The sequence below is a fragment of the Ascaphus truei genome, chromosome 6, assembly GCF_040206685.1.
Source record: "Ascaphus truei isolate aAscTru1 chromosome 6, aAscTru1.hap1, whole genome shotgun sequence".
Taxonomy (NCBI): domain Eukaryota; kingdom Metazoa; phylum Chordata; class Amphibia; order Anura; family Ascaphidae; genus Ascaphus; species Ascaphus truei.
This window is the reverse complement of record NC_134488.1, coordinates 140,085,569-140,339,504: the sequence shown is the minus strand read 5'-3', so window position 1 is coordinate 140,339,504 and position 253,936 is coordinate 140,085,569. Positions and strand designations below refer to the sequence as shown.

Sequence of the window (253,936 nt, the reverse complement as noted above, 5' to 3'; positions counted from 1 at the left end):
GGGGGACAAGACAACAGTTCAATGACAGGGGCAACAAGGCAGACAGGCTCCTGGCTACACAACTGTGGTGTATGCGTATCTGGTAGTTAAATCCCAGATTTCCAGAATTCGTACTAAAAACGGGCAAGTCTCGTATATAGAGAAAGAGATAGCAAAGGAATTTGCAGATTTTTACTCTGACCTCTACAACCTCCACCCCCCAGACCGAGATCCGGTATCTCTCGAGACAATCTCACAATATCTGGAGCAGTGTAACCTCCCCTCCCTCTCAAGTGAGGAAATAGAAAACTTAAACAAAAAAATTTCCCAAGAAGAACTGTCTGGAGCCATTGGTCCCCTTTTTTGTGTTTTTTTTGGTTTAGTTTCCAGACATGTGCCTGCATAAAAATTCTTGATATTCTGTTATTCAATCGGTACTGTAGCTTTTTAATGCAACACTAGTCATGCACATGCTTTATTTACGTGATTTTTATTTATTTGGGGGGGTGGGGATCAAAACATTATAATGACCTGTTGAAAATATTTCTTTGAGCGACAGTACTGGTAATACTTCATGCAGCTTTAGCCCCTCCCCCCAGCACACACACACACACACACACACACACACACACACACGGCTCAAGGATTTGATTTCAACTTCTTATCGACACAGGCCATTCATTTTCAAATGGTTGGCTATGTGGTTTTAATCAGACTTAATTGAGAGAAGGGAGAAAGAGTGTAAAGTAAGTGTGTTTGCAGTGTGTGTGTAGCTGCAGTTTCTGTCTGTCTAGTGTGTGTATGTGTTTGTGTAGCAGCAGAGTTTGGATGTAGCTACAGAATGAGTGTGTGTGTACACAGAGGGGGCAGTAGTGTGTGTATATGTATATATATATATATATATATATATATATATATATATATATATATATATATATATATATATAGTTGCAGTGTAAGCGTATATAGAGGTGCTTTAATGTATGTACCATTTTATTTTAATAAATCTATATAACTACACAAAAGTGTCTATTATTTATGAAAAAAGCCTACAATAGTAATAATCCCCCCAGAACAGGGCATTACTAGCCAATAATGCCCTGGCTGGGTTAAAGTCCCTCGGCTTCGCCTCGGGCCTTCAACTCTTCCAGCCAGGGCATTATTGGCCAGTAATGCCCTGTTCTTCGGGGATTATTACTTAAATATAATAATAATTTATACCATACGGTGCAGGAATTGAACCCCTGATCCTTCATATGCTAGTACAATTCTCTAACTGTTACACCACAGAGGGTGCTCTGACTTTTTAAGTCAAACCTTAACATATTAAAGAACCTTAACACTGCAGTAAATCACCCAATTAGAATAAACCATACAAACAACCGTAGGGTTGTTAATAGAGGATAATCATCTATCCATATTGTGGTATAGTGCTCAGAGCAGAGGACTTTAGTAAAACACGTAGAAGTAAACACGTCAAGCGCCATGCGCTCAGCGCTAGCGTGGACGCAGCCTTACTCTGCCGACTCAGGCTGTGTCCCCCGTGCCGCAGACAGCACTCATGCTTGGGAGTGGTGATGTCACCAACTCTCCAAGCAGGAGCGTTGGACTGTCCTGCAACTTTTCCGGTAAGCGCGGGGGGAGGGGGGGGGGCTAAACAGTGACTTACGCTGATTGGCTGAGGCGGTCATGTGGTGCCTCAAAGTCAATTTAATTTGTCTCGGCAGGCGCCCAGCGCCCGTAAGCATGCGGACAGACTTACATTGATTTTGCAGTATCAGCATGGACGCAGCCTTAGGCCACGTCCATAGAAGGACAAGCAGCGCTGAGCCATGCGGACGCTCCGCTCTGAGCCCCAGCATCCAAAATGAGGATGTCTTTAGAGGGGGCTCACGCGAGCGTCCGCAGGCGTGCTGACGAGTTGGATTTTTCAGCCGACAGCCAAACTGTTTTTCAGCGCGCTGTCGGCTGAAAACATTCAATCAGCGCGAGGCAGCGTCAATGTAACGGCGCCGTGACATTGGCGCCGTAATGTTGATGTCGGTGCGTCGCGGGTGATTGGCCCAGCGACGTCACTTCCCCGCCTCCCCCAGCCTCCCGATCACGGACGCTGGCTCGCCTGCATGGGCATGAAATCGCTCATGCTTGATCAGGTGAACATCAGCGTCCGCGCGGCTCAGCGCTGCTCCACGTTCTATGGACGCAGCCTTAGTGGCACACTATGTCACATGGCAATATGATCATCATTGTGTCTGTATAGTAGTGCTTCAAAGCAATGCAGCCTATTTGGTGGATTTTTTAAACTATAATTTTAAGTGTAGGGTTACAAAAGGGGAATAACCAACGTTCATATCAGTCTATTTGAGGTCACAGAAATATGGGGAATGTGGTGACAGGTTCCTGTTCTCTAAAGCAAGTTCCACACGCATATGTGCAATTAACTAATATATTTACAGTTCTAATATCCAAAAGTATCTACTTGGGAGGTATTCTATACGGTGGAGTATTGTTATCCAGTTTCTGAGAACAAAATGTATGTACAGTAGTTTTTTTCCTCTCTTAACTTGTAATAGTGAGGTAGTGTAGCGTGCTACTTGGTTCTTAAATAAACCATATCTCACTCAGGGCTTAATTTAAAGTTTCTTTTCACTTCTGGCCATATTCCATATCTCAATTATGAGAAATTGTAAATTGGATGGATCTGCAAAAGAAAGGAGAAGGCATATGGGTTGAAGAAAAATGTGCCTTTCAACTCTACTTCCATGGATCTGACTTTATAGTTGGACTTGATTTAGAAAGTAGAGGTCTGCTTCCAATATGCAATGTTTTGCATCCAGGAAAATCAGGCCTCATACCTCACAGAGAGAGGACACACTTGGGCCACCTCTGTTCTTGGATTCAGAAAACTGTGACATATCAACACTGTTACTTCAGTGTGGGCCTTTCATTATTCATGCTGAAAAGTGGCTTAAACATACTTTGAATGTTGACTCTGCAGACCTTCCTACACCTGCAGAGCATCCGTTTCTAATAAATATAAACGCTAGCAGACTGTTTCCTAATGTATAAACCCACTCAGAGATTCTCGGGATGTTAATATCCTTACATAAATGTTTACACTGGTAAGACAGTAAAAGTAAATGGACCTGAGAATGGATATACACTTCTGCAACCATGCATTTATCCCACATTTGACCCCATGCTGAAAATTAGACACTGCTTGAATTCCCGCGAATAGCCTTCAACTCTGTTATAGGGAGTACAGTATATAATCTAATGGCTTTCCCCTTCATTTTTCAGTCTTCTCTTTTAAACCTCTGTAGCGGTCATGTAAAATGGCTACAGTCATCTCTCCTGCTGACAGTAAGGCCTGGTAAGTTGTGGGCATGCCAGCAGTAATTATGGAGGTTTGCCCTCACACCCTGGTGAGGTGCCCTATGTAAGGATGGGAGTGGTCACAGACTCTGACTCCCTGGTTGGTGATGTCAGAGTTGTGTCAGCCCCAGAGTGTACATAAGGCACAGCACTGAGCCAAAGTTAGTGTGTTGCTGGAGGAGGAATAAGAGTAGGAGCAGTTAAGAGTTATGTTATAGTAGCTGAATAAGAAGACTGTGTCCAGGGACCTGGCACAGAGTAAAGACATCCCGGCTGAAATAGGGAATCCCTATTTAAGGCGAACTATACCTTTTAAAGGGAAGTGCGGTGACAATGAAGGGCTAATACACCCCATTGTGGAGGGCAGCATGGCCCACCGTACAATAAAGATGCTCTTAATTACAAACCCTCTCGTGTACATGTGTGAAGTGATTGTACAGAGAGGAGCACCACAGAGGAGTTCCTCGCCAGGACCATCCCCAAGTGACCGAAGGGACCCTGATGAGGTGGAGGCGCTGCACTGGATATAGGTAGGACTCAGCACACTACCTCAGCTGCCTGTCTGGACGGGTTCTCCCCACACACCATCATGCGGGAGACTCAGGAGTCCTGTTGCCAACAGGTGCACCACCAGACCCTACCACACTGTAATGGGGACTGGTTAGACCACAGGGGCCAATATGAGATTGGGTGGGTCAGGCCGGTTCACAAAAACCGTTACACCTCCATACAGGTTGCTCTCCACCCCTTTTGCACAAAAGGATCATGAAAGACAAAATGAGTTTACATCTCATAAAAATCTCTTGGTTTATAATATCACACCATAGGTAATAGAGATGGGTGAATCCTCCCAAATCCGTTTAACGGATTTTGTTGCATTTTTTCCCCCAAAATCCGTTTTGCAGTGTAAAATCCGCAAACAGATTTGGGTGTTTTTAATTGGCACGGATTCATCAAAAACTGCCATTTGATACAATCCGTTGATGGATTTGTAGAATCCAATCCGTGGTATCAGCAATCTGTGCAAATTCTTAAGAACCCGCCAGCGCATTGCTGAATCTGTGGATTGGATTTTACAAATCCGTCAATGGATTGCAGAGTGTAGTGGTAATATAAATAAAAAATGAGCAAAACACGAATCACCCTTTTTGAGATTGATTCACTGAAATTCACGGACCAAAGGTACTGGCCCATCCGCTGTGCATCCATATTTGCCAAATAAAAAATAGCCCAACTCTCATAGGTAAATTTGGCCTTCAGGAATAGAAACTTCCGGAGCAAAGTCCAATGCATGGAGAGTTCAGTGGCACTTTATAATCTCATGAGTTTTCACATTAGCTATCATTGTTATCTCTAAAATACAGCATTTTCATCTTTCATTGACTCACTGTATTACCGTACTGTACTGTACTGTATACTGCTTCACCTTAAAAGGACTCAGACTCTGCAATTCACAATTTGTTCTAAAAGTCCATCATCTAATTATCGTTTGAGAACAACAACTGTGTTCTTTCAGCAAACGAACTGCTTGCCTCTGCAATTTCTCATTTCCGTACCATATACAATCTTACCTAGCTCACTTTGAAATATAGAACTTGGACTTAGACTCTGGCAGGCAGACTTTTCTGGCTTGAAATCGAAGCCGGTTGCTCTGATATTCGCACAGAAGCAACTTTGAAAAGCCCGCCCACGCTTTTACTGCCAGAGAACTCCAATCTGATTGGCTCACAGATTCTTATAGTATTCTGTTTCATTCACAAAACTCAGCAGCCAATCAATGTGTGGGAAAATTCCCAAGCAACCAATCAGAGCCAAGCCAGCTAGAAAAGTTGGGTCAGCGGGAAATCTCAAATAGCCAAGGGACATGCACAAGCTTGCCACCTTTCTCCCTAGCTATCTCAATGCCACCCGCTGGGACAGGCTCCACCAGCCCGGAGGAATGCCATTGATCTCCGGACCTGGTACTCTGCATTTCCCCGCTGACCAAAGGCTATTCTCACCTCTGGCATCCTCGGACTGCTTTGAACTCTGATGTCCAGCAGACTTACCAGCGCCTATGGGTTAGCTCTGGCAGCCTGTTTGGACATCGGTTCCGAATGTAAAAACACATTACATGTAATAAAGTATATTTTGCTATACTTCTGAGTCTTGGGGAACAGGGGAAAGAAAGGGAAATATGTTGTAGTTTTACTTCTATCTGCCTTATTCCCCACACACTTTCTCTTGGACTCAGTCTGGACTCTCAGAGTCCTCTCTCAACCTTATATACGGTTGGGGCACCCACAAACCCTATACTGGTTGTGGGTCACCTGGGCACTAGCTGGGGTACCCCCCTGAACCTATGGATTCCCTCAGCTACAGGAATAGATGTTTTATCCCTGTGCCCCATTCTCCTTTCTGGACTGCGCTGAACAGGGTGCCCTAGTGGTGAGTCGCGCTTGCTTTTCAAGGGGAGATATTGCCGGGACAATGTGCCTACAGTACATGTATCCGAGAATCAGGCATGAATCCCGGGTACATTTATAGGGGAACCGACAACTCCAGACCCCAAACTCCTAGGCACATTCTGTCAACGGTTCCTCCACAAAAAAAACCATTGAAACTCATACCCTAGCAATCCCTGGCATGCCCGGAAAGGGAAAAACACAAAAAATACTTTTATTACATACAGAACAACTCTCTTGGACCCATATACACGGATCAGGGGTAACCAAAACTGACTTAACCTTTATTTGAGAGCCTGGTTACCCCCTACCGTCATAACATATTTGTTACATAGTTACATAGTAGATGAGGTTGAAAAAAAGACATAAGTCCATCGAGTTCAACTTATATTAAATTTAGAAAAGAGATAATCATCCTATATTTGTATTTACAGTATATTTATCCAGAGAATAACAAACAAACCCCCCCCCCCCCCAGTAAAACATTATCTAATGATGTCTCATAAGGGGACACATACATCAATTCCTGACTTCAGTAATGACAATCAGATTTCTCCCTGAATCAACATGCTTCTTATTTGTACTTATTTGGTATGTGCCTGTATACCTTTCCTTTCTAAAAAGGTCTCTAACCTTTTCTTAAATAAATGTATTGTATCTGCTATCACAGTCTCCCTTACTGCAAATAACCCTTTTCTGCTGTCTTTGGGATGAATAGTTATTTTAAAAGTTCTTGTATAGACACTGTATATATTTGTATATAGTTATTATAGATGCCTCTTTTTCCCTCAACTTTATTGGGTATCAAAACAGAGATATATAGAAATATAGCATAATTAAGTGGGTTATCGGGAGGGGGGGTTGGGTACATAAAAGAAAAGGGAGGGGAGACGAGGGGGCATAGGGAAGGGGGAACAGCATTTTGGTGGGGCTTTAAAAAGCGTAATACTCTACATAGACATATCACAATTCACTTTTGTAGGGGGATTATGGGGCAGCCTCTTTGCCCTTTATGGGTCTGTCTCTGGGGGGACCAGGGTGGTGGAAAGGAACATATATAATTCCCTAACATAATATATAGAAATGGGCCGGGGGAGGCGGCTAGAATTGTCTTCTAGCCGTGGTGTAGGGGTGGTTTTGGGATATTATAAGCTGAGGGAGTTTAAGGCAACATTTCGGCTGCCTGTGAACATTATCCAGGGTAGCCATAGCTTCTGGAAAATATCATATGTGTCATTCAGAAAACTAGTGTTTTTCCATCTTGCATACAAACCGTACCTTGTTTCTAATTACCGGATTGATGGTAAAGTATCTTGTTTCCAAAGACTTGATAAAGCACACCATGCCACTGTGATTATAGGAGTTATTCGCTTGTTTTCCACCCTTGTGTGGTCTAGAAGTGGTTTGTTTAATAGAAACAGCCATGGACCTAGGGGAATGTCTGAGCCTACCATCTGATGGATCAAGGATCTCACCCGCCTCCATAGGGCCTGCACTTGAGGGCATGACCACCACATATGTAGAAAAGAGGCCATACCACGACAACCTTTAGGACACACAGGGGAGTAGCCTGGAACATATTTATATGCATTTTCCCGGAAAGTTAAGCAGATTGAGCTTTTGGCTACAGCTTCGAAAATATCTTGCCCAGGACATACTTGAAAACGAGAGGTAACTCTCAATGTATTACTTCCTGGTAAAACATTTTATAAATAAAATAAATAGATCTTCCCAATCATCGCCTTCCAATTCCTATCCCAGATCGGTTTCCCATTTTCTTTCATGAATTTAAGCTTAACTTGGGGGGTCTTCAGCTGGCAGGAAAAATTGGCCGTATAGTTTTGATATCAGCCTCTCGTGGGAGTCTGCTCCTAGACAGAGTTTCTCAAGCAGAGAGACGGGACTTGTGGGCCTGATTCTAGCATAAAAGGCCCTTAGCTGGAGATAACGAAAGATCTCTCCCTTTATCCTTAACCATTTTATCAAAAGGTGTCACTTTAAGATCATGGCTAAAATCGAATGGTCTAAAGATATTTGCTTGCCGCTACTTCGTAAAGGATTGTTTGGGTAATCCCGGGGGAAAATCCCTGATCCCAAAGAAAGGGGTCATCAGGGAGTTTGGGTTGCTGAACTTGTATTTAAATGTGAGTCTGTCCCATAGTCTGAGAGAGTGCGTGATTTCTGACAAGGAGGAATGCTTCAAAAGACCTATCCGGTTAGAGAGCTACAGAATATTTTCTATAGGGGTGGGAGGTATCAAATGTGCCTCCAGGGTGACCCATCTCCTGAGTGATGGATTTGCATGCCAAGCTACCCATTGACCCAGGCCTCCTGGTCTGGTGCGTCTGGGTAGCAGCTTGCAGTTAAGTCTGGGTCCCTTGTTATTCCAAATTAATTTACAGTAGAGACCAAAGATTGGAGTTTGGTTATATCTGATGTCACAATAGGTATAGGGAGGGTCTGAAAGGGGTAGAGCAACCTGGGCAACAAATTCATCTTCAGTGATTGGACTCTCCCCATCCAAGAGATATTACATTTGGTCCAAACCGCTAGTTTGGCATTTAATACTTTCAATATTTTGGGATAGTTAGCCTGGTAGAGCAAGTCATAGTCCTTCGTTAAAAAGAATCCCAGGTATTTCAGTGAGGATTGCTGCCATCTGAAATCAAAATTTTATTTGATTAGCTTAACTGTCTCCTGCCTTAGATTGAAATTTAGTGCCTCTGAATTACTATTTATCTTGAAACCCGATAGATTATTTAAAATAGATGGTTCGTTGAACAAGTTTCGTAGGGTTGTTAAGGGTTTTGATATCTTTAAAATAATATCATCAGCAAAAAGGGCCAGCTTATATAACTGATACCCCACCTCAAGATCGGAGATATTAGGGTTATGGCGTACTGTATATGTGCCGCAAGCGGCTCCATACAAAGGGCGAAAATAAGTGGGGACAGTGGGCAACCCTGTCTTGTACTACTTTTTATCTGAAATTGAGAGGAGGGAAAGCCCTGGCTTTTTACAATTGCAGTGGGATTTGAGTAAAGAGCCATTACTGCTTTGAGGAATATTCCTGAAAAACCGAAGGCCTTCAATGTTTCCTCCATTTATATTCAATCTATACGATCAAAGGCCTTCTCAGTGTCAAGGCTAAGCAACATGGTGTGTTCACCTTTCTGTGCTGCCCATGCCATGACATCTATAATCCACCTAATATTGTCCACGGCTTGTCTGCCTGTAATACATTTCACCTGACTGGCGTGGACCAAAGAGTGGAGAATCTTTACTAATCTATTGGCCAAAATTTTTGAAAAGATTTTAATATCTGAGTTAATTAAAGATATTAGGCGGTAGCTTCCACAAGCTGAGGGGTCTTTCCCCTCCTTGTAGATAAGGGAAATTAAAGTTTGCAGCATATTTGTTGGAAAAGCAGAGTCAACTATAATAGAGTTGAACAACCTGAGCAGATGGGAGGAGAGAGTGTCACTACATTTTTTATAATATAAACTTGAGAACCAATCTGGGCCTGGATCTTTTGAGGCTTTTAAATCCTTGATTACCAGTTTGACTTCTTCTAAAGTTATATATTGGTTCAGAACTCCTTGTTGGGCCTCAGACAGAGAAGGTAGATCGGCTGACTGGAGATAGCTAGCTATTTTGGTCCCGGTTTGGGCATCATGTAGTACTTTTTTACCATTGTATAGTTTAGAGTTATAGTCTTGGAATTCTTACTATTACTTTTGGGTTTGAGGTTAAAGAGCCCGATAGCAGTCTAATTGAGTGGATATTATAGGAGGGGCGCCTGTTTCATAATTTTGCTGCCAGGAAGGAGTCTGCTTTATTCGCTTTTTCGTAGAATTTTTTCTTTGACCAGATTGTTCTGCTTTCGCAGTTAGAAACATATTGAGCTCTGCTCTAGTTTCCTTAAGAGATAGCAACGTCTCTGGGGACTGGTTGTTTTTGTGAAGTTTAGAGACAGCATTAATCTTGGTTTGGAGAGAGTCAATCTTTAACTGTCGGGCCCTCTTCCTACCTGAGGCAATAGATATAAGGTACCCCCTGATTGTAGCCTTGTGAGCCTGCCACATTGTTGCCAGCGACGGCACACTTCCCTCATTGGTCTGGAAAAAAAGCCTCTACTTCCCTGGCAACATCATACAGAACCTTGAGAAGAGACTAATTTAGTCCGAAGCTGCCCTGAGTGCCATGATATTCAGATTTGTGATTGTAGAATCTACAGGGGCGTGATCTGACCAGGTTATATTGTGAATATTTGAATCAAAGACCTGAGGGATCAGACGTGCGCTTATAAAAATAGACGATTCACAAGTATGTTTGGTGGGGGGATGAGCAGAAGGTAAAATCCCTGGCCTGGGGGTTCATATACAGCTGAACCCCTTATAACGCGGTCCTTGGGGTCCACAACCCCAAGACCGTGTTATAACCGGGATCCACCTTCTATGCCCTCCCCTAGGGGAGTGGGAGTAAGTATCATATCCCCTGCTCTGCCAGGGAGTAGGGGAAGAGCTAGGACTGCCCTTGGTGTCCATGTCTGGGGGGTTTGAGTTCAGGGACCATTCTAAGGCTGGAGACCAGTGAGAGAGTATGCTGTGTATCCAGTGTATGCTGTATGCAGAAAGAATAAAGACTGTTCCTGATATCAAATTTACTTCTGCCTGGGCATGCAGTCTCTCTGGGGGAGTATGAGAGAGTTCTTATGCAGGGACTGCCTTTAGAACTCCTGGAGCCTGCGGCAGAAGGAGGAGCTGACATGAGAATGCAGGGGAACCAGCTATCACCCCTAAAGCCTCTCCTGTTTCCCCAACAACATCGGTGGAATCTCAGATCTACTGTGAGCCAACAGGTACTTAGCACCACTGGACACCTGGTAGCCGGGGAAATCTCCCAGAGGGTGGAGGAAACACCGCTACACATATAAACATACTCCACCTCCTCTTCTATTTGCTTGATCCTTCCGAAAAAAGGGAATAACCCTCTAAATGAACTGCCCAGTCATGAGTTTCCTCCCACCACATTTCAGTAATGTCTATAATATCATATTGCTCCTTTTTGGCTATTATTTCAAGATCCACCATTTGTCATGTCTACAAATAAGACAAAAACCCGCAACCCGCCAAATCCTTAGGTCATACTTGTTTTTCTGCTCTGACTCATATGGCCTACAGGCTTCTTTCAATACAGTTCTTTTTCGACTCAATGTTATATCAACATCCACTTTATCTCTCTTACAGTATTTGTATCTTATAGATAAAGTAGAGGCAACATTTATTCTAACATTTGCTGTAAACTAGCCGGGTTACATTCTGGGTGTGTGCTGGGTGTGTGCTGGGTGTGTGCTGGGTGTGTGCTGGGTGTGTGCTGGGTGTGTGCTGGGTGTGTGCTGGGTATGTGCTGGGTGTGTGCTGGGTGTGTGCTGGGTGTGTGCTGGGTATGTGCTGGGTATGTGCTGGGTATGTGCTGGGCTAGTTTGAGGCACGTTTAAGGCATTTCTGCATTGACTAACGACCCATAGGATTAACACAGCAGGGATCCCTGGCAGTCCAATTCAGTTTGAATGGGACTGCCAGGGACCCCCGCTGTTAATCTGATAGGCCATTAATCAATGCAGAAATGCTGGGGCTAGTTTAAGGAAAGTTTAAGGCATGTATTCAGAATGTACCTGGGTGTTTCCTGGGTCTTTTGGGGAATTGCCACTGGTTTTTGTTCGAATAATCGCTGCCTCTACTGTACTTTTGATCTCTAGCAAGGGAATCATAATGCTGTGTGAAAGTTACCTCATCACACTTTCACATCGTTTTAATTCCTCCGAGTACTTGTTACCCGGTTTTAAAAAAATGTAGGACCTGGTCCAACACTATCTGATAGCTCAATAAATTCTTCAATGTTTCAACAAGTCTTTGGGAGTGCCCGCGAGTCATATTTTTCCTGATTGAATGCTGGTTGCTATGGCAGCCGGAGCACCCGTGGCAGCTGAGTACCTGGAAACATGCGAGTGCCCCTTTCAACTACAACACAAGGACAGCAAAGTTAACCCCTTCTCATTTCCAGTGGCGGTTGCTATCCATATTACATTACTACTAATAGCAGGGTGTTAGTTTTCAGGTTAACCCCAGAAGAAGTCGTATGATGAAATGCGTTGGGCCTTTTGACTGTTTGAGGCCACTGCGTCAACCCTACACTACCCTTCGTGAGATCCTGATTGGCTGAGGCGGCTGTTATGCGCCGAACAGACGAGGGACTCCGATCATGAGTGAGAGATGCTGACGGGGGAAACCAGTACACATGTGTACCTGCAGGCCGAGCAGTTGATTCGGGAGGAGGGTTGAAGTGCGCCCAAAGTCACTTCTTGCTTACTTACCAGCAGGGAAAGTGTGAGTTTTTTTCCTTTCCCCTCTGTGTTGTTTGTTACTTTCAGTAAAATGTTAAGGCACTATACCCTTTGCTTTTGTGTCTTCTTCTTCATATGAGGACAACAAGGAGTCCACGAACCAGAGGATCCCTGCATATGGAGTAACAGTATTATGTGTTTTCAGTGTTAATCTTTCACTGGGTCTATATGCACATTTCACACTATATTTTTGGTCACTTTGCACACGAGCACTTTTTGGTTTAGTTTTGTTAGTTACAGTTTGGGGAAACCGTTGGCGTTCTAGCAGCAGCTTGACTATATCCTATTATTTATTGCGCGTTATTCTTTGTTTCAGTGGTTTCCTCCTGGCTATTCTTTCATGAACAGCATTCTTGTTCAGTGTTTTCTGATAGTGGAGTCAGGAACACTCCTATTGGCCAAGGTGAGAGTGGCCTGCAGATCCCTTGATGTTACTCTGGAGTTCTTTGTGACTTCCTGGGTGATTTGCTGGTTTGTTCTTGAAGAGATTTTGGTAGTACGGCCACTCCTGGGTAGAGCGCCAAAACCCCTAATTGAAGCTTAGCGACTCCTGGGAACTCTTGAAACGGCAGTGCAGACCACATGATTCTGGGCTTTGACACACAAATAAAAACACTTTTAGTTTCCTCCCTTTGAAACAATTATTGTTTTTAAACTACAGCTTGTTGCATTATCCAACTACAGAACTAGCAACCCACTTGAGTTCATTTATTTAATCCTTATGGACTCAGCAGTGTGTAGATATGTTGAACAACCTTTTTCTGGAAGTCACCAGAATTTCACTCACAAATCAACAAAACAAGAGATTGCAAAACATTTTGAATTCCCACGAGAATTGAACGGTCATAATTTCATACATTTGTAATAAAGTATATGAAATTCCTAAGCATAATCTTTTGCTATGATGATATTTAATATCATACTGTTGCTAAATATTTCTGGGAATTTAATAAGCAAATTACACAGATCTTATGATACTAATCTGAGGACTGTCACTGCAGAGAACTGGAGCTCTTCTACTTTTTAGGCCTTGATTATATCAGCTCCGGCAGGGCGCGCACGCTCCCTCGTGACGTCACAGGGCAATGCGCATGCCCGAAACCTGCACTGCAGGCAGAAGGCATCGGGAGGCGTGGCGGGGGCGTGGCCATGATGTCACCTGAGCGGTTTCTCCCTCACTGGCTGAACCGCTGACGTGATGCGTCCGTCGCTCGGGAAAATCAATTTCTGAGATTTGAATTTGTGCGCTTGGATGCAGCGCGCGGTCGCGAGCAGTATGTGCATGCACATTAAAAATCATGAATTTGTTTTGGCGGTGCACGGCGTCGCGCCCTTGCGCGCCACTGGTATAAGCACAGCCTAAGTCCTATCAGAGGCAGAGCGTGGGCCCAAGGTAACAACTCCAAGAATTCTTTTTTTTTTTCAGCGTTTTAGCTGAAAAGGGCATTTGTAAACGTAATTTTTGTTATAAAGATGGCCAATTAGCACAGAAACAGAAACACTGAAATCGGGCAGATGAGGGCCACTTGGCTGACCCTCTTTTATATATTTTGAGCTGTTATAAAACATTAGATCCCCTTTAACCATTGTGGTCTCCCAAGCACAGCTGAATTCCTGTACTGTACATGCCTCCACCAATAACGTGTTCTCTGGGATAACTAGCTGGGGATAACTCTTTCAGAAGGATAAGTAAAACAAGGCCAAACGAATCACTAAACACCAAAGCCATGCATATTAACTGGGCAGGAATTGTTATAGAATATTTTTAGTATGTTTGAATGATAGTCAATTGGTGATATGAAAACAGAGGCATGCAATGAAAATCTAATCTAATGTAATGCAATGTAGATCAATAAAAATGCTTAAGACTGAAGCAGAAAATTAAATGTAAACTTTATATACAGTAGAGGCAACGTTTATTCTAACACTTGCCGTAAACTAGCCGGGTTACATGCTGGGTGTGTGCTGGGTGTGTCCTGGGTGTGTGCTGGGTATGTTCTGGGTATGTGCTGGGTGTGTGCTGGGTGTGTGCTGGGTGTGTGCTGGGTGTGTGCTGGGTGTGTGCTGGGTGTGTGCTGGGTATGGGCTGGTGTGTGCTGGGTGTGTGCTGGGTGTGTCCTGGGTGTGTCCTGGGTGTGTGCTGGGTGTGTGCTGGGTATGTGCTGGGTGTGTGCTGGGTATGTTCTGGGCTAGTTTGAGGCACGTTTAAGGCATTTCTGCATTGACTAACGACCCATGGGATTAACACAGCAGGGATCCCTGGCAGTCCAATTCAGTTTGAATGGGACTGCCAGGGACCCCCGCTGTTAATCTGATAGGCCATTAATCAATGCAGAAATGCTGGGGCTAGTTTAAGGAAAGTTTAAGGCATGTATTCAGAATGTACCTGGGTGTTTCCTGGGTTTTTTGGGGAATTGCCACTGGTTTTTGTTCGAATAAGAGTTGCCTCTACTGTAAATTCAGTTAAGGTTGTATTTATTTTACCACCATAATTGCCATCTGTATGCTCACACAATTACCCATTTATAATTAAAGTTAAAAAAAAGTATTTATTTATTTATAAAATGTTTTACCAGGCAGTGATACATTGAGAGTTACCTCTCGTTTTCAAGTATGTCCTGGGCAGAGTTACGATGACAAATACATGGTTACAATACATAGTTACATAAGTGAACAGGGTATACATTATATACAAGACATTGCATGCACAGCAAGAGATAATATATATATAATATTTACAGTTGCTATATGCTTTACTGTGGAGGGTTTTTGTCACTTTTTTTACCCACCATAACCTTAATAATTGTGGTGAATACCTAGTCTAGTCTCAAACCTGCTTAGCCAGCACAACCAACCTCACACTGATGATACCCATCAAGGTTGAAACATGTCTGTGAGTGGGTTTACTGGCTTTGAATCTCATCCCAGCCTCTGTCTAAAAGCTGTGTTTAAAACAGTATGCATTGGCTTGAGGATTTGCTTGTGTAATACGAGCTTGAGACAAAAAGTGGCACTGTGTGCTCATTTGCATGTCATTTCCCAAAATCCCTTTCTGCAGTGGAAACGCTGTGTGCTGGGTGATAATGGGGAAAGACAGGGTTGCAGACCTGTCTAAGACATGCAAATGAGAATACAGTAATATTTACAGTTGCTATATATATATATATATATATATATATATATATATATATCTACACACACACACACACACACAGGACACCTGCACGCTCATATTGAACCCCCAAAATAACCACAACATATATATATTTAAGCATATAGGTGTCAGAGGAGTGCTACTGAGCATGGCGATATATATTTAAAACTAGAGACAGAACATGAAACACAGACAGAGCTCAGTGCACATCCAGGGAAACCTATACACGGTACAGTGCCTAAATATATATGACTAGATATTTATTAAATAAAAAAAAAAAGACCTGGAGTCATGGAAAAAGCTCAAAATTTCATGGTTCGGAAGAATAGTCTCGGTCAAAATGAATGTCCTCCCGAGGCTACTCTACTCCTTCCAAACCCTTCCCGTAGTCGTCCCACTGGCAGCCCTGAAAAACATTCAGGCCCTGATGTTCCAATTTATCTGGAATGATAGGGGACCGATGGTCCCAAGATCGGTGATGCTCTCCCCAAAAATGAGTGGGGGCCTGGGGGTTCCCGACATGGTCAGATACTATCTTGCGGCTCAGCTGAAGCACGCTGTAGTTCGGAATAACGACCCGGCCTCCACCTGCTTGCTAGCAATAGAATCACATTATGCAGCTCCCATCCCACTCCAGGTCCTATTGTGTTCCTCGGGAGGAGGGGAAGGAGAACCGCGGAGGTTTGATCAAGGGGCAATGAGATGCACATGGGACGTCTGGCTTAAGAGCAAAGGGAAGTATGACCTGCTAGCTACCCCGTCTCAACTCACCCCTATCTTTGGAAACCCAAATTTCCCGCCCGCCTGTCCTTAAAGACAATTTGACCAATTCCAGGGTCTCGGTATAAGGCTGGTTGCTGATCTGCTGAAGGAGAGATCCTATCCTCCCAGGAACTCCGAGACAAATATCAATTCCAAGATCTCCATTTTTTCAATTTCCTGCAAATTAGGCACTTTCTATTATCACTTTCCCAAAATTCCAAATTCCCCTCACTAACTAGATTTGAGTCCCTATGCATTAAAGGCACCTATCAGAGAGGTCTGATTTCGGAGATCTATAGGGGGATGGAGTCGGCACCCGACCCCCCAATACATGCAAAAATGGTCCGAGGACCTTAACATACCAATAGGTTTGGACGATTGGGAGGATATCTGTGAGTTGGCTGCAAAATTACATTAAATTTGTACAGTGACAAAAGAGAATATCTACAAAATGTTATTCCAGTGGTACCTGACCCTGGCTAGGCTGAGCCAGATCTTCCCCGGCACGCCTGACCTGTGCTGGAGGGGATGTGGTCAAAAGGGTGACATGGTCCATATTTGGTGGTCATGTCCAGAGTTCCAGAGGTTCTGGGCTATGATCCAGACGCTTCTCCGAGAGACCACGGGGCTTCTTTTCCCCCTTTGACCTTGGTGTTGAGCAAGCCTATTGATGACCTTCCGCCGCCACTGAGTAGATTGGTTTCATCCATTCTGACTGCGGCCAGATGCCCAGTTGCGGCGGCCTGGAAGCAGACCAAGGCCCCCGCGAGAAGCACGGTAAGAAGAAGGATACACGAAGTAAAGTCTATGGAAAAACTTGCTGCCAATAAAAAAAGATTGATTTAAAAAAAAAAATCCGGGCATTATCCAATCAGTAATGCCTGGAATTTTAGCTGCTTGCAATGTGTTGATTTCAATGTGTTTATTTCTAGCCAATCAGCTTTCAGAACAGCTGAGACAGGGCAGGGGATTGGTCAGGAAGTATCAGTCACAGGTTGACTCCTCCCCCTCCCGAGCTGACTGAGATTTTATGAGCAGATTCAGTTGAATTGGGGAGGGGGGGGGGAGAGTCTGCAAAGTTTAGTAAATGGCTGCCGTGTGTGTGTTTGTGTCAGTAGCAGTGTTTATGGGTATAGCAGCAGCAGTGTGTTGTGTTGTGCTGTTGTATGTGTGTGTAGGAGCAGTTTGTGTGAGTGTAGAGCGGCTGTGTTGTGTGTGTGTGTGTGTGTGTATAGAGCTGCTGTGTTTGTGTACAGAGAGATCCAAGTGAAAAAAACTCCACCGCACAGCCCTGAACAAAGTGGGTCCCACAAAACTAATAAAAATATATCAAATGCTTTATTCTTCCATAGTTTAAAAAAACAGAGGTAGGTACCCTCCTACGCGTTTCGGGCAATCCGCCCTTTATCAAGGGTACCTACCTCCGTTTTTTTAAACTATGGAAGAATAAAGCATTTGATATATTTGTATTCGTTTTGTGGGGCTGTGCGTTGGAGTTTTCCCCTCGGATCTCTCTGCATTCTCCTGGCTGCACGCCCACCAAGAACTACAGGACAGGACTGGGGCAATACAAATTGTGAGTGGATATTCCTCTTTCTACCTCAGACCTACAGCCTCATTGGGGGAGTCCAGAAGTAGGTAGAAAGAGCACACAGCGTTTCCACTGCAGCAAGGGATTCTGGGAAATGACATGCAAATAAGCACACAGTGTCACCTTTTGTCTCAAGCTCGTATTACACAAGCAAATCCTCAAGCCAATGCATACTGTTTTAAACACAGCTCATTTCCCAGAATCCCTTGCTGCAGTGGAAGTGCTGTTTGCTGGGTGATAAAGGTGAATGACAGGGTTGCAGACCTGTCTAAGACATGCAAACGAACATACAGGAATATTTCCATTTGCTATATGCTTTACTGTGGAGGGTTTTTGTCACTTTTTTACCCACCATAACCTTAATAATTGTGGTGAATACCTAGTCTAGTCTCAAACCAGCAATAGCCAGCAACCAACCTCACACTGATGATACCCATCAAGGTTGAAACATGTCTGTGAGTGGGTTTACTGGCAAAGCATCTCATCCCAGCCCAGCCTCTGTCTAAAAGCTGTGTTTAAAACAGTATGCATTGGCTTGAGGATTTTCTTGTATAATACGAGCTTGAGACAAAAAGGTGGCACTGTTTGCGCATTTGCATGTCATTTCCCAGAATCCCTTGCTGCAGTGGAAGCGCTGTATGCTGGGCGATAATGGTGAAAGACAGGGTTGCAGACCTGTCTAAGACATGCAAACGAACATACAGGAATATTTACAGTTGCTTTATGCTTTACTGTGGAGGGTTTTTGTCACTTTTTTTACCCACTATAACCTTAATAATTGTGATATATATATATATCTATATATATATATATATAGATATATATATATATCTATATATATATATATATATATATATATATAGATATATATATATATATATGAAACAAAAAAACGCAAACCAATATATTGTGCTTAACTTAATAAACACCAAATGAATTATGAGCAAATGTCCAGATCACTAGGATAGGGGATGAGACCACCTCAAATAAGAAAAAGAGAGCCAATATGGTGAAGTACGTATATTATGGTTACACCACGCAAGTACTGGTTCTACTTACAAAACAGTAGAACATTCCGGTATATCGGACAAAACTGTACAGTGTCCGCTGCTTCCAGGGCTGGGGTGCTGTTTTCTCCAATCCGTGTGTACACAACGCCAACCGCTCACAGATGTCTTTTTGGTGCAGGCTGGAGAGTGTCCCGATCACAGTCGCCACTTAGAAAGCACCGCCGCTTTCAGATGCTCCGTGGTATACCCTGTGGTAATACTCCGTGGTAGACCCTGTGGTAATACTCCGTGGTTTCCGCACACGTGGATAGAGCTCCGTCGGTTCTCAGCTGTTCCGTAATGAGTCCTAATAGTAGCTGTGATGTTTCACACTAACAATGCCTCTCGCAGCAGCACTGAGTGTTCATTCAGTACAGAGGATATAAAAGCAGAACAAAATTGCACTTGCAATGTATCAAAATTGCCTTTAAAAAGGCATGTGAGTATAAAAGTCTATGTGAGCCCTGTAAAGGGAACAGACCCCACGTTACCCTACCGGTTTCGTCTATAGTGACTTTATCAAAGGACATGCAGCTGGTGAAGGGATTGGCCATACAAATCCCTTTGGGATAGCAATAAATGGGGATATATATATATATAGTGTGAAAATCTATAAGATAAAGGAGACTTTTGGTTTACACTAGTATGTATTTAGCATAGGGACCTGCTATAGAGACTATAGAGATCTCCCTGAGGGCGTGGGAACGCCTGTTACAGATACACACACACACACACACACACACACACACACACATACAGTACACACGACAAGAAACAGGTACCGGTAAGATCTCCCTGAGGGCGCGGGAACGCCTGTTACAGATACACACGCACACACACACACATACAGTACACACGACAAGAAACAGGTACCGGTGAGATCTCCCAGAGTGTGCGGGAACGCCTGTTACACACACACACACACGACAAGAAACAGGTACCGGTGAGATCTCCCAGAGTGTGCGGGAACGCCTGTTACACACACACACAACAAGAAACAGGTAACGGTGAGATCTCCCAGAGTGTGCGGGAACGCCTGTTACACACACACACACGACAAGAAACAGGTACCGGTGAGATCTCCCAGAGTGTGCGGGAACGCCTGTTACACACACACACACGACAAGAAACAGGTAACGGTGAGATCTCCCAGAGTGTGCGGGAACGCCTGTTACACACACGACAAGAAACAGGTAACGGTGAGATCTCCCAAAGTGTGCGGGAACGCCTGTTACACACACACACACGACAAGAAACAGGTAACGGTGAGATCTCCCAGAGTGTGCGGGAACGCCTGTTACACACACACACACGACAAGAAACAGGTAACGGTGAGATCTCCCAGAGTGTGCGGGAACGCCTGTTACACACACACACACACGACAAGAAACAGGTAACGGTGAGATCTCCCAGAGTGTGCGGGAACGCCTGTTACACACACACACACAACAAGAAACAGGTAACGGTAAGATCTCCCAGAGTGTGCGGGAACGCCTGTTACACACACACACACACGACAAGAAACAGGTAACGGTGAGATCTCCCAGAGTGTGCGGGAACGCCTGTTACACACACACACACACAACATGAAACAGGTAACGGTGAGATCTCCCAGAGTGTGCGGGAACGCCTGTTACACACACACACACGACAAGAAACAGGTACCGGTGAGATCTCCCAGAGGGCGCGGGAACGCCTGTTACACACACACACACGACAAGAAACAGGTACCGGTGAGATCTCCCAGAGGGCGCGGGAACGCCTGTTACACATACACATGAAAAGAAACAGGTGTAACGGTTGTACCCCTACCCAATCGCATATTGGCCCCCTTGTGAGGAAACTGTCCCATGTTACATGTAATGTAGTGTGGTGCACCTGCTGGCTTACAGGACTCCTGAGTCTTCCGCTTGATGGTATAGGGGAATACACCAGGACTGGCTCGTGAGGTAATGCTGAGAACTACTCACTTCTGGTACAGTGCCTCCATCTCTTCCAGGTCCCCACGACAGCAGGGAGGAGTCTCTGGAAGAGAACCCCTGGGTGCAGCTTCTCCCTGAATGACTCCAGTCTCAGGCAAGAAGGTTCTTAAAAACAGGGCAATCTTTATTGACATCTTCCATGGCAGACTGCCCCTCATAGCGGCCGGTCTTTAGCCGCACATATTCAAAGTTGCCCACCTCAAGGAAGCCCCTGGACACCACTCCTAGTCAGGGCCCTAGAAGCTGTCCTTGCTCTTGCCTTACTCTCTAATAGAGTAAGGGGAATAGTCGGCCCACCTCTCCCCTAAGAAGGGCCACAATCCTTGCCAGAGCACTGTGTTGGGTCAGACAGTCACACACTGCAACACATTCTTCCCACTGAATTTAGGAAGTGATGCGTAATATATAGCTCCAGTAGGCACCACCCCTGTGTCACTGTTATTGGACAGAGCATGATGTCACTTCCTTCACTACACATTACACCTCACAGAGGATGAGGGCAAACCTCATGATTACTCCTGTCAGACCTGCCCTCTTAACAGGGATTACTGCACAGGAGGAGAGAGGCATGTAACCCCCAAATTACACAGGGCTACACAGGTAACAGTGAGATCTCCCCGAGGGTGCGGGAATGCCTGATACACATACACACACACACACACACACACACACACACACAAACAACAAGAAACAGGTACCGGTGAGACCTCCCTGAGGGCGCGGGAACGCCTGTTACACACACACACACACACACACAAGAAACAGGTATCGGTGAGATCTCCCTGAGGGCGTGAGAACGCCTGTTACACACACATACATACATACACACACACACACACACAATTTTCTGAAGCCAGGGTCACGTGTGATGTGTGAATGGCCCCAGATAGCATTAACTCAGCTCCCTTTTAATCACTCCAAGTCCTATAATATTTCCTCCACTTTATTGGGAAAAGCAGCAGAATACAGATACTTGTGGATGGTATGTAGTGGTGATTTATAGTTGGAAACAGGTAAAAAGAGATAGCCTCACCATGGGAGATTAACAGAGAAGGGTTCTTTACTCGCTGTCTCCAGGGTGGAAAAGGAAGTGAGAGGCAGTGTGGGTAAAGGGAATAGTCTTGGGACAGACTAACTTTGAACAAACAGGAGGGGGGCGGACTAGCCCATTCTGGTGAGGATCTCAGAGGCTGCAGTAGCAGCTCACTGATTTCATGGCCAGAGGCAAGAAATGCAACATTGTTACATGTCACACAGGCACAGTGTGTGTGTGCAGACTCCATGCAGCTGAAATAAGAACTGACAGGCAGAAGCTGCAAAGGAAAGAGGGGGGGTGAACAAAAACTGTAGTTCTTGTTCCATGACACACAACAAGAAACAGTACCGGTGAGATCTCCCTGAGGGCGCGGGAACGCCTGTCACACACACACCACGCACCACACACACCACACACACACACACATGACAAGAAACAGGTCGGGAGGAAATACTTAAGGTGGAGTTTGTACCGAGACATGGACGGGAAATATGTGTGGGCAAGAACCCAGCTTTCACTTTCACTCTGTGTCTGCTCAAAATAACTAACACAGAGGGAGAGAGAGACACATTCACACTCACACAGAGGGAGAGAGACGGGACATTCACACTCACACAGAGGGAGAGACATTCACACTCACACAGAGGGAGAGACACATCCACACTCACACAGAGGGAGAGACATTCACACTCACACAGAGGGAGAGACATTCACACTCACACAGAGGGAGAGACATTCACACTCACACAGAGGGAGAGACACATTCACACTCACACAGAGGGAGAGACACATTCACACTCACACAGAGGGAGAGACATTCACACTCACACAGAGGGAGAGACATTCACACTCACACAGAGGGAGAGACACATTCACACTCACACAGAGGGAGAGACACATTCACACTCACACAGAGGGAGAGACATTCACACTCACACAGAGGGAGAGACATTCACACTCACACAGAGGGAGAGACATTCACACTCACACAGAGGGAGAGACACATTCACACTCACACAGAGGGAGAGACATTCACACTCACACAGAGGGAGAGACACATTCACACTCACACAGAGGGAGAGACATTCAGGAGGCGCAGAGGGAGAGACATCAGGAGGCGCAGAGGGAGAGAGACAGGACGGCTACAGGTAAGGGCTGAAACCTGCAAGAAATGGTGAAGGAGGAGAGGTGCAGGGTTAGGGAGGAGAGGGGGAGAGGTGCAGGGTTAGGGAGGAGAGGTGCAGGGTTAGGGAGGAGAGGAGGAGAGATGCAGGGTTAGGGAGGAGAGGAGGGGAGGTGCAGGGTTAGGGAGGGGAGGTGCAGGGTTAGGGAGGAGAGATGCAGGGTTAGGGAGGAGAGATGCAGGGTTAGGGAGGCGAGGAGGAGAGGTGCAGAGTTAGGGAGGTGCAGGGTTTGGGGAGGAGGGGAGGTGCAGGGTTTGGGGAGGAGAGGTGCAGGGTTTGGGGAGGAGAGGAGGAGAGGTGCAGGTTTAGGGAGGAGAGGAGGAGAGGTACAGGGTTAGGGAGGAGAGGAGGAGAGGTGCAGGGTTAGGGAGGAGAGGTGCAGGGTTAGGGAGGAGAGGAGGAGAGGTGCAGGGTTAGGGAGGAGAGGAGGAAGGTGCAGGGTTAGGGAGGAGAAGTGCAGGGTTAGGGAGGAGAAGTGCAGGGTTTTGGAGGAGAGGATGAGAGGTGCAGGGTTAGGGAGGAGAGGTGCAGGGTTAGGGAGGAGAGGAGGGGAGGTGCAGGGTTAGGGAGGAGAAGTGCAGGGTTAGGGAGGAGAGGTGCAGGGTTATGGAGTAGAGGAGGAGAGGTGCAGGGTTAGGGAGGAGAGGTGCAGGGTTAGGGAGGAGAGGAGGGGAGGTGCAGGGTTAGGGAGGAGAAGTGCAGGGTTAGTGAGGAGAGGAGGGGAGGTGCAGGGTTAGGGAGGAGAGGAGGGGAGGGGCAGGGTTAGGGAGGAGAAATGCAGGGTTAAGGAGGAGAGGAGGAGAGGAGCAGGGTTATGGAGTAGAGGAGGAGAGGTGCAGGGTTAGGGTGGAGAGGAGGAGAGGTGCAGGGTTAGTGAGGAGAGGAGGAGAGGTGCAGTGTTAGGGAAGAGATGAGGAGAGGTGCAGTGTTAGGGAGGAGAGGAGAGAGGTGCAGGGTTAGGGAGGAGAGGAGGGAGGTGCACGGTTAGGGAGGGGAGGATGAGAGGTGCAGGGTTAGGGAGGAGAGGTGCAGGGTTAGGGAGGAGAGGAGGGGAGGTGCAGGGTTAGGGAGGAGAGGAGGGGAGGTGCAGGGTTAGGGAGGGGAGGTGCAGGGTTAGGGAGGGGAGGTGCAGGGTTAGGGAGGGGAGGTGCAGGGTTAGGGAGGGGAGGTGCAGGGATAGGGAGGTGAGGTGCAGGGTTAGGGAGGAGAGGAGGGGAGGTGCAGGGTTAGGGAGGAGAGGATGAGAGGTGCAGGGTTAGGGAGGAGAGGAGGGGAGGTGCAGGGTTAGGGAGGAGAAATGCAGGGTTAAGGAGGAGAGGATGAGAGGTGCAGGGTTAGGGAGGAGAGGAGGACAGGGGCAGGGTTAGGGTTAGGGAGGAGGAGATGTGCAGGGTTAGGGAGGAGAGGAGAAGAGGTGCAGGGTTAGGGAGGAGAGGTGCAGGGTTAGGGAGGAGAGGTGCAGGGATTGGGAGGAGAGGATGAGAGGTGCAGGATTAGGGAGGAGAGGAGGCGAGGTGCAGGGATAGGGAGGTGAGGATGAGAGGTGCAGGGTTAGGGAGGAGAGGAGGGAGGTGCAGGGTTAGGGAGGAGAGGTGCAGGGTTAGGGAGGAGAGGAGGGGAGGTGCAGGGTTAGGGAGGAGAGGTGCAGGGTTAGGGAGGAGAGGAGGAGGGTTAGGGAGGAGAGGAGGAGGGTATACATTATATAGCACGCACAGTAACAGATAATATGTTATAGGCCAGGGGGGCGCAAACATTTTTCCCTGCGCCCCCTGCCGGCGCCCCCTTTCACCTCCGCGCCCCCCCCCCCCCTCACCCCTGCTCTGGCGTCATGACGTCACGTTGCCATATGCTTAAAGAAGACCCACCTTTAAGACCCACCTTAAGACACACCTGCTTAAAGAAGCATCTGAATAGCACTGTGGATATACTGAACACATGATGCATAAAGCTTGGCCCCCTGCAGACGCACTTACCAGAACTCCCTCCTACTGTCTCTGTACGTTCTCCCTACCTACCAATTAGACTGTAAGCTCCTCGGGGCAGGGACTCCTCTTCCTTAATGTTACTTTTATGTGTAAAGCACTTATTCCCATGATCTGTTATTTATATTATCTGTTATTTATTTGATTACCACGTGTATTACTACTGTGAAGCGCTATGTACATTAATGGCGCTATATAAATAAAGACATACAATACAATTCAATGTGAGGTCACATGACGTCGCAGTGAGAAACCGCTGGAGCCAAGGTCAGTTAGGTTTACAGAGGCCCGTAGCTCCCCCGGCACCTAATTTAAGTGCCTTCGGGAAGCGCGCGGGGCCTCTGTAAACCCCGTGAGCCCCCCCCCCCCAGTGTCGCGCCCCCCAGTTTGTGCACCGCTGTTATAGGCGTATATAGCAGTTACAGATAATATATATTATAGGCGTATGTAGCAGTTACAGATAATATATATTATAGGCGTATGTAACTGTTACAGATAATATATGTTATAGGCGTATGTAACAGTTACAGATAATATATGTTATAGGCGTATGTAACAGTTACAGATAATATATGTTATAGGCGTATGTAACAGTTACAGGTAATATATATTATAGGCGTATGTAACAGTTACAGGTAATATATATTATGGGCATATAATAGTTACAGATAATATATATTATAGGCATATAACAGTTACAGATAATATATATTATAGGCGTATGTAACAGTTACAGGTAATATATATTATAGGCGTATGTAACTGTTACAGGTATTATATATTATTTGCGTATGTAACAGTTACAGATAATATATATTATAGGCGTATGTAACAGTTACAGATAATATATATTATAGGCGTATGTAACAGTTACAGATAATATATATTACAGGCGTATGTAACAGTTACAGATAATATATATTATAGGCGTATGTAACAGTTACAGATAATATATATTATAGGCGTATGTAACCGTTACAGGTAATATATATTATGGGCGTACTGTATGTAACAGTTACAGATAATATATATTATAGGCGTATGTAACAGTTACAGATAATATATATTATAGGCGTATGTAACAGTTACAGATAATATATATTATAGGCGTATGTAACCGTTACAGGTAATATATATTATGGGCGTATGTAACAGTTACAGATAATATATATTATGGGCGTATGTAACAGTTACAGATAATATATATTATAGTATGTAACAGTTACAGATAATATATATTATAGGCGTATGTAACAGTTACAGATAATATATATTATAGGCGTATGTAACAGTTACAGATAATATATATTATAGGCGTATGTAACAGTTACAGATAATATATATTATAGGCGTATGTAACAGTTACAGATAATATATGTTATAGGCGTATGTAACAGTTACAGATAATATATATTACGGGCGTATGTAACAGTTACAGATAATATATATTATAGGCGTATGTAACAGTTACAGATAATATATATTATAGTATGTAACAGTTACAGATAATATATATTATAGGCGTATGTAACAGTTACAGATAATATATATTATAGGCGTATGTAACCGTTACAGGTAATATATATTATGGGCGTATGTAACAGTTACAGATAATATATATTATTTGCGTATGTAACTGTTACATACGCAAATAATATATATTATCTGTAACAGTTACAGATAATATATATTATGGGCGTATGTAACAGTTACAGGTAATATATATGTAGCCAGGTCACCTGTTTCCCCCTTCGTCCTCCTAGGGAGCCTCCGTGGTCAGGAGAGATGCCGGGTGCTGCCGGAGGCCAGCGGCAGACCCGACGGCCATCCCAAGGGTGGGGGCCGTTGCAGGGAGCGGTGCGCTGTCTCCGCGAGCGGGCCGGTTGCCGGGGACGCGATCGGGCCGTTGCTAAGGCCGCGGTCGCGTCTCTAATGTCCCGGTGGCCGGCGAAGAGAGCGCTGCCATTACTCCTCCACTCGCGCATGCGCAGTGATCGCGCGAGTGTAGGAGCCAGCCAGGAGAGTCGTGCGAGAGGTAGGGAGAGATTGCGGCGGCCATTAGGGGTTAGTGCAGGTGTAGGAAAGGCACGCATGCGGCCCCAATGTTATTACAGGCGCCCAGGGACTACAATTCCCATAGTGCTTAGCGAGGGAGGCACCAGGTGCCTCATAGGAGCCAATAGGGCTGTAGGACTGCCCTGGAGGGAGATAGATACATTTGGCGGGCTGGAGCTGCGTGTCAGTCAGGAAGAAGCAGGGCAAGGAGACAGACAGAGGAAGGAGGTAGGGTGCAGGAGCCGGAGACTCCCTGCACTAAGGCCCTAGTTAGCCCTGAGTCCCCCAGTAGTGTGAGTGTTGCCAGGGACAGCCCTCAGGATAGGGAACCTGTCACTTACGTTAGGTGGCACTGGGGAACAGAAGGGAAGATAGGGACAACTGGGGAGTTCATAGCGGTAACCAATCTGGGGAGCCATAGCCCAGGGTCCTGTTGTGAATTAGTGGCACGAGACAGCTGGGCGGTTCATAGCGGTAACCAGTCCGGGGAGCCATAGCCCAGGGTCCGTGTTGCGAGTGGCGAGGGGGGGGTTCATAGCGGTAACCAATCCGGGGAGCCATTGCCCAGGCCGGCGTTGCGCGTAGTACGAGGCAACTGGGGGGGGGGGGGTTCATAGCGGTAACCAGTCCGGGGATCCATGGCCCAGGGCCCGTATTATGAGTAGGGTGGGTACAAGACCTACCTATATAGGATAGGCAACCCCGAATGCCCTAGGAGATTGACCCTTAAGCCACTTAAGGATGCTGTGCTATAGGGACGGCCTGTAGTGCAGGGTGTGTCACGTTGCTGTATCGTTAGAGAGGGACTCAGCGGATGCTGCGGTTCCAGTGACGGAGTTCGGACCCAAGTTGGAGGTCCACAGAGAATATCGCCAGGATAGGATCAGACGGATTCTTCAAGCGTCTGACCCTTTGTGAAGCGTTGCTGATCCGAGCACTGGAGTGCTCGGCAGGTATCTACAGTTCTAAGTGCACCACCGGGCCCTTAGCTTAATAGTGACTGCGCAGTCACCCATTGACTCTCTGCAAGAGTGCGGGACATTGGGTGGGGTTCTTTGGACACTGGGTGGGATCACCTAGGGTTGGGGAAGCGTCCTGCGAGACGTCACGGTTAGTGTCTCCTCCTGAGAGGGACACAGGTTATGTTATGAATGTGATGTGTCGTATTACATGTTAGTAAAGTCCTTAGTTATTATACCCCATTGTGTATGTGATCATTGTGTTTGTCCTGCGAGGATCCACTCCCCCTCTGGTGGGAGCCATCGCAGGTGGAGGCTGTAAGTGGTTGTCCATAGTATTGTAATTGCCCCAGGTTCCCCGTGGCGGAAGCTCAGCCCTCCTGTGAACCAACAGGTAACGCACCACACACACCGGTAACACTGCATGTTCTACTCACCCACACTATATATATGAGATTGGGTGGGGTGGAATACCCGTTACATATATTATTTGCGTATGTAACCGTTACAGGTAATATATATTATAGGCGTATGTAACCGTTACAGATAATATATATTATGGGCGTATGTAACCGTTACAGGTAATATATATTATAGGCGTATGTAACCGTTACAGATAATATATATTATAGGCGTATGTAACAGTTACAGATAATATATATTATAGGCGTATGTAACAGTTACAGATAATATATATTATAGGCGTATAACAGTTACAGATAATAAATATTATAGGCGTATGTAACAGTTACAGATAATATATATTATGGGCGTATGAGACAGTTACAGATAATATATATTATGGGCGTATGTAACAGTTACAGATAATATATATTATAGGCGTATGTAACAGTTACAGATAATATATATTATAGGCGTATGTAACAGTTACAGATAATATATATTATAGGCGTATGAGACAGTTACAGATAATACATATTATAGGCGTATGTAGCAGTTACAGATAATATATATTATAGGCGTATGTAACAGTTACAGATAATATATATTATAGGCGTATGAGACAGTTACAGATAATATATATTATGGGCGTATGTAACAGTTACAGATAATATATATTATAGGCGTATGTAACAGTTACAGATAATATATATTATAGGCGTATGTAACAGTTACAGATAATATATATTATAGGCGTATGTAACAGTTACAGATAATATATATTATGGGCGTATGTAACAGTTACAGATAATATATATTATGGGCGTATGAGACAGTTACAGACCAGATTAAAATGTGAGACAGCCTTAGATTTGAAAGAACTTAAACTAGTGGCGGCTGTGAGAGTCTCCGGTAGGTTGTTCCAGTTTTGGGGTGCAGTACACACACAGGACACACACACACAGGACACACAGGATGGACACACACACAGGACACACACAGGACACACACACAGGACACACAGACAGGACGGACACACAGGACACACACAGACACAGATAGGACACACATAGGACACACAACACACAGAACACACACACAGGACAGACACACACACAGGACACGGACACACACACAGGATGGACACACACACACAGGACACACACACAGGACACACACACACAGGAATACAGGACACACAGACAGGACACACACACAGGAACACAGGACACACAGACAGGACACACACACAGGAACACAGGACACACAGACAGGACACACACACATATACACACACAGGTCACACACAGACAGGACACACAGACACAGATAGGACACACAGACACAGGACAGACACACACACAGGACACGGACACACACACAGGACACACAGACAGGACGGACACACGGGACACACAGGACACACACACACAGGAATACAGGACACACAGACAGGACACACACACATATACACACACAGGAACACAGGAACACAGGACACACACACATATACACACACAGGAACACAGGACACACAGACAGGACACACACACATATACACACACACAGGATGGACACACAGACAGGACACACACACACACAGGACACACAGACAGGACGGACACATACAGGGACAGACACACACACACACACACACACACACACACACACACACAGGGACAGACACACACACACACACAGGACGGACACACACAGGATGGACACACAGGATGGACACACAGGATGGACACACAGACAGGACACACAGACAGGACACACTGACAGGACACACTGACAGGACACACTGACAGGACACACACACAGGACACACTGACAGGACACACACACAGGACACACACACAGGACACACTGACAGGACACACTGACAGGACACACACACAGGACACACACACAGGACACACACACAGGACACACTGACAGGACACACAGACAGGACACACACACAGGACACACTGACAGGACACACTGACAGGACACACACACAGGACACACACACAGGACACACACACAGGACACACTGACAGGACACACAGACAGGACACACTGACAGGACACACTGACAGGACACACTGACAGGACACACTGACAGGACACACTGACAGGACACACAGACAGGACACACAGACAGGACACACTGACAGGACACACTGACAGGACACACTGACAGGACACACACACAGGACACACACACAGGACACACAGACAGGACACACAGACAGGACACACAGACAGGACACACAGACAGGACACACAGACAGGACACACAGACAGGACACACAGACAGGACACACAGACAGGACACACTGACAGGACACACTGACAGGACACACTGACAGGACACACTGACAGGACACACACACACAGGACACACACACAGGACACACACACAGGACACACACACACAGACAGGACACACAGACAGGACACACAGACAGGACACACAGACAGGACACACAGACAGGACACACAGACAGGACACACAGACAGGACACACAGACAGGACACACAGACAGGACACACACACACAGGACACACACACACACACACACACAGGACACACACACACACACACAGGACACACACACACACACACAGGACACACACACACACACACAGGACACACACACACACAGGACACACACACACACACAGGACACACACACACACAGGACACACACACACACACACAGGACACACACACACAGGGACAGACACAGACACCTCTCTGCTCCATGCTTTTCCTGCGCTCTTTGGTCCCACCCTCAGGCTCCTGCTACCTTCTTCTGATTGGTTGCTGCTGTGTAATTCAGCCAATCAGGATGGAGGAAGTTGCCCAGCCCCCTAGCAACAGCAGCAGCCCTGCTCTATCCCTTCCCACAGATGGTTACTAAGTCCGCACACACATACATGTTCTCCCCCCCCCGCACACACATACATGTCCCCCCCGCACACACATACATGTTCTCCCCCCCGCATACACATACATATTTCTCCCCCCCGCACACACATACATGTTCCCCCCCACACAAACATACATGCCCCCCGCACACATACATGTTCCCCCTCTCCCCCGCACACACATACATGTTCCCCCCGCACACACATACATGTTCCCCCCACACACACATACATGCCCCCTCGCACACATACATGTCCCCCCCACACACACTGTACATGTCCCCCCCCAAACACACACATCCATGTCCCCCCCCTCGCACACACATCTATGTCCCCCCCCCAAACACACACATCCATGCCCCCCCCAAACACACACATGCCCCCCGCACACCTACATGTCCCCCCCTGCACACATACATTCACCCCCCCTGCACACATACATGTCCCCCCCTGCACACATACATTCACCCCCCCTGCACACCTACATGTCCCCCCCTGCACACATACATTCACCCCCCGCACACATACATTCACCCCCCGCACACATACATTCACCCCCGCACACACACATGTCCCCCCCCGCACACATACATGTCACCCCCCGCACACATACATGTCACCCCCCGCACACATACATTCACCCCCCGCACACATACATTCACCCCCCGCACACATACATGTCCACCACCCCCTGCACACACATGTCCCCCACCTGCACACTTGCATGTCCCCCACCCGCACACATACATGTCCACCACCCCCGCACATATCTCTCATTTTTTACCGGACAGAGTAACCAAATACCGTGCTGTCCGGTTCAATGCCAGACACCTGGCAACCCTAGTTGGGATCTACCTGATGGGTGGGAATGAAACCAGTTTAAAGCTACCCTATTCCAGAGCTCTGGAGTTTGTTAAGCAGGATAGCATGATCACCAGTATCAAAAGCCTTTGCAAAATCTAGGAACACTGCACCAGTGAGTTGTCCCCGTTCCATTCCACACTGGGTCTCATTGCAAACTTTTAGCAGGGTAGTTACGGTGGAGTGTTTGGGGCGAAAGCCAGATTGGAATTGGCTAGGGAAATTTGTCTTGTTATAGTTATCGCTTCATTGGGAGTGGACACATTTTCCCATGACTTTGGATAGTATTGGGAGAAGGGAGATTGGCCTGTAGTTTGAGACAGTGTTATGGATGACAAAAAACAAAAATAGGAGCGCATGAAAATGAAACCAGAAGAAACCAGAATTAATACATAAATTTTTATCATGAAAAATCATTCATCATACAAAAAATATACATAATACAGTAATTTTATAATAACCTTGTCAAAATTGACACAAATAAATTATGCACGAGCCCTAGCCACACAGGGTTAATGGATGTAAACACCCAAATGCCCAGCCCTAGATAGTGACAGGGAAGGAGAGGTGCTAGGAATGCAGGATGTTATAGAACAAACAGACCTTAGGCCCTAGAATTCCCCTTTGGGCTCCTCGTGGCAGGTAGGGCTCCACCAGCTACACAGACTGACCGTCGTCACGGACGTGCGTAGCTGCGTTATGACATCACCAACATGTTTCGTGTCACATGACACTTCATCAGGGCTTGGCCATAGACACTCAGAGAGGCACTAATATACCTCCCCTGGTTCCTATATTAACCAAAAGGGAACCATGTCTTATTTCAGGCTATCAGACCATCCAATCAACTGCTCACATACTAATTGACAAATCAATATAACTAAATGCTAACAGTAAATTATAAAAATGATAATAAATGCATGACACTTACAAAATCCACACAAATACATAACTTGACAGAACTTAAAATAATAAACTATAATTGATTTAAAAATAAATTTAAAATGACACATAAAAATAAAAACAATTTAAAATACTTGGAACCAAAGCAATGACTATTAATTAGTCTATTGTTCCTCATAATGCAACATAATTATAATGAATTAATTTGTAAACATAAATTTATTCAGAGCTATTTAAGCTCTAGACTCATTACAATTACATCATTGTCCATACCTTAAAAAATATAAATATATATATTATAAAGAACAAGAGATAAACACCATTATCGCAGCTTGTCCTGATTAACCTATGAGTGTCAGAGTAAAACCTCGCAGGACACCCTTAAGAGGGTACACAGATAAGTACCTCCTTAACTAGATTAATTTTTTTAATAAAATTAGAACCATATGGACATAAATCTACATTCATCACACACTGAGTACTTATGTAATCCATAAAAATTAATTATATGTTACTATCTAATGTGATAAAAGCCTTAGTAGGAGATGTTAAAAATTACATGTGTTTATACATACACCGCAGCCTACTGTATAACTAGATGTCAGAGCTATGCTCGCAGGACTCAATAACTTTATATCAAAATCTGTTCCATATTATCATTAGGTGAATACATTTCACAATTAACCATATTAGCACAAAGCCTAGTAAAATAACCTCAGTAACCCCATGGAGTAATAATGAACTTAGTGACTAGTCTCATACCACCCCAGGGGAATTGGATATCATTTTTGAAGTTATTTGGAAGTTATTTTAGAAAGTTATTTTAGAAAAGGGGTCAATTCGATCTGCTCATTTAACCCACCGGGTGACTTGCTTTCCAGTGTATAAATCCAGAATTGTTCCCTTTGGAGCAGGAAATTCTCCCTATCACCCCTCCTGGGATCTCTGGATACTACTTCAATTCCCCTAAAGCGTAGGGTATCTGACTCTCCTTTATGGTGGGTTAAAAAATGTTGAGCTAGATTATGGATAGTTTTGCCCTTCTCTAAATTAAGTTGTGCATTTTTAATCCCATTAATGTGCTCACCAATACGCACTTTAAGTGGTCTGATGGTTTTCCCTACATAAATTAATGGACATGAACAATTGATAACATATACAACAAACGTAGTTGAACAGTTTATAAAATGATTCACCACATATTCCTTCCCATTGTTGCTACTACAGATCACTTTATCCTGTGTGATGCTGGCTGTGAGATGCTGTGAGATACTGTGTAATCCTGTGTGTTCCTGGCTGTGAGATTCTGTGTAATCCTGTGTGATCATGGCTGTGAGATACTGTGTGATCCTGGCTGTGAGATCCTGTGTGATCCTGGCTGTGAGATGCTGTGTGATCCTGGCTGTGAGATCCTGTGTGATCCTGGCTGTGAGATACTGTGTGATCCTGGCTGTGAGATACTGTGTGATCCTGGCTGTGAGATGCTGTGTGATCCTGGCTGTGAGATGCTGTGTGATCCTGGCTGTGAGATACTGTGTGATCCTGGCTGTGAGATACTGTGTGATCCTGGCTGTGAGATACTGTGTGATCCTGGCTGTGAGATACTGTGTGATCCTGGCTGTGAGATAGTGTGTGATCCTGGCTGTGAGATACTGTGTGATCCTGGCTGTGAGATGTTGTGTGATCCTGGCTGTGAGATACTGTGTGATCCTGGCTGTGAGATACTGTGTGATCCTGCCTGTGAGATGCTGTGTGATCCTGGCTGTGAGATGCTGTGTGTTCCTGGCTGTGAGATACTGTGTGATCCTGGCTGTGAGATGCTGTGTGATCCTGGCTGTGAGATACTGTGTGTTCCTGGCTGTGAGATACAGGCTGTGAGATACTGTGTGATCCTGGCTGTGAGATACTGTGTGTTCCTGGCTGTGAGATACTGTGTGATCCTGGCTGTGAGATACTGTGTGATCCTGGCTGTGAGATGCTGTGTGTTCCTGGCTGTGAGATACTGTGTGATCCTGGCTGTGAGATACTGTGTGTTCCTGGCTGTGAGATACTGTGTGATCCTGGCTGTGAGATACTGTGTGATCCTGGCTGTGAGATACTGTGTGATCCTGGCTGTGAGATGCTGTGTGATCCTCTCTGTGAGATACTGTGTGATCCTGGCTGTGAGATACTGTGGGATCCTGGCTGTGAGATGCTGTGTGATCCTGGCTGTGAGATGCTGTGTGATCCTGGCTGTGAGATACTGTGTGATCCTGGCTGTGATATACTGTGGGATCCTGGCTGTGAGATGCTGTGTGATCCTGGCTGTGAGATACTGTGTGATCCTGCCTGTGAGATGCTGTGTGATCCTGGCTGTGAGATACTGTGTGATCCTGGCTGTGAGATGCTGTGTGATCCTGGCTGTGAGATACTGTGTGATCCTGGCTGTGAGATACTGTGTGATCCTGGCTGTGAGATACTGTGTGATCCTGGCTGTGAGATACTGTGTGATCCTGGCTGTGAGATGCTGTGTGATCCTGGCTGTGAGATGCTGTGTGATCCTGGCTGTGAGATACTGTGTGATCCTGGCTGTGAGATGCTGTGTGATCCTGGCTGGGAGATACTGTGTGATCCTGGCTGTGAGATGCTGTGTGATCCTGGCTGTGAGATGCTGTGTGATCCTGGCTGTGAGATACTGTGTGATCCTGGCTGTGATATACTGTGGGATCCTGGCTGTGAGATACTGTGTGATCCTGGCTGTGAGATACTGTGTGATCCTGGCTGTGAGATGCTGTGTGATCCTGGCTGTGAGATACTGTGTGATCCTGGCTGTGAGATGCTGTGTGATCCTGGCTGTGAGATGCTGTGTGATCCTGGCTGTGAGATACTGTGTGATCCTGGCTGTGACATACTGTGTGATCCTGGCTGTGAGATACTGTGTGATCCTGGCTGTGAGATACTGTGTGATCCTGGCTGTGAGATACAGTGTGATCCTGGCTGTGAGATGCTGTGTGATCCTGGCTGTGAGATACTGTGTGATCCTGGCTGTGAGATGCTGTGTGATCCTGGCTGTGAGATACTGTGTGATCCTGGCTGTGAGATACTGTGTGATCCTGGCTGTGAGATGCTGTGTGATCCTGGCTGTGAGATACTGTGTGATCCTGGCTGTGAGATACTGTGTGATCCTGGCTGTGAGATACTGTGTGATCCTGGCTGTGAGATACTGTGTGATCCTGGCTGTGAGATGCTGTGTGATCCTGGCTGTGAGATACTGTGTGATCCTGGCTGTGAGATGCTGTGTGATCCTGGCTGGGAGATACTGTGTGATCCTGGCTGTGAGATGCTGTGTGATCCTGGCTGTGAGATGCTGTGTGATCCTGGCTGTGAGATACTGTGTGATCCTGGCTGTGATATACTGTGGGATCCTGGCTGTGAGATACTGTGTGATCCTGGCTGTGAGATACTGTGTGATTCTGGCTGTGAGATGCTGTGTGATCCTGGCTGTGAGATACTGTGTGATCCTGGCTGTGAGATGCTGTGTGATCCTGGCTGTGAGATGCTGTGTGATCCTGGCTGTGAGATACTGTGTGATCCTGGCTGTGACATACTGTGTGATCCTGGCTGTGAGATACTGTGTGATCCTGGCTGTGAGATACTGTGTGATCCTGGCTGTGAGATACAGTGTGATCCTGGCTGTGAGATGCTGTGTGATCCTGGCTGTGAGATACTGTGTGATCCTGGCTGTGAGATGCTGTGTGATCCTGGCTGTGAGATACTGTGTGATCCTGGCTGTGAGATACTGTGTGATCCTGGCTGTGAGATGCTGTGTGATCCTGGCTGTGAGATACTGTGTGATCCTGGCTGTGAGATACTGTGTGATCCTGGCTGTGAGATACTGTGTGATCCTGGCTGTGAGATACTGTGTGATCCTGGCTGTGAGATGCTGTGTGATCCTGGCTGTGAGATACTGTGTGATCCTGGCTGTGAGATACTGTGTGATCCTGGCTGTGAGATACTGTGTGATCCTGGCTGGAGATACTGTGTGATCCTGGCTGTGAGATGCTGTGTGATCCTGGATGTGAGATACTGTGTGATCCTGGCTGTGAGATACTGTGTGATCCTGGCTGTGAGATACTGTGTGATCCTGGCTGTGAGATACTGTGTGATCCTGGCTGTGAGATACTGTGTGATCCTGGCTGTGAGATGCTGTGTGATCCTGGCTGTGAGATACTGTGTGATCCTGGCTGTGAGATGCTGTGTGATCCTGGCTGTGAGATACTGTGTGATCCTGGCTGTGAGATGCTGTGTGATCCTGGCTGTGAGATTCTGTGTGATCCTGGCTGTGAGATGCTGTGTGATCCTGGCTGTGTGATACTGTGTGATCCTGGCTGTGAGATACTGTGTGATCCTGGCTGTGAGATACTGTGAGATCCTGGCTGTGGGATACTGTGTGATCCTGGCTGTGAGATACTGTGTGATCCTGGCTGTGAGATACTGTGAGATCCTGGCTGTGAGATGCTGTGTGATCCTGGCTGTGAGATGCTGTGTGATCCTGGCTGTGAGATGCTGTGTGATCCTGGCTGTGAGATTCTGTGTGATCCTGGCTGTGAGATACTGTGTGATCCTGGCTGTGAGATTCTGTGTGATCCTGGCTGTGAGATGCTGTGTGATCCTGGCTGTGAGATACTGTGTGATCCTGGCTGTGAGATGCTGTGTGATCCTGGCTGTGAGATACTGTGTGTTCCTGGCTGTGAGATACTGTGTGATCCTGGCTGTGAGATGCTGTGTGATCCTGGCTGTGAGATACTGTGTGATCCTGGCTGTGAGATACTGTGTGATCCTGGCTGTGAGATACTGTGTGATCCTGGCTGTGAGATACTGTGTGATCCTGGCTGTGAGGTACTGTGTGATCCTGGCTGTGAGATGCTGTGTGATCCTGGCTGTGAGATACTGTGTGATCCTGGCTGTGAGATACTGTGTGATCCTGGCTGTGAGATACTGTGTGATCCTGGCTGTGAGATACTGTGTGATCCTGGCTGTGAGATACTGTGTGATCCTGGCTGTGAGATCCTGTGTGATCCTGGCTGTGAGATGCAGTGGGATACTGGCTCTGAGATACTGTGTGATCCTGGCTGTGAGATACTGTGTGATCCTGGCTGTGAGATGCTGTGTGATCCTGGCTGTGAGATGCTGTGTGATCCTGGCTGTGAGATGCTGTGTGTTCCTGGCTGTGAGATGCTGTGTGTCCTGGCTGTGAGATACTGTGTGATCCTGGCTGTGAGATACTGTGTGATCCTGGCTGTGAGATACTGTGTGATCCTGGCTGTGAGATTCTGTGTGATCCTGGCTGTGAGATACTGTGTGATCCTGGCTGTGAGATACTGTGGGATCCTGGCTGTGAGATACTGTGTGATCCTGGCTGTGAGATACTGTGTGATCCTGGCTGTGAGATACTGTGTGATCCTGGCTGTGAGATGCTGTGTGTTCCTGGCTGTGAGATACTGTGTGATCCTGGCTGTGAGATACTGTGTGATCCTGGCTGTGAGATACTGTGTGATCCTGGCTGTGAGATACTGTGTGATCCTGGCTGTGAGATACTGTGTGTTCCTGGCTGTGAGATACTGTGTGTTCCTGGCTGTGAGATACTGTGTGATCCTGGCTGTGAGATACTGTGTGATCCTGGCTGTGAGATACTGTGTTACCCTGGCTGTGAGATACTGTGGGATCCTGGCTGTGAGATACTGTGTGATCCTGGCTGTGAGATACTGTGTGATCCTGGCTGTGAGATACTGTGTGATCCTGGCTGTGAGATACTGTGTGTTCCTGGCTGTGAGATGCTGTGTGATCCTGGCTGTGAGATACTGTGTGATCCTGGCTGTGAGATACTGTGGGATCCTGGCTGTGAGATACTGTGTGATCCTGGCTGTGAGATACTGTGGGATCCTGGCTGTGAGATGCTGTGTGATCCTGGCTGTGCGATACTGTGTGATCCTGGCTGTGAGATGCTGTGTGATCCTGGCTGTGAGATACTGTGTGTTCCTGGCTGTGAGATGCTGTGTGATCCTGGCTGTGAGATGCTGTGTGATCCTGGCTGTGAGATCCTGTGTGATCCTGGCTGTGAGATACTGTGTGATCCTGGCTGTGAGATGCTGTGTGATCCTGGCTGTGAGATGCTGTGTGATCCTGGCTGTGAGATGCTGTGTGATCCTGGCTGTGAGATGCTGTGTGATCCTGGCTGTGAGATACTGTGTGATCCTGGCTGTGAGATACTGTGTGATCCTGGCTGTGAGACGCTGTGTGATCCTGGCTGTGAGATACTGTGTGATCCTGGCTGTGAGATACTGTGTGATCCTGGCTGTGAGATACTGTGTGATCCTGGCTGTGAGATCCTGTGTGATCCTGGCTGTGAGATACTGTGTGATCCTGGCTGTGAGATGCTGTGTGATCCTGGCTGTGTGATCCTGGCTGTGAGATGCTGTGTGATCCTGGCTGTGGGATACTGTGTGATCCTGACTGTGGGATACTGTGTGATCCTGGCTGTGAGATACTGTGTGTTCCTGGCTGTGAGATACTGTGTGATCCTGGCTGTGAGATACTGTGTGATCCTGGCTGTGAGATACTGTGTGATCCTGGCTGTGAGATACTGTGTGATCCTGGCTGTGAGATACTGTGTGATCCTGGCTGGGAGATACTGTGTGATCCTGACTGTGTGATCCTGTGTGATCCTGGCTGTGGGATACTGTGTGATCCTGACTGTGGGATACTGTGTGATCCTGGCTGTGAGATACTGTGTGATCCTGGCTGTGAGATGCTGTGTGATCCTGGCTGTGAGATACTGTGGGATCCTGGCTGTGAGATACTGTGGGATCCTGGCTGTGAGATACTGTGAGATCCTGGCTGTGAGATACTGTGTGATCCTGACTGTGAGATACTGTGTGATCCTGACTGTGGGATACTGTGTGATCCTGTGTGATCCTGGCTGTGGGATACTGTGTGATCCTGACTGTGGGATACTGTGTGATCCTGTGTGATCCTGACTGTGGGATACTGTGTGATCCTGGCTGTGAGATACTGTGAGATCCTGGCTGTGAGATACTGTGTGATCCTGTCTGTGGGATACTGTGTGATCCTGTGTGATCCTGGCTGTGAGATACTGTGGGATCCTGACTGTGGGATACTGTGTGATCCTGTGTGATCCTGGCTGTGGGATACTGTGTGATCCTGGCTGTGAGATACTGTGAGATCCTGGCTGTGAGATACTGTGTGATCCTGACTGTGGGATACTGTGTGATCCTGTGTGATCCTGGCTGTGGGATACTGTGTGATCCTGACTGTGGGATACTGTGTGATCCTGTGTGATCCTGACTGTGGGATACTGTGTGATCCTGGCTGTGAGATACTGTGAGATCCTGGCTGTGGGATACTGTGTGATCCTGACTGTGGGATACTGTGTGATCCTGTGTGATCCTGACTGTGGGATACTGTGTGAGCCTGGTTTAGAGATGCTGTGTGGTCCTGGCTGTGAGATACTGTGTGATCCTGGCTGTGAGATGCTGTGTGGTCCTGGCTGTGAGATACGCTGTGTGATCCTGGCTGTGAGATACTGTGTGATCCTGGCTGTGAGATACTGTGTGATCCTGGCTGTGAGATACTGTGTGATCCTGGCTGTGAGATACTGTGGGATCCTGGCTGTGAGATACTGTGTGATCCTGGCTGTGAGATACTGTGTGATCCTGGCTGTGAGAGGCTGTGTGTTCCTGGCTGTGAGATACTGTGTGATCCTGGCTGTGAGACGCTGTGTGATCCTGGCTGTGAGATGCTGTGTGATCCTGGCTGTGAGATCCTGTGTGATCCTGGCTGTGAGATACTGTGGGATCCTGGCTGTGAGATACTGTGTGATCCTGGCTGGGAGATACTGTGTGATCCTGGCTTAGAGATGCTGTGTGATCCTGGCTGTGAGATACTGTGTGATCCTGGCTGTTAGATACTGTGTGATCCTGGCTGTGAGATACTGTGTGTTCCTGGCTGTGAGATGCTGTGTGATCCTGGCTGTGAGATGCTGTGTGATCCTGGCTGTGAGATCCTGTGTGATCCTGGCTGTGAGATGCTGTGTGTTCCTGGCTGTGAGATGCTGTGTGATCCTGGCTGTGAGATACTGTGTGATCCTGGCTGTGTGATACTGTGTGATCCTGGCTGTGAGAGGCTGTGTGTTCCTGGCTGTGAGATACTGTGTGATCCTGGCTGTGAGACGCTGTGTGATCCTGGCTTAGAGATGCTGTGTGATCCTGGCTGTGAGATGCTGTGTGATCCTGGCTGTGAGATACTGTGTGATCCTGGCTGTGAGATACTGTGTGATCCTAGCTGTGAGATGCTGTGTGATCCTGGCTGTGAGATGCTGTGTGATCCTGGCTGTGTGATCCTGGCTGTGAGATACTGTGTGATCCTGGCTGTGAGATGCTGTGTGATCCTGGCTGTGAGATACTGTGTGATCCTGGCTGTGAGATACTGTGTGATCCTGGCTGTGAGATACTGTGTGATCCTGGCTGTGAGATGCTGTGTGATCCTGGCTGTGAGATGCTGTGTGATCCTGGCTGTGAGATACTGTGTGATCCTGGCTGTGAGATACTGTGTGATCCTGGCTGTGAGACGCTGTGTGATCCTGGCTGTGAGATACTGTGTGATCCTGGCTGTGAGATACTGTGTGATCCTGGCTGTGAGATACTGTGTGATCCTGGCTGTGAGATCCTGTGTGATCCTGGCTGTGAGATACTGTGTGATCCTGGCTGTGAGATGCTGTGTGATCCTGGCTGTGTGATCCTGGCAGTGAGATGCTGTGTGATCCTGGCTGTGAGATACTGTGAGATCCTGGCTGTGAGATACTGTGTGATCCTGGCTGTGAGATACTGTGTGATCCTGGTTGTGAGATACTGTGTGATCCTGGCTGTGAGATACTGTGTGATCCTGGCTGTGAGATGCTGTGAGATCCTGGCTGTGGGATACTGTGTGATCCTGTGTGATCCTGGCTGTGGGATACTGTGTGATCCTGACTGTGGGATACTGTGTGATCCTGGCTGTGAGATACTGTGTGTTCCTGGCTGTGAGATACTGTGTGATCCTGGCTGTGAGATACTGTGTGATCCTGGCTGTGAGATACTGTGTGATCCTGGCTGTGAGATACTGTGTGATCCTGGCTGTGAGATACTGTGTGATCCTGGCTGGGAGATACTGTGTGATCCTGACTGTGTGATCCTGTGTGATCCTGGCTGTGGGATACTGTGTGATCCTGACTGTGGGATACTGTGTGATCCTGGCTGTGAGATACTGTGTGATCCTGGCTGTGAGATGCTGTGTGATCCTGGCTGTGAGATACTGTGGGATCCTGGCTGTGAGATACTGTGGGATCCTGGCTGTGAGATACTGTGAGATCCTGGCTGTGAGATGCTGTGTGATCCTGACTGTGAGATACTGTGTGATCCTGACTGTGGGATACTGTGTGATCCTGTGTGATCCTGGCTGTGGGATACTGTGTGATCCTGACTGTGGGATACTGTGTGATCCTGTGTGATCCTGACTGTGGGATACTGTGTGATCCTGGCTGTGAGATACTGTGAGATCCTGGCTGTGAGATACTGTGTGATCCTGTCTGTGGGATACTGTGTGATCCTGTGTGATCCTGGCTGTGAGATACTGTGGGATCCTGACTGTGGGATACTGTGTGATCCTGTGTGATCCTGGCTGTGGGATACTGTGTGATCCTGGCTGTGAGATACTGTGAGATCCTGGCTGTGAGATACTGTGTGATCCTGACTGTGGGATACTGTGTGATCCTGGCTGTGGGATACTGTGTGATCCTGACTGTGGGATACTGTGTGATCCTGTGTGATCCTGACTGTGGGATACTGTGTGATCCTGGCTGTGAGATACTGTGAGATCCTGGCTGTGGGATACTGTGTGATCCTGACTGTGGGATACTGTGTGATCCTGTGTGATCCTGACTGTGGGATACTGTGTGAGCCTGGCTGTGAGATGCTGTGTGGTCCTGGCTGTGAGATACTGTGTGATCCTGGCTGTGAGATGCTGTGTGGTCCTGGCTGTGAGATACGCTGTGTGATCCTGGCTGTGAGATACTGTGTGATCCTGGCTGTGAGATACTGTGTGATCCTGGCTGTGAGATACTGTGTGATCCTGGCTGTGAGATACTGTGGGATTCTGGCTGTGAGATACTGTGTGATCCTGGCTGTGAGATACTGTGTGATCCTGGCTGTGAGAGGCTGTGTGTTCCTGGCTGTGAGATACTGTGTGATCCTGGCTGTGAGACGCTGTGTGATCCTGGCTGTGAGATTCTGTGTGATCCTGGCTGTGAGATCCTGTGTGATCCTGGCTGTGAGATACTGTGGGATCCTGGCTGTGAGATACTGTGTGATCCTGGCTGGGAGATACTGTGTGATCCTGGCTTAGAGATGCTGTGTGATCCTGGCTGTGAGATGCTGTGTGATCCTGGCTGTGAGATCCTGTGTGATCCTGGCTGTGAGATACTGTGTGATCCTGGCTGTGAGATGCTGTGTGATCCTGGCTGTGAGATGCTGTGTGATCCTGGCTGTGGGATACTGTGTGATCCTGACTGTGGGATACTGTGTGATCCTGGCTGTGAGATACTGTGTGATCCTGGCTGTGAGATGCTGTGTGATCCTGGCTGTGAGATACTGTGGGATCCTGGCTGTGAGATACTGTGGGATCCTGGCTGTGAGATACTGTGAGATCCTGGCTGTGAGATGCTGTGTGATCCTGACTGTGAGATACTGTGTGATCCTGACTGTGGGATACTGTGTGATCCTGTGTGATCCTGGCTGTGGGATACTGTGTGATCCTGACTGTGGGATACTGTGTGATCCTGTGTGATCCTGACTGTGGGATACTGTGTGATCCTGGCTGTGAGATACTGTGAGATCCTGGCTGTGAGATACTGTGTGATCCTGTCTGTGGGATACTGTGTGATCCTGTGTGATCCTGGCTGTGAGATACTGCGGGATCCTGACTGTGGGATACTGTGTGATCCTGTGTGATCCTGGCTGTGGGATACTGTGTGATCCTGGCTGTGGGATACTGTGTGATCCTGGCTGTGAGATACTGTGAGATCCTGGCTGTGAGATACTGTGTGATCCTGACTGTGGGATACTGTGTGATCCTATGTGATCCTGGCTGTGGGATACTGTGTGATCCTGACTGTGGGATACTGTGTGATCCTGTGTGATCCTGACTGTGGGATACTGTGTGATCCTGGCTGTGAGATACTGTGAGATCCTGGCTGTGGGATACTGTGTGATCCTGACTGTGGGATACTGTGTGATCCTGTGTGATCCTGACTGTGGGATACTGTGTGAGCCTGGCTGTGAGATGCTGTGTGGTCCTGGCTGTGAGATACTGTGTGATCCTGGCTGTGAGATGCTGTGTGGTCCTGGCTGTGAGATACGCTGTGTGATCCTGGCTGTGAGATACTGTGTGAACCTGGCTGTGAGATACTGTGTGATCCTGGCTGTGAGATACTGTGTGATCCTGGCTGTGAGATACTGTGGGATTCTGGCTGTGAGATACTGTGTGATCCTGGCTGTGAGATACTGTGTGATCCTGGCTGTGAGAGGCTGTGTGTTCCTGGCTGTGAGATACTGTGTGATCCTGGCTGTGAGACGCTGTGTGATCCTGGCTGTGAGATTCTGTGTGATCCTGGCTGTGAGATCCTGTGTGATCCTGGCTGTGAGATACTGTGGGATCCTGGCTGTGAGATACTGTGTGATCCTGGCTGGGAGATACTGTGTGATCCTGGCTTAGAGATGCTGTGTGATCCTGGCTGTGAGATGCTGTGTGATCCTGGCTGTGAGATCCTGTGTGATCCTGGCTGTGAGATACTGTGTGATCCTGGCTGTGAGATGCTGTGTGATCCTGGCTGTGAGATGCTGTGTGATCCTGGCTGTGAGATGCTGTGTGATCCTGGCTGTGAGATGCTGTGTGATCCTGGCTGTGAGATACTGTGTGATCCTGGCTGTGAGATACTGTGTGATCCTGGCTGTGAGATACTGTGTGATCCTGGCTGTGAGATACTGTGTGATCCTGGCTGTGAGATCCTGTGTGATCCTGGCTGTGAGATACTGTGTGATCCTGGCTGTGAGATGCTGTGTGATCCTGGCTGTGTGATCCTGGCAGTGAGATGCTGTGTGATCCTGGCTTTGAGATACTGTGTGATCCTGCCTGTGAGATACTGTGTGATCCTGGCTGTGAGATACTGTGTGATCCTGGCTGTGAGATACTGTGTGATCCTGGCTGTGAGATGCTGTGAGATCCTGGCTGTGGGATACTGTGTGATCCTGTGTGATCCTGGCTGTTGGATACTGTGTGATCCTGACTGTGGGATACTGTGTGATCCTGGCTGTGAGATACTGTGTGTTCCTGGCTGTGAGATACTGTGTGATCCTGGCTGTGAGATACTGTGTGATCCTGGCTGTGAGATACTGTGTGATCCTGGCTGTGAGATACTGTGTGATCCTGGCTGGGAGATACTGTGTGATCCTGACTGTGTGATCCTGTGTGATCCTGGCTGTGGGATACTGTGTGATCCTGACTGTGGGATACTGTGTGATCCTGGCTGTGAGATACTGTGGGATCCTGGCTGTGAGATACTGTGGGATCCTGGCTGTGAGATACTGTGAGATCCTGGCTGTGAGATGCTGTGTGATCCTGACTGTGAGATACTGTGTGATCCTGACTGTGGGATACTGTGTGATCCTGTGTGATCCTGGCTGTGGGATACTGTGTGATCCTGACTGTGGGATACTGTGTGATCCTGTGTGATCCTGACTGTGGGATACTGTGTGATCCTGGCTGTGAGATACTGTGAGATCCTGGCTGTGAGATACTGTGTGATCCTGTCTGTGGGATACTGTGTGATCCTGTGTGATCCTGGCTGTGGGATACTGTGTGATCCTGACTGTGGGATACTGTGTGATCCTGTGTGATCCTGGCTGTGGGATACTGTGTGATCCTGGCTGTGAGATACTGTGAGATCCTGGCTGTGAGATACTGTGTGATCCTGACTGTGGGATACTGTGTGATCCTGTGTGATCCTGGCTGTGGGATACTGTGTGATCCTGACTGTGGGATACTGTGTGATCCTGTGTGATCCTGACTGTGGGATACTGTGTGATCCTGGCTGTGAGATACTGTGAGATCCTGGCTGTGGGATACTGTGTGATCCTGACTGTGGGATACTGTGTGAGCCTGGCTGTGAGATGCTGTGTGGTCCTGGCTGTGAGATACTGTGTGATCCTGGCTGTGAGATACTGTGTGATCCTGACTGTGGGATACTGTGTGAGCCTGGCTGTGAGATGCTGTGTGGTCCTGGCTGTGAGATACTGTGTGATCCTGACTGTGAGATACTGTGTGATCCTGGCTGTGAGGTACTGTGTGATCCTGGCTGTGAGATACTGTGTGATCCTGGCTGTGAGATACTGTGTGATCCTGGCTGTGAGATACTGTGGGATCCTGGCTGTGAGATACTGTGTGATCCTGGCTGTGAGATACTGTGTGATCCTGGCTGTGAGATACTGTGTGATCCTGGCTGTGAGATGCTGTGTGATCCTGGCTGTGAGATACTGTGTGATCCTGGCTGTGAGATACTGTGTGATCCTGGCTGTGAGATGCTGTGTGATCCTGGCTGTGAGATACTGTGTGATCCTGGCTGTGAGATTCTGTGTGATCCTGGCTGTGAGATACTGTGTGATCCTGGCTGTGAGATACTGTGTGATCCTGGCTGTGAGATGCTGTGTGATCCTGGCTGTGAGATGCTGTGTGATCCTGGCTGTGAGATACTGTGTGATCCTGGCTGTGAGATACTGTGTGATCCTGGCTGTGAGATACTGTGTGATCCTGGCTGTGAGATACTGTGGGATCCTGGCTGTGAGATACGCTGTGTGATCCTGGCTGTGAGATACTGTGTGATCCTGGCTGTGAGATGCTGTGTGATCCTGGCTGTGAGATACTGTGTGTTCCTGGCTGTGAGATGCTGTGTGATCCTGGCTGTGAGATCCTGTGTGATCCTGGCTGTGAGATCCTGTGTGTTCCTGGCTGTGAGATGCTGTGTGATCCTGGCTGTGAGATACTGTGTGATCCTGGCTGTGAGGTGCTGTGTGATCCTGGCTGTGAGATACTGTGTGATCCTGGCAGTGAGATGCTGTGTGTTCCTGGCTGTGAGATGCAGTGTGATCCTGGCTGTGAGATACTGTGTGATCCTGGCTGTGAGACGCTGTGTGATCCTGGCTGTGAGATGCTGTGTGATCCTGGCTGTGAGATACTGTGTGATCCTGGCTGTGAGATACTGTGGGATCCTGGCTGTGAGATACTGTGTGATCCTGGCTGTGAGATGCTGTGTGATCCTGGCTGTGAGATACTGTGTGATCCTGGCTGTGAGATACTGTGTGATCCTGGCTGTGAGATACTGTGTGATCCTGGCTGTGAGACGCTGTGTGATCCTGGCTGTGAGATACTGTGTGATCCTGGCTGTGAGATGCAGTGTGATCCTGGCTGTGAGATACTGTGTGATCCTGGCTGTGAGATACTGTGTGATCCTGGCTGTGAGATGCTGTGTGATCCTGGCTGTGAGATACTGTGTGATCCTGGCTGTGAGATACTGTGGGATCCTGGCTGTGAGATACTGTGTGTTCCTGGCTGTGAGATACTGTGTGATCCTGGCTGTGAGATACTGTGTGATCCTGGCTGTGTGATCCTGGCTGTGAGATACTGTGTGATCCTGGCTGTGAGATACTGTGTGATCCTGGCTGTGAGATACTGTGTGATCCTGGCTGTGAGATACTGTGTGATCCTGGCTGTGAGATACTGTGTGATCCTGGCTGTGAGATGCTGTGTGTTCCTGGCTGTGAGATACTGTGTGATCCTGGCTGTGAGATACTGTGTGATCCTGGCTGTGAGATACTGTGTGATCCTGACTGTGAGATACTGTGTGATCCTGGCTGTGAGATACTGTGTGATCCTGGCTGTGAGATACTGTGTGATCCTGGCTGTGAGATGCTGTGTGATCCTGGCTGTGAGATACTGTGTGATCCTGGCTGTGAGATGCTGTGTGATCCTGGCTGTGAGATGCTGTGTGTTCCTGGCTGTGAGATACTGTGTGATCCTGGCTGTGAGATACTGTGTGATCCTGGCTGTGAGATACTGTGTGATCCTGGCTGTGAGATACTGTGTGATCCTGGCTGTGAGATACTGTGTGATCCTGGCTGTGAGATACTGTGTGATCCTGGCTGTGAGATACTGTGTGATCCTGGCTGTGAGATACTGTGTGATCCTGGCTGTGAGATACTGTGTGATCCTGGCTGTGAGATCCTGGCTGTGAGATACTGTGTGTTCCTGGCTGTGAGATGCTGTGTGATCCTGGCTGTGAGATACTGTGTGATCCTGGCTGTGAGGTACTGTGTGATCCTGGCTGTGAGATACTGTGTGATCCTGGCTGTGAGATACTGTGTGATCCTGGCTGTGAGATACTGTGTGTTCCTGGCTGTGAGATGCTGTGTGATCCTGGCTGTGAGATACTGTGTGATCCTGGCTGTGAGGTGCTGTGTGATCCTGGCTGTGAGATACTGTGTGATCCTGGCTGTGAGACGCTGTGTGATCCTGGCTGTGAGATACTGTGTGATCCTGGCTGTGAGATGCAGTGTGATCCTGGCTGTGAGATACTGTGTGATCCTGGCTGTGAGACGCTGTGTGATCCTGGCTGTGAGATACTGTGTGATCCTGGCTGTGAGATACTGTGTGATCCTGGCTGTGAGATACTGTGGGATCCTGGCTGTGAGATACTGTGTGATCCTGGCTGTGTGATCCTGTGTGATCCTGGCTGTGGGATACTGTGTGATCCTGGCTGTGAGATACTGTGAGATCCTGGCTGTGAGATACTGTGTGATCCTGACTGTGGGATACTTTGTGATCCTGTGTGATCCTGGCTGTGGGATACTGTGTGATCCTGACTGTGGGATACTGTGTGATCCTGTGTGATCCTGACTGTGGGATACTGTGTGATCCTGGCTGTGAGATACTGTGAGATCCTGGCTGTGGGATACTGTGTGATCCTGACTGTGGGATACTGTGTGATCCTGTGTGATCCTGACTGTGGGATACTGTGTGAGCCTGGCTGTGAGATGCTGTGTGGTCCTGGCTGTGAGATACTGTGTGATCCTGGCTGTGAGATGCTGTGTGGTCCTGGCTGTGAGATACGCTGTGTGATCCTGGCTGTGAGATACTGTGTGATCCTGGCTGTGAGATACTGTGGGATCCTGGCTGTGAGATACTGTGTGATCCTGGCTGTGAGATACTGTGTGATCCTGGCTGTGAGATACTGTGTGATCCTGGCTGTGAGATCCTGGCTGTGAGATGCTGTGTGATCCTGGCTGTGAGATACTGTGTGATCCTGGCTGTGAGATACTGTGTGTTCCTGGCTGTGAGATACTGTGTGATCCTGGCTGTGAGATACTGTGTGATCCTGGCTGTGAGATGCTGTGTGATCCTGGCTGTGAGATACTGTGTGATCCTGGCTGTGAGATACTGTGTGATCCTGGCTGTGAGATGCTGTGTGATCCTGGCTGTGAGATGCTGTGTGATCCTGGCTGTGAGGTGCTGTGTGATCCTGGCTGTGAGATGCTGTGTGATCCTGGCTGTGAGATACTGTGTGATCCTGGCTGTGAGATGCTGTGTGATCCTGGCTGTGAGATGCTGTGTGATCCTGGCTGTGAGATGCTGTGTGTTCCTGGCTGTGAGATACTGTGGGATCCTGGCTGTGAGATGCTGTGTGATCCTGGCTGTGAGATACTGTGTGATCCTGGCTGTGAGATACTGTGTGATCCTGGCTGTGAGATACTGTGTGATCCTGGCTGTGAGATACTGTGTGATCCTGGCTGTGAGATACTGTGTGATCCTGGCTGTGAGATGCTGTGTGATCCTGGCTGTGAGATACTGTGTGATCCTGGCTGTGAGATGCTGTGTGATCCTGGCTGTGAGATGCTGTGTGATCCTGGCTGTGAGATACTGTGTGATCCTGGCTGTGAGATACTGTGTGATCCTGGCTGTGAGGTGCTGTGTGATCCTGGCTGTGAGATACTGTGTGATCCTGGCTGTGAGACCTGTGTGATCCTGGCTGTGAGATGCTGTGTGATCCTGGCTGTGAGATACTGTGTGATCCTGGCTGTGAGATCCTGTGTGATCCTGGCTGTGAGATACTGTGTGATCCTGGCTGTGGGATACTGTGTGATCCTGGCTGTGAGATGCTGTGTGATCCTGGCTGTGAGATACTGTGGGATCCTGGCTGTGGGATACTGTGTGATCCTGGCTGTGAGATACTGTTTGATCCTGGCTGTGAGATACTGTGTGATCCAGGCTGGGAGATACTGTGTGTTCCTGGCTGTGAGATACTGTGTGATCCTGGCTGTGAGATACTGTGTGATCCTGGCTGTGAGATACTGTGTGATCCTGGCAGTGAGATGCTGTGTGATCCTGGCTGTGAGATACTGTGTGATCCTGGCTGTGAGATACTGTGTTATCCTGGCTGTGAGATACTGTGTGATCCTGGCTGTGAGATACTGTGTGATCCTGGCTGTGAGATACTGTGGGCCTCATTCAGAAAGCCTCAATAAGGCCCTTATCGAGCACTTATCGACCAAAATGTCTATTCGTATTCAGACAGCCTTGATAAGTGCTCGATAACGGGCTGTATCAGTGCAAAATTTTGTGATCCAATGAAAATCGCCAATTGAGCGGCGATCAGACGCTTATCGACCATTTTCGGAAGGATCATAAACTCGTGCGATTCAGATACCCGCGAGTCGGCTGTTGCGGCCTATCGCAGCCCTAAAAGGCATTCTTCTCCCCAAATCCAATACACCACAAAATTTGGGTAGATTGGTGGGGAGATGAGCTGCGATGTGTCAGGACTTAGAAAAAATCAGGCCCTTTTCCTGTCTCGGATTGATGCTGGGGGTCTCCGGAGCTGATAGCCATTAATAGCAGCTCCGGAGCCCCCCCGGCATGCATCCGATGCAGGAAAAATGCATTTACAGCAACTTAATTACCTTAGCGGCTAAAAGGCAAATTAAGCACAGCCATTCTGATTGGCTGGCATCATTCCCTTTAAATGACGTCACTAAATCCAAGATGGCCGGTGTCACAAGGTATTTCAGCCAATAAGCGTGTGGTTCCCACGATCTGATTGGCTGAAATACCATGTGACGCCGGCTTCGTGACGTCATCTTAAAGGCAAATGAAGCACAGCCATTCTGATTGGCTGGCATCATTCCCTTTAAGTGACGACATGTAAAAAAAAAAAAATTAAAGTCGGAACATGGTTTTAACAGCCAATCAGGTAGCTGTTAGCCATTTGGAGGCTAAATGTGATGTCACAAGCCATATTTAAGGCCGTGACGCCTAATTTTAGCCCAAGAAGATGACGAGACAACATCGATTGGGATCTACCACGGGGCTTTTTGGATTACAACAAGAAGATAGAAGATAAAGAAGATCAAGAAATGGTTGCAGATGAAGATAGAAGAAGGTGATTAAAGAAAGTAAAAAGAAGATTTGGGTACCTGAGCCGGATCGTCATGGCGGATGGCATCGGATGCTTTTGGAGGCCTTCGAGGTACGTGAGCTTCCCCCCGGGAGTCGGAGGGCCAACGCTTCTAATGGTAAGTAATATATAGAATGTTTGTAAATGTCTCTTTTTACAGGTTTCTTCATTGGATGTGTTTTTTGATTTTTTGGGTGAGGCACATTGACTGATAATATATTAATCTGTACCTCTTAAGGGTACAGATTAATACATTATTATGACAATATTTGGGGGGCATTTCTCGCTTGGTATTGGTGTTGGTTTTTTTCAGTTTATTATGTGGATGTGATTGTTCGTTTTTTCATGCTTAATATAATAAAATGTTTGCGATTGGTGTTCGCTTGTACTTAATGTTGTATTATGTTAGCTACTGCGTTTTATGGTTAGCTCAGATATTGTTAGAATTTCTTTCTTTCTATTTTACTGTTTAAATTCATTAATGTTGTAGTAATTAATTGTTTTGATTGGTTAGTGTTACTATTTATTTTTAGCTGGTTTAGGAATTAATTGGTTTGATTGGTTAATGGTTTAATTAATTCATTGTTGATGTTGTTATTGCTTGTATTGATTGGATTAGCTGGCTACTGTTTTTATTTAGTGAAGTGTGTTTTTTTGGAGTTTAGTTATGTTTAATTATTGTGTGCCATGTGTATTAATGTATTGTCATTAGGGTGCCCATTGAGTGCTATAGAGGCTTATCATGCCCATATTATTATTATTATATGGGTATGATGTACCACTATACTACTCAATGGGTACAGGGTGGATATAGTCAGTCAGGGTTGGGTGCTTAGGCCTCCCGGGTTTGTATCGGGTCAGGGTGGGTTAACCCCTTAATAACTATAGCGGTTAGTAACCGCTAAGGTGATTAAGGGGTTAAGGGCCATTAGAATGTCTTTATTATGTATATATGCTTTCTTGCTACGGAGGACAGAGGGACCTGCTGGTGTGGTAAATATAACTGTATTTCCCCTAGTAAGGTCACACACAAGGCAGGAGGTATATTGCAAACAGGAACAGGTTTATTACTATACTCTGCAGTAACAGTTACACAGTAGTCTTCTGCCGGATACAGTCTGTCAGATCAGCTATCACTAAAGATGGTCCCTGGACCATCACTACAGGCCAAGGGCATCCGCAACCATCCTATATCTTCCCTACATCCCTAGCAGAGGTATGGTCCACACTCACTCTCCCCCCGGAGGGAAGAGCACATGGGAAGGCCCCAATCCCAGGGCCCCAGTTGTGTAACCTGCCTTCCTCAAGTGGGGAAGGAACTCACTAAATTTAGGGCGATCCTGCCTTTAAGTACAGCCAGAAGCCGGGCACCCCGCTGTCTCAGGTACAAATAATCCCTCCTATTACTCCCTATACCCCCTCCCTATAATTCCGCCTATTACTCCCTATAACCCTCCCTATAATTTCTCCTATTACTCCCTATAACCCCTCCCTATAACTCCTCCTATTACTCCATATAACCTCTCTCTCTAACTCATCCTATTACCCCATATAGCACCTACTTATAACTCCTCCTGTTGCCCCTCATAACCCCTCCCTATAACTCTTCCTATTACCCCATATAACCTCTCCCTATTACTCCTCCTATTACCCCATATAACCCCTCCCTATAACTCCTCATATTACCCCATATAACCTCTCCCTATAACTCCTCCTATTACCCCATTTAACCCCTCCCTATAACTCCTCCTATTACCCCATATAACCTCTCCCTATAACTCCTCCTATTACCCCATATAACCTCTCATTACAACTCCTCCTATTACCCCATATAACCCCTCTTCCTAACTCCTACTACCCCATATAACCACTCCCTATAACTCCTACTACCCCATATTAGCGCTCCCTATAACTCCTCCTATTACCCCATATAACCGCTCCCTATAACTCCTACTACCCCATATAACCACTCCCTATAACTCCTCCTATTACCCCATATAACCGCTCCCTATAACTCCTACTACCCCATATAACCACTCCCTATAACTCCTCCTATTACCCCATATAACCGCTCCCTATAACTCCTCCTATTACCCCATATAACCACTCCCTATAACTCCTCCTATTACCCCATATAACCGCTCCCTATAACTCCTCCTATTACCCCATATAACCGCTCCCTATAACTCCTCCTATTACCCCATATAACCCTCCCTATAACTCCTCCTATTGCCCCATATAACCCCTCCCTATAACTCCTCCTATTACCCCATATAACCTCTCCCTATAACTCCTCCTATTACCCCATATAACCGCTCCCTATAACTCCTCCTATTACCCCATATAACCACTCCCTTTAACTCCTCCTATTACCCCATATAACCGCTCCCTATAACTCCTCCTATTACCCCATATAACCGCTCCCTATAACTCCTCCTATTACCCCATATAACCGCTCCCTATAACTCCTCCTATTACCCCATATAACCCTCCCTATAACTCCTCCTATTGCCCCATATAACCCCTCCCTATAACTCCTCCTATTACCCCATATAACCGCTCCCTATAACTCCTCCTATTACCCCATATAACCCTCCCTATAACTCCTCCTATTGCCCCATATAACCCCTCCCTATAACTCCTCCTATTACCCCATATAACCTCTCCCTATAACTCCTCCTAATACCCCATATAACCGCTCCCTATAACCCTTGCACTGTAAGCACTCATTTTGTTTCTTTCATCCCATATTGAAAGCCCTCAGCATTAATTTACAAAGAAATGTTCAATTTATAAAGCAGTAAATGTTACAGAAAGTGTAAAAATAAAACCCAAATGTTACAGATATAATCCCTATAACTCGGTCTTAGTGTTAAGTAAATGTGAGATGCACAGATTGATACAGATCTTCTCATGTGATGTATCGGGTGTGATCTGGGGATACTGTGACCATCTTCTGCATAACCGATGAGCATCAATGTATCAGTCGTAGTAATAATACTTCTCACATGTGATGTATCGGGTGTGAGCTGCAGTTACTGTGACTATCTTCTGCATAACCGATGAGCATCAATGTATCAGTCGTAGTAATAATACTCCTTACATGTGATTATAGGGCGTGAGCTGCAGTTACTGTGACTATCTTCTGCATAACCGATGTGCAGCAATGTATCAGTCGTAGTAATAATACTTCTCACATGTGATGTATCGGGTGTGAGCTGCAGTTACTGTGACTATCTTCTGCATAACCGATGTGCAGCAATGTATCAGTCGTAGTAATAATACTTCTCACATGTGATGTATCGGGTGTGAGCTGCAGTTACTGTGACTATCTTCTGCATAACCGATGTGCAGCAATGTATCAGTCGTAGTAATAATACTCCTTACATGTGATTATAGGGTGTGAGCTGCAGTTACTGTGACCATCTTCTGCATAACCGATGTGCAGCAATGTATCAGTCATAGTAATAATACTCCTTACATGTGATGTATAGGGCGTGAGCTGCAGTTACTGTGACCATCTTCTGCATAACCGATGTGCAGCAATGTATCAGTCATAGTAATAATACTCCTTACATGTGATGTATCGGGTGTGAGCTGCAGTTACTGTGACCATCTTCTGCATAACCGATGTGCAGCAATGTATCAGTCGTAGTAATAATACTCCTTACATGTGATGTATGGGGCGTGAGCTGCAGTTACTGTGACCATCTTCTGCATAACCGATGTGCAGCAATGTATCAGTCGTAGTAATAATACTCCTTACATGTGATGTATCGGGTGTGAGCTGCAGTTACTGTGACCATCTTCTGCATATCCGATGTGCAGCAATGTATCAGTCGTAGTAATAATACTCCTTACATGTGATGTATGGGGCGTGAGCTGCAGTTACTGTGACCATCTTCTGCATAACCGATGTGCAGCAATGTATCAGTCGTAGTAATAATACTCCTTACATGTGATGTATCGGGTGTGAGCTGCAGTTACTGTGACCATCTTCTGCATAACCGATGTGCAGCAATGTATCAGTCGTAGTAATAATACTCCTTACATGTGATGTATGGGGCGTGAGCTGCAGTTACTGTGACTATCTTCTGCATAACCGATGTGCAGCAATGTATCAGTCGTAGTAATAATACTCCTTACATGTGATTATAGGGCGTGGAAGTGGAAGAAGTTCGGCGCAACTGCGCATGTCTGAAGAATGATGCTCCCGGATGTCTCTTCAAAAAAACTTTATTGTGCACACACAAGGGCTACACCGTGGTCTCCCCCTCAACGCGTTTCACCCTTACACAGAGGGCTTCGTCTCGGAGTGGGGAGAAACGGTAGCAGCCTGTTTAAATACCCTATAAAGCCCGCGAAAGCGGCATAAAAGTTAACCCTTTCAATACCCTTAGCCTATTAATTGAATGTCTATGCCATGATACAGTTATATCCATATTGTTAAAGTCAAGGTTTATAATAGACATATACATATGCATAGATTAAACTATTTGGCCATATATTGAAAGTGTATAAATACATTAAAACGCTGGTTACAACACTGCAACAGTACTGTTTCATAAGCCATAACAGCTTCAAGTCAATGTTGATATACATATACTGTCATAATGCATAAAACAATTTTTTCTTTATCATTAATACAGAAAAAGGCATTATTGTTTTAATGAATTATGCTGTTTGGCAAGGAAAATGAGGACCAAAAGAAGCGGGGAGGGGGGGGGGGAATTGAGGGGGAGGAAAGGAAAAAGCAGGGGGAGGGGTGGGGGGGGAAGGGGTGGGGGGAAGGGGGGAGGGGGAAGGAGGGGGGGGAGATGGGGGGGTGTAGGTGTGGTGGGTGGGAGGGGGAAGGAAAGAAGGGAACCGAACGGAAGATAAACCAAATGACAAACTTAATACACTGAACAATCTTTTATGGAGAGAACAAATATATGCTAGCATTCCCCGAGGTAATCTAATCTAAATAGTCTATAAGAAACAACGCAGATCCCAATCAACATTGAGTCCGTTGGGCTGTAGCGTATTTAATGTATGTATCCAATGCGCCTCTCGTTGATGCAAGAATTTAGTTCTATCCCCTCCCCGAGGGGGTAAGGCTATGTGTTCTATTGCGCAACATTGGAAATTCTCTACAGAACCCAACAGACACTTATTAAAGTGTATTGGTACAGGATGTGTCATGTCTTTGTTTTTAATTAACCTTAGATGTTCCAAAATGCGGATTTTTAGGGCTCTGCTTGTTAGCCCCACATATTGTTTTTTACATCCGCACTGTAGCATATATATAACAAAATTCGTCTGACATGACATAAACGTTCTTATATGGAATCTGCGTGTTTCATCATGGTTAAAAAAATGTGTAGTTTTGATCATATTTGGACAAATCTTGCAATGTCCACATTTAAATGAACCGATTAGTTTCGGAAAAAAGGACAGTTTAGTTTTGTTATAATTTGTTGATTTCAACATACTTGGTGATAAGAAATTCCCTAATGTAGCTGCTCTGCGAAACACTATTTTGGGACCCACGCAGACCATTTTATTTAATAAGGGATCTAAAGATAGTGTGGCCCAATGTTTATGTATTATTGCTTTAATAGTGTTCGCTTGCTCGCTATAGTTGGTGATAAAGAATGGCGCTTCTGTGTTCCCGACCTGTGTACCTTTCTTGGCACAACTAGCTGTCATGTTTATAAGCGTATCTCTATCTGTCTCCAATGCATTCTGATACGCTAGATCCAGATCCGTACTATCATATCCCCTCGACAGGAATCTCTCTCTCATCTCGTCTGCCCTGTGGACAAAGGCCTCCAATGTGGAGCAGTTCCGGCGTAAACGCAGGAACTGCCCCTTTGGAATGCCCCTGACCAGAGGGCGTGCGTGACAACTTTTGGCATGAAGCAATAAATTCCTTGCATTATCTTTTCTGTAGATATCTGATTGAATTTTATTCTCAATGTCTACATATAGATTCAAGTCCAAAAATTGTATTTGGTTTTTATTATATGTGTGAGTAAATTTCAGATTAAGTGTGTTGTCTGCCAGGTATTCAAAAAACCTCAAAAGTTCCTCCTCCCCACCACTCCAGCATCATTCATTAAAACAATAATGCCTTTTTCTGTATTAATGATAAAAAAATTGTTTTATGTATTATGACAGTATATGTATATCAACATTGACTTGAAGCTGTTATGGCTTATGAAACAGTACTGTTGCAGTGTTGTAACCAGCGTTTTAATGTATTTATACACTTTCAATATATGGCCAAATAGTTTAATCTATGCATATGTATATGTCTATTATAAACCTTGACTTTAACAATATGGATATAACTGTATCATGGCATAGACATTCAATTAATAGGCTAAGGGTATTGAAAGGGTTAACTTTTATGCCGCTTTTTAGGGTATTTAAACAGGCTGCTACCGTTTCTCCCCACTCCGAGACGAAGCCCTCTGTGTAAGGGTGAAACGCGTTGAGGGGGAGACCACGGTGTAGCCCTTGTGCGTGCTCAATAAAGTTTTTTTGAAGAGACATCCGGGAGCTTCATTCTTCAGACATGCGCAGTTGCGCCGAACTTCTTCCACTTCCTTGACGTCCCTGACGGCGTCACGCAGGAGCAGGCGAGGAGAGTGGGTCCCAGACCGGAGGAGCAGGTGAGGTAACGGTATCCCCCTGCACCGGTCAATTCTGTGGCCCTGCTAAGCTCCCTCATGCCAAACTCCAGTGTCTGATACTTATCTACACTTGTGTGATACACAGAAGCGCAGGACAGACTCCCTGGTAATTGAATGTATAGGGCGTGATCTGCAGTTACTGTGACCATCTTCTGCATAACCAATGTGCATCAATGTATCAGTCGTAGTAATAATACTCCTTACATGTGATGTATGGGGCGTGAGCTGCAGTTACTGTGACCATCTTCTGCATAACCGATGTGCATCAATGTATCAGTCGTAGTAATAATACTCCTTACATGTGATGTATGGGGCGTGAGCTGCAGTTACTGTGACCATCTTCTGCATAACCGATGTGCAGCAATGTATCAGTCGTAGTAATAATACTCCTTACATGTGATGTATAGGGCGTGAGCTGGGGTTACTGTGACCATCTTCTGCATAACCGATGTGCAGCAATGTATCAGTCGTAGTAATAATACTCCTTACATGTGATGTATGGGGCGCGAGCTGCAGTTACTGTGACCATCTTCTGCATAACCAATGTGCAGCAATGTATCAGTCGTAGTAATAATACTCCTTACATGTGATGTATAGGGCGTGATCTGCAGTTACTGTGACCATCTTCTGCATAACCAATGTGCATCAATGTATCAGTCGTAGTAATAATACTCCTTACATGTGATGTATAGGGCGTGATCTGCAGTTACTGTGACCATCTTCTGCATAACCAATGTGCATCAATGTATCAGTCGTAGTAATAATACTCCTTACATGTGATGTATAGGGCGTGATCTGCAGTCACTGTGACCATCTTCTGCATAACCAATGTGCATCAATGTATCAGTCGTAGTAATAATACTTCTCACATGTGATGTATCGGGTGTGATCTGCAGTTACTGTGACCATCTTCTGCATAACCAATGTGCATCAATATATCAGTCGTAGTAATAATACTCCTTACATGTGATGTATGGGGTGTGAGCTGGGGTTACTGTGACCATCTTCTGCATAACCGATGTGCAGCAATGTATCAGTCGTAGTAATAATACTCCTTACATGTTATGTATAGGGCGTGAGCTGGGGTTACTGTGACCATCTTCTGCATAACCGATGTGCAGCAATGTATCAGTCGTAGTAATAATACTCCTTACATGTGATGTATGGGGCGTGAGCTGCAGTTACTGTGACCATCTTCTGCATAACCAATGTGCATCAATGTATCAGTCATAGTAATAATACTCCTTACATGTGATGTATGGGGCGTGATCTGCAGTTACTGTGACCATCTTCTGCATAACCAATGTGCATCAATGTATCAGTCGTAGTAATAATACTCCTTACATGTGATGTATGGGGCGTGAGCTGCAGTTACTGTGACCATCTTCTGCATAACCGATGTGCAGCAATGTATCAGTCGTAGTAATAATACTCCTTACATGTGATGTATAGGGCGTGAGCTGGGGTTACTGTGACCATCTTCTGCATAACCGATGTGCAGCAATGTATCAGTCGTAGTAATAATACTCCTTACATGTGATGTATGGGGCGCGAGCTGCAGTTACTGTGACCATCTTCTGCATAACCAATGTGCAGCAATGTATCAGTCGTAGTAATAATACTCCTTACATGTGATGTATAGGGCGTGATCTGCAGTTACTGTGACCATCTTCTGCATAACCAATGTGCATCAATGTATCAGTCGTAGTAATAATACTCCTTACATGTGATGTATAGGGCGTGATCTGCAGTTACTGTGACCATCTTCTGCATAACCAATGTGCATCAATGTATCAGTCGTAGTAATAATACTCCTTACATGTGATGTATAGGGCGTGATCTGCAGTCACTGTGACCATCTTCTGCATAACCAATGTGCATCAATGTATCAGTCGTAGTAATAATACTTCTCACATGTGATGTATCGGGTGTGATCTGCAGTTACTGTGACCATCTTCTGCATAACCAATGTGCATCAATATATCAGTCGTAGTAATAATACTCCTTACATGTGATGTATGGGGTGTGAGCTGGGGTTACTGTGACCATCTTCTGCATAACCGATGTGCAGCAATGTATCAGTCGTAGTAATAATACTCCTTACATGTTATGTATAGGGCGTGAGCTGGGGTTACTGTGACCATCTTCTGCATAACCGATGTGCAGCAATGTATCAGTCGTAGTAATAATACTCCTTACATGTGATGTATGGGGCGTGAGCTGCAGTTACTGTGACCATCTTCTGCATAACCAATGTGCAGCAATGTATCAGTCGTAGTAATAATACTCCTTACATGTGATGTATAGGGCGTGATCTGCAGTTACTGTGACCATCTTCTGCATAACCGATGTGCATCAATGTATCAGTCGTAGTAATAATACTCCTTACCTGTGATGTATGGGGCGTGAGCTGGGGTTACTGTGACCATCTTCTGCATAACCGATGTGCAGCAATGTATCAGTCGTAGTAATAATACTCCTTACATGTGATGTATAGGGCGTGAGCTGCAGTTACTGTGACCATCTTCTGCATAACCGATGTGCAGCAATGTATCAGTCGTAGTAATAATACTCCTTACATGTGATGTATAGGGCGTGAGCTGGAGTTACTGTGACCATCTTCTGCATAACCGATGTGCATCAATGTATCAGTCGTAGTAATAATACTTCTCACATGTGATGTATCGGGTGTGATCTGCAGTTACTGTGACCATCTTCTGCATAACCGATGTGCATCAATGTATCAGTCGTAGTAATAATACTTCTCACATGTGATGCAGACACAGTAGGATGGAATAGCTTCCAAGCCTCTCTGGCAGGGAAGGTGTTAATATAATTTGATGCAGAGACCACCCAGGCTAGAGAGGGAGTGATTAAGGAATTGGAAAGACCCTCTGCCTCTCATCCTCAGACAGATAATGGCCCCAGAAATCGCGATGCCGCTCCCCGTGTGTCTGATAGAGAATCAGGAAGGGAAGGATCTCGTCATCAACAAGGACGCGGCGCAGATCCTGTCTGACATCACTCAGCCCGTGGTCGTCGTGGCGATCGTAGGAAAATATCGGACTGGAAAGTCCTACCTGATGAACAAGCTGGCGGGAAAGAGAAATGGTGAGAGACCCAATGTAAATATAACCTCTTCCCAGGACAGAGGGGCAGCTCTCTGTATAGCGCTGCACAGTCCCAGTGTAAAGTCACACACCCCATGTACAGTACTTCAGTGCTAGTAGCTGTATTGGTGTTACCAATCAGGGATAAGATAAGTATTAAGTATTGGTAGCATTAATATACACGGCTCATTCACCTGCAAATCCAGCCATGTGGGTTATCTTATTCCGTGTAAGAAATGCAGCAACATGAATATGCTGAGGAAAGTGAACAAACCCTCTAGCCCAGGACGTGTCCCCACAGATCCACCAAACAGAGAGGCCCAGCGCCTCACACAAAAGGACACAACATAGATTCACCAAACCCCACACATATTCTATACAAGGCCCTGTGTGGGACCGTTCTATTCCCGCGCAGGAAACTCGCGGTGACTTAGCGGTATTAATTATCAATGGAAATGTAAACAAATGCAGGAGAGCAGAACATGAGAATTAAGATTTATTGCATTCCTGACCTTCACTGGGTATGTGACACATTGTGGTGACATGTAATTACTTCCTGTTCACATGTTAGAGAAGGTGCGAGCATAATATCCTGGCATTTCTCCTTCACATCTCCGCTGCTCACACCTCTCACAGCGGGATACTGAGCTGGTCTATGCTAATCCTCTCACTGAGGTTGGCGTCTCTCTCGTCGCGGCCGCGTCTCACACCGCTCTCCCCCATGATGTCACTGTGACTCCGCCTCTATTATTTCCGTAATGTTGCATCTTTAGGCTCCACCCAACGCGTTTCGTAACCAAGCCTGGTCACTTCCTCTGGGGTACTGGCATCTCTTGCTTGGCAGGCTTTAAATACTTAAAATCTGTTAACCCTTTCATGTTCAGACTGAATTATGTCTCTATTAGACATGTGTATACGGTGTACAGTATATAGGGCAACTAAATAATACTCACTCGTTTAACACACGGGGCATAACCATACATTGAACCAATAATAATTAATGTCATGTAGTAAACACAAAAATGCAATTTCATACTGTGTAACAATTTGGAAATCTGGATACGTATATGAAGGACCCCAATAGTAGAATTGTAAAATTAACTGTCAGATCATCCGGTCTGTGTCTCGCTATCAAACTGTTAATGCACGCTATTCCCTTACAGTTAAACAAAACATATCTGTCACCCAAGAAAGAAGCCAGAACAAAGTCTATATTGAAACCAGCTGGAGCCAGTGTTTTAAGATGAGAGATCCAGTAACTCTCTCTCCTGGATAGTGATTTAACCTATTCCCTCCTCTCTAGTTTTGTTTAGGACCACCCAGTCCCTTGCAGAGGAGACATTTGGCATCCTGTCCATGTTTAATTTTTAAGTGATTGTCACGGGAGACCTGCACTTTTACACCGAAACCACCGGGATCACCGGCACCGGGCAGGACAAAGTTGTTGAATAAAACAACAATGGGGTATATTCTAGCACGCCAGCAGACAAAACCAAGATGTACAAAGCAAAATACAATACCAACTGGGGGCCTGGGGAGTAGACTCTGGCCTCGCTAGGTGCAGGGCCTGCATCACGAACGCTTGTCCTGTCCGCTTCTAGTCCAGGATCTCAGAGGGCTGATCACACAGCAGCTGTTACGCCGATGCTCGCCACAAACCGGGACCGGACCGCGGGGCTGAGGTGGGGTTATATTATCACGACCTTAGTCCACGCAGACTGATCCGGAGTGCGCAGTTCATAGTCGTACATCGCAGGGTCAGGATTGGAGAAGGCAGCATCGTCGTTAATGAAGCAGGAGTTCGGCAACAGGAAATCAGGAGTTCCCCGCTTCAGCTTAGGAGCGTGAGCGCGGGGGTGGCTTCTGCGCGAGGAGCGGCCTCGGCCCATGACGCCGATCTCAGCAGGAGGAGACAGCAGGCTGGCCGAAGTTCACCGCAGGGCAGCGTCGGGAAGAACCAACGCTTCAGCGCAGAAGTCCAAGGCAGGCCTCTGCAAGAGGATAGCAGCAGGTCGCAGGAAAGGAAAGGTAGCCACTGCTAGGAGGGAATGCAGCAGGTACCAGTGCTGGCAACAACGCTTCAGCACAGACGTCCAGGGAAGGCCACTGCAAGGAGATAGCAGCAGGTACCAGTGCTGGCAACAACGCTTCAGCACAGACGTCCAGGAACAGGCCTCTGGATACTCAGGAACTTGGAAGGTAAGAACACTTGGAGTGAGGCCTGGGGCGGTTTGTGGCAGAGACAGTAACGTCCAGGTAGGAAATTATGCTCGGCGCTGGTTCAGTGCCAACGCCTAGAATATAAAGGGCGGAGATCCAATCACAGGAGGAGGGTGTGTGAGTATCCCTCCAATGATGTAGCACAGGGTAGGAGCTGCAATGAGAGGCAGCACATGTGCCTTTGATTGGCAGGGGAAGCTTGCAACTGCATGATTCTGCAAGGCTATAGTCAAAGCCAGTAGTGGATTCCTTACAGTACCCCCCCTTCAAGTGAGACCTCCGGACGAACAAGAACCATCACAGATTTGGGGGACATGGAATTGTTCCTAAACCTCCTTAGGCGAGAGGTGGCGTTGAAAGCCCATAGTTTGTTGGGATTCCTTACAGTACCCCCACCACTGGGTGAGAAGCCTGGGTGGACAGGACCATTCATAGGTCTGGGAGACATTGAGTTGTTCCAGAAGTGTCTCCGGCGAGAATTAGGTCCACAATCCAGATGTCCATTGACGAGTGCCATAAAAGACAGCGGTGGCACTGCAGTTCTTGGTACATGGACAATGGGACCTGAGGGCTCCGGAATGGGAACATCAGAAGGGCAGTAGCCAGGTGTCCGGTGCATAGAATTAGTCCAAGAGTACGGGACACAGGACACAGATTGTCGGACAAAATTGGCAGAGGGATCTTCAGAGAAGGCAATGTCTTTAGTAAAATCAGCACGGAGGAAGTTGAGAAAGTCTTTAGCTTCCAAGGAATTCCGGTTGATGGTTAGCGAGGGAATGGGGCGGGAGGGTTCACTACACACTATAGCAGCGGTACTTTTGATACAAAACAGGGTTGCTATCCTAGGCAATTTGCAAGAGTCTGTAGCAGTGTGTATGCAACCCTTGGTCATGGTACTGGCAGTTGAAGAAGGATCCGCTTCCTTTGGTTTGTGATCTTTAGAGAGAATCAACTCCGAAATTGTGGCCTTGGTGAAGGACATAATAAGCATGTCTATACCCATAATGGACCCATAGAGAATAGGGACGGACGCTTCAGGTAAAGCGACGAGGTCCAGTAAGGGTATCTTCGTCTTAGAGAAAGGCCAAATGCCATCCAGAAAGGGCACTTTGGGCACCGCACAGAGACCTGCGTGTAAGGAGTCTGTTTGAAAGGTGAGAAAACAGATCTTATCCAAAAAGGCAGGCGGTTAAGCGGTGCATCAGCCTTAGGGAAAAAAGTCTTGGGGTTAAAGCTGGGTACCTCCAACACAGAGAAAGAAGACAGAGAACTAGAGCTTGGCTTCGGAGTGGAGGTCCCAGGTACCCAGGTTTCACATGATACTGTGGGAGAAGCAATGCAAATTGTTACTGTTTTAAACATAGGGTTTTTAACATCGGTAGCTCCAGGCACCGTCTTGAGAGATAACCCTAGTTTTGGGACAGGACAGTCAATAGCAAGTACCCCAAGTATTGTGGAAGACACAGAGAAATATACGTCCATCTTAAAGACGGGATCTTTTGAAAAAAGGGAAAGGTCCAAATGCGATAACCCCGAGTTTGTGGTAGTAGACATACAGTCAGCAGTGGATACCCCGAATACTGTGGGTGAATCAGCGTGAAACAGTATTATTACAGGAGTGGGCATCCCAGACTTAAAGTCATTTTTAATGATCCTGGAGGCTGTGGCATGATCCGTGAGAGAAACTGGGGTAGACTTTCCAATAGAAACAAGGGACATCTTGCTTGTAATGAAATCGGAGAACATTGCGCTTGTTTCAGAATTGGGTCCCAGAAAATCCCTAGTGAGGGCATCAGACTCCATGGGAAACTTAGTGACAGAGTTTTTGGAACCAATGAAAGGAATTGCAGGTATCACAGACTTAATAGGAGAAATACCTTGCAAAACAGAAATTTTAGTAAAGGTGATAGGCATCACAGAAAGGACCGACAGAAGTAAGCTAGGCAAGGTTGCTTCTACAACTGAAGATTTTGCAGCGGCAGAGCTTAACTCAGCGGCTGCTTGAGAACCTTTAACTACAGTGAGAAGGGACTGCAGGTTTACAAAATCAGGGATAAAGGGAGTTTTACATTTGAAAACTTGATCCTTCAAAAAGGGGAACCCTGACTGTAATTGTACTAAGGGAGCAACAGCAGATATGCTGATCTCAGAAGGGGTCACTTGGAAAGGGACATAATATGTACTGTTCACTTTAAACCCTAGGATTTGAGAAAAGGAGACCACAGACAGTGCAAGTGGGGCAACCACGACTGTGCTGGTCTCTGAAGTGGGTATTTGGGAAAGAGTGTCTGGGACATCAGAAACGACAACAGATTCCACGAAAAGGGGTCTATGCTCAGAAGCAGGGGTCTCAGCTCTCTGAGTGACAGACGGGGTCAGCGAAATACCTAGGAGTAGGGATTCTGCGAACAGGTTTAGAGAAACAAACGGCTCCAGAATACTCTTAACTGGAGCCAGTATTATTGCTGAAAGTTCAGGGGGCGTAGCCCCGAGAATTTTAGCTGAGTCAGGGGACATAAGGGGTTCATCCTCTGAGGCTAAGGAGGTGTCCCTGACTGACGGACTACAGGGATTTACCAAGGGAGATTCATAGGGCTGACCTGTAGGGGTTAACATAGGAAAAACCTCAAGGGTTAAATTACTCTGTACCCGAGAATCAGGGAAATAGAAGCTAGTCTCCAAGAGTGGGGTCATAGGGGGTTCTGCCTCTTGCCCTAGGGACCTAACATTAAACTGTGGAATACTAGGGTTAGCAGTGGGGACCTCACAGAGCAGACTAGCAGGGGTTAAAACAGAAAAAACCTCGGGAACAGAGCTTAGAATTTTTGGTTTAGAAAAAGAGGGCAAACAGGATTCATTCTCTGGTGCTAGGGAAGACACACTGACCTGGGGAATGCAGGGATTTACAGTGGGGGACTCATAGGCCTGACTAGCAGGGGTTAAGACCGGAATAACCTCAGGACAGAATTTAGGGAGGTTAACTCAGGATTAGGGAGCGTGGCAGCTTCTTCCTTAGTGGGCAGCGACAGAGAGATGGTTTGGTCATTCTTAGGAGAGGGAGGTACCCCCACAGGTTTAGCAACAGGACTGGCAGCATAGGAGATCTGCCAAGCAGCAGCGTAGCTGGCAAGAAGGGGGTCCTGTTCTTTTATATAAATGTCAAGTGTTAAGGAAAGTACATGAAGTATATCCTGATATTGAGCCAACATGAGGAGGGCGCCCTGTTGTACTAGATGAATGTCCAGTGATGAGGCCAGGGCATAGAGTGCCTCTTGGGCGTCGGCCAGTTCCAAAGGGTACACGTTATCCCAGGTTAAAGGGGAATCAGGGGAGCGTATACAATCAGCTAGAGACCGCTTTAAGTCCCGGATGCAGCAAGCCTTAAGGAAGAGATCACAACGGCATTGTCTTTGCAAAGGGGTTAAACCTTCATACGTAAACAGGTCTTCAATCAAGGCTATTATTTCACACAGATACTGGCCTTCACAGTGGGACTAGTACGCAGGCCGGGACATAACTTCAGTTGGAAAATTGCCCACCCCCGCCACAGCGCGGTCCGGTTTTTGTTGGCCGAGCATGCTGTTACGCCGATGCTCGCCACAAACCGGGACCGGACCGCGGGGCTGAGGTGGAGTTATATTATCACCGACCTTAGTCCACGCAGACTGATCCGGAGTGCGCAGTTCATAGTCGTACATCGCAGGGTCAGGATTGGAGAAGGCAGCATCGTCCTTAATGAAGCAGGAGTTCGGCAACAGGAAGTCAGGAGTTCCCCGCTTCAGCTTAGGAGCGTGAGCGCGGGGGTGGCTTCTGCGCGAGGAGCGGCCTCGGCCCATGACGCCGATCTCAGCAGGAGGAGACAGCAGGCTGGCCGAAGTTCACCGCAGGGCAGTGTCGGGAAGAACCAACGCTTCAGCGCAGAAGTCCAAGGCAGGCCTCTGCAAGAGGATAGCAGCAGGTCGCAGGAAAGGAAGGGTAGCCACTGCTAGGAGGGAATGCAGCAGGTACCAGTGCTGGCAACAACGCTTCAGCACAGACGTCCAGGACAGGCCACTGCAGGGGGATAGCAGCAGGCCGCAGGAACAGAAAGGGTAGCCACTGCTAGGAGGGAATGCAGCAGGTACCAGTGTTGGCAACAATGCTTCAGCACAGACGTCCAGGGCAGGCCACTGCAAGGAGATAGCAGCAGGTACCAGTGCTGGCAACAACGCTTCAGCACGGACGTCCAGGAACAGGCCTCTGGATACTCAGGAACTTGGAAGGTAAGAACACTTGGAGTGAGGCCTGGGACGGTTTGTGACAGAGACAGTAACGTCCAGGTAGGAAATTATCCTCGGCGCTGGTTCAGTGCCAACGCCTAGAATATAAAGGGCGGTGATCCAATCACAGGAGGAGGGTGTGTGAGTATTCCTCCAATGATGTAGCACAGGGCAGAAGCTGAGGCAGCACATGTGCCTTTGATTGCCAGGGGAAGCTTGCAACTGCATGATTCTGCAAGGCTATAGTCAAAGCCAGTAGTGGATTCCTTACAGCAGCCACTCTAACATGTATCTCCAGCTGGAAACTGTAAAGATCAAACTCCTTCACAGAATGTCTCTCAGATAGTCCTCTGAGGGAATCCCCACACTCCTTCCCAGAGTGTCTCAGTCTCTGTTAGCCTCTCTTGCTCTCATATGCTCTCTGAAGGTAGATCTCATTCTCTGATCAGCTGCACTCCTTATATAGCCCTCTGTGGCTATCCTTTGCATGGGAGGGGGCTACTGGACAATCAGAGCACAAATTAAGTTAGTGCCGCAACAGCTAGAGGGTGTGCTAAGCACCCATCCCCATCCCTGATTGTTCACTTAATCCAATTAACACTTTACAGGGCTGACTCTCAAATCACATCACAGTGCCTACACATAGATCACAAACACTTTATCTCATATTGCTTGCTCAACTAGACTTGGGAATCGAATTAACAGGGAACAATGTTGATTCACTAAACTGTGGGATTGCATTTACAGGGAATAACAAATACAGACTTTGAAATACATTCTTACAGACATGGAAATACATTTACACATTCCCTGTTCTTCCCCAGATATTAAACTACATTTGGCCAAATAAGCCTTACAAAGTTGGCCAAGTTACATGGATTTAGGGGTAGCTACTGCTGCGGCCGAGTTTATTCGAGCATTTGCCCGGTCTCGGCCGCAGCAGTAACCTGGCGCGCGCCGCAGGGTGCCGGGCGCGCGCCGAAGCCGTGGAGGAGCGCCCTCCGATCAGGGCTTTCTCCTCCCCGCTGCCGGGTCCGCCGGGTCCCCCGGAACCCCCTGCCGCCGTCCCCCACATCGCGGGACACCAGGGCTCCCTCGGGGAGCCCTGGACGCGCGTGCAGGGGGCGCAGGCTCCTGATGACGCGTGACCGCGCGTCGGTGACGCGCGGCACGCCGAGGGAGTGGGGCTAGCAAGCCGGGACATGTCCCGGCTTGCGGTACTAGCCCTACTCAAATTAAACGTGTCGCCAGTGTAGCTGGGCTTCATCCCAGTTTTGTGATGCCAGCTAGCTCTACCATCACAGTGATTAAAGACACTATGGTGCCTATTCAGTAAACTCTGATAAATGGCTTAGCGACTGGTAAGAGCACTTTTCAAGCGAGTTTGCATGTCCAGCTATTCAGAAAGCTGCGATAACATGTCAAACTCACTTAAAAATGACTTCTTATTGATAAATAGCTGTAGACAGACGTTCACAGAGGTACACACTTGGAGTCGTTTATAATGTGAAATTATAATAAGGCTTTATTATGCAGTTTCCTTTTCATCAGGAAATTCATCCAAACACAGGGGGGGGGGGGGAACAAAGCTTCCATTCACTTGGGAGTATTTCTAGTGAAACACTATGCAATAATTCACATCTCCCTTAGTCAAGCAGTTCTCGCAGCCCCAAAACATATAACATGAAATAAGCAGATATAAGCAGTCTCTTAAGAATAAAAGTCTTATCTGTTTCTTGGAGGGAAAATCTCACTTCCTGGTTCAGCTTCAGGTGCAGTAGTTTTCCCTGTGTCTTGAAATCAGCTCTGCTGTGTGGCTGGCAGAACTCAAGACATTGTGGTGTCTCCAAAGGTCAGCTCTCAGTCAGAGCTAAAGAGAGTCACTTCCTGTCTGAAAAGACAGTTTTTTGTAAGCAATCTAATCAGGCAGGTGGTGTTTAGTAATTAACTAACACACTGCTAGATTAAAGGCACATTACTGAACAGGGATAAGTCCCCTGTTACATACCTCCCCTGTTTGTGGGGGATAGCTCGGGCTTACCACGGCCAAAGCCCATCCTTCCACTCTCATTTGAGATCTTTCTGTGACTTGAATGAGAGTGGATGGAGGAAGAGAACCCTCTGTCCTGCTGGGATTGGAGCCCTTTCTCCAGTTTATTTTTGTCTCCTCCCGAAGATGCTTGAGATCAGCACTCCTCAGTCGCTCGAGGAGGACTTTTTCCATGTAAAGTCTTTTTATCGCGTGCGCGGTCTTGAGATTTCTGTTGCGTCGGGCACTCCTCTTTTTGTAGACAAAGTGTATGGCAACAGTTGTAGAGCAGTTAGGAATAGCCCTTAGAGTTTTCTGCTCTTGAAGTGGTCTTTCTGCAGCTTCTCCACACCACGGAGTCGCCAGTTCAGCTTCTTCAGCTAAGGATTCTTCTGGCTTTGATTCTGCACTCCTACCTCTGTTTGTTGCCTGTTGGGCAGCTGTAGGTTTGGCTAGTGCTTTCTTTGGTGGCTCAAACTTCAACACAAAATTACGAAGTTGCGTGGAGTCCCCAACTCTCACTGTACCCTTGTCCTTACGGGCATTAGTTACTGTGGGATACTGGTGTTTGGGCAGAGCCAATACCTTTTTCCGTATTGGAGGAATCTGTATCAGAGTCTCCTTCATATTCTGAAGCTCTGTAATTTTTGTCGTCAAGGTTGCCGCTGCGTCTGTTTTCTCCTTGGTGTATTGACTCAAGGGAATGGAACAGTCTCTCTGTCTCTCCAGCTCTTGCTCCAGTTTCTGAGCCTTCTCACGCTCCCTCTCATTCAGAGTCAGCTGGTATCGAAGCTCTGCTTCCAACGATGCTCTGAAGACATGCAGCGTGGCCTTTAGCTCCTCATACTGCTCTGTGGGGACGTACTGGGTATTCAGACGTTCCTGCAGCGCTTGTACCTCTTTAGCAGCCTGCAGTATTTCTTCCTGTAGCGTTTGCTGCTTCTCCTCAGCATACTGGAGGTGTGTACGCAGACCTTGCAGTTGGTTCTGCAGTCGGTGTTCTGCGTCAAACTTTTCCTTGACTTCTTCTGTCAACTGAAAATTTTCTTCTTTCAGTTTTAAGTTTTCTCTTTTTAATCTTGAACTTTCTCCTTTTTCAGTCTCTGTATTCTTCAGGGCTTCTTTGCAGTCCTCCTTCCATTTACGCACATCTGCTTTGAGAATGACAATCTCCTGGCGTGAGACTTCTTTCTCTAGGTTGAGGGTCTGAAGCTCCTTCTGAGAGACTTTGAGATCTGTATCAAGATTGACAGTAGTTTCTTTAGCAATGTCCAGCTCCTCAGTGAGACTGTGTAGTTCCTTTCTGGAAACTTCCAGGTCTGTGCGGCAGCTGTTGGTCTCATGATGTGAGGCATCAAGCTCTATACAAAGAGTGTGAACCTCTTGCTGGAAGACTGTCATCTGCTTCAGTGCCTCCTCATACTTCCGCTTTAGCGTAGCCACCATTTTATCAGATTGGCTCTGCTTTTCATCCATGGCGGAAATAGTAGCCTTTGCAGTATCTAGCTCAGTCTTAAGATCCTCCAATTTGGTCTTGGCCGCAGAGTAAATTGCGAGCACAGTCTTCTGTAGCTCAGCATTATTTTTTCTCTCTCTTCCCAATTCTTTACAGAGCAGATCACAGTCATGCGTGGCAATTTTCAGGGCGTCTTCAGGGCTGGTCAAGGGATCGTCACTCTTTGGTTCCGGCTCAGCTTCCCTGGGATGACTAGTTGAGGGTTCCTCACTGTTGGCACCGGACAGACACTTCTTTGGGGTACACGACTTCTGCCTTGGGCCCTCTGGATATTCGGTTAACCGTGGGATGAATTCTCCATTTTCTCTAGGCTGCATGGCAACAGCTGGTAGTCCTATGCGGTGTGGCAACCTTTATTTTCAAAATCAGTACCACTCGGGGGTCACCATCTGTATTCACTGCTTCAGCGAAACTTTTGAAAACAACAAACACCTATCCCTTTTTAAGGGCTGACTCACTTCTTGAACCCTGTCTATGGCTGAAAGGCAAAACCCCTATTTCAATGACCATATTACACTTTGTGATAGGCAAATTAAGGTTTAGCTACTTCAGCAGTCTCTTCTGGGTTTTTGTAAGTTTCAGTGCAGTGTGGTTTCAGTGGTGTGTATCCCTTTAATTCCGATCTCTGCAGCATGAGGTTTTTTTTTTTTCTCAGACTGTTTGTAGGCAAAAAGCATAAAAAAAATTTTCACATAAAAATCTCCGGTCCTTTTTAACTACAAAGACACCTCTTATCCCACTTCTGACACCATATGTAGACGGACGTTCACAGAGGTACACACTTGGAGTCGTTTATAATGTGAAATTATAATAAGGCTTTATTGTGACTTTTCCTTTTCATCAGGAAATTCATCCAAACACAGGGGGGGGAACAAAGCTTCCATTCACTTGGGAGTATTTCTAGTGAAACACTATGCAATAATTCACATCTCCCTTAGTCAAGCAGTTCTCGCAGCCCCAAAACATACAGTATAACATGACATAAGCAGATATAAGCAGTCTCTTAAGAATAAAAGTCTTATCTGTTTCTTGGAGGGAAAATTTCACTTCCTGGTTCAGCTTCAGGTGCAGTAGTTTTCCCTGTGTCTTGAAATCAGCTCTGCTGTGTGGCTGGCAGAACTCAAGACATTGTGGTGTCTCCAAAGGTCAGCTCTCAGTCAGAGCTAAAGAGAGTCACTTCCTGTCTGAACAGACAGGTTTTTGTAAGCAATCTAATCAGGCAGGTGGTGTTTAGTAATTAACTACCACACTGCTAGATTAAAGGCATATTACTGAACAGGGATAAGTCCCCTGTTACAATAGCACTCTTATTTATTTATTTATAAAAAAAGTTTTACCAGGAAGTAATACATTGGGAGTTACCGCACGTTCTCGCACATGTCCTGGGCACAGAGTTATACAGGGTTACAGGAAGTAATACATTTGGAGTTACCGCACGTTCTCGCGCATGTCCTGAGCATAGAGTTATACAGGAAGTAATACATTGGGAGTTACCGCACGTTCTCACGCATGTCCTGGGCACAGAGTTATACAGGGTTACAGGAAGTAATACATTGGGAGTTACCGCACGTTCTCACGCATGTCCTGGGCACAGAGTTATACAGGGTTACAGGAAGTAATATATTGGAAGTTACCGCACATTCTCACGCATGTCCTGGGCACAGAGTTATACAGGGTTACAGGAAGTAATACATTGGGAGTTACCGCACATTCTCACGCATGTCCTGGGCACAGAGTTATACAGGAAGTAATACATTGGGAGTTACCGCACGTTCTCACACATGTCCTGGGCACAGAGTTATACAGGGTTACAGGAAGTAATACATTGGGAGTTACCGCACGTTCTCACGCATGTCCTGGGCACAGAGTTATACAGGAAGTAATACATTGGGAGTTACCGCACGTTCTCACGCATGTCCTGGGCACAGAGTTATACAGGAAGTAATACATTGGGAGTTACTGCACGTTCTCACGCATGTCCTGGGCACAGAGTTATACAGGAAGTAATACATTGGGAGTTACTGCACGTTCTCGCGTATGTCCTGGGCACAGAGTTATACAGGAAGTAATACATTGGGAGTTACCGCACGTTCTCACGCATGTCCTGGGCACAGAGTTATACAGGAAGTAATACATTGGGAGTTACCGCACGTTCTCACGCATGTCCTGGGCACAGAGTTATACAGGAAGTAATACATTGGGAGTTACCACACATTCTCGCTTATGTCCTGGGCACAGAGTTATAACAATACATAGGTTAACACAGATACCCAGCAAGCTCAAACTCCCACACCCACCACAAAGTGAATATATATTTATGTCAACCAGAGAGCTACTGAGCGTGGCAATTGTATATAACAAGAGACAGGGGGTGCCCAATGCTGCATCCAATTGACAAAACATATAAAGTAAAATACTTCAATAATAATAATTGGTTATTTAGTTAACCCTTTGGCCAAAGGCGTCATAAGCCTGCATACCAACGTCAAGGTATAACCAAAATAATGCAGGTCCTACACTACACTGTGAACCCTTCCTTTTACCTCTGTGAGAGGGGAAAAAACCATAATGGGTCTTGTTCCTGCAGCAAGTGAAATGACCTTCCAAGTTAAAACGGTGAAGGAGGAGGAGTGAGCTCTGGGGGGAGGTGCCACAGCCTCCAGAGAGACATAGGTTAACACAGATACCCAGCAAGCTCAAACTCCCACACCCACCACAAAGTGAATATATATTTATGTCAACCAGAGAGCTACTGAGCGTGGCAATTGTATATAACAAGAGACGGGGGGTGCCCAATGGTGCATCCAATTGACAAAATATATAAAGTAAAATACTTCAATAATAATATTGCACCCCCTGTCTCTTGTTATATACAATTGCCACGCTCAGTAGCTCTCTGGTTGACATAAATATATATTCACTTTGTGGTGGGTGTGGGAGTTTGAGCTTGCTGGGTATCTGTGTTAACCTATGTCTCTTTGGAGGCTGTGGCACCTCCCCCCAGAGCTCACTCCTCCCCCAGAGCTCACTCCTCCTCCTTCACCCTTTTAACTTGGAAGGTCATTTCACTTGCTGCAGGAACAAGACCCATTATGGTTTTTTCCCCTCTCACAGAGGTAAAAGGAAGGGTTCACAGTGTAGTTAGTGTAGGACCTGCATTATTTTGGTTATACCTTGACGTTGGTATGCAGGCTTAAGACACCTTTGGCCAAAGGGTTAACTAAATAACCAATTATTATTATTGAAGTATTTTACTTTATATGTTTTGTCAATTGGATGCAGCATTGGGCACCCCCTGTCTCTTGTTATAACAATACATGGTTACATTAGGTGTGCTGGGTTATACAGTCAATTCACAGACATTTCATGGACAGGCAGACTTGTAAAATTGGGTGCAGGAGATAAAGGGGAACTGAGTAAGAGGTAGAGACCCAGTTTGGGCACTCACCCACCTGCTGGATGATTAATGAATAATAATTTAAAGCAAATGTATTCAATATTCAAGCTAAAATAATGGGTGTTAAAACGATAATTAAATGCAAATTGGATCCATTAAGTGGGAACACTGTGGTAGGTGATCTGGATCAACCATGTAATCTGGAATAAGAATGCAATCATTTTCTCCACTCTATTCAAATACTGAAAGTGTGGGTATAATATACACTGCGCTTTTTTAAGGCAAATACGGAGAGATGCTTTGTAAACACTAAGGGGCCTATGCAGAGAGCAGCGCTATTTCAAAACTCGCCATTTTTTGGAGAAAATCGCGCAGAAAACAGCAGAAAATGGCGAGTTACGAAAAACGCGCCAATTTTGTTTTTCTATTTCTAAAACTCGCCTCGCGGCTGGCGAGAACCTCCATCTCGCCAGTTTTAAAAATATCCTTATGCAGAGAGGCGCGAACGGCATGTAGCGGCTGTTCGCGGCATTAAAATGGTGCGATTGTCTCCTTTTTGCCTCGCCAGAAAAAGTTGGCAAGAAGCTGCCGCTCGCGGCCATTGCAAAGGAAAAAAAAAGGCGCAAATATTTTTTTTACACATTTCTGCAGCGCGCATCTCGCCAATTTAAACTCGCCACACGCATTCATGTTAAACATAGCAGAATTCGCACATTTCTGCATATGGAGAATAAAACTCTCCAAAAAAGCTACTTTTTATTAAACTCGCCAATTTTAAAATTCGCTGCTCTCTGCATAGGCCCCTATCACTGAAGGGGTCCCAACCATGTGCCAACCTCCCAGATCCTTCAAGCAGGACACTTGCTACTGATGTAACTTATATACCCTTGCCTGGTCTGCCACCCTGATGTTCTGGCAGAGAGCAATAAAGGATACTGGCTACCCACTAGTAATGTAAGGAATGAATGCAGCAGTATTGATAAGAGTACTAGTGTTAAGGTGTGTAAACGGAGCAAGGAATTGTGCAAACGTAAATGCACTCTGCTGTATGGTGTAAGGATTGTCACTGAAAGTGAAGCAGGTTGGTGAGTCCGCACCCTGATCCAGGTTCACCGGTCTAGTAACTATTGTGAGATACTTGGCGGCAGCAATAATTGCCCACCTTGATTAGTCAAGACCAAAAGTAAGATGGGGGATAAAATAAGAAGGTGGATTGGAGCGACGTGGAGAAGAGAGGCTGTAACCGCAGGACCTGGGAGATCACTGGGGAGGCTTCATCCAGCAGTGGGGAGACACGGGCTGGAGAGGATGGGAGTGACGTGGAGAAGAGAGGCTGTAACCGCAGGACCTGGGAGATCATTGGGGAGGCTTCATCCAGCAGTGGGGAGACACGGGCTGGAGAGGATGGGAGTGACGTGGAGAAGAGAGGCTGTAACCGCAGGACCTGGGAGATCACTGGGGAGGCTTCATCCTGCAGTGGGGAGACACGGGCTGGAGAGGATGGGAGTGACGTGGAGAAGAGAGGCTGTAACCGCAGGACCTGGGAGATCACTGGGGAGGCTTCATCCTGCAGTGGGGAGACATGGGCTGGAGAGGATGGGATGAGAGTATGTGCGGGAGCAGCGTGGAGAAGAGAGGCTGTAACTGCAAGACCTGGGAGATCACTGGGGAGGCTTCATCCAGCAGTGGGGAGACACGGGCTGGGGAGGATGGGATGAGGGAATGTGGGGGAGCGACATGGAGAAGAGAGGCTGTAACCGCAGGACCTGGGAGATCATTGGGGAGGCTTCATGCAGCAGTGGGGAGACACGGGCTGGGGAGGATCAGATGAGGGAATGTGGGGGAGCGACGTGGAGAAGAGCGGCTGTAACCGCAGGACCTGGGGGATCACTGGGGAGGCTTCATCCAGCAGTGGGGAGACACGGGCTGGGGAGGATGATGATAAATACACATACATAACTCTAATATTGTTTCTCTATATGGAATTACAACCTACAACAAATCTACACTCTCCTTACAGAATAGCAGAGCTGTTATTCCCAGTATAGCGCTTTTATCTATCTAACCCATGTTATACAAATGATTCACTTTTGACCTGTAGTCATTAAAATACAGTTTTATATAACACTGCACAGTATGCTATACAAAGTCTAAACATAAAATAATCCTGCATGTCTTCCCCATAGAGCCTCTAATCTTTAATGGCCCTAATAGTGGGTTCTTTAGCCCATTAGGAAGCGCTCCTTCTCCCTCCCACGGCCTCTCTCTGATACAAGTCATTACCTGTTTCCCACTCTTTCTCTACCTTTCTATCTCTAATGTTTTATATTTGTTCTCACTCCTTTCCTCCAGGTTTTGCTCTGGGATCCACTGTCCAGTCCAAGACTAAAGGGATCTGGATGTGGTGTGTCCCTCACCCTTCTAAACCTGGACACACCCTGGTGCTGCTGGACACAGAGGGGCTGGGGGACGTGGAGAAGGTGAGTGGGGACAGATGTCTCTGTGTGACCTCCAGTCTGGTTCCTTCTATGCAGGAGACGCATGTTAACACTGCTCAGTGCTGCAGAACGGTCTATCAGATAAGGGGTTAATGTACGTGTAAGATGGACTAAGTGGCTGTATATATTAGGGCGTCTCTAGCACTGCACAGGGGCGTTCTGTGTTACAATGATTCTGTTTCTCTGTCTCAGGGAGATAGTAGGAACGACGCCTGGATCTTCTCTCTGGCTGTTCTGCTGAGCAGCACCCTGGTGTATAACAGTGTGGGGACTATTGACCAAGATAGTGTGGAGAAGCTGCAGTATCCTTTATGGTGTCAGTGTGAGCAATACTTGAAAAAGGAGCATTTAGAGGAAAAACTGTTTGGGGGCAGTGAAAGAGTTAAGAGAGTCCTGTCCAAACTCCCAAAAAAGTATTTTTGTATTAATGGCCCTGGTTATATCTCGGCTTTAAACAAGTGAGAAGCTTTTACAGCGCACTGGACAGAGCGACAATCAGAGCCGCAGGCCGGCCACTGATTAAGCACAGAAACATACTGTACGATGGGAGTGCAGCAGACTGAGGACACAGACATACTGGTTTATTCTGGGGCTGGGACGCTTATTCTATCCGGTGCGCTGCGGAATCTCGTTATTTGTGTAGATGAAGCCGTGTGCTTTGGGAACTCGGACTGGTGGGAGGCTTATTGGAAAATCCTGTGGTTACGGACACAAGTGCTATGGAGGAGGAACTCCTTGGCATCTTGCACAGTAACCAGCAGAACTGTACATAGCATCCAGAACTCTTTGGGTTTTCCTTTACATGAACCTTGCGGATCTCTTTTTAAGTATCTGTTCTCAGTCAGTCTGACCCCTCAGTTCCTCCTTAGCATCTCCCAGTTATGTGACAGAGCTCACTGAGCGGATAAAGGTGAAATCATCACCCAAAGATAAGGATGAGGATGAAGATGATTCAGCCGAGTTCAAGAGGATCTTCCCGTCCTTCATATGGTGCGTCCGGGACTTCACTCTAGAGCTGGAGTTGGATGGGAAACGAATCACTGAGGACGAGTATCTACAGAACGCCCTGAAACTCAAGAGAGGTACAAAGGGCACTGGTAAAAAATGTACAACAAGTATCTCAAAATACGCACTTCTTTCTACCAGCCTCAGTATGTCTCTAACTCTATTCATATATCTCCATCTCTCCTTCCTTCACCACTTCTCAGTTCACATGAACTCCTTTCTTACCTGCGCCCTCTGACACCACACAACTATACCCCCTGCACTAAAACACACCCCTACAAATCATCCTCACACATTCTCTTTCTATCCATGCTTCTCCTCCTTGCTTCTGGGGATATCTCTCCCAATTCCTGCCTTATTTTTACATGCTCTCGTCCTCGTCTGCCAAATGCAACTTCTACTCCTTCTGGTGTTAACCCCTCCAACCTCATACCCATCCCCTGCCACCCTCCCTCCTCTCTCCCTTTCTCCTGTGCCCTTTGGAATGCTCGCTCCCTCTCTAACAAGTTCCTCTCTGTACATGACTTCTTTCTCTCTCACTCCCTGCTTCTCTTTGCTATAACTGAGACTTTGCTCACTCAGTCTGACTCTGCTCTGGAAGCTGCCCTCTCTTATGGTGGCCTTTCTTTCTCCCACACTCTGCGCCCTGATGGCAGGGCTGGAGGCGTTGTGGCTCCTGCTCTCCTCTCTTTGTTATTACCGAACCCTTCCTATTCCTTACTTTTCCCTCCTTTGAGGCTCAAACTCTCCAGATTTTCTCCACTTTGAATCCTGGCTCTCTTTCTTTCTCTCCTCTGACTTCCCTGTTCTTTTCCATGGAGAATTCAACTGCCATATTGATAACCCATCTCTCACTTGGGCTTCCTGCTTTCTCTATCTAACCTATTCTTTTGGCCTTCAAAAGTGGACTGCAGCCAGCACCCACAAGGATGGCCACCACCTAGATCTGGTTTCCCCCCCCCAAAAAATCTCACTCTTCCTTTTCCATTTCTCCCCTTCTCCACCTCAATCTACCCCACATTTCTACAGAGACCTGCGCTCTATTAATCTACTAGCTTTTGATTCCACTTTACACTCCTCCCTCTCTTCTCTCAGCCCTGCTCCAGACCCTGACAACCTTATCAAGAACTACAACTTTGCGCTATCCTCCTCTCTTGATCTACCAGCCTTGCTTTCTCGCTGCCATTTTTGCCCTTCTAACCCCAGACCCTGGCTAAATTCCCACACGCGCATGCTGCATTCCTCCACTCGCTCCTCTGAACGCCTCTGGAGGAAATCTCATACTCTCGCAGACTTCCTTCACTATAAATTTATGCTGCCCTGTTTCAACTCTGCCCTCTCTCAGGCTAAACAAATCTACTTTTCTCAACTAATCAACACGTACAACTAACCCACGCCGACTCTTCTCTGTCTTTGACTCTCTACGCATACCGCTGCCTCTTCCTCCATCTCACCTCTGAACTTTGCTGAGTATTTCAAGGAAAAGGTGGAATCCATACGTCAGGACATCTCCTCTGTTTCCTCCTCCCATCCTACACCACTTCGTAACTCTCCTCCTGCCTTCCTTGACTCTTTTTCTGCTGTCTCGGAGGAGGATGTGTCACTGCTGATCTCCTCTTCTCCCTCTACCACTTGCCCTCTTGACACCATTCCCTCCCATCTCTTAAAACCTCTTGCTACTACTACAATCCCTATGCTCACACACATTTTTAACTCCTCCCTCTACTCTGGTACCTTTCTCTCCTCCTTCAAACATGCAACAGTCATACCATTACTCAAAAACAGCATGCTTGACCCAACCTGTCTTTCTTAATATCAACCTGTCTCCCTCCTGCCTTTTGCCTCTAAACTCCTTGAACATCTAATATTCTCTCAATTGCTACAGTTTCTCAACACCTATTCTCTCCTAGACCCTCTACAATCTGGCTTCCGCACTGCTCACTCCACTGAAACAGCCCTCACTAAAATAACTAGTGACCTCCATGCAGCCAAAGACAGAGGTCTCTGCAGCATTTGATACTGCGGACAACCCTCTTCTCCTTCACATTCTCCATACTCTTGACAAGCTCTATCCTGGATCACCTTTTACCTCTCCCATCGTACTTTCTGCATCTCTTCTTCTAACACCTCCTCCTCCTCTATCAACCTCTCTGTGGCCTCTGTCCTGGGACCTCTCCTCTTTTCTGTGTACACACTCATTCTATCACATCTATGCTGATGAGACACACATTTACTTCTCAACCCCCGAACTTACACCTGCTTTACAGACCAAAGTTTCTGAATGTTTCTCTACGATATCATCCTAGATGGCCCTCCACCGCCTTAAACTAAACATGGCAAAAACAGAGCTCTTCATACTTTCTTCCAAACCTGGCCCTACTACCTCCTTCCACATTACTGTTGGAAGTTCAGTCATACACCCATTAGCCCAAGCACGCTGCCTAGGGGTCACATTCGACTGCTGTCTCACTTTCTCCTCTCACATTCAAAACATATCTAAAACCTGTCGTTTTTTCCTTCGAAATATTACAAAGATACGCCTTTTCCTCTGTTGCTCGACTGATAAATCTCTGACACAGGCCCTCATTCTCTCTCGCCTCGATTACTGTAACTTCCTGCTGTCCGGCCTTCCTGCCTCTCACCTGTCTCCCCTACACTCTATCCTAAACGCTACTGCCAGAATCACTCTACTCTTTCCTAAATCTGTCCCAGCGTCTCCCCTGCTGAAATCCTCTCCTGGCTTCCTATCAAATCCTGCATCACACACTAAATTCTTCTCATCACTTTTAAAGTTTTACACTCCTCTGCCCCTCCTTACATCTCAGCCCTAATTTCTCGCTATACACCATCCCGACTCTTGCGTTCTGCTCAAGGATGTCTTTTCTCTACCCCCTTGTATCTAATGCCCTCTCCCACCTTAAACCTTTCTCACTGACTGCCCCATACCTCTGGAATGCCACCTTTAAGACACACTTGCTTAACGAAGCATATGAATAGCACTGTGGCTAATACTATACACGATACATAAAGATTGGCCCCCTGCAGACGCACTTACCAGAACGCCCTCCTACTGTCTCTGTACGTTACTCCTACCTACTAATTAGATTGTAAGCTCTTCGGAGCAGGGACTCCTCTTCCACAATGTTACTTTTATGTCTGAAGCACTTATTCCCATGATCTTTTATTTGTATTATTTGTTATTTATATGATTGTCACATACAATTACTACTGTGAAGCGCTATGTACATTAATGGTGCTGTATAAAGAAAGACATACAATACATACAATACATACATACATACATACATACATACATACATACATACAAATGGCATTCTATATAGACACCTCTATCACTGGGCAAAAGCTCTAGGCTCAATAACTGCAGCACACACACTGTGACAGGATCCATGTAAGGATGCATTACTGCAGCACACACACTGTGACAGGATCCATGTAAGGATGCATTACTGCAGCACACACTGTGACAGGATCCGTGTAAGGATGCATTACTGCAGCACACACTGTGACAGGATCCGTGTAAGGATACATTACTGCAGCACACACACACTGACAGGATCCATGTAAGGATTCATTACTGCAGCACACACTGTGACAGGATCCATGTAAGGATGCATTACTGCAGCACACACTGTGACAGGATCCATGTAAGGATGCATTACTGCAGCACACACTTTGACAGGATCTATGTAAGGATGCATTACTGCAGCACACACACTGTGACAGGATCCATGTAAGGATGCATTACTGCAGCACACACTGTGACAGGATCCATGTAAGGATGCATTACTGCAGCACACACTGACAGGATCCATGTAAGGATGCATTACTGCAGCACACACACTGTGACAGGATCCATGTAATCATGCATTACTGCAGCACACATTGTGACAGGATCCATGTAAGGATACATTACTGCAGCACACACACACTGACAGGATCCATGTAAGGATGCATTACTGCAGCACACACACTGTGACAGGATCCGTGTAAGGATGCATTACTGCAGCACACACACTGTGACAGGATCCATGTAATCATGCATTACTGCAGCACACACTGTGACAGGATCCATGTTAGGATGCATTACTGCAGCACACACTGTGACAGGATCCATGTAAGGATGCATTACTGCAGCACACACTGTGACAGGATCCATGTAAGGATGCATTACTGCAGCACACACTGTGACAGGATCCATGTAAGGATGCATTACTGCAGCACACACTGTGACAGGATCCATGTAAGGATGCATTACTACAGCACACACTGTGACAGGATCCATGTAAGGATGCATTACTGCAGCACACACACTGTGACAGGATCCATGTAAGGATGCATTACTGCAGCACACACACTGGCAGGATCCATGTAAGGATGCATTACAGCAGCACACACACACTGACAGGATCCATGTAAGGATGCATTACTGCAGCACACACACAGTGACAGGATCCATGTAAGGATGCATTACTGCAGCCCACACTGTGACAGGATCCATGTAAGGATGCATTACAGCAGCACACACTGTGACAGGATCCATGCAAGGATGCATTACTGCAGCACACATACTGTGACAGGATCCATGTAAGGATGCATTACTACAGCACACACACTGTGACAGGATCCATGTAAGGATGCATTACTGCAGCACACACTGTGACAGGATCCATGTAAGGATGCATTACTGCAGCACACACTGTGACAGGATCCATGTAAGGATGCATTACTGCAGTACACACTGACAGGATCCATGTAAGGATGCATTACTGCAGCACACACTGTGACCGGATCCATTTAAGGATGCATTACTGCAGCACACGCTGTGACAGGATCCATGTAAGGATACAATACTGCAGCACACACACTGTGACAGGATCCATGTAATTATGCATTACTGCAGCACACACTGTGACAGGATCCATGTAAGGATGCATTACTGCAGCACACACATTGTTACAGGATCCATGTAAGGATGCATTACTGCAGCACACACTTTGACAGGATCTATGTAAGGATGCATTACTGCAGCACACACACTGTGACAGGATCCATGTAAGGATGCATTACTGCAGCACACACTGTGACAGGATCCATGTAAGGATTCATTACTGCAGCACACAGTGTGACAGGATCCATGTAAGGATGCATTACTGCAGCACACACTGACAGGATCCATGTAAGGATGCATTACTGCAGCACACACACTGTGACAGGATCCATGTAATCATGCATTACTGCAGCACACATTGTGACAGGATCCATGTAAGGATACATTACTGCAGCACACACACACTGACAGGATCCATGTAAGGATGCATTACTGCAGCACACACTGTGACAGGATCCATGTAAGGATGCATTACTGCAGCACACACTGTGACAGGATCCATGTAAGGATGCATTACTGCAGCACACACTTTGACAGGATCCATGTAAGGAAGCATTACTGCAGCACACACTGTGACAGGATCCATGTAAGGATGCATTACTGCAGCACACACTGTGACAGGATCCATGTAAGGAAGCATTACTGCAGCACACACACTGTGACAGGATCCGTGTAAGGATACATTACTGCAGCACACACACACTGACAGGATCCATGTAAGGATGCATTACTGCAGCACACACTGTGACAGGATCCATGTAAGGATGCATTACTGCAGCACACACTGTGACAGGATCCATGTAAGGATGCATTACTGCAGCACACACTTTGACAGGATCTATGTAAGGATGCATTACTGCAGCACACACACTGTGACAGGATCCATGTAAGGATGCATTACTGCAGCACACACACTGTGACAGGATCCATGTAATCATGCATTACTGCAGCACACACTGTGACAGGATCCATGTTAGGATGCATTACTGCAGCACACACTGTGACAGGATCCATGTAAGGATGCATTACTGCAGCACACACTGTGACAGGATCCATGTAAGGATGCATTACTGCAGCACACACTGTGACAGGATCCATGTAAGGATGCATTACTGCAGCACACACACTGTGACAGGATCCATGTAAGGATGCATTACTGCAGCACACAGTGTGACAGGATCCATGTAAGGATGCATTACTACAGCACACACTGGCAGGATCCATGTAAGGATGCATTACAGCAGCACACACACACTGACAGGATCCATGTAAGGATGCATTACTGCAGCACACACACAGTGACAGGATCCATGTAAGGATGCATTACTGCAGCCCACACTGTGACAGGATCCATGTAAGGATGCATTACAGCAGCACACACTGTGACAGGATCCATGCAAGGATGCATTACTGCAGCACACATACTGTGACAGGATCCATGTAAGGATGCATTACTACAGCACACACACTGTGACAGGATCCATGTAAGGATGTATTACTGCAGCACACACTGTGACAGGATCCATGTAAGGATGCATTACTGCAGCACACACTGTGACAGGATCCATGTAAGGATGCATTACTGCAGTACACACTGTGACAGGATCCATGTAAGGATGCATTACTGCAGCACACACTGTGACCGGATCCATTTAAGGATGCATTACTGCAGCACACGCTGTGACAGGATCCATGTAAGGATACAATACTGCAGCACACACACTGTGACAGGATCCATGTAATTATGCATTACTGCAGCACACACTGTGACAGGATCCATGTAAGGATGCATTACTGCAGCACACACATTGTTACAGGATCCATGTAAGGATGCATTACTGCAGCACACACTTTGACAGGATCTATGTAAGGATGCATTACTGCAGCACACACACTGTGACAGGATCCATGTAAGGATGCATTACTGCAGCACACACTGTGACAGGATCCATGTTAGGATGCATTACTGCAGCACACACTGTGACAGGATCCATGTAAGGATGCATTACTGCAGCACACACTGTGACAGGATCCATGTAAGGATGCATTACTGCAGCACACACTGTGACAGGATCCATGTAAGGATGCATTACTGCAGCACACACACTGTGACAGGATCCATGTAAGGATACATTACTGCAGCACACACTGTGACAGGATCCATGTAAGGATACATTACTGCAGCGCACACACAGTGTGACAGGATCCATGTAAGGATGCATTACTGCAGCACATACTTTGATAGGATCCGTGTAAGGATGCATTACTGCAGCACACACACTGCGACAGGATCCATGTAAGGATGCGTTACTGCAGCACACACACTGTGACATGATCCATGTAAGGATGCATTACTGCAGCACACACACTGTGACAGGATCCATGTAAGGATACACTACTGCAGCACAAACTGTGACAGGATCCATGTAAGGATGCATTACTGCAGCACACACTGTGACTGGATCCATGTAAGGATGCATTACTGCAGCACACACACTGTGACAGGATCCATGTAAGGATGCATTACTGCAGAGCACACACTGTGACAGGATCCATGTAAGGATGCATTACTGCAGCACACACTGTGACAGGATCCATGTAAGGATGCATTACTGCAGGACAGACACTGTGACAGGATCCATGTAAGGATACATTACTGCAGCACACACTGTGACAGGATCCATGTAAGGATGCATTACTGCAGCACACACTGTGACAGGATCCATGTAAGGATGCATTACTGCAGCGCACACACTGTGACAGGGTCCATGTAAGGATGCATTACTGCAGCACACACTGTGACAGGATCCATGTAAGGATGCATTACTGCAGCACACACTGTGACAGGATCCATGTAAGGATGCATTACTGCAGCACACACTGTGACAGGATCCATGTAAGGATGCATTACTGCAGCACACACTGTGACGGGATCCATGTAAGGGTGCATTACTGCAGCACACACACTGTGACAGGGTCCATGTAAGGATACATTACTGCAGCACACACTGTGACAGGATCCATGTAAGGATGCATTACTGCAGCACATACTGTGACAGGATCCATGTAAGGATACATTACTGCAGCACTCACTGTGACAGGATCCATGTAAGGATGCATTACTGCAGCACACACTGTGACAGGATCCATGTAAGAATACATTACTGCAGCACACACTGTGACAGGATCCATGTAAGGATGCATTACTGCAGCACACACTGTGACAGGATCCATGTAAGGATACATTACTGCAGCACACACTGTGACAGGATCCATGTAAGGATGCATTACTGCAGCATACACTGTGACAGGATCCATGTAAGGATGCATTACTGCAGCATACACTGTGACAGGATCCATGTAAGGATGCATTACTGCAGCACATACTGTGACAGGATCCGTGTAAGGATACATTACTGCAGCACACACACTGTGACAGGATCCATGTAAGGATACATTACTGCAGCACTCACTGTGACAGGATCCATGTAAGGATGCATTACTGCAGCACATACTGTGACAGGATCCGTGTAAGGATGTATTACTGCAGCACACACTGTGACAGGATCCATGTAAGGATGCATTACTGCAGCACACACACTGTGAAAGGATCCATGTAAGGATACATTACTGCAGCACACACACTGTGACAGGATCCATGTAAGGATGCATTACTGCAGCACACACACTGTGACAGGATCCATGTAAGGATACATTACTGCAGCACACACTGTGACAGGATCCATGTAAGGATACATTACTGCAGCACTCACTGTGACTGGATCCATGTAAGGATGCATTACTGCAGCACACACACTGTGACAGGATCCATGTATGGATGCATTACTGCAGAGCACACACTGTGACAGGATCCATGTAAGGATGCATTACTGCAGCACACACTGTGACAGGATCCGTGTAAGGATGCATTACTGCAGCACACACTGGGACAGGATCCATGTAAGGATGCATTACTGCAGCACACACACTGTGAAAGGATCCATGTAAGGATGCATTACTGCAGCACACACTGTGACAGGATCCATGTAAGGATGCATTACTGTAGCACACACACTGTGACAGGATCCATGTAAGAATACATTACTGCAGCACACACTGTGACAGGATCCATGTAAGGATGCATTACTGCAGCACACACTGTGACTGGATCCATGTAAGGATGCATTACTGCAGCACACACACTGTGACAGGATCCATGTAAGGATGCATTACTGCAGAGCACACACTGTGACAGGATCCATGTAAGGATGCATTACTGCAACACACACTGTGACAGGATCCATGTAAGGATGCATTACTGCAGCATACACTGTGACATGATCCATGTATGGATGCATTACTGCAGCATACACTGTGACAGGATCCATGTAAGGATGCATTACTGCAGCACACACTGTGACAGGATCCGTGTAAGGATGCATTACTGCAGCACACACTGTGACAGGATCCATGTAAGGATGCATTACTGCAGCACATACTTTGATAGGATCCGTGTAAGGATGCATTACTGCAGCACACACACTGCGACAGGATCCATGTAAGGATGCGTTACTGCAGCACACACACTGTGACATGATCCATGTAAGGATGCATTACTGCAGCACACACTGTGACAGGATCCATGTAAGGATGCATTACTGCAGCACACACTTTGACAGGATCTATGTAAGGATGCATTACTGCAGCACACACACTGTGACAGGATCCATGTAAGGATGCATTACTGCAGCACACACTGTGACAGGATCCATGTAAGGATGCATTACTGCAGCACACACTGACAGGATCCATGTAAGGATGCATTACTGCAGCACACACACTGTGACAGGATCCATGTAATCATGCATTACTGCAGCACACATTGTGACAGGATCCATGTAAGGATACATTACTGCAGCACACACACACTGACAGGATCCATGTAAGGATGCATTACTGCAGCACACACACTGTGACAGGATCCGTGTAAGGATGCATTACTGCAGCACACACACTGTGACAGGATCCATGTAATCATGCATTACTGCAGCACACACTGTGACAGGATCCATGTTAGGATGCATTACTGCAGCACACACTGTGACAGGATCCATGTAAGGATGCATTACTGCAGCACACACTGTGACAGGATCCATGTAAGGATGCATTACTGCAGCACACACTGTGACAGGATCCATGTAAGGATGCATTACTGCAGCACACACTGTGACAGGATCCATGTAAGGATGCATTACTACAGCACACACTGGCAGGATCCATGTAAGGATGCATTACAGCAGCACACACACACTGACAGGATCCATGTAAGGATGCATTACTGCAGCACACACACAGTGACAGGATCCATGTAAGGATGCATTACTGCAGCCCACACTGTGACAGGATCCATGTAAGGATGCATTACAGCAGCACACACTGTGACAGGATCCATGCAAGGATGCATTACTGCAGCACACATACTGTGACAGGATCCATGTAAGGATGCATTACTACAGCACACACACTGTGACAGGATCCATGTAAGGATGCATTACTGCAGCACACACTGTGACAGGATCCATGTAAGGATGCATTACTGCAGCACACACTGTGACAGGATCCATGTAAGGATGCATTACTGCAGTACACACTGACAGGATCCATGTAAGGATGCATTACTGCAGCACACACTGTGACCGGATCCATTTAAGGATGCATTACTGCAGCACACGCTGTGACAGGATCCATGTAAGGATACAATACTGCAGCACACACACTGTGACAGGATCCATGTAATTATGCATTACTGCAGCACACACTGTGACAGGATCCATGTAAGGATGCATTACTGCAGCACACACATTGTTACAGGATCCATGTAAGGATGCATTACTGCAGCACACACTTTGACAGGATCTATGTAAGGATGCATTACTGCAGCACACACACTGTGACAGGATCCATGTAAGGATGCATTACTGCAGCACACACTGTGACAGGATCCATGTAAGGATTCATTACTGCAGCACACAGTGTGACAGGATCCATGTAAGGATGCATTACTGCAGCACACACTGACAGGATCCATGTAAGGATGCATTACTGCAGCACACACACTGTGACAGGATCCATGTAATCATGCATTACTGCAGCACACATTGTGACAGGATCCATGTAAGGATACATTACTGCAGCACACACACACTGACAGGATCCATGTAAGGATGCATTACTGCAGCACACACACTGTGACAGGATCCGTGTAAGGATACATTACTGCAGCACACACACACTGACAGGATCCATGTAAGGATGCATTACTGCAGCACACACTGTGACAGGATCCATGTAAGGATGCATTACTGCAGCACACACTGTGACAGGATCCATGTAAGGATGCATTACTGCAGCACACACTTTGACAGGATCTATGTAAGGATGCATTACTGCAGCACACACACTGTGACAGGATCCATGTAAGGATGCATTACTGCAGCACACACACTGTGACAGGATCCATGTAATCATGCATTACTGCAGCACACACTGTGACAGGATCCATGTTAGGATGCATTACTGCAGCACACACTGTGACAGGATCCATGTAAGGATGCATTACTGCAGCACACACTGTGACAGGATCCATGTAAGGATGCATTACTGCAGCACACACTGTGACAGGATCCATGTAAGGATGCATTACTGCAGCACACACACTGTGACAGGATCCATGTAAGGATGCATTACTACAGCACACACTGGCAGGATCCATGTAAGGATGCATTACAGCAGCACACACACACTGACAGGATCCATGTAAGGATGCATTACTGCAGCACACACACAGTGACAGGATCCATGTAAGGATGCATTACTGCAGCACACACACTGTGACAGGATCCATGTAAGGATACATTACTGCAGCACGCACACTGTGACAGGATCCATGTAAGGATGCATTACTGCAGCCCACACTGTGACAGGATCCATGTAAGGATGCATTACAGCAGCACACACTGTGACAGGATCCATGCAAGGATGCATTACTGCAGCACACATACTGTGACAGGATCCATGTAAGGATGCATTACTACAGCACACACACTGTGACAGGATCCATGTAAGGATGTATTACTGCAGCACACACTGTGACAGGATCCATGTAAGGATGCATTACTGCAGCACACACTGTGACAGGATCCATGTAAGGATGCATTACTGCAGTACACACTGTGACAGGATCCATGTAAGGATGCATTACTGCAGCACACACTGTGACCGGATCCATTTAAGGATGCATTACTGCAGCACACGCTGTGACAGGATCCATGTAAGGATACAATACTGCAGCACACACACTGTGACAGGATCCATGTAATTATGCATTACTGCAGCACACACTGTGACAGGATCCATGTAAGGATGCATTACTGCAGCACACACATTGTTACAGGATCCATGTAAGGATGCATTACTGCAGCACACACTTTGACAGGATCTATGTAAGGATGCATTACTGCAGCACACACACTGTGACAGGATCCATGTAAGGATGCATTACTGCAGCACACACTGTGACAGGATCCATGTAAGGATTCATTACTGCAGCACACATTGTGACAGGATACGTGTAAGGATGCATTACTGCAGCACACACTGACAGGATCCATGTAAGGATGCATTACTGCAGCACACACACTGTGACAGGATCCATGTAATCATGCATTACTGCAGCACACATTGTGACAGGATCCATGTAAGGATACATTACTGCAGCACACACACACTGACAGGATCCATGTAAGGATGCATTACTGCAGCACACACACTGTGACAGGATCCGTGTAAGGATGCATTACTGCAGCACACACACTGTGACAGGATCCATGTAAGGATGCATTACTGCAGCACACACTGTGACAGGATCCATGTAAGGATGCATTACTGCAGCACACACTTTGACAGGATCTATGTAAGGATGCATTACTGCAGCACACACACTGTGACAGGATCCATGTAAGGATGCATTACTGCAGCACACACACTGTGACAGGATCCATGTAATCATGCATTACTGCAGCACACACTGTGACAGGATCCATGTTAGGATGCATTACTGCAGCACACACTGTGACAGGATCCATGTAAGGATGCATTACTGCAGCACACACTGTGACAGGATCCATGTAAGGATGCATTACTGCAGCACACACTGTGACAGGATCCATGTAAGGATGCATTACTGCAGCACACACACTGTGACAGGATCCATGTAAGGATACATTACTGCAGCACACACTGTGACAGGATCCATGTAAGGATACATTACTGCAGCGCACACACAGTGTGACAGGATCCATGTAAGGATGCATTACTGCAGCACATACTTTGATAGGATCCGTGTAAGGATGCATTACTGCAGCACACACACTGCGACAGGATCCATGTAAGGATGCGTTACTGCAGCACACACACTGTGACATGATCCATGTAAGGATGCATTACTGCAGCACACACACTGTGACAGGATCCATGTAAGGATACACTACTGCAGCACAAACTGTGACAGGATCCATGTAAGGATGCATTACTGCAGCACACACTGTGACTGGATCCATGTAAGGATGCATTACTGCAGCACACACACTGTGACAGGATCCATGTAAGGATGCATTACTGCAGAGCACACACTGTGACAGGATCCATGTAAGGATGCATTACTGCAGCACACACTGTGACAGGATCCATGTAAGGATGCATTACTGCAGGACAGACACTGTGACAGGATCCATGTAAGGATACATTACTGCAGCACACACTGTGACAGGATCCATGTAAGGATGCATTACTGCAGCACACACTGTGACAGGATCCATGTAAGGATGCATTACTGCAGCGCACACACTGTGACAGGGTCCATGTAAGGATGCATTACTGCAGCACACACTGTGACAGGATCCATGTAAGGATGCATTACTGCAGCACACACTGTGACAGGATCCATGTAAGGATGCATTACTGCAGCACACACTGTGACAGGATCCATGTAAGGATGCATTACTGCAGCACACACTGTGACGGGATCCATGTAAGGGTGCATTACTGCAGCACACACACTGTGACAGGGTCCATGTAAGGATACATTACTGCAGCACACACTGTGACAGGATCCATGTAAGGATGCATTACTGCAGCACACACAGTGTGACAGGATCCATGTAAGGATACATTACTGCAGCACACACTGTGACAGGATCCATGTAAGGATACATTACTGCAGCACACACTGTGACAGGATCCATGTAAGGATGCATTACTGCAGCACATACTGTGACAGGATCCATGTAAGGATACATTACTGCAGCACTCACTGTGACAGGATCCATGTAAGGATGCATTACTGCAGCACACACTGTGACAGGATCCATGTAAGAATACATTACTGCAGCACACACTGTGACAGGATCCATGTAAGGATGCATTACTGCAGCACACACTGTGACAGGATCCATGTAAGGATACATTACTGCAGCACACACTGTGACAGGATCCATGTAAGGATGCATTACTGCAGCATACACTGTGACAGGATCCATGTAAGGATGCATTACTGCAGCATACACTGTGACAGGATCCATGTAAGGATGCATTACTGCAGCACATACTGTGACAGGATCCGTGTAAGGATACATTACTGCAGCACACACACTGTGACAGGATCCATGTAAGGATACATTACTGCAGCACTCACTGTGACAGGATCCATGTAAGGATGCATTACTGCAGCACATACTGTGACAGGATCCGTGTAAGGATGTATTACTGCAGCACACACTGTGACAGGATCCATGTAAGGATGCATTACTGCAGCACACACACTGTGAAAGGATCCATGTAAGGATGCATTACTGCAGCACACACACTGTGACAGGATCCATGTAAGGATGCATTACTGCAGCACACACACTGTGACAGGATCCATGTAAGGATACATTACTGCAGCACTCACTGTGACTGGATCCATGTAAGGATGCATTACTGCAGCACACACACTGTGACAGGATCCATGTATGGATGCATTACTGCAGAGCACACACTGTGACAGGATCCATGTAAGGATGCATTACTGCAGCACACACTGTGACAGGATCCGTGTAAGGATGCATTACTGCAGCACACACTGGGACAGGATCCATGTAAGGATGCATTACTGCAGCACACACACTGTGAAAGGATCCATGTAAGGATGCATTACTGCAGCACACACTGTGACAGGATCCATGTAAGGATGCATTACTGTAGCACACACACGGTGACAGGATCCATGTAAGAATACATTACTGCAGCACACACTGTGACAGGATCCATGTAAGGATGCATTACTGCAGCACACACTGTGACTGGATCCATGTAAGGATGCATTACTGCAGCACACACACTGTGACAGGATCCATGTAAGGATGCATTACTGCAGAGCACACACTGTGACAGGATCCATGTAAGGATGCATTACTGCAACACACACTGTGACAGGATCCATGTAAGGATGCATTACTGCAGCATACACTGTGACATGATCCATGTATGGATGCATTACTGCAGCATACACTGTGACAGGATCCATGTAAGGATGCATTACTGCAGCACACACTGTGACAGGATCCGTGTAAGGATGCATTACTGCAGCACACACTGTGACAGGATCCATGTAAGGATGCATTACTGCAGCACACACACTGTGAAAGGATCCATGTAAGGATGCATTACTGCAGCACACACTGTGACAGGATCCATGTAAGGATGCATTACTGCAGCATACACTGTGACAGGATCCATGTATGGATGCATTACTGCAGCATACACTGTGACAGGATCCATGTAAGGATGCATTACTGCAGCACACACTGTGACAGGATCCGTGTAAGGATGCATTACTGCAGCACACACTGTGACAGGATCCATGTAAGGATGCATTACTGCAGCACACACACTGTGAAAGGATCCATGTAAGGATGCATTACTGCAGCACACACTGTGACAGGATCCATGTAAGGATGCATTACTGTAGCACACACACTGTGACAGGATCCATGTAAGAATACATTACTGCAGCACACACTGTGACAGGATCCATGTAAGGATGCATTACTGCAGCACACACTGTGACTGGATCCATGTAAGGATGCATTACTGCAGCACACACACTGTGACAGGATCCATGTAAGGATGCATTACTGCAGAGCACACACTGTGACAGGATCCATGTAAGGATGCATTACTGCAACACACACTGTGACAGGATCCATGTAAGGATGCATTACTGCAGCATACACTGTGACATGATCCATGTATGGATGCATTACTGCAGCACACACTGTGACAGGATCCATGTAAGGATGCATTACTGCAGCATACACTGTGACAGGATCCATGTAAGGATGCATTACTGCAGCACACACTGTGACATGATCCATGTAAGGATGCATTACTGACGCACACACTGTGACAGGATCCATGTAAGGATTCATTACTGCAGCATACACATTGACAGGATCCATGTAAGGACGCATTACTGCAGCACACACACACACACACTGTGACGGGATCCATGTAAGGATGCATTACTGCAGCACACACTGTGACAGGATCTTGGAACTGCACAGCTGTGGATTGTTTTACAGTAATGTAACTGTTTATTTCTTCTTAAGGTCTTGGTAAGAACGTGATGGATTACAACCTTCCCCGGGAGTGTGTTCACCACTTTTTCCACTCACACAAGTGTTTTGTGTTTGAGACTCCGGCGCGTTCTGCGGACCTTCACCGTGTGGAGGAGCTGCCCGAGTCCCAGCTGTGTGAGGGCTTTGTGAGACAGGCGGAGAGATTCTGTGACTATGTGTATGTGAACGGCCAGCCCAAGACCCACGCAGGAGGACACCCCGTGACCGGGAGAAGTGAGTGGTGCACATTGTACAATGGCTTTCTGATCTGGGTTTGCTATTGGTGGCTCTGTCTTTCAGTCTTATATCATCAAGGTAAGCTGAGTAATGAAGAACAGCAAAGTGCCATGTTACCTTAAGGAGCCTCCACCTGCAGATCTTACACAATACTAGTGCAGAATACAGCGTGTTTCAGGGGGGTGGGGGTGGGGGGTTTCCCTGTCACGGTAGGCAGCACCTTGATCTGGTGCTGGGTATTTCTTGAGTTTTGTAGCTGTGATGCTTTGATAATTAAACCCCATAGTGGCTGTTTCTCCTCTAACGACGTGATTTATGTGTCCCAGTGCTCGGGAATCTCACGGTCATGTACGTGGACTCAATTCGTAGCGGCTCAGTCCCTTGCATAGAGAACGCAGTGCTGGCTCTGGCCCAGATTGAGAATACAGCAGCCATTCATGAAGCGCTGTCCAAATATGAGGATCTGATGGGACAAGTGGCAAAGAGTTTTCCAACCGAGTCACAAGAACAGTTCCTGAATCTACAAAAGGAGTGTGAGAAGGAGGCCGTGAGAGTCTTTATGGACCGGTCCTTCAAGGATGAAAAGCGGGAGTATCAGGCTCAGCTCATGGTGAGTTACATTAACTAGAAGAACCCAAATATCTCCCCCTGCCTCTTCCTACTATTAACACCCAGCTGGACCCTTCCCACAACTAACTATAAGCTGAGCTCCCCTATCATGAAGTACAGGCTGAGCGTTCTCCTCTACTAATGCCATGCTACGCCATTCCCACCATTAAGTCCGAGCTGAGACACGGGTGTTTTGTAGCTCACAAGTTTAGCAGGTCTCTCTCCAACTGAAACTGTTTTTTTTCACAGCGCGACCTGCTTCAGAAATTTGGGGAGTTTTCTAGATACAATGAAGAAGCATCAGCCAGAAAGTGTGGAGCTCTGATTCAGGAACTGAGCGCAACTCTGGAGCGAAGGCTAACGCACGGAGATTTCTGCAAGCCTGGAGGACACAAACACTTACTGGAGGAGAAGCAGAAGCTGGTGGATGCATATAACAGAACACCTGGAAAAGGGATAAAGGTGCAGAGAAGAGGGGGAGGTATGGAGGGAGGGAGTGAGGTAGGGAGGGAGTGTGGGAGAGAGGAAGGGGAGGGAGGGAGGGTAGGGTGGAGGGAGGGAGGGGGAGAGGGTAGGGGAGAGAGATGGAGGGAGAGGGAAAGAGAGAGAGATACGTTGGAGTCAGACCGTAAAATGCTAAACATTCTCCATATACACCTTGTATGATCCTATTAAATAATGTACTGATTATTATTTTTTTTTGGGGGGGGGGGTGTTACAATAACACCCCATCAGTTCATTTCTTCTTCTGAGTGTCTTATTGCAGAGGCCGAGACACAGTGACGGCTTCTTGCAGGGACATTTTGTAAGACCCTGTAACAGGCACTTATCCCTGTTTAAGAGAAACTGTCTCTAAATCCAGCAGGCAACTGGTTAATTGCAGCCAGGCAATTTCCCAGACACGACCAGGTAATCAGGCAGGTAAAACACCTGCTGAAACAGACCCAGAGAGATTTATCCTCAGCACACATCACTGCTTACATGAGGAGAAGGTCTTGAATACACAAGGGGACTAGACCTCTTTTCTTGGACCCAGAGGACCCAGGAATCTGCCAGAGACTGGACCCTCAAGCACACCAAGACACCTGGACCCCACTGACCTGAAGTGGCCACGTGCTTTAAGGTACTGCTTAGACTTTGGGGAGTTAGGTTGGATAGGGGCTTATCTTCCCAGTCTTGTAGAGAGGGACTGGGGGAAGTAAGTTAGGCATTAGGCATCCTGCAACACCACAAGTGGAGACACTTTCGGGAAAGTGAACCTGAGACTGTAGCAGGGAGAGGATTGTAAATTGTGCGAGAAACGAGGAAGAACAGAACCTTGTGGCGTTGCAGGACCACAGGAAAACCTACTACAGAACCTGCACAGACCTTCCTCCACACACAGAGCTCCCGGTCTGGTATGGAGATGAATATGGGAAAGAGCTTGGTATCAAGTGGGATACGCTGTTGAAAAGTAACATGCCAGCACTAGACTTCATTGAAGATCCCTCCCAGGACTCCTCTCCATTCATATTGGACTTTATGTTTGGTCAGATCTCATTAATTATATTCGGAGGCGCCGGTTTTTTGGTTGTACTGTTTGTATTGGTTCGTGTTAACCTTTTTGCCTAGGCAGCCCCCACTTTAAGTTTAAAGTGCATTATATATATGATTGTCACTTATAGTGTCACTATTTACATTCACCGCATTAGCGCTGATTTCACTGTTCCTCTCTTTTATTACACAGGGATAGTTGCTTTGTTTCTTTTGTATAATTGTATTTGCTGTGCATTGTTAATGGGACAGGCTCAATAAACAAAGGTTTTCATTTCCCTCAAATCGGTCTCCAGTAGAATACCACTGCACACATCTCTTACATAAGGTGTTGGAAGGGGGGTGAGAGGTGGCCCATGAAGTTTAAAGGGGCCCCGGAGACTGCCTGTGAAAATGTTTGTGCTTTTGCCTGTACAGTGTATAAGTTCCTGCAAACACCCTGAGCAACAAAACAAAGAATCACATAAGAGAATGTGTGCACAGTACTGCTGATGTTACAGAATCTACAAAAGTAAAGAAAAAGGAAAAATCTAGAGACAATTTGGGGTTCTAGCGAATACAGTGAAAACAGCTGCAATAGCGCCTCCTGAGGTCAGGAAGAAAAATACACATGATACCACCAAAATGGAGGACAAGATGTGGCGTTCCTGTAATGAACCCTACTCCATGGAAGAGTGGCCCATCTGGTCCGATAAGGAGGAACAGAAGGGCAGCTGAGCACACCAAAAGAAATGTTATCATTTATAAAAAGTTCATTTTATTGACTGATTACAGTCACAAACCATCCGACGTTTCGGTGTACAAACACCCTCCTGTTCTACATGCAGTTACCCTGACTAGGTTTTTTCTGCTTGCAACACCCATTCCTGTTTGTTGCTCTTGTTCCCATAGAGTTGGGGCATCCCAAGTTGCATTTATCTTGACTCTTGTGTGTTTACCGATAAGGAGGATGACATCTCTTACGGGTAACCCGAACCGACTCACACCCACAAAACACCCCAAGAATGGTGGGGGTGCCTGAACTCGGTACGAACTGATAAGACCGCTCTCTACGATGACTAATGTGATCGGCAGGAGCAAGAGCGGGAGCAGCAGATCACTGAATATCTATGCCAGCTAATGCAACTGCAAGAAAAGCCTGTCAGATACAGTGATACTGCTGAATTTGCAAATAAAGAAGGATACCTCAGTATCCCTGGTGGAGGGAGTCATCCAAAACAAAGAGGCGGAAAAAGAAAAGCAGTTCTTCACTTACGATGGAAGGAACAGACACATCCGCAGATCCCGCAGAGAAAAAGGGGGGCGAGAATTTGTGTAACCCAAAGAAGTGTCTGTCCGGTGCTAACAGTGAGGAATCCTCAACCAACCATCCCAGGGAAGTGGAGCCGGAACCAGTGAGTGAGGATCCCTTGACCAGCCCTGAAGATGCACTGCAAGCTGCCAGGCGTGACTGTGATCTGCTCCGGGAAGAATTGAAAATGGAGAGAGAAACTAATGCTGAGCTACAGAAGACTGTGCTCGCAATTGACTCTGCGGCCAAAACCGAATTGGAGGATCTAAGGATGGATCTATATACTACTATTAATGCCATGGATAAAAAGCAGAGCATGTCTGACCGAATGACGACTAATCTGAAACAGAAGTATGAGGAGGCACTGAAAGAGATTAGTGTCTCTCAGCAAGAGGTTCCACATTGCCATAGAGAGTTGGAAGTCTCTCAGAATGAGGTTCATACTCCCCGCATGGAACTCAGGGAAAAGGGAGACCAAATAGCGCACCAGCACAAACGGAGCAGGAAGAAACCAGGACAAAAAAATGATTAAAAGGGCACTTTAATGTGGCAAAAGACCCATCCAATGCATTTCGAACGTCGCAGCGTTCTTTTTCAAGGGGAACCTACCCTACCAGGATGTGAGTATTTGCATATTTTTCAGGGGAACCTGCCAATGAGACTGATGGTGAGTGGGTTGCACCACACACCACCTGTCTTCAGGAGGATAGTACCCATTATATGACACAATAGGTACTATATCAATTGTTAGTACCCTGGTACAGTGGTCTGGCTTATTATCATTTTGAGATATACCTGCATTTGAGCGCTTCAGCTATTTTCCATATCCCCGCATGGAACTGAATGCCTCACACCAGGAGGTCAACAGTGTCACGGGAGACCAGGTACTTTTTACACCATTTATATATTTCTGGGATCATTCATTAGGCAGAACCAGATAGTAAAATAAATTGTGTTTATTTAGGTAAACCCGCGTACAACAAGAAGAAATACACAAGGAACAGTTACAAATACACTTTACTGGGGGTCAGCAGGGGAAATCTAGGCTTTCCTAGGTGCCGGGCGCCCGCTTGGATGAGCTTACCCTGACCGGGATATACCACTGGTTCTCCTGGTCCTCTTTTCGGCTTCAGTTCCAGCCGCGACTGCTGTGCTCTAAAATGAGAACTTGGTCCTCGCGTCTGACTTAGTCTCTGCGAGGCAAACTTTTCAGGCTCCAAAATGAAGCCGGTTGCTCTACTATTTGTAACAGAGCAGCTTTGAAAAGCCCGCCCTAGCTTCATCGACTCACTAATTGGTTGCGAACACTCGCTCTCCTGGTTTGCACCTTGTATACACTGTGCTGGGATCTCCCCAGAGCGGAGGGGGAAGGAGCAGCCAATCGGAGCATGGGAATTCCTCCCCACCAACCAATAGAAAGAGGGTCTCGTCCCTCGGCTGACGTCAGAGGAGTGGGCATGCCAAGCAGGATCGAAAAGCCGCGTGAACGGGAAATATGATTTTAGCCAAGGGGAGACGTTTCTTTGGCTGAATCCTCCTGGCTAACTCATTGCCACCAGCGGGGCCGGTTCCACAAAGTCTGGCAACCACAAAAGGTGTCCCCATGGACCTGGCCATTTACCTTTCCTCACCCACCAAACGTTTTCACACCTCTGGACATCCTCTTCCCTTAAATACGGACACTATGCAGACTTGCTGTCACCTTAACTGGATGCCCGGGCAGACTGCATAGAGCCTTATAATAAATGTATCAAACATTGGAAAACATATTTTAATACATGGGGGACCTTGGGGAGACTCATGACTGTTAGGGACTTACTGTAGAACTGAGATATCGGGGCTCGAAAACCAGGAGTCCGGGGGACGCTGGACAGCCCCGGTGTAATTCTACTCGCATACCGGCAAATCATGCCTGCTCGCAGGGCAGAATTAAGCTACTAACAGTAGCTCCGGCCCCTGAACTCCTGCAAATGAAATAATTGTATGCTTACCCCAATATCCCACCTAAAACTTACCCACAGCAAGTTTCATGAGTCTGGAACAAAGGGAACATGTAAAGTGAAAAAGCAGGGCCACTTTACCTTTGCATGTAAAGATACCTGGCCCCTGGCTTATGGTGCTGGACAGCTGCCAGGGACCCACAGGACTCAAGGGCAACAAGAGGGCTTAACTTTATTATGAAGCCCGGTTACACATGCCCACCACAAACCGTGTCTGGACAGAGGTGGACATACCGCAGAATCTCCGCACAGCACTGGATGCCTAACACCATGAGATCAGCAGTTGCCGCACAGAACTGGACGTCTCTAAAAAGGAACTTCACAGTCTCGCCTAGGAGCTAGACATCTCTCAAAAAGCTATCCTCAGTCTTAGTATGGATCATAAAGTCTCCCAGAAGGAGCTTCACACCCTCAACCTAGAGATAGAAGTCTCATGCCAGGAGACTTGGAGTCTCAACTTAGAAGTGCGTAAATGGAAGGAGGACAACAAGGAGGTCATGAATTTTATAGAGAGTTTAAAAAGAGAAACTACAAGGCTGAAAGAAGGAAATTCTGATTTGACTGATCACAGCAATGAAAAGCTGCACGAGCTAGAAAAAATAAAGAGACTATTGGAAGATGAAAAGTTAGAAGCATTGGAGCAACGCACACAAGCAGAGCACCTAATGCAGAGCAAACTACAAGGTCTGCGTACACACCCCCAGGATGCCGAAGAGAAGCAGCGATCTCTGCATGAAGAAAGTCTGCTAACGAAGTACAAGTGCAGCAGGAATGTCTGAGTATCCAGTGTGTCTTTGCAGAGCAGCATGCGGGGCTGAAGACTTCCCTGAGCATCACCAGAGCACCGCTGGAAGCCAAGCTTAGAGGCCAGGTGTCTGTGTATGAGAGGGACCACGAGAAGGTCCAGAAACAAGAACTAAACATGTTAAATAGGGAAAAAGCAGCAGAGTAATTCAGAAATACCACAAAGCTCTTGTCCAAGCAAGGTTGGAGAGAGAAAGGTATCTGCACAAACGCTCTGCAGCGCTCACCACACAGGCTGCTACAGAGGAACGAAAACTCCTCCGCTAAATCACCAGAATAAAGCAGCCGGCCTTCTCCAGTAAATATAGAGAATGCAACGACAAAGAGAGAATTATTAACATTTCAAGCAATGTGTCATCTTACTCCAGTCACATGTTAGGAAGTGTCTGCAGCAAAGATGCTACAAAAAAATGAAGGAAGCTGCTGGTGTGATTCAATCCAGATATAGGTTCTACATCATAACCAAGCAAGCTGTGCTTTACTATAAGCGCACCCGCAATGCCATCTCCGTACTACAGTCAGCTTTCCACACAATTCAGGCAAGAAGAACCGAATTATGACTGAGAAGCGCAATACCAACACTAGGTAACTGCCAAACTGAGATACCACGGGAGTAAATCAGATGGATAAAACCCGGCCCAGCTTGAACCCCCCGTGAATATAACTACAGAACCCAATGCAAGTGGTCACCCTAAACGCAGTGAAGAAAGGATCGCCCGACACAGGGGAAAACACGTGACTAAGCGATCAGAAGAAAGAATGTACTTGGAAAAAATCCTCCTCAAGCGACTGAGGAGTGCTGATCTCAGTCATCTTCTGGAGGAAAGGGCTCCAATCCCAGCGGGACTGAGGGTTCTCATTCTCGTTCTCCATCCACTCTCATTCAACCCGCAGGGATATCCCGAGTGAGAGTAAGAGTGTAAGGATGGGCTTTGGCCGTGGTAAGCCTGAGCTTCCCACAAACAGGGGAGGTATGTAACAGGGACTTATCCCTGTTTAAGAGAAACTGCCCCTAAATCCAGCAGGGAGATAGTTAAGTGCAGTCAGGCAATTAAACCAGACTCCACTGGGGAATTAAACAGGTTTAAAACTCCTGTTGAAACAGATCCAGAGAGAATTTTCCTCAGCACAAAATGGTGCTGACATTAGGAGAGGTTATTGTATACACCGGAGGACTGTGTATTGACAGCAAGACACAAGGGGACAAGACCTCCTTTTCCTGGACTAGAGGACCCAGGAACCTGCCTGAGGCTGGACCCTCAAGCACACCAAGACACCTGGACACCATTGACATGAAGGGCCAACTGCTTTAAGGTACCGCTGAGACTTTGAGGTGGTAGGCTGTAAAGGGGCTTATCCTCCCAGTCTTGTAGGAGTAAGTTAGCCCTTACAAAGTGATAGGTGCTTTGTTTCATTTGTATATTTTTGTTTGCTGTGCATTGTTAATGGGACAGGCTTAATAAAGCAAGGTTTTCATTTCTCTCAAATCGGTCTCCAGTAGAATACTTCTGCACACATCTCTTACAGACCCCTAATTCCATATACAGAGGAGTCATTTCATTTCACATCTCTGGGTTTAGTTTGTGTTCCTATAGTTTCATTCTATGCCCCATGAAAGCATTTTACTTCTAGGTTGAATTTCTAGTAACAGCGGCCAGGAATGTTTTGTCTCTTCTCCTAATCCCAGGCTCTTGAGGTGCTGCAGGGGTTCCTCATGGAGAAGAAGAAGATGGAAGCTGCCATCCTGCAGGCGGACCAATCTCTTAGCAAGAGAGAAAAGCAGGTAGAAGGTGAGAGAGGAGTGGGAGGTCAATTGGTCAAGTATTAGCTCCTGGAGATCAATGTAATAGTCGGGACTAGAGGTCCTGTGTATTGTATTGTATGTCTTTATTTATATAGCGCCATTAATGTACATAGCGCTTCACAGTAGTAATACATGTGGTAATCAAATAAATAACAGATAATATAAATAACAGATCATGGGAATAAGTGATTTAGACATAAAAGTAACATTTCGGAAGAGGAGTCCCTGCCCCGAGGAGCTTAAAGTCTAATTGGTAGGTAGGTAGAACGTACAGAGACAGTAGGAGGGAGTTCTGGTAAGTGCGTCTGCAGGGAGCCAAGCTTTATGTATCGTGTTCAGAATATCCACAGTGCTATTCATATGCTTCTTTAAGCAAGTGTGTCTTAAGGTGGGTCTTTAAGGTGGATAGAGAGGGTGCTAGTCGGGTACTGAGGGGAAGGGCATTCCAGAGGTGTGGGGCAGTCAGTGAAAAAGGTTTAAGGTGGGAGAGGGCTTTAGATACAAAGGGGGTAGAAAGAAGACATCCTTGAGAAGAACGCAAGAGTCTGGATGGTGCATAACGAGAAATTAGGGATGAGCTGTAAGGAGGGGCAGAAGAGTGTAAAGCTTTAAAAGTGAGGAGAAGAATGGTGTGTAAGATGCGGGATTTGATCGGAAGCCAGGAGAGGGATTTCATGAGGGGAGATGCTGAGACAGATCTAGGAAAGAGTAGAGTGATTCTGGCAGCAGCATTTAGGATAGATTGTAGGGGAGACAGGTGAGAGGCAGGAAGGCCGGACAGCAGGAGGTTACAGTAATCAAGACGGGAGAGAATGAGGGAGAGGAGTCGAGTGTGACCCCTAGGCAGCGTGCTTGGGCTACTGGGTGAATGATTGTAGTTCCAACAGTAATGTGGAAGGAGGTAGTAGGGCCAAGTTTGGGAGGAAGTATGAGGAGCTCTGTTTTAGCCATGTTGAGTTTAAGGCGTCGGAGGGCCATCCAGGATGATATAGCAGAGAGACATTCAGAAACTTTGGTTTGTACAGCAGGTGTAAGGTCAGGTGTTGAAAAGTATATTTGTGTGTCGTCGGCATAGAGGTGATAATTAAACCCTAAAGATGTTATTAGGTCACCTAGAGAGAGTGTGTACAGAGAAAAGAGAAGAGGTCCCAGGACAGAGCTCTGGGGTACCCCCACAGAGAGATCAATAGAGGAGGAGGAGGTGTTAGCAGAAGAGACACTAAAAGTACGATGGGAGAGGTAGGATGAGATCCAGGATAGAGCTTTGTTCCGAATACCTAGAGTATGGAGAATGTGGAGGAGAAGAGGGTGGTCCACTTGTGTGCCTTTTGCCTTTATACATTATAATCCTTCACTTCAGAGAGTCGAATACAGAGAGAGGCTGCACAGCAGAAGATGGAGATTGAGGAGGAGAAAAACATTTGCCTGGAGCAGACCAGGAAGGAGCAGATGAGAGGTTTCGAGCAGCAGATGCTGATGTTGAAGGAGAAGTTGGAACAAGACAGATTAAAGATGCTTAAGGAAAATGAGAGGCTGATGGAGGAGAGAATGAAGGTAACCTTGGGGGGGAGACAAAGGGAAGGATGGGGAGTGATCACAAAACCATACTAATAGTGTAGTTATATAATGAATAAGGTAATAAAGTAGTGGGTGCAAACTGTGAACTGACTAGTGAATCAGATAAAGGGGGGGAAGGGAAACACAAAGTGATTGTGCCCCTAAAAGAATTCACTAAACTGCACACCACTAGGTATAAAAGGTAACTTTTAATAAATTGACGTAAAACATATATTACCAAAGGTAAGTGTAACGTGAATTTAAAAATAAATTAAATCAAAAAAGCCTGTGTCAAGCATCTATGTCATCTAATACGTTGATAATAATATCCCAATTAACCAGCTAATGATGGTGGGATAGAAGGCATACGATGCAATAGGTAAGGGTATTAACCACTCTGGATCAGCTTTTAGACCAGATGTTAACTGTATAGAGGTCAGCGAGATTAATTGAAAAGTGATAGAAATATATCCAATACTCCTGACATGAACATGCAGTTAACTAGTGAGTGATTAAGGCTGTCTCATGAAGTGCATAACCTGTAAATACTGGAACTGGCACTCACAGCAACAGTCTAAATAAGTTCACAGCATATACTCTGTAAGAGTGCATACACACAGAGATGGGAGGAATAACCACAGTACTCGCTGACTGCACAAACAAGACTGAAATAGCCATGTTCTGTGATCTAAGCAAACTGAACCAGGAACCTAACAAAACTACATTAAAACAGCTCCAAGTTGGAGACTGACAACATTGCACGTCCAACGCGCGTTTCCCTCCAGCAAAGGAGCTTCTTCAGGGTCAAATTTGACCCTGAAGAAGCTCCTTTGCTGGAGGGAAACGCGCGTTGGATGTGCAATGTTGTCAGTCTCCTACTTGGAGCTGTTTTAATGTAGTTTTGTTAGGTTCCTGGTTCAGTTTGCTTAGATCACAGAACATGGCTATTTCAGTCTTGTTTGTGCAGTCAGCGAGTACTGTGGTTATTCCTCCCATCTCTGTGTGTATGCACTCTTACAGAGTATATGCTGTGAACTTATTTAGACTGTTGCGGTGAGTGCCAGTTCCTGCATTTACAGGTTATGCACTTCATGAGACAGCCTTAATCACTCACTAGTTAACTGCATGTTCATGTCAGGAGTATTGGATATATTTCTATCACTTTTCAATTAATCTCGCTGACCTCTATACAGTTAACATCTGGTCTAACAGCTGATCCAGAGGGGTTAATACCCTTACCTATTGCATCGTATGCCTTCTATCCAACCATCATTAGCTGGTTAATTGGGATATTATTATCAACGTATTAGATGACATAGATGCTTGACACAGACTTTTTTGATTTAATTTATTTGTAAACCTTGGGGAGAGTCAGAGGAGGAGTTGGGGGAGGAGTTACATGGTGCACAGATTATAATGAGATGTATCACATTCTGCGTCTCTGCCCCAGCTTGCACCTTGGGGAGAGTCAGTAGGAGGTGTTGGGGGGAGTTACATGGTGCACAGATTATAATGAGATTTATCACATTCTGTGTCTCTGCCCCAGCTTGCACCTTGGGGAGGGTCAGTAGGAGGAGTTGGGGGGAGTTACATGGTGCACAGATTATAATGAGATATATCACGTTCTGTGTCTCTGCCCCAGCTTGCACCTTGGGGAGAGTCAGTAGGAGGAGTTGGGAGGAGTTACATGGTGCACAGATTATAATGAGATGTATCACATTCTGCGTCTCTGTCCCAGCTTGCACCTTGGGGAGAGTCAGTAGGAGGTGTTGGGGGGAGTTACATGGTGCACAGATTATAATGAGATGTATCACATTCTGCGTCTCTGTCCCAGCTTGCACCTTGGGGAGAGTCAGTAGGAGGTGTTGGGGGGAGTTACATGGTGCACAGATTATAATGAGATTTATCACATTCTGTGTCTCTGCCCCAGCTTGCACCTTGGGGAGGGTCAGTAGGAGGAGTTGGGGGGAGTTACATGGTGCACAGATTATAATGAGATATGTAACGGTATTTCTGAACCGGCCTGACCCACCCAATCTCACATTGGCCCCTGTGGTCTAACCGGTCCCCATTACAGTGTGGTAGTGTCTGGTGGTGCACTTGTTGGCAACAGGACTCCTGAGTCTCCCGCATGATGGTGTGTGGGGAGGACCCGTCCAGACAGGCAGCTGAGGTAGTGTGCTGAGTCTCACCTAGTTCCAGTGCAGCGCCTCCACCTCATCAGGGTCCCTGCGTCCGCAAGGGGATGATCCTGTTGAGGAACTCCTCCGTGGTGCTCCTCTCTGTACACTCACTCCACACATGTACACGAGAGGGTTTGTGAATGAGAACATCTTTATTGGTGATGTGGGCTAGCTGCCCCTCGCAGTATATTCTTAGCCACTCATTCTGTAGTCAGTGCCTCCCTTTAAAAGGTGTATCTCTCCTTAGATAGGGATTCCCTATCCCCGCAGGGATCACTGCCCTGTGCCAGGTCCCTGGACACAGTCTCCTCTATGGTTACTATAACATAACTTTCAGTCTCTTAGGCTAGTACTTGAACTTGGATGCAGATCTCTGACAGAACTCTTGCAGAACTGGCAGAACTAACTTTAGGCTCAGTGCTGTGCCTTATGTATACTCTGGAAGCTGACACACCTCTGACATCACTAACCATGGAGTCAGAGCATGTGACCACTCCCATCCATACACAGGGCACTCCACCAGGGTGTGAGGGCAAACCTCCATAATTACTGCTGGCATGCCCACAACTTAGCAGGCCTTACTGTCAGCAGGAGAGATGACTGTAGCCATTTTACATGTCCGCTACATTCTCCCCCTGGTGAATCCCATCGACCTCGCTGGGACCTAAATTTGCATACCGCTTTTCCAGGAAGCACTGAAATACAACACATAATTGGTTAACTTTTCATACAAATCTTCATGGTGTATAACAAAATTAACACAGTACATTCCGCCAAGCCCGCCCCGACCAGCAGCCACGAACCCGCGTAATGTATCAGTACCTCCTAAAAATAGTGATTCGGGTCAGGCTTCTTGACCTCTCTTCCGCCCATATCTATGACTGTGACGTGATAGTGCCTAGGCAGTCCCCTCTCAGGCCTATATGTCACCCTGTGTTTATAAATGTTTCTGCCAATGCCCCACACACGCACTAAGTGCTCTATGCGCTCCTCAGCCTTCTTCCCTATCACGGAACTCCCTCTTCCCACTAGGTGCATTTCTATGGCCTCCCTAAGCCACCTATCCCGGTTGTCCTCTATCTCATCCATGAGAGGCTCAGGGACATACGGGTACTCCAACCCGTGGGAAGATTTATACCGAGCCATTATGGTTCTCTCGGCCCTACTAATTCTAGTCAGGTCAGCCTTACCTGCCCTCCCAGGCAACACCCATGATAGGGGCTCATCAGGGTCCACAGGGTCTGATAGTATGCTAGGACCCATAGGCTCTATTTCCCTATTCTCAATCTGCAGCCACCGCTCCTGCAGCTCTCTGTCCCTCTGTTCTGGGGTAAACTCTCCCACAGCCCACCAGTAGTCCACTACATCCTCTCGCCGGATGAGGAACCGAGTGCGGTCCATCCAGGCGGAGTACCCTTCAAACAACGGGGCCCACAAACGGCTCTCTTTGAATCTATCTGACCTCTCTGACTCCCTATCATCATCTATGGAGAATATCCCCGATGACCGTGCGGATCGTGGCAGGAACCATCTGGACGACCCCGGGGCCCTTATCGCTGGCTCGGGTGCTGTCGTGACCACTCTCAATTCTCCCCCTCCCCGAGAATCACCCTCCGTAGCGCCACTGTGCTGTCTTTCCCCAGTCCGTCTCCCCTCTCCCCCTGATGACATGTCCACGGACTCCAGACTAGGCGGGGAACCCGGGGACCGTGTGATTGGGGCAGGGGTTTTAGCTAGGGCGGGGGATGGGGTGTACGGGCAAGAAATTGGACCCCACGGGGTTACGACCCGTTCCTGGCTGTCCGTAGACTGGTCCAATGAGGATATATCACCCTCCTCAGTCCTTGGATCGCCCCTCCAACTCCTGGGCCTTGTAGGTGATCGGGGACCTTCCCCCGATCGCCGAAGCATCGCTGCACTCTTCCTTGGGGTTCCGCTGTCGCCACCGGAAGTGATGTCCTCCCCGGAACCGGAAACACCGTCATCGCGGGTTGGACCCCCATTCGGGATCTCTTCCTCAATGACAACATCCGGAAGCTCCGCCGTCGTCCTCACCGGAAGTGATGCCGTCTCTCCACGTGCGCCTGCGGCCTGGCATGGCCTCTCCGCTCCTACACCGTCTGCTGGGGCAAGGTAAGTGAAGGGACTCCTCTTACCCGTCCGCAGGGGTGTCGGCGTCTGTCGTCCGTCGCCGCCACGTTCCGAGGCGGAGGGACTCCGTCTCTCGGCTCGCCGATCTGCGGGGGACGTTCTGTCTTTCTGACAGCTGCTAGTACCACGGGGTGTCGTCCTCCCCGGTTCTATTCTGGGCCTCGCTGCTACCTCCGCAAGTTCCCAGAGATCCTCGTCCGAGTATTCTCCCTTCTCGGTGCGGTCAGGAGGTGACCCGACTGCTGCGGTTGCGGCCGACCCAGCCGACTTGACCGGCTCCAGTCCCCTTTATCCGGGACTCGCACATCCTATCCACAGTGCGCCAGGGGACTCGGCAGTTTGCTTAGCCTGGTCCCCCGGGGGGTCAGCCGATTGTATCGGAATAAACGTTGGCATAGGCCATAAGTATAGTGTCCCGCAAATGGGGCAACGTGCCGCCGTGTTGACCGTGCCTCCGGGCAGCCCGCATTGTAGGCAGAGCCCGACCACCGTCTCGGTGTTAGCCACCCTTACTACCAGTAGCCCGCCGGGTACTGAGTAGGGCTGAGTGGAGAACCATATTTCCCACAGCGGAGGGGCAGGCCATTCTTTTGGTAGGGACCACTTTCAGTGTGGGTCTCTCCAGGTCAGTGGTTCCTCGCAACTGACCGGTAGAAGCTTCTGGGCCAGCCACTTCCTGCCTCGGCTCCTCCTTTCGCTGACATAGCTGGAACCCGCCCCCAGGGGTTGCAATTATGGGCGGGTCCCACAAGGGAATATCATGCCCCTTAATTAAGGCCACGCCTCTCTCAGTCCTGGTGGGCGCGGTCTGCGTTTTCGCGCCAGTTTCCTCCTCAGAGCTGGATTCTTTTCCCGCGGCTAGTTCCCGCCTTCTTCTTGCAGCAGCTTTGCGTGCAAAATATCCCTCTTTCTTGCAAATCGTTTCCGCGGCCGGAACTACTTTTTGTAGTGGCGCCGTCTGGATATCAGTCCCTGGGCCCAGTGGGTGCATTCCCACAGGCCATAGTTGAAAGTCACTCCCCCTGGTGGAAATCAGGGGAGGGTCCCATAAACTAAGCGGTTGACTCAGCACAGGGGCCGAGTGAGTCACTGTCCATGAAGGCGCAGCCATAGCCTTCGCGCCATGCCCCCCATCAGGGCGGGGCTCTGCTGTTCGCGCCATTCCCGGCCAGCTCTTTGCAAGTCCTGTATCAGCCACATTTTCTGTGACTGGCCCATGCGGTTTCCCTAGCAAGCGGGAACCGCCATTTTGGTTGGCGTTTAAGCCCAAAAAGTCATTTTGTTTGTTCTCCTCGCGGGGTTCTCCCCCAATTATTACAATTTCCTCACACTCTTCAAGGGTGGCCCCTCGGTGTCCCAAACAGGATAAAAACGGGGCAGCCACGGCCTTCGCTCCGCTCCAGAGCAGACTGGTTAATGATAACTCGGCGACTGTTTGCTCTTCAGTGGGGTGCACGCCACGGGTGCCCTCCCCATCAGCCTCTGGTCGCCATTTTGGGTTCTCCGCACCACGCGGATCCTCCATTCTTTGGGTTGTCACACTCTCGTACCAATTATCGTACATGGGGCTCCGCTCTGCGGGGCAGCCTCCACATCAGTACAATAAAGAGTTGCTCAGATGCACCACCACATGTGTACCTGAACTAGGCTGGACTCATGTTGCACTACCTCAGGCTAGGCTCACTCTCTCAGTGTCTGCTGTGACTCCTTCCTCCCAGTCTGTGCTCCCTATGGTAAGTGTCTGGAATGGGCTAGGTACTCTGGCTCTGCCATGCAGTACTTGGGGCGTCTACCTCTCTTGGTCAGCCTAGCGCAGACCCTCTCCAGGATTCCTGACCACGTTAACAGGCTATCCCTTCTGGCGTCCTACCAACTAGCACTACCTCAAAGTGACTCGGTCAGCTATAGCCCGGCTCCAGACCCCTCACTCCTTTCAGGCCCCTAGGTCGTCCCTGCGAACTGACAATACCCTGTCAGCCCCTGACCACCCCTAGGTCCGTCCCTACGCAGCACAGAGTGGCAGCAGACGCTCTCCCTGTTTCCCAGTGTGCCTAGCTAGAGCCTGTCCTGATGACAGATCTGATCTCAGCAGCTCGCCTCCAAATGTAACGGTATTTCTGAACCGGCCTGACCCACCCAATCTCACATTGGCCCCTGTGGTCTAACCGGTCCCCATTACAGTGTGGTAGTGTCTGGTGGTGCACCTGTTGGCAACAGGACTCCTGAGTCTCCCGCATGATGGTGTGTGGGGAGGACCCGTCCAGACAGGCAGCTGAGGTAGTGTGCTGAGTCTCACCTAGTTCCAGTGCAGCGCCTCCACCTCATCAGGGTCCCTGCGTCCGCAAGGGGATGATCCTGTTGAGGAACTCCTCCGTGGTGCTCCTCTCTGTACACTCACTCCACACATGTACACGAGAGGGTTTGTGAATGAGAACATCTTTATTGGTGATGTGGGCTAGCTGCCCCTCGCAGTATATTCTTAGCCACTCATTCTGTAGTCAGTGCCTCCCTTTAAAAGGTGTATCTCTCCTTAGATAGGGATTCCCTATCCCCGCAGGGATCACTGCCCTGTGCCAGGTCCCTGGACACAGTCTCCTCTATGGTTACTATAACATAACTTTCAGTCTCTTAGGCTAGTACTTGAACTTGGATGCAGATCTCTGACAGAACTCCTGCAGAACTGGCTGAACTAACTTTAGGCTCAGTGCTGTGCCTTATGTATACTCTGGAAGCTGACACACCTCTGACATCACTAACCATGGAGTCAGAGCATGTGACCACTCCCATCCATACACAGGGCACCTCACCAGGGTGTGAGGGCAAACCTCCATAATTACTGCTGGCATGCCCACAACTTACCAGGCCTTACTGTCAGCAGGAGAGATGACTGTAGCCATTTTACATGTCCGCTACAGATATATCACGTTCTGTGTCACTGCCCCAGTTTGCACCTTGGGGAGAGTCATTAGGAGGAGTTGGGAGGAGTTACATGGTGCACAGATTATAATGAGATGTATCACATTCTGCGTCTCTGTCCCAGCTTGCACCTTGGGGAGAGTCAGTAGGAGGTGTTGGGGGGAGTTACATGGTGCACAGATTATAATGAGATGTATCACATTCTGCGTCTCTGCCCCAGCTTGCACCTTGGGGAGAGTCAGTAGGAGGATTTGGGGAGGAGTTACATGGTGCACAGATTATAATGAGATTTATCACATTCTGCGTCTCTGCCCCAGCTTGCACCTTGGGGAGGGTCAGTAGGAGGAGTTGGGGGGAGTTACATGGTGCACAGATTATAATGAGATATATCACGTTCTGTGTCTCTGCCCCAGCTTGCACCTTGGGGAGAGTCAGTAGGAGGTGTTGGGGGGAGTTACATGGTGCACAGATTATAATGAGATGTATCACATTCTGCGTCTCTGCCCCAGCTTGCACCTTGGGGAGAGTCAGTAGGAGGAGTTGGGGAGTTACATGGTGCACAGATTATAATGAGATGTATCACATTCTGCATCTCTGTCGCAGCTTGCACCTTGGGGAGAGTCAGTAGGAGGAGTTGGGGAGTTACATGGGGCACAGATTATAATAAGATGTATCACATTCTGCGTCTCTGTCCCAGCTTGCACCTTGGGGAGAGTCAGTAGGAGGAGTTGGGGGGAGTTACATGGTGCACAGATTATAATGAGATGTATCACATTCTGCGTCTCTGCCCCATCTTGCACCTTGGGGAGAGTCAGTAGGAGGAGTTGTGGGAGGAATTACATGGTGCACACATTATAATGAGATGTATCACATTCTGCGTCTCTGTCCCAGCTTGCACCTTGGGGAGAGTCAGTAGGAGGTGTTGGGGGGAGTTACATGGTGCACAGATTATAATGAGATTTATCACATTCTGTGTCTCTGCCCCAGCTTGCACCTTGGGGAGAGTCAGTAGGAGGAGTTGGAGGGAGTTACATGGTGCACATATTATGAGAGGTATCACATTCTGCGTCTCTGCCCCAGCTTGCACCTTGGGGAGAGTCAGTAGGAGGAGTTGTGGGAGGAGTTACATGGTGCACAGATTATAATGAGATGTATCACATTCTGCGTCTCTGTCCCAGCTGGCACCCTGGGGAGAGTCAGTAGGAGGAGTTGTGGGAGGAGTTACATGGTGCACAGATTATAATGAGATGTATCACATTCTGCGTCTCTGTCCCAGCTTGCACCCTGGGGAGAGTCAGTAGGAGGAGTTGGGGGGAGTTACATGGTGCACAGATTATAATGAAATGTATCACATTCTGCGTCTCTGCCCCAGCTTGCACCTTGGGGAGAGCCAGTAGGAGGAGTTGGGGGGAGTTACATGGTGCACAGATAATAATGAGATGTATCACATTCTGCGTATCTGCCCCAGCTTGCACCTTGGGGAGAGTCAGTAGGAGGAGTTGGGGGGAGTTACATGGGGCACAGATAATAATGAGATGTATCACATTCTGCGTTTCTGAAGTGGTGTAACATTCTGCATCAGATGTAAGAGACTTTTCTTACACCGCAGTTCAGCTGCAAAAGACCGAGCAGTGCATCTAAACACCTCTCTCCTCGCTGATACGTAGATCCCAGAGTATGATAGTACAGGCCACACACAAGATTGAATGAAACAAAACAATGTGTATTATTTATATTTGCAGAGAGATGCATGTAGGGTGCAATGTGTATTATTTATATTTGCAGAGCGATGCATGTAGGGTGCAATGTGTATTGTTTATATTTGCAGAGCGATGCATGTAGGGTGCAATGTGTATTGTTTATATTTGCAGAGCGTTGCATGTAGGGTGCAATGTGTATTGTTTATATTTGCAGAGCGATGCATGTAGGGTGCAATGTGTATTGTTTATATTTGCAGAGCGATGCATGTAGGGTGCAATGTGTATTGTTTATATTTGCAGAGCGTTGCATGTAGGGTGCAATGTGTATTGTTTATATTTGCAGAGCGATGCATGTAGGGTGCAATGTGTATTGTTTATATTTGCAGAGCGATGCATGTAGGGTGCAATGTGTATTGTTTATATTTGCAGAGCGTTGCATGTAGGGTGCAATGTGTATTGTTTATATTTGCAGAGCGATGCATGTAGGGTGCAATGTGTATTGTTTATATTTGCAGAGCGATGCATGTAGGGTGCAATGTGTATTGTTTATATTTGCAGAGCGATGCATGTAGGGTGCAATGTGTATTGTTTATATTTTCAGAGTGATGCATGTAGGGTGCAATGTGTATTGTTTATATTTGCAGAGCGATGCATGTAGGGTGCAATGTGTATTGTTTATATTTGCAGAGCGTTGCATGTAGGGTGCAATGTGTATTGTTTATATTTGCAGAGCGATGCATGTAGGGTGCAATGGCCTTGATTGGGTCATTCCTAATCTCCTTATACAGATGAAGCCTCCGATTCTGGTCCGCTCTCCAGGGACGCTCCGTGGGCAGTCTGTCAGCTGCCCGTGGATGAATGTGCGCCTCCCAGCGGCGCGTGTTCACCCGCTAATGCTTGTAAAAAGCCGCGCGGGATGTGTGCGCATGCTTTATGTGCGCGCAGCGCGTGGGAGAGTTGCCATGTGGGAGCCGCAAGGAGGGCAAGCCCCAACCGGAGACTTCATGTGTTTGTTTGCCGAAGTAACCATTTGGGCCGCTTTTGGCTGCTATTCCCCATTGACTTTAATGGGGAAATCCAGCTGAAGACGCCCAGTTACCATTTCGGCAGATGTAGAAAAGCCCCTAGGATTGCTGGATCCGTGGACTCACAAACGTGTACAGTAAGGAATTGTGCGCATGTTCTGTTGAACCTGACATCGTTTGTATCTATCCAGGAAAAACAGGACCTGCTGAGGGATGGATTAACCAACAAGGCTGCCATGCGGGAGCAGCAGATACAAGAACTGAAGAAGCAGAATGATGAGACCTCCAGCAATTCCTGGATAACTAAAGGAATATGTTTGCTGGCAGATGTTGCGTCTCTGGTATTACCAGGGGTTTATGGTAAAGCCGCAGTGTTTGCATCTAATCTGTTAAAAAGAATATTCTGATAGAGATTAGCCAATACCATTGATTTATTCAATAATTATGATGATTTCACCAGAGAAACTTCTTGTTTAATCCGCCTTTTTGAAGTGAAACTTCTTTAGCGGCACGTTATCAGATGAGATATGGTATAATATGTGCTGGTCAAATTTTTTTTGCCCCTGATGAAGTTCCATAGCCGGTGGGAAACGCGCGTTGGGCGCGCAATGTTGTTCTCAGTCTCCTCCTTGGAGCTGTTTTAATACAGTGCTCTCAGTCAATGGATCAATCTTGTAGATTTCACATGCCCTTTGGCTATTTGTTATAGTGTTTTTTAGGCAGTGAGGGTAGTGTATCTGCTCCACTTAGTAATATTACGGGCTCTCCGTGTGCCCCCTGATGCATTTGTGCTGCTAATACATTACATCTGCACTTTTGCTGTGCCAGGAGTGCTAGAGGCTTTTTGCTCTCCTGCGGATCCCATAGCTAATTGTGTCTGCACCCATACAATATACATTTTTCATTTATCACTTAGGATTAAATAGTGTGCTTTGAGCAGCACATATTATACCATTATTATCTGGTGGCCATCTTAAAATCTGTGATTTCATCTTCACCCCAATATCCCTACTGCTAACACTATCAATTTACCATCTGTGCCATAAGTTGATCCTGTGGGGTTTTACCCTGGCTGATTGCACCGTCAGTCCCCTTTACCCTACTATCATTATTTAGTAGGAGGATTCCCCTCTATTTATATGGTGACTCTGGTGCTTTTGTTATTCGATTTAATTTCTTTTTAACATCGTTATATACACACTCGGTAATATATGTTTTAAGTAATTCAATATAGGTTATATCTTAACTAGTGGTGTGCAATTAAGTGAATTCCCTTCGGAGTACAATCATTTAGTACTCTTTATTTTTTCTGATTCACTTTTCAGTTCTCAGTCTGCACCCACCTTATAATTATCGATGCGCGTTTGCTATTCTACTCATTTATAATTTCAATTAGTATGATTCAGTGATCACTCCCTAATCCCCCCCCCCCTTTTTGGCTAGTTACTAATTTAAATAAAAAAACCCTAGACGATAAATAAAACCGTAAATACATAGTAGATTAGAATGTATATATAAATAAATATATAATTTCCCAGAATCCCTTGCTGCAGTGGAAGCGCTGTATGCTGGGTGACAATGGGGAACGACAGGGTTGCAGACCTGTCTAAGACATGCAAATGAACATGCAGTAATATTTACAGTTGCTAAATAAATATATGAATAAATGAACCTAAAAATTGCCCTTGAGCTCCCCCTAGTGGTCCCAGTGTGTGGAATCATTATGACCACACTGAAATGTAACCCTAGTGTTATCTAATGACATTCTGTGAAGCTTATGTAGCCCTGGTAAGAAATTGGGCTATATGTCTATCCTCCTACTGGTGTAAGTCCTCTAAGGGCAGGCTGCCAGTAGTTATCATGGGTTTCCCCCACGTCAAGCCCTGCCCTGAGTGGTGGAGGTAGGCCCCCTGACTCTGTGACTAAGGCAAGAGACATAGGCGAGGGGCCTGCCAAAGTCATAAAGGGCAGTGCACAGTCTATTTAGTGTGAGTTGGGAGAGTGTCAGTTGGAGAGTTCCTGTAGTGTGTTACATTTGGAGGAGCTCAGACAGGCCCTGAGTAGAGCTGATAGAGCTGCGGTGGACCAGTGCCTCTCACCCTGCCTAGGGGGTGAGGGAAGAGCTAGCCCCACCCTGAGTGCCTGTGACTTGGGGTGGAGGCAGGGAACAAAGAGCCCATCCTGAAGGGGTGCAGTCTGGAGGAAGAGAAGACCCTGTACCTGCCATACCGTGTGCTGCTGTTGTTGTTGTTGCTACTCTGCTGGGTGCTGTGAGAAATAAAGAAAGCTGCTGCTGTTCTATAAGAGACTGTGTGAGACTGAAATCTCTTGCCCCGGAGTGGGGTTCTCTGGAAGGATTTCACCCTACCCTGATAGGGCTTGCCAGAGATGGAGGCGTTGCACCACTGAGTAAGGATGAAGGCATGAGCCCCAGAAACCTGTCCCTGTTGTCCCCCATACCATCGCAGGAGACTCAGGCCCTCCTGTTGACCACAGGTATGCACCACCTAGACACATGTAGCCAGACCTTAGCACACCCTAGGGGTCTGATCTGCGACCGGGGGGGGGGGGGGTTGTATGGGTTACACTTATAAATAGATATTTGGACTCTAGTGAAACACAGATAGTGAATTAAACATACCTACATACATCATACATTTTAACATTGGAGGTTTACACAATCAATATAAGAGATTTCATATCATCCTCCTAGTGAACAACAGGAAAGTGACATAATAGTGTTAAGGTGAAGGCCTATGGGAAGCCGTCCCAAAGAAGAGTCCACATTCAGCGACCCTACCATAGCTGATACATTTAGATCCCCTATAGTTGAATACATCGCCCGTAACTCAGATAACTATAGTGGGTATTTTGAGCTCTGGGTGGATATAACATTTATACAAACTGTGAATAACATTTTTATATTTTTTTTTATAAAACGACCGGTGGAATAGCGATGGTGGTAAAAACATCTGTAAAAAAGCATAAACGACCGGCCGTTTTATAAACATTTTATTCACAGTTTGTATAAATGTTATAGCCGCCCAGAGCTCAAAATTCCCACTATAGTTATCTGGGTTCCCGGCGATGTATGCAACAATACAGGATCTAAATGTATTATAGGAATTAGATACATTTTGCGCTCTGAGACCACACCAGCATTCGGCGCTGGGACAAGATCAGGGTAGGAGGTACGTGCAGGTGTCTGTGACACCCCCTGTTACGCCAGAGACCCCCCGGTTAGGCCCCTGCTGAGCGCCGATCTAATCCTCTGACGTCTCTTCGTAATTTGCAAAAAGTGCTATCTGAATTTGGTACTCTTTCCGGGTATAAAATAAATACCGCAATGTTTGAAGCCCTTCATCTAACACTACCAGAATCAGAACATTAAGGAAGAGGAGTCCCTGCCCTGAAGAGCTTACAATCTAATTGGTAGGTAGGAAGAACGTACAGAGGCAGTAGGAGGGTGTTCTGGTAAGTGTGTCTGCAGGGGGCCGAGGTTAATGTGTGAGGTGTAAAGTATCAGCCACAGAGCTACTCATATGCTTCGTTACAGAGGTGTGTTTTAAGGTGGGTCTTAAAGGTGGATAGGGAGGGTGCTAGTCGGTGTGTGTATGTGTGTGTCTGTGTGTCTGTGTGTCTGTGTGTCTGTGTGTCTGTGTGTCTGTGTGTCTGTGTGTGTGTGTGTGTATTATACAGTATCACCGTACAGTGTGTGTTATTATTGATAGTTCACGGTAATAGACTTATTTGGATTCACTTGCATCTCTTGTTTGCATGTACGTGTGTGCGGGATCCTATCTCTTTTTGTGTGCATTTTTAGATTATATTTTAGATATTAGCCCCTCCACCTCTGCTGGAAGAACACACACACACGCATGCACGCACGCACGCACACACACACACACCCCTCTGCTGGAAGGCTGTTCCTCGAACCCACCATATTGTATGTAGTGATGTGTTATTTTGCTTTACCTTTCCTGCAGCGTGTCTCCAGAGGGAGTGTTGGAAGGTTCCGCGGCGGCCCGACAGCATAGGGCGCCGCCATGTTGTTGCGCAATAGTAAGAAGCCCTGTCAGAGCAGAGAGAGGTCGCGCATGCGCAGTGCAAGCGAGCGAACGGCTGGCCAATAAGGAGGAGGCTCAGCCAGTAACTACATCTCCCAGGAGCCTTAGCGAAGTCACCTGACGCCAGGGAGCGAATGGGAGGGCCGGATTTGCGGGAGGCAGGAAAGGGAAGCGTGGGGGAGAGGCCACGCTAGTCAGAGGGCACCGGAGGAGCAAGGGGAGAGGTAGTGTGGGTGCAGGGGGTCCGTGACCCACCTGCACAGGTTAGATCTTCCCTGTAGGCCCCAGGATGTCCCCTGAGTCACCGTAGGTTGTGGTGCTGCAGGGAAACCCTGTAGTGATAGCGACATCAGCCCTTACTGTATACCAGATAGGGACACAGTGTGCGGAGCTGCGGTTGCTGCTAGTCGTCTGGGACCAGGTTGCTGAGCATCGTGACATCGGACAGAGTGCGCTGGATCGGCGGATCCTTTGTGAAGTTATTACCGGTCACCACAGTGACCGGAAGGTATTTACTAAAGTTCACCAACACCGGTCAACAGGCGCTGATCCCGCCTTAGGGAACACTCTTTGGGGACACTAAGTGGAGTGGCCAAAGGACTGAGCCTATATACATAGTACAGTACATGGACACGGTGTGGGGGCACGCGGTGACGGGACAGAGACATTTCTCCTTATGAGAGTGGCCGAGCCACTAGCGTTATAAGTATAGTATAAGTTAATGAATGTGTGATATGTGTTCTTGCCATGATTAAGTAATAAGGGTTTATTCGTGCATTACAGTAAAACTGTTACAATCTGATGCGTGTTGCTATTGTTCTTGCCCAGGGGAATCGTACGTGATGGGGATCCTGGGTAAGTGGAGGCGCTGCCAATAAGATCACTATTACCCCAGGCTCCCAGTTAGCGGAGGCCCAGATCTCCTGGAGCCAACAGGTGTGTGCAGTACCCGTAGTCACTCTAGAGCGTAGAAAAGAGGGCTACAGTACGTAAAGGTCTGCTGTTTACTCTTTATTTTATTGATTTCTTCTCTAAATGTCTGACAAACTCATGTACGCACGCACACACACACACGCTCACACACACACACACACGCCCACACACACACGCCCACACACACACACACACGCCCACTCATACTCACACACCAGCAGCTGAATGCAGAGTTGTATGTACAATTTATTTTGTGATCATTTTATAATACTAAAAGCTGCGTTACTTTTATAATTGCTCCTGAGATCATTAAATTACTTTTAATTAATTTAATAAATATACTTAAAGCATTTAGTTAACATAAATAGGTACCATTTTAATAAGTTTCCAGTTTATTGTTTTTTTTACAAAACCATAGGATCTGCTGGATCAGTATTTGTGCCCTTTATAGAATATGCTGCCATTATCTTTTATGAGATGACACATTTGGAACGTCTGGAAGAAGAATGCCTTTGGTTACGTAGACCTTGAATCTCCCTTTGCAGAGCGTCAGCCCTCTGGGTGAATCCTGCGCTCAGTGTGGCTTCCTGTTCCTGAAAACAAACAGTGAGAGAATCAGACAGGAGCCAGAGAGAGGGGTGAGCTCAGCGTGGCCCCAGTACAGAAGGATGGGGGATTTAGATAAAGACGCCGCATACTGTATAGCTGGAGAAACAGGACTCCTGGAAATGTGTCATTTGTCGCTTTGCAAACGTTCCCAGGAAATGTGTAACAAATGGTGGAAATTAAACTCTTGGCTCCTTTACTATATCCCTGTAATAAACCCAATGGGATTCCCCACACTCTCACCTTACCCTTTTGTTTCCCACATGTGAGTTGCTATTTTGTATCGTACATAGGGGGACATGTATAAATCTCCATTACATAGAATAGTATGGGACTTGGGGCACAATCATTGTGTCGGTGGGGCCGCAGACAGATTTCCTGGGGCCCATCACTAGAGTTCGCCCCCCCCCCTCCTAATTTAAATAATAATAACCAAAGCAGATGTAGCCCCCTGTAAACAGCACGGGCTATATATATCTTTCTCCTACTGTGGTAAGTCCTGTTAAGGGCAGGCGCCAGTAGTAATCATGGGTTTCCCCCCTTTGCAAGCCCTGCCTTGAGTGATAGATGCAGGCCCCTAACTCTGCTGCAGGCATGAGACAGAGGGGATGTTCTGCTGACATCATGAGAGGTGGGGCTGACTCTATTTAGTAGCCAGTTCCTGTGAGTGACTGTCTGTTCTAGTCTGTCCTGGGAGTTGGAGGAGAGGAGTAGGTCGAGCTCTCTCCTGGGAGCAGGAGAGAGAGAGAGAACTCTGGCCTATGAGTTTGGAGAGAGAGCAGAGCTCCGGTGGACCAATGCCCTCACCCTGATGAGGGGGTGATGGGGAGGATCTACCCCCACCCAGAGGATACCCTCTGAGGTGGGCATTGGGGTATTGAGGCCCCTCACAGACCATCCTGCTGGGGTGCATCTTGGAGGAAAGGAGAGGAGAAGGCCGGTACACCTTTGGAGTGCCTTGTGTGCTGCTGCTGCTGTGTGCGAGCTAGAGACAATAAAGAGACATTGCTGATTTTACCCGAGACTGTGTGTGATTCTGGAGCATCCACCCTGGGACCAGGGTTATTCTTCTATAAGGGTCCTACCCCATATCCCTGGGAAGTTATAGAGGATGGAGGTGCTGCACCACCCCTAAGAGAATGGAGGCTACTACCCCAGAAGCCTGGTCCTGTGTCCCCCACACCACCGCGGGAAGCTCAGGCCCTCCTGTTACCGGCAGGTACGCACCACTCGAGCACGTGTAGCCAGCCCTCACACACCCTAGATATGGCATCTGTGTCTGGTGGGGGGGGGAACATGGGTTACACAGATAAATGGTAACGTCAGCACACGGGGGTAACAGAGACTTATGTACAGTACATGCATTTAGATTGTAAGCTCTGTAGGACAGGGACACCCTGTGAATATATCTTCCCTTGGGACGTCTTGTCACATAATGACCACATATAGGACCTTTTATAGCTTTAAGTCCTCCCCCTGCCTCTCACATATAGGGGCTGTAATGCCAACATCACATTGCAATATCTTTCAGTCCCTAAATAAGGCTGGATACATGGCATTTCTCTGCACAGGGTTTATTTACAGGGTTAAATTATACACCAACAGGCCCACCAACCCTTGAAGTCCAAAACAAATCCTAAAAACAACACCTACTCTTTCATCGGAGTCTAACTACATCGTAGCTGCAGCTCTTACTAACTGGGTGACCAGCTAAGCTGGTTACCACCCCAAGACATGTACTATTATCTCTAAACAATATACACAGTCTCTAGGCACAGCAATACAATGTTTATCTCTTATCTGTTGGGGCTCCAGGCAGTTCCCTGTGGACCCTGTGTGAGTTCAGAGAATCCCTCCTCGGTAGGCCCAACTATATGGATAGGACAACCCTACTTCAGTGCGGTCTCAGGTCCGTCAATATTCCTTCTGGGATTCAAACCCAGGCAGTCACAGCAGGCTCCACGACCACTGTCCAGCGAGCCTTGGGGACGGTGCCTTCCAGCTTCACCTTGCTGGGGAGAACTCTGTCTCTCCCCCCCCCTTCTCTGCGGAAAAGCAATCTCTCTGCATGAAGGCCACTTCCTGCCTTTTAAATCTCCTGTTGATTCAGGAGTCCAGCCTGATTAGCTGTAGCTGACAGCAGCTTCTATAGGGAGGGAAGCTATAGGCTGGAAAGCACACTCCGTTTAGTTTGGAGGAAAGGAGATTTCACCAGCAACAAAGGAAAGGGTTCTTTACAGAAAGGGCAGTTAAAATGTGGAATTCATTACCCATGGAGACTGTGATGGCAGATACAATAGATTTGTTCAAAAAAAAGGTTGGACATCTTTTTACAAAGGAAAGGTATACAGGGATATACCAAATAAGTATACAGTACATGGGAAGGATGTTGATCCAGGGATTAATTCGATTGCCAATTCTTGGAGTCAGGAAGGAATTAATTTTTCCCCTTAATGGGTTTTTTTTGTTTGCCTTCATCTGGATCAATAAGTAAGTATAGATATAGGATAAAGTACTGTAGCTGTTGTCTAAATTTAGCATAGGTTGAACTTTATGGACCTATGTCTTTTTTCAACCTCATCTGCTATGTAACAATGTAACACTAGCTGCAACACTCAAGCCTATTCAGGGACAGTGATTATATCACAGGGCCTATTCAGGTAACTTAGATATGTGATATTAACGCTTGTTAAGTGCTCTTACCAAGCGAGTTTGCATGTGTAGCTATACAGAAAGCAGTGATAACATGGCACAATCTCTTGGAAACAGCTTCTTACCGAGCGTTATCACTCTTGCTCTGACAAGTCGTGGGTAGCTCAAAAACGTCAGAAACTCGCATGTTTTTGTCAGTAACCACTATTCAGGTACCGCTGAGGGGCTTATCACATCTTAAACACGCTTATTTTGTTACCACCACCTAAAGGGCAGATAGGAATTGCAAACCCCCTCCAGGGCGGTGGTTGTAGTCTTTCTAACCTAATAGGTTCTCCAGATGTGTATATGTTCCCTCAAACCTCTCTCCAAAAAAATTAGGCCTGGGCTAAAAAATGAACATACACGAGGTACCCTGGGAAATATGCTAATGTCTATACAAAGTATATTTAATGAGTCACACATCTTAAAATATATCCCATGGTACCTCAGATCCCATCGGGAATCTGAGTTGGAGAGTCCTACATAGTGCACTGAGCACAGAATAGTACTTGGCTCATTTCACGGACTTCCCCACCACTTGCCCATTTTGTGGCAAGTGGGAGTCCATATACCATATTTATTTTAGCTGCGCCAGACTGCAGCCCCTCTTATCCACCTTGAGGGGCCTTCTCATGCAGTTCTGGCTGCACTTTTCCCCTCACCTTTTTATTTTTGGGTGCCCAGTGTCCCGGGACAATAAGCCCAGGGATCTCCTCGTGAGCCTGCTCCTGGCATTGGCTAAGCTAGCCATTTATAAGCCCAGGGATCTCCTCGCCAGCCTGCTCCTGGCACTGGCTAAGCTAGCCATTTATACGCCCAGGGATCTCCTCGCCAGCCTGCTCCTGGCACTGGCTAAGCTAGCCATTTATAAGCCCAGGGATCTCCTCGCCAGCCTGCTCCTGGCATTGGCTAAGCTAGCCATTTATAAGCCCAGGGATCTCCTCGCCAGCCTGCTCCTGGCATTGGCTAAGCTAGCCATTTATAAGCCCAGGGATCTCCTCGTCAGCCTGCTCCTGGCATTGGCTAAGCTAGCCATTTATAAGCCCAGGGATCTCCTCGCCAGCCTGCTCCTGGCATTGGCTAAGCTAGCCATTTATAAGCCCAGGGATCTCCTCGCCAGCCTGCTCCTGGCATTGGCTAAGCCAGCCATTTATAAGACCAGGAAGCAGTGTTTGGAGAGGGAGGTCCCAAAAAACATCGTGGCCATGTTCCGGGTGCTGGTGCACTCCCGTATCTGGGCAGAGTACACGTGCGCCGCGTCCGCTGGGGTGGTCTCATAGTTTGTCTCCTAATGGGTGTCAGGTGGGGTACTCTGCTCGGTATCCCCCACTTTGGATTATTTTATTCTCAATCGCCTAATTTATTGCACTTTTATTTCTATTTTCAGTGCTCTGATTACCGTTACTGTTTATATTTGTTTGTCCGGCTCTCTTTTCTCGTCTATATGAGAACTCTCAGTAGCACTGCTTTTTGACACAAGAATATATATGCTGTATATATGATGTGAGGGTGGGTTTTGGGGTTTTTGGGTTCTGGAGCTTGCTGGGTTATTGAAGCTGTTGTTGTTTGGAGGTGTGGCTCCTCCTCCCCAGAGTTTAAAGCTCGCCCCGCCCCACTCTCCGTATAGCCATGAGTCCTTTGTAGCTACAGGCTGTGGCAGGCTATCCTAGGGCTTTGACCCCCCTCATGCTGACTCTAAGTAGCAGGAGTGAAGGTGACACAAGCGTCTGTGTATAACCAATCATGGTACAGACCTTGTGCCCTCCCCTTCTGGTGCATCAGAGAGGAAGTGCTAAATTATAGCAGTTCAGCTCCCACCTTCTTGGGGTGAGGAAGCAGGGAGTGTGCTCCTGTCCTTCTGGGGTAAGGAGTGGAGGCAAGATCAAAGCTGAGCAATAGGCCTCAATATTACCCTAATGCCAAGCATCATCCAGAGGTCTGGGACCCAGATCAATCTACTCTGCATCTGCTGTAATACCATCCTCAGTGGATGTATCAATAAAGCATCCCTTTTTATATACCCCTGCCTGAGTCTACAGTCTATTGGGCAGGGGTGTGCAAGACGTTTGTTCTGGTGGGGACTGATTCTGGGAACCCTGGAGCCCACCGGATCTGGAGGCGCCGACACCCTGAGAAGCAAGTAGATATCACCAAAAGCCTGTCCTGTTCCCCACACCATCGCGGACCACACCGCTCTCCTGGACCCTCACAGTTATGCGCGCACCACAGACCGCAGTACATCTTCCAGGTAGTGTTAGGACCTGCAGATTGGTCATGCCTTGATGTTAGCTGCAGGTCCCAACAAACATCGTGGCCATGATCAGGGCACTGGTGCACTCCCGTATCCGGGCAGAGTACACGTGCGCTGATCCCACTGGGATGGTCCCAGAATTTGCCTCCCAGTGGGCGCCCTGCTCGGTATCCCCCATATGACAGTGGGCGCCCTGCTTGGTATCCCCCATATGACAGTGGGCGCCCTGCTCGGTATCCCCCATATGACAGTGGGCGCCCTGCTCGGTATCCCCCATATGACAGTGGGCGCCCTGCTCGCTATCCCCCATATGACAGTGGGCGCCCTGCTCGCTATCCCCCATATGACAGTGGGCGCCCTGCTCGGTATCCCCCATATGACAGTGGGCGCCCTGCTCGATATCCCCCATATGACAGTGGGCGCCCTGCTCGCTATCCCCCATATGACAGTGGGCGCCCTGCTCGCTATCCCCCATATGACAGTGGGCGCCCTGCTCGCTATCCCCCATATGACAGTGGGCGCCCTGCTCGGTATCCCCCATATGACAGTGGGCGCCCTGCTCGATATCCCCCATATGACAGTGGGCGCCCTGCTCGATATCCCCCATATGACAGTGGGCGCCCTGCTCGGTATCCCCCATATGACAGTGGGCGCCCTGCTCGATATCCCCCATATGACAGTGGGCGCCCTGCTCGGTATCCCCCATATGACAGTGGGCGCCCTGCTCGGTATCCCCCATATGACAGTGGGCGCCCTGCTCGATATCCCCCATATGACAGTGGGCGCCCTGCTCGCTATCCCCCATATGACAGTGGGCGCCCTGCTCGCTATCCCCCATATGACAGTGGGCGCCCTGCTCGGTATCCCCCATATGACAGTGGGCGCCCTGCTCGGTATCCCCCATATGACAGTGGGCGCCCTGCTCGATATCCCCCATATGACAGTGGGCGCCCTGCTCGGTATCCCCCATATGACAGTGGGCGCCCTGCTCGCTATCCCCCATATGACAGTGGGCGCCCTGCTCGGTATCCCCCATATGACAGTGGGCGCCCTGCTCGGTATCCCCCATATGACAGTGGGCGCCCTGCTCGGTATCCCCCATATGACAGTGGGCGCCCTGCTCGGTATCCCCCATATGACAGTGGGCGCCCTGCTCGGTATCCCCCATATGACAGTGGGCGCCCTGCTCGATATCCCCCATATGACAGTGGGCGCCCTGCTCGGTATCCCCCATATGACAGTGGGCGCCCTGCTCGGTATCCCCCATATGACAGTGGGCGCCCTGCTCGGTATCCCCCATATGACAGTGGGCGCCCTGCTCGCTATCCCCCATATGACAGTGGGCGCCCTGCTCGCTATCCCCCATATGACAGTGGGCGCCCTGCTCGGTATCCCCCATATGACAGTGGGCGCCCTGCTCGGTATCCCCCATATGACAGTGGGCGCCCTGCTCGGTATCCCCCATATGACAGTGGGCGCCCTGCTCGCTATCCCCCATATGACAGTGGGCGCCCTGCTCGGTATCCCCCATATGACAGTGGGCGCCCTGCTCGCTATCCCCCATATGACAGTGGGCGCCCTGCTCGCTATCCCCCATATGACAGTGGGCGCCCTGCTCGGTATCCCCCATATGACAGTGGGCGCCCTGCTCGGTATCCCCCATATGACAGTGGGCGCCCTGCTCGGTATCCCCCATATGACAGTGGGCGCCCTGCTCGGTATCCCCCATATGACAGTGGGCGCCCTGCTCGGTATCCCCCATATGACAGTGGGCGCCCTGCTCGGTATCCCCCATATGACAGTGGGCGCCCTGCTCGCTATCCCCCATATGACAGTGGGCGCCCTGCTCGGTATCCCCCATATGACAGTGGGCGCCCTGCTCGGTATCCCCCATATGACAGTGGGCGCCCTGCTCGCTATCCCCCATATGACAGTGGGCGCCCTGCTCGGTATCCCCCATATGACAGTGGGCGCCCTGCTCGGTATCCCCCATATGACAGTGGGCGCCCTGCTCGGTATCCCCCATATGACAGTGGGCGCCCTGCTCGGTATCCCCCATATGAATTTTTTTTAATATTAACCCTTCATATTTATTGCTCTTCATTCTCTTTTGCAGTGCACTTGCTATGGGTTTATTTTGATATTTGTCTGGTTCCTTTTTGTCGTTTTTGGTTCTAACTAAGTAGGGTTGCCGTTAAACTGATTGGCTGGCAAAGCCGGCCAATCAGATAAACCAGAACAAAATAAACCTACGCCGTTCAGATCATTTCACTTGTAAAGCAACTACAAACTCGTGCGGTATGTCATTTTTGTATCAAGCGACATATTTTACTGAATACGGTTTTTACGCAAATTTCACACCGCACGGTAGGAGTTTGCCAGTGCGTTCGATGTTGCGGTGATAACATGGAAGCTGCCGGAATAGGCTCCTTAGTTTACTTCGCTTCTGAGGCTCTCGATAGCTTCATTTTTTTTTTTTAGCAAAACAAAACTGCATTATTCCCCTCATCGGTAAATATCACACAGAGGTGCGGCTGCAGAGAAGGATTCTGGGTAGTGACATGCAAATGAGCACCTCAGTGACAGCTTCCTATCCACTTAATGAGGTGGATTCCCAGGAACATGAAACAGATTAGAAGAGATGGCGGAGCAGAGGAACCGCTTAAACACGACTGTTACATTCTGTAAGACTCATCAGTTTGACCTGAATCTGCTTTATGAAGATGGTAGTGGTTGCAAATCAGACACTAAACGTATTTAGGAATTGTTTTATAGAGTGCAACTCCCCTTTGGGATAAGTATGGCCTTAAGAGGATAACTGTGCTGCTAATCTCCATGCAGAGGCCTGCCTTGGACTTCTGTGCTGCAGCGATGGTTACCCCGACGCTGCCCCGCGGTGTACTTTGGCCAGCCTGCTGTCTCCCCCTGCTGAGAACGGCGTCATGGGCCGAGGCCGCTCCTCGCACAGAGGCCACTCCCGCGCTCACGCTCCTAAGCTGAAGCGGGGAACTCCTGACTACCTGTTGCCGATTCCTTGCTACGACTACGACCACCCGGATGTCTTCTATCCTGACCCTGCTTCGGCCATCGATTGTCCTGTCTTCTCCTACCCCGACTTTGGCTTCAATAACGACGATGCTGCCTTCTCCAATCCTGACCCTGCTACGTACGACTATGAACTGCGCACTCTGGATCAGTCTGCGCAGACTAAGGTCAGTGATTATATAACCCTATCTCAGCCCCGCGGTCCGGTCCCGGTTTGTGGCGAGCACAATCTTAACAACATGTCTAGAAAATGATAAGGATCCCCTTTATAGGTAAAGACAGCGCTCTATTTAGATTGAGTCCTCAGGAATGGCTCCCCACTACACTTATAATTCACATGCCTATGCCTTCAAGGAGCTCCCCAAACCCCAGTCCCGAGACAGAGTTGGACAGCCCCATTGGTGTGTCCATAGCCAGGCCCCGTGATGGCATTCCGTACCCGAGGTGGTGATATTGACAACAGACAGAGAGTAGTACAAGACCCAGCAGGGGACAGGTATGGTCCAGGTAACAGGAGTTAGTGACGCTGCAGAATCTTCCCAGCGGGGGACAGGAGGAGATAGAACACTGTCACTGTCACACAGCAGCGGGACGGTTCAGGTAACAGGAGTTAGTGACACTGCAGCATCTTCCCAGCGGGGGACAGGAGGAGATAGAACACTGTCACTGTCACACAGCAGCGGGACGGTTCAGGTAACAGGAGTTAGTGACGCTGCAGCATCTTCCCAGCGGGGGACAGGAGGAGATAGAACACTGTCACTGTCACACAGCAGCGGGACGGTTCAGGTAACAGGAGATAGTGACGCTGCAGCATCTTCCCAGCGGGGGACAGGAGGAGATAGAACACTGTCACTGCCACACAGCAGCGGGACGGTTCAGGTAACAGGAGTTAGTGACACTGCAGCATCTTCCCAGCGGGGACAGGAGGAGATAGAACACTGTCACTGTCACACAGCAGCGGGACGGTTCAGGTAACAGGAGTTAGTGACGCTGCAGCATCTTCCCAGCGGGGGACAGGAGGAGATAGAACACTGTCACTGCCACACAGCAGCGGGACGGTTCAGGTAACAGGAGTTAGTGACACTGCAGCATCTTCCCAGCGGGGACAGGAGGAGATAGAACACTGTCACTGCCACACAGCAGCGGGACGGTTCAGGTAACAGGAGTTAGTGACACTGCGGCATCTTCCCAGCGGGGGACAGGAGGAGATAGAACACTGTCACTGTCACACAGCAGCGGGACGGTTCAGGTAACAGGAGTTAGTGACGCTGCAGCATCTTCCCAGCGGGGACAGGAGGAGATAGAACACTGTCACTGTCACACAGCACGGGACGGTTCAGGTAACAGGAGTTAGTGACGCTGCGGCATCTTCCCAGCGGGGGACAGGAGGAGATAGAACACTGTCACTGTCACACAGCAGCGGGACGGTTCAGGTAACAGGAGTTAGTGACGCTGCGGAATCTTCCCAGCGGGGACAGGAGGAGATAGAACACTGTCACTGTCACACAGCAGCGGGACGGTTCAGGTAACAGGAGTTAGTGACACTGCAGCATCTTCCCAGCGGGGGACAGGAGGAGATAGAACACTGTCACTGTCACACAGCAGCGGGACGGTTCAGGTAACAGGAGTTAGTGACGCTGCAGAATCTTCCCAGCGGGTGACAGGAGGAGATAGAACACTATCACTGCCACACAGCAGCGGGACGGTTCAGGTAACAGGAGTTAGTGACGCTGCGGAATCTTCCCAGCGGGGACAGGAGGAGATAGAACACTGTCACTGTCACACAGCAGCGGGACGGTTCAGGTAACAGGAGTTAGTGACACTGCGGCATCTTCCCAGCGGGGGACAGGAGGAGATAGAACACTGTCACTGTCACACAGCAGCGGGACGGTTCAGGTAACAGGAGTTAGTGACGCTGCAGAATCTTCCCAGCGGGGACAGGAGGAGATAGAACACTGTCACTGTCACACAGCAGCGGGACGGTTCAGGTAACAGGAGTTAGTGACGCTGCGGCATCTTCCCAGAGGGGACAGGAGGAGATAGAACACTGTCACTGTCACACAGCAGCGGGACGGTTCAGGTAACAGGAGTTAGTGACACTGCGGCATCTTCCCAGCGGGGACAGGAGGAGATAGAACACTGTCACTGTCACACAGCAGCGGGACGGTTCAGGTAACAGGAGTTAGTGACGCTGCAGAATCTTCCCAGCGGGGGACAGGAGGAGATAGAACACTATCACTGCCACACAGCAGCGGGACGGTTCAGGTAACAGGAGTTAGTGACACTGCAGCATCTTCCCAGCGGGGACAGGAGGAGATAGAACACTGTCACTGTCACACAGCAGCGGGACGGTTCAGGTAACAGGAGTTAGTGACACTGCAGCATCTTCCCAGCGGGGACAGGAGGAGATAGAACACTGTCACTGCCACACAGCAGCGGGACGGTTCAGGTAACAGGAGTTAGTGACGCTGCAGAATCTTCCCAGCGGGGGACAGGAGGAGATAGAACACTGTCACTGTCACACAGCAGCGGGACGGTTCAGGTAACAGGAGTTAGTGACACTGCAGAATCTTCCCAGCGGGGGACAGGAGGAGATAGAACACTGTCACTGTCTCACAGCAGCGGGACGGTTCAGGTAACAGGAGATAGTGACACTGCAGCATCTTCCCAGAGGGGACAGGAGGAGATAGAACACTGTCACTGTCACACAGCAGCGGGACGGTTCAGGTAACAGGAGTTAGTGACGCTGCAGAACCTTCCCAGCGGGGGACAGGAGGAGATAGAACACTGTCACTGTCACACAGCAGCGGGACGGTTCAGGTAACAGGAGTTAGTGACGCTGCAGAATCTTCCCAGCGGGGGACAGGAGGAGATAGAACACTGTCACTGTCACACAGCAGCGGGACGGTTCAGGTAACAGGAGTTAGTGACGCTGCGGAATCTTCCCAGCGGGGGACAGGAGGAGATAGAACACTGTCACTGTCACACAGCAGCGGGACGGTTCAGGTAACAGGAGTTAGTGACGCTGCAGAATCTTCCCAGCGGGGGACAGGAGGAGATAGAACACTGTCACTGTCACACAGCAGCGGGACGGTTCAGGTAACAGGAGTTAGTGACGCTGCAGAATCTTCCCAGCGGGGGACAGGAGGAGATAGAACACTGTCACTGTCACACAGCAGCGGGACGGTTCAGGTAACAGGAGTTAGTGACGCTGCAGAATCTTCCCAGCGGGGGACAGGAGGAGATAGAACACTGTCACTGCCACACAGCAGCGGGACGGTTCAGGTAACAGGAGATAGTGACACTGCGGAATCTTCCCAGCAGGCTGAGGCAGGGGACAGCTCGGGAAGAGGATACAGATGGCACAGAGAACAGTGGTGAAACTATGTAAGGGCTGTTATATACAGGATGCGGCAGTGCGGCCGCGCGTTCCTATGCGAACGCGCGTGCAGCATGCTTTTCCTGTATATAGTGCCGGGAGCTGCAGGTAATGTGTGTGTGTGTGTATATGTGTGTATATGTGTGTATATGTGTGTATATGTGTGTATATGTGTGTATATGTGTGTATATGTGTGTGCATGGGTTGTGTGAGGGAATGTAAGTCCTAGATAGATTTTTTTAAAGAAAAAAAAAAACTTTAATACATATTTATTTTTTTACTTCTGCAGTTATTTACACACGCACACGCACACGCACACACGCACACATCCATACAAACACGCATACATGCATACACGCATTCATGCATACTGTACATACATACACACACACACACACACACACACACACACACACGCACACACACACACACACACATACACACATATACATACATTTGAGCGCAGGCAGCGGCGCGAAAAGATTAATTTCTTCATCTTCGCCGCTCCCTGTCGGCTCCCGTCTCCCTGCCGTGCGTGCGCGGCCCTTCTATAGAAAGGCTGACTAACGTCAGCAAAATAAAAATCCACGCGCACGGCGCAGCACGCGCCCGCCACTATAAAACGGCCCTAAGGCCTGGGACATGGTCAGCGCTTATGCGTTGACCCGTGCTGACCCGCGCTGCTGCTCGGCACTGAGCCCCTGCAGCCGCAATGAGAGCGGCTTTAGCAGGGGCTCGCGCACGCGTCAGCACGCCTGGGGAAGCGCGTGTCTGACGGCGTTTTGAAATTTCCCCGCTTGCCGGAGCGCAGGGCCGGTCACGTGAGCGGTTCACCCAACGAGGGCGAACCAGCTCCGTGAAGTCACTGGCCCGCCATTGTCCCGACCCCGTCCCACCCCCGGCCCCTGATGGCGCGCTGTGTAAGGCCAGGGAAAGCACCGCTTTCCCTGAGCCTCAGCGCGCCTCCGCACTGTTTAAAGGCCTAAGCCGTGCAGGGAATGTTACATAAGCATTACAGTCAGCGCTATTCTATATCTTTCTAACAGGATTACTGTGTGTGTCTCTGGTATACCTTACCTTCAGTTTCTGTTCAATCAGCCATTCATTCTCTCTTATCATTCTGAGTCTTTCCTCTTCCATCTTCTCCCTCAGCATCTTCTCATGCTGCTCATTACTTCTCTTCTCATCTTCCATGAGCTGCTGCAGACGTCCGTTATTCTCCTGCAGGATCTGTCTGTCCCTCTCTGCAGCCTCAGCCTGGGATCGCTGCTCTGGGGAGGGAGTTTATATAAATATGGAACATACTCTACATCACAAGCGGCGCCTCTCCACATCCAGCGCTTTTACACTACTCCCTGCATCACCCAGCGCTCTCACACTGCTCCCTGCATCTCCCCCACACCCAGCGTTCTCACACTGCTCCCTGCATCTCCCCCACACCCAGCGTTCTTACACTGCTCCCTGCATCTCCCCCACACCCAGCGCTCTCACACTGCTCCCTGCATCTCCCCCACATCCAGCGTTCTCACACTGCTCCCTGCATCTCCCCCACACCCAGCGTTCTTACACTGCTCCCTGCATCTCCCCCACACCCAGCGTTCTTACACTGCTCCCTGCATCTCCCCCACACCCAGCGTTCTCACACTGCTCCCTGCATCTCCCCCACACCCAGCGTTCTTACACTGCTCCCTGCATCTCCCCCACACCCAGCGCTCTCACACTGCTCCCTGCATCTCCCCCACACCCAGCGGTCTCACACTGCTCCCTGCATCTCCCCCAAACCCAGCGCTCTCACACTGCTCCCTGCATCTCCCCCACACCCAGCGCTCTCACACTGCTCCCTGCATCTCCCCCACACCCAGCGCTCTCACACTGCTCCCTGCAGCTCCCCCACACCCAGCGCTCTTACACTGCTCCCTGCATCTCCCCCACACCCAGCGCTCTCACACTGCTCCCTGCATCTCCCCCATACCCAGCGCTCTCACACTGCACCCTGCATCTCCCTCACATCCAGCGCTCTCACACTGCTCCCCGTATCTCCCCCACACCCAGCACTCTTACACTGCTCCCTGCATCGCCCCCACACCCAGCGCTCTTACACAACTCCCTGCATCTCCCCCAAACCCAGCGCTCTCACACTGCTCCCTGCATCTCCCCCATACCCAGCGCTCTCACACTGCTCCCTGCATCTCCCCCACACCCAGCGCTCTCACACTGCTCCCTGCATCTCCCCCACACCCAGCACTCTCACACTGCTCCCTGCATCCCCCCCACACACAACGCTCTTACACTGCTACCTGCATCTCCCTCACACCCAGCGCTCTTACACTGCTCCCTGCATCTCCCCCACACCAACGCTCTTACACTGCTCCCTGCATCTCCCCCACACCAAGCGCTCTCACACTGCTCCCTGCATCTCCCCCACACCCAGCGCTCTCACACTGCTCCCTGCATCTCCCCCACACCCAGCGCTCTCACACTGCTCCCTGCATCTCCCCCACACCCAGCGCTCTTACACTGCTCCCTGCATCTCCCCCATACCCAGCGCTCTCACACTGCTCCCTGCATCTCCCCCACACCCAGCGCTCTCACACTGCTCCCTGCATCTCCCCCACACCCAGCTCTCTTACACTGCTCCCTGCATCTCCCCCACACCCAGCGCTCTTACACTACTCCATGCATCTCCCCCACACCCAGTGCTCTCACACTGCTCCCTGCATCTCCCCCACACCCAGCGCTCTCACACTGCTCCCTGCATCTCCCCCACACCCAGCGCTCTTACACTGCTCCCAGCATCTCCCCCACACCCAGCGCTCTCACACTGCTCCCTGCATCTCCCCCACACCCAGCGCTCTCACACTTCTCCCTGCAGCTCACACACACCCAGCGCTCTTACACTGCTCCCTGCATCTCCCCCACACCCAGCGCTCTCACACTGCTCCCTGCATCTCCCCCACACCCAGCGCTCTTACACTGCTCCCTGCATCTCCCCCACACCCAGCGCTCTCACACTGCTCCCTGCATCTCCCCCACACCCAGCGCTCTCACACTGCTCCCTGCATCTCCCCCACACCCAGTGCTCTCACACTGCTCCCTGCTGCTCACACACACCCAGCGCTCTTAAACTGCTCCATGCATCTCCCCCACACCCAGCGCTCTCACACTGCTCCCTGCATCTCCCCCACACCCAGCGCTCTTACACTGCTCCCTGCATCTCCCCCACACCCAGCACTCTTACACTTCTCCCTGCATCTCCCCCACACCCAGCGCTCTTACACTGCTCCCTGCATCTCCCCCACACCCAGCGCTCTTACACTTCTCCCTGCATCTCCCCCACACCCAGCGCTCTTACACTGCTCCCTGCATCTCCCCCACACCCAGCGCTCTTACACTGCTCTCTGCATCTCCCCCACACCCAGCGCTCTCACACTGCTCCCTGCATCTCCCCCACACTCAGCTCTCTCACACTGCTCCTTGCATCTCCCCCACACCCAGCGCTCTTACACTGCTCCCTGCATCTCCCCCACACCCAGCGGTCTTACACTGCTCCCTGCATCTCCCCCACACCCAGCGCTCTCACACTGCTCCCTGCATCTCCCCCACACCAAGCGCTCTTACAGTGCTCCCTGCATCTCCCCCACACCCAGCTCTCTTACACTGCTCCCTGCATCTCCCCCACACCCAGCGCTCTTACACTGCTCCCTGCATCTCCCTCACACCCAGCGCTCTTACACTGCTCCCTGCATCTCCCCCACACCCAGCGCTCTCACACTGCTCCCTGCATCTCCCCCACACCCAGCGCTCTTACACTGCTCCCTGCATCTCCCCCACACCCAGCTCTCTTACACTGCTCCCTGCATCTCCCCCACACCCAGCGCTCTCACACTACTCCCTGCATCCCCCCCACACCCAACGCTCTTACACTGCTCCCTGCATCTCCCTCACACCCAGCGCTCTTACACTGCTCCCTGCATTTCCCCCACACCCAGCGCTCTCACACTGCTCCCTGCATCTCCCCCACACCCAGCGCTCTCACACTGCTCCCTGCATCTCCCCCACACCCAGCGCTCTTACACTGCTCCCTTCATCTCCCCCATACCCAGCGCTCTTACACTGCTCCCTGCATCTCCCCCATACCCAGCGCTCTTACACTGTTCCCTGCATCTCCCCCACACCCAGCGCTCTTACACTGCTCCCTGCATCTCCCCCACACCCAGCGCTCTTACACTGCTCCCTGCATCTCCCCCACACCCAGCGCTCTTACACTGCTCCCTAAATCTCCCCCACACCCAGCGCTCTTACACTTCTCCCTGCATCTCCCCCACACCCAGCGCTCTTACACTGGTCCCTGCATCTCCCCCACACCCAGCGTTCTTACACTGCTCTCTGCATCTCCCCCACACCCAGCGCTCTCACACTGCTCCCTGCATCTCCCCCACACCCAGCTCTCTCACACTCCTCCCTGCATCTCCCCCACACCCAGCGCTCTTACACTGCTCCCTGCATCTCCCCCACACCCAGCGCTCTTACACTGCTCCCTGCATCTCCCCCACACCCAGCGCTCTCACACTGCTCCCTGCATCTCCCCCACACCCAGCGCTCTTACACTGCTCCCTGTATCTCCCCCACACCCAGCTCTCTTACACTGCTCCCTGCATCTCCCCCACACCCAGCGCTCTCACACTGCTCCCTGCATCCCCCCCACACCCAACGCTCTTACACTGCTCCCTGCATCTCCCCCACACCCAGCTCTCTTACACTGCTCCCTGCATCCCCCCCACACCCAACGCTCTTACACTGCTCCCTGCATCTCCCTCACACCCAGCGCTCTTACACTGCTCCCTGCATCTCCCCCACACCCAGCTCTCTTACACTGCTCCCTCCATCTCCCCCACACCCAGCTCTCTTACACTGCTCCCTGCATGTCCCCCACACCCAGCGCTCTTACACTGCTCCCTGCATCTCCCCCACACCCAGCGCTCTCACACTGCTCCCTGCATCCCCCCCACATCCAGCGCTCTCACACTGTTCCCTGCATCTTCCCCACACCCAGCTCTCTCACACTGCTCCCTGCATCTTCCCCACACCCAGCTCTCTCACACTGCTCCCTGCATCTCCCCCACACCCAGCTCTCTCACAATGCTCCCTGCATCTCCCCCACACCCAGCGCTCTTACACTGCTCCATGCATCGCCCCCACACCCAGCGCTCTTACACTGCTCCCTGCATCTCCCCCACACCCAGCGCTCTTACACTGCTCTCTGCATCTCCCCCACATCCAGCGCTCTCACACTGCTCCCTGCATCTTCCCCACACCCAGCTCTCTCACACTGCTCCCTGCATCTCCCCCACACCCAGCGCTCTTACACTGCTCCCTGCATCTCCCCCACACCCAGCGGTCTTACACTGCTCCCTGCATCTCCCCCACACCCAGCGCTCTCACACTGCTCCCTGCATCTCCCCCACACCCAGCGCTCTTACACTGCTCCCTGCATCTCCCCCACACCCAGCTCTCTTACACTGCTCCCTGCATCTCCCCCACACCAAGCGCTCTCAAGCTGCTCCCTGCATCTCCCACACACCCAGCGCTCTCACACTGCTCCCTGTATCTCCCCCACACCCAGCGCTCTCACACTGCTCCCTGCATCTCCCCCACACCCAGCGCTCTTACACTGCTCCCTGCACCTCCCCCACACCCAGTGCTCTTACACTGCTCCCTGCATGTCCCCCACACCCAGCTCTCTTACACTGCTCCCTGCATCTCCCCCACACCCAGCGCTCTCACACTGCTCCCTGCATCTCCCCCACACCCAGCGCTCTTACACTGCTCCCTGCATCTCCCCCACACCCAGCGCTCTTACCCTGCTCCCTGTATCTCCCCCACACCCAGCGCTCTTACACTGCTCCCTGCATCTCCCCCACACCCAGCGCTCTTACACTGCTCCCTGCATCTCCCCCACACCAAGCGCTCTCAAACTGCTCCCTGCATCTCCCCCACACCCAGCGCTCTCACACTGCTCCCTGTATCTCCCCCACACCCAGCGCTCTCACACTGCTCCCTGCATCTCCCCCACACCCAGCGCTCTTACACTGCTCCCTGCACCTCCCCCACACCCAGTGCTCTTACACTGCTCCCTGCATCTCCCCCACACCCAGCGCTCTTACACTGCTCCCTGCATCTCCCCCACACCAACGCTCTTACACTGCTCCCTGCATCTCCCCCACACCCAGCGCTCTCACACTGCTCCCTGCATCTCCCCCACACCCAGCTCTCTTACACTGCTCCCTGCATCTCCCCCACACCCAGCGCTCTCACACTGCTCCCTGCATCTCCCCCACACCCAGCGCTCTTACACTGCTCCCTGCATCTCCCCCACACCCAGCGCTCTCACACTGCTCCCTGCATCCCCCCCACACCCAACGCTCTTACACTGCTCCCTGCATCTCCCCCACACCCAGCTCTCTTACACTGCTCCCTGCATCCCCCCCACACCCAACGCTCTTACACTGCTCCCTGCATCTCCCTCACACCCAGCGCTCTTACACTGCTCCCTGCATCTCCCCCACACCCAGCTCTCTTACACTGCTCCCTCCATCTCCCCCACACCCAGCTCTCTTACACTGCTCCCTGCATCTCCCCCACACCCATCGCTCTTACACTGCTCCCTGCATCTCCCCCACACCCAGCGCTCTCACACTGCTCCCTGCATCCCCCCCACATCCAGCGCTCTCACACTGCTCCCTGCATCTTCCCCACACCCAGCTCTCTCACACTGCTCCCTGCATCTTCCCCACACCCAGCTCTCTCACACTGCTCCCTGCATCTCCCCCACACCCAGCTCTCTCACACTGCTCCCTGCATCTCCCCCACACCCAGCGCTCTTACACTGCTCCATGCATCGCCCCCACACCCAGCGCTCTTACACTGCTCCCTGCATCTCCCCCACACCCAGTGCTCTTACACTGCTCTCTGCATCTCCCCCACATCCAGCGCTCTCACACTGCTCCCTGCATCTTCCCCACACCCAGCTCTCTCACACTGCTCCCTGCATCTCCCCCACACCCAGCGCTCTTACACTGCTCCCTGCATCTCCCCCACACCCAGCGGTCTTACACTGCTCCCTGCATCTCCCCCACACCCAGCGCTCTCACACTGCTCCCTGCATCTCCCCCACACCCAGCGCTCTTACACTGCTCCCTGCATCTCCCCCACACCCAGCTCTCTTACACTGCTCCCTGCATCTCCCCCACACCAAGCGCTCTCAAGCTGCTCCCTGCATCTCCCCCACACCCAGCACTCTCACACTGCTCCCTGTATCTCCCCCACACCCAGCGCTCTCACACTGCTCCCTGCATCTCCCCCACACCCAGCACTCTTACACTGCTCCCTGCACCTCCCCCACACCCAGTGCTCTTACACTGCTCCCTGCATGTCCCCCACACCCAGCTCTCTTACACTGCTCCCTGCATCTCCCCCACACCCAGCGCTCTCACACTGCTCCCTGCATCTCCCCCACACCCAGCGCTCTTACACTGCTCCCTGCATCTCCCCCACACCCAGCGCTCTTACCCTGCTCCCTGTATGTCCCCCACACCCAGCGCTCTTACACTGCTCCCTGCATCTCCCCCACACCCAGCGCTCTTACACTGCTCCCTGCATCTCCCCCACACCAAGCGCTCTCAAACTGCTCCCTGCATCTCCCCCACACCCAGCGCTCTCACACTGCTCCCTATATCTCCCCCACACCCAGCGCTCTCACACTGCTCCCTGCATCTCCCCCACACCCAGCGCTCTTACACTGCTCCCTGCACCTCCCCCACACCCAGTGCTCTTACACTGCTCCCTGCATCTCCCCCACACCCAGCGCTCTTACACTGCTCCCTGCATCTCCCCCACACCAACGCTCTTACACTGCTCCCTGCATCTCCCCCACACCCAGCGCTCTCACACTGCTCCCTGCATCTCCCCCACACCCAGCTCTCTTACACTGCTCCCTGCATCTCCCCCACACCCAGCGCTCTCACACTGCTCCCTGCATCTCCCCCACACCCAGCGCTCTTACACTGCTCCCTGCATCTCCCCCACACCCAGCGCTCTCACACTGCTTCCTGCAGCTCCCCCACACCCAGCGCTCTTACACTGCTCCCTGCAGCTCCCCCACACCCAGCGCTCTCACACTGCCCCCTGCATCTCCCCCACACCCAGCGCTCTTACACTGCTCCCTGCATCTCCCCCACACCCAGCGCTCTTACACTGCTCCCTTCATCTCCCCCACACCCAGCGCTCTTACACTGCTCCCTGCATCTCCCCCACACCCAGCGCTCTTACACTGCTCCCTTCATCTCCCCCACACCCCGCGCTCTTACACTGCTAACTGCATCTTCCCCACACCCAGCACTCTTACACTGCTCCCTGCATCTCCCCCACACCCAGCGCTCTTACAATGCTCCCTGCATCTCCCCCACACCCAGCACTCTCACACTGCTCCCTGCATCTCCCCCACACCCAGCGCTCTCACACTGCTCCCTGCATCTCCCCCACACCCAGCGCTCTTACACTGCTCCCTGAATCTCCCCACACCCAGCGCTCTCACACTGCTCCCTGCATCTCCCCCACACCCAGCGCTCTCACACTGCTTCTTGAATCTCCCCACACCCAACACTCTCACACTGCTCCCTGCATCTCCCCCACACCCAGCGCTCTTACACTGCTCCCTGAATCTCCCCACACCCAGCGCTCTCACACTGCTCCCTGCATCTCCCCCACACCCAGCGCTCTCACACTGCTTCTTGAATCTCCCCACACCCAACGCTCTCACACTGCTCCCTGCATCTCCCCCACACCCAGCGCTCTTACACTGCTCCCTGCATCTCCCCCACACCCAGCGCTCTTACACTGCTCCCTGCATCTCCCCCACACCCAGCGCTCTCACACTGCTCCCTGCATCTCCCCCACTCCCAGCGCTCTCACACTGCTCCCTGCAGCTCCCCCACACCCAGTGCTCTTACACTGCTCCTAGCATCTCCCTCACACCCAGCGCTCTTACACTGTTCCCTGCATCTCCCCCACACCCAGCGCCCTCACACTGCTCCCTGTATCTCCCCCACACCCAGCTCTCTCAGCTCCTCCTCTCACCTGCTATCTCCTTTTCTCTCTGTGTCAGGTTATTATCCGCCTGCATAATGGCATCTTCAATGGGTTTCTTCTCTAGGAGGAACCCCTGCAGCACCTCAATGGCCTGGGTAGGAAGAGTGAGATATTATAATTGAGAAATAATGTATATGCCTTCATATTAAACAATCTTCAATAGCATTGCAGTTTATTTTGCAGACCAGCACCAGAATTTATTTATATATAGTCAAATTGAACAGTTGGCACTCCTTACGTGCTGTTAGGTTGTAGGTGCTTGCCCCATATGGATAATATAGACATGGGTTTCGTTCCAAATTATATTATAAATTTATCATCAAATTCAAGGTACCACCATGGGCACCACATGTGCTCCCACCTATGCTAATTTATACCTGGGCTGGTGGGAGGAAACCGTGTTGTTCATGGACGATTACTCTCGGTATACTGACCATATCGATCTCTGGTCACGGTACATCGATGATGTGCTTCTCCTATGGAGCGGCACTAAGGAACTCCTGGTCGAATTCATCAATAAGTTGAATGACAATACACACAATCTCAGACTTACCTTTGAAATTCAAACTGAGAGTATCAATTTCCTTGATATCACTATTAACAAACAACCTGATGGCAAATTAGAGACAACTATATACTGCAAACCCACCGCGACGAACAGTCTCTTGGCAGCAGACAGCCATCACCCTAGACATCTCATTTCCCATATCCCTACTGGGCAGTTTTTACGCCTTAAACGTAATTGTACGACAATTACAGAGTTTAAAATACAAGCCAAAGATCTCACCAGACGTTTCATAGATAGAGGGTACTCTAAGGCATCTGTCAAAAAAGCCTATCATAGGTCACTTGTCACACCTAGACCTAGTCTCCTCATTGATCACTCTAATGTTACTGATAATGAGACACAGACAATTCGGTTCGTTGGTACTTATTGTAATCAGTGGTGGACCATACGCAGGATTTTGAACAGACACTGGCATATACTACTCCAGGATCAGGACCTAGCCAAAATTTTACAGGCCAAACCGAATATGGTTAGCCGCCGAGTGGTTAACTTACGTGACCGCTTGGTTAGAAGCCATTTTCAAATGAAATCATCACGCACATGGTTGGACCATAAACCCAATGGCACATACACTTGTGGACGCTGTAAGGCTTGCCCTTCAGTTAAGGTAACTAAGACCTTTACAGACTCTACAGGTGCACACACCTATACCATAAAAGACTTTATTAATTGTCTAACCACAGGTGTGGTGTACCTTATCCAGTGCGCATGTGGCAATCAGTACGTTGGGGAAACTCACAGGGCATTCAAAATACGGATTTTGGAGCAGCTTGGGTCAGTGCGCAATAAATTAGACACACTAGTGGCAAGACATGTTAATGATGCACATCATGGGGACTCCTCTTACCTGAGGTCATCGGCATATCTCACATACCTTGGGGCCCACGCAAGGGCAACTGGGACACTAAGCTACGTCAGCATGAATGCCGTTGGATTCATCACCTCAATACACTGGCACCTAATGGTTTGAATGAGGGTTTCATCTTTTCCTCATTCCTTACATAGGGTTAGAGGGATCCAGGTATATAGATATATTTACTTCTAGCGTAGAAGGAGCCGTTTTGACACATTAGGCGGCCCCGCCTAGTGTAGTCCACTCCTACACCTTCCACCCTCTACTCTCAGTCTCCACTACCCCTTTTGTGCATCATTCATATGTCTTGCAGGATCACTTGTGGAATTATTCCCACATTATACATTATTGACCCTCTGCACCTATCCTGCATTTCCACCTGCAGGTTTACTACCAGGCTACCATGTTACCATTGGGGCATTTATTTGCTCATTTTAGGTTGTATTAGACTCTCTAATTTTGGAATTCGACAACCAGTGACTGCTTCATCTTTGCCTTTATGGAGGTCCTCCCTCCCCTTCCATACTTCCTCTTTTTCCCCCCCACCCCTGCTCACAACCCACACACCCTCCTTCCCCTCCCCCCCCTCCCCCCCACCCCCCACCACCCCCCTCCCCCCCCTGACCCGATTCCTTCATGTTATGTGATGACTACATATGTATTCGTTATGCCCCTTTAATAATATTAGGCATACGTCACTCGCCCCTCCCCTCCAGGGATGGTACAAAAGGTTTCACTACACAACGCTACATGCTACCTACTCCTCCCCCTTGAGAAAGTGCGTGGTGACGCGTGAAACGTACGTCGGGGAACGCCGTGCCGTCATCACGTTGACGCATGCGCGGCTTGTGTTTGGAGATACGGCAGCTCCTGACAATACACGGAGCTTTACGGCTGCTTATGGCTCACGGATATCAGGTTGTATAATACCTTACTGGGTCCCACGTTGCTGTTATTCTCCGGGGAGTTGTTATTGCGCACCCTGCGGTGTGCGTCACCCGGGACATACGACTTACAACGTTGGTGTTGCAATTGTTCTCTCTGTATTTTGACCTTATCGAGCTGGTTGAAGGCCTTCACAGAGACCAAGTTACATTACACACAGTGTTTACTTATAGAGGAATTGCAGGTCATATTACCTTTGCGACAGTGGTTACATTGAGTCCACATTTATCTTTCCTCAACATTACAAGATCTATTACTATTTAGGACACCTGTATATACTACCATGCAGCTTAATATATAGCGTCTGTTCCACTATTAGCTATATATTTGGAACACATTGTGTTCACATAGTACCGTGACCAAACACATTTGGGGATTTTATCTATGCACTGTTGTGCATTTTTATAGCGTCTCGTCGGTTTTTACAGCATAAACTATTAAAGTCTTTTTTATTTTATATTTGAGTGTGACCTTTTGGCAGTGTATCCTACATCAGGATTTGGCTAAATATCCAGCCAGTGTTCAGTAGACATTATATCCATTTTGTCACCTACCTTGAGTGCAGTTATAGGGGGCTGTTTATAATCTTTTGATTATTTGTGTGGTTTGAACTCCATCAGCCAACCACAGACACGCATACAAGGTAGTATGCTTCCTCCTCATTGGTCTGTTCTTCCTATATATGCTCAGCCTGCCCTATGGCACATTGGCTGAGTATAACCTTGTGTATGTGCGCTGTGTTCACTGCAGTCCTGCCTAATGTCAGTGCCTGGCCTGTCTCTTCCTGTGTTGCCTGACCCTGCTTGTTTTTTTGGATTCCGCTCCTGACCCGGCTTACCAACGACGATCCGTATCTTTCCGCTCCTGACTTGGCTTACCCACGACGATCCGCACCTCTCCGCTCCTGACCCCGGCTTACCCATGATGATCCGCACCTCTCCGCTCCTGACCCACGACGATCCGTACCTCTCCGCTCCTGACCCCGGCTTACCAACGACTATCCACACCTCTCCGCTCCTGACCCGGCTTACCAACGACGATCCGCACCTCTCCGCTCCTGACCAGGCTTACCCACGACGATCTGCACCTCTCCGCTCCTGACCCGGCTTACCCACGACGATCCGCACCTCTCCGCTCCTGACCCCGGCTTACCCATGATGATCCGCACCTCTCCGCTCCTGACCCACGACGATCCGTACCTCTCCGCTCCTGACCCCGGCTTACCAACGACTATCCACACCTCTCCGCTCCTGACCCGGCTTACCAACGACGATCCGTACCTCTCCGCTCCTGACCCTGGCTTACCAACGACTATCCGCACCTCTCCGCTCCTGACCCGGCTTACCCATGATGATCCGCACCTCTCCGCTCCTGACCCACGACGATCCGCACCTCTCCGCTCCTGACCCGGCTTACCCACGACGATCCGCACCTCTCCGCTCCTGACCCCGGCTTACCAACGACGATCTGCACCTCTCCGCTCCTGACCCGGCTTACCCACGATGATCCGCACCTCTCCGCTCCTGACCCACGACGATCCGTACCTCTCCGCTCCTGACCCTGGCTTACCAACGACTATCCGCACCTCTCCGCTCCTGACCCGGCTTACCCACGATGATCCGCACCTCTCCGCTCCTGACCCACGACGATCCGTACCTCTCCTCTCCTGACCCGGCTTACCAACGACGATCCGCACCTCTCCGCTCCTGACCCGGCTTACCCACGACGATCCGCACCTCTCCGCTCCTGACCCGGCTTACCCACGACGATCCGCACCTCTCCGCTCCTGACCCGGCTTACCCACGATGATCCGCACCTCTCCGCTCCTGACCCACGACGATCCGTACCTCTCCTCTCCTGACCCGGCTTACCCACGACGATCCGCACCTCTCCGCTCCTGACCCCGGCTTACCAACGAAGATCCGCACCTCTCCTCTCCTGACCCGGCTTACCCACGACGATCCGCACCTCTCCGCTCCTGACCCACGACGATCCGCACCTCTCCGCTCCTGACCCACGACGATCCGTACCTCTCCGCTCCTGACCCGGCTTACCAACGACGATCCGTACCTCTCCGCTCCTGACCCTGGCTTACCAACGACTATCCGCACCTCTCCGCTCCTGACCCGGCTTACCAACGACGATCCGTACCTCTCCGCTCCTGACCCTGGCTTACCAACGACGATCTGCACCTCTCCGCTCCTGACCAGGCTTACCCACGATGATCCGCACCTCTCCGCTCCTGACCCGGCTTACCCACGATGATCCGCACCTCTCCTCTCCTGACCCACGACGATCCGCACCTCTCCTCTCCTGACCCGGCTTACCCACGACGATCCGCACCTCTCCGCTCCTGACCCACGACGATCCGCACCTCTCCGCTCCTGACCAGGCTTACCCACGACGATCCGCACCTCTCCAATTCCGAACTTGACAAAGTTACCTGCATTGATCCGTACCTCTCCAATCCAGACCTCGGCAAGTATCATTGACCATCCTGACTTCTCCTACCCCGACCCGGCTACCTCGACCTATCTACACTCCAGACGCCCTCGCGGCTGTGGGTTGGCATTGATCAGATCCCCACCTCGGCTTCGCGGTCGCGCCTTGTTTGTGGTGAGCGCATCGTTACACCCTGGCTATATATTTCCTGACCCTAACACTATAAATCCTGGTAAGGAGCAGGCAGTGTTAGGGTTTAATCCCTCTCACATGGGATGTTATTTTGTTGCAGTTTCCAGGTGCAGTCTGGTAACCGTTGGAACGTGTGCCGGGGGAGGTGGGCTCACTGGAGGGGTGCTGCCCAGTTACCGGAGCTTACGAGTGTGACCATCCCCGGGTATAAAATATGTCTCCCTATCAAATTCAGTCTGTTCTATGTTGGTTCTAGTGTAGCTGCTCCTTAGTGAGTAGGCAGGATTCTACCAAACCCCATCAAGGGGTGAGAGGGTAAAGAATAGGAGGTGCCACAGCCTGTGACTACCTTATACAAAGGTTCCTGTGAGGGTGAATCCCTGCCTCTGACAGAGCCCTGCAGGGTGGAGGTGCCGCAGCCTCTGACTACCTTATACAAAGGTTCCTGTGAGGGTGAATCCCTGCCTCTGGCAGAGCCCTGCAGGGTGGAGGTGCCGCAGCCTGTGACTACCTTATACAAAGGTTCCTGTGAGGATGAATCCCTGCCTCTGGCAGAGCCCTGCAGGGTGGAGGCAACGCAGCCTGTGACTACCTTATACAAAGGTGACTGTGAGGGTGAATCCCTGCCTCTGACCAAGCCCTGCAGGGTGGAGGCGCCGCACAGCCTGTGACTACCTTTTACAAAGGTTCCTGTGAGGGTGAATCCCTGCCTCTGACAGAGCCCTGCAGGGTGGAGGTGCTGCAGCCTGTGACTATTTTATACACAGGTTCCTGTGAGGGTGAATCCCTGCTTCTGGCAGAGCCCTGCGGGGTGGGGGCATTTCAGCCTGTGACTACCTTATACAAAGGTTCCTGTGAGGGTAAATCCCTGCCTCTGGCAGAGCCCTGCAGGGTGGAGGCGCTGCACAGCCTGTGACTATGTAATACAAAGGTACCTGTGAGGATGAATCCCTGCCTCTGGCAGAACCCTGCAGGGTAGAGGCACCGCACAGCCTGTGACTACCTTATACAAAGGTTCCTGTGAGGGTGAATCCCTGCCTCTGGCAGAACCCTGCAGGGTGGAGGTGCTGCAGCCTGTGACTATTTTATACACAGGTTCCTGTGAGGGTGAATTCCTGCCTCTGGCAGAGCCCTGCAGGGTGGGGGCACTGCAGCCTGTGACTACCTTATACAAAGGTTCCTGTGAGGGTAAATCCCTGCCTCTGGCAGAGCCCTGCAGGGTGAGGGCGCTGCAGCCTGTGACTATATTATACACAGGTTCCTGTGAGGGTTAATCCCTGCCTCTGGCAGAGCCCTGCAGGGTGGGGGCGCTGCAGCCTGTGACTACCTTATACAAAGGTTCCTGTGAGGGTGAATCCCTGCCTCTGGCAGAGCCCTGCAGGGTGAAGGTGCTGCAGCCTATGACTATCTTATACACAGGTTCCTGTGAGGGTGAATCCCTGCCTCTGGCAGAACCCTGCAGGGTGGAGGTGCTGCAGCCTGTGACTATTTTATACACAGGTTCCTGTGAGGGTGAATTCCTGCCTCTGGCAGAGCCCTGCAGGGTGGGGGCGCTGCAGCCTGTGACTACCTTATACAAAGGTTCCTGTGAGGGTAAATCCCTGCCTCTGGCAGAGCCCTGCAGGGTGAGGGCGCTGCAGCCTGTGACTATATTATACACAGGTTCCTGTGAGGGTTAATCCCTGCCTCTGGCAGAGCCCTGCAGGGTGGGGGCGCTGCAGCCTGTGACTACCTTATACAAAGGTTCCTGTGAGGGTGAATCCCTGCCTCTGGCAGAGCCCTGCTGGGTGGAGGTGCCGCAGTCTGTTACTATCTTATACAAAGGTTCCTGTGTAGATGAATCCCTGTGTAACAGGGACTTTATCCCTGTTCAGGAAATGTGCCTCTAATCCAGCAGTGTGGTGGTTAACTGCTGGAAGTCAATTAACCAACACCACCTGGCTGATTAGGTTTGTTAGAAAAGCCTGCCTTTAAGACAGAAAGTGAGATTTTTCCTGAGTCTCACAAATTGTGGGACTGACCATAGGAACAGACGTCTTGAGCCTGCCAGAGACTGCACGCTGCCAGCAAGACACAGGGGAAAGGACTTCTAAAACCTGGAGAACACAGAAGCCTTCCCCTACAAGAAACAGATAAGACTTTACTTTCTAAAACTTCTGGTATATCTGCACATATCAAGATATATGTTTGGGGCTAGGAGACATGCTAATCTAAAGGGAGTTGTTGACTGCATAGGTTTAACTAGAAATATTCCCAAGTGGAACAGAAGCTTTGTTTGACCCCTTATTTGCATACGTTTGAATGATTTTCTTGTGTTAAAGAAACAGGCGCAATAAAAGCCTTATTTAATTTCACATGAAAACAGACTCCATTGCATACCTCTGCACATGTCCTCTTACATATGGTCGTCAGAAGTGGGACGAGAGGTGGCCCTTGAAGTTAAAAGGGTCCCGGAGATTGCCTGTGAATTATTTTTTTGTGCTTTTTGCCTACAAACAGCCTGAGCAACATAAACAAAGGAACTCATGCAACAGAGATCAGAATTAAAGGGATACACATCCAGGCAGGAAATCTACACTGCACAGATGGACTCTTTTCCCCAATCCCAAGCGGAGAGAGAGACTGCTGAAGCAGGTAAACCTTACTTGCCCATCACAAAGTGTAATATGGTCATTGAAATAGGGGTTTTGCCTTCCAGTCGTAGTCAGGGTTCAAGAAGTAAGTTAGCCCTTAAAAGGGATAGGCGTTTGTTGTTTTCAAATGTTTCGCTGAAGCAGTGAATACAGATGGTGACCCACGAGCGGTACTGATTCTGCAAGTAAAGGCTGCCACACCGCTTAGGACTACCAGCTGTGAATGGAGTATATGCAGAAAAGTGTGAAAATTGATGCAAGACTGTGCTGAAGCAGGGGAATTTTCAGTAAACAAGTGCTGAGGGTAAAATTGCCCTACCGGGGAAAAAGGAATTGCTGAGCTGTGTAAAAGGTATCCCAAAGCCAATTGCTGAGTGTTGAGTCGCCCTGCCGGGAGTGAAAGAAATATTCCACTGCAAAGAATATAATTTTTTTTCTGCAAGTAAAGTCTGTCTATGTATCTTGGGAGTAAAATAGGCACCCAAAGTGTGGAGTGAATGCTATAATACCCAAAGTTGAGACTGAAAATTACTGAACTCAAGCAGAAAACCACATTATTTTGCTGAAGCGGAGGGATTGCACCTAGCAAGTAAATGGTGTAAAGCAAATAGAAGTTTTTACCTAGAAACTGCACATCCAGTATACCTAATGAGAGAGAATGTGTGCACAGCACTGCTGATATTGTAAAACTTACCCAAGGAAAGAAAAAGAAAAAGTCTACAGAGATGCCTGTGAGAGCTACAACCTCTACAAGCAAAATATGCCCACCTGTAGGACTACCACAATTGTGGGTTCTAGAAAATGCAGTGGCAACAGCTGCAATAGCGCCTCCTGAGGTCAGGAAGAAAATTACACTGGATAGCCCCAAAATGGAGGACAAGATGCAGAGTTCCTGTAATGAACCCTACCCCACGGAAGAGTGGCCCTTCCAGTCCAATAAAGAGGAAGACATCTCTTACGGGGAGCCCAAACCGAGTCACACCCCAAAACATCCCAAGAATGGCGGGGGTGCCTGAACTCGGCACAAACCGAAAAGACCGCTCTCTATGATGACGAATATGATCGGCAGGAGAAAGAGCGGGAGCAGCAGATCACCAAATATTTCTGTCAGCTAACGCAACTGCAAGAAAAGCCTGGCGTATACAATGAAGCCGCTGAAGTATCAAATAAAGAAGGAGACCCCAGTATTCCTTATGGGACGGAGTCATCCAAAACAAAAAGGCAGAAAAAGAAAAGCGGTTCTTCACTTACCGTGGAAGAAACAGACAAGTCCGCAGATCCTGTGGAGGAAAAGGGGGACCGAGTTGCCCTGCAGCCTAGAGAAAATGTAGAATTTGTCCCGCGGATAACCGAATATCCAGAGGGCCCAAGGCAGAAGTCGTGTACCCCAAAGAAGTGTCTGTCCGGTGCCAACAGTGAGGAACCCTCAACCAACCATCCCAGGGAAGCGGAGCCAGAACCAGTGAGTGTCGATCCCTTGACCAGCCCTGAAGATGCCCTAAAAAATGCCAGGCATGACTGTGATATACTCCGTGAACAATTGAAACAAAAGAAAGTTAGTTACACAGAGCTACAGAAAAATAACGTGAGGCTACAAAAAGATGTGCTCACAATTTACTCTTTGGCCAGGACAGAATTGGACGATCTCAAGACTGAGCTAGATGCTGCAAACACTACAAAAGCCACCAGGGTGGAAAAGCAGAGCCAATCCGATAAAATGATGGCTAAGCTGAAGCAGAAGTATGAGGAGGCACTGAAGGAGATTACAGTTTTTCAGCAAGAGGTTCACGGTCTTCTCCTAGAACTGAATGCCTCACAACAAGAGGTCAACAGTGTCCGGACAGAGGTGGACGTATCCCAGAAGGAGGTTCATACACTCCGCACAGCACTAGATGCCTCACACCACGAGATCGGCACCTGCCGCACAAAACTGGAAGTCTCTAAAAAGGAACTTCACAGACTCGCTGAGGAGCTGGACATCTCTCAAAAAACTAACCTCAGTCTTAATATGAATCTCAAAATCTCTCTGAAGGAGCTTCAGACCCTCAACCTAGATATGGAAGTCTCCCGCCAGGAGACTGTCATTCTCAAAGCAGATGTGCGTAAATGGAAGGAGGGATACATGGAGGCCCTGAAAATTAGAGACTGCAAAAAGAGAAAACTTAAAACTGAAAGAAGAAAATTCTCATTTGACAGACCTCGTCAAGGAAAAGAATGAAAAGCTGCACGAGCTTAAAGAAATAAATAAACTTTTTGAAGATGAGAAGTTTGAAGCAGAGCACCGACTGCAGAACCAACTGCAAGGTCTGCGTACGCACCTCCAGAAGGCCGAGGAGAAGCAGCAAACTCTGCAGGAAGACAATCTGCAGGCTGCTAAAGAAGTACAAGTGCTGCAGGAACGTCCGATGACCCAGTATGTCCCCGCAAAGCAGCATGAGAAACTGAAAGCTACCTTGAGCATCACCAAAGCATTGTTAGAAGCCAAGCTTAGAGCCCAGGTGACTCGGCACAAGAGGGAGCACAAGAAGGTCCAGAAACTGAGACAAGTAACTGTGGCCCGAGCAAAGAAATTCACAGTGCTTCACAATACAATGAAAATGTGGAAGCAAGCTCAGAGAAAGCAAAGTGTGCAGATAAATTCCCTGAGAAGAGACTTGCAAGACGCACTCAAAAAACAGGGATCTCTCGCGGATGAGATTACAGTTCTACAAGGACACGTATTGACCCTGACCAAGCGTCAGTATCCCACAGCCACAAAAACCCATGAAGACAAGGGTACAGTGAGAGCTGGGAATACCACATGTCTGAAAAACAAGGTTGCAAAATTTGATCCACCTAAACAAGCACTAGCAAAACCTTCAGCCACCCAACAGGCAACAAAAGAAGGTACACGTGCTGAATCAAAACCAGAAGAATCCTTAGCTGATGAAGCTGAAAAGATGGGACATTCTCTGGAAGTGGATGTGGAATTGCAACTCAATCCCTAAGAAGCTGAACTAGCAACTCCATTGAGTGGAAAAAGTGCAGAGAGACAGCTTCAAGAGCGGAAAACTCAAAGGGCTGTTTTTAAACGCTCTGCAACTGTTGCCATACAGTCTGCCTACAATAAGAGGAGCACCTAACGCAAGGGAAATCTCATGACCGCGCACGCAGTAAAAAGACTATACTTGGAAAAAGTCCTCCTCGAGCGACTGAGGAGTGCTGGTCTCAAGCACCTTCGGGAGGAGACACGAATAAACTGGAGAAAGGGCTCCAATCCCAGCGGAACTGAAGATTCTCGTCCTCCATCCACTCTCATTCAAGTGACAGAGATATCTCGAATGAGAGTGGAAGGATGGGCTTTAGCCGTGGCAAGCCCGAGCTTCCCACAAACAGGGGAGGTATGTAACAGGGGATTTATCCCTGTTCAGGAAATGTGCCTCTAATCCAGCAGTGTGGTGGTTAACTGCTGGGAGTCAATTAACCAACACCACCTGGCTGATTAGGTTTGTTAGAAAAGCCTGCCTTTGAGACAGGAAGTGAGATTTTTCCTTAGTCTCAAAAATTGTTGGACTGACCATAGGAACAGACGTCTTGGCCTGCTAGAGACTGCAAGCTGCCAGCAAGACACAGTGGAAAGGACTTCTAAAACCTGGAGAACAAAGAAGCCTTCCCCCTACAAGAAACAGATAAGACTTTACTTTCTAAGACTTTTGGTATATCTGCACATATCAAGATATGTTTGGGGCTGGGAGACATGCTAATCTAAAGGGAGTTGTGGACTGCATAGGATTCACTAGAAATACTCCCAAGTGGAACAGAAGCTTTGTTTGACCCCTTATTTGCATACGTTTGGATGATTTTCTTGTGTTAAAGAAACAGGCGCAATAAACGCCTTATTTAATTTCACTTTAAAACAGTCTCCATTGCATACCTCTGCTCATGTCCTCTTACACCCTGCTTCTGGCAGAGCCTGCAGGGTGGAGGTGCCGCAGCCTGTGACTATCTAATACAAAGGTTCCTGTGGGGATGAATCCCTGCCTCTGGCAGAGCCCTGCAGGGTAAAGGCGCTGCACCATTCTGAAAGCCTATCCTGTTGTCCTAATCCCCTTAACAACGCTGAGACTCAGACCTCATGAGAGCCAGCAGGTGAGCACCACAGCACCATAACATCACAGTAACTGACAGATCTTCCTTAGGGGGGCAGTGGTGTTACACACACACACACACACACACACACACACACACACACACACACACACACACACACACACACACACACACACACACACACACACACACACCTTTATCCCCTTTCCGGGCATTGTGTTATAAGCCTCCAACAGTTTGAGTTTCTCCTCCAGGAAGTGTTTGTGTCCTCCAAGTCTGGAATATTCCCCCTGTGATAATCCTGTCTCCAGAGTCACGCTCAGCTTCTGGATAAGAGCTCTGCATCGATCCGCTGACACCTCCTCGTTACGTTGGGAAAAGTCCTTCATTTTCTGGTCTAGTAATCTCTGTTCGCATAGAAAACTTAAGTAATTACTAAAATAACAGGAGGAGCTCAACGCAGTGCTGAGAAGGTCTCAGGGCAGAGTTAGTGCTGAGAAGGACTCAGGGCAGTGTTAGTGCCGAGAAGGACTCAGGGCAGTGTTAGTGCTGAGAAGGAAACAGGGCAGTGTTAGTGCTGAGAAGGACTCAGGGCAGTGTTTGTGCTGAGAAGGACTCAGGGCAGTGTTAGTGCTGAGAAGGACTCAGGGCTGTGTTAGTGCTGGGAAGGACTCAGGGCAGTGTCAGTGCTGAGAAGGACTCAGGGCAGTGTTAGTGCTGAGAAGGACTCAGGGCAGTGTTAGTGCTGAGAAGGACTCAGGGCAGTGTTAGTGCTGAGAAGGACTCAGGGCTGTGTTAGTGCTGGGAAGGACACAGGGCAGTGTTAGTGCTGAGAAGGACTCAGGGCAGTGTTAGTGCTGAGTAGGTCTCAGAGCAGTGTTAGTGCTGAGAAGGACTCGGGGCAGTGTCAGTGCTGAGAAGGACTCAGGACAGTGTTAGTGCTGGGAAGGAGTCAGGGCAGTGTTAGTGCTGAGAAGGACTCATAGCAGTGTTAGTGCTGAGAAGGACTCTGGGCAGTGTTAGTGCTGAGAAGGACTCAGGGCAGTGTTAGTGCTGAGAAGGACTCATAGCAGTGTTAGTGCTGATAAGGACTCGGGGCAGTGTTAGTGCTGAGATGGACTTGGGGCAGTGTTAGTGCTGAGAAGGACTCGGGGCAGTGTTAGTGCTGAGAAGGACTCAGGGCAGTGTTAGTGCTGAGAAGGACTCGGGGCAGTGTTGGTGCTGAGTAGGACTTAGGGCAGTGTTAGTGCTGAGAAGAACTCCGGGAACTGTTAGTGCTGAGAAGGACTCAGGGCAGTGTTAGTGCTGAGAAGGACTCGGGCAGTGTTGTCATTGCTATGGGAAGGTCTTAGCTCAGTATTATTACTCTGGGAAGGTCTTAGCTCAGTATTATTGCTATGGGAAGGTCTTACCTCACTCAGTATTATTACTCTGGGCAGGTCTTACCTCAGTATTATTGCTATGGGAGAGTCTTACCTCAGTATTATTACTCTGGGCAGGTCTTACCTCAGTCTCATTGCTATGAGAAGGGTTATGTGGGGAGAGCACGTGGTGGATCAGCAGTTTTCAGAGCTGATGTTCAGTTACTCACCTTAAGCCGATGCTGGTACTTTTGATTTTCATCCTTGAAGGAACGTCCTAAAAATATTTTCAGTGCCGCCTCCTCACACTCCCTGTGCAGGTTCAGGAACTCTTCCTGTGTCTCTGTGGGGAATTTGGCCACTCGTTGGCCCATCTCAGTCTCATATTTGGACAATGCGTCCTCCACGGCTCCGGCATTCTCAATCTCTGCCAAAGCCAGCACCGCGTTCTCCATGCAGGGAACGGAGCCGCTCCGAATCGCCTCCACGTATGTGACTGCGAGATGCCCCAGAACTGGGATATACGAACAGTGGGAACAGAAGGGAGCACATATATTAAATAATAGCACTTCTATGTGGGCTACATTAAGGACATTGTTAAAGGAAACAACAATTATAACAAATTGTGAGTAAAAATACAATACTAGAAACAGCAAATACTACCTGTGAGCACATTCACATGTCTTAGACAGCTCTGCAACCCTGCCATTCATCATTATTTTCTAGCATACAGTGCTGCCACTGCAGCAAGGGATTCTGGGAAATTACATGCAAAGGAGCACTGTTTTACATAGACCCCTATAAGCTTATGCCTGCCGCATTACATAACTTTTAAACACCACTTGGGTTAATAAAGTGCAGAGCCAAAATTTCGAACGACCTTCTAAGCTTGTGAAACTTGCATTTTTAAACAGTATGCCAGGCCAACTATATATATATATATATAAATATTTTATTTATTTATTTATTTTTAGGAAAAGGCGGAATTAGTTTGCAAACAAATGTGTGTAACATCCTCACAGGAGTGAAAAAATTAAAATGGCAGTGTGTGTGTGTGTTGATAGGAAATAGATAACAATCTTAATTAGCAATCTGAATATTTTTCTCTTTTGTATATAATTAATATGTTCTCAATTGGATATGCTCCCGGCGACCCTATCTGCAGAGCACCGCCATCTTGTTCGAGGCTCGCGCATGCACAGACGCGTTGGCAGCGGCCATTACATCTAGCGTATGTGCAGTGGTTAGTCAGGAGTCGTGGCGGCCATTACACGAGTCGCGCATGTGCTACACGCTAGGCGCCAATGTTAAAGAGGTTAGGCGGGGACTACAAGCCCCATAGTGCTCAGGGGCAGAACCACCATGTGATGCCAGGGAGCCAATAGAATGGCTAGTTCGTCTGCCGGAGGATATACAATGAGTGCACTGCCAGGAAGTGAGTCAGTAGGAGCTGGGACCCAGACAGAGGAGGGTGTAGGTGCAGGGAGGCAAGTAGCCCCTGCACTAGGCCAAAGACCCCCTAGGCCCCAGATAGGCCCTACTCACATAACAGTTTGTGGTTGCTACAGGGACAGGCCCTTAAGTAGGGACCCTGCCCCTTTAGTTGCTAGTAGAGTGAGGGACACAGAGGACGCTGCACTCCCTAAGGAGAGGTCTGGGATCCGGCCTAGCACGCAAGAGAGAGTGACATTATCCGGGTGGTACCACCCTGGAGGGACGTCGCGGAGGAAGTTATGGATCGGCGGAACCTTTTCGAAGTATTTGCAGTCCGGGTGCTGGAGCGCTCGACATGAATCGTTACTAAAGTGCACCAACATACCAGTTCAATACAGGCGCTGATCACGCCTATAGGGGTGGGTTCTTTGTGGACACTATTGGGATAAGTGACCAAGGCGCTTATCATATACTGTGGACACGGTGTGGGGTACACGGTGGTGGGGTACGCCTGGGTGGGGCGGCGGTATTGTGTTCTGTTCACTATAGGGTGGTAAGAGTTATATGTGCACAGTTAATGCCCTTTTATATTATACGTGTTTGTATTCATTGTGATTGTGTCCTGTGAGGGGCCTCTTCCATTCCGTTGGGATCCCTCACAGGTGGAGGCGCCGCACCATATTGTAATAGTGATTCACCCCAGGCTCTCCGTGGCGGAGACTCAGGCTCCTGTGAGCCAACAGGTACAAGGGCAGCACGGGTAGTCGCTGTGTTTCAGGGGGAACAGGGCTACATAATCATAATAAGAATCATAATAGTACATATTTTATAATCCTCTGACATTTATTGTATAATAATCTTTATATATTATACTAGAGTGCGCCATAGCCGATTCTAGGTGCGTGAGCACGAGATGTTAAGATTGAGTATTCTTTAGCGCCATCTTTCCGTTTGTCTAAAGGAGATAATATTGTATAAATCTCTGGACTCTTAGCAAATCACGCTTGAGTTGACAAACTGGAAGTGTGTAGTTATGCTCAGTACTGGTTTACACTGTGGCACGTGCACCTTTAAAGGAGTTAGCACTCTCTAAAGAACCTTAACAAGTAAATGATCATTTGCTCTGCAATGTCCCAGGCGCATGAAGCGCAGGGATATGTGACGGAAGAAAGGAGAATGGTTTTCTACAATGGTTTTCCTATTGCACTCACGTCTCCCGCTGACCAGCTGTCCACCTGTGATGGTTTTAACACGGCCGTCCTTAAAGATGTAAGCACAGAACCTCAGAGCCTGGTCCACAAAGTTCCGGTCCAGCTCAGACTTGTGCAGCTCCTCCAGGCGCTGGAGCCTTCTCTTAGAGGCCGGCCGATCAAACACAAAGCACTTGTGAGAGTGGAAGAAGCTTTGGATACACTCCCGGGGCAGGTTGTAATCTTGAATATTCTTACTGACACCTGGGACAGAGAAACAGAGATGTATTATTTCATTAACTATCAGGCAATAAGAAAAATATGTTCGTGCTGCAGTAATGCATCCTTACATGGATCCTGTCACAGTGTGCCCTGCAGTAATGCATCCTTACATGGATCCTGTCACAGTGTGTGCTGCAGTAATGCATCCTTACATGGATCCTGTCACAGTGTGTGTGCTGCAGTAATGCATCCTTACATGGATCCTGTCACAGTGTGTGCTGCAGTAATGCATCCTTACATGGATCATGTCACAGTGTGTGTGCTGCAGTAATGCATCCTTACATGGATCATGTCACAGTGTGTGCGCTGCAGTAATGCATCCTTACATGGATCCTGTCACAGTGTGTGATGCAGTAATGCATCCTTACACGGATCTTGTCACAGTGTGTGTGCTGCAGTAATGCATTCTTACATGGATCCTGTCACAGTGTTTGCTGCAGTAATGCATCCTTACATGGATCCTGTCACAGTGTGTGATGCAGTAATGCATCCTTACACGGATCTTGTCACAGTGTGTGCTGCAGTAATGCATCCTTACATGGATCATGTCACAGTGTATGTGCTGCAGTAATGCATCCTTACATGGATCATGTCACAGTGTGTGCGCTGCAGTAATGCGTCCTTACATGGATCCTGTCACAGTGTGTGTGCTGCACTAATGCATCCTTACATGGATCCTGTCACAGTGTGTGTGCTGCAGTAATGCATCCTTACATGGATCCTGTCACAGTGTGTGCTGCAGTAATGCATCCTTACATGGATCATGTCACAGTGTGTGTGCTGCAGTAATGCATCCTTACATGGATCATGTCACAGTGTGTGTGCTGCAGTAATGCGTCCTTACATGGATCCTGTCACAGTGTGTGTGCTGCAGTAATTCATCCTTACATGGATCCTGTCACAGTGTGTGCTGCAGTAATGCATCCTTACATAGATTCTGTCACAGTGTGTGCTGCAGTAATGCATCCTTACATGGATCCTGTCACAGTGTGTATGCTGCAGTAATGCATCCTTACATGGATCCTGTCACAGTGTGTGTGTGTGCTGCAGTAATGCATCCTTACATGGATCATGTCACAATGTGTGTGCTGCAGTAATGCACCCTTACATGGATCATGTCACAGTGTGTGTGCTGCAGTAATGCGTCCTTACATGGATCCTGCCACAGTGTGTGTGCTGCAGTAATTCATCCTTACATGGATCCTGTCACAGTGTGTGCTGCAGTAATGCATCCTTACATGGATTATGTCACAGTGTGTGCTGCAGTAATGTATCCTTACATGGATCCTGTCACAGTGTGTGCTGCAGTAATGCATCCTTACATGGACCCTGTCACAATGTGTGCTGCAGTAATGTATCCTTACATGGAGTCTGTCACAGTGTGTGTGCTGCAGAAATGTATCCTTACATGGATCCTGTCACAGTGTGTGCTCTGCAGTAATGCATCCTTACATGGATCCTGTCACAGTGTGTGCTGCAGTAATGCATCCTTACATGGATCCTGTCACAGTGTGTGCTGCAGTAATGCATCCTTACATGGATCCTGTCACAGTGTGTGCTGCAGAAATGTATCCTTACATGGATCCTGTCACAGTGTGTGTGCTGCAGTAATGCGTCCTTACATGGATCCTGTCACAGTGTGTGTGCTGCAGTAATTCATCCTTACATGGATCCTGTCACAGTGTGTGCTGCAGTAATGCATCCTTACATGGATTATGTCACAGTGTGTGCTGCAGTAATGCATCCTTACATGGATCCTGTCACAGTGTGTGTGCTGCAGTAATGCATCCTTACATGGATCCTGTCACAGTGTGCTGCAGTAATGCATCCTTACATGGATCCTTTCACAGTGTGTATGCTGCAGTAATGCATCCTTATATTCATCCTGTCACAGTGTGTGCTGCAGTAATGCATCCTTACATGGATTCTTTCACAGTGTGTATGCTGCAGTAATGCATCCTTACATGGATCCTGTCAGTGTGTGTGCTGCAGTAATGCATCCTTACATGGATCCTGTCAGTGTGTGTGCTGCAGTAATGCATCCTTACATGGATCCTGTCACAGTGTGTGTGCTGCAGTAATGCATCCTTACATGGATCCTGTCAGTGTGTGTGCTGCAGTAATGCATCCTATTAGTTATCTGTAACAGAGTTATTATTTTCTGTTTGTATTGGTTTAGTTACATTAAGTTTCTATGTATTGCCTGGTCGAGTTCTTGGTGTTTCTGTATGACTCACCATATGCTTCAGCCATTATTAGAGGCCGAATCAATAACTCACAATGACCCAGCGACTGGCTTTTTGTTTGGGGTCAGGTGTGGTGTCTGTGGACATTGGTGAGGATGGGGTAGGGTTAATCCACTGCTGTGGAATAACACAATCCAATAGCGGAGCATTTTTCTCTCCCTGGTAGGAAGGCGTCTACCCCTGCGGGATGTATGTGTAGCCAGGGTTCCTCCGGTCCCCCTGTCTGTGTTCTGTTCGCCCTTACCGTCAGTTGCTGTGGGGGCGTTTCGGGGCGAGTGCGTCGCCGGGGCTCCCGGCGGCATCTGCGATGGGACACCACCATGTCGGTGGTGTTTGCGCATGTGCGGAGGCTCACGCATACGCAGAGGTATCTGGTGGCCATGTTGAGGTTGGCGGGGGAGTTCGCGCCTGCGCAGGGCAATACAAGGGGGTTGGTAATGCCTCCTTCAGGCACAAGCTGAAGTGTTCTATTCGCCATGTGGTGGACCAAGGAAAAGGGCAAGACCTCATTGTCTACCGCATCCATGATGCGGATGACTGGGTAAGAGTCTGGTACAGAAACTCTATGCTGTTCCTTCCACCAGGGGGAGCAAGGGGCTTAGTGTCAGAGACTATAGTACCCAACCATGAGTTTGAGGAGACTTCCGAGGCGGAGACTCACAGGTGTCAGAGTGAGGTGTCCTCGCCCAATCAGTTAGGGACACCCCACAATTGGTCCCAGTAAACAGCAAACATTCAGCTGATCTCAGGTATTACTGTGGGTGATATGTCATGTGCTGTTGATGTTAGAGCAAATATGATAAGTTGTACAAATTATGCACTGCATTTTAATTGTGTAACTTTTTGCAATGTGACGCTGTCCTCCAAGCGGGAGCGTTGGTATTTCCACCAGGGGGAGAATGTAGCCAGGGTCCCTACGGTCCCCCTGTCTGTGTTCCGTTCCCCCTTACTGTCAGTTGCTGTGGTGGCATTGTGGGGCTCTTGGAGGTTGCGCATGCGCAGTTAGCAGCGGCGGCCATTACATTGTCGCGCATGTGAAGTGCAGATCGCAAAAGCGACCCCAATTCAAAAGAGGGCCATGGAGAACTACAGCCCCCAGAGTGTTTAGGGGCAGGTAGATCACCTGATGCCAGGCAGCCAATAGGGCTACAGGATTCCCTGAAGGAGAGATAAATTTGTCGTGCTCAGAACAGGAAGAGGCAGTAGGAGCTGGGACACTGACAAGGGATGGTGTAGGTGCAGGGAGGCATGTAGCCACAGCACTAGGCCAGAGAACCCCTACTCATCATAGAGTGTAATTGCATAAGGGAAGGCCCCTTCAGTTAGGGACTTTGCCCTTTAGGAATTAGGTAAGTCAGGGACACAGCTGAGTGCGACGTGACCTGGCAAGTGAGGTCTGGGACCAGACCTGTCTCACTACAGATAAAGGGACTATCTGTATGGTGAGATCATTCTGTTGGAAGGTGGATGCCATCGCGGAGACTTCGGCGCTGGACACAGACGGGTCCTCTCCAGTTGTTCTGCTGTACCAAAGAGCAGGAGCCCCGGGCAGGTACAGTCATCAAGTGCACCAACTTTAACACCAATCACACCCTTGGGGTACTGTTACAGTAAAGCCCTTTGTATTTTTACTAATGGCTATGTGTTCATTGTGTGATTGTGTCCTGTGTGGAATTGAAGGATTCAGCTTGAATCCCATTGGACGGTTCTAATTTCCTATGCTCCCAGAGTCCCTTAGAGCCTGTCCTTAGGCAATGTCACCGCCCATGGCCCTGATTGGTCCGCTCAGTCAAGCCCCCAGTTCCTGATTGGCTCAGCGGATGACAGGTCTCCGCTGATTGGTCGGTACCCCATACTGAAGAGGTGAAGGTCATCAGGAAGCGCAATGTCATGTAAAAAACAGAAGAAAATTCCCTGATGGTGCAGTATTGTGATTGATATGTGATAAATATCAAGGTGCAGTGTGCTGGATACTCACAAGTGTAGAGTGAGCAATGTTCCCATAAAGGTTTCTTTATGTGTGTCAGCCCGTTGGACCGTCAGACAGGTAAGTGGAATGATAAGTGCTGGAGACCTTAAGTGAATAATAAAACGGACATAGTGCAGACTGTACAAAATATCTTTAAAAGTAAGTATATATGCAATACACTCACATGGTTTTAAAAGGTAACAAGCGTTTAGATCACACAGGTTGGATCTCAGCAATGAATGAGCTGTTCTCTGTCCCCCCTCTGCCTCGGCAGGCGTGCGTGTCACCGGTGCGTCTCACCCTAACCGGAAACCGGAAGTGACGTCATCTGCTCTGGGGGACGCCGATCCTGTGGGAGTTTTTCTCATCAGCCTCACTCTACGCGTTTCTCTGAAGAAACCGCAATACGGAGAAACGCGTAGAGTGAGGCTGATGAGAAAAACTCCCACAGGATCGGCGTCCCCCAGAGCAGATGACGTCACTTCCGGTTTCCGGTTAGGGTGAGACGCACCGTTGACACGCACGCCTGCCGAGGCAGAGGGGGGACAGAGAACAGCTCATTCATTGCTGAGATCCAACCTGTGTGATCTAAACGCTTGTTACCTTTTAAAACCATGTGAGTGTATTGCATATATACTTACTTTTAAAGATATTTTGTACAGTCTGCACTATGTCCGTTTTATTATTCACTTAAGGTCTCCAGCACTTATCATTCCACTTACCTGTCTGACGGTCCAACGGGCTGACACACATAAAGAAACCTTTATGGGAACATTGCTCACTCTACACTTGTGAGTATCCAGCACACTGCACCTTGATATTTATCACATATCAATCACAATACTGCACCATCAGGGAATTTTCTTCTGTTTTTTACATGACATTGCGCTTCCTGATGACCTTCACCTCTTCACTGTCCACGGGATCGAGAGAACGACCCCACACTGGGTTAAGCAGCATTTATTCATGTTTGTATAAGTATCACATTTTTTCACATCTGTGTTTATAATTTTGGAGCGCCACTTTTTGATATATTTGCCTGTCATTGGTACCCCATACTGCATGATTTCAGATGGTAGCCGAGATTCTATACAAGCCGATGCAGATCAGGGAGCCACAGTTGCTCATGGTTTGTTTTGGTGATTAGAGGCAACTGAAAGTGAACTGTGGGCTGCAGACAGGAATCCATGGTTATTGGGATCAACGAATGCATGGATCGAGGAGGAATCCAGGGTTAGCTAACTTCAACAGAGCCCTGCATCTAATGAGATATGAAAGCCCTTTTTCCCTGAGTTTGTGTGAGTTTTGTTGTGTACCTTGCACTGTGTTGCTCCCTGTTCGCTCCCGCCCGAATAAACCTGCATTATTTAATGTTCTCATTCTGCCTGGTGTTTGCGATCCCGGGTAACAGTCTGTTCTATCATTACAAATTATATTAAGAACAATGTACGTTCTATAGGAAGCTTCTCATGTGGGAATAGAGAGCAGCAGGAGAAATCTTAGCACTCAGTAAGTGTATGTCTGTAATCTGTGCACATGTAGGGGTCGTACATGTCCCTGCACTGCTCAGTCCTAGAGGAGTCTGGGTGTATAACCCTGCTGTACTGCTCAGTCCTAGAGGTTACAGGCTGTGAGTCACTATGAAGGTACCTGGCTTGAGTTTCAGAGCATTCATTAGATACTCGTCCTCTGTCACTTCCTTGCCGTCCTGCTCCAGAGTCAGAGTGAAGTCTCGGACGCACCATGTGAAGGACGGGAAGATCCTCTTGAATTCAGCAGACTCGTCCTCTGCTTCCGCCGGGGACGATTTCAACCTAATCCTCTTTGTCAGCTCCGTCACATAACTGAGAGACGCTAAGGAGGAACTGACAGAGCACTGATATACCCAGATATAGCCAGGGCCACCAATACTAGGGACACCAGCAGAGCATAATTCATGTGCTGCCAGAGAGATCTGCAGAGCATCACTCTGTTACTATAAAGGATACTGCAGCTGCTCCATGGCTTGCTGGTCAATAGTCCCCATACTGTTATACACAAAGTTACTGCTCAGCAGAACAGCCAGAGAGAAGATCCAGGCGTCATTCTTACTATCTCCCTGAGACAGAAAAACATGGTCATTAAAACTCGGAGCATTTTTGTGTTCTGGTCCGTGTAGAGAGAATGATGGTCTACTACGTAGAAATGTGTTGTCGGTCAGCACTCACCTTCTCCACGTCCCACAGCCCCTCTGTGTCCAGCAGCACCAGGGTGTGTCCAGGTTTATAAGGGTGAGGGACACACCACATCCAGATCCCTTTAGTTTCAGACTGGATGGTGCATCCCAGAGCAAAACCTGGAGGGAGAGGATTATAAAGAAAATGTCAAGACACCCAAAATGATAAGAAGACAGAAATAAAGGAAGGACCGTGAGAGGGAAGCTTTGGGGACACAGGCTTTTACAAAGTTGAAGTTATAGTAGGACCTCACTGCATATTACAAAGAGGGGCAAGTGACATTCAATAATGATAATTTGGTCTTTGTAGCTTCATACACTGCTCTAAAACATTATAGTCAGTAGATTGTCTGTGTTTATACCATATTAAATCCCATCGCTGCCTGAACAGCCTGGCGTGCATATCTCTGCAATGGCAGCTAAAGATTTAGGAAATGCAAGTGATCCCCACGGGCCAACGAAAAGCATTCTTGTATTGTCCAATACTTCTATTGACTAAACGAGGCCGTAACAAGGCCAACTTTGTTAAGACCTGCTAGAGCTGTTGGGTGACGGTCAGGTAAGAGTTAATTCCAGCTTGGAGGAAGGCAGGAATGAACTGCCAAGCCCATCTGAGTATAGCAAGGGGTTTTAAAGGCAGGTAAAGTAAGTGTTTCTGTCTCTCCCTGGTCAGCACACAGACCACATGTGGGGGTCCTTGCTTCCTGAAGACAACATGTACATGTTCTAGATGCATAGGGACACCCGGTAACTATGTAGATGTCTACAGTATACACACACGGGACTGTCATTCCCTGGGAAACTGGTACTTTGGTCTATGAAAAGCCAAGACTTTGTATTGCTGTCCTGTGTTTTGCTGCACCTTGGCTGAGGAAAAGTCTGTGTTTTTTTGTTGCTGCACTTTGGCGAAATAAAAGCCTACATTTATTTTCCCAATGCAAGTCTCCTGTCAGCCTCTGCAACAGTCCCCCTTATGGACACACTAACAGAAGTGACTTATTATTAAGTGATTACGGTGAACGTCAAAGCTCCATACCACAGAGCTTAGTGCAGTTAGTTATTAGGACGTTGGCGCTAATGCGCTGTTCTCTCCAACAACGCATATCCACAGATCTCCGTTATATTCACCACAGGGGTATAACGATGCATTAGTTAGGTCAGAGCTAAAGGGGGCATTTTTCACACCCAGACCCCGAGATAGCTCTGTTACAGCGGCAGGATCAGCGTAAGATCACAGTTAGGTCTGATTTAACTATAATATGATTATTTACAGGGGTCTTTCTCTCTCCTGTCTTCTCTTTTTAAACTTTAAACACCTATTCAGGGTCTTGATAGGAGTAACGCTGCCACGGGTTAACACAGTCTTAGCGCCATGTTATGTGACGCTAACGCAAGGCCGTGCAAACTTAACATGGCGTTACGCCTGATGAGACCTCATAGACTTTGCTTTTCTTTATACTGTAATAAGCTTTGTGGATCTTTGTTAACCTCAGGGAGCAGAACGTCTGTGATTAAATACAATAGTGAGAGTCAGCACTCCCAAGGTAAAGAGCAAGGTGTGGCAAAGGTGCAGGGAAGCCAAAGGGATCCCTCAATACGTATATACACAAAGGTGCAGGGATCACAAAGGGATCCCTCAATACGTATATACACAAAGGTGCAGGGATCACAAAGGGATCCCTCAATACGTATATACACAAAGGTGCAGGGAAGACAAAGGGATCCCTCAATACGTATATACACAAAGGTGCAGGGAAGCCAAAGGGATCCCTCAATACGTATATACACAAAGGTGCAGGGAAGCCAAAGGGATCCCTCAATACGTACATACACAAAAGTGCAGGGAAGCCAAAGGGATCCCTCAATACGTGTATACACAAAGGTGCAGGGAACCCAGAGGGATCCCTCAATACGTATATACACAAAGGTGCAGGGAACCCAAAGGGATCCCTCAATACGTATATACACAAAGGTGCAGGGAAGCCAAAGGTATCCCTCAATATGTATATACACAAAAGTGCAGGGAAGCCAAAGGGATCCCTCAATACGTGTATACACAAAGGTGCAGGGAACCCAGAGGGATCCCTCAATACGTATATACACAAAGGTGCAGGGAACCCAAAGGGATCCCTCAATACGTATATACACAAAGGTGCAGGGAAGCCAAAGGTATCCCTCAATATGTATATACACAAAGGTGCAGGGAAGCCAAAGGGATCCCTCAATACGTACATACACAAAGGTGCAGGGAAGCCAAAGGGATCCCTCAATATGTGTATACACAAAGGTGCAGGGAACCCAGAGGGATCCCTCAATACGTATATACACAAAGGTGCAGGGAACCCAAAGGGATCCCTCAATACGTATATACACAAAGGTGCAGGGAAGCCAAAGGGATCCCTCAATACGTATATACTGTACACAAAGGTGCAGGGAAGCCAAAGGAATCCCTCAATACGTATATACACAAAGGTGCAGGGAACCCAAAGGGATCCCTCAATATTTATATACACAAAGGTGCAGGGAAGCTAAAGGGATCCCTCAATACGTATATACACAAAAGTGCAGGGAACCCAGAGGGATCCCTCAATATTTATATACACAAAGGTGCAGGGAAGCCAAAGGGATCCCTCAATACGTATATACACAAAGGTGCAGGGAAGCCAAAGGGATCCCTTAATACGTATATACACAAAGGTGCAGGGAACCCAGAGGGATCCCTCAATACGTATATACACAAAGGTGCAGGGAAGCCAAAGGGATCCCTCAATACTTATAGACACAAAGGTGCAGGGAAGCCAAAGGGATCCCTCAACACGTATATACACAAAGGTGCAGGGAAGCCAAAGGGATCCCTCAATACGTACATACACAAAGGTGCAGGGAAGCCAAAGGGATCCCTCAATACGTATATACACAAAGGTGCAGGGAACCCAGAGGGATCCCTCAATACGTATATACACAAAGGTGCAGGGAATCCAGAGGGATCCCTCAATATGTATATACACAAAGGTACAGGGAACCCAAAGGGATCCCTCAATACGTATATACACAAAGGTGCAGGGAAGCCAAAGGGATCCCTCAATACGTATATACACAAAGGTGCAGGGAACACAAAGGGATCCCTCAATACGTATATACACAAAGGTGCAGGGAACCCAGAGGGATCCCTCAATACATATATACACAAAGGTGCAGGGAAGCCAAAGGGATCCCTCAATACGTATATACACAAAGGTGCAGGGAACCCAAAGGGATCCCTCAACACGTATATACACAAAGGTGCAGGGAACCCAAAGGGATCCCTCAATATTTATATACACAAAGGTGCAGGGAAGCTAAAGGGATCCCTCAATACATATATACACAAAAGTGCAGGGAACCCAAAGGGATCCCTCAATACGTATATACACAAAAGGTGCAGGGAAGCCAAAGGGATCCCTCAATACGTATATACACAAAGGTGAAGGGAACCCAAAGGGATCCCTCAATACGTATATACACAAAGGTGCAGGGAACCCAAAGGGACCCCTCAATACGTATATACACAAAGGTGCAGGGAACCCAAAGGGATCCCTCAATACGTATATACACAAAGGTGCAGGGAAGCCAAAGGGATCCCTCAATACGTATATACACAAAGGTGCAGGGAATCCAGAGGGATCCCTCAAACCCCCAATCCGTATAGACACAAGGGTGCAGGGAACCCAAAGGTAACCCCCCAATCCCTCAATACATACAGTATAGATACCAAGGTGCAGGGAACCCAAAGGGAACCCTTAATACGCATAGACACAAAGGAGCAGGGAACCCCCCCCCCCGAATCCCTCAATACTTATAGACACAAAGGAGCCAGGAACACAAAAGGAACTTCCCAATCCCTCAATCTGTATATACACAAAGGAGCAGGAGCCCAACGGGAATCCCCAATCCCCCAATCCGTATATACAGTACACAAAGGAGCATGGAGCCCAAAGGGAACCCCAAATTCCTCAATCTGTATATACACGAAGGAGCATGGAGCCCAAAGGGAACCCCCAATCCCCCAATCCATATATACACAGAGGAGCAGGCAACCCCCAATCCCTCAATACGTATATACACAAAGGAGCATGGAGCCCAAAGGGAACCCCCAATCCCCCAATCCATATATACACAGAGGAGCAGGCAACCCCCAATTCCTCAATCCGTATATACACAAAGGAGCATGGAGCCCAAAGGGAACCCCCAATTCCCCAATCCGTATATACACAAAGGAGCATGGAGCCCAAAGGGAACCCCCAATTCCTCAATCCGTATATACACAAAGGAGCATGGAGCCCAAAGGGAACCCCTCAATCCCTCAATACGTATAGACACAAAGGAGCATGGAGCCCAAAGGGAACCCCCAATCCCTCAATACGTATAGACACAAAGGAGCATGGAGCCCAAAGGGAACCCCCAATCCCTCAATACGTATAGACACAAAGGAGCAGGGAGCCCAAAGGGAACCCCCAATCCCTCAACACGTATAGACACAAAGGAGCAGGGAGCCCAAAGGGAACCCCTCAATCCCTCAATACATATAGACACAAAGGAGCAGGGAGCCCAAAGGGAACCCCTCAATCCCTCAATACGTTGTGACAAATGCCCCTCTTTTGTAGCACTGACGCCTGTCTGGGCTCTTCACGACACAGTCTTCTAGAGTTAATTAGTGTCACGGACGACCAGGCCACATACACCTTTACATTTAATGGATCAGTCACAAGGCAAAACAGGCAGTAAAATAAATTGTGATTTATTCGGATAAGACCTCGGAAACACACAGAAATACAAGAAACAGACAATATACACACTTACGGGGGTCTGGGGGAATGAAATCTAGCCCTTTCCTAGTTGCAAGGCGCCTGCTTCAGCAAAGGCTTACCTTGAACGGACCCCGGTTCTGGGCTCCTGGACCGAAATCCAGCCTGCTGGCTAGGCCTTTCCTCCCCCATGCTTCTCTGTGTGAATGGCTCTTTCACTCAGAAGCACAGGTGAGAGGCCCAGCAGCAGTGTGCGTGTCTTCACATCAGGAAAACAGGCAGGCGAAAAAGAGAGAGAGAGAGCTGCTTTACTGCACGCTCTTATATAGGCTTGATTCATATCTATAATCATTGAGGAGTCTGATAGCCAATTACAACAGGGATTGAGATTAAGTATTTAATGATAGGAGGGATAAATTAAAAACTTGCCAATGGAAAACATGCTTATGAGTTTTGACATACAGGGCTGTTTATAGCTAGTCCCAGACCCCCTGCTGTCAAGGCTCCATACGTCTGGAGGAAACAAAGGCAGATTTCCTGTAATCCCCTCCCCTTGGCCATGTGCACCAACCTACCTAGTTTTGCAAAGGGAACCCAGAGCCTTTTGCTTTGAAATGCTAATTACCTCTTGAGCTATGGACGCTATGCAGACGAGCTGGCATCTTAAACACATGCCCAGGCTGTCTGTATAGAGCCTTGTATTAAACACAAAACACAATATAAAGTACACTGTATTACAGAATATACTTTGGGGCACCTCATACTTATAAGGTAAATAACTTGGGGATATTTGGGCTCGAAATCCAGGAGTCTGGGGGACACAGGGAACCCCCGGTGTAATTCACCCTGCGTACCGGCAAATCATGCCTGCTCGCTAGGGCGAATTAAATGACTACTGACAACTTTGGCCCCCCAACTCCTTCAAACAAAATAATTGTATTTCCACCCAAATATCCCCCCTAAAACAGACACACAAGAAATGTCACAGTTCTAGGGCGAAGGGAACATGAAATAGGAAAAAACAGGGTCATGTTATTTTCAGCATGTATTATCTAGCCCACTGGGATTTACATCATTAACCCCCCACACACACAGTTCCTTGCCTATAACAATAGGGGGACAGTATCACAGGGCAACACAGTAAGGTACAATATTAGACCCAAGATCTGACACTCTCAGCCCTTGCCATACGGTTTCAGGGGTAGTCAGCTGGGCTCCACCTTTATTAATGAAGGCCGGCTACGCCCTACCATCACAATTAGACTTTAGTAAATAAACTTGTGAGAGAATTCTGCTCCTTGCGTACATCTTGCAGTTCTGCTCTCAGAGCCTCCATCCCTTCCTGGCGCTGAGTCTCAGTGTGCAAGAACGCATCCCTCATTACGTTTAGGAACTCTGCCACCATTACGTCTATGGCTCAACACATCCCCCAATCCATTAATCCGTATAGACACAAAGGAGCTGGGAACACAAATGGACCCCTCAATCCCTCGATATGTATATACACAAAGGTGCAGGGAACCTAAAGTGATTCCTCAATCCCTCAATACATATAGAAACAAAGGAGCCAGGAACACAAAGGAATCCCTCAATACGTATAGACATAAAGGTACAGGGAACCCCCCAATCCCTCAATACGTATGAACACAAGAATGGAGGAAGGAGCTGTCACGGTAGCTTGTGACAAGTTGTAATTTACACCAAAACTATATATAAATATATATATATACCTGGGTTTGAACTGGGACGAGACTTAAGATATAATAAAGTGATTTTATTCCTTGATAAAGGTGAACACAGCAAATATGTACAAATAACAGGCAAAATATAGACACTTACTTAAAGATTAGGACAGAAGGCCATCAGGATACAGACTGCCACTTCTCCCATATTTCAGTTGACATCACAGCAATACATGCAGGACACATGCATGAAGACATTTGCATGAAGAACATTTGCATGAACAACATGAACAAGTTTCTTGCATGAGGAACAATGAACAACAATGGGTAAAGGGTGGTTCTTACTTATATATCATTTTAACCCCCTCTTTCCCAGATACGGCGCCGTGACGGCTAGCAAAAAGTCTTTGAAGCTCTTTTGGCTTCCATTGAAGTGTGAATTACCACATTTACAAAAACATCCACTTCCCTTGGTCCCTAGGCCAAGCATAAATTAGCAATTTGGTCTTTGATGACCAGGCTTGTAAATTGTCCTTTCCTGCTCATCACAACAGGGGTTCCTCAGAACTCAACCAAAGTTTCATATTTACTGCAAATCATTGCATAACTTCCGTTCCGTAATACACACAGTCAGGTGAGATATATTAATACAATCCTTGACACCTGACGCTCGCAGAGAGACCCTACATTACAGTGTAATATGAAAATTAATAGAGATATTAATATCTGGCATTTAGCAGCAGGTACATATACAGTGTTTAGACTCCCAAAGATATGCTAAATCCCACGATTACAAATATGTAACTCTTATCCATTTCAGCCAAGGACATCTCATAGTATTCTTATATTTAAGAAGGTCACCCATTCAGATATCCTGCTTGGGGTCCCACCCTGGCCCCATCAATAAAACCTTTTGAAGTAGGCTTGTAGCTCCTCGCATAAACAATTAGGTAATTACCTGTTGATCACTAGGTGTCACACCTCTCTGTTGATATGCAAGCTTCCTCACGGGAAGTGTATATCAAACGTGAATAGACTCATATGAGGCGCCATTTGGTTCCTCATGCATTACAAAGGCAGACAGAGGTTATTAGCATTTGGGATGCGCATTGTAAAATTGCCCCAGTGAGGCACAAATATCAAAAATATATGTCCCCCATCTGCATCTATCATGTGGGGTTCTAAAACCTTCTCTTCTCTAAGACACCAGCTAAGAATACCTTGCTGGCAGGCAAGACAGGTTAAAATATCTCCCCCTTTTATCCTCATGCTCCAGACATCCCTGCCCTGCAGCTATTTCTCATAAGAGGCCACCCATACAAGGCAATCCACTTACACGCTGACACAGGCAGTTGCAGGCCCATGAGGCAAAGGGAATACACAGATAATGCATTATTTAGCCCACTGGGCTTACACAGTTAACCCCTTAAGTCCCAGTGTGTGTGTTATGCAGACACTGATTAACCAGACATTACAATGGAACAGGGGAACAGGGGAAAATACATTTTCATGTTATAACAAGGGTTAAATCCCATTTCTGGGCCTCAGCCCAGTTAACCCCTTGTCTCCCTGGCGAGGTTGGAGGGGGGCTCTTGGGGGGTAACCCCGTTAATCCCGGGCCAAACCCTCACTACCGTCACACCCTGCTCAAGGGCCCCTGGTACCCCAGCGGCCTCCCCCTGGCCCTGGGATACCACTGGCGCTCTTGACGCACTCAATACGTCCTGAGGGATTGGCCTGGCAAAATTGTCCTCCGGCATGACCCGTACACAGTGGATTGTAAAGTCCAGATCCTGCAAAGCCGGGCATTCTCCTTTGCCTCCCTCTGCCCCCCACCCAGTGCCTTGGGAACCAAGTCCAGGGTGAAAGGGGCTCCTGTGCAGACTATGCTGCACATTGCCCAGAGACTGGCATATTTCTGCACCAACAGGAGACCAGCTATCCAGCACAGACCGTCGCTTTCCTGTCAAGCAAGTCTGGGAAAAGGTTATGTCACTATTCTGTAGGGACCCTACCTGCCCTGGCTCAGTGCCAACCTGTAGCTGCTCCGCTATACTCCTGACTCTCCTCCCTGGCTGCCTATCTACCCACAGCCCCTCCTTTGGGAACCCTGGGGAATCTGTCAGGGGGGTCACTGCTGGCCCGTCAGAGCAAGGGACTTTCTGCCTACCTAGCCCGTCCCTAGCTTCTGCCAGCTGCCTGACACCCCACTGACTTCCTATCTTTCCCTGCTTCCCAGGGTCTCCCTGCCTAGCCACCCCTAGGCCCAGCACCTCAGCCCCTGCTGATGACTCCTGCTGCTTACCTCCCTGCAGCCCACCTGCACTCCTCTCCTCCCTGGGCAATCCTAACCCCGACCTTGGGACTACCTGAGTGCACCTACCTCCCTGACCTTGTCTCCCCCTTACCAGGGATGAGCTCAGGGGCACCTCTCCAGATGCAACCGCCTTAGCGCTTGGCTGGCAGGTATCCCTGGGGTGGCAAAAACTGGCCACTGCCCATGATACCCCCAGCCCATAGCTAGGCTGCAACAGGGGGTTGCTGATCTGAGAAACCCCCTGGGGCTCTGCCAGGGTAACAGGAAACTCTAGCTGCAAGACCTGATGCTTTCCCTCCCTGGCTACCACTAGCCCTTCTTCTCTCACTGAGATCTGCTGCTGGCTACCTACCTGCAGCCTCCCCTCAGCCTGCTTCTCCCTAGCTAACCCTAACCTGGGTCCTAGGGACACCTGAGTGGGGCCATCTTCCTGACACTGTCTCCCCATTACCAGGGATGAGCTCAGGGTTGCTGGTGCAGATGCACCCACCTTAGATCTTGGCTGGCAGGTAATCTGGGGGTGGTCTAACTTTGCCACAACCCCGGACACCTCCAGCCCATAGCAAGGCTGCAACAGTGGGGCTCTTAACTGAGAGTCCCCTTGCTGCTCCGCCCAGGTAATGGGGAAGCCTGGCGGCCCTACAAGCTGCCCTTCCTTCCCCTCCCCTGAGATCTGCTGCTGGCTACCTACCTGCAGCCTCCCCTCACTCCACTTCTCCCTAGCTAATCCTAACCTGGATCCTAGGGACACCTGAGTGAGGCCATCTCCCTGACACTGTCTCCCCATTACCAGGGATGAGCTCAGGGTTGCTGGTGCAGATGCACCCACCTTAGCTCTTGGCTGGCAGGTAATCTGGGGGTGGTCTAACTTTGCCACAACCCCGGACACCTCCAGCCCATAGCAAGGCTGCAACAGTGGGGCTCTTAACTGAGAGTCCCCTTGCTGCTCCACCAGGGTAATGGGGACGTCTAGCTGCTTTACAAGCTGCCCGTCCTTCCCCTCCCCTGGTACCCCTATCTCCTGCCGCCACCCGGTCACCCCTATAGTGAAACAACAGGGTACAGTCATAGGGAAACATAAGTCAGAGTCAGTCTGCGACTTGGTCTGGCTTACCTTGCTTGTCCCCGCAGAGACCGTCGCCTTCGTTGGTCCCAATTGCAGGGGGACTGGAGCAGCCGCCGTCGGCCTCATCTGGGCTGGGCAGCACCGGGCCGCAGCCGCAACAGCGCCCGGGTTGGGTACAGGTAAAACGGTGCAGGACAAGGGTCCCAGGTCTTTGTGGAGGAACACAGCTCCATGCAAACTTGGTAAAATAACCCCCTCCCGCAAACCCTGTCCCTCCCCCAAATGAAACTGCCGCCGGCAGGATGCCGGAGTGGCGGCGTCTTCTCTGCCGCCGCCGCCGGTTCTCCGCCGGGATCAGGTGGATGGCCGCTGCTCTCCGCCGCTGTTGCTGATGCAGCCCGTCCAGGTTCTCCAGGAGACGTCCCAAGGAGGGTTGTCGCCCCGGCTGGGCGGGAGCCATCAGAGGATGCCGCTAACTGGGTCATCTTTTCCGCAGCTCGTGAGCGTTGGACCTGAGGGGATTCTTCGCCTAACCGCGCATGGTCAGGGCACTGGGCATTATTGTGGCCCATTTGTTGGCAGTGCCGCAGCAACTGCCGGTGCTTCTCCGCCACCGGTGGACTAACCCCAGCAAGGGGCAACGGAGTCCAGAGCGGAGTTGCCTGAGCGCCGGGCTCATTCCAGAGCTTCTCCGCCGCCGGTGGACTAACCCCAGCAAGGGGCAACGGAGTCCAGAGCGGAGATGCTTGAGCGCCGGGCTCTGGGAGAGGATGAGCGGGTCGGATCATTGCCAGCTTCAGCTGCTCGAGCCGCTCTGCCGGGGACATCTCTCCCTGCGCAAACATCAGGGCCAGCAAGTCTGGGTAAAATGGACTGGCCGCCGCAACGGCCAATACCTCTCCTGGTGCAAGACCACCCGCTCCCTCCACATGTCTGATGGTTACAGCAGCTGCAGATGTGGATCTTTGCTCAGCCTGCCGGGTTTCATGCTCACCGATTGCTGTCTCTCTCTCAGCCTTGCTGGCTGCTGGTCCCCGTGCCGACTTGATGCACTCCTCCGGTCTCAGTGCCCGGCTCCAGTCAGACGGATGGCCGGCACTTTGGTTCTGGAGGCAATGCTTCTCACAAGTAGGGGAACAGTGAGGAGGTGCCATATCTTGTGTTATATGTTGTACACTGTGTGTTCAATATCTTTAGTCCCAGGAACTTGCAATTACCATCAAGTTCCCACTGGATCACAGTACCCCGCAGAATACTGTAATCCAGGTCCAGTTCAGTCCCGCCAGCTGCCACCAGTTAATTACAAGCTTGTCACGGTAGCTTGTGACAAGTTGTAATTTACACCAAAACTATATATAAATATATATATACCTGGGTTTGAACTGGGACGAGACTTAAGATATAATAAAGTGATTTTATTCCTTGATAAAGGTGAACACAGCAAATATGTACAAATAACAGGCAAAATATAGACACTTACTTAAAGATTAGGACAGAAGGCCATCAGGATACAGACTGCCACTTCTCCCATATTTCAGTTGACATCACAGCAATACATGCAGGACAAATGCATGAAGACATTTGCATGAAGAACATTTGCATGAACAACATGAACAACTTTCTCTCATGAGGAACAATGAACAACAATGGGTAAAGGGTGGTTCTGACTTATATATCATTTTAACCCCCTCTTTCCCAGATACGGCGACGTGACGGCTAGCAAAAAGTCTTTGAAGCTCTTTTGGCTTCCATTTACAAAAACATCCACTTCCCTTGGTCCCTAGGCCAAGCATAACAAGTAGCAATTTGGTCTTTGATGACCAGGCTTGTAAATTCTCCTTTCCTGCTCATCAAAACAAGGGTTCCTCAGAACTCAACCAAAGTTTCATATTTACTGCAAATCATTGCATAACTTCCGTTCCGTAATACACACAGTCAGGTGAGATATTTTAATACAATCCTTGACACCTGACGCTCGCAGAGAGACCCTACATTACAGTGTAATATGAAAATTAATAGAGATATTAATATCTGGCATTTAGCAGCAGGTACATATACAGTGTTTAGACTCCCAAAGATATGCTAAATCCCACGATTACAAATATGTAACTCTTATCCTTTTCAGCCAAGGACATCTCATAGTATTCTTATATTTAAGAAGGTCACCCATTCAGATATCCTGCTTGGGGTTCCACCTTGCCCCATCAATAAAACCTTTTGAAGTAGGCTTGTAGCTCCTCGTATAAACAATTAGGTAATTACCTGTTGATCACTAGGTGTCACACCTCTCTGTTGATATGCAAGCTTCCTCACGGGAAGTGTATATCAAACGTGAATAGACTCATATGAGGCACCATTTGGTTCCTCATGCATTACAAAGGCAGACAGAGGTTATTAGCATTTGGGATGCGCATTGTAAAATTGCCCCAGTGAGGCACAAATATCAAAAATATATGTCCCCCATCTGCATCTATCATGTGGGGTTCTAAAACCTTCTCTTCTCTAAGACACCAGCTAAGAATACCTTGCTGGCAGGCAAGACAGGTTAAAGTATCTCCCCTTTTTATCCTCATGCTCCAGACATCCCTGCCCTGCAGCTATTTCTCATAAGAGGCCACCCATACAAGGCAATCCACTTACACGCTGACACAGGCAGTTGCAGGCCCATGAGGCAAAGGGAATACACAGATAATGCATTAATTAGCCCACTAGGCTTACACAGTTAACCCCATAAGTCCCAGTGTGTGTTATGCAGACACTGATTAATCAGACATTACAATGGAACAGGGGAACAGGTGAAAATACATTTTCATGTTATAACAAGGGTTAAATCACATTTCTGGGCCTCAGCCCAGTTAACCCCTTGTCTCCCTGGCGAGGTTGGAGGGGAGCTCTTGGGGGGTAACCCCGTTAATCCCGGGCCAAACCCTCACTACCGTCACAGGAGCCCACCCTAAAACATAAGCAAACGAGAAAATGAATCAGAATAAGTCATTTACTATGGATAAGAAATAGTAATAGGCACCATGCATAGAGAATACAAACACAAACACACACACACACAAACACACACACGTGAGAGGTGTGAGCTCACATGACCAAAGAGAACATAGAGAAATATAGTAACATGTGTGACGGTGGGGGTAACCTGGCTCACAAATAAAGGTTAAGCCTGGTTTTGGTTACAGGAGAGTGCAAAGCGCGAGGTCAACCGATCTGTGCACGAGTACCGGAAGACCAACTGCTGCCGTTTACCAACCCTCCAGCAACAACAGCAAACCAACTGCGGAAGATTGCAGACTGACGATCAAAGACTTTTGTAGCCCTTTTTGTGAACCGGCCGACCCACCCAATCTCACATTGGCCCCTCGTGGTCTAACCGGTCCCTTTCCCCGCAACACACCTGCTCTAAGGGACTACTGGTAACTGTATAACACCTGTGGCTCCAGGAGATCTGAGCCTCCGCTAGCTGGGAGCCTGGGGAAACCCTTACCATTACCTGGTGCAGCGCCTCCACTTACCCAGGATCCCCGTTATGAAAGATAGCCCTGGGTAAGAAATACAATAACACACGTATATAAAATACTAACACTTTACTAACACGACATGTCACACATCACATAACATAACATAACTTGATGCTCTATCCGCATCACCTCAGCCCAATGTCCGGTGTTCCCACCCAGTGTCCTGTGATTCCCCACTCCCAATGTCCCGTACTCCTACGGAAGGTCGTGGATGACTGCGCAGTCACTAAATTAAGCTAGGGCCCAGTTGGTGCACTTATAATACTTCAGAGGTACCTTCCGAGCACTCCGATGCTCGGGACCGCAACACACTTCTCAAAGGGTCAGACGTCCGTCTGATCCTTTCCAGGTACTTCTGCCGTGGACCCCAACGAGGGTCCCACCACTCCACGGGAACTCAACCGTCTCTCGGTAACACCAACCGCATGGGAACAGCAACCGCCGATATCCCTTCCTTTCGCTAACTACTCCTAGAGTGACAGTAACCCTAACCTAGGGCCTGTCCCTGATGAACCGCAACCTGGGATGGCTTGGGGAAAACTCCTAGGGCCGGTGGAACAATAACCTGCCCCCCTTCCCCTAGCTACCCAGTCCTATCTGTAACTCTACTGATACTAACAGCGCCTGCAGCTGACACACCGCTCACACCGTCAGCCTGCAGACTTCACACACGCTGCACACACTGCGCCCAGCTCATGCAGCGACACACACACACAGCTGCACACACACAGCCACCTGACTGGAACCCGCAGCAAATCCACTGCTTGCACGCTGTGCCTATTTGTCAGTGCGCACAGCCCTATCCGCTGTGGCACTTCCAAACTGCACCTTCCACACCTAAGGGTCACCTCCTTATCTAAGGCCGTCCCTCTTCAGTTACCCCCTGCCCTTACCGGGAATTGGGGCCTGCCTGGGGACCTAAGGAGAACCCTTACCTGGTGCAGGAGCCACGCGCTCCCTACACCCTTCCTACTCCTTCCTCGGCTTCTTCCTGACTGACTCATGCAAAGCCCGGGAAATGTATCTATATTCCCGGGCTGAGCTTCCTCCAGCCCTATTGGCCGCAATAGAACACCTGACCTCTGTCTCCCTAAGCCTCCTGGGAGTTGTAGTCCCCAGGGGCTGCCTAAAGCATTGGGGCCGCGTGCGCACTTGCCCTGCGCATGCGCGAACCCCTAATGGCCGCCTCAACCTCTCTCTTCCCTGTCCTGCCCTCGCGTGATCTCTCTGGGGCCTTCCCTGCACTTTGTGCCTACTGCGCATGCGCAAGCTAACGCGCAATGGCGGCGCCCTCTTCTCAAGCCGCCGAGCCGGTGGCAACGCGATCGCGGCCTTAGCGATGGCCCGATCGCGTCCCCGGCAACCGTCCTGCACCAGAACACCGCAAGCTGCTCCCTGCTCTGGCCCCCACCCTCGCGAAGTGCCGGCGGGTCCGTCGCAGCCTCCGGCGGCACCCGCTACCACACGGCACTCGCGGAGAGGGGCCAGAAAGCTTAAATTTACCTTGGGGCTACACTTGAAAAGCCGGTCTGTGGTATCTGGACACATCTCTTCTCTATGCCATTATTTGTTGGCCGTTTGTGAGTTCCCAATCTCTTTTAATATTGTTCGTTTATTAAACAGTGTTATACTATGTCCCCTTTTCTTTCCTATATTTTGAGGTAATATCCAGAGTCCTCCCTACTACTACCGAAGATCTTATATCCCTATGTAAGTGTGTTAAATATACATTCATATACTTGTTACTACACTCCTGGTACCTCTGATTGTGTCCCCTCACCCCCTTCCCCTTTTTCCATTTATATTACATGTACCCGGAGTCACAAGTGGAAACAAGCGCCGGAGGATCCCCCCCGCTCTCTAAGACTGTTACATATAGAGGTTTTTGAATCACCTCTACAAAGACTCTGGCAGCAGGTTAACACTTTGTGTGGGACTAAAGTTTAAAATCCACTTATACACGTTTGGCACAACTATTTCGTTTTTCTACTGCTGCGGCCGAGTTTATTCGAGCATTTGCCTGTTCTCGGCCGCAGCAGTAACCTGGCGCGCGCCGGAGGGTGCCGGGCGCGTGCCGAAGCCTCGGTGGAGAGGCCCGCCGATCGGGGCTTCCCCCTCTCCTCACCGGGTCCGCCGGGTCCCCCGGAACGTCCCGCCGCCGTCCTCACATCCGCGCGACACCAGGGCTCCCTCGGGGAGCCCTGGGCACGCGTACAGGCGGCACAGGCACCCGATGACGCGTGACCGCGCATCACGCCGAGGGAGTGCGGCTCGCAAGCCGGGACATATCCCGGCTTGCGGAATGAGCCGTACTCGAATAAAGTGTGCCGCCTGTGTATATCTGTTTGCAACTAGGAAAGCCTAGTTTTTAACCCCAGACCCCAGTAAGTGTTCTCTGTATTTTGAGTATTTTATTGTATTTTAGAGTATTTTAGAGTATTTAGAGTATATAGAGTATCTGTATTTTAGAGTATTCTCTGTATTTTGTGTTTCTGTGTGTTTCCGACGTCTTATCCAAATAAACCTCATTTTATTTCATTGCCTTGTTTTACCTTGTGATCGATCCCTTACATATAAATGGTGTTATAAGACCTGGTCTCCTGTGACACCATGCAACACCTAGAGAATAGTAGCGTAGACTTATTCTGAGTCTGTTTCTTGGTTCCTCCTCCACGTTTGTGTTTATAACGTCTGTGTTTGATTTAGGTAACATGGCGTTATTAGCCCTGAGATAATTGAGCTCTCAGATTCTGGGTCTTTATGCGTTCTCTTCCAACCTCACAACATTACCTGTTATTCTGAGAAACTCTCTCTCTCTCCACCTTTTCCTAACCACAAGGATTTAAAGGGTGGGCTTGAGAAAGATATTCATTTCCTAGGGGGTTCATTGGGTCTCTCACCGTTCTTGCGTCCCGCCAGCTTGTTCATCAGGTAGGATTTTCCGGTCCGATATTTTCCTGCGATCGCAACGACGACCACGGGCTGAGTGATGTCATACAGGATCTGCGCCGCCTCCTGGTTGATTACTAGCTCCTGTCCATCCCGGTTCTCTATCAGACACACAGGGAGCGGCATCGCGATTCCTGGGGCCATTTTCAGTCTGCGGGAATATGGAATATACATTATATATAGATGGGGAGATCATCACTTTGTAGTAATTGAGATAGGATTATTGTCACCCCTCAGTTTATACAATTATTTAAGCTACACACAGCTAGACCTTTCTGTTTGTTCTAGATATACAGATTTTCCCTACTCAAGGGTTGCTATTAACCTATCCTTATTAGTACCGGTGAACCCACATAAGCACTCTTCACCGTTTCTGGGTCTAATCCCACTTTATTAACCCTTTTTTGATCATTTGTTTATTAATATAGTATATTTTGTCTATTTTGGAGTTTGGAATTTATTTTATCCAATATCTTCAATAAAAGTAAACTTTAACAGTATACTCATTACTCATTTAGTTAAGGGAGTGCAGCACACAGCGCTTCTTTCTTCTGTATGTAGCCATGCATGTAAAATGGTCTGCAGTTGTCTCCCCTGCTGGCAGTAAACCTGGTAAGTTACAGGGATGCCAGCAGTAATCATGGAGGTTTGCCCTCACACCCAGGTGAGGTGCCCTATGTATGGGTGGGAGTGGCTACAAGCTCTGAGTCCACAGTTAGTGACATCAGAGATGTGCCTGTTTCCTGAAGTATATAAGGCACAGCACTGCCCAAAATTAGTTGGTTGCTGAGTTGTTGGAGTGCGTGGGGAATGAAGGATCCACTACTGCAGTAACTAGTGGTCCATTTCTACATTTAACTTGATAAGAGCCACACTGTGTCCAGGGACCTGGCACAGGGGTGATCTCCCTATGGGGAGAGGGGATCCCACTCCATTGGGACTGCATACCTGGCAAAGGGACAGCAAAGAAATATGTGGGGCTGAGACAGCTGGCTGTGAAGGGCAGCTTTCCCATACATCAACAATAAAGATGCCCTGTTCAAAGATACCCCCACTGTGTGAATGTGAAGTTACTCTCCAGTGGAAGGCACCACCAGGAAGGAGTTCCTCATCAGGACCATCTCCATGTGGATGCATAGATCCTGATGAGGTGGAGGCGCTGCACGTGATATAGGTAGGACTCGCACACACTACCTCAGCTGCCTGTCTGGAATGACAATCCCCGAATACCATCATGCGGGAGACTCAGGAGTCCTGTTGCTTACAGGTGCACCACCAGACACGACCATGTAATGGGGCTGGTTAGACCACACGGGCCAATATGACATTGGGTGGGTCAGGCAAGAGGGAATACCCGTTACAGTTGGAGGCGCTGCTGAGAGACCTGTCAACAGGATAGCCTTTTGCTAGGCACACTGGGAAACAGGGAGAGTGTCTGCTGCCACTTTGTACTGCGTGGGAAGGAGCCAGGGGTAGTCAGGGGAGCTGCTGGAGCTGCGGGTCGCACGGACGCCGTGGGATTCTGCAAGGAGGTTAGTAGGGCTGGGGCCAGGCTATAGCTGTCCTAGTCACCTTGAGGTAGTGCTAGTGGTAGGACGCCTAAAGGGATAAACTGGTAACGTAGTTCAGGAATCCTGAAGAGGGTCTGCACTAGGCTAGCCAACAGTAGATAGACGCCCAAGTACTGCATGGAAGAGCCAGAGTACTCTAGTACATTCCAGACCACTTACCGAAGGGAGCACAGACTGGGAGGAAGGAGATACAGCAGACACTGAAAGAGTGAGCCTAGCCTGAGGTAGTGCAAACACGAGTCAGATCTACATTAGGTACACAAGGTGGTGCACAAGACATTTTTATTGTATCGATGTGGCAGCTGCCCCGCAGAGAGGAGCTCCATGTACAATAATCCAATATATATTGGCCGAATGGCGACCGCAATAATGGAGGATCCGCGCGGTGCGGAAGGTCCAAAATGGCGGACGGAGGTCGAAGGAGAGAGCGCACATGGAATGTGTGCGGGAGAAGAGCAAGCTACAGAAGAGACTTGTGTGAGCCTGCTGGAAGAACAAGCTACAGAAGAGGCTTTTGTGAGCCTGTTATGGAGTGGTGCGAAAGCTATGATTGCACCGTATTGGTCCTGTCTAGGACCTTGGGGTAGTAACCCTGAGGAGAGTCACGAGGACATTATTGTGAGATATGAGGAATCTAATGGACTGGCTTGTCATTCGACGTACAAACAGTTAAACGCTACCTCATCCGATAACAAGAGTGACATTGCTAACCAAAATGGCGGTTCCCGCTTCCCTGGGAGACCGTGTGGGCCAGTTGCAGAAAATATTGCAAATTCTCAACTTGCAGAGATTGGCCAGGAGTGGCGCCAACGGGAAAACTCCACCCTGATGGGGAGTATGGTGCGAAAGCTGGAGCCGCGCCCACATGGACTATGACTAGCTCAGCCACTGTGCTGGGTCATGAGACTAAATCGAGGAACCTCCCTCCAATTTCCACCAGGGGGAGTGGTTTCCGGTTGTCGGGCTGCGGATGGAGTTAGCTGACACTTCTGTTGCGAGGAGCCAGCAAGCTGAATAGATCACTAGTGAGAGTGCCTCCTCTAGTGACTATGGCCTGCAAATCCGAAGAAGAGTCACCGATATCTACCCATCCCTACTCGGCTCCAGGAGGCTTCCTGATACTACGAGTAGCGGGTATAGAGACAGTGGCATGCCTGTGCTTGCAGTGTCAATTACCGGGCGGCGCTGTGAGCTCTACGGCGCAATGCGCACAATTTGGCCTGCAGTACCTGTGGCCAATGCCAACATTCGTGCCGGTCCAGGCAGTAGAGGCCACGGGAGATATAGCCATGCTGTCGGCGGAACTCCCCGGTGCGCTCTGGAGGGAGTCTGCTGATCCCGGAGAAAGGGGATCAAGCACGACTATTAAAACTGAGCAAGGCGAGAAAACCGACCACCGACGCGGTGATAAGAAGGAGGCTCACCGTCGATCACCGAGTGGAATGCCTCGGCCTAATGCGAAGTTGGAGTCCTCGGACGAGGACACAGCCAGACCTATTGCATTGATGGCCCCACCACCCGTGAGCTACAGTAGCAGTATGGTTAAACCAGTGCCACGCACCTGTGTCGGAATTGAGCGGAGCAAAATGTCGCCCGTGCAGCGGCAGCCCGAGAGGCGAAGTCCCACGGCCGTGGTGACCAGCGGTTCCGATGGCGGCAGATCCACCCCGACACCACGGAGCGGTAAGCAACGTCCCTGCTATTACCAGGTTCCGAGGGTGGCAATGGCGGAGGAGGGACGGTGCAAGGCCCAAGCGGTGCAACAGCGGAAAAAGGCGTTGCCGGATGTAGTCGTGGAGGAAGAGGTCTCGCTTGAGTACCCAACCCAAGATGGCGGCGAGACACGTGCGTGTCAGGACATCGTTTCCGGTGGGCAGAGCGGAACTGATGGGGAGATGACAGCGCCTCTTCGTTCAAGCAGTGTCAGCCGATCGCCTAAGTTGAAACGGAGCGGGCGATCGACGCGGAAGCTGCGGAGCAGTGAGACCAGAAAAGCGGAGAGCCCCTGCGGTGGTACCGGACAAGGTAGCGGTGAAGAGTGGGTCGTAGCCCCGTGGATACCAACTGTCCGGCCCTATGCCCAAACCCCGACCCTAGTCCGACCCAAGGCCCTAGTTAAAGCCCCAGCCCCAGCCACATTTTCCTTTGGTTCCACTTCAAGCTTAGGGATGTCAGGGGGTTCCCGGCTCACTTCCGAAGAACGGACTGAAGGGGACTTGTACTGTGGTACATCTGATGATGGTTCGGTGGGAGGGAGGTATTCGCGGTATGTGTCCGCGTCTAGTGACGGCCTGAGTGTCGTAAGTGTTACCTTAGAAAGTAGGCCCAAGAGGGTAGGATCTCAGTCCCGGTCTACCGGTCTAGGAGACAGTATAGTGAGGTCTGTTTATAACCTTGAGCGCCCTCTGCTGGTCAGTGAGCGCTACATGTTAATAATTATGAAAACAGTAATGTTGTTTTGATTAATTATGTGTTCCATTTTACAGTGCTTCCTGGAAAAAGGTACACCAAATTTAGATCCCAGCCGGGACGGTGGGGATTCACCAGAGGGAGATTGTAGCCATGCATGTAAAATGGTCTGCAGTTGTCTCCCCTGCTGGCAGTAAACCTGGTAAGTTACAGGGATGCCAGCAGTAATCATGGAGGTTTGCCCTCATACCCTGGTGAGGTGCCCTATGTATGGGTGGGAGTGGCTACATGCTGTGAGTCCACAGTTAGTGACATCAGAGCTGTGACAGCTCCTGAAGTATATAAGGCACAGCACTGCCCAAAATTAGTTGGTTGCTGAGTTGTTGGAGTGCGTGGGGAATGAAGGATCCACTAGTGCAGTAACTAGTGGTCCATTTCTACATCTAACTTGATAAGAGCCACACTGTTTCCAGGGACCTGGCACAGGGGTGATCTCCCTACGGGGAGAGGGGATCCCACTCCATTGGGAGGGCGTACCTGGCAAAGGGACAGCAAAGAAATATGTGCGACTGAGACAGCTGGCTGTGAAGGGCAGCTTGCCCATACATCAACAATAAAGATGTCTTGTTCAAAGATACCCCCACTGTGTGAGTGTGAAGTTACTCTCCAGTGGAAGGCACCACCAAGAAGGAGTTCCTCATCAGGACAATCTCCCTGCGGACGCATAGATCCTGATGAGGTGGAGGCGCTGCACATGATATAGGTAGGACTCGCACACACTACCTCAGCTGCCTGTCTGGAATGACAATCCCCGAATAGCATCATGCGGGAGACTCAGGAGTCCTGTTGCTTACAGGTGCACCACCAGACACGTTAGACCACACGGGCCAATATGACATTGGGTGGGTCAGGCTAGAGAGAATACCTGTTACATGTAGTTCTGGTATAACTTTGTAATAACGCACAATGCGGGTCAGGAACCCAGAGAATCTCCCTACCTGTGAGCGCACCCGTGCAAATACCAGAGAATCTCCCTACCTGTTTGCACATCCGTGCAAATACCGGAGAACCTCCCTACCTGTGAGCACACCCGTGCAAATACCGGAGAATCTCCTACCTGCGAGCACACCCGTGCAAATACCGGAGAATCTCCCTACCTGCGAGCACACCCGTGCAAATACCAGAGAATCTCCCTACCTGCGAGCACACCCGTGCAAATACCGGAGAATCTCCCTACCTGCGAGCACACCTGTGCAAATACCCGAGAATCTCCCTACCTGTGAGCACACCCGTGCAAATACCCGAGAATCTCCCTACCTGTGAGCACACCCGTGCAAATACCCGAGAATCTCCCTACCTGTGAGCACACCCGTGCAAATACCGGAGAATCTCCCTACCTGTGAGCACACCCGTGCAAATAACGGAGAATCTCCCTACCTGCGAGCACACCCGTGCAAATACCAGAGAATCTCCCTACCTGCGAGCACACCCGTGCAAATACCGGAGAATCTCCCTACCTGTGAGCACACCCGTGCAAATACCCGAGAATCTCCCTACCTGTGAGCACACCCGTGCAAATACCGGAGAATATCCCTACCTGCGAGCACACCCGTGCAAATACCGGAGAATCTCCCTAGCTGTGAGCACACACGTGCAAATACCGGAGAATCTCCTACCTGTGAGCACACCCGTGCAAATACCGGAGAATCTCCCTACCTGCGAGCACACCCGTGCAAATACCGGAGAATCTCCCTACCTGTGAGCACACCCGTGCAAATACCGGATAACCTCCCTACCTGCGAGCACACCCGTGCAAATACCCGAGAATCTCCCTACCTGCGAGCACACCCGTGCAAATAACGGAGAATCTCCCTACCTGTGAGCACACCCGTGCAAATAACGGAGAACATGCCCTGTGAGCACACCCGTGCAAATACCGGAGAATCTCCCTACCTGCGAGCACACCGTGCAAATACCGGAGAATATCCCCTGTGAGCCCACCCGTGCAAATACCGGAGAATCTCCCTACCTGCGAGCACACCCGTGCAAATACCGGAGAATCTCCCTACCTGTGAGCACACCCGTGCAAATAACGGAGAATATCCCCTGTGAGCCCACCCGTGCAAATACCGGAGAATCTCCCTACCTGTGAGCACACCCGTGCAAATACCGGATAACCTCCCTACCTGTGAGCACACCCGTGCAAATACCGGAGAATCTCCCTACCTGTGAGCACACCCGTGCAAATACCGGAGAATCTCCCTACCTGTGAGCACACCCGTGCAAATAACGGAGAATCTCCCTACCTGCGAGCACACCCGTGCAAATACCCGAGAATCTCCCTACCTGTGAGCACACCCGTGCAAATACCGGAGAATCTCCCTACCTGTGAGCACACCCGTGCAAATAACGGAGAATCTCCCTACCTGCGAGCACACCCGTGCAAATACCCGAGAATCTCCCTACCTGTGAGCACACCCGTACAAATTCCGGAGAATCTCCCTACCTGTGAGCACACCCGTGCAAATACCCGAGAATCTCCCTACCTGTGAGCACACCCGTGCAAATACCCGAGAATCTCCCTACCTGCGAGCACACCCGTGCAAATACCTTAGAATCTCCCTACCTGTGAGCACACCCATGCAAATACCGGAGAATCTCCCTACCTGTGAGCACACTCGTGCAAATACCGGAGAATCTCCCTACCTGTGAGCCCACCCGTGCAAATACAGGAGAATCTCCCTACCTGTGAGCACACCCGTGCAAATACAGGAGAATCTCCCTACCTGCGAGCACACCCGTGCAAATACCGGAGAATCTCCCTACCTGCGAGCACACCCGTGCAAATACCCGAGAATCTCCCTACCTGCGAGCACACCCGTGCAAATAACGGAGAATCTCCCTACCTGTGAGCACACCCGTGCAAATAACGGAGAACATGCCCTGTGAGCACACCCGTGCAAATACCGGAGAATCTCCCTACATGCGAACACACCCGTGCAAATACCGGAGAATCTCCCTACCTGCGAGCACACCCGTGCAAATACCCGAGAATCTCCCTACCTGCGAGCACACCCGTGCAAATACCGGAGAATCTCCCTACCTGTGAGCACACCCGTGCAAATAACGGAGAACATGCCCTGTGAGCACACCCGTGCAAATACCGGAGAATGTCCCTACCTGCGAGCACACCCGTGCAAATACAGGAGAATCTCCCTACCTGTGAGCACACCCGTGCAAATAACGGAGAATCTCCCTACCTGTGAGCACACCCGTGCAAATACCCGAGAATCTCCCTACCTGTGAGCACACCGTGCAAATAACGGAGAATGTCCCTACCTGTGAGCACACCCGTGCAAATAACGGAGAATGTCCCTACCTGCGAGCACACCCGTGCAAATACCGGAGAATCTCCCTACCTGTGAGCACACCCGTGCAAATGACGGAGAACCTCCCTAACTGCGAGCACACCCGTGCAAATACCGGAGAATCTCCCTACCTGCGAGCACACCCGTGCAAATACCCAAGTTTCTCCCTACCTGTGAGCACACCCGTGCAAATACCGGAGAATCTCCCTACCTGTGAGCACACCCGTGCAAATACCGGTGAATCTCCCTACCTGTGAGCCCACCCGTGCAAATACCGGAGAATCTCCCTACCTGTGAGCACACTCGTGCAAATACCGGTGAATCTCCCTACCTGTGAGCCCACCCGTGCAAATACCGGAGAATCTCCCTACCTGTGAGCACACCCGTGCAAATACCGGAGATTGTCCCTACCCGTGAGCGCACCCGTGCAAATACAGGAGAACCTCCCTACCTGTGAGCACACCCGTGCAAATACCGGAGAACCTCCCTACCTGCGAGCACACCCGTGCAAATACCGGAGAACCTCCCTACCTGCGAGCACACCCATGCAAATACCGGAGAACCTCCCTACCTGCGAGCACACCCGTGCAAATACCGGAGAACCTCCCTACCTGTGAGCACACCCGTGCAAATACCGGAGAATCTCCCTACGCAGCTCTCTCAGACGCGAGTGGGCATCTCGATCAGAAGCAGGGACCCCCGCTGCATTTATCCCTATGGGAAATTCATCTTACGCTGCGCTTGGCAGCACTTGGGCCGCGGTCCCCCCACTCCAATGTCTCTATTCTCACTGTTTCTACACCGTGCACCGAACTCTTCTCTGCACACAGATAGTTAGGTTACCCTTCACAGAATTATTGCTTACCAGTAACTACAGAGAATGTGTACGTTCATTTAACCATAAGGCTCTATCTTTATGGCCAGCAGGCAAATGTCTGACTGTTGCCTTAATATTAGACATCGGTATGCCGACTGAGTGAGTGCACTCAGTGCTATGAAATGTTATATTTAAATTAAAATAATTTTATTAATAAATTAAAAATAAAATAAAGTACAAAGTTAAATAAATAATGTATATACAGAGTCTGCCTTGCTACTATGTATTAGATATTTATTTGAATACAGATAGTAATATATTACGCATTAGTAGCTATCATACATAAACCCCCCACACACTAACTGAGAGCGGAGCACAGAGATCCCCATTCATGTAGTTGGTTTATATTAAATGCCACAGTGGGGATACACAGTCACATAGACCCCACACTCACACTCACACTCACACTCACTATGTGAGAGTGGAGCACAGAGATCCCCATTCATGTAGTTGGTTTATATTAAATGCCACAGTGGGGATACACAGTCACATAGACCCCACACTCACACTCACACTCACACTCACTATGTGAGAGTGGAGCACAGAGATCCCCTTTCAGGTGGTCAGATAATAATGGAGGATATCACAGTGGGATACAGACTGGCAGATAATACATCATTTATTTACATTGAAGCGCTTATATAAGTATAAAAAGAAGAACATAAAACTCATATAAGGTGACGATGCTCTGATGGGACAAGGTTACAGGTCATATTATCATTTACCTGCTAGGGCAAATGATAATATTACCTGAAATTGTGACTTTTGTGCTAGAGGATCGTATGGGGTATGGTCATATCTGTAGACACATGATGAAGGCTTTGTTACGACCGCCTCGTCCGCGGTTGAACTGGCCTGGCACCTCTTGTGGCTGCTGGCTCACTGGGGTTGTCCTGGCGTGAAAGTCCATCGGCATTGCCGTGCTCGCTGCCTTCTTTTGTGTTGGATGCTAAAAGTCAAATTCCTGCAGCGCAAGACTCCAACAAAGGAGCTTGGCATTTTCCCCGGACACCCGTTGTAGTCAACTTAGAGGTTTGTGATCAGTGATCACCGTGAATGTCCGGCATTCATACAAATAGGGCTGAAGTTTCCATAAAGCCCAAACACTCCTTTTCAATGGTGGCATAAGCCACTTCCCTGGGCAGCAGTCTCCTGCTCAGGTACACCACAGGATGCTCCCCTCCCTCCTCCCCCACCTGGCTGAGCACAGCAACTATAACATAGTCCGAGGCATCGGTCTGCACCAAAAACCTTTTTGAATAGTCTGGAGCAGCCAGGATGGGAGCGCTGGCCCGTGCAGGCTTCAGTGCCTGAAACGCGGTTTCACAGGCAAAAGACCAGGCTACCAGAACTGGGAGTCGCTTCTGTGTCAAGTTTGTCAAGCGTTTAGCCACGGCGCTGAACTGTGGGACAAACTTCCTATAGTACCCAGCGGTGCTAAAAAATAGCCATAACCTGCTTCTTTATTTTGGGGACTGGCCACTGCACTATAGCCTCAACCTTAGCTGGTTCAGGCTTGAGGTGCCCTCCGCCCACCCCGTGCCCTAGGTACAGAACCTCCGCCATCCCTACTAAACACTTGGTGGGTATCACTGTGAGCCCTGCTTTCCTAATCCTGCTCAGCACCGCTGCTACATGAACTAGGTGACTGTCCCACGTCTCGCTAAACACTGCAATGTCGTCCAGGTATGTCCTTGCAAAACCGTGCATTTCTTCCCGTAACCTATTGACCAGGCGTTGGAAGGTAGCCGGGGCATTCTTCATCCCAAATGGCATCACTAAAAATGTATAGAGGCCACTTGAAGTAATGAATGCTTACTTCAACCTAGCCTCCTGGGTCAGTTGGATCTGCCAGTACCCTCTGCACAGATCCATTGTGGTCAGATACTTTGCACCCACAAGCTCATCTAACAGCTCGTCCATGCGGGGCATGGGGATAAGCATCTGACACTGTTCCCTAATTGATCTGCCAGCAGTCCACACAGAACTGGGTGGTCCCGTCCTTCTTACACACTAGGACTACCAAACAAGCCCAAGGGCTCTGGGATGGTACAATTACCCCTAGAGCCAGCATCTCTTCTACTTCCCTCTCTATACTGCCCTTCACCTCTGCCGATATGAGATCGGCATGCTTATACAAAGGTCCGAGATCACCAGTAAGCACGGGGTGATCTGTGATATGCTCTAACATAGCCCTCACCTGTACTTTCTGCTGTAAGCTGAGCTGGGACCCTATCTCAAACTGCTCTATTGTGCCCCCCTGCCAAATTCTCCTAGGAGGTCTGGCAGAGCATTGCTTGCTGGGTCCCCCATCAGTGGGCTACAGAAAGCCAGCACTGATACTGTACCTCACTGTTTAAAATATTCCTTAAGCATATTGATATGATAAGTCCTATTTCTACCTGTCTCTCCCTCTAACTGTACAACATAGTTGCACTCGTTCATCTTCCTGAGAACCGTGTACGGTCCAGACCAGGCAGCCATTCATTTGTTCTGACGAGTGGACTTCAGAACAAGCACTTGCTGTCCTGGGATTAATGATCTGCTACATGGATTTTGGTCATACCAAGTCTTCTGCTTAGTCTGAGATTAGCCTGTGCCAACCCCATAAGCATTTCTAGCCGGTCTCTGAGATCTACCACGTACTGAAGCACAGAAGCATCAGTATTGATAGTCTCCCCTTTCCATCCCTCACGGAATAAGACAAGAAGTCCCCGGACATACAAAAAAGGTGATCTCAGTGTGCAGCTAAAACATGGTCCCACATACAGTGCTAAAAAATAAACACAGTGCAAAGTGAAAATAAAATATAACAATAGTTTGACCTTGTGAGGGAAGTGACTATAGTTGCGTCTGCAGCCTTTTTGAAGGGGTGGCTCGACACCCCTAAAACTTGGCATTCCCTGAAGAAGTAACCTTCAGTTACGAAACGCGTTGGAAGAACTCATTGCTTTTTTGTCTGACCCAAACCTAGCCAAGCATACACTTGTTTGTGCCTCCTTGTCCCCCGCACCACTGCCTGCCGTCCTGTGTATCTATCGCCGCTGTGGACACTCCTCTACACTCCGCAATAGAGGGGAATCCTGTGACATCATCAGTAGGCGCACCACGGGACTGAGCGACGTGCTGCTGGTGTCTTGCATCTGTGGGACGTACGGAGGTGTCTGTGCCTTGCTACGGGACATTTCACGGGACTTTTTCATCGGTCCCCACCATCTGGTTACCCTGAGATGAGGGAGACGTGATTCCAGGCTCCACGGAGGTTCCTTTCCTGGCTGATGACTGCTGGTATCCTGTGGTTTAAACTGCCTCCGTCGAAGAGCGGAGACTCCAGCCTTCTCTGTGTGTGGTAACCCCATTAACCCATTGCCTGTTTTATTCATTATTGATGTACACAGAACCTTTAACGTTTTAGTAAATTCACCTTTTTTACTTTACTTCACTATGTGCGTTGTGCGCCCTGTTTTTGTGTCTTTTCTCCAAGAGGTCCCGGACCATGCGACCATATAGCAGCTCAAAGGGAGAGAACCCAGTTGATTCTTGCGGTACCTCTCGGTATGCAAACAGCAAGTGCTGCAGGTGAATCTCCCAGTCCTCCCTTCAGCTTCTATAAACGCTCAAAGCATCTGCTTCAGAATGCCGTGGAACCTCTCGCATAGTCCGTTTGTCTGGGGGTGGTAAGGGGTCATGCGCTGATGATTCACCCCACACGCATCTCAGAGACACTGTAAGAATTCACTCATGAATTGTGACCCTTGATTGGTTAGAATCTCACTAGGGAACCCTACTCTTGTGAAAATAACTAACAATGTTTTTTCTACTGCCCTAGCATCAATGGTATCAAGGGCTACAGCCTCAGGGTACCTGGTGGCAAAGTCCACCACCGTGAGGATATAGCGCTTGCTAGACCAACTGGGGATCATGAGGAGTCCCACTATGTCCATAGCTACCCTGTGGAAAGGTTCCCCAATTACCGGTAGTGGGTTCAGGGGTGCTTTCACACGATTACCCGCCTTACCCACTTGCTGGCAGGCATCACAGGCACGTCTGAACTCTGCCACTGCACCTGATGCCCCCGGCAAGTAGTAATGCTGCAACAGCCGGGCTCTCGTCCAAATGACCCCCTGATGCCCCGCTAGTGGCATGGAGTGGACTACCTGTAACAACTGTTGCCTATACGCCCTCGGTACCACTAACTGTTGCCTACCAGTCCAGACCCTATCTAGCCCGGTAGACCCCTGCTTTCTGTACAAGAGCCCGCTGTGCCATAGTAACGATCTGACCCACTGTCCGAGGCAGACTCGGACGCCCAGAGTCTCATGCCCTCCAAGCTGGGATCTCACCGCATCCCTAACTCTGGCCACCCACCCCTAGTCTCTAAGTCGGGGGGACAGGGAACATATAAGGGGTAGGTAAGTCAGCACACTGTCGCTACTCAGTCTGGCTTACCTGCCTGGTCTCCTTAGAGACCCCTGGAACTGTTAGTCCCAAATGCAGGGGGACGGTGGATCCTTCAGGTGCAACTCCTGATGACTGACTCCTGGTATTCGCTGCAACAGGGACCAGTTCTGCCTATGAACACGCATGTAACATGCCCCAGCTCATTGCCAAGTAGGACCTCGGCAATACCCCCACCTCCCTCATGCCACGTCTGGAACCCCAATCAAGGAATATCCGGGCAACTTGGAGTGACCGCGGTCCTCCGTCTGGCATGTTCACTTGCATCCCGGTGCCCGGGAGCAAATTCTCTGGCCGGACCATATCAGGTCGGACCAGGGTAACCGTGGCACCGGAGTCGAGCAAACCGGCAGCCCACGGGAGTGAATTGTGGTCTTTATTTTGGATTGGATTAATTGATTGGTGGTAATTTAGTCCTGTTTATTGATTTGTTTTCATTTCTGATTGTTTGGATGGCATATGATTTTGTTTGTGATTGTTTATTTTAGTTTGACCATTGACTGGCATGTTATATGGGCATCATGTATTCACTGTGCCATTCAATTGTTTTATTGGCATTTGTTATCTATTTAATTGGCTATGTGATGTGTTTTATTTTGATATGTGTTGTGTTTGATTTGGCTATTTAATGTTTTTTATTTGGGCCTGTTTATTTAATCCTTCACCATTTCCTGTTATATTGGTAAAGCATGCCCATATTATATGAGCATGATGTACCCACTGTACCAATGACTGGGTGAAGGGTGGGGGTGGTTTCCAGAAGAGGGTGGTTAGGGCTCCTGGGTGGGGAGTGGCAGAGGGTGGCTTAACCCCTTAATTACTATAGCGGTTATTAACCGCTAAGTTGATTAAGGGGCTAGGGGACATTAGAATGTATTTTGCTATGAATTCTTTCTGGCAACGGAGGACATGGACCCTCAGTAAGCTGACGAGGACATCCTTCATATTGCCAGGGGTAAGTAGATCTGTTTTTATTTACTTTTTTTACGCTTCATGGCTAATGTTGTGTTTAATAAAGGGCAAATAATCTATTATCCATATCTGGATAATAGTTATTTTGACCATTACTGTACTGTGTGTGTTTTGGTGGTGGTGGTGGGGGGGGGCTTGTATTTATTGAAATGTAGGCCATGTTTTATTTTTTTAAATAAAGGATTGGTACCGCAGGCCAGCGGGGACCCCCGGAAGCCCACGGGGACCACCTGAGGATCAACGGAAACCTGCAGGGAAGAACCGAGGGCCCCAGACACTTGTGGGAACCACTCGAGGGGCCCCAGACACCCGTGAAGAAAACCTGGGGACCCCCAGACACCTGCGGGGACCACCTGAAGGCCACAAAGTCTAGCGGGGGCCACCCGAGAGCCCCCAGACACCCGTTGGGACCCCCCCGGGGTGTACTGTGGGACCTGCGGACACCCGTGGGGACCACCCGCGGACCCCCGTCAGCCTGTGGTATTAATCCTGTGTGTAAAATAAATAAATAATGGTTTTATGTGGGGTCACAGAGTGAGTGGGTTGTGTATTGTTGTTTATTAAATATTGTAATGGTATATTGGGGGCCTAGGAGGTGGGTAGTGGGGCTGTTGTGTGTATTTTTTAAATTGTGGGTAGCGGGGGTGGGTGAAGGGGGTATTATCCCCAAGGATGGGTGTTTAGGCCTACCGGGTGGGTAGCGGGGGAGGGTGAATTAACCCCTTAATTACTATAGCGGTTACTAACCGCTAAGGTGATTAAGGACTTAGGGGAAATTTGATTGTCTTTTTTTATGTACTGTATTGTTTGTGGCAACGGAGGACATGGGCGGTGATGAGGATGAGGACGGCCTTCATCGTGGCAGCCTGGCAGGGGTGAGTGCAAGATTTATTTACTTTATTTATGCTGCTTAATTTGTATTTTAAATGGGCAAATGCACTATTATCCATATATGGATAATAGTAATTTTGACCATTATTGTACAATATGTGTTAGGGGGTGGGGGGGGGGGGTGTGTATTTATTTCAAAGTATTTATGTTTTTTTTTTTTTGGACACAGGATTGGTACTGCAGGCAATCGGGGACACCTGTGGGGACCACCCGGGGCCCCCAGTAACCCGCGGGGACCACCCGGGGGCCACTGCCGGCCTATAGTATAATTCCTGTGCATTAAAAAAATGAAGATATTTTATGTACTGTATGTTAGGGGGTATAGGGATTGTTGGGGGCACAGGGAATGTATGTTAGGGGGTATAGGGATTGTTGGGGGCACAGGGAGTGTATGTTAGGGGGTATAGGGATTGTTGGGGGCACAGGGAGTGTATGTTAGGGGGTATAGGGATTGTTGGGGGCACAGGGAGTGTATGTTAGGGAGTATAGGGATTGTTGGGGGCACAGGGAGTGTATGTTGTTTATTGCAATGTTTATTGGACGCAATTGTCCCCAATAAACATGCTATTGTGCCTTAACCACTTCATTGCCTTTGGGGATAGCCGCTAAGGTAATGAAGCTGCTTTAATGTCTTTTTTTTAATAGTGTTCTGGAGCCGGGGGTCTCCTGAGCTGAACCGCATTGATTTCTGGCTCAGGGACCCTCTGCTTCCCACTGTCGCCGCCATTTTTAAAGCGTCCACGTTGCGTGATATGTGACATGTAAATAATGGAGGAGATACCGGCACCATGTAACTGGGCCTGTAACTCTGGAAGTAGGGGGTCCCCGAGGCTGAAATCAATGCGGTTCAGCTCAGGGGGCCCCCTGCTCCTGCACACTATTAATTAAAAATGACATTAATGCAGCTTCAGTACCATAGCGGCTATCCGCTACGGTAATGAATTATTGTTTATTGATTTGTGTTTTGATACTAGTGTACATATGCAGGGGGTCTCCTGAGCTGAACCGCATTGGTTTCAGCCTCAGGGACCCCCTAGTTCATGAGATACAGGCCCCGTTATGGGGTGCCGGTATCCTCCTGCAGGATTTATATCCCCCGGTCACGTGACGCGGAAGCTTTAAAAGCGCAGGGGATATCGTCACCCCATAGCAGGGCCTGTATCTCAGGAAGAAGGGGGGTCCCCGAGGCTGAAACCATTGCGGTTCAGCTCAGGAGACCCCCTGCTCATGTACACTAGTATTACAATGTATATGTATACAGTACAATCGCCTGATAGTGCCATGCGTGAGGACGCAGCGTCTGCGCGGAGATCTTAGAGGCTGATATTTTTTTTTCTTTACAAGTTTAAGCGCGATAGCGGGGGGTGTGGGGTGGGGTAAAAAGCTCGCTCGATCGGGCATATTTCCAGACCAAAATGCGCTGAACGTGTTAGTGAATCGCGCCTTTGGCGTCACTTTTTATCGGTCGAGCAACATTTTTACAATCGGTCGTAAAACGCGCTGCTTAGTGCATAGCCCCCTTAGTGTGTGTGTGTGTGTGTCTCAGTGTGTTACTGTGTTGATGTTTGTGTTATCAGTGTGTTAGTGCATAGCCCCCTTAGTGTGTGTGTGTGTGTGTCTCAGTGTGTTACTGTGTGGATGTTTGTGTTATCAGTGTGTTAGTGCACAGCCCCCTTAGTGTGTGTGTGTGTCTCAGTGTGTTACTGTGTGGATGTTTGTGTTATCAGTGTGTTAGTGCATAGCCCCCTTAGTGTGTGTGTGCTGTATGTCTCAGTGTATTACTGTGTGGATGTTTGTGTTATCAGTGTGTTAGTGCACAGCCCCCTTAGTGTGTGTGTGTGTGTCTCAGTGTGTTACTGTGTGGATATTTGTGTTATCAGTGTGTTAGTGCATAGCCCCCTTAGTGTGTGTGTGTGTGTCTCAGTGTGTTACTGTGTGGATGTTTGTGTTATCAGTGTGTTAGTGCATAGCCCCCTTAGTGTGTGTGTGTGTGTGTCTCAGTGTGTTACTGTGTGGATGTTTGTGTTATCAGTGTGTTAGTGCATAGCCCCCTTAGTGTGTGTGTGTGTGCCTCAGTGTGTTACTGTGTGGATGTTTGTGTTATCAGTGTGTTAGTGCACAGCCCCCTTAGTGTGTGTGTGTGTGTGTCTCAGTGTGTTACTGTGTGGATGTTTGTGTTATCAGTGTGTTAGTGCATAGCCCCCTTAGTGTGTGTGTGTGTGTGTGTCTCAGTGTGTTACTGTGTGGATGTTTGTGTTATCAGTGTGTTAGTGCACAGCCCCCTTAGTCTCTGTACCTTTCTCTTCTGCCTGTCATTTATTAGATAACCAGTAGAGTAAATAAGACGCCCAGAAAACGCTGCACCGCAAACTCAGAAAGCGAAACGGGAGATGATAAAAAACAATGTAATGTGCCACAAATAGAAGAGGACGATTAGACTGACATGTTTCACCAACACATGGCTGCATCAAAGTGCATCAAATCTCACCTCCCACATGGCTGTTTGTATGTCCGCCGAACCAGGAAGTAACTGACTGGTTTCGCGCCATACACAGTCACGTGACGACGTCAAACGCGTCATCACGTCAGCCCACGTTGTTCAAACAACAACAAAACCAACTTTATTAAATCTACCAAACCGAACAAATAAAGTTAAAATACAAAATAACATCTAAAAAAATCATTGTGGAATAAAGAATATATCATAGAAATAACCTAAATACTATCCTCAAGAAAAATATTCAAATTAAAAAACCCATTATGGTTACAATAGTTGACACACTATTGTACATCTGGCTGTGAGTATCATTCCATGTATTGCGGGACCCACACACTGTACTAGAGGTGTGATGTTTAGGCGTTTGAATAGATATGTATGGTCAGATGACCGCAGTTCAATGCTAAATCCTCTATAAGTACATCCTAAGGACTCATATTTTCCAGGCTTGCATAAGGGTTTTTTCCTTTTTTCTACCAATTACCTTATTGGATCATAGAAAGGATTCCGGATTTATAGCAGTGGGTTCTTTCTTTATAGTGAATCCCATATATTTCTTTGAATCCCAGTTCTCCCCTATTCAGGGAAACCTAGTGTCATTTATTAGTCAATGACTTATACTTTGTCTGTATATGTCATCTGTTGCTGAGCAGAATATCTATATTTCCTGTTCCGTTAGACAAAAACCTTGGCCTGCATATTACCTCTGTACTGTACCTCTGTACTCTGTACCTCTGTACCTCTGTACTGTACCTTTGTACTGTACCTCTGTACTCTGTACCTCTGTACTCTGTACTGTACCTCCCCGTGTGGTTATTCTGGGCACGCTGCGTGCATCCTGTCGCTCAGAGCTGTTTCCTGCTTACCTACAAACTCGGCTAATAAGTACTTTGCGGGCTCTCTCTCACTCTCTCTCATCCGTTTCTCTCTCCTTTTCATACCTATGTCACTCTCTCTCTCTCTCTCTCTCTCTCTCTCTCTCTCTCTCTCTCTCTCTCCTCGGTCTGTTTGATCCTCTCTGTGCGTCTCTCTCTCTCTCTCTCCTTTTCTTACCTCTGTCTGTTTGATCCTCTCTGTGCGTCTCTCTGCACCTCCTGTTATCTGCTGCTGTCTCTCTCTCTCTCTCTCTCTCTCTATCTCTCTCTCCTTTTCTTACCTCAGTCTGTTTGATCCTCTCTGTGCGTCTCTCTGCACCCCCTGTTATCTGCTGCTGTCTCTGTTTCCTCCTGGGTTACATACAGTTGGAGTGAAAGTGAAAGCAGGAATGGGAATTCCCGTGCGATACTTTCCTGACTGGCATTGTGTAATTGTGTGCATTTATCTTGCGACTGTAACGCACTTTCCCACACCCCCTGAGAGATGTGCGGCTATGGTGTGTGTGATGCAATACCTGCGGCTCACAGGAAACCTGAGCCTCCGCTGCTGGGATCCTGGGGTATACCTGAGTTAGTGCCCGGTAGCGCCTCCACCTGTAATGGGATTCTACTGTGTGGAATTACCCCATTACAGGACAATAAAGAATACACACGGGTAAAACATAACAGTTTACTGTACACCTCATAGAACCACAAAGATGAGATACCCACTCACAGGCCTCTCAGGGCCATAACCCCTCACCGTGCCTCCCCAACACCCTGTCCACATCCCAGTGGGGTTTACCCCAATGTACTAAGGTTCTCCAGGCACCGGACCGTCCCAGTGTCCACAGGACTAATCCCCCACCCAAGTGTGTGAGACAGCACTGCCCACTAAATTGGAGTTGTAGGCTGGTGCACGTGTTGTGGTGAGGTACCTGCCGGGTGATGCCACACCTGGGTGCGCAGTTATGCTGAAGGGTTCCATGGATCCAGTGGTGGTAACCGTGAGGCCTCCGCCTCTACGTTGGGTGTGTCCCGCGTGGATTGTACCACCGTATGCAGTGTTTCTTTGTTGCAGGTGTCTGGTTCCAGATCACCTGAGGTCAGGATGCAGCCGTGTCCTTGCTGTGACCCTCACTCTGGTACTACAGGGCAGTGTCCCTATCTATGGGCCTGTCCCTGCAGCAACCACAAACTGAGGGGAGTCGGGGCCTAGCTGAGGCCTAACAGGGGGAAATCTGGCCTAGTGTAGGAGCCACAGACCCCTGCACATTGAACCTACCCCTTCCTTGTCCCAGTTCTGACTAACGTGGCTGCAGTGTGCAAACTGTATCTATATTCCCCTTACAGGGGAAGCTGCAGCCCTATTGGATGTTCTGGTGCACCTGACTACCTGTCCCTATGCATGCTGGGAGCTGTAGTCCCAGCAGAGCAGTCTTTATCTATGGGCCTCTTGCACATCTACTCTGCGCATGCGCAGCATCTTGCGCATGCGCAGCATCTTGCGCATGCGCAATCGCGCCCAGCAGATAGAGCCGTCGGGGACATCCGGTGATGCAATCGCCCTCCGCAACTGCCCGCAACCCTCCCCGCCCTAACAGTGTTCGCCAGGGTGCACGCGCACTCCGCCGGCAGCCACGGTCCCCCGCAGCGCTCCCGCCCGTAGCGGTGGTTAGGGGAACTAAGGGGAGCCCAGAGGGAGACCCTGCCAAATTCTCCCCCTGGTGAAAATACCAATGACCCCGCTTGGGAACAGCGTAGCAGAACATATTCACAGAACTTATATAATAAAAATACAGTGTATAACAACTTAACCATCATTAACGACTTTACATAAGATTGTACATTTGTGTAAACATCACAAAAATGTAGTGTATTTTACCCCGAGACCACTGCTGAGCCTCATAGTGGGGTGCCCCAAATAAATCATAGGCTACCCGGTTGGGAGGGTACCTCATACTTTGGCTTCGGTGAAGCTCTTTTTCTACTCCCTCTGGGGAGTAATGTTCATAGTCCTGAGGCTCAGCCTCTCCCATTGAGTGTATACATGTCTCTGACAAGTCTCACTGGACCCCTCCCACCCAGCTGACGAACCCCTTAGAGATTATTCTCTTACATGCTTGTTGTTTTTTTAAATCTTGTAAGTGCGATTCCTTGGGACGCGTGTCTTATTACATAGACGCTAATTTTTTATACAGTATAACACTATGGTGCCTGCGCTTCTCTTTGTGCTTTTTTTGTAGGTACTTTGTGGCTGGCTATACCACATCAAAGGAGCTGCATGAACCATTAGTATCTGGGGTCTGGATACCACCCTTATTTTTACATATCCTCAGTGGACCTGATGCACTACACCTGTGAGAACTTTGAGTGACTTTTTTATGATTTATGAACACCATTTTTATAATTAGTAATAACACTAATAGCTATTATTAGCACTAGTTTAATTATCACTATTATAATTAAGTATTCACTTAATCCTTATTGATTTAAGCACGGTAATATTCACATAATTAATTATTAAGCGCTACTGTTTGTTTGTGTGTTTTGTTATATATATATATATATATATATATAGAACAACATTACCATTCTCACGTCCGGTAAAGGAAGACTGCACTCAGATCAGTAAACACAAAAAAAGTCTGTATAAGCATCAGTACAAAATGAACAGGCCGCCCAATCCGACGTTTCGGTTCCGGAGTGGAACCTTTCAACTCCGGAACCGAAACGTCGGATTGGGCGGCCTGTTCATTTTGTACTGATGCCGAATACAGACTTTTTTTGCCTTTACTGATCTGAGTGCAGTCTTCCTTTACCGGACGTGAGAATGGTAATGTTGTTCTATTATGTGGTGTCAGGAGAAGCTGAGCTACACGATGGTATGGGCAATGGGATAGGCTTTAGGGATATATTTCTTACTCACTCATGATACAGCGCCTCCGGCCGTGATAGGATCCCAGGATGTGAGATATCAGTTCCCATCACTGCAGATGTCTCCCTACTGCCCAGTAATTGACAACTAGGCAGAGGTCTGGGTGAACAAGCAGCTTTATTCCAGGCTTCATTGGAAAAAATTATATATCAATGTGGCGCTCTAGAATTACATCCCTATATAAACAAGTGTATAAAACATAATAATTAAGTGATACTAATACAAACACATGTGGATGCCGCTTAACCCAGTGGGGGGTCGTTCTCTCGATCCCGTGGACGTGGAAAAGGTGAAGATCATCGGGAAGCGCAAAGTCATGTAAAACAGAAACAAATTTCCTGATGGTGCAGTATTGTGATATTAATAAATAAATCTTTAAAGTGCAGTGTGCTAAGTACTCACAAGTGTATGGTGAGTATTGTTCCCATAAAGGTATCTTTCAGGGACAGCCCGTCTGTCCGTGGTATAAGTGGGTCAGTGTACCTGGGTGGATGCTGAGGACCTTAGGTAAAAAATGAGGAAACGGACATAGTGCAGACTGTACGAAAATTTCTATTAAAATTGTAAGTGAAGGTATAATACACTCACATTGTGTTAAAAGAATACAAGCGTTTTGATCACATATTGGATCTCAGTGCAAAGCAGCTGTACCAGTCCCCCCTCCGCCTCGGCGTGCGTTTCACTGATGCGTCTCACCCAAACCGGAAACCGGAAGTGACGTCATCTGCTCTGGGGGACTCCGATCCTTTAGTGGTCTTCTCTCATCAGGGTTCACTCTACGCGTTTCTCCGTATTGCGGTTTCATCAGGAGTGTAATCTGACATGTATTAGGAGACTATTTATACGCTATGCTAGAGTTCCATTGGCTTACATTAAGTATGGTAATCAAATAGCATAACAGCGACAGACTTGTAGTTAACAGTAATTAAGACTCATATCATACATATATGAGTCTTCCAAAATGACATGTAATTTTAGTACAAACGTTTTAATAAAAGCTTAATAGCATACATCTAAAAAATATAAAAAGTACATAAATTTAAAATATATCAAGATTATAAAACTTAAATATGAGTCAGCTCATTACAGCAAGATAGACAATTAACCCCTAGATAGACTAAGCTGAATGCAAGTGTTTGCTAATAGTAATGAAACATTGCATCTATTGGCAAAAGAAGAGAGACAAGTTAGAGTCAAAGAAATGGTTTGATGTTGAACTCTAAATTTAAACCCTGAGGGTGGATCGTTTTGAGCTCGAACATCCAGAAAGACTCCCTTTTTATTAGATTAAAATCTCTATTGCCCCCCCTCCAGTGGGGCAAAACTTGTTCAATGGCTTTAAATGAAAAGCTAGCAGGATTTGAGTTGTGTTTTAATAAAAAGTGGTTTGACACGCTATGGGTTGTAATTTTGCGTTTTATGTTACCCAGATGTTCTAATATGCGCGTTCTAAGCGGATGTGTGGTCTTGCCAATATACTGTAAGCCGCATTCACATTCCGCAAGGTATATAACAAAACTCGTTCTACAGTTCAAATGCTGCTTAATATTGTAAGATTTTTGTGTTGTATTTGATTTGAAACTGTGTGAAATCTTTGAGCTATGTTGGCAGGCAGCGCACATTCTGCAGTCATAAAATCCTAAAGGTGGATCTAACCACGTGTGCTTTTTTATGGGTATATTTCTTAAGGCACACCATTGCTAGATCGACTTTACTTGAAAAATCTAAAGACAAACAGAATAAACAACAGAGAGGAAAACGTTCAGGTTATGACACCCCAATAATACATTCAGAGATAGAGAGGTCGACTGTAAGATTTATTACCACCTATAACCAGTCATCCAAATTTATCAATAGGATTTTAAATGATCATTGGTCCATTCTAAAGTGTGATCCTCATCTAGGACCTATCCTGCCGGATAGAGCTACTGTTACATATAGGAAAGCAAGGAGTATAAAAAGCATACTAGCTCCCACTAGGCTTAAATCTTCCTCTATTTGTGATACTGTTAAACAGAAGGGACCATTGGGTAACCATCCCTGTGGCCGCAGTCGATGCATTACGTGCAGGCATCTTTTGAATCAAACTCAAGTTTGTTCTCCAACAAGGGGTACCACGTATGACATCAGTAGCTCTATCACCTGTCTTAGCACTTATGTTGTGTATCTTATACAGTGCGGTTGTAGTCTGAAATATGTTGGACGAACCACCAGGACTCTGGGAACTCGCTTCCTAGAACATAGGAGAAATGTCATTAAGGGTCTGAATAATCACAGTGTCCCTCGACACTTTAAATTATTCCATCAACAGAATTCCAAGACCATGCAAATTATGGGAATAGAGACCATTTCTTCCTGTGTTCTGGGAGGCGACCGGTTCAAGACGCTCTGCAGGCGGGAATCCTATTGGATTCACCAATTGGGCACTCTCAGTCCTGGGGGACTAAACGAATGTTTAGACGTTAGTACTTTAGTTTAGTCTATCCTCGGATGCCTCTTCCTGTTCTCCTCCTCTGCTTCTCTACTTCATCCCTTGTTTGGATCTCCTCCAGAGGTCCCCCCATTCCCATCCCATTCCTTTCCCTCCCCCTTCTTCCCTCCCTCTGTTCCCCCCCCCCCCCTTTCCCTCCCTCCCCCCCTATATTGTACCTTCCCTTCCCAGTTCCCACCCTCCACCCTTCCGTCTAAATTATGGATATCCATTCATTACACACCATTGTTGATTTATAAAATAGATACTTTAAAATAGGGACACTGGGTCTAATAGATGGTATGAGGAATCTACCCTTATATACATAGCACAACACCATAATAGTACTCTTAAATATATATAATGAATTTATTCATTAGATATTCACTTAAACATGGCCAACTAGGGCCTGGTAGTCACCACATAGAATAAATACAAATAGGTTTATAGTACACATAACTTATTCACATACACAACACTTGGTTCACTATATCACACTGTAGCACATATTTATAGATGTACCTTCCGGGCCCCAGCTTTGTTTGTGGCATATAGACTCCAGTTACATAGTCTCCTTTTGAGTTTAGGCTTTCATTTGTATGAACATTTAAATTCAAAAAATATATTTTTATTTTTATTTTTATTTTTATATTTTATTTTTAATTTTTCATCCTTATTTTTATTATATTTATATTTAAATTCATTTTGTCCTTGGTCCAACCATATGGGATCATAAGAATTGATATTTGATTTAGGCACTCATTAAGGTGCAATATTTAATACTTGTTATATTTTGGTTGCACATATATTAATAAGTTTATAATGTCATATGATCTCTTTTTCTATCATCAATATCTAAGTATTATACTCCAAACTGGCTTATGTGTGATCATCCCTCTATCTACAGGTGGGATCTAGATATGTATTATCATTTCACAATGCTGAGTTATTGCAATGTATCCCATAGTTAATATTGATGGGGCTTGATCCACATACAAGACTAGTATTTTCAATTTTGGTTTGAACCCTAGAGAACGATGCTGTTTTATATTGTTGTTTTATAATTGGTTACTGATAACTATTTTATATCAAATATATGTCTAACTGTGTGTTAATTGTAAATGTATATTTAGCAATATGACAGACATTGTATTGTATGTAAATGTTAAATTTATCATCTCCTCCAAATTCTTTCAGGGTAAATATCTGCATTGAATGTAATTATGTATTCTATAGTGTTGGTAGCACGGATAATGATTGCAGCTGAGTAGGGGCGTTTTTTCAACAATTACCTTTATTGGAGTGTGTATATAAAACCGGACCTCCCCCCCTCACGTTATCCCTTTGAAAAAGTTAGCCGAGACTGACGAAACGCGTCAGGGAGCGTCGTGACGTCAGACGCACTGACATTCAAGTCTACATCCAGCGCAGGAGTGGATTGATCCTAGCGCTAGTGCTGCAGGCACTATCCATACAGAACTTTTGTCTGGGACTATTTACAGCACACCAGCCCTGGGACACTGCTGGTACGCTGCTCATTTGCCAACGGAGCCTGGGAATGCCCCCAAAGTCTGCATTTTGACCGGATGACCTACATCAGTCCTGGAATCTGCTGAGACGCTGCTCCTTCACCAACGGAGCCTGGGACTGCCCCAAGAGCTTGCAGTTAGACCGGATGGTGGTGATTATTATCACATATGCTTGATTTTATTGTACTTCTTGTAAGTGCGTTTTTTACCCCTCCCTCCCCCCCTCCCCTTCATTAAATATACTTTTATACGCTATGGGCGTGCGCTCTCTCCTCTCTTTTCCTTTATATATATATATATATATATATATATATACATACATACATACATACATACATACATACATACATATATATATATACTCCCAGACAGTGTATTGAATCCGTTGATATTGTCCCACGTAGTCAATGTATGAACACTAGCAACTCTGCGTGCTCAATAGCCTTATAATTCAGGTATACCTTGTATGAGACTAATAGAACAATAAAGTGCGCATCTAAACACCACTAGAAAGTGATCAACAATGATTGTGACTAAAGTGCAGCTAGCACATACCCTAAAGCTCTAAAAAATATATAATGGAGCAGCACAGTGAAATAAATAAATGTACAATACATTCAAAACCGTGGTAAGTGTATGCAAAATGCGGGGAGACTTCCTTGATGAGACGAGTACTCCAAGATGGACTAACTGCATCACCTGTGGAAAAAGCCGAGACAGAGTCCTGTTACCATCACGGGCCACTAAAAGGTGGGGGGAAAGGGGGGGAGGGGGGAGGGACAGTGGACGGTAGGAGGGGGGAGGGACAGTGGACAGGAGGAGGGGGGGACAGTGGACGGGAGGGGGGGGACAGTGGACGGGAAGGGGGGGACAGTGGACGGGAGGGGGGGGGGCAGTGGATGGGAGGGGGGACAGTGGACGGGAGGGGGTGGGACAGTGGACGGGAGGGGGGGGGACAGTGGACGGGAGGGGGGGACAGTGGACTGGAGGGGGGGGACAGTGGACGGGAGGAGGGGGACAGTGGACGGGAGGGGGGGACAGTGGACAGGAGGGGGTGGACAGTGGACAGGAGGGGGTGGACAGTGGACAGGAGGGGGTGGACAGTGGACAGGAGGGGTGGGACAGTGGACAGGAAGGGGGGGGGGGCAGTGGACGGGAGGGGGGGGACAGTGGACGGGAGGGGGGGACAGTGGACAGGAGGGGGTGGACAGTGGACAGGAGGGGGTGGACAGTGGACAGGAGGGGGTGGACAGTGGACAGGAGGGGGGGGGACAGTGGACAGGAGGGGGGGGGACAGTGGACAGGAGGGGGGGGGACAGTGGACAGGAGGGGGGGAGGACAGTGGACAGGAGGGGGGGATGACAGTGGACAGGAGGGGGGGACAGTGGACAGGAGGGGGGGACAGTGGACAGGAGGGGGTGGACAGTGGACAGGAGGGGGTGGACAGGAGGGGGTGGACAGTGGACAGGAGGGGTGGGACAGTGGACAGGAGGGGGGGACAGTGGACAGGAGGGGGGGAGGACAGTGGACAGGAGGGGGGGATGACAGTGGACAGGAGGGGGGGACAGTGGACAGGAGGGGGGGACAGTGGACAGGAGGGGGGGGGACAGTGGACAGGAGGGGGGGTGGGTTGCTTACAATTTCCGGGTCCCTCCTCTCCACTCCCCCTGTATGTTTCTCCGTTCCCCCCTCTCTCTCCGCTCCTGCTCCCCCCCCATGCGTAGCTCCGGTCCCCACCCTAGAGTGTCTGACACACACACAGTGACTCACACACCCACACAGTGTCACACACACACACACTCACACATAGGGTCACACACAAACACAGTGTAACACACACACACAGTGTAACACACACACAGTGTAACACACACACACACACACACAGTGTCACACACACACAGTGACACACACACACACACAGTGTGTCCACACACACACACACACACACACACACACACACACACACACACACACACACACACAGTGAGACACACAGACATATAGTGACACACACACACACACACACACAGTGAGACACACACACACGTCACCTCTCCTTCCGGCCAACGCCATCTTAGTTACTCCGCGAGGGAGGAAGGGGGTCCTTCCGGGCACCGCCATCTTAGGCGCCGCGTGGCAGCTGCAGGCTGCCTGCCCATTGCCTGTCAGAGCACCGGGGGGGAGGTGAGTGGAGCACCGGGGGGGAGGTGAGCGGAGCACCGGGGGGGAGCTGAGCGGAGCACCGGGGGGAGGTGAGTGGAGCACCGGGGGGGGTGAGCGAATCACTGGGGGGGGAGCTGAGCGGAGCACCGGGGGGAGCTGAGCGTGAGCGGAGCACCGGGGGGGAGCTAAGCGGAGCACCGGGGGGGAGCTGAGCGGAGCACCGGGGGGGAGCCGAGCGGAGCACTGGGGGGGAGCTGAGCGGAGCACCGGGGGGGAGCTGAGCGGAGCACCTGGGGGGGAGCTGAGCGGAGCACCGGGGGGGGGGGTTCGTTGCTTTGAAGCATGCCCAGAGCAGTGAGGATGAGAGTCAGTGAGGGGTGGGACAGTGTGGCAGTGGTGTTGGCCGCAGGCCAATGAGAAGTGTGTGGGGGCGGGCATGGCCTGAGGCGGAGTAACAGGCCAAAGGTGCAATGCGATTGGCCCTAGGGACACAGGCCATGCAGACAAACATACAGTGCTTTCAGAAATATATAGTAGATTACTTTTGATATACTTCACCATTTGCGTTTTTGCGCTGTTTTTTGTTACTATACCTTGTATGAGATTGCAATAATGTCCCTTGTATTCCGTGTTCAATAAACTAGTGAGTATATATATAAGCAAACTGACTCGCTTTGTATTCCGTGGGTCTCCGGGCGCTGTCGGCGTGCTACTACCGATCGGGAAACGACAGGGAAATGGAGTTGTGAGGCGGTGGCACATAAACAGCATAAAAACACCTGTTACGCCTTTCACGCGGCAAAACGCACTTTATCAAAGAGTACTACATGATGACAAAACACACAACCTTAAAATACCCACAATACCCTGCAAAGTAACCAATGAGCACTTAGAAAATAAGAAGCCCCCCACACCTCCTGTACTCGCAGTCACCGGGTGGGGGATATGCAAAGCATGCGCCATGGAATTGTATATGTAGCCCCGGACCCCCATTACCTCCGCTCTCCGGGGCAAAGGCGAGTGCTGCCGGAGCTAAGCGGGGACCCGCTGACGCTTCTGGAGGGTGGGTGCCAAGCAGGTAGCGCTCCGGTGCTCCGGAGGTCCCGTAGGCTCCCGTGCAGGGCGCCACCATCTTGCGTGAGTTCTCGCATGCGCAGTGGTAGCTCGGGTGGCCGGACCAGTTGCGCATGCGCGAGGACAAGCGCACGAACCCTAGCCTACCAGGGAAGGCTCTTGGATGGGACTACAAGTCCCATGAGCCTCGGGAGTGCCCCACATGACGCCTGGGAGCCAATAGGGCTAGAGTATCTCCCTGCTCTCAGGGTTTTGATACATTTTGCTGGCGAGGGACACGGCAGTCAGGACCAGGAAGAGCTAGGGGAAGGAAGTGAGTGCAGGGGTCTGTGACCCGCTGCATTAGGCCAGCAGCCCCCTAGGCCCCAGTTAGGTTCTGAGCCCCTTACAGCTTGTGGTGCTGCAGGGAAAGGCCCTAGGTTAGGGATCTTGCCCCTTAGTGATATTGTCAGTTAGGGACACAGCGGACGCTGCGCTCCCCGAGAAGTGGCTTGGGCTCAAGCCTTCGCAGCAAAGAGATAAGATCTATCTCCAGGGTGGGATCACCCCTGGTGGACCCCCGTGCGAGGAAAGGCAGGATATCGCAGACGGGATCACCAAGCGGCGGATCCTTTTTGAAGTTGTCTGCAGGCCCGAGTGCAGGAGCGCTCGGCAGGTACCTTCATAAGTGCACCAACAATACACCTTCTATATACTCACACGTAGTGGCAGCGCTGACCACGGAACAAAGGGTTATACTGTGGACACGGTGTGGGGGTACACGGTGGTTGGTATAAGGTTTACACTCCTAAGTGAGAGTGAATTACATTTGGGACTTCGGTACATGGTGTGGAGTTACCCCCCAGGGGGAGTAGTATTACAGAGTGACACAGTTAGTGTTGCTAATACGGATGTAATGTGTTATGGTTATTCTGCATATACAGTAACTGGTTATATATATCTCGGTGTATGTCCTTATTGTGTATGTGGGTCCTGTGTAGGCAACCTTCTACACCCCTAGAACCTTACACAGGTGGAGGCGCTGCGAACCAGATCGATTCAGAGGACTCACCCCAGGTTCCCAACAAGCGGAGACTCCGGCCTCTTGTTAACCTGCAGGTACACGCACCACACCTGGTAACACATAGATTCCCCCTCACAACACGATGTCTGTGATTGGGGTAGGGGGAATACCCATTACATATACATCAGGCATGGACACATTGTTATCATTTCATTGTCTATACAAGGGCTATTATGGATTCATTCCACTACCCTTCTTTTCCTTATTTGATTTACCCTCTAATATATTGGGGAAAGGAATGATATATACTCTACATATACCAACAATAAATACTTTTTTAATCATTAATCTATGATTATATATTAGGGTTTCAGTTAAGGCATTATCCCATTATTTTCTGTGAACAGTCAGTGGACACTTTGGCATTACTGTGCAGTGTTAAATTTGGGATCGCCAATATTGTTAAATAGTGTGTTAAAAGCGTATACACATTTACTTTACATTGGAAGCAATTTATTATCGATAGGTTTCATCTTTTGAACCTAGATATTTTTATTTATATGTGTACTATATTTGAATATGTTTTTTATTCATTATTATAAACCTTTAATATTGTTAACAACTTCTAACTATCATATATTGCTTATCATGGACCACCCTGGACACTGACGTTTCACAGATGTATCTTTTGTGCTGTTGTATTGTTCAGTATTTGTTATTCTGTTATCATTCAGTTCACATTTCAGCAATGGTCTCTGTGTTTTTAGGACGTTCCTACTGGTTATATATAATATTAAAGTGGTAAGGTGCCCGACGTGGTAAGGTGCCCGGTATGGTAACGTGCCCGGTGTGGTAACGTGCCCGGCGTGGTAGCGTGCCCGGCGCGGTAACGTGCCCGGTGTGGTAAGGTGCCCGACGTGGTAACGTGCCCGGCGTGGTAACGTGCCCGGCGTGGTAAGGTGCCCGGCGTGGTAAGGTGCCCGACGTGGTAATGTGCCCGGCGTGGTAACGTGCCCGGCGTGGTAAGGTGCCCGACGTGGTAACGTGCCCGGCGTGGTAACGTGCCCGGCGTGGTAGCGTGCCCGGCGTGGTAACGTGCCCGGCGTGGTAAGGTGCCCGACGTGGTAACGTGCCCGGCGTGGTAACGTGCCCGGCGTGGTAGCGTGCCCGCCGTGGTAACGTGCCCGGCGTGGTAAGGTGCCCGGCGTGGTAGCGTGCCCGGCGTGGTAAGGTGCCCGGCGTGGTAGCGTGCCCGGCGTGGTAACGTGCCCGGTGTGGTAACGTGATCGGTGTGGTAACGTGCCCGGTGTGGTAACGTGCCCGGTGTGGTAACGTGCCCGGCGTGGTAAGGTGCCCACTGTGGTAACGTGCCCACTGTGGTAACGTGCCCGGTGTGGTAACGTGCCCGGTGTGGTAACGTGCCCGGTGTGGTAACGTGCCCGGTGTGGTAACGTGCCCGGTGTGGTAACGTGCCCGCTGTGGTAACGTGCCCGCTGTGGTAACGTGCCCGCTGTGGTAACGTGCCCGCTGTGGTAACGTGCCCGGCGTGGTAAGGTGCCCGGCGTAGTAAGGAGCCCGGTGTGGTAACGTGCCCGGCGTGGTAACGTGCCCGCTGTGGTAACGTGCCCACTGTGGTAACGTGCCCGGCGTGGTAAGGTGCCCGGCGTGGTAAGGTGCCCGCTGTGGTAACGTGCCCGCTGTGGTAACGTGCCCGGTGTGGTAACGTGCCCGGTGTGATAACGTGCCCGGTGTGGTAACATGCCCGCTGTGGTAAGGTGCCCGGCGTGGTAAGGTGCCCGGCGTGGTAAGGTGCCCGCTGTGGTAACGTGCCCGCTGTGGTAACGTGCCCGGTGTGGTAACGTGCACGGTGTGGTAACGTGCCCGGTGTGGTAACGTGCCCGGTGTGGTAACATGCCCGCTGTGGTAACGTGCCCGGTGTGGTAACGTGCCCGGTGTGGTAACGTGCCCGCTGTGGTAACGTGCCCGGTGTGGTGGGTCTTGCAGGCCATTGGCTTAGGTACCATTGGCCTTTACCAGGGGTTCAGCACGCAGGCAGGGTTGGCAGTTATTGGGGTGCATTACCTGTGTTAATGAAAGCCCACGGTCTGTGTACCCCCAGACTTCGTACACACACACCCCCCGGCTCCAGGCGTGTCTAGCATGTGGTATGAAATCTCCCTTTGCACAGAGCTGGAAAACCCCAGTCTTGCACAATCCCTGTGTGCTCTGCCAGCCGGACATTCCTTCACATGCGGGAGGCCGGGGTTAGGGAAGTGGGGGGGGGCGTGTGATACATTACACTGCTTATCCCTCTGAATCTCCAGTGTCGTTTCTATACAATAGGGGCCCGATCAGAACTATTGCAGACATGTTTCAGTGCAGATAACACACTGTACGTAGCGGGTGAGAAGTGGAAGCACAGAGTGCTGTGTGATTATAGGGTGAGGGTCTGTCCCGGACCCGTGAACATGCTCAGGCGTGTTTAGTGACCCCCCCTCCCCCCGTTGTCGCCCCAGCATAGTTCCTCTGCCACCATATGAAGCAATTTCCTATAATGACTCTCACTTCCTCCCGTCCCTTTGATGACATTTGGAGAATATTCCCTCCCAGGCTGGAGACCCATTGTAGTGTCGCACAGCTCAGCAGTTATATCAAAGTCATTCATTTATTGCAAACAGGATTTCTATCCCGTAAGCCTGATTCCTATGACAAGTGTGTCCTGGGCAGACAAGGTCGTGCCCTTCAGCGCGGAGTGAAGCGTTCCTGACCTCCGCGGGACCAAAGGGACAAACCCCCCCCCCGCGCATCATTCATCACAGACAATGAGGCCGCGCTGAGCCCCCGTGTGCAGCTAAATATCACACATAACGGTTACTTTCTTATGGGTGGCTCTCTGGAAAAAAGAGAACTGGGATAGAAGAAAATGGCTGTTATAAGGCTTCAGTGAAATGCAGAGGCAGCTCTCATTTCGGCTTACTGTGCCTCAGCCAGGTGGAAATACAATGGATTAGGCAATTTCTGTAAATGGCAAATGTTAAAAAGTAACGTGTGTTTTAGAGAAGAAAATGCTGGAATTTAGAGCGGTTTCCTTTACTGATTTTCCCTAACTCCTCCAATTACCCCATATAACCCCTCCCTATATCTCCTCCTATTACCCCATATAACCTCTCCCTATAACTCCTCCTATTACCCCATATAACCCCATCCCTATATCTCCTCCTATTACCCCATATAACCCCTCCCTATATCTCCTCCTATTACCCCATATAACCTCTCCCTATAACTCCTCCTATTGACCCATATAACCGCTCCCTATAACTCCTCCAATAACCCATATAACCCCTCCCTATAACTCCTCCTATTACCCCATGTAACCTCTCCCTATAACTCCTCCAATAACCCATATAACCCCTCCCTATAACTCCTCCTATTGCCCCATATAACCCCTCCCTATAACTCCTCCTATTACCCCATATAACCCCTCCCTATATCTCCTCCTATTACCCCATATAACCTCTCCCTATAACTCCTCCTATTGCCCCATATAACCGCTCCCTAGAACTCCTCCAATAACCCATATAACCCCTCCCTATAACTCCTCCTATTACCCAATATAACCTCTCCCTATAACTCCTCCAATAACCCCATATAACCCCTCCCTATAACTCCTCCTAGTACCCCATTTAACCTCTCCCTATAACTCCTCCTATTGTCCCATATACCCTCTCCCTATAACTCCTCCTATTACCCCATATAACCCCTCCCTATAACTCCTCATATTGCCCCATATAACCTCTCCCTATAACTCCTCCTATTGCCCCATATAACCTCACCCTATAACTCCTCCTATTACCCCATATAACCTCTTCCTATAACTCCTCCTATTACCCCATATAACCCCTCCCTATAACTCCTCCTATTGCCCCATATAACCCCTCCCTATATCTCCTCCAATAACCCCATATAACCCCTCCCTATAACTCCTCCTATTGCCCCATATAACCTCTCCCTATAACTCCTCCTATTGCCCCATATAACTGCTGTCTATAACTCCTCCTATTACCCCGTATAGGCGCTCCCTATAACTCCTCCTATTGCCCCATATAACCTCTCCCTATAACTCCTCCTATTACCCCATATAACTGCTGTCTATAACTCCTCCTATTACCCCGTATAGGCGCTCCCTATAACTCCTCCTATTACTCCATATAACCTCTCCCTGTAACTCCTCCAAGAACCCCGTATAACCTCTCCCTATAACTCCTCCTATTACCCCATATACCCCCTCCCTATAACTCCTCCTATTACCCCATATAACCGCTCCCTGTAACTCCTCCTATTACCCCATATAACCCCTTCCTATAACTCCTCCTATTACCCCATATAACCGCTCCCTATAACTCCTCCTATTACCCCATATAACCCCTCCCTATAACTCCTCCTATTGCCCCATATAACCACTCCCTATAACTCCTCCTATTACCCCATATACCCCCTCCCTATAACTCCGTCTATTACCCCATATAACCCCTCCCTATAACTCCTCCTATTACCTCATATAACCTCTCCCTATAACTCCTCCTATTACCCCATATAACCCCTCCCTATAACTCCTCCAATAACCCATATAACCCCTCCCTATAACACCTCCTATTACCCATATAACCCCTCCCTATTACACCCCCCCCCCCCCGTATAAGCGCTGCAGTAGTAGAGGCGCCTGAATATGCTGAGGAGATAATGAGTCACAGGATTAATGTTTGCTAGAGAAATGTTTGCCTATAAAACGGGAACAAGTTTCACTTTCAGTCTGTACAAAGCCTGGCACGGAAACAGTGTCATGCAGGATATATACAAGAGAGGAAGCAAGGAAAGCACAGAGAGACCACGGCAGGGACACAGAGAGACCACGGCAGGGACACAGAGAGAGAACGGCAGGGACACAGAGAGACCACGGCAGGGACACAGAGAGAGAACAGAGCAGGGACACTGAGAGAACACAGCAGGGACACAGAGAGAGAACGGCAGTGAGACAGAGAAAACAGAGCAGTGACACGGAGGGAACAGAGCAGGGACACTGAGAGAACACAGCAGGGACACAGAGAGAGAACGGCAGTGAGACAGAGAAAACAGAGCAGTGACACGGAGAGAACAGAGCAGTGACACTGAGAGAACAGAGCAGGGACACTGAGAGAACAGAGCAGTGACACAGAGAGAACAGAGCAGGGACACCGAGAGAACAGAGCAGGGACACCGAGAGAACAGAGCAGGGACACTGAGAGAACAGAGCAGTGACACTGAGAGAACAGAGCAGTGACACTGAGAGAACAGAGCAGGGACACTGAGAGAACAGAGCAGTGACACTGAGAGAACAGAGCAGGGACACCGAGAGAACAGAGCAGGGACACTGAGAGAACAGAGCAGGGACACTGAGAGAACAGAGCAGGGACACTGAGAGAACAGAGCAGTGACACTGAGAGAACAGAGCAGTGACACTGAGAGGACAGAGCAGGGACACTGAGAGAACAGAGCAGTGACACTGAGAGACCAGAGCAGGGACACGGAGAGAACAGAGCAGTGACACTGAGAGACCAGAGCAGGGACACGGAGAGAACACGGCAGGGACACAGAGAGAACAGAGAAGGGACACAGATAGAACACGGCGGGACACAGAGAGAACACGGCAGGCACACAGAGAGAACACGGCACTGACACAGAGAACACGGCAGTGACACAGAGAGAACACGGCAGTGACACGGAGAGAACACGGCAGTGACACGGAGAGAACACGGCAGTGACACGGAGAGAACACGGCAGTGACAAGGAGAGAACACGACAGGGTCACAGAGAGAATACGGCAGGGTCACAGAGAGAATACGGCAGTGACACAGAGAGAACACGGCAGTGACACGGAGAGAACACGCCACGGCCAGTGAGAGGAACGTTTCCTTAAAGGTAAATGTAGGTTTAACATTTTGTTTTGACTTTAATAGGAAGAGATTCTAACAGACGCGCATTCTGAGAGGCGGCCGCATGTTCTGAGAGGCGGCCGCATGTTCTGAGAGGCGGCCGCATGTTCTGAGAGGCGGCCGCATGTTCTGAGAGGTGGCCGTATGTTCTGAGAGGCGGCCGCATGTTCTGAGAGGCGGTCGCATGTTCTGAGAGGCGGTCGCATGTTCTGTGAGGCAGCCGCATGTTCTGAGAGGCGGTCGCATGTTCTGTGAGGCGGCCGCATGTTCTGAGAGGCGGTCGCATGTTCTGTGAGGCGGCCGCATGTTCTGAGAGGCGGCTGCATGTTCTGAGAGGCGGCTGCATGTTCTGAGAGGCGGCCGCATGTTCTGAGAGGCGGCCGCATGTTCTGAGAGGCGGCCGCATGTTCTGAGAGGCGGCCGCATGTTCTGAGAGGCGGCCAGCTGCATGTTCTGAGAGGCAGTCGCATGTTCTGAGAGGCGGTCGCATGTTCTGTGAGGCAGCTGCATGTTCTGAGAGGCGACCGCATGTTCTGAGAGGCGGCCAGCTGCATGTTCTGAGAGGCGGCCAGCTGCATGTTCTGAGAGGCGGTCGCATGTTCTGTGAGGTGGCCGCATGTTCTGAGAGGCGGCCGCATGTTCTGAGAGGCGGCCGCATGTTCTGAGAGGCGGCCGCATGTTCTGAGAGGCGGCCGCATGTTCTGAGAGGCGGCCGCATGTTCTGAGAGGCGGCCGCATGTTCTGTGAGGCGGCCGCATGTTCTGAGAGGCGGCCGCATGTTCTGAGAGGCGGCCGCATGTTCTGAGAGGCGGCCGCATGTTCTGAGAGGCGGCCGCATGTTCTGAGAGGAGGCCGCATGTTCTGAGAGGCGGCCGCATGTTCTGAGAGGCGGCCGCATGTTCTGAGAGGCGGCCGCATGTTCTGAGAGGCGGCCGCATGTTCTGAGAGGCGGCCGCATGTTCTGAGAGGCGGCCGCATGTTCTGAGAGGAGGCCGCATGTTCTGAGAGGCGGCCAGCTGCATGTTCTGAGAGGCGGCCAGCTGCATGTTCTGAGAGGCGGCCGCATGTTCTGAGAGGAGGCCGCATGTTCTGAGAGGCGGCCAGCTGCATGTTCTGAGAGGCGGCCGCCTGTTCTGAGAGGCGGCCAGCTGCATGTTCTGAGAGGCGGCCAGCTGCATGTTCTGAGATTTATCTTATTATAAGGCGATAATGGACAGGAGGAGTAAAGGTGACAAGGAGAAGCTGGAAAGTGAGAGCGAGAGAGAGGAGCAGAGAGAATTATAGCAGGGGTTCCACATGATGCTACATACTGTATGATCATACATGTGATAACCACACTCCTGTGGCTTCTATGGCTGAGGTTTGTGTGAGGGAGGAGGAGAAAAGAAGCATAGATGATAATAGCTGAATATATACACAATACGGGGTATTGTAAGTTAATTTAAAGGGGTATTCTCTTTTTCGGAAGGATCGAACAAATAGAAGGGGAGGTGGAGTATGTCTATATGTTAAACCAGATCTAAAACCTATTATAAGGGATGATGTCTATGAAGAGAATGATGAAAATGTAGAGACCTTGTGGATAGAAATTAGCAGTGGAGGTAAAAGTATAAAGAAAATGTTTGTGGGAATATGCTATAAACCACCAAATATCTGTGAGATTGAGGAAGCTAAAATAAATTTGCAAATGGAGAAGGCATCAAAATTGGGTCATGTTTGAATAATGGGGGATTTTAATTATCCAGACATAGACTGGGGCAATGAGATTAGCATTACAACAAAAGGTAACAGGTTTTTGGGGGTGCTTAAAGATAATTATATGACCCAAATTATTGAGGAACCAATCAGGAGAGGGGCAATACTGGATTTGGTCATATCAAACAATGTAGAAGTAATAACAAATATTCAAGTCCTGGAACATTTGGGGAACAGTGATCATAACATGGTCTCATTTGAAATAAATGATCAAAAAACAGATTACTTGGGTTCAACAAAGACCTTCAACTTTGGAAAGGCAGATTTTAATAAACTGGGGTCTAATCTAGTAGTAATACAATGGGATGATGTTTATGCAGGGAAAAATGTAGAAGATAAATGGGCAGTCTTTAAAACATTGTTAGAAAAGCACACTTATCAGTGTGTACCCTTGGGTAATAAGTATTAAAGAAATAAGTCAAAACCAATGTGGCTAAATAAACAGGTAGGAGAGGAAATGGACAAGAAGAGGAAGGCGTTTAGATTCTTTAAGTCAGAAGGGACAGCGACATCGTATCAGAATTACAAGGAATGTAACAAAAATTGCAAAAATGGATAATGAAAAAAGGATTGCAATAGAAAGTAAGGTCAACCCTAAAAAATTCTTTAAGTACCTTAATAACAAAAAAATGAGAAAAGAAAATATAGGACCCTTTCAGTGTGAGATGGGTAGGCAGATAATTGGATATAAGGAAAAAGCAGAGGTATTAAACAAATTCTTTGCCTCTGTGTTTACCAGGGAAGAATCAAGTTCAATAGTAGCGCCACAGGAGGAAGCCACAACCTCCATATTAATGACCAATTGGTTAACTGAGGAAGAAGTTCATAAGCGACTTGAAAAAATTAAAGTAAATAAGGCACCTGGCCCCGATGGCATACATCCAAGAGTTCTCAAGGAGATAAGCTCAGTAATAGCAAAACCATTATATTTAATATTCAAGGACTCCATTTCCACAGGCTCAGTACCACAAGATTGGCGTAAAGCAGATGTAGTGCCTATATTTAAAAGAGGAGCGAGATCACACCTGGGGAATTACAGACCTGTAAGCCTGACTTCACTAGTAGGGAAACTACTTAAAGGTTTAATACGGGATAATATTCAGGAATACCTAATGGAAAACAAAATTATTAGTAATAGTCAGCATGGATTTATGAAGGATAGATCTTGCCAAACTAACCTTATTTGTTTCTTTGAGGAGGTAAGTAGAAATTTAGACCAGGGTAATGCAGTTGATGTGGTCTACTTAGATTTTGCAAAGGCTTTTGATACGGTTTCACACAAGAGGTTGGTGTACAAAATAAAGAAAATTGGACTCAGTAATAATATATGCACCTGGATTGAAAACTGGTTAAAGGACAGACAACAGAGGGTTGTCATAAATGGAACTTTTTCAGGTTGGGCTAAAGTCTTGAGTGGAGTACCTCAAGGATCGGTACTGGGACCCCTGCTTTTTAACTTGTTTATTAATGACCTTGAGGTTGGGATCGAGAGCAAAGTCTCCATCTTTGCTGATGATACTAAATTGTGTAAGGTAATAGAATCAGAGCAGGATGTCATTTCTCTTCAGAAGGACTTGGAGAGACTGGAAACGTGGGCAGGTAAATGGCAAATGAGGTTTAATACAGATAAATGTAAGGTTATGCATTTGGGATGCAAGAATAAAAAGGCGACTTACAAATTAAATGGAGATATATTGGGGGAATCCTTGACGGAGAAGGATTTAGGAGTGCTTGTAGACAGCAGGCTTAGCAATAGTGCCCAATGTCATGCAGTAGCTGCAAAGGCAAACAAGATCTTATCTTGCATCAAACGGGCAATGGATGGAAGGGAAGTAAACATAATTATGCCCCTTTACAAAGCATTAGTAAGACCACACCTTGAATATAGAGTACAATTTTGGGCACCAATCCTAAGAAAAGATATTATGGAACTAGAGAGAGTGCAGAGAAGAGCCACGAAATTAATAAAGGGGATGGACATTCTAACTTATGAGGAGAGGCTAGCTAAATTAGATTTATTTACATTAGAAAAGAGGCATCTAAGAGGGGATATGATAACTATATACAAATATATTCAGGGACAATACAAGGAGCTTTCAAAAGAACTATTCATCCCACGGGCAGTACAAAGGACTCAGGGCCATCCCTTAAGGTTGGAGGAAAGGAAATTTCACCAGCAACAAAGGAAAGGGTTCTTTACAGTAAGGGCAGTTAAAATGTGGAATTCATTACCCATGGAGACTGTGATGGCAGATACAATAGATTTGTTCAAAAAAAGGTTGGACATCTTTTTAGATGGGAAAGGTATACAGGGATATACCAAATAAGTATACATGGGAAGGATGTTGATCCAGGGATTAATCCGATTGCCAATTCTTGGAGTCAGGAAGGAATTAATTTTTCCCCTTAATGGGGTTTTTTGTTTGCCTTCCTCTGGATCAATAAGTCAGTATAGATATAGGATAAAGTATCTGTTGTCTAAATTTAGCATAGGTTGAACTTGATGAACGTACGTCTTTTTTCAACCTCATCTACTATGTAACTATGTAACTATATGTAAGGTTATATTGCTAAATGAATGGGGTAGGTAGATATGGCACAATGTCATGTGAATACGTGGTATAGATCAGGGGACATATGAGAACAGAAAAGATATACCCTATAGATGCGAAAACCTCAAAATAGCGCCAAACTTAGACAGCCGGGGGATATAATATCATATGATAGGGAAATGTTAGAGCAGGTACTGTTCCTCCTAAATAACCCTGTAACCAAAGTAGTACTATGATAGGATTGTATTTGTGTCGTAAGTGAGCCAGACGACCAGATGATCTGAGCAGCTGGGATTCAATATTATCCAACCGTGCAGAAGACAAACTGCTGCAACATATACAGGTAGGTCATAGCTGATTCTGGCTGCCACAGACTGATCTGCAGACAGTCTATCATTGTCTGCTATTACCGGGGTTTCCGCAGTAATCCATGCCCATATCAGGCTGTAACTATGGCTGCAGTCATGTTGTGAAGGGTTCATAACCACAGAGCTCCATAGCCGTGTGTAGCAATGTGTGGGGTATACTGCTGCCTGCAGTGTGGAATAACCACCCTGCTACTACAATACACGTGTGGCTGGTTCTTATTGCCACAGGCTTTTACACAGACAGGTGGGCCGCCAACAGAAATAATGAGGCCCGGGACAAATGAAAGGAGCAGGCCCCCCCCGGAAAAAAAAATCGGACGCAAGTTTAAATTAAATGTTTTCTTGTTATAATACTGAAAATAACCATTACAATGCAGTCTGTTTATTTTAATATTTTCAATAAAAGACAAAGATACCCATGCATGGTCACAGCTTAGAGCACAGCTGTCTGTGGGCGGGTTTGCTGGCTATGCATCTTAACCCTGGCTGTGCTCAAAGCTGTGACCATGAAGCAAGCTTAAGCCTATAGGGAACCATGTTAAACATGGTTTTGAAGCAAAAGGTGGCACTGTGTGCTCATTTGCATGTAATTTCCCAGAATCCCTTGCTGCAGTGGAAGTGCTGTGTGCTGGGTGATAATGGTGAAAGGCAGGGTTGCAGTCCTGTCTAAGACGTGCAAATGAGCATACAGTAATATTTCCATTTTATATATATATATATATATATATATATATATATATATATATATATATATATTATTATTATTTTTTTTTGCAAAATGAATGCTCTGAGTATGGCCAAATGTATATAACAAAAGAAAAAGATATCCAATGCTACATCCAATGTGATGAAATACATAGGTAGATACTTCAATGTTCGTATTCTCATGACTAAGGGTCATTTAGTTAAACACTTTGGCCAAAGTGTTATAAGCCTGCAGCCACGTCACGGCATGACCAGTATGCAGCCACGTCACGGCATGACCAGTATGCAGCCACGTCACGGCATGACCAGTATGCAGCCACGTCACGGCATGACCAGTATGCAGCCACGTCACGGCATGACCAGTATGCAGCCACGTCACGGCATGACCAGTATGCAGCCACGTCACGGCATGACCAGTCTGCAGCCACGTCACGACATGACCAGTCTGCAGCCACGTCACGGCATGACCAGTCTGCAGCCACGTCACGGCATGACCAGTGGCAGGTCCTAACACTACCTGTGAAAATTGTCATTTACTGTACCTCTGCAGTGGAGGGAGAATGGCCTCAATAGACCTGTCCTACACAAACACATGAAAATAACCTGCTACCTATGAAGTGGGGTGGGGTGAGCTTAAACCCTGGAAGCATGGGCCAAAAACCTCCAAACAACTGATATCATTTGAAAATTATTTTTATAGCACTATCTCAAACATTGTCATGGGCTGCTATTTAAATTTATATGAATCTTCAAAAAAATAATATTTGTAATCGCTCTAAGACTGATGCGTTGCCCATCTCCTCATTGTTAGGCTGGCAAAATCTTGTATCAGGTCGCGAAAATGTGGTTTTTGAGCGAGTTCGTGCTCAGTGGACAGCATTGCTAGATTGTGGATGCGCTGTTCACTCATCGTTGAACGGAAGTAGTTTTTGATCATTGATAATTTGCTGAATGCGCGTTCTCCTTCAGCCACAGATAGAGGTAGGGTGCCGAAAATTCTGAGCGCAATGCATACATCTCCAAATATTCCTTCAAATTGTAAAGTATAAATTGCATTTAATAAGAGACTTGTTCAAATGTGGCGTTGTATAGTTTTCGAAGATGTAGAATTTTACTTGCTAAAGATGTTGTAAGGTCGTCCGGGTATTTAGACACAAGAGTTTCAGCGGATGTCACAACTTCTTCCTCTGTCATAGTTCTCAATTTTAAAATGGGAAAAAACAAGTGGCATACTGTACATATTCCATGGATTTAAAACGTTGGTTTAGCTCACGGTAAGATGTGTGCAGAGGTATGCAATGGAGACCGTTTTTAAGGTGAAATTAAAATAAGGCTTTATTGTGCCTGTCCCTTTAACACAGCAAAACATATGAAAACAACAAACGCCTATCCCTTTCTGCAGGGCTGGAGGGATAATCCCATTACCACCCTATTCCTCAAAGTCTCAAGAGATACCTTAAAGCAGGTGGCCCTTCATGTCAGTCTCTGGTAGGTTCCTGGGTCCCCTGTGTCCAGGAATATTGGTCTTTGGGTGTCTTGATCTCAGCACATCCTTTGTGCTCAATACCACTTTCCTCTTGTCAGCACCATTGTGTACTGAGGAAAATCTCCTTCCTGTTTCTGGGAACAGGCTTTTTCACAGAGCTGTAATTAGGCAGATGGAGTGGTTGATTGCAGCTGTGCAATTAACCAGCACACTGCTAGATTAGAGGTACGATTCTTAACAGGGATAATTCCCTGTTACATACCTCCCCTGTTTGTGGGAAGCTTGGGCTTACCACGGCCGAAGCCCATCCCTCCACTCTCATTCGAGATATCTCTGTGTCTTGAATGAGAGTGGATGGAGGAAGAGAACCCTCAGTCCCACTGGGATTGGAGCCCTTTCTCCAGTTTATTCGTGTTTCCTCCCAAAGGTGCTTGAGATCAGCACCCCTCAGTCGCACGAGAAGGACTTTTTCCAAATATAGTTTTTTTACTGAGTGCGTGGTCATGAGATTCCCTTGCGTTGGGTGCTCCTCTTATTGTCGGCAAACTGTATGGCAACAGTTGCAGAGCGTTTAAGAATAGCCCTTTGAGTTTTCCGCTCTTGAAGCTGTCTCTCTGCACTTTTTCCACTCAATGGAGTTGCTAGTTCAGCTTCTTTGGGATTGAGTTGCAATTCCACATCCACTTCCAGAGAATGTCCCATCTTTTCAGCTTCATCAGCTAAGGATTTTTCTGGTTTTTATTCTGCAAATGTACCATTTTTGTTGCCTGTTGGGTGGCTGAAGGTTTAGCTAGTGCTTGTTTAGGTGGTTAAAATTTTGAAACCTTGTTTTTCAGATGAGCGGTATTCCCAGCTCACACCGTACCCTTGTCTTCATGGGTTTTAGTTGCTGTGGGATACTGACGCTTGGGCAGGGTCAATAACTTTTCTTGTAGTACTGTAATCTCATCTGCGAGAGAACCCTGTTTCTTGAGTGCATCCTGCAATTCTCCTCTCAGGGTATTCATCTCCTCACTGTGCTTCCTCTGAGCTTGCTTCCTCACCTCCATTATATTGTGAAGTACTGTGAATTTCTTTTCTCGGGCCGCAACTACTTGTCTCAGTTTCTGGACCTTCTTGTGCTCCCTCTTGTACTGAGTCACCTGGGCCCTAAGCTTGGCCTCTAGCGATGCTTTGGTGATGGTCAGGGTAGCCTTCAGTTTCTCATGAATTTTCTCACTAAATCAGATGTTCCTGCAGCAGTTGTACTTCTTTTGCAGCCTGCAGATTTTCTTCCTGCAGAGTATGCTGCTTCTCCTCAGCATTCTGGAGGTGCGTACGCAGACCTTGCAGTTGGTTCTGCGGTCGGTACTCTGCTTCAAACATTTCATCTTCCAAATGTTTCTTTATTTCTTTAAGCTCGTGCAGCTTTTCATTCTTTTCCTTGACGTGGTCTGTCAAATGAGAATTCTCTTCTTTCAGTCTTAAGTTTTCTCTTTTTGCAGTCTCTGTAATATTCAGGGCCTCCTTGTAGTCTTCCTTCCATTTACGCACATCTGCTTTGAGACTGACGGTCTCCTGGCGTGAGACTTCCATCTCTAGGTTGAGGGTCTGAATCTCCTTCTGAGAGACTTTGAGATCTATATTAAGATTGAGGATAGTTTTTTGAGAGATGTCCAGCTCCTCAGCGAGTCTGTGAAGTTGCTTTCTGGACACTTCCAGTTCCGTGCGGCAGCTGCTGATTTCTTGGTGTGAGGCATCCAGTGCTATGCGGAGAGTATGAACCTCCTTCTGGGATATGTCCACCTCTGTCCAGACACTGTTGACCTCCTGGTGTGAGGCATTCAGTTATATGCGGAGAGTGTGAACCTCATTCTGAGAGACTTCCACCTCTCTATGGCACTTGCGAACCTCTTGATGAAAGACTGTAATCTCTTTCAGTGCCTCCTCATACTTCTGCTTCAGAATAGCAATTCTATGAATGGAAAAGTCCCGCGTCATGCATAGGAGATACCGGCACCCCATAACGGCGCCTGTTATGGGGTCTCCGGACATAAAACCAACACGGTTCATCTCCGGAGAACCCCTGCACATCTACAATATTAATAGATTTGTTCTGTAAAATATTTTTATTTGCCGGCGAGATTTGTGCAGAGAGAGGCGGATCTCGCTCTCTGCTGACAGATCTCGCCAGCGGAGGCCTTCTCGCCAGGGCTCGCCATCTGTCTGCCGGTATCCTCTCCCAGATATGAGCACTTTCCTGCATACTGCAAGGGGAATCCGCCAAAAAATGGAGAGTTCTACGTCTGGCAAATGGCGATTCTCGCAGTTTTCTGCATAGGCCCCTCAGTATACATTGAGCCACACTCAGTATATATTGAGTATTTACCACATCATATAATTATCTGGTGGTAGTAGGGGCCCCCTGTTGTGGGTTTCTGTGGCACTCTATGCTGTGTTACCTCACAAGGATAATATATATATATATATATATATATATATATATATATATATATATATATATATATATATTATTTACATATGTGAGGGGTGAGTTAATGCTAGCTCATTTTGATACTCTTGTAATTACTAGCATTGCCTTCAGGCACTATTGGACCATACATCAGTATTACAATATAGTGGTATCCTTGGGAGTAGGCAACTATCAACGTTGACTTATTAACTCACTCCTCTCCTATTATAACTACAATTAGATGGACTGTGTTATTTTGCTGGTGTTGGTGGGTCAATCCATCTTGCTGATTTGCACCATCAATCCCCACCACCCCACAACTATCAATGTGTGTGAGTGGTCATAATCATAAGGGATTGTCGGCGCTGTGTTCAATTTATGGTTAATTTCTTTTAAACACTGTTACATTAACACTCGGTAATATATGTTTTAAGATAAAAATAATAAAGGTTACATTTTAACTAGTGGTGTGCATTTAAGTGAATTTTCTTCGGGACACAATGATTTTGTGTTCCTTACTTCACTGAAGGGGAACCCCCAGCGGTATCTGATATCACGAGGCCGGAGAATGTCTGTAGTGGGCTTAAGCATTCTTCTCCATGTTAGTGTAGCAGGGGCGAGATCGTGAAACACCCTGATACTCACGTTTTCATAAACCAGGTCTTGTAATGTTCTCATCTTCTGCCAAAGTTGCTCTCTGGTGTTGAAGTGGAGTTGGAGGACAACATTACGTGGCTTGTCCATGTTTGGAGGCCTTGGTCTTAGAGCCCTATGGCAGCGATCTATTGTCAGGAAGTCTGCGGTATTATATGGCAGTAGCGCTCTGAACCAACCCTGGCCAAAAAACTCTGGAATTCGTTTTATTCTGAGGTTGTTGCCACGGCTCCTGTTTTCCTGATCTTCCTGCCTTTCAGAAAGTCAACCATTTGGGCCTTTTCGTTCCTCCATGTCTCTGGCCATTGTGTCCTGGTCTCTTATAACCTCATCCATTTTATTCTCCAGGTCGTCTGTCTGCGCTCCCAGCTCCGCCACGGGAACAAAATGCCCGCTCTGCTTCTCTCCCAGTCATCTCGTCGCCTTTTCCTCACAGGCCAACGGCGGCCATCTTGCTGCAGAGCCTAATCAGATCGAGGCTTAAATCGGGTGTTCCCGCGTCATCCCTGCTCACAGACGGCGACTTCAATCGCCTGGGGGGAACCTCGCTGACTCCTTCAAGCCCAGCGAAGGGCCCAACCCCACGTGGGGATGTAAACCCTTCTGCTCAGGCATCACGTCGGCCCGGGACAATGCATTGTTAACATTATTTAAAGAGGTTGATGCTATAAAATTTGAAAGGGAGGGGGGCCTTTCTTTAAATAGGAAATGTAACTCTAAGGCCGCGCCTATAGTGCCGTCGATGGCGACGGTGACACGATGGGTGATGTCACTCGTCGCCGTCGCCACAGGCGGAAGTTATATTTCGCTGGGCGGCGGCGTCGCAGGTTTCCTGACATTTGATTGGTTCAAGGGCTGTCACATGAGGTGACAGCCCTTGAAAAATCTAATTTTGCCGGCTACCAGTTTTCGCGACGGCGACGTCGCTCCGTCGCATTTGTTTTCGGGCGACGTCGCGTCCCGTCGTCGTCACTATAAGGGCGGCCTAATGGTGTAATTACAAACGAGTGCCCCTTGTACCCTGCAGTATATATCACACTGAGCACTGCTTGTGTTACGAATGTTTTATTTCAGTGCACTAGCTGCAGGCGTGTTATGGAGTTATTACATAGCTGTAATACAGATCAGATACAGGACGATCTCCGCTTCTGGCTTTACGTGGGGTTTCTCCTTCACAAGATGTAACTCTGGGTGTTTCCCGGTCCGCAGATTGAAGATGGCCCAGATGAAGCTTCCCATGTGTCTGATAGAGAATCAGGAAGGTGGAGAAATTGTGGTGAATCAGGACGTGGCGCAGATCCTGTCTGACATCACTCAGCCCGTGGTCGTTGTGGCGATTGTAGGGAAATATCGGACCGGAAAATCCTACCTGATGAACAAGTTGGCGGGACGCAGTGATGGTGAGTGACACCAGCACCCTCCCCAAATGACAATGTAAGTAAAAGTGATTTTGTATTTAAAAACCCAATACAAAGTTCTAACCTAACAGTAGGAAACAGTACCCTCCCAATAAGAAGCTGTACCCTCCCAATAAGAAGCGGTACCCTCCCAATAAGAAGCTGTACCCTCCCAATAAGAACCGGTATACTCCCAATAAGAAGCGGTACCCTCCCAATAAGAAGCTGTACCCTCCCAATAAGAAGCGGTATCCTCCCAATAAGAAGCGGTACCCTCCCAATAAGAAGCTGTACCCTCCCAATAAGAACCGGTATCATCCCAATAAGAACCGGTACCCTCCCAATAAGAAGCTGTACCCTCCCAATAACAAGCGGTACCCTCCCAATAAGAACTGGTACCCTCCCAATAAGAAGCTGTATCCTCCCCATAAGAAGCTGTATCCTCCCAATAACAAGCGGTACCCTCCCAATAAGAAGCGGTACCCTTCCAATAAGAACTGGTATCCTCCCAATAAGAAGCGGTACCCTCCCAATAAGAAGCGGTACCCTCCCAATAAGAAGCAGTATCCTCCCAATAAGAAGCGGTATCCTCCCTATAAGAAGCGGTAACCTCCCTATAAGAAGCGGCACCCTCCCAATAAGAAGCAGTATCCTCCCTGTAAGAAGCGGTATCCTCCCTATAAGAAGCGGTAACCTCCCTATAAGAAGCGGTACCCTCCCAATAAGAAGCTGTATTCTCCAAATAAGAAGCGGTACCCTCCCAATAAGAAGCGGTACCCTCCCAATAAGAAGCTGTATCCTCCAAATAAGAAGCTGTACCCTCCTAATAAGAAGCTGTACCCTCCCAATAAGAACCGGTACCCTCCCAATAAGAAGCTGTATCCTCCCAATAAGAAGCGGTAACCTCCCAATAAGAAGCGGTACCCTCCCAATAAGAAGCGGAACCCTCCCAATAAGAACCGGTACCCTCCCAATAAGAACCGGTACCCTCCCAATAAGAACCGGTATCATCCCAATAAGAACCGGTACCCTCCCAATAAGAAGCTGTACCCTCCCAATAACAAGCGGTACCCTCCCAATAAGAACTGGTACCCTCCCAATAAGAAGCTGTATCCTCCCCATAAGAAGCTGTATCCTCCCCATAAGAAGCGGTACCCTCCCAATAAGAACCGGTACCCTCCCAATAAGAAGCGGTACCCTTCCAATAAGAACTGGTATCCTCCCAATAAGAAGCGGTACCCTCCCAATAAGAAGCGGTACCCTCCCAATAAGAAGCAGTATCCTCCCAATAAGAAGCGGTATCCTCCCTATAAGAAGCGGTAACCTCCCTATAAGAAGCGGCACCCTCCCAATAAGAAGCAGTATCCTCCCTGTAAGAAGCGGTATCCTCCCTATAAGAAGCGGTAACCTCCCTATAAGAAGCGGTACCCTCCCAATAAGAAGCTGTATTCTCCAAATAAGAAGCGGTACCCTCCCAATAAGAAGCGGTACCCTCCCAATAAGAACCGGTACCCTCCCAATAAGAAGCTGTATCCTCCCAATAAGAAGCGGTACCCTCCCAATAAGAACCGGTACCCTCCCAATAAGAAGCTGTATCCTCCCAATAAGAACCGGTACCCTCCCAATAAGAAGCGGTACCCTCCCAATAAGAAGCGGAACCCTCCCAATAAGAACCGGTACCCTCCCAATAAGAACCGGTACCCTCCCAATAAGAACCGGTACCCTCCCAATAAGAACCGGTACCCTCCCAATAAGAAGCGGTACCCTCCCAATAAGAAGCGGTACCCTCCCAATAAGAACCGGTACCCTCCCAATAAGAAGCGGTACCCTCCCAATAAGAAGCGGTACCCTCCTAATAAGAACCGGTACCCTCCCAATAAGAAGCGGTACCCTCCCAATAAGAAGCGGTACCCTCCCAATAAGAAGCGGTACCCTCCCAATAAGAAGCTGTACCCTCCCAATAAGAAGCGGTACCCTCCCAATAAGAAGCGGTACCCTCCCAATAAGAACCGGTACCCTCCCAATAAGAAGCGGTACCATCCAAAGGGCAGCCCTGATGCTCGATCTGTGCATCACCATCAGCTCTTTGAACTGCCTCTGCGTCTTGCCTACAGTATATAGGAGAGCCCGCACGGGCATCTAATGAGGTAAACAATATGCCTTGTTGTACAAGTGAGTCTGTCCTTCCTTTTATAGCTTTTTCCAGAGTGAGGGAGCGTGAGTGTGAGACCAGGGGTCATGCTGCCACAAGTTATGAAGAGAGAGGTGATCTGGCACACAATCAATGAAGCACTACAGTATAATGTCACCTGCCGGTGCCCACGGACCAAGGGGGGTCGTCCTGCCAAGTCCCCAAGTGGTATCACAGTAAAGAGAATAGTCCAGGCGCAGGGTCTTATCACAAAGTAGAAACTTTAATCCAGCATAAATCCAACGTTTCGGCTGCACACAGGCAGCCTTTGTCAAGGTGAGAGCTGATACCAAACAATGCTAAAAACCCTTCAATACCCCTTACACTTACCTATCTAAGTGATACCAGGTGAAAAATGGCACGAAGGCTGCGAAAAACATGACGTTGTAACTGCGCATGCGCGGCATCAACCACAGTAAGCTGTGTCGCCATCGTCATGAAAAGAGGGAAGCTTCAATGAGGGCAGCTCGTCACATAATCACAAGCTCCCAAGCCATTCCCCTAACGTCCCGCCCACTTGCCTAAGAGTCGCATATCCCGGAACTGTGATCCACTACTGGCCAATGAAGTCATGCCTAAAACTGGCAGTCACTTAGATAGGTAAGTATAAGGGGTATTTAAGGGTTTTTAGCATTGTTTAGTATCAGCTCTCACCTTGACAAAGGCTGCCTGTGTGGAGAAGAAACGTTGGATTTATGCTGGATTAAAGTTTCTACTTTGTGATGAGACCCTGCGCCTGGACTATTCTCTTTACCCTGATTCCACAAGTTATGAAACCAGAACACTTTACGCAGCCAGGTTTATCAGCACCGGTCTGCACGGGGGTGTACTTATCTATTGGGTCCGTCCGGACCAAAAGTCTTTAAGGTTCTTACCTCTTCTGTTGCCAAATTTAGGCATAGTCTTGAAAGACTTATTCAGTGTATTGTTTTCATTCATGCCCCCTCAGGCCAGAAGAATGGGGCCCCAACAATACCCAAGCTCCAGGGACAGTGACACAGCAAGGGAGGGGAATTATGGGGGGGGAGGAGAAGTGAGGGGACCTTGGTACCGCGGTCACACCGCCCTTCCCCTATATATGTCCGGGTTTTCTTTTTTATTCTCTATTTTTAAAGTGTTATTTTTCTCTGTTTTCCCCCTTTTCTTTATATATATTATTTCCCTCCCTCTCCCTCCAGGGTTTGCTCTGGGATCCACTGTCCAGTCTAAGACTAAAGGGATCTGGATGTGGTGTGTCCCTCACCCTTCTAAACCTGGGCACACCCTGGTGCTGCTGGACACAGAGGGGCTGGGGGACGTGGAGAAGGTAAGTGGGGACAGATGTCTCAGTGACCTCCAGCCTGGTTCCTTCTATGCTGGAGACGCATGTTAACACTGCTCAGTGCTGCAAAACGGTCTATCAGATAAGGGGTTAATGTACGTGTTAGATGGACTAAGTGGCTGTATATCTTAGGGCGTCTCTGGCACTGCACAGGGACGATGGAACGAAATCAGGGGAGCGTCAGTACCTGGAAAAAATATATACAAACTACCATAGTGTATACTGCTATTAAACAAAACATATGATAGGTAGGGCTCCAAGGAGCAAGAGGGAGCTGGATTAGGTATATACTCCAAAACAGCATATAATAGGGAGAGCGATATCCCAGAAGAGAGACACAGAGTCATATCATATGTTTTGTTTATACCTAATCCAGCTCCCTCTTGCTCCTTGGAGCCCTACCTATCATATGTTTTGTTGAAGTTTATATATATTTATCCTTATTTTATGTTTTCACTGATATTTGCACATAGATATAGTGTTTGATCGCCATCTAGTGTCTTTCGTATGTAACTGCACAGGGACGCTCTGTGTTACAATGATTCTGTTTCTCTGTCTCAGGGAGATAGTAAGAATGACGCCTGGATCTTCTCTCTGGCTGTTCTGCTGAGCAGCACCCTGGTGTATAACAGTGTGGGGACTATTGACCAGCAAGCCATGGAGCAGCTGCAGTATCCTTTATAGTAACAGTCTGACTGGTGATCTGCAGGTCTCGCTAGTAGTAATGGTAATATCTGTTTGTCACGTTAGACCATCTCTTTTAACACCATTTATATTTAAGGGATCAGTCACAAGGCAAAACAAGGCGGGGACATAAAATGAGGTTTATTCAGAGAAGACCTCGGAAACACACAGAAACACAAAATACAGAGAAGTTACACACTTACTGGGGTCTGGGGGTTGAGAACAAGACTTTCCTAGTTGCAGGGTGCCTGCTTCAACAAAAGGCGTTAACCTGTTCACCCCACGTCACTGAAATAAATCTGGAACAGGTAACCTTACTCCACAGAACCAGTTCTCAGCTTGGCTAGGATTCCCCGGCATCGCAATGCCCCGGGAAACCTTACCGGCGCTTCCCTGGGCTAGTCCCAAGGTTACCTATATGTCTGAAAAGACTGAGGGGGAGAGAGCTCTGATCGGCGGCAGCCCCCTTCATAGACTACTATGTCCTACAGTATGTGTTAACATGAACAGAGCCTTTCTGCCACTCAGAGCGTGGGAACTTTTCCCACCAGCCAATCAGAGCAAGGCTCATCTGGCTGATGATGTCAGAGGAAGGAGGTGTGCCAAGGCAGCTTGAAAAAAACAGATGGGCGGGAAATATGAATTAGCCAATGGGAAATGTGCCCACCTACAGCATCTTCCCCCCAGAAACCCCACTGCCGGCTCCACTAAGTCTGCAGTCACAGAAGGGTCCACAGTGGGGAGCCCCCTGTTCTCTAGAACTGGCACCTAGCCTTTCCCTGCTCACCAAATGGTTCTCCCACCTCTGGATGTCCTTCCTCTTTTGAACTTCAAGGTCTATCCAGACATCCAGGCACCTATGTAAATGCCCTGGCTGACCGCGTAGACACATAGGATAAACATCACAAACCAGACTTTAATAAAGTATAAACCTTGGGGGACCTTATATACGTGTGGGAAATTAGTTAGGGATATCTGGGCTCGAAAACCAGGAGTCTGGGGGCCACGGTGCAGCCCCAATGTAATTCACCCAGTGTACCCACAAATAGTGCCTGCACGCTGGGGAAAATCAGGGGACCACCAGTAGCTGGGCCCCCCGAACTCCTGCAAACAAAAGGAATACATTTTTGCCCAAGTATCCCACCTAAAACGAACACTCTCAAAATCTGGAATTTCTACGACATAGGGAACCCCAAAAGCCCCTAAACAGGTCAGGTTTTTCTATACTTTACAAGGGACTTCCATAGCCCACCCCATCCTTATGTACAGACGGGTACCCACAAACCTATACTGTCTGCAGGGAGCCATAACGGTACTCTTGGTACCCTTAAACCAGGGACCCCCATTTCTAAGTATACTAGAACATATTTCACCATGGCTCACTTTCCTTCCCAGGCTGTGCTGAAGCAGGGCATCCTAGTGGTGAGTCGCGGTTAGGTTTTTAAGGGGAGATAGTGCCGGGGCAATGTGTATACATGTATTCGAAAATCAGGCCTGACTGTCGGATACATTTATCGGGGAACCGGCAACTCTGGTCCCTGACCTGATACGCACATTCTGCCCCCACTTTCTCCGCAAATTCCCCCTTAAAATGCATGCACCAGAAATCCCTGTGTGACTGCTGCCCGGAAAGGGAGAAACACAAAACATACTTGTAATACATTTTGGGCAGTGGATTGCTGCCCAAATACATGTGGCTGACTATAGGGGCTCTGTAATAATCCCCCCCGGCTCCCAAAGTCACTTTCCTGCAGCTCTCTCCTGGGGGAAATCACAAACCTACGTGGCATTACTATCCCACAACCCTCCAGGGGACCGTATAGGGGAACATGGTTACAGAAAATACATTGTTTTATCTTACTGGACCCAAGAGCTAACCCTCTTGGCACATTACCCACAGTCTCTAGAGGCAACCGTCTGGGCTTCACCTTAATTAATGAAGGCCAGCTACCTCCGACCCTCACAATGTTCTCAGTCAGTCCGACCCTCAGTTCTTCCTTAGCATCTCCCAGTTATGTGACCGAGCTGACCGAGCGGATTAAGGTGAAATCGTCCCCGGGAGAAGGAAAAGGAGAGGATGAGGAGGAAGACGAGTCTACCGAGTTCAAGAGGATCTTCCCGTCCTTCATATGGTGCATCCGGGACTTCAATCTAAAGCTGGAGTTGGATGGGAAACCAATCACTGAGGACGAGTATCTACAGAACGCCCTGAAGCTCAAGAAAGGTAGAAGTGTGCGAGTACACAGCCTGATTCATCTCAGGCTGACTGGTGCGAGTACACAGCCTGATTCATCTCGGGCTGACTGGTGCGAGTACACAGCTTGATTCATCTCGGGCTGACTGGTGCGAGTACACAGCCTGATTCATCTCAGGCTGACTGGTGCGAGTACGCAGCCTGATTCATCTCAGGCTGACTGGTGCGAGTACGCAGCCTGATTCATCTCAGGCTGACTGGTGCGAGTACACAGCCTGATTCATCTCAGGCTGACTGGTGCGAGTACACAGCCTGATTCATCTCAGGCTGACTGGTGCGAGTACACAGCCTGATTCATCTCAGGCTGACTGGTGCGAGTACACAGCCTGATTCATCTCAGGCTGACTGGTGCGGGAATGTGACATTACACTTTGGGGCAAGCAGCTCAGCGATGGCCACAGGGTTAGGAAGGACTCAGAGCAAAGTATTAAAGGGAAAGCAGTGAAGGGGTTAATCAGACAAAGCCAGTCACATTTAACACTCACTCTGGAACCCAGGGCATGTTCTACTGGAAACGTATTGGAAAGTGAATCTAGGCCCATGCATGAAATGTAAGAAACTAGTTAAACAAGTGTCCTATACGTGATGCAGATAGGTAATCACAGACGTTTGTAATAAATCAGAGTGTTTAATCAAGACTCAGAATGTCATACATGTCATTATATTATGTGCGAGTGAAACATTCCCTAAGTCACAAGATGACACAGGGAGCATGAAAGTAACTTTGATCAACAGATTCTTACACGTGATTTGAATGTAATTAACAAGTTAATAAAAAAGGCATAATCCATGTAAGGATGCATTACTGCAGCACACACACTGTGACAGGATCCATGTAAGGATGCATTACTGCAGCACACGCACTGTGACAGGATCCATGTAAGGAAGCATTACTGCAGCACACACTGTGACAGGATCCATGTAAGGATGCATTACTGCAGCACACACACTGTGACAGGATCCATGTAAGGATGCATTACTGCAGCACACAGTGTGACAGAATCCATGTAAAGATGCATTACTGCAGCACACACACTGTGACAGGATCCATTTAAGGATGCATTACTGCAGCACACACTGTGACAAGATCCGTGTAAGGATGCATTACTGCAGCACACACACTGTGACAGGATTCATGTAAGGAAGCATTACTGCAGCACACACACACTGACAGGATCCATGAAGGGATGCATTATTGCAGCACACTGTGACAGGATCCATGTAAGGATGCATTACTGCAGCACACTGTGACAGGATCCATGTAAGGATGCATTATTGCAGCACACAAACTGTGACAGGATCCATGTAAGGATGCATTACTGCAGCACACAAACTGTGACAGGATCCATGTAAGGATGCATTACTGCAGCACACACACTGACAGGATCCATGTAAGGATGCATTACTGCAGCACACACACTGTGACAGGATCCATGTAAGGATGCATTACTGCAGCACACACTGTGACAGGATCCATGTAAGGAAGCATTACTGCAGCACACACTGTGACAGGATCCATGTAAGGATGCATTACTGCAGCACACACACTGTGACAGGATCCATGTAAGGAAGCATTACTGTAGCACACACACACTGACAGGATCCATGTAAGGATGCATTACTGCAGCACACACACTGACAGGATCCATGTAAGGATGCATTACTACAGCACACAAACTGTGACAGGATCCATGTAAGGATGCATTACTGCAGCACATACACTGACTGGATCCATGTAAGGATGCATTACTGCAGCACACACACTGTGACAGGATCCATGTAAGGATGCATTACTGCAGCACACACACTGTGACAGGATCCATGTAATGATGCATTACTGCAGCACACACACTGTGACAGGATCCATGTAAGGAAGCATTACTGCAGCACACACTGTGACAGGATCCATGTAAGGATGCATTACTGCAGCACACACTGTGACAGGATCCATGTAAGGATGCATTACTGCAGCATACACTGTGACAGGGTCCATGTAAGGATGCATTACTGCAGCACACACTCTGTGACAGGATCCATGTAAGGATGCATTACTGCAGCACACACTCTGTGACAGGATCCATGTAAGGATGCATTACTGCAGCATACACTGTGACAGGGTCCATGTAAGGATGCATTACTGCAGCACACACACTGTGACATGATCCATGTAAGGATGCATTACTGCAGCACACACTCTGTGACAGGATCCATGTAAGGATACATTACTGCAGCACACACACTGTGACAGGATCCATGTAAGGATGCATTACTGCAGCACACACACTGTGACAGGATCCATGTAAGGATGCATTACTGCAGCACACACACACTGACAGGATCCATGTAAAGATGCATTACTGCAGCACACACACTGTGACAGGATCCATGTAAGGATATATTACTGCAGCACACTGTGACAGGATCCATGTAAGGATATATTACTGCAAAACACACTGTGACAAGATCCATGTAAGGATGCATTACTGCAGCACACACACACTGACAGGATCCATGTAAAGATGCATTACTGCAGCACACTGTGACAGGATCCATGTAAGGATATATTACTGCAGCACACTGTGACAGGATCCATGTAAGGATGCATTACTGCAGCACACACACACTGACAGGATCCATGTAAAGATGCATTACTGCAGCACACGCACTGTGACAGGATCCATGTAAGGATGCATTACTGCAGCACACACACACTGACAGGATCCATGTAAAGATGCATTACTGCAGCACACACACTGTGACAGGATCCATGTAAGGATATATTACTGCAGCACAGTGTGACAGGATCCATGTAAGGAAGCATTACTGTAGCACACACACACTGACTGGATCCATGTAAGGATGCATTACTGCAGCACACACACACTGACAGGATCCATGTAAAGATGCATTACTGCAGCACACGCACTGTGACAGGATCCATGTAAGGATGCATTACTGCAGAGCACACACTGTGACAGGATCCATGTAAGGATATATTACTGCAGCACAGTGTGACAGGATCCATGTAAGGATGCATTACTGCAGCACACACTGTGACAGGATCCATGTAATGATGCATTACTGCAGCACACACACTGTGACAGTATCCATGTAAGGATGCATTACTGCAGCACACACACTGTGACAGGATCCATGTAAGGATGCATTACTGCAGCACACACTGTGACAGGATCCATGTAAGGATGCATTACTGCAGCACACACACTGTGACAGGATCCATGTAAGGATGCATTACTGCAGCACACACTGTGACAGGATCCATGTATAAATAGACACATACATACATACATACATACACTGTATACCAGTAGTTTTAACTAACTTTTCTGTAACCTTTTCAATACAGGTACTGGTAAAAAAGTAACTGACTACAACCTGCCCCGGGAGTGCATCCGCCATTTCTTCCACTCCCACAAATGTTTTGTGTTTGACCGGCCAGCATCTAAAGCCAATCTCCAGCGCCTGGAAGAGCTGCAGGAATCAGATCTGGAGCCTGAATTTGTGAAGGAGGCTGGGAAATTCTGTACCTACGTGTATCAGAACAGCAAACCTAAAACCCTATCAGGTGGACACACAGTGACCGGGAGATGTGAGTGAGAAGTATTAATGAGACTTAACGTTTCCTGCATTTCTCTGAACCCATGAAATACAGGCATACCCCGCATTAACGTACGCAATGGGACCGGAGCATGTATGTAAAGCGGAAATGTTCTTAAAGTGAAGCACTGCCTTTTTTCCACTTATTGATGCATGTTCTGTACTGCAATCGTCATATACGTGCATAACTGATGTAAATACCGCATCTGTAACAGTGGTCACGTGGTCTGCCTTGGAGGAGCTCAAGGGCTTACAACACTTTGGCCAAAGAGTTAAACTAAAATACCATTTTATTCAAAATATATCTTTATATATATATTTTGGCACTGTACCGTGTATACAGGCATACCCCGCTTTAAGTACACTCACTTTAAGTACACTCGCGAGTAAGTACATATCGCCCAATAGGCAAACGGCAGCTCACGCATGCGCCTGTCAGCATGTACTGAACAGCAATACCGGCTCCCTACCTGTACCGAAGCTGTGCGCAAGCGGGGAGACTATAGATCCTGTTACACATGCGTTATTTACATCAGTTGTGCGCGTATATAACGATTGCAGTACAGTACATGCATCGATAAGTGGGAAAAAGGTAGTGCTTCACTTTAAGTACATTTTCGCTTTACATACATGCTCCGGTCCCATTGCGTACGTTAATGCGGGGTATGCCTGTATGTGTTAATGGATGTAGCACTGAGCTCTGTCTGTGTTTCATGTTCTGTCTCTGGTTTTAAATATATATTGCCATGCTCAGTAGCACTCCTCTTTGCCACCTATACGCATATATAAATATATATATATATATATATATATATATTTATTGTGATTATTTTGGGGGTTCAATATGAGCTTATAGGGGTTCCGTATGATGTACTGTACTGCAATCATCATATACGTGCATAACTAATGTAAATAACGAATCTGTAACAGGCTCTATAGTCTCCCCGCTTGCGCACAGCTTCGGTACAATTAGGGAGCCAGTATTGCTTTTCAGGATGTGATGACAGGCGCATGCGTGAGCTGCCATTTGCCTATTGCACGTTATGTCCTTACTCGCGAGTGTACTTAAAGTGGGTGTCCTTAAACCGGTGTATGCAGTATTTTCTGCTCTCTTCCCATCATTCCCGTGTCACAGGGCTGGGGAATCTGGCGGTCACATACGTGGAGGCGATTCGGAGCGGTTCGGTCCCCTGCATGGAGAACGCGGTGCTGGCTCTGGCGCAGATTGAGAACTCTCGAGCGGTGCAGGAAGCGCTGTGTAAATATGACAGTGAGATGAGCCAGCGAGTGGACAGATTCCCAACGGAGACACAGGAAGAATTCCTGAATCTGCACCAGGAGAGCGAGAAAGAGGCGGTGAAACTCTTTATGAACCAGTCCTTCAAAGACGAAAACCAAGAACATCAGAAAAACCTCATAGTGAGTTACATTAACTGCAACGGGTGTGTTTATCCCCAAAATCTGTGATGTGTAAAATTATTAATTGAAAGGTAGCATGAGTTTTTAGTTTCAATGGCGGTTATATCTTTCAGAAATCTCAGCTGTTTGCCCCTGTATTGTTACGTGTCCCCCAGAAACGTACACATGGTTCTCCTGCTTCTGCTCGCTGAACGTCTCCTTCCTTTTGCTGACACTAATTTGTACACACTGCTAACGTGAAACTGCTCCCACCAGAGCAGCGACTCTGTCTTTCTTTCACTAGAGCTGTAACGGCCAATTGTATTTCCCCAGGAGAAGCTGGCCGAGAAGAGGGCGAAATATTCCCAACGCAACGAGGAGGCGTCAGCCGCCAAGTGCAGAGCTCTGATTCAGGATCTGAGTGTGTCTCTGGAGAGAGGGATATCAGAGGGAGAGTACACCAAGCCTGGGGGACATCAGCGTTTTGTGGAAGAGAAGCAGAAGTTGGTGGATGCATATAATGGAAGCCCTGGGAAAGGGATAAAGGTACAGCGTCCTACTCCAAGCGTTACCCGAGAATTACGGGGATATTAGCTCTGAAATCCTGAGCAGGGTGAGGTCACAATGACATGACTTACCCGCGCCTCTAGCGGGACCCCTCTCCCATTCCCAATAAACACACCATACAACTTCTTGGGAGAAATTAACAGCCACAGCTTAATTTATTTACAACATAAATAATATCTGATATTTATCCCTAACTAGGAACCCATCCATAGTGCTTAGCTCACATCTACCAGAGCGCGAGGGATACCCTCAATTCGTGCTCATCTAGCCATTCAGTAGCGTAGTCTGAAGGCACAGAGCCCCCATCAGATTGTCACTGCCACCAACCGAGCCTAGTTTGAAATGGTACTGCCTTCCACAAATTCCATCAGGAAGGTCACCACCATCCCCGCCGCCCAGCCTGGAATGGCACCGCAATCCCCATCTAAAATACCTCCAAGGTCTGTGACCTCCCTTCAGGAGCCAATACTGACTGACCATAGCCCTTCCAGAGTAACATTACTCCCGCCAACACACACCCCAAGCTGCGACAACACAGAGCAGAATCCCCATCTTTCTTTCCAACGCTGACATCCCTCATGCCTAGAGACAGGGTGGGTGGGACCTCACTCCAGTAGATCCTAGAAGAAAGGAGGAAGCTATGATCGCTCCCCCTTGTCCTAAGTACCCCTTACTTAACCTTTCCCGCAGGCCTGACATGACGGCTCCTTAGGGGAGGGACCTCTCTCTTACACCTCCAGGACTTTCTAACACTGTGCTCTCCACATGTTACAACGACTTATTTAGACCATATAAGCTTCTGAAATGATGTAATAATTGGGTAAGACTCAAAACTATTCTTACATACAATATAATGCCTTTGCTTTAAGGCGATCCATCAACTAACTTATTTGCAGGGTCTCTGGCCCCTTAAGCGGGAAAGGAGTTTTATAGGGGATTTCTGAGATATGAAACATGCTCCTTTCATTGATTTCCCCTATATACGTGAGAGCAGAGCTTGTTTTCTTCCATCTCACATCTTGTAGTGTACACTCTCTCTGGCCACATTGTAATAAACATTCAATACTACTGATTGTGAGATTTACAATCACGATGATCCCTGACACCTCCTCTTGGGGTCTCCGAGTCCTGAGAAAGTGCTGGGGTCAGTGGTCAGCGTGTGGTGGTACCAATGCGCAAGAAATATCGCCACTTTCTTATGTAGAGAATGGCTTTCCACGTTCCACTCTGCAAATGTAAATGTTTTGTTTAAAGTCAGGTACAGTGCCACTACTTTTTAAAGCCACTTCAACTTCTTGCGTAGAGTGCGAGACACGCGCAGAGAGCGAGACGCGCGCAGGGAACAAAATGCGCACAGAGAGCGAAATGCACGCAGAGAACGAGACGCCCACAGAGAACGAGACGCCCACAGAGAGCGAGATGCACGCAGAGAACGCGACACCCACAGAGAGCGAGATGCCCGCAGAGAACGCAACACCCGCAGAGAGCGAGATGCACGCAGAGAACGAGACGCCCACGAGAGCGAGATGCACGCAGAGAACGAGACACCCACAAAGAGCAAGGTGCACGCAGAGAGCGAGAGGTGCGCAGAGAGCGAGAGGTGCACAGAGAGCGAGAGGTGCGCAGAGAGCGAGAGGTGCGTAGAGAGCGAGAGGCGCGCAAAGAGCAAAACGCGTGCAGAGCGAGATGCACACATGGAGCAAGACGCGAACAGGGAGCGAGATGCACACATGGAGCAAGATGCGCACAGGGAGCGAGATGCACACATGGAGCAAGACGCGCACAGGGAGCGAGATGCACACATGGAGCAAGACGCGCACATGGAGCGAAATGCACATATGGAGCAAGTCGCGCACTGGGAGCGAGATGCACACAGTAAGCGAGAGGCGCAGAGGGAGTGCAATGCGAGCAGGGAGCGAGACGCGTACAGGGAGCAAGACGCGCACAGGGAGTGAGACGTGCACAGAGAGAAGTAATATTTAGAGAAGCCTCTCTTTTACTCTCTCTCTCTCTGACTCTCTCTCTCTCTCTCTCTGACGCTCTCTCTCTTTCTGACTCTCTCTCTCTCGGACTCTCTCTCTCTCTGACTCTCTCTCTCTGACTCTCTCTCTGACACTCTCTGATTCTTTCTCTCTCTTTGACTCTCTCTCTGACTCTCTGACTCTCTCTTTGACTCTCTCTCTCTCTCTCTCTGACTCCCTCTTTGACGCTCTCTCTCTCTCTCTCTCTCTGACTCTCTCTCTCTGACCCTATCTCACTCTCTGACTCTCTCTCTCTCTTTCTCTGACTCTCTCTCTGACTCTCTGACTCTCTCTCTCTGACTCTCTCTCTGACACTTTCTGACTCTCTCTCTCTCTGACTCTCTCTGACTGCAAATGAATGATCGCTAGGGGAAATAGACTGTCACCCTTTTGCTACGATTGAATGTAGTATGTGTTCTTATGAGAACGGGCACAGGGACATGCACTTTATTCTCTGACCCGGCTGAGAAGCGGGATCATGGAGGCGGGGCCTAGTAACAGGAAACAGTAACAATGAAAGGGGCCGCCGGGCAGCAAGGAGAGATCAGGAGGGATTTAACCTGGTGCTGCAGCAAAGGAAAATGCCACTTCCTGGTTTAAGTAGGGCTAAACCAGGAAGTAAGTTAGTTGGACGACCAATGAGAAACCATGGGAAATATGGTGGGACAAAAAGGTACTAACCCTGGGGCACTGAGGTAGTTGAAGTACCCAGGTGAGGTCTTCTGCATAGTAGCAGTCAGGACATGACATCCTACAGGTGTTTGTGAGGCCTTCGGGCTGAAGAACTACAACATGACCTGAGGAACGCTTGGCTTTCCGGGGGAAGAACATATGACTTAAGATTGGCCACCCTTATAGGTGAAGAAGCTCAATGGTACGGACACACAGGATCACCCAGTGGTGCCGAGCACCCACCTTGCCAGTTCTTTTTACATGGGCTCCTTAAAAATAGAAAAATGGGCAGTTTAAAAAGGCGCGGAGATGAAGCATGAGTCACGCGCAAGCTGTTTTTTGTATAGTCTTTGGCTACCACAAAGGCAAATGTTTAATAAGTAATATAATTAATAATCATATAAAAAAGGCTACTATTTAACTTGCAATAAGCTAAACTGCAACCTGACCGGTGTTTGATGTAAAAACCCTTAAGATCTTTAGAACCCCCCAAGTTATTTAAAACTAAAAACCCAGAACCCCAGGACAGGACCTCTACGTTCCTGAGAAATACTGAACGGCTCATGCAGGGATTTGAATGCAGTAAGGGACTTCTGAGTTTTGGTAATTGTCACATAATGTACCTTGTACCATCGAACGTAACTATCTCCCTGAGCTTTCATGTTTGCATATTGTTGATTGATATACCCTATTTCGTCAATTCTAAGGCGCAAACTTTTTTTCAATTTTCACATGTCTGAAATCGGGGTGCGTCTTAGAATCGATGTATTAAAAAAAAAATGTTTCAAGTGTCTACAGTACTTACCCCCTCTTTTCACAAAACATGTTTCAGGAGAAGTCCCATGTCAGCGGAGGATGAAGCGGGCGGCGGCGACAGGAGAGGTCCTATGTCTGCAGATGGTTTTAGATGGACAGCGGGCGGGAGTGCGGTGGTGGTGGCAGGACAGGTCCTAAGTCTGCAGGTGAATGAAGATAAGAAGACAGCGGGCGTGCGGTGGCGGAGGCGGCTAATAGATCATAATAGCAGGAGCAGAGCGGCATAGGGGAACGGCTTGGGAGGTGCACACTGTAACACCGGAAGTTGACCGGTGTCTGACTTCTGGTTACAGTGTGCACCTCCCAAGCCTTTCCCCTATTTCACTATACTCCTGCTCAGCTCTCCTGCTATTATGATCTCCTGCCGCCGCACCCCACCGCACGCCCACTGTCTTCTTATCTTCATTCACCTGCAGACTTGGGACCTGTCCTGCCGCCGCCGCACTCCCGCCCACTGACCATCTTCAACCATCTGCAGACGTGGGACCTCTCCGGCCGCCGCCGCCCGCTTCATCCTCCGCTGACATGGAACCTCTCCTGAAACATGGTAAGTGAAAAAGTAATTTTCCTCGATTGTAAGGGCCAAATCGATGGCGCGTCTTACAATCGAAGGCGTCTTACAATCGAGGAAATACGGTAATAACCCGACTCCTTAGTGTCTTTCCGTATGTCTGTGATACTGAAATAACTTCTCACCGTGCATCTCATAGGGTTATATTAGGTGTAGGGGAGCTTCCAATATCTTGTAACATATTTCTCCTCGGTCGTTATGTTCTGTTAGAGGTTACAGGAAGGGGCCTGCAGGATTTGTCTGAGTGCTGACTGTTTCTGTCCCCAGGCCCTTGAGGTGCTGCAGGAGTTCCTCATAGAGAAGGAGAAGGTGGGAGCTTCCATCCTGCAGGCCGACAAGTCTCTGTCGGTAAAAGATAAGGAGATAGCAGGTCAGTGAGAGGGAGAAATAGGGGGGCTTGGGAGTATTGTAAGAGGTCACATCAAACTGTGTTATAAATCAGGGCCATGACAATGACCAATCACAATGCTCTGTCCAGCCGAGCTGGGATTTAATATAACAGGTTCCTCACCTGTAGCACTTTCAGACATGGCGCTCTCTGATTGGTTGTTATTATTGACACTCTAAACCTGTCTCCCCAATGTATCATTTCTTGTAAGGTTCCGGTCAGCAGACAATCTATTTCATATGTAACCCTCCCTGCCTGACTCTTAGCGGGTTTATATCAGTGTCGCTGCTAGGGCTGCTCTGATGCATTACTTGGTTCAGGATGCAGGCCTCATTGGTAAGTAATTATGGGCGCCAGGAAGTGTATTCATTCAAACAGCGGCTTTATTATCTTATCTTGTAGGCACAGTCTCACATTTATCATACAGAGGTCATCTTGTATTTCCGGTAGAGTGTCCTTGGCCTATACTGTTTGTGTTGCTTCCCGAACTGCCCCCAATCTTGACCTGATAGGAAGGTATTGAGGCTTTATATTCACTAGTCTACCTATAGACTCCCTTTGCTCTACAGAGCTGGTAGTTCTCCAGATCCACGAGGCCCCTGACAGGCCTGGTACTACTCCCTCATTGACCAGCTTCCTCATTTCAGGACGGCCTGCCACTACGTGGCATTCTGGGTGAGAGCCAGTGACGGACCCTCCAGCGGGCCTGGTCCAACTATGCTTATGGATTTCTGCTTGGGGAGTTCACTCAGCATAGTCTCGCCCTTGGTATATCTTAAGAGTAGTATAAGACCAGCCTGGTGGGACTCTGTAAAAAAGGGGGGGATGGGGGAGCACTGGTGAAAATCTGATAAATAACCTAAAAAGGTTGTTAAATGCTCTATGTCAATCTCAAGGGTTTTGAGGGTGTAGAATAAATTTTAACACTCACACGGCCTTGTGCGAATGCTGTCGCATAAAGGTATCTTTTGGGCTCACTTTTCCTTCTTCTCTTTTTCTTTAAGAAAAAGAGAAGGAAAAGTGAGCCCAAAAGATACCTTTATGCGACAGCATTCGCACAAGGCCGTGAGTGTTAAAATTTATTCTACACCCTCAAAACCCTTGAGATTGACATAGAGCATTTAACAACCTTTTTAGGTTATTTATCAGATTTTCACCAGTGCTCCCCCATCCCCCCCTTTTTTTCTTGTCTCATTTGTTGAAGGATCCTGGGTAGATCCTTTATTGGGGTTTTTTGAGTCACAGGTGGAAAAGAAGCAGAGGGACACCTTGCCTACTACCAAGGTTGTTATATCCCCCTTTCACTATACCTACCATCTTCCTAGGTAGCGCCTGGGTTTTTGTTCTCCATGGTGGGACTCTGTGTAAGCAGGATACTTTCCCTAACTGAAAACAATAAAAAGGATGCTGAAACTATCCTATACATAGGGGCTTACATAGCTATTCACAGTGAGATATCTCTGGCGATCTGCCTTCCAGAAGCTTCCCCTTCTATTTATAGCCTACATGATGTCACTGTCTCCAGGCAGAAAGGTAGTGAGGGGGGGGGAGGGCTTAACTTCTGCTGAGTCACCCCACCACCATGTGATAGGGAAGGGGTTTTACTCTGTGTGAGCCCACACAGTTAACCCTTAAATGATTGTAGAATATAACTTCAGACTCTTGCTCAGTACAGAAGGGGATTATGGGTAAGAATGCCTGTTTCCATAGATTGAATGTATTTCAATAAAATACTTGACCTTAGAAATTGCTTATCAGTCATTTACTTATCTAAATATATATATATATATATATATATATATATACATATATATATATATATATATAAAATCTAATAATTGCCTTCTCTTGCTGGATTTCTTTTATCACGTCTTTCTCACTCTGCGATGAATAAACAGGAAGGCGCCAGGCAGAGTTTTTGCCCTGGGTAGTAGTAAAAACACGTTCATCTGTTTAATTATCACTTAGTTCTGCTTGTAAAAATCTATGTTAATATGCGTAAGTGTAGAAACAGCAAGAAGCCGCCCAGTGACAAGACGCTGTGTAACTCGTCACTCCTCGTTCTTCTGCATGCTATAAAATGTAGATGTAATAAAGGATAAGATTCGTGCTTATGGTAATCAGACCTCTGCCTGGTTGCACCTGTGAGCAGAGAAGAAAGAATATCTTCCGGCGCGTTGACCCAAGTATATTTCTTATTGATAGTCCAGGTAAAAAAAAATTCAAAGAAGATAACAATGTGTTAATAAAAATGAACTCCCTTTTGAAAGTTCTTGCAATTAATATTCCTGCACTTACAATGAGTATGGCTTGTACTGTAGTTCCCTTCCTATCCGGGGTGTCAGAGGCTAATGAAGACGGGCTAGATCTCCAGGATATAGAGAGTATGCAATGGAAACAAAAGAGAAAAAGATCAGGCACAATACATTTATTACAAAAGACTTAGGGCCTCATGCACTAAGTGCTGAAAAAATGCATTCGCCAAGTGTTCCCGATCGGCATGATTTTGGCGATTTGCCCTCGCGGTATTCAGTCAGGGCCGAGTCCATGCCGATCCCTGCCGAACCTCTGCGAAAGCAAAACTGCTGATGAGCCGGTGATAAAAAATCCTGGCTCCCGATAACCTGGCGATAGGCATTTTCTGCCGATATGTGTTTGCAGCAGAGAGAGACCCGCCGCTCTCTCTGCGCAAACATCGGCAAAATAAAAACATCAAAACAACTCTTACTCATAGTGGACATGTGCAGGGGGTCTCCGGGGACCCCTTGCTTCCAGAGATACAGGCCCCTTTATGAGGTAGCCTATATCATATAGTATCATAGCCCCCTTAGTCAGAATAACATTGCACTTACAGTACAGCCAGTATGATCAAAACCAGCGTTTTTGGATAGCTTCCCAGTGTGTGGTAGTAGACTCTCCGCTTCAGCAATAATCCTGCTCACATTCCAAGCAATGCAGAGCCCTCAGTCCCCTTCCGCTGTATGCCTGTTGTATCCGTCGCCTCCGATTTTGTAGAGGGGAGACCCTGCACCTCTCCTACTCCCCTGCACCTTGCGCACGGTCTTTCTTCTCTTCTCACATGTGGGGGGACGTGGGACTCTCTCCTGGACTCTGGCAGCTGGACTTAAGTATACTTATATTGGACGCTTTACCTTCCTCCATTAACACTTATAAAAATAGTGTAATAGTATTTTTAAATAATACTATTACACAATATTACACTGTATTTTGTAATATATATTAATAGTAGTTTAGTGATTAGCGCTACTTTATCTTTTTTTCCCTTCTGGTTGCACTTGAGTCTCTTGCTGAAGCTATGCAATAATAAAAGTCTCTGGCAGACTGTTACCCTAAATTATCAGTGATGTTTAGTTTCTTCCACAGGCTCTGCTACTCCCAAAGGGGGTTATCTATATCTATATAACTTAAAAAGTTGTATGTTAGCTGTGCTTATGGGCAATATGATTGGTCCGTCGGTCTGTCACTAAGCCTCTGGCCAACCAGATTGGTCCGTGGCCCGGCCCCGCCCCAGCACGCCTCTCATTGGCTCACCTGCCACACTCTCACCCGCCGCTGACACAGCTGGGGAGGGAGAGGGGACAAGCACAACCACCCGGCCACTCTCCTCTTCTCCTCCTCACCTCACGACCTGGCCCCCTGGATCCTCCCCCCATCACCCAAAGCTCACCTCCCCGCCGGCTCCCCCCCCCCCATCCATCACCCCCCCTCACCCGCAGCTCACATACCCGCTACCTTCCCTCGCGGCGCCCTTAACCCTGCTTTGCCGTGGGGGGGGGGGGGAGGAACTCGGCCCGGCTGAGTGCTCACCTCCCTGCTACCTTCCCCTCGGTGCGCCTTCCCCCCTCAACACGACCCCCCCGTCACCCTCTGCTGCTCCGCCATCACCGCCTGCCACGCACACGGGACATGCCAGCGGAAGGGGGGGAGCAGGGCAGTGGCGGCCGCGCGGTGCGGGAGATAGGTGCTGAGGGGGGGAGCCGCCTGTTCAGATCGCCGGCCGTTCCACTCTCCTCCCTCCTCCTGTTTACTGTGTGTGTCTGCGTGTGTGACCCTGTGCGTGTGTGTGACACTGTATGTGTGTGACACTGTGTGTGGGTGTGTGTGTCTGTGACACTGTGTGTGTGTGTGACACTGTGCGTGTGTGTGACACTGTGCGTGTGTGTGACACTGTGTGTATGTGCGTGTGTGACACTGTGTGTGTGTGTGACAGTGTGAGTGACACTGTGTGTGTGTGTGTGTGTGACACTGTGTGTGTGGGACACTGTGTGTGTGGGACACTGTAGGGAGGGGACAGCAGCTGTGCATGGGGGGGGCGGAGCTGCACATGGGGGAGGAACTGAGAAAGAGAGGAGGAGCGGAGAAATAGGGGGGAGCGGAGAAACAGACAGGGGGAGTGGAGAGGAGAGAGCGGGACATTTTACTCCCGGGCAACGCCGGGTCTCTCAGCTAGTACTTATTAAAAGAGACATACCAGAAATCATCAAGCGCCCTGACCCGCATTTACTGCCACTCAGTTTAAGGGCAGGTGACGCCTGATTGGGTGCAATATCCCACAATGCAGTTTGATGAATCTAGAACACACTGTATATAATACGCTGATTGAGTTAATGAAAATGACCTGATATGATAATAGTATAATATCTCCCATGTGTGATACCTGGAAGGTAGAAGCTGCTCAGCGACCCCATGCCTGACGCACCCTCTTATTAGGTTCCATTGCCCAGTGGGCCAGTGTTGGATGCTGTATAAATGAGAGTGTCTCTGTATATAACATCCCTCCCCAGAGCAGCGAGCCCAGGCTGAGGCCGCAGAGAGGGAGAAGCAGATCCTGGAGGAGAATAACAGACGCCTGGAGCAGCTCATGGGAGATCAGGAGAGAAGTTTTGCGCAGCAGCAGGAAATGCTGATGGAGAAGATGGAGGAAGATAGAAAGAAGATGATACAGGAGAATGACTGGATGATCACAGAGAAACTGAAGGTACAGTATCCAAGCAACACACACCGCTACAAACCCACCGCACCTACAGTAACCCACGCCAACTCTTCTCTGTGTCACTTCTCCATTCTTTAACATCTCTCTCGCAGAAATTAAACTCCTGCTCACAATGCTGCTGCTAGAATCATCTCCTGCTCTTCTGGCGTGTATCTGCGTCTGACCTGAGATCTCTCTTCGTTCTCCCTATTAATCTCCATATAACTACACAATTCCACTACTCTCTTTTAAAGCTGTACATTCCCCTGCACCTCCATATACCGCACCCCTGATCTTTCATTAAACCCCTACTCAACTCTTATGCTCGACCTAAGATGTCTCATCTTTGCACCTTTTACCTCCACAGCTGTCTCGTTTTAAACCTCTCCCTACATATGGAACGCTCTTCCTCTCGAGATCTGTTAAGCACATTCTCTTTCCATTTTCAAAGCCCAGTTGAAAATTCGCCTCTTAAACGAAGCGTCTCTTTAAACTATTTACATCAGCACAGACTCCAGACGCCCCCGACCTCCCTGACTTATACTCTTACTGTGTCTCCCACTATACCACATAGATGGTGAGCTCTTCAGGGCATTGGTATACTTCATGTTGGCGTTTGCTTGGTGCTCTTATCCCCACTGCTTGTATTCATTTCCCTGTATTATAATTTTGTAAAGTTATATAAATAATACAGTAGTGATAACTAAGCACAAGACCCCCAGGGGATATATAATAAAAACACAAACATATTGCAAAGAATCACAACGTGTGACAAGAATAGTGACAATAGTGTCAGGAAATGAAGTCCACCGCTCACATGTTTAGAAGGTGATGGTAGGTAGTTAGGGTGACCAGAAGTCCTGGGTTTTTTGCCCTCTGTCCCGGTGTCCCGAGATCTGACCAAATGTCCGGTTTTCTATCTAAATCCTGGGAAGGGCCAATCGCACATGGGTGCTCGCCGACCGCCATGCGCAGCATATGTCCTGGTTTGTTCCGGGAAAAATATGGCCAAATGATCCTTTATCCAAGTAATCTGGGTGCCAGCAAATCCACATATACGTGGGAAAAAGAGGAAGCAAAAATAGTGAAAAACGATTCCATGATGTCACGGCTGTGAGCGGAGTTAAGCGAGGGGAGTGTCCGCTCGTCGAGGCACACAGGGATACACAGCTGCTGCTCACTCATGTGCAGGTAAAGTCTGGGTGTGGTGACCTGCACATGAGTGAGAAGCAGCTGCTCTTGCGCATTGTAATCAGCACTCTACCTCTCTTTCATGTTTGGTAAAACACCCTCTCTCAGAACTGCAGCTCCACCACAGGTCAGAATTACTATATTATTTTTTAATGTGTACAAATCACAATTTATATTATTTAGGATCTTGTATTATTATTGTATATTTGTCTGGGGATCACTAAGCTCTGATAAGGGGTATCAGAACCTGATCTGACATTACCTGCCTTTCCCTATATGCCAGGAAACGTGGGACAAAGCTCTGATACGGGGTATCGGAACCTGATATGTATTGTATTGTATGTCTTTATTTATATAGCGCCATAAATGTACATACTGCTGCGGCCAAGTTTATTCGAGCATTTGCCCGTTCTTGGCCGCAGCAGTAGCCTGGCGCGCGCCCGAGGGTGACGGGCACGCGCCGAAGCAGCGGAAGAGCGCCCTCCGATCGGGGCGCTCTCCCTACCGCTGCCGGGTCCGCCGGGTCCCCCGGAACCCCCTGCCGCCGTCCCCCACATCGCGGGACACCAGGGCTCCCTCGGGGAGCCCTGGACGTGCGTGCATGGGGCGCAGGCACCCGATGACGCGTGACCGCGCATCGGAGACGCGCGGCATGCCGAGGGGCTGCCACTTGCAAGCCGGGAAATCTCCCGGCTTGCGGTACTGGCCACACTGCAATAAAGTGTGTCGCCAGTGTAGCGCTTCACAGTAGTAATACATATCATATAAATAACAGGTCATGGGAATAAGTGCTTCAGACATAACATAACATTTAGGAAGAGGAGTCCCTGCTCCGAGGAGCTTACAATCTAATTGGTAGGTAGGGAGAACGTACAGAGACAATAGGAGGGAATTCTAGTAAGTGCGTCTGCAGGGGGCCAAGCTTTATGTATCATGTGTCCAGGATTATCCACAGTGCTACTCATATGCTTCTTTAAGCAGATGTGTCTTAAGGTGGGTCTTAAAGGTGGATAGAGAGGGTGCTAGTCGGGTATTGAGGGGAAGGGCATTCCAGAGGTGTGGGGCAGAAAGTGAGAAAGGTTTAAGGCGGGAGAGAGCTTTAGATAAAAAGGGGGTAGAAAGAAGACATCCTTGAGAAGAACGCAAGAGTCGGGATGGTGCATAACGAGAAATTAGGGCTGAGATGTAAGGAGGGGCAGAAAAGCTTTAAAATTGAGGAGGAGAATTGAGTGTGAGATACGGGATTTGATCGGAAGCCAGGAGAGGGATTTCATGAGGGGAAATGCTGAGACAGATTTAGGAAAGAGTAGAGTGATTCTGGCAGAAGCATTTAGGATAGATTGTAGGGGAGACAGGTGAGAGGCAGGAAGGCCGGACAGCAGGAGGTTGCAGTAATCGAGACGTGAGAGAATGAGGGCCTGTGTCAGAGTTTTAGCAGTCGAGTAACAGAGGAAAGGGTGTATCTTTGTGATATTGCGGAGGAAAAAGCGACAAGTTTTAGAAACGTTTTGAATATGAGAGGAGAATGAGAGAGAGGAATCAAGTGTAACCCCTAGGCAGTGTGCTTGGGCTACTGGGTGAATGATCGTATTTCCATTAGTAATGTGGAAGGAGGTAGTAGGGCCAGGTTTGGGAGGAAGTATAAGGAGCTCTGTTATTGTCATGTTAAGTTTCAGTCGGCGGAGGGCCATCCAGGATGATATTCCAGAGAGGCATTCAGAAACTTTGGTCTGTATAGCAGGTGTAAGGTCAGGTGTTGAAAGGTAAATTTGTTTGTCGTCAGCATAGAGGTGATATTTAAACCCAAAAGATGTGATTAGGTCACCTAGAGAGAGTGTGTAAAGAGAAAAGAGAAGGGGTCCCAGGACAGAGCCCTGGGGTTACCCCCACAGAGAGATCAATAGAGGAGGAGGAGGTGTTAGCAGAAGAGACACTGAAAGTACGATGGGAGAGGTAGGATGAGATCCAGGATAGAGCTTTATTCCGAATACCAAGAATATGGAGAATGTGAAGGAGAAGAGGGTTGTTCACGGTGTCGAATGCTGCAGAGAGGTCGAGTAATATGAGCAGAGTGTAATGACTTCTGTCTTTGGCAGCATGGAGGTCGTCAGTTATTGTAGTGAGGGCTGTTTCAGTAGAGTGAGCAGTGCGGAAGCCAGATTGTAGAGGGTCTAGAAGAGAATAGGTGTTGAAAAAGTGTAGCAATCGAGAGAATACAAAACGTTCAAAGAGTTTGGAGGCAAAAGGCAGGAGGGAGACAGGTCGATAGTTAGAAGGACAGGTAGGGTCAAGAATGCTGTTTTTGAGTAATGGTATAATGGTTGCATGCTTGAAGGAGGATGGAAAGGTACCAGAGTAGAGGGAAGAGTTAAAGTTCTGTGTGAGCATAGGGATTATAGAAGGAGCAAGAGGTTTTAGGAGATGGGAGGGAATGGGATCAAGAGGGCAAGTGGTAGAGGGGGAAGAGGAGATCAGCAGTGACACATCCTCCTCCGAGATAGCAGAAAAAGAGTCAAGAAAGGCAGGAGGAGAGTTGGGAAGCAGTGTGGGATGGGAGGAGGCAACAGATGGGATGTTCTGACGTATGGATTCCACCTTTTCCTTAAAAAAGTCAGCAAAGTCCTGAGGTGAGATGGAGGAAGAAGAGGAGGCAGCTGAGGGTGGTCTGAGTAGAGAGTCAAAGACAGAAAAGAGTCGGCGTGGGTTAGACTTGTGTGTGTTGATTATTGATGAAAAGTAGGTTTGTTTAGCCTGAGAGAGGGCAGAGTTGAAACAGGACAGCATACATTTGTAGTGAATTAAGTCTGCGAGCGTATGAGATTTCCTCCAGAGGCGTTCAGAGGAACGAGTGGTTAGAAGGGCGAGGACGGCAGAGCGAAAGCGGGGCATGAAGATCAAGAGAGGAAGATAAGGCAGAGTTGTAGTTTCTCACCAGGTTGTCAGAGTCTGAAGCAGAACTGAGAGAGGAGAGTGAGGAGCGTAAAGTGGAATCAAGAGCTGGTAGGTTAATAGAGCGCAGGTTTCTGCAAAAACGAGGGCGAGATGGAGATTGGGAGAAGCGAGAGAGAGAAAATGAGATGAGGTGATGGTCAGAGAGAGGAAAAGGGGAAATGGAGAAATCGGAGAGAAGTTTTTAGTGAAAAACAGGTCTAGATAGTGTCCATCCTTGTGGGTGCTGGCTGCAGTCCATTGTTGAAAGCCAAAAGAAGAGGTTAGAGAGAGAAAGTGGGAAGCCCAAGGGAGAGAGGGGTCATCAATGTGGCAATTGAAGTCCCCAAGGAGAAGAACAGGGGAGTCTGAGGAGAGAAAGAGAGCCAGGATTCAAAGTGAGAGAGAAAGGCAGAATGGGGATGAGTAGAGGAAGGTGGGCGATAGATGACAGCCACATGGACAGGGAGAGGGGAGAAGATCTGGACTGTGTGAACCTCAAAGGAGGGAAAAGCAAAAGAGGGAGGAATAGGAACGGTTCGGTAGCGGCAGAGAGAGGAGAGCAGGAGCCCCACACCTCCACCCCTGCTATCAGGGCGCGGAGTGTGGGAGAAGGAAAGGCCACCATAGGAGAGGGCAGCTTCCAGAGCAGAGTCAGACTGAGTGAGCCAGGTCTCTGTTATAGCAAAGAGAAGCAGGGAGTGAGAGAGAAAGAAGTAATGCACAGAGAGGAACTTGTTAGAAAGAGAGCGAGCATTCCAAAGGGCACAGGAGAAAGGGAGAGAGGAGGGAGGGTGGCAGGGGATGGGTATGAGGTTGGAGGGGTTTACACCAGAAGGAGTAGAAGTTGCATGTGAAGGCGAGGACGAGCGCATGTAGAAATAAGGCAGGGACCAGGATTAGGAGAGATATCCCCAGAAGTAAGGAGGAGAAGCATGGATAGAAAGAGAATGTGTGAGGATGATTTGTAGGGGTGTGTTTTAGTGCAGGGGGTATAGCTGTGACTTGTCAGACGGCGCAGGTAAGAAAGGAGTTCCTGTGAACTGAGAAGTGGTGAAGGAAGGAGATATGGAGATATATGAATAGAGTTAGAGACATAATGAGGCTGGTGGAAGGAAGTGCATAATTTGAAAAGAAGTGAGGTCACAGCAAATATAAAAAATAAAGGTGGCATCACAGCAATAGTTAAGTGATGTGCAGTCTGGGATAGATGATATCCTCTTTTCCAACGTAGATCAATTGCAGGAATCAGAAGCAGAAGGTGTTGTCCATTTTCCACTTCTTTTTAAACTTCCTCACTACTTTAAACATTTCTACTTAAAAGCATTTCTTTTACCTGCCTTTGCCTATATGCCAGGTAACGTGGGACTGAGCTCGGATACTTCTGATCGAAGTTTAGTGACCCCCCCCCCCCCCCTCTGTGTTTTCAGGAACAGGCAGCCATGCTCAATGAAGGATTCAAGAGGAACTGTGAAATGCTGGAGGATCAGATCCGGGATCTGAGGGAACAGAACGCCTCCCGGGGATCCTGGTTTGGTGATCTGGTCTCCGCCGTGTTACCCGGAGCTGTCAGTGGTTTCGTGAGCAAACTCTTCTAGGGAAATTACACTGCAAAGCATCAGCCGGCGGAATGGCACTTTCACGGTGTAATCCCACAGGAGATAATAAAACAAATGTGTAGGGTTTTGTATTTCTCATCAGAATGTGCCCAGTGCATTTTTAATTGATAAGCAATAAGAACGATGCTTTTTATTAATGACAAAATGAGTAATTTTATACATCCCCTAAAAAAAAAAAATAATTTCCAGATAACGCATGACGCGGTACAGCTAACGCATGACGCAGTACAGCTAACGCATGACGCGGTACAGCTAACGCATGACGCGGTACAGCTAACGCATGACGCAGTACATTAAATGAAAGTATCCCTGTAGAAACCGCAAAATGCCTGTGACACAATCTGAGAAACACAGTGGTATAGCAGTGCATGCGTGTTTGCATCTTTAATCTCCATTATTCTTTCCCAGATCTGTTCAAATAGCTGAAGTACATACAATGTCCCTCACACTATGACCTGACCAGCAAATCATTTCATTATCAGGCTGTGCCCCATTTAAGGGGAATTGCATTTCTCAGCTATATTTTCTTTCCCAAGAGTCAGGAAATAAATAGTTCTAATACTCACACTGTACACATGTAACGTGTGAATCTCTGTGCGCACATGTAACGTGTGAATCTCTGTGCGCACATGTAA

The 253,936-nt window shown here is 48.4% G+C and overlaps 3 protein-coding genes and 1 long non-coding RNA gene across 5 annotated transcripts; 2 read left to right on the top strand and 2 right to left on the bottom strand.

The window, feature by feature from the left end:
• The first annotated feature begins 22,148 nt into the window (after positions 1-22,148).
• On the top strand, positions 22,149-117,094 carry LOC142497994 (guanylate-binding protein 3-like). The gene is made up of 11 exons (XM_075606503.1): positions 22,149-22,926; positions 61,227-61,426; positions 77,199-77,326; positions 77,537-77,646; positions 78,224-78,426; positions 94,970-95,212; positions 95,542-95,825; positions 96,074-96,286; positions 103,140-103,242; positions 104,617-104,810; positions 114,980-117,094. Exons 2-11 carry the CDS (start codon positions 61,234-61,236, stop codon positions 115,193-115,195), a joined length of 1,887 nt encoding a protein of 628 aa, XP_075462618.1. The 5' UTR covers positions 22,149-22,926; positions 61,227-61,233; the 3' UTR covers positions 115,196-117,094.
• A 3,068-nt stretch (positions 117,095-120,162) lies between these two features.
• Positions 120,163-198,032, bottom strand: LOC142497990 (guanylate-binding protein 7-like). Of its 2 annotated transcripts, none has more exons than XM_075606495.1 (11): positions 197,854-198,032; positions 179,606-179,805; positions 163,322-163,449; positions 163,103-163,212; positions 162,765-162,958; positions 156,639-156,881; positions 154,224-154,507; positions 152,827-153,039; positions 140,899-141,001; positions 132,841-133,034; positions 120,163-120,381 (listed from the first exon to the last, which is right to left on the bottom strand). In XM_075606495.1, exons 2-11 carry the CDS (start codon positions 179,796-179,798, stop codon positions 120,259-120,261), a joined length of 1,785 nt encoding a protein of 594 aa, XP_075462610.1. In that variant the 5' UTR covers positions 179,799-179,805; positions 197,854-198,032; the 3' UTR covers positions 120,163-120,258. The 2 variants fall into 2 exon arrangements, with proteins under 2 accessions (XP_075462610.1, XP_075462611.1); XM_075606496.1 differs by lacking the exon at positions 197,854-198,032 and adding an exon at positions 197,751-197,835.
• A 15,505-nt stretch (positions 198,033-213,537) lies between these two features.
• Positions 213,538-253,385, top strand: LOC142497988 (guanylate-binding protein 7-like). Its single transcript, XM_075606490.1, has 11 exons — positions 213,538-214,686; positions 225,882-226,072; positions 229,439-229,566; positions 230,143-230,252; positions 232,278-232,489; positions 235,887-236,129; positions 237,273-237,556; positions 237,869-238,081; positions 242,450-242,552; positions 247,376-247,569; positions 253,113-253,385. Exons 2-11 carry the CDS (start codon positions 225,889-225,891, stop codon positions 253,278-253,280), a joined length of 1,839 nt encoding a protein of 612 aa, XP_075462605.1. The 5' UTR covers positions 213,538-214,686; positions 225,882-225,888; the 3' UTR covers positions 253,281-253,385.
• LOC142497993 (uncharacterized) lies at positions 237,285-242,643 on the bottom strand. Its single transcript, XR_012802364.1, has 3 exons — positions 242,308-242,643; positions 240,805-241,064; positions 237,285-239,329 (listed from the first exon to the last, which is right to left on the bottom strand). It is a non-coding gene; the product is annotated as an uncharacterized LOC142497993 (long non-coding RNA).
• Positions 253,386-253,936: the final 551 nt, after the last annotated feature.

Excerpts from the sequence above, each read along its gene's own strand:
- LOC142497988 (XM_075606490.1), top strand. The coding sequence starts at position 225,889 with ATGGCCCAGATGAAGCTTCCCATGTGTCTGATAGAGAATCAGGAAGGT. Across the intron at positions 229,567-230,142 it reads GGCTGGGGGACGTGGAGAAG|GGAGATAGTAAGAATGACGC; the intron begins GTAAGTGGGGAC and ends TCTCTGTCTCAG. Across the intron at positions 232,490-235,886 it reads CGCCCTGAAGCTCAAGAAAG|GTACTGGTAAAAAAGTAACT; the intron begins GTAGAAGTGTGC and ends TTTTCAATACAG.
- LOC142497990 (XM_075606495.1), bottom strand. The coding sequence starts at position 179,798 with ATGGCCCCAGGAATCGCGATGCCGCTCCCTGTGTGTCTGATAGAGAAC. Across the intron at positions 154,508-156,638 it reads ACAGCTGGTCAGCGGGAGAC|TTCTGGGGCATCTCGCAGTC; the intron begins GTGAGTGCAATA and ends CGTATATCCCAG. Across the intron at positions 133,035-140,898 it reads GAGAGAAAAGGAGATAGCAG|AGCAGCGATCCCAGGCTGAG; the intron begins GTGAGAGGAGGA and ends CTCCCTCCCCAG.
- LOC142497994 (XM_075606503.1), top strand. The coding sequence starts at position 61,234 with ATGGCCCCAGAAATCGCGATGCCGCTCCCCGTGTGTCTGATAGAGAAT. Across the intron at positions 61,427-77,198 it reads GCTGGCGGGAAAGAGAAATG|GTTTTGCTCTGGGATCCACT; the intron begins GTGAGAGACCCA and ends CCTTTCCTCCAG. Across the intron at positions 78,427-94,969 it reads CGCCCTGAAACTCAAGAGAG|GTCTTGGTAAGAACGTGATG; the intron begins GTACAAAGGGCA and ends TTTCTTCTTAAG.